General features: G+C 40.0%; 1 protein-coding gene and 1 long non-coding RNA gene across 5 annotated transcripts; both read left to right on the forward strand.

The window, feature by feature from the left end:
- The first annotated feature begins 24,088 nt into the window (after positions 1–24,088).
- On the forward strand, positions 24,089–168,333 carry epha8 (eph receptor A8). 4 transcript variants are annotated; one of them, XM_005452257.4, is made up of 20 exons: positions 24,089–24,484; positions 57,058–57,122; positions 83,930–83,983; positions 85,777–85,920; positions 86,728–86,877; positions 94,913–95,228; positions 131,049–131,204; positions 131,423–131,851; positions 134,142–134,266; positions 138,930–139,092; positions 144,536–144,668; positions 146,963–147,030; positions 147,350–147,475; positions 148,062–148,247; positions 152,382–152,443; positions 155,229–155,456; positions 160,266–160,415; positions 160,525–160,715; positions 161,592–161,750; positions 164,163–168,333. In XM_005452257.4, exons 1-20 carry the CDS (start codon positions 24,397–24,399, stop codon positions 164,275–164,277), a joined length of 3,108 nt encoding a protein of 1,035 aa, XP_005452314.1. In that variant the 5' UTR covers positions 24,089–24,396; the 3' UTR covers positions 164,278–168,333. The 4 variants fall into 4 exon arrangements, with proteins under 4 accessions (XP_005452314.1, XP_005452315.1, XP_005452316.1 ...); XM_005452258.4 differs by having other exon boundaries at positions 155,229–155,438; XM_005452259.4 differs by having other exon boundaries at positions 144,536–144,632.
- An 11,760-nt stretch (positions 168,334–180,093) lies between these two features.
- LOC102079693 (uncharacterized) lies at positions 180,094–182,041 on the forward strand. Its single transcript, XR_266212.4, has 2 exons — positions 180,094–180,364; positions 181,579–182,041. It is a non-coding gene; the product is annotated as an uncharacterized LOC102079693 (long non-coding RNA).
- Positions 182,042–218,279: the final 36,238 nt, after the last annotated feature.

Below are 218,279 nucleotides of genomic sequence, written 5' to 3' on the forward strand. Positions count from 1 at the left end.
CAAGTGTTAGCTTCATTTTGATACCAAGATTGTAAGGACAGAGTTTGTAATTGCAGAGAAATAATCAATTTAATTTAGGCATTGCATTTTCGAGCAGGAAGCTCAGAAACCCCCTTGGGAGAAGCTGTTTCTTTAAAAACTAACTGTTTCTCCATGCCAAAGGACCTTTTCTATGCTTGCCTCATTCAGGCTTCAGCTCTGTGAGGCTGATCCTCTCACTCTCAGATACAGCTCCCTAAAAGTTATTTATGTATTTGATGAAAAGGTGATAGAAAGACCTTTGTGTCATGAAATGTAAGTTTAGATTGATATTATTTGACAGCTCCCATTTTTTTTTTTCTTTTCCTGATTTAAGCTACAACAAGCAATGTGTCGCATGCACACTGTCTCTGACCCTCACGAGCACACACACATAGGAAGGACAGAACAGAAACACACTCACAGTGTCTGACAGGGTCTCAGTGGAGACATCCCCTGTCAGTCTGTCAACTCTCGGGGTTTCCAAACAAGCCAAGACAAGCTTTCTTGAAGACAAGATACAAGACAACTCATCACTTTTGGCTAGTCGACTTTTGGGATGCCAGTCTTATGCAGAAATGTCACGTTCACAAAGAACACAAAGGTGAAAAAAATAAAGACTGGGGGTCATCATGTTGTCTTAGGACTAATTCATGTTTTCATGAAAATTGATTGATAGGAACTGGTGTGTATTGTGAGATTCTACATGAGGCTTACAGGCAGCCGGCTAATTAGGACTAAACTGTATTAACGCAACAAGAACCGTGACCCCTGCTGAGCCTTGTTCTTAAATGTACACACACACAGAGTATGACCTCATTATTGATGCTCTTCTTGGTTAAGATACTCTCACGGTCTCTGCTACTCTGGACTTCACTGAATAAAAAACCCACACAGATATAGTGGCCAATTATTGTTAAAAACTCAACACCCTGTTATTTCTGCTTCAAGGGCTCAGTAATCATGGGCAGTCATGTTGATTTTTTTCCCTGACACTAATCACTGCTGTTTTTAATGGGATGAAATATAGAGATTTTCTAAAGATGGGTATTTGAGAATTGCAACAATGTATCACCAACACAAAGTTCCACATACTGTGGGAGTCAGTTCCTTAAATGATAAAATACTGTCTATGATAATTATTTACCTCAAACATAAAGCTAGCCAATAGAGTCACTTGAAAAAGACACTTTATGTATATTTCAATTAAAATGGGTAAAGGTGGGATTATTTTATCCATCAATCTGCTCCCAGTACACAATAATAATAAGTAAACGTAATATGGGAATATACAGTACATGGAGAAAAATACTGTACCACAACTCAATCTTTCATTTTAGGTGTGTATATTTGCTTTGTCTCAAGAATATAATATCAAGCACCTAGCCATGTAATCTGCCATTACAAACATTTGTGGAGGAACTGGTCATTCTAAAGAGCTCATGGTACTAAAATACAATGCTATATTTACAAAAAGCCAATTTGTGAAATTTATATCCCCCCTATATATTCCATGATCAATTTTAAGTAGTATTATTGCATGCTGGAAGTGGCAGTTCACATAAAGTTACAGAGCAGTGTTGCAGAGTGCTGAGGCGCATAAGATTCAACAACACTGCTGACTCTCTGACATTAACATCAGCACAAATGTGTGCCGGGAGCATCGTAGCATTGGTTTTCATGGCCGAACAGCTCCTGTTGGTGCATTGTGTTGTTTGTCCAATACTTTTGTCCATTTCATGTATGGCAGAAAATAAAGGAAGCAGAAAAGATAACTTTAATGAAAATTACTGAAACTAGTATTAACAATTTGGAGAATACAATAAGCATATATTTTAATAGCAATAATCCACCACTGTCAGGTTTCTTTTTTTTTTTTAAACACAATTAGTTTGTAAATATATTTCACTACTTCCTGCAAAGATGTTTCCCATTAAAAGCCTTCTAGGGTTTTTTTTTATTCATAAAGAAGATACATCTCAATCATTTAAACTACATCCAAATGACACCTCTAGTACAGCTAGAGTAATTCAAAGGAAAGAACATGGATCAAATGTAAAAGGTTGAGCAAAGATGAAATGGATGAAGTGTTTAGTATTTAATAAGTAGGTTAAAATAAAATGTATCTGTTAAATGCACAACATCAGCAGTAGGTTAGTAGACATGATAATGTGATAGTATTATGATTATTGGATAAAGAACTGAGGAAATGTATAGCATCCTTATGAGGAATGTTTTACAATTATTTGATCACCTTCATGTTTTTTTTGTAACCTTGTTGATGCTGAACTAACTGAGCAGGCCACAAACTCAATCTCAGCAACCATTCCAGCAGTTCGACAGATCTCTGTGACAGTAATCTGATTACTGATGACTTACAATTATACTAAGAAGAAAAAAACTTATATAAGGATGGTAAACAGGAGTGAACCAACTTACAGTCTTTTGTGTTTCATTCAGTTATATAAGAGACATTAAAAAGCTGAGATGTCATGATTGCTTTGTGTTCTTTGAATAGTTCCTTAAAAAGAAAGCTGGAAAAAGTTTAAATAACTTGCTAGCACCAAATTACAAAATTATCACTCAATATTTTTTTGGGAAGATGATTTCATAAAGAAGGACATGCACAGGGTTGTTGTGACAAAAGAGGATGCTAGAGATAGGGGAAGTTGGAGGCAGACAAATAAATGCACACTTCTTCATGATAGATGAGACATAAAAGTAAAATTACTTTTAACTAAGAACACATCAAATCATGTCTGTAAAGGGAAATGTCTTTGGAGAGCTGCACATGCCAGCTGTGGTTAGTATAATGTAATGAGCCTGTGGCAAAAGGCTCTGAAAGAAATGCCAAAAACTGCATATTAGTGCAAAACACCTATAATTCCATTTGCACTCAATTGTTGTTTTTTAAAATCACTAAAGATGTATGCAGTACAATCATTCCATTCACCCCAAATTACCTTGGCATGCATGTCCAAGATGAGTGCATATGAACTTCTCAAAACTGCTCAAATTTTTTTTTAGCGAGGTAATCGTAACAAAACATTTTAAACCTCTGATATGATGAAGCCAGCAGCAACAGACTTCTAAGCATTTCATATTGAAAAGGAACAGAACAAAAACATAAACAGTCAAAAGGTTGGGTTTTTTTTCACAATACCTGTAAAACTTATATGAGTTACTCAATAAAGAGGGCCTCTTCACATTTGTCTCATACATAAATAAATAAAGAATATCATGAGACTTACGATGTATATATAAAATAAATATTTCATATGTTTAGATTATGTTTATTTATTTATTTTATCATAGGGGCGCGAGATGCTCCACAAGAAAATACTGACACAAATCTGCAAAGTAGCAATCAGTAAAATATGTTGGTAAATTAGAACGAATAATCAAAGAAGAATTAATCAAAGTATAACATACTAATTAAAATGAGACGTCTGTCTCTGTCTTGTCTGAGCGAACTGATTTCAGAGCAGATTACATCACCTCAGAGAAATGTAATCTCACTGCACATCAAGCTTGGCTCGACAGACACGTCTGACAGTTGGATTCTGTTTGGCTGCTCAAAGGAGCATCGCAGATTAACAGAAGAAGTCTGCAGAACAGTGCAATGTTAGCTCATTAGGTCCAGCAGACCTGAATGCTTTTATAGGTGTTGCAGGGTTACATGAAGTTACATTAGCTGCCCATAAAAAGATTCAGTCGGAGGAAGCAAATTTGTAGAGACAATTTAAATCCAGCAATGAATTTAGTGATTAGAATTACCTTTAATGAAAGTTGGTGAAAGGCTTTATTGGCCAGCTCAGGATCTCCACATGGACTTCTATAAACCACTTTCTTTTGGATGTAAAATCTGGGTCACTTATAGTCCTGTGTTTCTCTGAGCACAGTAAAGAGGGGGACTAATTAAATTATATAAATCTGACTTCCTTAGAAGTTGCTTTTACTGTAAAACACAGTGTTTTCTATAATCACATTACATTTTTTTCTTTAACATAGTAACACATTACTGAACTAAATCCTGTTATCACATTGCAGTTACAATTATGGTTTTACTTGTGTCACAAAATTTCTTCAATTATCTGCATGATGGGTGAATAGAAAAGAAAAAAATCAGCAAATCTGCCATGTTTGTGTGCACTTCGGCAAGAGTCAGCTGACTTCGGTTTGTAGGGAGGAGAAAAGTGGCAGAACTGTGTGCACCTTTTGAAGAGTGGTTATATGTGCGTTCTTTTTATTTCTATTGTATAAACAGAGAATAATGTGATGGTAAAGTACAACTGTTGTTCAGGCAAGAAACAACTACTGCTAACACAGACACTTTGCAACTATCTGCAAAGAGACACAGAAACACATACTAACACAGAACTGTCAGTGAACAATACAACTACAGAAGTGTAAAGAATTCTCCATGAAATAATTAGGTAACATGAGGTATAACCCTGACAGTATGACACTACCTTAAAGTGGACATGAATCACTACAAATGTAAAGGCTAATTTACACTATGGAGCCCTGCTCTTAAACTCAGTGTAGCTGGATAGTCAGAACTGAGGGGATCGAACTACCACAATGCAACATTGCAGACATAGAGGACAGCTACAAGTAGCTGGGAATCCCAAAGGCAAATAGGAACCACAAAGAAGCTGCTAGGAAAGCTGTAACCACCAAGTACCTCCAGAGGGTCAGGCAAGTCCTGAGAAGTCAGCTGAAAGTTAAGAACAAGATCTGGGCTATCAACACCTAAGTCCTGCCTGTGATCTGGTACCCTGCTGGGATAATAAGGTGGCCAAAGGAGGACATAGAAGCCACTGACATCAAGGCTAAGGCAGGTTATTGGTCGGTTGTTGGATGGGACCGGTCCCTTCTGGGGGTCCTTGAGGATTAGGACTGTTTAGTTAGCCATTCTGGGTTTATCTCATCGAGTACGTTTGTGCTGCCAGGCGCTCGTGGAGTGCAGTCAGCTTCTTCAGTCAGTAGACGTGAACCATATCGGGGCCTGGTGCTGTCCAACTCTTTATACTGGAGATCCTTTCTTGGATATCTGCCACCGTGATGGTTACTGGACCCTGTTCAGCGAGGTTGCTATGGTCTGCCCTCAGATCCACTAGCCACTGAGCATTGCCGTTATGGGTTGTGTCCTTCTCCCATATGCTCTTCCAGTATTGTGCCATCTCCAACCTTGGTGGTGCTGTTCTCATATTGTTCCCCTACCACTTAGAGTACACCTTGGCTGGTTCCGTGGAGAACAGCTGGTTTATTCTCCTGCCTTCTATCTCTCCTTCTATCTCTCTGGTGTACCTGTTCAAGTGGCTGGCCAAGGCTGTGAGTCTTTGCTTGGCAGTTTCCATATGCCAAGCAATATATATATGCTTGGCATATATATATATATATATATATATATATATATATATATGTATATGTATATATGTGTATATATGTATATATATGTATATATATATATGTATATATATATGTGTGTATATATATGTATATATATATATATATATATATATATATATATATGTAACATAACATAAATGCTACGGCAAGGAGGAGTCAGGATGCCAGGTCAGGGGGGAGATATCATCACCCCCACCCGAGATTGGGTACACAGCCCCAAGTGCGATAGGAGAAGGATCGTTGAGTGCGAGAGGAACTGACCTGAAAAATAGGATCATGGCCAAGCTTGAAACCTGGATCCCCCATAGCCGGTTACCAAGATTACGTGAAGTACCCTCAGAAGGTCTGCTAGATGATGTTAATGCAGCACTACGGACGATATCTACAACCACGATTACCGACACTAACAAGCTGATCTACAATATGGCAGCAGTGATCAGTGAGATGCTTGGCTACAAGTTGAACAGCCACAAGGGGCAGTACCCTCCATGGAGAAGGAGGTTAGAGGGCAAGATCAAAGTAGCACGGAGGGAGGTTAGCCAACTAACGGAGTTGCAGAAAGGTGCGACAAAGAAGGTGCATAAGAAATACAGCAAGCTGTCCATACCTGAGGCCTTGGAAACTGCCAAGCAAAGACTCACAGCCTTGGCCAGCCGCTTGAGGAGGTACACCAGAGAGATAGAAGGCAGGAGAATAAACCAGCTGTTCTCCACAGAACCAGCAAAGGTGTACTCTCAGTGACAAGGGAACAATAAGAGAACAGCACCACCAAGGCTGGAGACGGAGCAATACTGGAAGAGCATATGGGAGAAGGACGCAACCCATAACGGCAATGCTCAGTGGCTAGTGGATCTGAGGGCAGACCATAGTGACCTCCCTGAACAGGGTCCAGTAACCATCACAGTGGCAGATATCCAAGAAAGGGTCTCCAGTATGAAGAGTTGGACAGCACCAGGGCCCGACATGGTTAACGCCTACTGGCTGAAGAAGCTGACTGCACTCCACGAGCGTCTGGCAGCACAAATGAACCAGCTGCTAGTTAACGAGAGACACCCGGAATGGCTAACTGAAGGTCGGACGGTCCTGATCTCCAAGGACCCCAAGAAGGGACCGGTCCCATCCAACTACCGACCAATTACCTGCCTCAGTACTACATGGAAGCTCCTGTCAGGCATCATATCGGCTAAGATGAACAGGCACATGGGTCAATACATGAGTGGGGCACAGAAAGGGATTGGCAAGAATACCAGAGGCGCAAAACACCAGCTACTGGTAGACAGAACAGTCAGCCGAGACTGCAAGACCAGACTGACCAACCTGTGCACTGCCTGGATTGATTACAAGAAGGCCTATGACTCAATGCCCCACAGCTGGATACTGGAATGCCTAGAATTGTACAAGATCAACAGGACCCTAAGAGCCTTCATCAGGAACTCAATGGGGATGTGGCGCACAACACTAGAGGCCAACTCCAAGCCCATAGCACAAGTCACCATCAAGTGCGGGATCTACCAAGGAGATGCTCTGTCCCCACTGCTGTTCTGCATAGGCCTGAACCCCCTCAGTGAGATCATTAACAAGACTGGCTACGGATACCGACTACGGAACGGAGCAGTTGTCAGCCACCTCCTGTACATGGATGACATCAAGCTGTATGCCAAGAGTGAACGAGACATCGATTCACTGATCCACACTACCAGGCTATACAGCAATGACATTGGAATGTCGTTCGGACTGGAGAAGTGTAGTCGGATGGTAACAAAGAGAGGGAAGGTAGTCAGAACTGAGGGGATTGAACTACCAGAAGGCAACATTGCAGACATAGAGGACAGTTACAAGTACCTGGGGATCCCGCAGGCGAATGGGAATCATGAAGAGGCCGCTAGAAAGGCTGCAACCACCAAATACCTGCAGAGGGTCAGGCAAGTCCTGACCCAGATAGCAAGACGACATTGAATCTATGTTGATTTTCCATCCGAACCGTCGTATATGGTCGGGGTTGAAATGCCAATGTTGTAACAACATTGAAATACTGTGGTAAACCGACGGTCTTACTATAGAGACGTTGTAACGATGTTGATTCACCGTTGTTTTTTTGTCATTGATATTTGATCTATTTATAGTCGACCAGGTGACAACAACAACGTCGAGAAAACGTCTATTTATAGGTGACGATCATTCGGCTCCGGTCACCATCAAAAACCATCGATTTGTAGTTGAGCATTAAATTGCATTGCAACTGATCGGGTATAAAGTACCAGAGAAAGTAGATTTATTGTTCATTTGTTATCAATGACTTGGTCTAGTTCACCAGCTTTAAAAAATCGTGTCTACGTGCAATTTATGTATAGTTGACCGGGAAATTAAAGCAGCGATCACTTGGACTATTCCGCAGCACCCCTCTCACATTGGTACATCCCCCCAGGTATTCATTGTCTTCTACAGTAGAGCGGGACATTTGATTTACTCTCAGCGGAATTGACCGGAGAAGGCATCAGTTCATGCACTGCGCTGGCCTGCACCACGATTAGTATAAGGTAAGAATGAATGCTTTTTTTTTTCCTACTCGTTATTTCCATGTTTGCATTTGAATAACAGTAAAAAACTACATTAACGAGTTTTTTTTACTGTTATTTACGTCCGAAATTGTGTCTACTTCTTGCAATCCGGCAACAAATAAATTGCACTGCGAACAAAGTATATCAAGAAAGAAAAGATTTTCGTTTCATAATTTCTTCGTTATATTCCCTTACAAAGCTAGCTTTAACGCTTCGAGGTTTCCTTTGTTCTTGGAACAAAGGCGCTTGACCCAGACTTTCGCTCTGTAGTTGCTTAGTACTACAAAAAATTCTAAATCTGTGATATATGATTGATAAACGTAAAGTTAACTGTATAAACGTGTTCAATGACTTTGTTACTTTTGATGATTGGAGAGCACTCGCTTCAATTCGCACACGAAAACTTTAGACTCAGTTTGAATGCTCACGCAGCATGCCCACGTGACTGTACGTTGCACGCGTACGTGACTTTCCGTTTGTGCCTTGAATAATGAATAAGGCTACGTCCACATGTACCAGCGTATTTTTGAAACCGCTGATTTTTCTATGCGTTTGCACCTTTTGTCCACACGTAATGTATGTCTGGCCGTACGTTGTGTTTGTATTTCCAGGCACATTTCACGAAGCAGAACGCAGTCGTCAGAGATATCCACGTGAACGCTGTGATACGTCTGACCTTCAGTCCGAAGAAGAAACCCAGACCAGGCTTAAAAGAAAGCACAAGTAAAACCTTTTTATTCACAAACATATCTTTGATTGTTAAGAATTTATGATCTTGTCTTTTATACATATCTGTGGTGCTTGCATACTGCAATATCACCACATAATATAGTCCAAAAAGTGGAGGTTTGTAAACTTTTTAAAAATGCAAAGCCGTGTACACTTGTGCACTTCAAAAATTCATTGTATACTGTACCTTCTTGCACGTCTCTGTTTCCTGTGTGTGTTGTTAGAAATCAAACTAACTTTAGGAAACAATATGCCAAAAGCATATTTACAATTACTTAAGACCGTTTTTAATTTCTTTTCTTTAGACCAAATCCCCTGTACACATATATGGACTCAGAGGATGAGCAGCCTACAAAAAAACGGTTTCCCCAGGCCCCTCGAGTGAAAATACCAGGTAATAAAATACTGACTAGTGTCTGTGTACATATCTGTGTCTGACACGAGGAAACTTTTCTGACAAGTTGTCTGTATTCTTAAATACTTAAAAAATTATCTTTTTCTAAACAGCCCTCATCACTCCACAGTCTGCCCCCCAGACCACTGATAGCAACCATCATAATGCCCCACCCAGCTTCCGGCACCTTTCGCCACTCCGGCACAAACCGACACAGCTTTGCGATCTCGCCAGCATGCAGAGTCTGATGTCTTCCCTATAGATGGTATGCTTTTAAAAAAGCTTTAAAGCTGCATCACAATGTCATTGTACTCTTATCTAAAAAAATCCCCAATTTATACTCCTGAATGTCATCTTGTTGTGATTTTTTTTTTTTTTTTTTTCTGTAGATTCCAGAGACTCTGTGAGGCCACTATTACAAGGCAAGTTTGAAAATCTTGGAATTTCACAGTTTACATGGTATAACAAATATATGTGACAGGCAAAAACTAGTAAACACTTTTAGCAGTTACAAGAACTAACAAATGAATATCCAACAAAAGGCAATAGAAATACATTGTACTGCCAATACTTTGGTTTATTCTTTGTATGACTTGAAAATCAGGCTTTAGGGAAAACTAAATGACATGTTTCTATCATCAATTACATGAAGTAAACACACAAGCACTTGCATACACATTTAAGACATGAGACACGCTAATTCCATCTCATAAAATGTGTCTATAGGTGAGACGCTTTGCGTTGATTGGTGCTGCTGGACCACACTGGAGGTGCGAGTCCGCCGTGTAATGGTTTATGCCATTACAAAGGAGCTGGCCTCTGTACTCAACTGGGCAGGGGAAAAAAAACCAAGGACCAGACAAAGCAAAAAAGGGCATTTAAAGATACAGCGCTGTGCAGATGCATATTTGGTAAGTTTTAACATTTATTGTAGTTTTATGAGCCTAAAGTGAACAATAAAGGGATCAATTGATGTGCTGGGTGCGTTTCACATTTCCTATGTCTGGTTTTTGCTATATTACTTTGTCTTTCTTAATAACAAGACTTTCATGTCCGGTTAATCTGGAGATGGAGTCTTTGGTCTTTGGCTTGTTTTGTCCTCGGGTTGTACACTTTGTACAGCCCGAGGACCCCATGTTTTCTTTCTTTTTTTTTTTAAAGGATACACGTGTATCCTTTAAAAAAAAACGGCACACCATGCTAAGACATATCACATTTTCAGCTTATAGCTCTTTGGGAATCAAATGCGGCAGTTTGCTGATTTCCGCCTGGTGACTTTCATGTTTATCAGCCTAGGAGTTTACATACTTTCTCCCTGCTGAAGACAATTAACAAGAGCTTATTCATGTGCTCTAATTCCCTTTTTTTTGTCTTTGTTTTTTTGTGTGTGTGTCTATTTTTGTCCTAGATGGCCTTGCGCAGCAGGTAGGGGCGAACTCTATGTCTGAGTTGGTCTTTGCTCAAGCAGTCCAGAAATGGCTCAGATATGCTCCAGATCGTACGGGTGGCGCGCAGGACGCACATCATCCATCCCCATCCCGGAGTAAATGATAAAAAGTGACGTGAAACATAGAAATGTAAATAGGAAACTTTGTCTTTTAATAAAGTATTTTGCAAATGATACATGTCTATTGACCTTTTTTGTTTTTTGTTTTTTTTTTCAATAAAAAGCAACTGTGCGAAAGAGGTGGAAAATCAATACCATAGCTCAACAGTGTTTCAATATCAGAATCTGACATTGTTTCAATGTCAACAGTGTTAGAAAATATAACGTGGAATCAATGTCAGGTTTCAACATTGATTCAACATCAAAACCTGACGTTGTTTCAACGTTAAAAATGGGTGCAAGAGTGACGTTGGGTCAACGTCACACTTCAACGTTGCTTCAATGACGTCGCCTGATATTGACTCAACATTGTTTCAATGTTTCCTTGCTATCTGGGGAGGAGTCAGCTGAACGGTAAGAACAAGATCCGGGCCATCAACACCTACGCCCTGCCCGTGATCAGGTACCCTGCTGGGGTAATAGGCTGGCCAAAGGAGGAGCTAGAAGCCACTGACATAAAGACAAGAAAGCTCCTTACCATGCATGGAGGGTTTCACCCCAATTCCAGCACCCTGAGGCTGTATGCTAAGCGTAAGGAAGGGGGCCGGGGACTGGTGAGTGTCAGCACCACAGTCCAGGATGAGACAACGAACATCCAAGAATACATTGGGAAGATGGCCCCAACTGACTGAGTGCTCAGTGAATACCTCAGGCAGCAGAAACCCAAGAAAGAGGAGGGAGACGAGGAACCATCATGGAAGGACAGGCCCCTGCACGGTATGTACCACCGGCAGATAGAGGAGGTGGCTGATATCCAGAAATCCTACCAGTGGCTGGACAAAGCTGGACTGAAAGACAGCACAGAGGCACTAATCATGGCAGCACAAGAACAAGCTCTGAGTACAAGATCCATAGAGGCTGGGGTCTATCACACCAGGCAAGACCCCAGGTGCAGGCTGTGTAAAGATGCCCCAGAGACAATCCAGCACATAACAGCAGGGTGCAAGATGCTAGCAGGCAAGGCATACATGGAACGCCATAACCAAGTGGCCGGCATAGTGTACAGGAACATCTGTGCCGAGTATAACCTGGAAGTCCCGAGGTCAAAATGGGAGATGCCCCCAAGGGTGGTGGAGAATGACCGAGCTAAGATCCTGTGGGACTTCCAGATACAGACGGACAAAATGGTGGTGGTTAACCAACCGGACATAGTGGTGGTAGACAAACAGAAGAAGACGGCCATAGTGATCGATGTAGCGGTTCCGAATGACAGCAATATCAGGAAGAAGGAACACGAGAAGCTGGAGAAATACCAAGGGCTCAGAGAAGAGCTCGAGAGGATGTGGAGGGTGAAGGTAACGGTGGTCCCCGTGGTAATCGGAGCACTAGGTGCGGTGACTCCCAAGCTAGGCGAGTGGCTCCAGCAGATCCCGGGAACAACATCGGACATCTCTGTCCAGAAGAGCGCAGTCCTGGGAACAGCTAAGATACTGCGCAGGACCCTCAAGCTCCCAGGCCTCTGGTAGAGGACCCGAGCTTGAAGGATAAAACCGCCCGCAGGGGCGTGCTGGGTGTTTTTTTTTTTTTTTTTTTTTATGTATGACCTCTGGAGGTGGAGCAAGGCAGAAAGTTGGTGCCTTAGTCCCTGGCTGCTCCAGTCTGCGTGCCACTTTGTATAAAATGCTTAGGGCTCAAATTGAGTAGAAGAGCGATATATGACAAACAGTCCATTTACCATTTACATAACTCCAGTGTTATTCTAGATTGTACAAAACTGAAAATATTGTCTGGAACAACAGACTACATAAAAGCTGAATTTGAATTTGAACCACATCACTGTTATATTATTGCAGTGCTAACCAAGCAATGTTACTTGTTCAGTTAAGTAGTAGTTTTATGAATTTTCAATCATGGCAGCATGACTGAGGATGTATATGCATATCACCTTTTGGAACAAACTGTCATATTTATTTAGAATGAAAAAAGGTCATTCACTAGCTCATGAGGCTAATTTTAAGGCAATGACATTCAATCAGGCCAGGCAAGGCAAGCCAGTGCTTGTCTAGTGAAATCTAAAAATAGAGTAAATGGACTGGTTCCTATATAGTGCTTCCCTACTCTACCTGGGCACTCAAATTGCTTTATATGACATGCCTTTTTCACCTATTCAAACAAGATTTTTTTCTAAGCATAAGTGCTTTCTATTTAATTTCACACTTCACACTTTCACACTTTGATAGATGCATTGGAGAGCAACTAGATCGAACCAGCAACATCCATCCTTTAAATCATTGTCATCTTGTGGCTATAGCTGGCTATTGTTTCTGGAAGCAGAATTAGTGCCCCTTAATTAATGCCCTTCAATTGAAACTGGTACCAGTACAGATTGGTACTGATAGGTGTTCTCATGGGCATGTCCGTGTCCTAGTAACAATGACTGAAACTCGTCAAGCTGATATAGAAAAACTTTAATAACTTGTTTAACATGATAGCAATAAGAAGCTTTAATGATGGACAGGGGAACTCAAACCATGGCCAGTTTAATTAAACACAGGCTCCATCAACGCTTACAGATTAGACTCTTTGAGAAATCACTTGGTTGATCAAATGAATAAAGTTTAAATGTGTTTAAAAGTTGTTTTGGTAATACACCACCTTCGTTTTCATTAATTTTTAATCATTTTGTGTGTGTGTGTGTGGGGGGGGGTACATTGTCTCTATTTGCCTTCTGTACATTCTGTAATTTACTGCATGGTACTGGGCACTGCTTTAAAGAATAACTCCACTAAAAACTGCAAAGGAAATGGGAATTTTTTTTATGATTTATTTTGTTTTGAGGTAATATATATATATATAGAGAGAGAGAGAGGTCCAAAGGTCCATGTGATGGATGTGGAACATGAGATCAGACAAATTTAAATAAGCTACAGTTTTTGATTTACACTAAACTGCTTTAAAAAAAATTATCTTGGGTGTATCTTTAAAAATGATTTATAGCTATCATTAATTATTATTTCCCTTCTCTTTTTTGATAGAACTATTTTTGTATCAAGTTTAGTCATATGCAGAATGTTTTACCCTCAGGTTTTTTCAGCATGTTATGACTAAACTTGTCTTTCTGAGCCTACCTGGTAAGTGCAGCACCTCTGCCCCTCAGCTGTGTAAGCCACGGCACCCTGATAAGAGTTCACTGACCTTTGTGTCAGAGTGGGAAGCAGAGAATTGGGAGATGACAAGCAAAACAGACTATGAGATGCAAAAAAACAGAAGAAGAAAAGAAGTAAGCAGTATCTTTACAGTCAGATGTTTCAGATACCCACTGTTGCCAGAGAGGGGAATTGAAAACGATTATCTTGAAGAAGCTGAATATGTCAGGGCACTGGAGTGGACTGTAGGGTGGGAGATTCTCACTAGTGCTGAGTCTGATCAAACAAGCTATCCAGATGAGAGGAAGATTAGATGAGACGATGGTCTCGGCGGATTCAACTGGCTGACTCTATGATTGCAAACATGTACTGTGGTTACTTTTGTCTAGGGGTATAGTGCAGACTGAATCCATCTCAACTTTTTTCAAACACTTTTCTGTAGGGACAGTGTGTGCCGCCTTTAACCCTGTGCCATAAAGTCTTAATAAAAACTGGTGTTCACATAATAGCCAGGAACATCCCCAGCATGAACAAATACAGATCTGGTCTTGGTTGAAAAATTCGGTTGGTTTAGAGGACCTGTGTATACCATAATGGCATGGCAACAAAATATAAATATTGCTCTCACTTATCATGACATTAAAATTTAGCAAGAGGAAGCAGTTTGCAGACATGACAAGCAAAAGTCAGGACTATAGCTAATATTTAACATAGCCAAATGTTCTTCGATTGATTGGTTGTGACCTTTCTGTGGGAAGTGTGCATGTTCCTTCTGTATCTCTGTGGGTTTCCTATCCAAGTCCAAAGACATCCTTGTTAGGTTAATAAGTATGTAGTTGTCTGTTTTTCTATGTTGGCCCTGTTATGGAGCAGCAACCGTTTGCCATATGTCAGCTGGAATACGCTTTAATTAAGACACTGAAATGATTATAAAGTATACTTAAAATAACTTAAATAAAATAACTTAAAATAAGTACTGCTTATTGTTCACATAATGGATCACTCTCCTGTTTACCATAAAACTAAATTTAATTTAGTAATGTTTGCTTGTTAAAGGAAAATTAGTTTTCATTCAGGAATATTAAATAGTAAATGACTGGCCATCATTTCCATCAACTTTTTCAAAGGGCATTTCAAAAAAGCCATTTAGAGAAGGAGGAAATTAATGATTGGCTGAACTATGAACATTGTTTGCTTTTTCACTTACTTTAAGTTCAGTCTTTATATAATAAGTCTGCTCCACTGGTGGAATGACTCTTTATATCATAAGGCTGCGTACTCAATCAGTACCTGTTGAAGCACCCTGTTTGCTCTAAGAGTGGTAAGAGTGTTGAGAAGGTTGATCGTTTTTACTTTACAGCTGGACCAACAGTCATTAAGTTTAAACTTTTGAACTCACTTTGCACCTAAAATTGTCAAAAGGATGATGAGGAGAGGTTTTGGACTCCTTTAAAGGAGGGTCAGATATGCCCCCACCAGCTTTTTCTGTATGTGTCTTTGTGGGTCTCTGCTGTATGTGCTTAAAGGCTCTACACAATGAGGTTTTGCTTTCTTTTTTTGCTCCATGTTGTCTTGCTGTTCTGTGTATTGTGATGTACTATTTTCCTGTTCATATGACATATAACTATGCTTCAAGAATTTCACTCTTTTCCAGAGGATCTTTTTGAGTGATTTAATTTTAATTGGATCTAAAAAGCTGGATCTCCAAAACATCATTGGCTAGATAAGGTTATCGTGTTGTCTTTAAAATTTGTGACCCAACAAACCATTCAACACAAACCTGTGAATTCAAGCATAAAAAATGGACCTAATTCGTGGAACGAACTGGTGTTATGTCTACATATAACAGACAACTTAGCAATGAACCAGTTTTACAATGGTGTGAAAAAGTGTTTGCCCTCTTCTTTATTTTTGTATGTTTGCCACACTTATGATCTTTCAAATCATCCATCCATCCATCCATCCATCCATCCATCTTCTGCTTATCTGGGGCCAGGTCTCGAGGGCAGCAGCCTAAGCAGAGGAGCCCAGACTTCCCTTTCTCTAGCTGCCTCCTTTAGCTTGTCCGGGTGAACACCAAGCCATTCCCAGGTAAGCCGAGAGATATAATCCCTCCAGCGTGTCCTGGGTTAGCCCCGGGGCCTCCTCCCAGTGGGACATGCCCAGGACACCTGACAGGAGGCGCCCAGGAGGCATCCTTGTCAGATGCCCGAACCACCTCAACTGGCTCCTTTCGATGTGGAGGAACAGCAACTCTACTCTGAGCCCCATTCTGAATGGCCAAACTCCTCATCCTATCTCCAAGGGAGAAGCCAGCCACCCTTTGCAGATACAAGCAGCGGAAATGTGTTTCCTCCAAACTCGTTCTTTCGGTCACTACCCACAGCTCGTGACCATAGGTCATAGATCGACCGGTAAATTGAGAGCTTCACCTTTACACTCAGCTCTCTCTTCACCACAATGGACCGGTACAGTGTCCGCATCACTGCAGCCACTGCACCATGATTACTCTCATCACTTGTGAATAAGACCCCAAGATACTTAAACTCCTCCACTTGGGGCAGAAACTCGTCCCTGACCATGAGTGGGCACTCCGCCCTTTTCCTGATTCTCATTCCCACCACTTCACACTCGGCTGCCAACCGCTCCAATGTGAGCTGGAGGCCATCACCCGATGAAACCAACAGAAGTTATGAACAGAATCGATGACAGCTCCATGTTTGCTCCATGCAGCCCTGGCGGAGCCCATCACCCACCAGAAACGAGTGCAACTTATTGCCGGCTATGCAGACCAAGCTTCTGCAACGGTTGTTTTGCTTCAGCCACTGCCCGAGCCGCTTTCCAGCTGGCTTGTTAGTACCTATCAGCTGCTTCCAAACTGGCACAGGCTAACCAAGCCCGATAGGACTCCTTCAGCCGATGGCTCCATTCACCAGGGTTACCACCACGACAGTCACGAACCACCTTGCAGCTGCAGCTCAGTGCAGCATCAATGGAGGTGCTGAACATTTCCCCAGTCTCCCTCGGAATAATGGTGAAGCTCTGCTGGAGGTGTGAGTTGAAGTTCTCATGGACCTGGGCCTCTGTCAGGTTTTCCCATCGCACCCTCACTATACATTTAGGTGCACTTCAGCATTCTTCCACCGCCACCTGATCCAACTCGCCACCAGGTTGTGATCTTCACCCAAGTGCCCAGAACATATGGTCTGGTGATCAACGACCTGCGACCTAGTGCCACGTGCACTTATGGACCTTTTGTTCGAACATGTGGTTTGCACAGAAGTCCGGTAAGCAAACACCGCTCAGGTTCAGTTGCGGTAGGCTGTTCCTCCCAGTCAAGTCCCTCCAGGTCTCACTGTCATTGCCCACATGAGCACTGAAGTCTCCCAGTAGGACAACAGAGTCCAGCATCCCACACAGGGACTCTATACAACATAGCACATTCATCCATTCACACAAGTACTGTCTTTGAAGTGCTTTTTTAACTACCATTCACACTTTGATGGATGCATGGAGAGGAACTTGGGGTTAATATCTTGCCCAAGGCATGCTAGGGGGAGCCAGGGATCGAATCACCAACCTTCCGATCAGTAGATGACCTGCTCTACCTACTGAGCTATAGCCACATAAATTATCCGTGGTGTATCACATCTTTGGAAACCTAAGTTCAGTTTCTCTAGCCCAGGTCAGTCAGTTTAACTAATTGTGTGTCTGTGTCATCTAAGATAAGATAAGATTTGGTAAGAAATTTGGTATAATCGGTATATCTAGCATAATTGATAAATAAAGCTTGGTATCATTGGCATAGCAATAAAAATGTATGCTACAGCTTCAATCAGTGCCTCTCTATTAAAGTGAACTAGAAGAAAAAAAGCTAGAATAAAAACCTAGAATAAAAAATAGAGACTTTTCTGATATTGCAAAGATGTATTTATTTTTGCTTGGGGACATGCACTCACTGGCTACTTATGTTACATCTTGTTATTACTGGATTGGACCCTCTTTTGCATTTGGAATGACCTTAATTCTTTGAGACATGGATTAAACAAGGTGCTGGAAATATTTCTCAAAGATTTGGTCCATATTGATGTGATAGCATCACACAGTGCAGATTTGTCTGGTTTCCAGCCATGATGCAAATCTACTATTCCACCACATTCCAAAGGTTTTCTGTTGGATTGAGGTCTGGTGACCAGTTTAAGATAATAAATTGCAGAGTCCCGCTGCTGCACAGATGGACTAGTAAACTGACAACTTTGCCTTTTTGCTGCTAATGCACCAATTGCAGAAAATATATTTGAGGATAATCTAAAAATTAAATTCACTTATATAAACAAAAAACAGAAAAGAAAAAGTCATATGAGCTCTTCTTTATGCAGGAAATTATGATGCTCATTTACACTACAACAAATCAATTGAGTACAATGTAAGAATAACAATTGAACAAGAAGAATGTTTGTTATGAATAAAACTTTTTTGAGCAGAAATACAATTTGAAACTTTTTTTTGGTGTCATGACACGACAGTTTTGCATTGCACACATTCACGTGTGTAATGTGTTCCTGCAGCTAAAGTAAATAAAGGCTTCTTGTGCTATTTTGGCTCACAGTATAGCATGGTGACATCTATTAAACTAACACAAAATAAAGTAAGACACTGATGTTTTTCTGTTTTTAAACAACATCTGTTCTGCTTTTAGTGTCATTCTCTGACTTGTTAATTTTTGCTCCAGATGAATTTACCTGAACTGACCCGTATTGGTTTAAATCCGTTTGATTACACTGAGATGAAATAAAAGGAGCTGAACTGATCAAAAAATTAAAGTGAGAGTGGCCACAGAGTCAGGGACTGTGCTCTGAGCCGCTCTGTCACTATTGCGCTATATTTAGCCAACACACACCAACAAGCCCCAAAACAGTAAGCGCGCGCTGACCCCCACCATCTGCTCACTCTCTCTCTTTCACACACACACACGTATACAGACACACACCTTATGGTTTTACCGCCAACTGCTGCCCACAGACCCCCCAGGTAAACCCAGGTGGACTTATTAAGATTCGTGTCATGAGGTGTTGTTACACACACACACACACACCACACACACACACACACACACACACACACACACACACACACACACACACACACACACACACACACATACACGGGAGGGGGACTCCAGCAATAGAGTTGTTAGTGAATTTGCTCATTATGGTGGATACATATACTGTATATAACAACAAGGCTTTTCAAAGACTTACTGTGAGAGCAGAGAGCTATGGGGAGCCATTTTAATGAGCTTGGATGTGAAATTCTGTGCGTGTGTGTGTGTGTGCGTGTGTGTTGGGGGGGGGCATCGAAGTGAGTGTGTATATAACACATCTATCATGCATTTCTCTCCCTCACGCCTTCAATTATGGTAAAAGGACAAAATGACCCGACAACATTTGTATTACTCCTGTTTGGGCTCACATTTATATTCATATTCTGAGTCACACTTTTATACGTGTAATACCTGGCCCCTTAGAGTGCTGTGTTTCACACACTGTGGGACGTTTTTTTGTTGTTGTTGTTGTTGTTGTTGTTTTTGGGTTTTTTTTATCCTACCACCTCCTTTAGCCAGAAGTGATAGAACACTTTACACAGGTGCACAACTGCTTGAAAATTAACTGCCAAAGATGCAAAAGGTGACCGAGACAGCAACTCGTGGGATTTTTCTGGATCTGTTTTCTGCTTACTCATATTCGAACATAGTGTTAGCCCAGGCACCAAGTCAAGCTCAATGCCACAATCCTGGCAGGTCAGCCAATCTAAGTGTCAGCCCACATCAGCTTATGGCTCAGCTGACACCCTCCCACATAATCATCTTGTGAACACTTTATATTAACTATCTGTAACAAATGATAAATTGATAGTTAAATCACCTTTAGTTAGTTACCATTAGCATGAAAAATAAAAATTAATATGTTTTCTTTTTTGCTATACAGACCTGCTCTTGGTTTCTATGAACCTACAAGCTGTTTCTCTCACTAGTTAGTTTCGATCCCACTTTTTAATTTTGATAGCTATTTATTTCTTTTTAGTCAGTAGGGTTGGGTTAAAAAATGACCCAAGAGTGAGACCCATCTCACTCTTGGACACAGAAGTCTGATAGACAATGGTTTTGGGTTCAAATAAAATTGTTTTTTTTTTTTTTTACACAAATTAATGACATACATATAAATATAATTTTACTATTGATTAGACACTAAAATAACTAATCATCACTTTATCATTTATTATCAATTGCTATCATAAAGTTATACCAGGTGACCCTTTAGGAAGGACTACTTAATCTGCTTTAGTCTTCCCACAGGTACTGCAAATCTGCAAACCACTCAGCAGTCCACCTTAACCTCAGCTCATGTTATCATGCTGGAGTCAAAGTCACAGCTTTTGTCGATATGACAGTATATGAGTATATGACAGCATATAGGATATGAGTGTTTTTCTGCTGCTCTACCTGTATATATGTAAATTCATGTAGATGCGCTCTACCTGAATTTGCATATGCGCAGATGGTTCCAGAACAGTACCACAGAGCCTTGCATAAATTTCTGCTGTAAATTCAATTCAATTCAATTTAATTCAAGTCAAGTCAATTCTATTCAGTATTATTTATATAGTGCCAAATCACAACAACAGTTGCCTCAAGGTGCTTTATATTGTAAGGTTAAGATCCTATAATACTGTATTTTTTGTACTTTTTAAGTGGTAATAAAAAAGTGTGGATTGAAATTTGAACTTATTTGGTCAGTTATCTGGTTACAATGCAGACTTTTATTCTCCAAATCCCTGGAGAATCTGACAGAAATCAGTGATTTGTTTTGGTGTTTTTGGCATGTTGATGGTGTTTAAAGGTTCAGAGAGCACTCTTTGCTCTGCTTTGGAAGATTGGAGCATCCGGGTGAAGATGACAGTGTTGTCATCGCAAGCGTGCAAGCCTATTAGACAGGCAGACTGACAGTGCAGCCTAGTGGTAAAGAAACGAAGCCTCACACATGAACACATACACACACAAACGCTGCAGACGAGGGACAACTCAGCTATAGAGCATAACAGCATCTGAAATATGATGCACATCCATCCGCATCTGTGTGTTTGTGTTTATGTGTGTCTCGCTCCAGCCAGACATTGCACGTAGGCACAAAGCTCCCCTATACATGCTGTGGAAGAACCATTATGAACTCACACAGACACCCCTGTGTCTCCAGGCCTGAGGAGGGTGGAGGCAGGCGTTTGGCAGGTGCAGCACTGCCTCAGTTTGGCCTTGACACTCATGTCAACTAACCTCCATCTTCTTTGCTTAGTAGGCCAGCTGTCTGTATGTTCACTCAACATTCACGGACAGGCCTCACTTAAAGCCTTAAATATTTTGTAGGATGAGTAATAGTTTACTTCTGTATGTGTGTGTGTGTGTGTGTGTGTGTGTGTGTGTGTGTGTGCACATGTGTGCATGTGCAAGGCCAATCAAGCAGCAGCAGAAGAAGCAGCCCTGTCGTGATGGCAGCCAAGCTGTGACAGTGTTGTGCTGCCATGTCCCAGGGCTCACGGGGCGTACAGTTCTGTTTGGAAACTCAGCACGCAGCAGGGCTGGCAGACCCCTGAGCAGACCTCTGTGACACACAACACAGCTACAGCAGGAGGATGAGTGGCTGGCCCTGTGCAAAGGGGGACTGTGGAAGGAATGCATTCTTTACTTACATTAATTTATTTCATAATTTAAAAATAATACATATTTGGACTGAGAAGCACTATTATTAACTGAAGTAATGTCTTTAAAAACATTCCAATAATTATTTTTAAGGTTTTTAATGTCACAGTATATTTATTTATTGATGAAAGTCATGTTATTGTTATTATTACTAACAACTGTAAAATAATAATAATGATAATAATTATAATAATCATCATCATAATGTGTGCAAATTATATCTAACAAAAATGTCTATTATAATCTCTTTTGGATTTATCAGTGGAACAATTACCAAATGGTAGTATTAGTTATTAGTAATATTTGTATATTAGTGTTTTTATTAGTACAAATAAATCTGTTAACATTATTTGTATTATCTCCATTAATAGGAATGACAGTTATGATATATCATTGTTTTCAGTGATGCAAATAATAGAAATGAGATAATTAGTGACGGCAGTAGTAGTACAGGTAAAAATAACTGTACATTGTTTAAACTGGCATAATACTCTACTACAAGTAATTGAACCTGGAGTAGTAGCTAGAAAACCCAACCAAGTACAAGTAATTTTAACACTGACAATAGTTGACACATAACATGATTTGTTATGATTTATTGCTACTATTATTATTATTAGAAGAAGAAGTAGTACAGATGTAATAGTAACAATAACAGTAGAATGAGTAATCAAGTAAAAATAATAATATAATTTTTATTATTAAAAAATCTGTGTGGAAAAAAAAAGAGGATCATCAGTTACTGCTGTAGACTTTCTCTCGTCTTAATTTAAAACATAAATTTTCACTTTTATAGTATAATGTAGATTTTGCACTATTTGTATTCCATGTGCTACGAGTGGCATGCTAGTTTGGAGCAAAGGCGTCTGTTATTATGCCCGTCCATTTCATTTTTTTTTTGTCTGTTTTTGTTTTTTTTAATCAGCTGCAATTTTTTATGTGGAAAAAAGTAAAGTAGTAGAGTAAGCAGTATTATTATTATATTATTAGAGGAAATGGAAACTAAGAACAAAACTCTAATTATCCATAATTAATAAAAAGAAAACAGGTTTGATGTTATTTGTCATTACCAGTAGACACACAGCGAATGAAAGTGCACCAAAGACTGTATAGAAAAAAGTTTTCACTACTGATTATTTATTTATTCATTTTTTAGTGGAGTCGGAGCAAACCTTATTTGGACAAAAGTGCACAGTACTAAGCTAGCAGCTAAGATTAGCTATTTTAGTTAGCGAGCTGTTAATAAGTGCTAAGTAGCACACTAATAAAGTACAAGAATTTCACTTTGCATGAACCCCTTGAGTGGGCTGGCAAAGTACAATATTTATGAGGTAAGTCCATTAAAATCCTTCACAAGGCACCGAAAGCCCAGACATGGCAGTGAGGACTAGTTAGCGGAGGTGAGAGCTAACAGACAGCCACTGGCTACAGCCTGGTCTCTAATTTTAAGCCTGAACAAAATACAACTTTTAACACACTTCACCCATTCTAGAGTTGTCCGGAAGGGAGGAAACTATACGCACCAGGGTGTAAACATGCTCTTTAATGCTGCGAGGTTGGAGGACCTGCAATTTTTGGAACTTCCTGTGTTGGCTTCAATTTTAAGCTCCAGAGGTTGGTGCTTGGTGTTAACATTGAAACAATAGCTGAGCAAACACTCTCACCTCAAGGTCTGTTCAGCAGCTTGTCTCTAGTTTTCAAAACATGCGACATGAGCGGACCCAGAACTGCTAAGGATGTTTTGTCAGCTGTATATTGTTAGTTTTACATCAGTTCACCGCGTTCACACCTCATGAATGCAAATGTGGTTAAAGTGAGATTTGGCAGACTGACTAATAAAATCTATTTTTCTGTCAGCCTTCTAAACCAGTATTTGCATGCACATGTGTCTCTGCATGTGCAGCAATTTTACTTTACTGTGGCTCAGGTCACTGTAACGCAAGCTTATCAAGAGTGCGGGAAGAAAAAGATCATTGATCTGGACAGGTGCCGTGATCTTGCACATTTCCCACCATTGCATGAATCGATGCTTGATCACAGTGCTAGAATAACAGTGCTTCTCACACACACAGACACACATATGTGAAGTTGCGCTGTGCTGCACCTGATCATAGTGAAGGTAATAGCTTTATGAATGCAATATGGATGATCGATAACCGATCATTGTCCTTGGGCCTCGCAGACATGCTACTGTTTTCAGTTTATCCCATCAGTCAGATATTTGCCACTGGGTAGGTGAGAGTGTGTGTTTGTTGGGGAGGGGCGCGCCAATGACAAATGAGGGTAAATAGAGGTAGAGAGAGAGAGGGAAAAAGAGAGGGAGAGAGGGAGGATTGGGGTGTAGCACTGTGCCAGCTCATGACCCAGAGAGATAAACAGAAAGTGAGAGTTGGCCAGGCAGGTAGGACAGGGAGGGTGTGGCGTTCTGAGAGAGCGTTTACTCCCGATGCCGCGCTCTAATTGGCTGCCACCGTTCTGACAGACGCGGCCGTCCCTCCCTCCCTCCTTCTGCCTGCCGAAACTCTATCTATGTATGTGTGTGTGCATGAGGGAGCTGGCAGATTGAAGAGAGCCACAGAGGCAGCCTCTAACTCCAACCCAATGAGCTCACAGCCTCCACACACACACACACACACACACACAAAATCTCTCCTCAGCGCTCTGCTCTCACTCTCTCTTCAACCCTGGGACACAAGAAGAAGAAGGAGGAGAGAGCACAGAGAGAGAGAGAGGAAGAGGCAGTGAGATCCAGAGAGGGAGAGTGAGGGTGAGGGAGTAAGAGAGGAGAGAGGGAGAGAGAGGCAGAGGGAGACTGGCGGGGTGTGAGGGAGAACACCATGGCTTCAGATCCGGGGCTGGCTGCGATGCTGCTATGGACTATATCACTACAGGCTGTGGGCACCTCGGGAACTAACAGCAATGAAGGTAAGAAAGAGAGAGAGTGTCTTTGTGTGTGTGTGTTAATTTGAACAGACAGAATTAAATAATGCATATAGTCAGACAGCGGGGATTAACTTCATATGTACATGTGGAGAGCCAGTGTGGAGAACACAGCGACAATGAGTCAACGCATGACACGCACGCACACAAACACATTAACAAATGTAAACACACACTTCAGAGAGGATGTCTCAACCCAGGGGCAAGACATCAAAGTTTGCTTCGCGGAGCAACTCAAGGAAATCCGCCTGATGTCTGCATGTGTACGTATGAACTCGTCTTGACATTGCTCATATTTGGCCGGGTTGCGTGTCAGCTGCAGTAACAGCGCATGTGTCTGCTGAGGGCTTAGGCGGTGACGTGAAAGTGTGTGTGTCTGCGCTCTTTTTCTTCGTGTTATCTGAGCCGAACATTTTCATGAATCCTCACTTGTGTGAGCTTCTTGAAAAAGTGTGTGTGTGTGTGTCCCCTATACTCTTGTTCCACACACTTTGCTCCCCAAAGCCCAGCCTGGGTTTGTTTTCTTCCATCCTCTTGTCCTTCATCTTTCCACCATGAGACGGAAAACTGTTGTTATCACTTGTTCAACTAATGCTGCGCGCACACGCCACAGAGTCCCCCGACACCTTCCTTTATATTAGTTTGTGAGTGTGACACGGTCCTTGACATAGGTCTGATCTCAGGAGGCTGAGTGACAGCAGCGGCTCAACTGTTAGGGCCTCTTCTTCACCCCTCGTGACAACACTGAGCTTTATCTGCTGCAGGAAGACAAGAAAAAAGCAGCACACACAGTCGTGTGTGTGTGAGAGTGTGTGGGGTGGAATTGCCTCAGTGGTGAAGAAGTATCCAGTATGAAGTCAAGAAGGGTGAGGTGAGACACGTTCAGTCCTGCGATATCTGCATGTCACATTTTATTTACCTCTCCATCCTTCGGCGGTCCCGTCCTGATTGGTGCTGATTGGACCACAGTGTTCGCTCATATCCACTTCCATGTAAAGCGCTCCCATTCTTCCTGTGCCTTTGCTCTTAACATTCAGCCCACGATGACTGGCGCCCATTGCTGAGACATACATGCTAACTGAATTTAAGAACTTGTCGGTCTCACTCCAAATCTAAATGTAAAAGCAAAACAAACAAATAAAAAAAAACCCAAACTACACTCCCCCCAAATTGGTAGAAATTCACAAAAGTTTCACTGACCATCATTTTAGGTCCAAAAGTGTCTCGATCCACCTTAATAAAAAAACTGGTGAGAATACTGGTGCAGTGCAAACCCATTTAAATCAACATGGTTTCATATTCTAATATTCTAATACTTTGAGGTAAGAGTTAATATTACAGTTTTATTAGAAGATTTGTCTTAATTTGACAGGAAATGTGGGAAAAATAAAAAATGATACAATTGCATCCCTTTGGTATTTTTTGCCTAACAATGAAGACGATCACGTTTGGAAATCCCCCTTAAAATGCTTTAAAGTAAATGTTATTCCTCTTATTCCCACTGCTTCTAACAAATAGAATTTATAGGTCCCATTCAGATGGTGCAGAAGCTTAGAAAACACAGAAACAGATGTTATGATAGACAGTAAGTGTTTTTTTCTGGTTCTCCCTTTAGTACACTTAGTGTCTTTGTTCTGTCACAGCAAAGTTTGAAAGGCTCATAATAAAGCCGCTTTTACTGAGCTATTCAAGAGCTCAGTGAGAGGACAACTGATTCCTGCTCACAGCAGTTCACCTACAAAGAAGTTCTCACTCTATTTAAGAGAACCTCTGAGTGATGATAAAATATATATATATATATATATATATATATATATATATATATATATGAAACCATCCCTCGAAAACATCCTATGGTCTTATCATCATTTATCGAAATAAAGACATGCAATTAAGCTCAAGTCAGAAGTCGATGCAAAAAAGATAACAATTTTTTTATTTCGGTAGTTTTGTCTGTATCCCGTTGAATTAAAAAAAAAAAAAAAACGAATTTGAAAGAATTAAAACGATGAAATGTTAATTCTCTCCTTTGCTTTTCTACAGTCTGACCCGAGGGCAATTCAAGATATTACATGTACATGGAAGAGATAGCTAGAAATATAGATGCAGATAAAGCGCTAGGAATTACATTGTTGAAAGAGCAGGCACTGCAACCGTGCAGAGCTCTCACTGACTTGAGTACGTATATCAGAGCAGGAGCCAGGGCCAGCCATTTTGTTTTTGTTCATCGTATTCATCCTGTGCAGATCCATACAAATGGCCAGAGGTGTGTATGTTAGGCTGCGTGCGCTTTCACACGCAGTGAGACTTTGAATTGTATATATTCAGCTCATCAAACCTTAAGTGTCCTTCAAACATTGTCATTTAGTTACTTGGAGCAACTCTGTTTGTGTGTGTGCGTGGATCTGTGGTTAGGAGGGGTCAGACCTCGAGGAACAAAGAGACAAAGGGAAAGCAAATGATATTTTGACATCTCATAATGTGTCTGGGTGTTCTTCAGCTGGAGATGTGCAATATTGAATCTTGCACCGAATCTATTGTGTGCCCGACAGCCACAGTAATTATTACAGAATCCGATCACTGCTGTTTTCTAGGCAGAAAAAAAGAGGAGCTCTAGGCTGTGGCAAACCTGCCACAATGTACGGCTTGTATGCTTAGCAACATATTTCATTTGCAGAGATGGAATTTAGAATATCACGAGTCACATAAAGCAAGGAAGTAAAGTGTGAAAAGGGTGTGCAGCTTGTACAACTTTGTGCCTATGAAAACAACATGGCATTATGGCATTGTGAGAATAGTTTTGGTACACAGGCAACGCTAAACTGAATTGGTTAAAAAGTAATTAACGTAAAAAGAAATCTTCAATATTAAACAACTTTGGAGACGTGATTTTCTTTTGACACAATTTAGATGCAATCTAGCAGGTGAGCGCTGTTTTTGATTTTCCTTTTAATCTTGAATATGACCTATAAAAAAGGAAATTTAAGAAAAAAATTAAGCTAATTATTCAAACTATTGTAATGAAGCAATCATTAAAAATAGCTTAGATATAGAAATAGATATATCTTTATCTCTAATGTTGCGTGCTTTATCCTTAATGCTTGAGATTTTAATATTTCTGTGTAATATACAGAAGCCCGAGTTAAAAAAACAAAACACTTTAAGTAGAACAATTATTTTTAAATTACATTAAATACAGAGAATCTATATGATTTTGAAATGTTCCAGTGAATTATTAAACCCACCAGCTCCTCTCATGATGAAATGTTGTGAAACATAAAGTCGTTTGTTTTCTATTCCATTCTTGTATTTTTTTTCCATGAAGTGTTTTTTGGAATAACACTTCTTCATGCTTATCATGTTCATCACTTTTTTTCTGTTGACCAAGAAAAGCAAGCTAGACACTAGAGTCAGGTATGTGATTGGTCACTGGTCTGTATGAACGAGCAACCAGAAAAACGAGGAAAAATATCCGTCTTTAAAATTCAAATTGAATTCATTTGCAATTGTCTGGTTACACTAAGTTTTTCAGTGCTTACAGGTTCAGTATGTGTTTTTTAAATCATTTTGTTTTTCAAGTCTCTTGAAGCTGTAAGTTGTAAACATCAACACCAGCAGCAGACGCTCCTCTAACTTTGAGCTATTTGCTGCAGAAATAATGCTTTCTAAGAATCCGTTCACAGAGGAAACACTGACCTATTTTTGACAGATTTTTGAGGGATGAAAATGACCGCATTAAAGTTATTGGCACAAAATACTTATCATCTGTATTTATATCTGCCTCCAGAAAAGTCATTATAGGCCAAACAGACACACTCGCACAGGAAGCAACACATTTTGCTGCATCTCCCACATATTATTGCAACTTTTGCCTGTACGGGGGTGGTGGTTTTCCCTTAGCAGCTTATCCTGTCTGTGAGTACTGTCCCCTTCTACTCCAGCACACTGTTTTACACTGTCGCATTCCCATCGAGGACACAGAGCGTTCCTTCAGGTAGTTGTCAGTACTGAGGAACATGAAAAGACCCATGCAGAGAGCAGGACTCACTGCTAATGAGCAAACTGTAGGTAGATGATTATTACAACATACCTCTGCTGCAGGAAGACCAGCTAGGGAAACGAGACCCAGAGGCAGAAAACAATGAGTCGCAGCCAGGATTATTTTTGCTTTACTTTTGAAAAATTTGAGCACATAATTTAAAAAAGTAAATGAAGAAGGAGAAGTTGAAAGCAGCTGAAGTGTTGGGAGTTGCAGTTTTTGCTTCTCTTTGTGCGATAGAAGGCAAAGACAAATTTTTGCTTGTGTGAAAAGAAAAGCCTTTGAATTTGATCACTGCTAGAGTCAGCTCTGCTGTTTATATTGATCTCTCCTCAGTCAATACAGAATGTAGCGCTTTTTAATTTTTTGCCAACATCACACGGAAATAAAACGTAGGAGGACTTGACATAATTAATAGCTTAGAGAGGAAACCTTTCTATAACACATTACAGAGTTAAGAAAAAGCATTGTTGCTATTATATTAAGCACTGAAGCTACTTCAGCACCAGGTTGCTGGAGAACAGTTTAAAGGCAGGGTTAGGGTTAAGTTCTTTTCTATGCCTTTATTTTCACATAGCCAAATGGATGTTTTCTATCAGAGGCCCAAATATGTTCAAGAGACCCAATTTAAGGTAGCAGCATACAGTTCCTGAAACTATGCTTCTTAGCATGTGGCTAAAATGTACTGCTAACCGTAAGTGGGTTCTGATCTTTTGGATTTAGAGGGAGGAAAAAAGAAACCAATAAAACATTGTTGCATTGTTGCTTTTAAGAGTGCTAGGAATGTTCATATCAATTCATTTATATGTTTATTTACTTTTTATTATTTGGGATGCCCAAAAAATAAATCTCATTTTAGAACAACTTTAAGGCCAAAATAAATCCCAGAGACTTGAATTAAATTACTTCTAGTTTTGTATTCCAGTGTTTGCCCCTTCCTGATTTCCAAGTTGTTTTATTTTATTTTATTTTATTTATTTATTATTTTATCATTTTTATTTATTTATTTATTTATTATTATATTATATTTATCTCACTTGAATATTTCAGGTCATCAAACAAATTTTGATATTAAGGTAAAATAATAAATAATAAAACACAAAATGCTGTTTTAAATTATGATTAATTAATTATGATTAAGGGGGAAAAAAACTCTCTGCACCTACCCGGGACTATGTGAAAAAGTAATTCCCCCACTTCTTAAATCATGAACTGTGACTGTGTTTAACAGTTTTGAGAAAATGAGATCAGTTTTACTCCACACACCCTGATACTGCCAGAAGCGTTAAATATAGAAATCACTTAAATAGAGCCTGACAAAGTAAAATTAAAGCTAAAAGAGCTCAAAATTCAACACACCTTGATATAAGGAAACAGACGAGTAACAATGTCACTGAGTCTAGGCTTTAAAAGGTTACAAAGATATGTGATTCCGGTGAATCACACTGAGAGTTATCCACAAACTGAGAAATTTTGGAACAGTGGTGAATCTTCACAGGACCCAAAATGATCAAAATTAGACCAAGAGTGCACTGATGACTCATCCAGGAGGTCACAAAGGAATCCTGAACAACACCCAAAAAAAATGCAGCCACCACTTGCCTCAGCTTAGATTAGTGTTCATTATTCAATAATAAGAAAGAGACTGGGAAAAAATGGATCGAAAATCACTGGCTAGCAAAAATAACACAAATTTGCTAGAAAAAAAACCCCCCACTGTGATGGCCAAGACTTTTGGGAAAACAGTCTGTGGACAGACGAGATAAAGGTTGAAATTTCTGGAAGGTTTGAGTGCCGCTACATCTCACGTAAAACTAATTCATCCATTCATCTCGTTCTACTTATTTTGGGTCGACTCGCAGAGGGAGGAGTCTAAGGCTCAGACCTCCCTCCTCCAGTTTATCTGAGGGCCACAGAGGCATTCACAGGCCTGCCAAGAGATGTAATCTCTCCAGCATGTCTTGGGTCTGCATTTCATTAAAAGAACATCATATCAAAAGTCAAACATGGTGGTAGTGTGATGAGCTAAGGCTGTTTTGGTGCTTCAGTACATGGATGACTTTTAATTGTAATTGTTAAACCTGAATTCTACTTTCCACCAGAAAATCCTAAAGGAGCACATCCTGCCTTCAGTTTGTACCCTGAAGCTCAAAGGCACTTGGGTTGTAGAGCAGGACAATGATCACAAACAAACCAACGAGTCCACCTCTGAATGGGTTAAAAAACAAATCTAAGGCTTAGAGTGTCCCAGTGAAAGTCAACGTTTTAAGAAGACTTTCCACAAGGTTTAGAAATGTGTTTATGGTCATTTTTGACCATTATTGCAAAATCACACTTGTGAGGTCAGACGTCTCGCAGTCTCCACTCTAATTCCTGCCAAAGGTGTTCTGTCGGGGTGAGGTCAGGACTTGTTTGTTGGCCAGTCAAGTTCTTCAACACCAAACTTACTCATCCATGTCTTTATGGACCTTGCTTAGTACAAGTAACAAGTAACCCGTTGCTGTAATCTGATTACTTGTTGCAAGTAATGTAAGGGATTACTATTGCAAAAAAGTAATTAGATTACTATTACTTTCACATAAGCAGGCTGCGTTACTGCGTTACTAAAACATGATTTTGTTTGTGAGAGTGTCTCATGACAATGGCGTACAAGTGTTCGACGTCCGTGGCAGCAACTGACGTGTGCAGATCAACAATGGATAATATGGAGTGATGGAGAGACAACGACCATGCAGCGTTTAAAGCTTGGACGTACTGACATTAATTTAAGCTTTATTCTGTAAAAAGTGACAAAAACATTAGCGTCTGCTGTGCATGGGAAGAAAACGTCTTTCCACAGCGAAAAATTAAACTTCATATCTGAGCAAGTACCGAGCACGCTGCCACGGGAATGTCATATTCACAGAGAAACCCCCAGATCCCGGGCACCGGGCAAACCTCCACCGGCCCCACTGCTGCTAAACAGGTGACAATAGATTTAACAGCGACAGGACTCAGTGCTGCTGAATCTTTGATTTTATTTATTTTTTGCTGTGTTTTACTTGCATCTATTTGAAAGAGTAAGTGTAAACACACTTATCCGCTTATTATTTTCAGGGTCACGGACTGCTGGTAACCTATTCCCATGTTTATTTCCCTTTACTGTCAGCACAGTTTGTCCAAATAGTGCCCTTTGAGCTACCTCACAGTCCCCTCTAGTGGTGGTCCTTGTGCCAACCGCACAGTCCATTTTTCAATTAATCAATTAATTCCCAGGATATGGTGCAAGTCTATTCAAAACCTCATACATAAAACAGGTAAACTTGAACACAACATGACAGACTGATTGATTGATGAGGCAGACAGTATTTCAGACAATATTTTAGCTTGTAAGCCTTTTTATTGATATTTCCTTCCAGCCCTTTGCCACACAAAGCGGCCAAACTATATCCTGAAGTCTCATGCATCAAAAATACATGCCCGGCCTCACCAATCAATCAGTCTGTCATGTTGTGTTTCTTTCTCGCCAACATTCTTCTTTTGTTTGTTTTGCTCTATCACTTAAAGCTGTCTGGTCCCGATCAATAATGGAGTGGGGAGTATTAAGAGATATATAACACAGCTTTGTTTTAGTTAGTCACGATTTTACCTTGAAAACGAGGAATAAAACAGTGTTTGAAGTCAGAGTTTTATTAATTATGCTTTAACAGCAAATGACTGCACTTTACTTTAATGTATTGCATTAGAAGTGAGCATAAAATGTTCTTCTCCTTTTCTTCTGAGTTTGAGCTCAGTACGAGTTTACAGGGAGTGCAGAATTATTAGGCAAATGAGTATTTTGTCCACATCATCCTCTTCATGCATGTTGTCTTACTCCAAGCTGTATAGGCTCGAAAGCCTACTACCAATTAAGCATATTAGGTGATGTGCATCTCTGTAATGAGAAGGGGTGTGGTCTAATGACATCAACACCCTATATCAGGTGTGCATAATTATTAGGCAACTTCCTTTCCTTTGGCAAAATGGGTCAAAAGAAGGACTTGACAGGCTTAGAAAAGTCCAAAATAGTGAGATATCTTGCAGAGGGATGCAGCAGTCTTAAAATTGCAAAGCTTCTGAAGCGTGATCATCGAACAATCAAGCGTTTCATTCAAAATAGTCAACAGGGTCGCAAGAAGCGTGTGGAAAAACCAAGGCGCAAAATAACTGCCCATGAACTGAGAAAAGTCAAGCGTGCAGCTGCCAAGATGCCACTTGCCACCAGTTTGGCCATATTTCAGAGCTGCAACATCACTGGAGTGCCCAAAAGCACAAGGTGTGCAATACTCAGAGACATGGCCAAGGTAAGAAAGGCTGAAAGACGACCACCACTGAACAAGACACACAAGCTGAAACGTCAAGACTGGGCCAAGAAATATCTCAAGACTGATTTTTCTAAGGTTTTATGGACTGATGAAATGAGAGTGAGTCTTGATGGGCCAGATGGATGGGCCCGTGGCTGGACTGGTAAAGGGCAGAGAGCTCCAGTCCGACTCAGACGCCAGCAAGGTGGAGGTGTAGTACTGGTTTGGGCTGGTATCATCAAAGATGAGCTTGTGGGGCCTTTTCGGGTTGAGGATGGAGTCAAGCTCAACTCCCAGTCCTACTGCCAGTTTCTGGAAGACACCTTCTTCAAGCAGTGGTACAGGAAGAAGTCTGCATCCTTCAAGAAAAACATGATTTTCATGCAGGACAATGCTCCATCACACGCGTCCAAGTACTCCACAGCGTGGCTGGCAAGAAAGGGTATAAAAGAAGAAAAACTAATGACATGGCCTCCTTGTTCACCTGATTTGAACCCCATTGAGAACCTGTGGTCCATCATCAAATGTGAGATTTACAAGGAGGGAAAACAGTACACCTCTCTGAACAGTGTCTGGGAGGCTGTGGTTGCTGCTGCACGCAGTGTTGATGGTGAACAGATGAAAACACTGACAGAATCCATGGATGGCAGGCTTTTGAGCGTCCTTGCAAAGAAAGGTGGCTATATTGGTCGCTGATTTGTTTTTGTTTTGTTTTTGAATGTCAGAAATGTATATTTGTGAATGTGGAGATGTTATATTGGTTTCACTGGTAAAAATAAATAATTGAAATGGGTATATATTTGTTTTTTGTTAAGTTGCCTAATAATTATGCACAGTAATAGTCACCTGCACACACAGATATCCCCCTAAAATAGCTAAAACTAAAAACAAACTAAAAACTACTTCCAAAAACATTCAGCTTTGATATTAATGAATTTTTTGGGTTCATTGAGAACATGGTTGTTGTTCAATAATAAAATTATTCCTCAAAAATACAACTTGCCTAATAATTCTGCACTCCCTGTACAGTGTCATCCTGAGCAGGCGAGTGCTGTCAGAGTGCATTTAAAAACAGAGAGGGCACAAACTGCTCCATTCCTTTGTCTGTTGGTGTGTCTTCAAACAGGTTGCTGTTGGTTGACCCAGCAGCCCCCCCCAAACACACATATCGTTTCTCCCCCAGGCACCAGTCTTTATTGAGACATCAGCCTTGTTAGCCAGCTGTCGGCAGAAATACAGGAGCTTTCAGATCAATACAGCTGGCTCTGGTAGCCCTCCTGGAGCTGAAGCCGACTAGGCCTCACAAAACAGGGGGCTCTCTAGAGCCCTTTCCACCCATTAAAAGGAGCTGATGCTGGGCTGACCAGAGTTCAGCAGCCTCTGCGGGCTCTGCTGCTCTTTCGGATTGGAGGCGTGTTCCTGGGTAATTCACATTTCTGTGCTCTGCTAGCATGTGTGCTCAAAGATTCCTCACTAGGATGGCTGAAGATAAAGCAAAAGAGTGAGAGACGGTTGTAGGTGATGCTTGACAGCTCTGTAATGGGCTGCTGTTGTGGCTGTGTTAGCACATCCCTCCTGGAGAGAGACTTCTATGATGTTCCCTTCATGGGGACTGATGAATGACGAAGATCTGGCTCTGCAGCATCAGCTTTGTCTCCTCTGTTATAGACTGGAAGAGGCATACAGGTTGTGTTAGAGACAAAAGAGAGACTGTGTGATAAAGGAATAAGGGGGAAAGAGACAATGTTAAAGGAGAGAAAGGAGGAGGGATGGAAAGAGTCACGGTGAGAGAACAAAGTGAGATGAAGAAGGGAAAAGAGAGGGAGGCTTGCTGTCTAAAATGTGTCTCTTCAAGTTCCACCGGTGAGTGTCTTTATCAACACCAGTGGAGAGCGTCTAGCTGATAATTTGCTGCTCTCAATTCCCTTCAATCCATTAAAGGATTTAAATGTTCATTAAGTTTAATAGAAGCCCAGTGAAGGTCTAATATGCTCTGATAAACGCTGGCAAACCTGCCAACCTGTTCAAATTGCTGCTGCAACAAAGAGCCATCCAACTAATAAGGTCAAACTCAAAGTTTGTGCTAGGCTCACTTTGTGAAGAGAATTTTCTCTGAGTCACAGCAGCTCAAACTGCAACAAGCTGAGAGAGAGTAAATCCATGTCCTCTAAAGTAGAAAGTAAAAATAGATTATTATCAGTGCTGTTCAGAATGACCCATGAAATACACACACTTGTCAATTTTTGGATCTGATGCCACTTCAGGCGGGAAGACATCGTCTGTCATTGCACTCTGAACGTGACGCTTAGAGAAGGAGTAACACTGTCACTGCTTTGCTGCCTTTGTTAAGAAGAAGGAAAGTCAAGAGAGGAAATTACCACTATAGCCCTCAACACACTGTCACATTGGTCTGAACCATCAATCACAAGGTGATATTTTACTTCTACCAAGGGGGTTTGTCTTGTTATCTGTTCATTAGCAGTACTATTAAAATGTTAAACTAATGTCAAAACTAATTAGGAATCAGCCTAAGACTTTTAAAATAGAGAGGCACTCTTTTGATGATTGTTAAAAGACACATTTTTACTAATTTAAAGCAAAAAAATGGAAGCAAAAAGTAACAGTGCAAAACTACAGTTTTACTATTAGAGCTTTATTTGGTTCACTGATATCGGTGTGCTCATTTAAATATTATTTTGTTTGCTTGACTGCTGCTCCAAATCAAGGTAAAACACTTTTAAAGCATGACTTTAGTCAAACTGAAATGCAGATTATTCTATGGGAACTTTTTTCTCCTTTTGCCTGTGTGCTCCTGTTCCTCCTGCTGTCTAAAGTGATGCATGCTCAATTATTATTAAATGCTTACCTAGTTGAATAACCAGTTAAGGCAATGCTAACGTGGAAGTACATCTAAATGTTTTCCTGCTTATCATCCCATTCAAACTGTTCTGTTAATTCACCAAGAGATGAATACTTAAAGCAACACTAAAGAAAGGTTAAAGACAAAAACATAAATGACAGTTTCTGTTGCCCCTATTTCATCAAAGTGACACTGTCTTACCATGATAAGGGTATTACAAATACCTTTATCTAGCAATGATTATATGAAAGAAACGCCCACATGACTCGTAAATGTGTATTTGCAATTTGAGGCCCAGAGCTCATTGAGCAGTTGCTGTTGTGTGGGTGAGTAAATGAAAGAGTCGGTGACCCAAAACCTACTGACTGTTTACCCTGATCACTGGCCAGCCACCTAAGTGGAAACAGTTTGCTCAGCCGCTGCTGCTATGTCAAAGTAATTTCCTTTGTTGCACCTTCCAGAGACAACTGGCTTTGGATGAGAGTCAAAATAGGTCCCATCTAGACAATCCTAAACCTTTGTTTCCACAGATTGTATAAAGTGTGTAAAGAAGCCTGGAGCTTCACCACACAATCTTGGTGCTCTTTAGCCAGATATGATGAATATTCAACAGAAGTGAATGAGAACCGTATGCACAATAAAACTAGTGACTTTTCAGTTGGCACGGTAAAGCACACCTTGCTTTAACCTCCGGTTTGACTCTAGCGGGAACCATAATATACAAAATGACTATCATTGCAGCATGAGAATATGAACTGAAACTGGAGACTGAGACCATAATTTCATCAGAAATCTCTGTACTGGGGTCTCAGATCAGTGGAGCTGGATATTGTTTGACGATAAACTTCATCTTCAAATTCACACTTACAGTTGTGGTCAGAGGTTCACATTCAGTCATCATGGGCATGAATGTCATAGTAATTTTGGGCTATTAATGGTTTCTTTAAATGTTTTTTTTTTCAGAGTAGGATGATTTTAAAGCTTACACTTTAAAAGTTTTCCAGTTATTTATTTCAATTAAAGTCATTCATGTCCAATGAATTGCTTGAAATGGTACAAAGGTAAGTGGTGAACTGCCAGAGGTGAAACAAAAGATGCAGCAATAGAGGTTGATCAAGCCTTGAAAACTAGTGCTGCTAATTCCTACAAGTGTTCCAACTTTTCTGGATTACTTACAGCCCCCTCTGTCTGCATAAAAGCATTGTTGGAACACACTGTGGTACCATACCCTCGTAAGCATCGGTTGAACAGTACTGTACTGCAGAAGGTAGTGTGTTGCTACAAAAATGGTGAGAAAAAGGCAATTAACAATGAAAGAGAGACAGATCATCATAAAAATGTAGGTCTTTCCTACAGAGAAATTGCAAAGAAAGTCAAGTGTCAGTGAGCACTCAGAAACTGGGGCAAACTGATAGGCGGCTCACAGGACAACAGCTTCAAGCACAGCTTAATAGTGGTCGTAGTAAGCAAGTCTCAGTTTCAACTGTGAAGAGAAGACTTCGAGCTGCAAGAGGCTTGCTGGACCATGGAACACCACCACTGGACTACTAACAACTTGAAGAAGGTGTTATGGACTGATGAATCAAACTCTTAAATCTTTGGTCCATGAGGCAGGATTTCTGTATGCCGTCAAGTAGGCGAAAGGATGATTCCAGTGTGTGGCATCATCACCATCAGGAAGTGTGATGGCCTGGGGCTGTTTTGCTGGATCCAGGGTCGGTGACTTGTACAGAGTGAGAGGTACCCTGAACCAAAACTGCTACCACAGCATTCTGCAGCATCATGCAATACCCTCTGGTATGCGCCTAGTTGGTCAGGCGGTTCATCCTACAGCAAGATAATGAGCCAAAACTGTATACTGTACAATCATTCCATCCTGGAAAAAGAATAGTTCAAAGAAATCATTAAAAACCCAAACCTCTGACTGCGACTGTAGGTAGAATTTAGAATCACTAACTGACTTAACTAGAAAGATAGAAGACCTGCATTTACTTCTCTTTTTAGACATGAAAGTGACTTCTTTTATAAAGAGTTTGAAAAATGATCCAGTCTTGATTTCATATTGAGTGCGGGAGAGTGCATTCCATCGGTGACTACGGCAGGTAAGCCAAGTGCTCATGTATGATGCAGTAAGCCCCAATGCAACCATGAAACAGGCTGATGGATCTCTCCCAGGGCCTGTTTCCATAAGGAAATAATGCGTTTTACACCCAGTAATCTGTTCATATATCACAGCCCTGATGAAATTAATACCTGGCAAGGAGAATGATGAAAATCCAGACACACATGTACTCTGCACGCGGGGCTACACATATGTACATGTGCATGCTCCCACACACACATCTAACTGAGTTATCTCAGTGGGGATGATATTAATGTCTGGCAAATGTGAAGCGTTAGTCTAAAGAAACAGTTCAAGATATTTTACTTTTATACACAGATAGGGGAGAAAGATAAAAGGAGGAGGAAGTGATTAAATGATGAGTATTTTGGCAAAAGGTTTGTAAAAGTCTATTTCAATGTCTTGCATCAGCATCTAGCCTATGAGTTACCTTCTCCTGAAGTAACCTTAGCATTTAGAGTAAAAAAAAAATCTATATATAAATAATATATATATATATATATAAGAAACTCATTGTTTGGATGACAGCAGTGTTTTTGTTGTAAATGAAGCCACAAAAAAGGCCTGGCCTGTGTATGACATCGCTCAGATCAGTAGCACAGAAGCAGCATAGATCCTGGGCTCTTACACTGAAAAGTCTAAAAGAAGTTAGTCTGAATCCTCTAACTTGCAAGAGGAAGGGCCAGTAGAGAGCTGTGTTGCTGTGTTGTTTTTTTCTCCTCTTGATCCATGTTCTTCCAGTACAACTACCCCTGTGTGATGTGAGTGTGTAATCAGTGCAGTGATATCTGGTATATATGTAGGATGATCAAAGATTTCTAAAGTGAATGTATGAGGAAAAAAAAAGAAAAGAAAGAAAGTAGAAGAGCCAAAATGCACAGCTGTTTCAGTGATGTGCAGTGGCTAACTCTTTCAAAACAGGGAGTCCAAACACTCTTTTATTCCCCTCTCTGTTCTCTGACATCATCTGTCTTCTGTTCACAAACAGCCCTTTTCAAATGCATAAACTCATTCATCTACTTGTGCTCAAACTAGATTAACAACAAAGCTGGTGTATCCCTGTGAGTCCCTGAGCAGAGGGCGTGCTGCAGACTTTTGCGAGCTCCAGTTAGCTCTCTGCATTGGAACTCTCTGCACTTCGACTCCATGGGGAAAACAAACACATTAACACAGCAGCATGTCATTGTGTTGAGCACTAGAAATTATGGTTTGATACTGATTTGCACACCTTACTTCCTGCTACTGACGTTTCCATGCTCAGGCTGCTTTTTTTTGGTGCTGGCTCATGATGCAGAGAGTCACTACTCTGTAATGCGTCCATTCAAATCTACAGCTCTCATTGGGCTGCACAGACAGTTAGGTCCACCAGCTCTGGAGCAGTTTTCACTATTCTGCTACAGATTTCCAAAGAAATAATCTTTTTAATGATTGTGCAAATTTATTGCACGTTTTACATGTTGTCTTAACATGTAAGATTTTCAGTTGACTTTGCTTAGTAGGTTACTCTTGGCTACTGATAGCTTAGAACATATAAATAATTATTTTGTGATTGTGCTATACTGAAAAGATGGAGCCCATTTTACAGCAAAATATTAATTTTAAATTTGGTTTTGTCATTTTGATTTTATCCTTTTGACAGAGTTTTGAAATTTTCTGCTCACTATTGCCTACAATATATTGAGTTAGTAGAATAGAAAAAGCTACATTTGTAAAAAAAATACCCTTGAACATCTTACCATTTCACATATATCGTGATACTTTACTTAGGCAGATCCTTTGAAGTGTTATATAAACCTTGCCATATGAGCAGTGTTTGTCTCTTTATTCCATATTTAATGGCGACTTGAACAAAATTCTGTCACAAATACAAATTTTAAATAAATAACTAATAATACATAATAAATAAATAAATAAATAAATAAATAAATCATGGCTCTGCAGGCTGTCAAATACTGACATTGTGATGTTGTGGGGTGGCTGTAGCTCAGGAGGAAGAGCAGGTCATCTGCTAATAAAAAGGTTGGTCATTCGATCCCTGGCTGCTCCAGACTGTGTGCCTAATATCCTCGGGTAAGATACCAACCCCAAATAACTCTCTGATATATTAATAAGAGTCTGAATGTGTGTGTACATTAGAGAGAAAGCACTTAAGCATAGAAAATGTACTTGTGTGAATGAGGCAAGTTGTACAAAGTGCTTTGAGTATTTTAGGTATAGTAGAAAAGATATTTAAGAACCAAATCTTTTAATTGTTTTTAGGCATTTTTTGCAGACTTAATAATAAGGTTTTTTCCCTCCCTGCATTTTCTGTTATGAAATTCTCTCCACATTCTTTGATTGCCACATATCTCCTTATGTCCCTGGTGTCCGTATTTCATTCCATGTCTTCCCTAAAGCTTTTGGTTCTATTGAAAAAGTGTTTTTTAATTTCCTTTACTAATAGGAACTAACAAGAATGCAGTTCAGCCAGCACTGATGGACAGGTTGCCACAATTACAGATACCTACTGTAAGTCTAGACAAGAAACATAGCCCGCACCCAAAGGGAACACCTGGTCAATGGTTGCATAAGTGTAGCATAAAAAGTCATAGTTGTGTTCTTATTGCCTGGCTCCAAAATGTTCCTAAGGCTCTCAGCCTGGAGGCAGAAAACGAGAGAGAAAACTTTGGGTTATACATAAAGATTTTCATGAAACTAAGTCATGAACACATACGGTACAGTGCATGTGTGCCCCAATTCCTTTCTTCTTCTTTTTTTCAATGTTATCTTGCTCCTGATACTGCAGTCTCTTTTCCCTCTTCAAGCATGGGCCCTCCAGAGCAGACATAGTGAAGTGACCATGGCATGTTAGACACACTGACTGACAGTAATTATCACCATTCATCATTAAGCGTAAGCTAGGGATGATAAGAGCTCTTTATGTAAAATGTCAGCCCGCTGAAATGATGAAAATGATTAAAGGGCATTGGTTTGAAATAGAGACATACATGCTGCACTAGGGCTGAACTGAGCTGACAGCGCAGGGGCTTGTGGATAGAGCAGCCAGCGTGCAGGAAAATAAATAAAGAAGAAGTGTAATTTTACTTATTAACGAGAAAGGCATGGTGAGAACGGAGCTGGTATAGAAACATCACAGGGATCTCTGGGCTGGGCTGCAAGTCGAGTCCGTATTGATAAAATATCACCGTCATCTTGACTTAACTATTCTCTCTGCTCTGTCTCGCTGCTCTTCAGTTCAACACAGCTAACCTCTGCATGAACTCTCTCTGCCATAAATCAATAAGTTGAGCATACTTGGTCAGCTTTTTCAGCAGCATGAGCTACAAGTCAGGAGATCTGTTCTGTTCAGCAGGTGCTGCAGACAACTTCCGCCCAGATCTCTGTGGACACCGTGGGCCACAGATATCATACTCTGTCATCTGCTTTCAGACTTTTCTGTCTCTTCTCTTCTTGTCTTCTGCCCCTCCTCTCATTTTGCCCCACCACTCCTCTTTACCTGCTCTATAAATAGCTTGCCATGTCTCTCCTTTGCTGCGTCTACACCCCTCTGGATGTTTTCCCTGGGGAAGCCAGGCAGGCCCAGGCAGCAGTATAGCCTGCTATTCACTCCTCTCTCCTCTGGGAATGGATGAGTCTCGCTGGCCCTGAGCATCCTCCACCCTTCATCATGCTTGCTGCATGATGCCTTACAGGGACATATATACAAAGCAGGGTCTCACGCTCAAGCATGGAAACACCTGGTAAAGTAAGATGTGAGAGATTGTGCTGGGTGGGGTTTGCCAGAGTAAACTGCATCATCTCATCACGCATCCAGCAGAGGAGCAGGTACTGTAGTGCCTGCTCTTTCTGACCCAATCTTGTGGTTGTGGATAGAGGTAAACTGGGCCGTGTTTACGGTGTATTCTGCTGTTTCCTTGTTGAAAAAGCGCTGTCCCCAGTGCATTTTGTGCTGATATTATGGAAAAAGTTGTGCAGTGCACACTTCTATGCTTCATTTCCATAACAATTTTGAAAGCTCTGGCAGTGGTGACGACGAGAGCATTCTTGTGTCTCCAGTGTTACCAAAAAAAGAATACCCATCATCGTATCACATCACATATAGCATATTTAGTAGTTATTTAAAGTCTCCTCTTCTGTTATATACATACTGTTAAAGCGGCAGATGCTCAAGTTAAACATGGCAGTAATAATTCTTGTGAGCCAAAAGCTCTGACTTGAAAAAGCTCTAAACATTCAGTTTCAGATAGTTTTTTTTACTCTTATATCTTCATATTAATGAGAGGTGATATCTTTAATATGCTAATATAAGACTTACAGCCCTAACAGTGAACACAGAATCCTCAATCACCTTTTTTTTCCACTTAGAAAACAGATGCCTCAAAGGCAACATCCAGGGCTTAAAGTTAGGGTGAGTGTGGAAGCAATATAAATTGCAATTCCTGTAGTGGCCACTAGAGGCTGGCCTTAACTGGAATCCATTCCCATAGATTAAAAATGCCCAACTAAAAAGATGAAAAAGCATTATTAACTGCCTATCAAATGGTTTTTTTTAATGGTTTTTGTATTTATTTTTTATTTGTGGAGTTTTCCCCTTCACAACAACTGTTATGATTTCATCAATCATGTAATAAATGTCTGTCTTAAGAGCCTTCTTATTCATTCTTGCCAGTGTTAGGATGATAGTAAGACCTTAGTGAAAAAACACATTTTTGTGCTGTTAAACTTGACACCTATAGCGCCGAGCTGGAAAAATCAACAAATCAAAAATGCATGAACCAGGTAACGATTGCATTAAAAAAGTATAAACCATGCGGGGGAATCCTATTACTCTGGGATAATGCTAAAACATCACTTTAGTACACCTAACAGATTGAGTTTTCAGTCCACACTCTCTGTCTGCTGGAGTCCCGTGGGGGCCCTGCTGCTGTACATGGTGCCAGGGATCCGTTTATTTTCATGGATATTAAATGTTAAAAATGAGCTTTGTTAGGCATATTGACCTTCTGTTTGACTGTAGAATTATTGCACAGCTGCTGGACTCTGTATTGTGCACCAATTTCTGACCAAGTAATGGCTGGCTCAGTTTTAATTAGATTTTTATTTACTTATTCATTTACTTTAAACTTAACAAAGTCAGTCATGTCCTCAATATGGCAGCACTGAACTGATATTTTTAATTTAGCATTTTTTGGTGCTCTATTCAGACCCGTTACCTGCGTATTAACACAGTAAAGTTATAATAGTAGATTCTAAGCAGAAACCCTTCATTCAAACTTCTACGTGCCTTAAAAAGTATTGTCAGGGGCATTTTCTATAGTAAAAACCATCAGTCCACCATCCTGTGACTAACTCGAAATATTAGTAGATCTTAAAAAATAGAACTTCAAAAGGTACATTTTTTATATATTGTATAGTCAATATAGTAAAATATTTAATCTTTTTTGTTTTAATTTTGATGATTTTGCTGGGTATTTTACAAAAGAATCCAGTGTTTTAAATCGTTAAAACATTGACAGTACAGTTTCTTGGTTAGGATTCCTTTAACAAACTGCATCAGTGCAGCATGACATGGAGGCAGTCAACTTCTGGCACTGCTGATGAAGCCTAGGTTAGTTTGATACTGGCCTTCAGTTTGTCTGTTTTTGAGTTCACTACCAATTAGTCAGCATGAGCCACTGTTACAGCCCAGGTAAGATGCTTAGCTGTTGTCTCTGTTTAAGGAGTAGCTTGATATGAGGAAGTTGATAATCAGCCTCAGTCCACTTCTCAATCTTGGATCTACTTTGTTGACTATCCCATGAAGGAAAACAAAAACAACAGAGATGACTGCCACACTTTTCCTTTCCAGTTAACTTTCTGTTAATGTGCTCGTTCCACTTTCATTAGTTCCGCTCTTCATTTCCACAGGGAACTAATAAGAATACGTTTTAATTTTTTTCTCACTCACTATGTGTTAATAGACCTCTCTGCATTGAATCATACTTGTTATTAATCTCTACTGATCTCTTCCACATCATATCTTTTATCCTGTCTTCCTTCTCTCACCCCAACCGGTCGCAGCAGATGGCCCCGCCCCTCCCTGAGCCTGGTTCTGTTGGAGGTTTCTTCCTGTTAAAAGGGAGTTTTTCCTTCCAACACCAAAGTCACCAAAGTGCTTGCTCAAAGGGGGTCATATGATTGTTGGCTTTTACTCGTAATGTATTATTGTAGGGTCCACCTTACAATATGCAGTGCCTTGAGGTGACTGTTGTTGTAATTTGGTGCTGTATAAATAAAATTGAATTGAATTGAATAACGATGTCAGAAATAAAGAAAAAAGAGATTACACATTTTTGTGTATACCACACAAAATAAGCAGGTGGGGAAAGGACTAGATTTAAATGCCATTTAAATGTGGTAATTGTTTCTGTAAACTCAGAGCATATGTCCAAAGAAAACTTGCAATGCAAGTAACACAGAAACAATAAACTAAAATCTATCAAAATTCAAGAAAAGTTCACAAGAAATTAAACAGTTGTTTCCTGACTAAACGCTGAACTTCAGACCAAAAAATTAAATAACGATTCAAAAAATTAAAAAGTCAGGTTCAGGATTCAGTTTTTGACAAAATACTCAAAAATAATTTTTTGTATAATTATGTAAATTTAATGTGAATAAAAATATTTATTGTGAATAAAAAAAGCAACTGTATAGTGTTTTTTTAATTTTTTATTTATTTATTTTTTAATCCAAAAAGTGTGTGTGTGTGTGTGTGTGTTTGTCCACACTGTTTCATACCATTTCCACTTTTGTTCTGTCTACCACTTTAAAACCTATTGGTGGCACTTATCACATGAGTTCAGAAGCAGAGGGTGAAAAGTTGAAACAAAGTCTTTTCTAAAGGGAACATCTGCATCTGCGTGTCATTATAAGTCTCTCAGCATTCTTCTCCCGCCATCGGTTGTACTGCTTTCTTGGTATCAAGGACAAAAGGCTTACACCACAATGGAGACATTCGGAGGAAAGAAGAGCCTCTGGGGAGAAAAACTTCAGGGAGAGTCTGAAGAAAGATGAGACGAGGAAGAAGAGGGAGGAAGGTTAGTGTAGGTGTGGAGGTAACGAGATGAAGCTTTAATGATCCCTGTGGGGAAAATGGGCCACTGCAACAAATGCTAAGAAGACACAGCAAGAAACACAGAAAGAAAATGGAAAAAAGAGTTGAACACCATTGAACAAAGCACCGTTTTTACAGCAAGTTAGACATATGGAAAACTGCCACAAAGGACAGTGAGTATTTATTCCAACGGGGAGATGTGAGGATATGTAGAAAAACATGCTGAGAGTAAATTTAGAAAAGACAAGGACAATGAAGGCATAAATGTGTAAAATATTCATTTTCTCTTAAAGAAAAATGTAGCCCATATATTTCTGTTACATCATTGTTTCTGTATTGTGGCTCTACTAAGCAGGGCTCCTCTGTAGTACAAGTAGGCTGGCAGTGTTCTCTGCTATTGATGGTTTCTTACTGTTTACAGTTTTAAAAATAGAGGTAAAGCCTATAGTCATGTATCTACAGGTCCAAGTGATTGGACTCTCCACACTGAAGAAAATATTTACACTCAAAAATTATTTAAGTGATTTGATGTAAATTCTTCAAGTAATTTTTTTTGCATAAGTACAAAGGAAAACATTAAATTTAAATGAAATGTACTGGATTGATATGCATTCAATTTATACTAAACATATTTTCCCCAATTTTGCATTTATACATTTCAGTTACATTTTACTCAAAATTATTATAATCAGTTTGTTAGGTGAGGGGGTGATTATTGAAATTATTCATGGCCAAAAAGGTACCAGAAAGTATGTTCACTGGCATCAGCTTTTACAATGCAGTACAAAGTAGCATAAATAAATTAAAATGCGCTTAGATTAATTTAAAAAAAATGTACCATTATAATAAGGAATTAGCTGATGTACTCAGGTTTGTAATCTAATCCAATCCACATTTTAAAGGCAAACTTCATCAAGAAAAGATGCAGTCACTGCATTGTCATTCCTTCCCTTAATGGCTGCTCCACTCTGTCACAGATCACTACCTTCTTATCAGTGATGAGCATTCAGTGTTGAACTGTGTGTGTGTGTGTGTGTGTGTGTGTGTCTGAGGGAGGGAGAGAGAGAGAGAGAGAGAGAGCATCTCTAGTCTTTAGTTTATTACACAGTGGATAAGAGCCAGCATGGAGGTTGTACACATGCAAACATTCTTGGAGCCTGCTTGAAAATTCTTATAGCCTGAAAATAAAAGTTGGTTTTCTCCAACAGTTTTATTTTTAAAAAAGGAAACAAACAAACAACAACAAAAAACTCTATGAGGGTTTTTAAAATGCATTACACATAATATTTACTAATACTAGTAACTCAGTAATTATAAAAATAGTATTAAGCAAGAAGGTAGGAAAAGAAGAAAAATGACCACTAAGAATGCTGGCATAATGTGTAGTGACATATGTTGTGGGTAAGCAGTTGCAGCAACACAAACATGTTATATATTGGGTGTGATCCCAGCCTGGAGTTCTGCTCCCATGTGTTGTGGTTTATTTACAGCTCATTTGTCATCCAGGAAGCCACATGATTTTGTTCCCTTCTCTATAAAATGAACAAACTTTACAGAACTCAGTTTAGAAAGTTTTTTTTCTTCTTCTTCTTCTGATGCACTCTTTGAATCTTGTCAAACAAAACTAGACTCTTTAGGGAAATTTAGTGAAGCAGCCCAGATAACTTCAGTTGAGTGACAATGAAGAATCTAATGTTGACACACATTCATCAGACTCATTTTACTTTAAGATAAGTCTAGGGATAGTAACCACGGTGATACGCAAAGAAAAAGCTGCTTTGTTATGAAGAAAATCTTTAAAGAGGGCCATGATTCAAACCAATTCTGATAAGGTTATATTCTGTGAATCTGGGTCTTGACATGACAACTGAAAGTTGAACTGCCCTTTGAAGTTTACCAACATGTGCTAACCCTAACCATTACACTTTACACTCATTTTTCCCTCTGATCTGTTTTCATGGCCTAAAGTCAACTATTATTTTGCACTAGTACCTATTCAGCTACACTTGAGGCGGCTCCACTCAACTTGGTTTTGTTCGTTTTCCATTACAATCAAGTACCACCTGATTTGTGTGGGGTCGTTACAGTAACCTAAAGTCCTGTGATGTCATTTGTATGCAACATGAATGCCACAACAATGGAGGATGTTAAGGCAAATATGGTGTATGGCTTTGTGTCAGACTTGGGAACCGCGGTCGTGTTTTTTTTGTGTAGCCATTTCCCTTGTTGCCTGGTTTCAAAAATGGTGGTTTTGATTTTTGTGACGGAGACATTCTCATGAGTGACCCCACTGTTGACATCGGATCACCTCAGATCGCTTGGAAACCCAAGCAGATACCGAGAGAATACCTGGTACCAGGTACTACCACCTAATGGAAAACTCCAAAACTGAGTTGTAAAGTGCCAAGATGACCCAAGTTGGTCCTGGAGGATATGTTCTCTTTCAGTTGATTCACTCGGTACAACACACACAGTATGGCTGAAGTCTTGGCTGAAGACACCTCTATTCATGCCTTTAAGGTAGTGTTAGTGGATCTGTGTGCTAGGCAGAGTTACGTCCCCAAAATGCAGACTCACAGACAGGACTGTGAGTTTATAGATAAACAACTAAACTGGGAAGGTTAACTGGGAGATACTAAACAGGCAGAATTATACAGGGAATTACTATACAGACAGGAAACACAGCAAGAAGGAGATCACAACACTGGACAGAAGGAGACACAGACATTATATACACAAGAGGGAATCAAGGCAGAAAGGAAACACAGCTGGACATAATCTGACTGACGAAACACGGGAAGCAGAACAGAACATCACGCACACAGGGACTATCACAATAAGACAGGACATACACTGAGACACAGACTATACAAACAATAGCACACACAGGATGTGAGGATACAAACAACACAGTGAATACAGCGGATGAAATACTGAATAACTGGAACAGGTTAATTGATTAATCCAAATTGCCCATAGGTATGAATGTGGGAGTGAATGTGAGCGCGAATGGTTGTCTGTCCCTGTGTGTTAGCCCTGCGACAGACTGGCGACCTGTCCAGGGTGTACCCTGCCTCTACGCTGCCCTATGACAGCTGGGATAGGCTCCAGCGCCCCCCACGAGCCTGAAAAGGATAAGCGGAAGCGAATGGATGGATGGAACATAAATAACTTCATAAACCAAAACTACACCATGAGCCATACTCAAAACTCAAAACATGATAGGGAGATGAACTGTGATGACTTATGTGCAGCCCTGTAACACAGTTATCCCTCATTTCGATAACCACTGCTCATGGAGCCCAGCTGCACAGGAAGGCAACCTTGTGTTGCACCTTGTTCATCTCCTTCAGGGAACAAATGTTACAGACATAACATTTTTAGTGTATAGCCTGCCAGCACTCCTCCATCCTCGAATGTGGAATTGGTAGATCGCTAAAACGGAAGCCAGTATTTGAATGAAATGTCTTTCAACAGGTAAAAATAAAATGTAAACACATGCACGGTCACGATAAATCTATTTGCACTTCTTCCAGCTCGTAACAGCCTTATTACCCCAAATAAAATCCTATTTTTTTTCTTTAGTTTTTGGACTTTTTTTCACTCTGCAGCATAGCTGTCCCTGATAAGCCACGATTGTACGTTTCTTTACTATACAGCAGGGCTGTCAGTTAAAGATTAAAGAGGTCCAGTTCAAGAAAATAACAGTTCCAGAATGTCATAAAGTTCCACGTGCATTAGAATTCAGTGCAAGATATTTCAGTATATTTAATTCTGCTTTCTCATTCTAAGTTAATCAAGGTTTGCGTTCAACAGTTTAAAAGAAGACCTTTAGAAAAATCTATCCTAAAATAAATGCTTAATTTAAAAAAAAGGAAAACTTGTTCTCTGCATTTCCAGTTTTCTTCTTTTTCCTTCACATGTAACCCATCTCAGCTTTAACCCCTCTTTTCTTGCTGCTCCCCTGAGTTACTTCTTCAGGCTTCTCCCAGCTCCTCATGGAGTTTTCTGTTTTCCCACATGCACTCTAAATAAATGATTTGATTGGCTGAGCAGCATCACGTGGAATGAGTCACAAAGCATGTGATTGGGCTGTGTGTTTCCTGTGTACCAGAGCTGTTGAATATATCCATTAACATCTACCTTATTCATGAACCCATTCAGAACAGCTGTGCCAGATTGAAATAACCAGCAAAGAATGGCATCTGGGTCTGGATCTGGACTGCTGTCCAACTTATTGGTGACCGAGGATTCACAGTTTCAATCTCAAAAATGCCTGAAAACTTTACTTTACTTTAAACACCCACCATCATTGGATACTCAAGTGTCCTGGTGTGGTGCATTAACACGATCTACTAATAATGTGCTTTCTCTTTGCTTGTGAGCACCAAATGAACAATTTGGGAATCAAATCAGTGTCCCTTAATTCATTTCCACCTTTCATTTCTTCATTTCATCTGCCTGACTTAAACCAGCACACCTCCCTGTGACTGTCACCACTCATCATCAGCATTTATTTAAAAAAAACCAAACAAAACATACACTTGCATCTGTAAAGAGGAGAGGAGGGGAGCGCTGGCGATGAAAAGAATGCTTGTAAATTATTTTATATTGGTTTGAGTTTCTTGAGAGGCAGTAATTTATGTGGACTTGTTCTTATAATTGGAGAGTAGGGAATTGGTGTTGGGACTGCGAAGCAATTCTAAAAACAAAACTAGAAAGGACAGACAATAGCTCTGTGTGTCCCAGTGTGTGTGTTCATGTGAGAGAGAGAGACTAAGAGGAAATAAAAGAGAAAAAGAGAGCGCGAGCGTTCTGTGTTTTGGTGAAGCTCCTCTCATCTCTGTGAAGGCTTTTATCGTCTGTCGTCGCAGCAGCTATGAGGAGCGTTACAGGCGGCTCGAAGAGAGACAAGAGAAGGAGAAGCTTGTTAGAGCAGGGAGGTGTTGATGAGATAATTACACAGCTGTCACAGTGCCTGTCTCACACAAGAGCTGTGCCATCAATGAGTGTGTCTGTACATATGTGTGAGCGTACATATTTGCCTGAAAGGATGTACATTTATGCGTTGGTCTATGCACATTTTTGATTGCCATCAAATGTTGCCTTCTACTTCTCTGCATATATGTGTGTGTGTGCTGATACACTTTGTGTAGAGTGATGGCTGCACTCTCCCTTCTGAAATGTATGACCAAGTCTTTTGGGGTGGAAATGAAGTTTTGAGCATCTGCTGTGTTTTGCCATTTCCTATTCCTATACTCGCCTCTTTTTTGTGTTTGTGTGTGTGTATATATATATATATATATATATTTTTTTTTTTTATAAAGACGACATTGTTGCTATTGGCCATACCCAGCCATCGACAGCGCTGCAGGCAAGCCGTTCTGTGACAGCCCATACTTCTTCCACGTTGACTCCAGCCACACATGCGTCCTCTTTCAGCCGGCCATGACCACTGCTGCCTTTTCAGAGGCATCGGAAGGCCTGGCTGATTTGACACATGCCTGTGACATGAAGTGCCAGGCCGCAGGCGCTCACGCACGAGCCCCGGCGCTAACCTACCGGTCCGATGGAGTTGTGGGTGCGAGAGAGGAGGGAAAAGTAATGGCACCGCGAAAAAGTTGAGCGCCGCCCTGGGAAATATGTGTTGTGTCTCTGAGTGAGTGGGAACAAGCTCCCAAGTTGGGGGACAGCTTTTTCATTTGGCGCTCCCAGAGATGTGGAGGAGAGCAGCACAGAGAGAAATTGGTGAAGGTGTAGGTGGGGGTGATGGTTTGTGTTCCTGTTATGAAGAGAATGCTGTGAAACAGGAACAAACTCAATTTTAAGCCCGGGGGTCCTCAAGGAGATGCACTCTCGGTCCCTCCGCCCGGCTCCAATGCCAAACAGAGGCTTTTAACCTCTTCACTGCTGCAGAGCTTTTGAGACCGAGCTCTGCTGCTGGAGCTTACTGGAGGTCAGCCTGTTCCCTCAAAAGCCTTGTAAAGCACTGCTTTTAGAACTTTGTGAAAACAGCGCTTGAAGGTGGAGGTGGGAATGCAAAGGAAGAAAGGGAGAAATAAAAAAAGATGATTGAGCTTTTTTCCGCTTTCCTCCATACAAGATGAGACAAAGTGTGTGTGTGTTGGGGGGTGTGTATACAAAGTGCTAATTACTGCCTGTCCTCTCTTTTATTCACACAGTTGCCGTCACATTAAAGCAAAGCAGCAGACAGGCCACTAAACCCTATCACTTGTATACGAGTCGTAATTCAGGCAGCTAGAGCAAATTAGATAAATGACTCCCACCACCTTCAAAGACAGAGGGATTTCTCATTTGAGTGGAAATTAAATTAATACCAGTGGGAACGGCTTGTGAATCTTCACACGGTCTGCAGCGGTGATAACATGCCGCCTCACATATTTTCAGATTCAGGGAATGGATTTATTTGTCTTTATTTTTTGTGCTTTAATAATAACAGTATAGTGGAGCAAAATTCCCTCGGTGCACTGAAGAATTATTAAATCCACTTGCACCGGTACGCTGCTTTCATTATGTCACTTTGGCGGGCCGGCGGAGAGCACTCAGGGGAGTGTAATTGGCGACATCCATTTGTGACCTTGGGTAGAGCGCAAGGGGCTACCGCATCATCGATACGATGCAATGGGATGTCGGCGCCTTGGCGAGGGAGAGGCAGAGAGAAGGCTGGGAGATGGGGGAGGGATGGATGGAGGGATGAGCGAATGGTGGCACTGCCATCTGTCTATGTGTTCTGACCCACTGCCCTCCACAGCGGCCCAATGCCCAAATTAGAAGGAGTGACACACCAGCTAATTGCAACACGTGAGAAAAGCTACAGCCTTTGCTCAGAGAAATTAGAAGATGACGAGCCTCCTCTTGGCAAGATTTTTATGGAAAAATACTCATGTCTTATTACTCTAAATCATGAAGTGGAGCTTCAATACAGAAGAGTGCTCCATCCCCATTACTTCATTTTGCACTCATCCTAGTTGCCTCTATGAATTGTGGGTGTTCTTGACCCACTGCAAACCACAAATTGACACTTGAGAGCAAAACACACAACTCCCTCTGCAAAACAGCAGTCAGTAAGCACTGTTCAGAGTTGGACTAACCCAGATTAGATCTCTTCATTACTTCTAAGAATGGCTGACTCCTGCTATTTGGAGCCACCAAAGAGCCAGACAGCCCAGAATCATTTTAATAAAGTGAGCTGCAAAATAAGTGATTTTGTGCATGTTCGTGTGTGTGTGTGTGTGTGTGTATGTGGGTGTATGCACACGCATCATTTGCGTTGAAGGGCTGTCAACCCACACAGGTGTTTTCAATGATTCTGCCTAATTAGAACTTTCTTCAGGCTACACTTAGGAACAACTATGCTAGGAGACTCGATAGTCACTACACTTTGAAAAGCATCTTATTGCTCTTAATTCATTTCGATATTACATAATTAGCGCAAATTACAGTTAATAATAAAAATAAAATAATTGCTTTGCAGTCAGTTGCCATCTTCAGAGTGTTTTTGGTGCATCAAGATGACACTAAAACAGCATTAAAACAGAACAGTCTCCTATTGACAGAGGGGGCAAAGTACAGATATTCTGTACTTTTATAGAGTAGTAGAAGTACACATAGTGTTAAAAAATACTTCAGTAAGAGTTGAAGTACTGATTCAAGTTCTATACTCACGTAAAAGTAAAAAAAAAAACATAAACAGAGAAAAAGAAGGAATTAAAAAAATATCTCTATTTTCTGTTTCCTACACTGTAGAGAGTGACTTTGCCTCTAACGGGAAAATTAGTAGAGAAGAGGCTAAAATAGGGTCAAGCAGGTGCGAGAATCTTCGAATTATTCATGGTACAGCAAACTAACTTGTTTATCCTGCACTAACCTGCAGAGGATTTTCATACAACCTTTAAAACACAGTTAGTCAACCTCAGCATGTTTCACAATATCAAAAAAACCTAATGTCACATGTACAGACCCATGAGGACTTACATGTAAGCTTTACATTTACAGTTTAACACCACTGAGCAGTCCTTACCTTTAAATCTAAGCTCTCTTCTTCCTCTTCTGTCCTGTCTTTCTTATCTTTCTCCATCTCTGAGTGAAGTTAGCTGTCTTTCTTTTCTCTCCCAGTGAAATACAGCAGCTGGACCTTTAGCAACACACTGTGAGACAAACTTCATACAGTTTGTGCATTTGATGTTTGTTGAGCTGATAGAAACGCTGCACCTGAAATGACCTGCTACTTAAAAAAAGTGCGCTCCTCTTCAGTAGGGCTTGCTACTTGCTTTAGTACCGCAAGCATAACTTATGGAGACCTGGAGTTGTTAATTAAAAACACCGTCCCACTTTAACCCCTGAATTTGGTAAACGATTTTGCTTCTTTCACCTCTTTTTACTTGGTGATTAATATTGAAACAGGACTGGCTTTCATGTGTCACTGTTCACTCTTAAATTGGTTTGATGTTTGAAGGTTTGCAGTGACATGAAATAATAACTCCCCTCAAAATCCATTAAAGCAAAAGTAACGAGCCTGTTCTGAAAATATAGGAAGTCGAAAGTACAAATATCTGTTTAAAAATGTAGGGTAAAGTACAGAAACCTGAAAATTCTAGTACGGTAACGAAGTATTTGCACTTTGTTACTTCCCACCTCTGGCGATTGAGTGGAGTCAAGTCAGGAGTTACATGCAATCTGTGATAATACTGTGACTAACTGCCGTAAATATTTAAAAATCAGTTGCTGTCTAACTCAAACCAGAAAAAATCAGTGTAGTCACTGGGCAACCTCTGATAGGACTCTACTGAAAAAAAAGACCACATAAGCTCTTATTGTAATAAATGTGGTGACACCTTTAGATGTGGAGGGAAAAGATTTTCTTTCATGCTAGAAGATGGAGCCTTCTCAGATGTGCAACGCTGTAAAAGTGTGTGGTTTTTTGTTAACCTAACCAAATATTCTTTGTGGCTAAATCAAACTAACCGGTGGGTGAAACAAAAAGGGATATTACTATCTGTGCTTAAGTAAAGGCTAACACAGGCACTTTAATGATTACAGGCACTTCTGCAGACACAATAGATACTTCACTCTTTGTTTTCACCCTTATTTTTGTTCCATGCCACATTTACTATGTGAACCAGTCTCTGCTCTCTCATCAGCCGTGTTTCCAGCAGCGACAAGCAACTGTTTCAGTGAACAAACTCCGATAAACACAAAAAACGCAGCAGGATGCGTCAGATACAGTTTTACTCAGACAGTGTAGACGTTAGTGTTAGAGCTGATACTGGACTAAACAGAGCTAATCTTGGATTTGTTCTTTTGTGTCTGCTGCATTTGAAAGAAAATTCTTTTTTTTACTGTATATTATATATACTGCATATTTATTGCAGTATTATGAAAAGATATGTAGCAGTGTTTGTTGTTAAAGTTATGAAGAAAGTCAGACGTCAGTCAAGCACAAAGTGCTCGCACAGTTCTGAGAGGACATCTAATCAGGCAGAAGAGAAAACACCTGTGTAAGTGTACCGTAGCTGTGCAGACGCTTTAAGTGCTCATTACGCGCATCAGCTTTTTTCCTGTCACTTATCGTCAATCAATGTCTGTGCATCTCTTCCTGTGCATGAAATGTCTCTCTGTGGTGCTTTTCTAGTTTTCAGACATAGTTACTCATGAACTATCGCAGAGGAAGATATGTAAATGTCATCATTTCCTTTTCTCCGGCAGACTGCCATCTACAAAACATGCAAATGCACAAAAGCGCAACTTCTGAACAGTCAGTGTCATCATTTCTGAACTTTCACTTTGCAGCATTTTCCAGGGAAACCACAGAGATCACCTCACGGTTGTTTTCTGAAAAATTATCCGAATGAGTAAAAAGCATGAACTCAGCCAGTTGAGGGGGAGGAGGCCAGGCCTTGGCAGTTCGCTTGCTGCTTTGAGGCAAAACGGTTGCATACGGTAGCAAGAGAGACAGGAAGAGAGCAAGTGTCAAGCAGAGAGGTGAAGATGAGAGACCGAAAGCTAAGAAGTGTGAAGTGTTTTGTTAAACTCATTCTAATATGGGGAACAGCACTTGGCTGCTTGACAAGCAGCCTTGGGGCAGAGATCATATTAGCTGGAAGTGCTGGAGGGGTGAGATACACGCACATACACACACATACCTGCTTGAGCAGACTGTATGGACACTGCTACTGTGTAGAATTAATAGTTCACCAAGATGCATTTTTTCCTCATCTGTCCATCCCATCTTGTAAAGTCCTGTCACTCAGATGTGTTTTGATCGAATGTGGAGTGAATTTTAGATGCAGCTGTGTCGGATAAAGACACAAAACAGACAGAAATTATAGGAAGAAGGACAAGTCTGTGTGAGCTGAAATTACTTTAACTTCCATTTGAAGTGAACATGACTAAAGCGCGTGGGTCTCCATGAAGATAGGCTGCTACAGGTCATTCACAGTAAATGGAGGTTTTTATTTTCAGATTCTGAAATGTCATAAGTTTTTATGCACTTTTTAAAAGCTTGATGACCAAACAAGCTCACTGGGTTGGTCCTGGGCTGTATTATATAGTGCTACCAAATTGAATTATTATATAATTATAGTTATTAAATTATGTTTATATTAAATATTTATGAAATATTAATAAAATTATAAAATATTATAAAAAATATTATAAAATATTTATAAAATTGCTGCTATTTCTGTGACATGACTTTCTCTAAAACCTGTTTTTTTTGTAGCTCTGGCTTTCTATTTGAATTTTCTCTCCAGCCCAAAATGGTCGAGGAGTTATGGGAACGTGACGCACACTTGCTAAAAGCAAGGTGGAGCTGATTATGCTGCCCGTGTTCAGACAGCAGTACTTTGTGAATGCTTTGTGTTACAGTGACACAACGAATATCCCGTACAGCTCGTCTTCTCAACTTTCCAAAACCATGTGAGCATAATGGAGTTACAGTCATTTGAACAACACTTGTAAAATGAGTCTGACTCCAGGCTGATGGTAAAAAAGAGTTAAGCTATGTGTTAGCTATTTCAGGTTGGGCTCATTTAAAAAACAAAAACAATTAAACAAACAAGCAACAGAAAAACAGAAAAAAAACACATGCAGCAAATGCTTAATTACCAGGTAAAAGAAAAAAAACAAAACCTTTTCATTTCTGTTTTTTTGCTGTAACAAAGCTAAAGATACGTTAAGTGTTAGCCAGTCTGACTTACTTGGCTTCAACCAGAACAAATCTGCACTTAAATGCCCAAATAATACTGCAGTACTGGACTGGTATTTCTACTTTTACTGACCCAACAAAGTGGTTTGCACTGTAAGCCAAATTCACGCAGCTTACATCCTTACCTACGGCCAATACTGAAGCACCAGTCAACCTAGCATGTACATGTCTGGACTGTGGGAGGAAACCCACACAGGCGCACAGAAAGGCCCCAGAAAGGTTTGAAACCACAGCCTTGCTGTGAGGCATGTTCACACTGCACCACTGTGCTGCCCTTGAAACTTCCAGCCAACAAGCAATAAACAAAAGTACCATGAAAAATAGAGACAGACAAGCAGTATCTGATTGGTCAGCGTCTGCTTGGAGTGACACTTTGCTGTAATGTCTTGCCAAATTGTTTTGCACCCTTGTTAACCTTCTGTATGTTCGTCCCGTGTGTTACATGCTGGTGTTTGGTACTTTCCTTTTACATGCCACTTCTTTCCTGACTTGAAACGCATATGAAAATGGAGCACTCAGATTGGTGGTTTTCACCCATATAAACAAACAAATTAATGCAGTGTTTCTATTCCACTCTGAAAAGCAGTGTTTCGTGTCCTGTTCTATTCTGAGCTCATACCACTGAGGTTCTGAGGTGCCGTGATGGGTGAAACAGGTCAAGGTGACATCACGAATGTGACACCTGGCTTAGAGTTGCCGTGACGACCGTCCCGGCTCATCAGTCACACCTGTCAGACAGGTGTATGTGTGTATGTGGGGTGCTCTGTCGGGTGCCAGTGCACACAGAGGATGGTTATGAAGGACAGGATGGATGGGGCAGGATGACGAAAAACAATCATTTAAAGTTCACCACTTACCTCCTCTGGTGTGTTGTTCTCTTCTCTCTCTTTTGCAGTGAATCTACTGGACACGACTACAATCACAGGAGACTGGGGCTGGCTAACATATCCATCACATGGGGTAAGAATGACTTAACAAAAACATCTGATACCGGCATGTTTGCAGAGCAGTTGCCATTGTGCTAGGTCTCTGCTTAGTCCCAAGTCCACAAATTTAAACCCAAAAAATACCTGTTGGCAAGTTATTTCTATTTTTTTCCCATTTCAAAGCACGTGAGGTGATTTTCCAGGTGGTGGGGAAGCCTGTTCTTATTAAACGCGATCCAGTTGTAACTCTGACACGAAAGGCTAATTACATGTTCGTCATTTGCAGTCAGACAACTACACACAGCACTCACCTAATTCCAACATTGGCTTTGACATCACTCTTAAGCCCCCTGCACATACTGGCAGCAAGGTGCGTATTGCAGAGTGGGATTTGGGGTGGGGGCGGCTCAGCCCCCAGGGAGACAGGGAGGAGAGAAAAAGATGAAAGAGAGAACGAGGTGACAGCGAGGGCACGGCGTCGCGGCATTAGCATATTGTAATGCCACATGATGATGCCTGGGGTGATGAATTAGGACTCCAGCCGCGATCTTTATAGCAGAGAGATGCCACCGTGTCCCTGACTCCCTCGGCTGTCAGCAAAGTGCTAGAAACATTTAACTCACCTCCGGCCCACACAACAGAAGGCGGTGTGATTGAATGGCGGCCAGGAGGAACAGATGGATTGTCTTTCAAGTCCTGAGAAAAGAGCTGGAAGAATTGGATTAGAGCTTTGAGCAAAATCACTCCTCCGGCGTGATACCAGCGTGAGAAGTGAGTCTCCTCCATCCTGACAGGTCCATGTTCTAACATCTAGATTACATAAACTCAGCCTGTAGTGTTTCATTTAATTGGTTCAATATGCAGGAAATATTCACTCATAATTTGATGAGAGAGTTTTTCTTTCCTCGCTGCTCCCGCAGAACAAACACTTGGCAGTGTAGACGTAGAGTAGGAGTTCAGCTTTGTGGTGCTGTAGTCAGGTTACACACACTATGATTATATGATTGTCTATGAAATCACAGATGGTGTGAATTCATTTGAACCTTTTGAGGATTCTTTATTTTAAACAGAAGCTCAGGCCATTTATATCCATTCATGCACAGCAAACCTTGTGTTTAAAAGGTCCTATAGGTTATGAATCGAGATCGATCAACTGCAGACCAGACAACAAACGACGGAGGCACCAGACAAGTGCAATCAAACGATGAGTTTATTAACACCGGAGAGGAAACATCAGCATATGTCTTCCTCTGACAAAAATACAATGGATGCGGGTTTTATAGCAGTGAGGATCACGCCTCCACGTACGTCAACACAGGTCAAAAATACATTGTGTACAGTCATTGTTTACAGACAAGGGTACATCTTGTACATCTCTAATAACTATAAACAGACATGTAACTTCTTTTTTCTATAACACTTGCCTTTTAAGGTAATAAACTTCAAGCTTCAGGGTCTCTAAGGGCTAATAATTGACCCTCGTCATCAATCACTAAGTAGACAGAATTGGCGCAGGTCTCAAAAAGAAGCAGAAGACACTTGGGCCTTCGCTCAGGCCTGCTGCTAGATTTAATGTGTATTGTAAGCATGCATGCAATTAACCTACTATGTTCTCATCTTCCCTCAACATGTATCACCTGGACACTCTCACCAGTGAAGCTTAAAACCCTCTTGGATGGAACATCAACTCTAAACAAGCACAGACATGCAATGTGTATAAAATGAACTCTACCTGTGAATAGAATGAATGTGATAACAAACATATTCAATGCAATATGAACCCTGTAAGAAATATTACTGATAAAATAATGCTGTAAAACATGTTCTTAATGCATTTATCATAAGGCAGATTATATGGTAGCAATGAAAGAATCTCTAAATCCCAACAGTTAAGGTGATGAATCATAAATAAAAGAAAACTACTTTGTAAAATCACCGATTACATGCCAGAGAAAGTAATTTGTTACACTGCTAGTTACATTACTTTCTCATTACAAAACACATTGTCTCATAATTACCCTACAGTTCCACACAGTAACACAAATCACATTTTACAAAATGGCGACAGCACAGAGCAAAGCTGAAAACCAGCATAAAGAGACTTTAAAGCGATCACCATGGCGATTCTACTTTAGAAATTAAACAGGTAGAAATGTAGACTGCCGCCTACTGCTTTGTGTTACCTGTTGGTTGTTAGCTTTAACATCTCTCTGGGTTCATGGCTAGCTTTGTATTAACATGCTGTCTGTTCTGTTAACACTATAATGCACATGTAGTCTGGATATACTTTTCACCATCACACTCGTTGCCTTTTGTGCAATAAAAAGTAATGTTCGTATCTCCCCTGCAGACAGATTCTCAAAAAAACAGTGGAAAAACAAAATAATAACAACAATAATAATTATTATTATAATAATAATTGTGGTAACACTTTTTTTTCTTATCTAGACAAATCTTTTTAATAAAAATAGTTTTCTCAGTGGAAATGAAGCAAAAACATAAATACAAACCCTCCCCAAAGATTCACAGACACTAAAATATCACAACATAGTCATTACATGCTGTACTGTTGGCTAGCTGTTATTTTAATATACTGTATTCAGGGATTAAAATGGGATTTGGAAGATGAGGGAATCCGAAGTTATTGGGTAGGTGTGTAGCATAGGGAAAAGACTCATTTAGAAATAGGTCACACAGTACTTTGTATTATGAACTACTTTAATTTGTTTTTTTTCATGGACGGGCTGGATCGGCTGACCTGTGTGGCTGCTGGCTCTGAGGTTCCAGTCTACAATATATAAGCAGATGTTACATCCGTCCTAGCAGCTTCCCAACCTTGCAAGCTAATTTAAAGGTGCAAATGTGCAGCTTTTCTAAAGAGCATCCACAGTTCAAAGTGACGGCTTGTTACTCTCCTACATTTAATCAACTATGATGACTGGACACCACAGCAAACCAGTATCCTTATTATTAATTTTATGTCCTGTCATAACCTTTGAATTGGGTGAAATAGTTGTTGTATTTGTTGTTGTTTCTCCAACTCATCATGAACAGATGTGCCTGACTTTAAAAAAAAATTACAAAGAGTAAGTACATAAGTACATGTAAGCTTTAGATTTCCAGTTTATCAAATATCACTTGCTGAGCAGTCTGTACCTTTAAAAGTTATCTCTCACCTTCCTCTACTGTCTGCAGTTTCTCACATCTTTCTCCATCTCTGAGAGTGAAGTTATCACACATTTTTTTCCCCTTAAATACTGCTACTGCACCTTTAGGCTAGTGAGGCAGTTGGCCAAGTCGCGTAGAAACATCTTGTGTGTTTGATGATATTTGCTGAGCTTTTTTTTTTTTGCCACTGAAGAAAAAGTAATTCAGTTTATGCTCGCTGCCCTTCCCCACCTGACGGGGATGAGACGAAGGAAAGGGTGTGTGTGTGTGTAGAGTGTGCAGTAGGGTGACATCACTTTCAGGCTTGATGAGTAACTTCATGGTATCAGCTGGAAACCGTGCCAGCCTGCAGCTGACGGAGAATGAACTTGCTTGCTATCATTAAGTATTAAACTGCCTATCACATTTAATTACTTGTTAACTGACAGTGTTGGAATTTTGTTCTGGATTGTTCCAGCCCATTTCAGCTGCTCACTCCATTGACTGTACTGACCCATTTGCATGATGATAACAAATTCTTCCGATGTTTTAATTATAATTTAGTGTTTCTGAAAATCATGCTTTCAATCACAAAAAGCCTTATAATACAACAGTAATACTCAACTCAAAAAAAATGAAGGAAACACTTGATCAAGTCAGTCAAACCTCTGGGATATTGATGGGGTCAGTTAGGTAGCAGAGGGTGCTCTTTAACAGTTTCAGCTGCTTTGGTGTTAATGACATTAACAACAACAATGAGACAACCCTAAAAACTGGAATGGTTTTACATAACACCGACATTTTTCCCTCTTCAACTTTTCTAGCTGTTTTGCATTTGGCTAGGGTCAGTGTTGCCATTGGTGGTGAGAGGTGATACCTCAAACTTATCGAGGATGCACAGGTTGGAGGATGCAACTTCTCTAGGTTGGCACATGAATACATGTGACTGCAAGAAGGTATGGAAGAGCATAGAGGAGGATCCGGTACATAGGGAGGTACTCTTTGAGAGCTGGACAGGGCTGTAGAAGGTCCAGGACTGGTTGCTATTCCTTTGTGCAAGGAGGAATCCTGTTCCTCCTTTGTGCAAGGAGGAACAGGATTAGCACTGCCAGAGCTACAAAATCACCTCCAGCAGGAGGTGCCCTCATCAATTTCAAAGATGAGGGCAAGTTCATCATATCTGACAGGCTTGAAAGAGTGTGAAGAAGCTGTGGAGAACATTACGCTGACTGGAACATTGTTCATCATAACCGGTTTGGTGGTGGCTCAGTGAGGGAGGCAGGGGAGGCATATCCACAGAAGGACGCACAGACCTTTACAGGCAATGGCACTCGGACTGCCATCAGGATGAAATCCTCAGACCCTGGTGCAGATGGTCCTGGTGGGTCCTGCCGCCCGTCCCGATGTCTGTAGGTTGATATTTCCATCAAACAATTTGGCATCCATTCCTAATGCGTTACCCGGCCCATATCGATACAGATATCCAGCACAAGTTTATTGTTTTCCTACACTTTAAAAACACATCCTACCTGATGTGTTTTTAAAGTACTCAGTTAAATTGTATATATTGCTTAGACTGCAAAGAGGACTCAGTGATTTTGTGTTGCTGTTGTTGTAATTACTACTAAACAAAGTCAAGGTCACAGAGTTATCAAAACTACCTCTGTGCTTCCTGCCACGCCAACAAAAAAAATGACACCTCTTTCTTCATGTTCTGTATCCTCTCAAGAGTAGAGTGTGCATCATGTGCAGTGTTATAAAAAGAGCTGCGCTATATTTAATTTTTAAAATTTTTTACATTTCCTCTTCATTTGTTGACAATGAGAGAAGCACTGCATTTTTCTGATGGCTCATTTTTGTAAGACAAAACTAATGTTTGTAGCTGGATAAATACACATCATGCTGCTGACAAGTTACCTGAGATCAAGAGCGTATCCAGCGCTTGGTATCTCTGACATGCTGACATTAAATATTCAATGCACATATTGCCATACAAATCTCTCAACTATACATTACTGTGCATACATAGAATTAAGGTTGCTTGTATTTTCACCACTGATGGCTCCAACTGTATTTTGTCAGTTGTGTGTTTCTGGGCACAGAAAATGCTAGGCTTGTTTAATGTAAGTAAGGAGCTGCTGTCTTCCGTGTGGGAGGTTTGATATACTCAGAGCAGTAAGTGCTACAGTAGAGTGTGTATGTTTTGAGCTTGATAATGATGCATTCAAAATGATTCCTCAGCAAAGCTATTGAAGCAGCGGCAGTGCTTACTGCTGCTGCGGGTCAGCTTCTGCTTTCAGTTTTTTCAGCCATGGTGAGTGAAAACCAGAAAAGTATCTACGTTTAATGGTTTGAGTCTCCTCGCCAGGACTGCACCCGAATAACTATACAGTATGGCTCAATAAATAATAAAGAATTTAGAGGTCCTGATGCACAGCTGTTTACAATAGGTGGGCTAGGGTTAACTGTGAGCATGAGTGCAAGTGGTTGTGCGATTTGATCAATTGTACCTCAGCACAGGAATCACATGGTATATGTATTGTATGTTAGGGTTAGGCTAACGCTAACGCTATGGCAGGAGAAGCACCGAAAATGTTAGGTGATTCCTGACACCGGTCGGTGCTCACTGTTGTTCTTCTTGCAAACGGTGGGCTGTGCCACAAGCGATTGCTGGCTCACAGTGCACTTTGATGTCATTCTTGTTAGACAAAATGAGTAGACATGGACACCTGAGTTTTTGTAGGCAATAATGTGAAAGCATGCCACGACTTTATAGGTGTTTCTATGATATATTAATGCAGGAGCATCTCATGCAGTCAGGACACACAGTGGGGGTACTGCTGCAACGGTGAAATAAGAAGACACGTTCTTCAGAAAACTTTGTTCCCTGCTTAAATTTCTTCTTGTCTTGTTCTTGCCAGAAAGCAGTGATTTTATTTCTGATCAGCTACACCTGTGGTGTAGGTGAAGACCTGCCTCAAGTATTAGTATACATCATAATATGGAATACTGTACTCATGTCACAGTTTGGATGAGCAGTGACTTATCGTAATGCTTATCGTGACGATCATAATCCTAGAATAAGGGCTGCTTTGATACAAAACTGTCTTCATTAAATCATCAATACTAACATGTAATTTTTGACTGCATTACTATCATTAGATATAATATCACATTCTTTGATAAACAGCTGAATGCACAAGGCTGCGACATGAGATTTTCAAAGGAAAGCCCACCAAACTTATTTTAGTAAGTGGCAGCCAATCTCAGAGTTCAGTGTTCTTGCATATGAGCTTCCAGTGGTGCCTAGATTGTAAAAATGAGATCAACAGTTTACATCAACTGACTGACTGAGCATTGTAGTGTCATAAACCATAAATGTTTTGCTTAGTGTTGTAGTTTTCTGAACTGATTGTTGCCACCATGAGCTGGTAAATATGGGCTATGTTTGTGGCTAGAAAAAGTTAGCATTTGGCAGGAGTGGGAAGGAAAAACTGTCTTTTAACAGGAAGAAACCTCCGGCAGAACCAGGATCAGGGAGCTGCAGCCAACTGCTGCAGAGGAAGACACAACAAAAGACATCCTGTGGAAAAGAGCCAGAGATTAATAATAATTAATGATTAAATGCAGAGAGGTGAATAAGCACACAGAGTGAAAAGAGGCGAATGAAGAAGAAATTCTTAGTGCATCATGAGAAGCACAAGACCTTGTGTGTGAGGACAAGGAAGTCTCTGTGAAGTTACTAACATCAGGGTAGAGGTACAGTACTAACTTTTCAAACCTTCAATGACCCTTTAATATATAATATGTTGATAAAATCGCGATGACAACAGATGTGCTTCATTTGTGCATTACTGTGCTTCTTGGCGACGCTGTTGCTGATGTTGTGCAGCACTTCGTTCTTAACATTTGTTTGTAACTGTCACTCCTCTTTGGTGTGGTTGTAGTTATGTGACGACTGCCACAAAGACGTATGGAATTTCGCAAAGGACAACAAACGCTGAGAACAAACTTATGTCTGGTATATTTTCTTCCTCAGTTGTGTTTGGTTGAGGGTTAAATTGACATCAGATGTCATGGCAGCCTTCTCTGTGTAAAGCACTCTTTCAAATGTATTTATTTTTTTGATATTTTACTTTTGGCTTTCTCAGCTTTGTTGTATAGTGCAGTGAGGAGTGACAGGAAAGCAGAGGGAGAGACAGGGGGAAGACATGCGGCAAAGGGCCGGTCGCCAGAACCCGGGCCGGCCGCTCTGCGCCAAGCAGCATGTGGTCGCCTGCTCTTCCCAGTGAGCTAAACCAGAGCCTGCACTCCTTCAAATTTAATACAAACTAAGATATCCAAACCTTCTGCTTTAATATCTGATGATGATAATGTTACGGTAACAGTAATATGTGTATTCATAGTCTGGGTTGACTTTTAACTGAGACACAGTGTAAGAGAGGAAAACATTAGTGAGACCTCGTGGGCTCTTTGATAAGTATATATTGACACTTTCTAACTCTCCCTGTCTCTCTGTCACACTTCCATACACACATTCTCACGCACACACATGCAGCATGCATACAGGATAAGGTCATTTTTTGCCATCCTGACAGTTTACAATGTTATGGATGTGCCATGCCAGCAGCATCCGGTTCTGGGCACAGCAGCTTTCTGATGTTCTTAGTTTAGAGAAAATACAAGTGCAGCAGAAGGACTGTGTCACAAAAAGCTGTTGTTACTGCACAGAGCGTGACTCCTACATGAACAGTCGCACTGTGTTTGACTCACAAAGTGGGTGAGAAGTTTGGATTCAGCAGTATTGTGTGAATGTACTGTGACATAACAAATACATTAAGCATGGATCTGCTGATAGTCTGCTGGCTCAATTATGTTATTTTTATCTTGAAGTGTTGTTCAGGAAGGGACACACGTGTCACTAGGAGTGAGTGAAAAAGGCAAAGGTGAGAGGGAGAAATAGAGAGGTTGCCCACAGGGAGCACAGGAGGAATAAGTGTCAAGTCCATGCCAGAGGAAGATGGATTAAAGCTGCCATTGTGCGGTTTTCTGAATGTGGAGTAATTTTTAGGCAGAGGGCTAGAGATTGGATGCTGACATTTGCCATATGCAGTGCCAACAGTCAGATTCATTCCCTTTGATTTGGTGCCTTAAATTATGTACAAATGATGCATGATATCTGCTTAAATGGTATAACTGTTGACATATGAAATATTTTTTCATACTATCTTCACTGAAATTCTTCATCAGCTCAAATTGCCCGTCAACCTCTGTTTCCAGATTTAAAAGGGGGCATCTCAAGCTCTGTCTGAAATGGGCCTTTGGGTCCTCTCTTTCTAACCCTTCCTCCTGGCGCTCTGCTTTAGCCAAGTGCTGGAAAAACTGATCAAACAGTGTTTTACATTACAAATGGATAACGACCCACAGCATGCTCCAAAAGCAACCCAAGAGTTTCTCACTGCAAAAACATGTGCTATTCGTCATTTTCCATTAAGTCACCTGATGTTAACCTGATAGAGTATGCATCTTTTTATTGGAAGATAAAACTGAATGTAGGAAGACCTCTGCCAGAGGTTTCTTCCTGTTAAAAGGGAGTTTTTCCTCCCCACTTTTGCCAAGTGCTCGCTCACAGGCGGCCGTGTGATTGTTGGAGTTTTCTCTTTATTAATGTAGGGTCTTCAGTTTAAGATGTAAGCTTCAGGCCACTGCTGCTGAATTGGTGCTGTGTGTAAATCAAATTGGATTGAATTTGGTTTAATTAAATCAGATGTTAGGAAGGGAGGTAAAGTTCAAACAGAAACCTACATGTATATGTACATAACAAGCAGCAGTGGTTGGTGGCTGAAGGTGACCGTTGTAATTCTTTTCTGGTGGTTGCATGGTGGGTGACCTTCAGATAAATAAACCTACAGATAAATACTAATAAAAAATAAACAGTAGTTACTTTAAGGTTTGCCTTGGAATCTGTTTGAACACGAACATCAAATTGTGTCTCCTGGAACAACTTTAAAAACGAAAATAAAAATAAAATTGTATAAACAAACCATTCAGACACAAAATTAAAACCACCTGCCAATGATTGTGTTTCCTTTGTGGAGCTAAACAGCCTCTGGGGTATTGACACAGGACCTCTGGGGGTATCCTCCACTGTCTGACAGCAGAGCTCTTGGATCTTGTGAGTTTTATGGCATCTCTGTTCACTGTTTAGCTCAGGTAGAGATCTTGCAAAGGGTTGGTGTATAAGACAGATTGTTCTTACAAATTAGCTTAACTGACACTAAGTTGTTTACAGTCATTTAATGGAGATAGGATTTTTCATAACAAATATTAAATAACCTTATTATATAAGTAAGGCAGTAAATTAGTTAACAAGACTAAAGTTTTTCTTATAGAAGCATGGAGAGATGGAGGGAAATGATGGAGAGAGACTGCAAGAGGTAGATAGAATATTTTAGCACTGTTACAGCCGGATTAAAATGTTCCCAGCAAAATAGCTGGGGAATGTCAGCTCGCACTTACTCTTCAATCGATGTGTCCGTGAGTGTGTGCGTGCATATGTGGTGATGCGTATGCGCACGCACGTGTGTGTTGAGGGGTTACGTCTTTATTAGCACCCTGACCGCTCCCATTGCATGTCTCGTTTAGATGACATCATGACAGATCACGTCTTCAACTCAAGGGGCTTCTTTCCATCCAATTTATTCAGGCAATGTTAGGACGCCCGTGGGCTGTCCCAGGAGCATCTTTCTCTGTTTTGCCTTCTCTCTCCCTCAAACACACACACACACGCACAGACACACACAAACACACACACACGCACACACACACACATACAGACATTCGTTCAGTCTCTAACACACTCTCTTGGAGCTTGTCAAATAGGGCAGGAAGACTTCATTATCCTCCAGTCCGGTCTATGTTGGCCATGACAGGTTCATCCGCCGGCCACCCCACAATCGATACAGCTGACAGTACAGTGTCTGTGTGTAGGTGTGTGTGTGTGTGTGTCTGAGACCGAGGCAGAGAGCGAGTGTGATTAACTTCAGCCAGGAAAGCCATGATGTGTATGAGCAAGTGATGAGCTGAAGTGTCAAAAACCAACACTCTGTTGCCATTACTTATTATTTCTCCTTTTCCTTGTTTTTGTTTTCTTCACGCGCATGCACCACACACGCACACACACACACACACACACACACACACACACACACACACACACCACACACACACACATTGACATTTACATATTTGTTTTTCACAGCAACTTCCACTTGGTGACATGTGGCTGAGTAGAACAGCTGGGCAGTTTACCACCAACTATACATTTCTGTTTCAGAGAAACAGTTTCTGTTTCTAGGACTCAATATTCAAACCCTGGCATAGAGCAGACTCACTGTAGCTGGCTATATAATTGTTGTGGTAGTTGGAAAAAAGTACCCAGTAGGCACTTTTCAACTTTCCATAGTTATAACTTCTGGAGGAAATCCTTCCTACCGTTTACAGTTCAAAAGTCAACACCCTGTGTTTTATGAGGCTGCTCTAGCTCCTACACCAGAGTAGGTGCTCTCCAGCACAAGAAGAAAGCCTGTAGGAACCGATAAACATGCATGCATTGCTGTAGTACATACGAGTGACTTGAAAGACCACTAGAGGTCTTTAAAGGCCCAAATGGGTCAGAGGTGTTATAAAATAAAAAGCTACAAACCCTTAAACAATCTAACAGTGCATTTACAAGAATATTTATATCATATAAAATAAAATGAATATGCACATTATTCTCAGCCTCATGGTTTCCTCTTGCGACCGTGGTGATCCAATGACACGCAATGGTGCAACAGATGAAATGCTTTGTAACATGGCAGATGCAACATGCTACCTCTATTTCACTTAGTGCCATTATTCCAGGGTTGACACCTAACTTTAGTATTTATTATGAAATATGGATGAGCACAATGAATGGATGGATAATTACCTCCGCCAAAGGGATTATTTTCTTGGTAATATTTGCATGTCATTAAGTTTTGAATTAATTCTGTTAAAAAATTTTTAACAATCCATTAAAATTTGGGTTACATCTATCAAGTACTTCAAAGTCAGCTAGACAATTTATTGGTCAAAAACTGATAAAAGCCCTACAACTTAGAAAGTATGACTCTTACAAGTGTGGTGTGTATTCTCAACACATAGAAAGCACTGTGTAAAGATTTAAAATATCATTTTGCATTTGACCTCTGATCTCTACTTTGGTAGAAGGTCAAAGTCATAATAATGATGTATAGAAATCATATGGAAAATACAATGCTATTCCCTCAGAAATAAATACTGCCCAGAGACTGAGCTGCCTTGGAGGAGGTTTACTCTTGTTACAAAATACAACCGTCAAAAGAAGATGACCTCACAGAGGTAGATGATGCTCACCCTTCTTTTACAGTAGAAGGAGATGCCCTCTTTTGCTTTCTTAGCCACATGTCTGCAAATCTAGAAGAAAAGGAATGAAGAAACCCTTCTCTGAACCTGCTGAGGAATTTTGATTTAGATGGTCAACATGTGTTTGACACTCAGTAGGGATATTTCTATTTTTTCCGAGGTTTCTTTAAAATCCGACGATCTGTTGCACTGAATCCTTTTAATTTATCTTTTATTTACCTATCAGTGCTTTTCATGTTTAAATGTTGGTACTTGGTGGTACTATAATGTGGTATAATAAAATGTTTTAAACAGAACAGAATCTGGATCATGCCCTCCTCTCCATCCTCATACAGTGTCATCTGTACTGTCACAGAAGTACAAGTGCTAACAATGTCTGTGAAGGTTCTCAGTCATTCAAATCAATTCAGTTTTATTTATAAAGCGCCAAATCACAACAACAGTCACCTCAAAGCTCTTTATATTGTTAGATAGACCCTACAATAATACATTTCGAGAAAAACCCAACAGTCATATGACCCTCTATGAGCAAGCACTCATAGGGGGCGACAGTGGGAAGGAAAAACTCCCTTATAACAGGAAGAAACCTCCAGGCTCAGGGAGGGGCGGCCATCTGCTGCGACCAAATAATTTAGAGGAGCCAGAGACATCCCCTCTGCCAGGTCACACCCTTTACGAATCTTCATGTATACACACCAAATGTACTATAGCATTACCTTTTTCATTGCATTTCTCTGTTTAAGTAGCAGGGAATGCTAGCAGACTGAAAGTGTAGTGTGAACGTGTAATCCAACTATCAGTGCTCTTGCCTTCTCTTGTGAGTTTACAGCTGCTCCAGATGTTTTCATGAAGCTGAAGTGGTTAACGTTAAAATGGAGAGAAAAGTTCAAATGAACACTAACCAATAACACTAACTGTTTTTTCACCAGAGTCTAATTGAAGCTTCTTAAGCAGGACAAGATGCAATTTAAAGTTTTGAGGGCAAAAGAGGAAAGTTGTATAAGAGTTGGTTCCAATGCAATAAAAAAGAAACACTACCATACATATGCAGCAGTGTCACTGACATAGCTTTATGTTTTATTCCCATTCATTTGATCAAAAAGTCGACTAAAAGGGAAAACCTGTTCTTAAAATGCTAATTAAACCTTTAATGATTGTAACTCATTTAACCACATTTTAATCATAATAATAAGTAAATCAATTGGTAATTCAAGTTATTAAGCTCCTGCTTATTTATATTGAAACAGGGAAAGGTTTCTCATAAAAAATGTATTTCACTGTACTGTGTTATGACTTAATTGATGATATTACACTTAAATTAGTTTAGAATTGCTTTTCTCAATGAAAAAACTAACCCTCTGGGTGCTTTCTGCTGCTATCAGCAGCACTCCAGGCCTGATTACATACTTCCTTAAGACACCTTTAGCTTGTCTTTGAACTATCTCTGCTACCCTCTCGATGACCATCCGCTACAGTGTAATTGGCTCGACAACCTCCCACGAGACAGTAGCATCCTACAATTCAGCAAAACTGCTGCTGGATGGTGGTGGAGCTAACTCACCTCTGCAGCAGCTCTTTGGAAATATTTCTCTTAATAAAGATGTCAGCTGAAGGCAATGATGTTCCACAGGTGCCGGACCACTGGTGAAGACCCTCTCGTGGTTTGAATGCCCAGGTGTTTGAGTACCTCAGGCTCCCCAGGATGCCAACATTGTGTTGCTGGCTTTAACAGGTGCAGCAGGGATAATTTGTTCAGAGTGAAATGATCTGAGATGCTCTTGAGTCAAAGCATTCTCCCTCTGAAGCTTTTTATTGTCTTAAGATGCCTGTAGACTGTTACACCAGCGGAAACTTAATTTTTTCTTTCTTTTTGCTTCTACATTTAGTTCGTGTTTTCTAGACAGAAAACACTTTGCTAGCATACCTAAACCCATTTAATGTATTAAAATAACTTAAAAAAAGAAGTTGGGTTTTCTTTCAGCCATAGTTTTTAGAAAGTAGAAGCTGGCACCTTCTTAATGAAGTCTCAAACATTCATTTTTACCTTACCCTAAATGAAAGGTTTTTCCATTTGGGTGTCCTTTTCTATGAAATTAGATGCATGTTAACCTAACCCAAAGCCTGCCCATACCCCTAAGGCTGGCCTTAAATGGAGTGCCAGTGAACCTGGTGGAAGATGAGTTTTGTTGTGTAATGTATTCAGGAAATACCTTTTGGAGTCATATAGACTAACAGTCAATATTTTTATAAGACCCCAATTTTTCCAGTTATTTATTGCAATTCGAGTCTTTCAAGTCCAATGAAAAGCATGAAATGGTACAAATGTAAGGGGTGAACTGACAGAGGTTAAAAAAAGGTAAGGTTACTGAAAAATAATGTACATTTCAGAATTATACAAAAATACCTTTTTCAGGAAACACAAACTGGGTTAAAAATTTAAAGCTGTTCTGCAGCAATAGAGGTTGATCAAACCTTGAAAGCTACTAATTCCTACAGGTGTTCCAAATTTTCTGGATTATTTACATCCCCCTCTGTCTGCATAAAAGCAGTGTTGGAACACACTGTGGTACCATACATGAGCATCAGTTCAACAGTACTGTACTGCAGAAGGTAGTGTGTTGTTACAAAAATGGTGAGAAAAAGGCAATTAACAATGAAAGAGACACAGACCATCATAAAAATGTAGGTTTTTCCTACAGAGAAATTGCAAAGAAAGTCAAGGTGTCAGTGAGCACAGTTTCCTTCACCATCAAAAGGCCCTCAGAAACAAACTCTGACAGGAAAAGGTCTGCAGACCCAAAAACCACAGCTGAATCAGAGGACAGGTTCCTGAGAGTTGAGAGGTTGCATGTCAGGCGGCTCACAGGACAACAGCTTCAAGCACAGCTTAATAGTGGTCATAGTAGCAAGTCTCAGTTTCAACTGTGAAGAGAAAACTTTGAGCTGCAGGTTTGACAGGACGAGTTGGAGCAGGAGGGCCATTGCTAAGATGTCAGAATAAGACAAAAAGACTTGCCTGGGCCATGAAACACTGCGATTGGACTACTGAAGACTGGAAGATGGTATTATGGGCTGATGAATCAAAATTTGAAATCTTCGGTTCATCACACAGGATCTTTGTAAGGCGTCGAGTAGGCAAAAGGATGGTTCCACAGTGTGTGGCATCAGTGTGATGGTCTGGGGTTGTTTTGCTGGATCCAGGGTCGGTGACTTGTGCGGAGTGAGAGGCACTCTGAACCAAAACGGCTACCACAGCGTTTTGCAGCACCATGCAGTACCCTCTGGTATGTGTGCCTAGTTGGTCAGGGGTTCATCCTACAGCAAGTTAATGACCCAAATATAAGTTCAAGCCAGTCAGATTACCTTTGATGAGTCAGACGTTTAAAATACATTTTGGTCATTAATTTGATTTCATGATTTCTTTTTTAACTCCAATTACTTATTTGTACTCTGCTTTAATTTCAGAGTGCAATCAGGCATTAAACTGCATAATTTTCAGTGAAAAAATGGAAAATTTGGGGTGTTCTAAAGCTTTTGACCGGTCATGTATGTTGCAATGGTTTTTCAAGTCCTTCAGCAGTTTGTGAACATGTATGAGGCATTTTTGATAGCTTTAAAAAATGGTAACTGTTAGAGGAAATCATCTTGACTGCTCTTAGTGAAACTCACTCTCTGACAAGCTACACAAATATGGATTTTCTGTACTGTATTATCTCAGTTTTCGCTTGTGACTTGTGACTGACCAGAACCATAACCCTATCCCTAACCCTGTTTGATTTTCTCTCACATTTTGGCATTAAATAATAATTCTAACTGATACACAACAAAAACTATTCAAAAAAAAAATATTCTCTTTAGTCTTTCTGTAAAATGTAGGCTTAGACTAAGGCTTAGGGTTAGGGTTACCCTCTGACCTGGAAAACAGAACATATAAAATATTCTTCTCACAAACACATATTGGACTCTTCCCTCATTAGCATAGAAAGAATGAAAATGAGCTAATATAACTGCTCTGTTTTATTTAAGGATTTGTTCATTGTGGTATTCTTTTTCAGTTCATTAGCTTTTAAAAAAGGGGTTCTTGAGAAAATGATAATAATTTTAATACTAACAAAAAATAATAGTTGCTCATTCCAAAATCTAATGTATTTATCCACTTATTGGAGGCCTGTCTAGCCCATAAGTTCCCCTTATTACCCAGGCGCTGTTTGCCAAAACATTATTCTCAGACAGTGTTTTGCTCCTGGTCAGCTGGCTTGAAGATTAATTTTGCTTTATTAACGTTTATTTCTTCTTTGTATGGAACAAACAATAAATGAGTTTGGAAGGATGAGAAACATGAAAATGTATGCTCAGACAAATCCAGATCTCCAGGCATGTGTGGTCTGGCAATCTGGCATTCCCGGCATTTGCCCAGAGGGCTGATGCACTTGTGGGCTGAAGGGTCAACCTAATTACACAGACAGGTTCCATTTAAGAGATTTTTTAATTCAACAGGTCTGGCAGTAACTAGGCCTGGATGTGGCAAATAAAACTGAACTGAATTTTTGACTAATACTAAAATTTGTCTGATCTGAAACATTTAGGTGTGAGAAATATGTAAAAGCACTTTACGAAACAGAAATCATCAAAGATTGAACTGTACTCCTGCTGGCTGCAGTGAACTGAGACTCTGTCATGGACGCTGCCACTGTAGATACTTTTTTTATACATTCTTTGGAAAAACGATTGTGTAAAAAAATTCCAGTTTGTTTGAATGTTTTTGCACACAGCTGCGCAAACAATCCGGTAAAAATTGCATCTCAGAATAGATACCAATTAGACCATTTCCCCTACTGATCCCAGACCAGTGCAATTAACACTCCTATTCCAGAAAGGTTATTGCTGTCAAAGAGCCCACAGACACACACACCCACACACACACACACAGATGCGCACACAGGAGTTATTAAGTCTGTTATGGTTGTGTGGCCGATAGTATGAGAAGCAGAAAGGTGTTGGGCAGAACCTGATATTTCCACTGAGTTAATATTCAGACCTGTTACTTCACATAGAGCCCAGCATTAAGCCTGGAAATGCCACCAATGAGCTTCCACATACACATACACACTCCCGCACACGCAACCAAAAGCACATACACACACAGTATTAGCCAGCCGTCAGACTCCACTTATTCTTAGTCTTCACTGTCTCTTTTTGTTTCCCCTCCCTCTGCCATTCTTTGGCTGCCCACAGCTCCATCAAATATACTAATCTGAAATTAGATCTCTCAAGGAAGACACCATTCATCAGCTGTGTCTCCTTTGTCTTTTTTTTTTCATCTCTCTTCTGAAAACTTGTGTAGTGTGTCTGCTTTAATGCAGTTTGTGGAGTGGGGTAAAATATTATTAGTATAGTCTGGCCATTAAGTGCAGAAGTCTGACAGATAGTGTGTTAGTATTTTACACAGGGAATGATAATAATCTGTGAATTTTAGTAGACATGCACATCTTTAGTAAAGATGTGCAATCCAGTTTAGTACAACAAAGCAACATATTGTTCCATTATCCAACTTTTGCAGTAAAAATGGAACAAGCTAAATCAACACCTTGTCTAAATATTGAACACAATTAATAACTGTCACGCAGACATATATATGACACCTCTGAACAGTCATGGCCCACAGGCACAACTGCCAGAGTGCACAGAGCTGCTCACTATTTCCAGCGGTTGCATCACAGGATCTTCATTAGTTACACAGCTCATACTGCTAATTGTACACATTATATTTGTTGCTACTGGCTCCTTTCTTAATGCCCAAATGTTCCCTCATTACTAAACAGATTTATGAATCTATAATTTATGAATCTATACTTTTGACCCTGTGTGGATTAGAGAAAATCCAAAATAAATGAAAACGTGTGCACCCGATTCTTGTTTTCTAAAGTGATTTAAGATGTATGCTGTACAATCAGTCCCCCGGGGGAAAAGAACAGTTTCAAGAAATGATTAAAGCCCCAAATTGAATGTAACCTTCTGACCAAAACTGTATGGTGCTGCCAAAAGAGCTGATTACAGCGGCTGCCAAAAGGTTGGATGTAAAACACCAACTTGCCTGTAAACACTTTCCAACTACTCTCCAAGTCATACTGAAAATGTGAAAAGTCAACTCTTTCTCTTCATCTCGTTACACCTGCTCCCTTTAGGTGTTACCCTAGCGGGTCATCTGCCTTCCAAGCACCCTCCTCTGTCCCACCAGAGGAGGGTGCTTGCATGTCGTCTGTCATGACACCCATGACATTTTTCAGAAAAAATTCCTTTGTCTTTCTCTTTTCCTGCAACATTCAACATCCTTTGTCCAATAATATCCACAATCTCATCTCTGCACATGTCCAAACCATCTTGGCTTTGCTTCTTTAACTTTGTCTCCAAACCTGTGCTGTTCCTCTGATGTACTCATTTCCAAACTTGTCCATGCTGTCACAAATCCCCCCTGAAACTCCTCCCTCTCCACCCCTCTGCACTCTCTTCTTCACTTCTCTTGTGCACATTTGAACTCATCAGCCTTTATTAGCTCTGCTCCTTGCAGCTTCACTGTTACACCTGTCTCTCTCTCTCTCATTCACACACGTTCTGTCTTGCTGCTGCAGACGTTCATTCCTCTCCCTTCCAACTGCAAAAAGTGCAACACAAATTTGAAATGGAGACCAGTGTAAAAAATGAAGCCACAACTTTTACTCTGAAGGCAGATACTCTGTGTTTATGATTCACATTGCACTACAGCTTGGTGAGTGAATTCAAGATTCAGGTTCAAGGTTCAAGGTTCTTTATTTGTCACATGCATAGTTATACAAGTATAACACACAGTGAAATGTATCCTGACACGCTCCTCAACATGTGCAAAAACAGGGAGAGTGGGAGAGTTTGTAGATATTCATGCAAACTAAGGGGGACTGCAGCAATTTCCTAGTTAATAAAGTTCCATTAGATATTCTGCTTTTTAACTGATTTGTCTGTTTCATATAATGGGGAAAAATCCAGTTCAGCCACCCACCTACATTAAAAATTCATTCAGTTCATTGTAACAGCTGCCACATTAGTGTCAATCAAGGTGTTCATGATTTGCTATTACTGTTTATTTCGATTATGTTTTTGCAGATTTTACAGGTTTAGTCAAAACTACAAATGGAAATTAAGGGTGAACAGGACATCTGAGCTTATTTCATTGTAACCACATGGATGGAGATCTATGTAAATAAGCATGGGTGCTTGGAGGAAAATACAAATGAGGACAAAAAGAGGGGACATACTGATAGGTTACAGTGAGAAACAGAACTTGTGTCATTTTTGCCTCAGTCTTATTTTTATTTTTCATTAAAAAGTCGATCAGTTCAACAACACTTTTTTTGCTTGTGTGGTCTGAAGCCTGGAGCATACTTGGTTGGAAACTTGTATGAGATGTGGAAACTGAGCAGGACGTATTATTCATCAGCACAGCAGACTCCCTGCGACAGTATGTGTGTTTATGCTACAGCCATGAGCACACAATAACCCCTCCTTTCAACTCCTTTCCTCTCTACATATCTGTGAGTCAGCCTTTGATTCTCTCTGTTATCTTTTTCAGCATCCATTCTCTTTCATATCACACATTATGAATAGACTGATATAGATTTCATGGTACAGGACGTCCAACTTCTGTGAGAATAGACCCCCAAGATGCAGCTTAGAAACGACTGCTTTAACAAACGCTTTTATTCTGCTTAACAACAGCTCTCTGATCTCCCGGCCACTCAGATGGCAGCTTCTTTGGAAACAGTAAATGGATGGAGACAAACAAAAGAAATTGAGATTAAAGAGAGAAAGGGAATGTAAAGAATTAGATAAATCAAAGAATGTGGATCAGAGAAGAAATAATTGCCGCAGAGTTAGCAGAGGCTGAGCTGTTTGACTGCGTGACCCCATGACATCCTGATTGGAAACACAATTAGCAATAAATAAGGAGAAGTTATCACCAGCCTGGATTTTTTTTTTTTATCACTTTGTCTTTGCTCGTTATTTTTCCTAATGAAGAAGTCATATATCAGTCATGTTATCTGTCCTTTCAGGGCATGTTTTGGAGATGGGTGCACTGAGGTACAGACAGTCGGTGCACTGGTGTGGTTTATCAAGCACTCTGGCTTATCGCTTCTTCTGTTTACTGTTGTACTTGTTTATCAATGTTGGTATAGTTACTCAAGAAAAGTAATGGATTACACATTACTCATTACTTTTTAAAAATAATACAACACATTACTCACCAGAAAAAGTAATTACTTGCACTAGTGGTTACATTCCTTTATTGTTACTCCATTAAATAATATCAAACACATTGTCTCATAATTACCAGTTAACAATATAAACCTGAGGCTACAGTCCGACACGCAGACAACACAGTTCTTTCTGTCCTGGACGCTGTTTGTATTTAATTCTTTTTTTGGCCATAAAAATGAAATTAATGTCCAAATCGCTACTCATGAAAAACTTTAGACCACTCCACCATTTTCCTCCTCCCACACATGTCCTCCCTGCACCTCTGTGGATTCCCCCCATTTGCAGATTCATTCCTCAGTTAACTTACACTTTTTCTGATTTGTTGCAGCGCCAACTTATATTCTCTGGATCAAATCGTCACCACCACCAAGCTAATTTATTGAATTGGCTACTCTTTTGGCAAAGCTTTAACCCATTAGACAAAATTCACAGACCTTAAAGTAATGGGCTGTCAACCCATGAATAAAAACATGTTCTACTGCAGTAGCTCAGTTTCATCTGAAATAACTGTCACTGGGTTTTTTCTTTCTTATCTTCCTTCCCATCTTCAGCCTTTTACAATTGCAATTATTGATCTTCAGCTGACCCCTGCAGCCAGTGCCAACCTGGCTTTCATGGAATCATTGGCACCAAGTGTGATTACCGCTATGCGACTCAAGTGAATAAAACTCAAGGAAAAAAAAAATGTTTTGAATGAGTGAGAATGTGTTTAAAGTTCTATAAAAACATTAAATATTTCAGTGTCTTAACAGGTGGAACTTGTTCAAGGCTTTTCTAAAGAGTGACTTATTCATGTAAATGGGTTCAGGACACTGAAAATTTGGTTCAGAAAATGGAAATTTGTCTTCCCGCAGATGAGAGAAATAGTTTTTTTAATCTTTATCACTTGAACAAACCTGAACAGTTTTGCTTTTTAACCCCAGTTATCGATGCTCATGTTTATTTTGATGTGGTTTTAAAAAATCCAGTCAAACCATGGCATGACACTTTAAATATTTCCAGCGCACGTTGTCTGGATTTATCAAATAAAGCAAACTATATTGGAGAGGAATTTTGCCACATTTTTCATTTTGATGCATGCTGCAGTCCAGAAGTACTTTGACCTAAAACCTCAGAAAATGCGAGTGGCTTTTTGCTCTCCGTCTGTCACATTTGCTTTCTCCTGATGAGAGATCTGACGATCTGAAAGGCAGGAAACAGATGTGTGATTTACAGCCAATTAATTTTGTTCTCTGCTGCATTTTGTGTCTCTGTTGTACTTCACTCTCATTCTCACTCTGTCTGACACACACAATACCATGCACACCTACACCACCCTGTCAGCTGGCCGCTCTGTGAAGCACTGCATTTCTGTTGTTGGGGTGATAGAAAACTCCCTTATCGTGCTCTCAGAAAGATAAACATGCCCTGCTGAATCTTTCACTTCTTCTTTTCCCTGTCTGTTTGCTGAGGAAGAGCTGCAAAGATTTCCATTATTCTCAAAACTAAAGTACAAGCAATCTGGTTCAATCTTGTTCCCTCCCTGCTTGCCGAACCGCTCCCAACCTCCTGACAGTCTGCCGTCAGCTGCTGTGATTTTTCACGCTAGAAGAAAATTACCAGGAGCTAAACTCTAAGATTTCCCAAGAAAAGTGTAACCCAAAAAAGGTTGAGAGCACAGTGATGGCAAGACAGGAATAATGAGGGAGATAGAGAGGTATACACCCCACTAATTAGCTGGGGTCTTTACAAGTTCAAGGAGAGTTTCAATTTAGGCGATAAAGATGAGAGGATGAGGATGGCAGGGAAGGGTGAGGTTGGTTGAGGTTTTCTACATCTTAATTAAGTGGGGTTTTTTTTGGGGGGGGGGGGGGGGGGGGCTGTGTTGAGGAATCTGGGGAAAGGAGGGAGGGCACAGGGTGAGTTCAGGATGAGGAAAGAAGTTGAAGGGCTTCTACGGAAAACCCAGACGTCTTATCCGAGGTTGAGTTCAGCTGGGGGTCGGCCCCAAGCTTCCTGGGGTCAATGATTTCCCTTTCAATTACTTCACCACTTGCACAAGGATTCTCAGCCCAGGAGGATCATGGATAACCCTGGGGTTAAACTCACGTGCATTACTTAATTCAAACATGCATACAAATTGGCTTCACTCAAGCTTGTGATACTCAGGAATGATCAGTCCTGTATAGTTCTGGGACATCGTGATGACGATTCAAAAGTATCAACTTTACCTCTGATGTATACCCACAACAGCTCATGGGAAGAGTTTCTATTCTCTTGGTGAAGGAGGAAGTCATTACGTTTCAGTACACAGCACCCACCCATCAGTGTTTTGATGCATAGTTGTACATTCATGAGATGCCTTTGGGCATTTGTTTGAGTAGTTATTTAGAAGCATTTTCTAAGTGATTCTAAGTGATCACTATGTAATAAAACACTTTCAAAGTTTGCAACAAAATAAAGATTTAAAAAGTTTTCGCTCCTGGAATTATACAAATATTTCTCACATAGTTTAGTTCAGGATTCTTTGATAGTCACATTGTATGCAAAAGGTTTCACAGGTTAGGGTCAGGATAACAAGTGACAAGTAAATACTTCCTGTTGATGCTAATGTGGCACAAAGATTAAAAAGTATATCTTTGCAAGCAAAACAAAGAAGCTTGCAATAGCTGCTGAGTTGTCTCAAAGTGTCTTCTGCAATTACAGTGTGAACTGGTATGATTTTTACCCAGGAAGTAGTGCAGGAAATATGGGTGTCAGTTGGGCAACATATAGTCAAGGTAAGCAAATGGACAATCACATTTTGTTGTTGTTTTGTTTTTTTATTGCCTCTGTACAGCTCAAGTGGATTTTAAACTGTATAGTGTTTCATTAACTGCTTTGGAAATACAGATATTTTTACACACATAGTGTCACATTTTCAGAGACACAAAAGTGGAAAAACTGACATCACAACTTAAAGGATTGTTTTGAGTAATGACTGCTTGAAGTGTTGAACCATGGAGATCACCAAATGCTGTGTATCCTCCCTTGAGATGCTTTGCCAGGCCTTAACTACACCCACCTTTGGTTGCAGCTTGTTTTTCTCTCCCTTCTCTTTTCTCTTCAGTAAACTAAAAAGTACGCCTCGTTGGGTTTAGATCAGGTGACCGACTTGGCCATTGAAGAATCTCCATTCTCTTTGCCTTGAGAAACTCTTGGGTTGCTTTTGCAGTACGCTTTCGATTATTATCTATTTGTACTGTGAAGTCCTGTCCATTCAGGATTGCATTTTTCAGCATTCGTCTGAATAAGAGCAGTGAGCACAGCCCTGTAACTTCAAAATTTATCATACCATTAGCAGTCACACCATCACCGAACACTAGTGACCTGGTTCTGTTATAATGACAGTGGCTCTGTAATAATGTGTAATTGTGCATTTGGTGGGATAAAGTGGGTCCACTTGTCTCTTCAGAGGGTCTGGTCACTGCAGTCAGCAATGGACAGGAGTTTCCTCCATTCTGCCATCATAGCAAGGGTAGACTGGGGGCCACATCTCAACCTAAAAAACAAAAAAAGACATATGGGAGGTTTTGGACATACATGTTAGAAAGAGCTGCAACATCCATCCATCCATTCTCTGCCACTTTTCCTTTTCAGGGTCGCGGGGGAGCTGGAGCCTGTCCCAGCTGTCTTGGGGCAAGAAAAGCTGCAAAATATCTTTTGCAAATGTGGTGTTCATTCGTTGAGTAATGTTCCAGAGACTTTCATGTTAAAATACAGTTAAAGCAGTATGGCAGCAGTAGACACCAATATGGCACCAATTGTTCCTATAGTTTTGAAGATCGTTTTCTGTCTTTGATATTGTTTGTGTTTTCCAATGGTAGTTATTATGGATATCTATGCCATGGGGAGTTTACATAGTTAATTATCAGTTTGGCTAGTGTTAAATGGCAGATCTCACATAAAAGTTACAATTAAACTGATTTCTCATTTATAAAATTATCCATTTCATTCCATAATGATCCAACAATTCACCCTTTATGAGGATGTCTATTTGCTTTTTGTAACATGCAAAAATATTTTTTTCAACAAAAGCATGAAAGAAAAAGGAAGAAAGGAAGAAAGCTGCTCTGAAAATCACATTCCCCTACAGTTCTGGTTAAGTTATTTGCATGAAGTTTTGACATCTCACAACTGAGTCTCCATGTTACCATGAATAAACCAGTTGACAGAATATCCCCACTTCCTCAATGAAAGTCCGAGGATGCTTTTACTTCTATTAGAAGAGCAGAGAAGGAGGATATTTACCCTCTCTCATCTTCGTGTACGATGTTTATGAGCAAGTGGATTTGCACATAGAGAAAAATATAAGTAGGAAGAATATATAAAGTCCTTCTATACAGCAGTTTACTCAGTCTAGACTAGATTGTAATCGGTGCTTACATGTAAATTGAACTTCCCATTTCTATAAGCCCATGTGTTTATCTTAAATGACTTTTCCATGATATGATAACATTTATTTCATGCAATTAATACAGTTACACATATAATGCAATAATCTTTGACATGTATAAAGAAACTGGGCCATCAGTGGAACTCACCATCATGTATTCACCATCTTGGAACCATAAATGTCAGTCGGACGCTATTTTAGATCTGTGAGATAGTCATGTCCAGATCAGTCATTGTGTCACAGAAAGACTGAAACTGTTTTTTCTATCATGATTTGAATTTTTTTGTACCCAAAGAGCGGACTGTAACTACAATTGAGAGTTTTATAATGTTTACTTATAAATGAAGAGAGTTCAGTGACAGGCAGTAGGGAGTACTGGGGCAGTATAGAAAAGGAGAAAGAGAGTATTAGATAAAGTTGGTCTCATTCAGAGAATTGCCAAAATAAAGTGAGTGGACAAGTTGCGGTCTTACTTGATAGAGCAGGAGAACAGTCCTTGGAACAGGGTTCTGGGAAGATCCAAGGTGAGCAGCAGAGTGTCGATGGTGAGTCAGTGGGCAGGTGAGTGCCAGGAATCCACAGAGAGTATTTGGCTGGGAGGGCGACAAAGGCTTGTGACTGGCTGTGAACTCTCGACTCCTTCAGGCTGATTTTCCAATGGAAATGGATCAGACTTCAGGCAAGGAAACAGGAGACAGATAAAGATACTGGGTGGACATAATGAACTGGCAGAGAATGACTGCCACAGTTGGCCCTTAAATACACAGCACAATGAGTTGATGCATTACAGGTGTGAAAGTGGAAGCCTATGTTCCACCCATGGAAACACAAGTTTACACATGGAAATTCAGCTTTTAACATCCAACAGAGTTAGGTTGCATTTTAGATACGTGCTAAAATGCAGAGACTAAATGGTAAAAGGGCTGATTCTTATATAGGGCTTCTCTACTCTCCTGGAGTACTCTATACAACATGCCACATACATCCAATCACTGTCCTTTAAACTTCTTAAGTACCATTCATACACATTTATACTCTTATTTGGGGTTAGTACCTTGCCCAAGGATATTTGGCATGCAGACTGTAGGAGCCAGGGATCAAACCAGCAACCTTCCAGTCAGTAGATAACCTGCTCTACCTCCTGAGCTACAGCCACCTGTAAAATTTAAAAATGTAACTAAATGTTACATTGGTCTTACAGTTCTACTTTTTATAAGAGTTCCCTTTTGGTAAGGCAAAATTTTAAAATTCCATACTGGGGGTAAATGTGAATCTAACCCTTACTATGAACTTGTCGCTAGCTACAGAATCGATGTCCAGAGGTGAATATATGTGTTTTGGGTGTCTCAGTTCTCTTTAGCTGCTTATGAAGTATGCAAAATGTATTTTACCTGTACACTCATCATTATCATAAAATCAGGTGAATTAGACTTTCACTACTTTCACCCTACACTGAAATCTGATTCCAGACCCTCACAATGACTAATTTGGCTAAATATTCGGGATTTGACAGTTAGTGGTGTCAACCAGCTATACAGTTTCAGGAATATCTACATGTGAAATGAAATGCAAATGGATGCTAATTAAAATGCCTCGTTTACATTTGTTGTGTTTGTGAATACAAAAATAGTCTGAGCGGTATGTTTAGTAAGGCTGAGGCCTCTTCTTGGAAAGATGCAGAACAGTGCCCAATGATGCATTTAAATACATGATTCTGAACTTAATATTCCTGTTTATTGTCCTTCATAAAATCTGAACACTTTCTGGGTATCTGTAGATAAACGTTTAGGAGTTCAGCTGACAGGTACTGTATATCTGCCTCCTCCATACAGGAAAGGAGTGAAAGGAGCTTCCTGTGATTGACTTTCTATCTAAGGCTGGATGTAGATGCAAGGAAGTGTAACACACATAAACACTTTTGGAAATACCAAAGCATTGCACTTACTATTCCTCCTGTAATGCTATAATTACCCACCAATGGTATTCAGTAAACAGTGTAAATCAGATCACATACATGTACATGAGGTGCATTACATTAAAGGAAATGCATCCCATCGAAATTCCGTGAAGTGAATTCCAACAATGCTGAAATGTAGATCTTGTGATTGCATATGTGTATCGTGCACCAGCACAATCAGGTGGAATGAATCAGCATGTTTAAGATCTTCTTTAAGTTTAACAGATTAAAAACGAAAAAAAAAAAAAGCTTTTTGAAGAAAAAGAATGTGAAGGTCAGGTTTTTTCTGACTGGCAAACATTTGTCACTCCAACACAGGCATATGCACTCTAGATAATGAGGTTTGAAATCATCACCAATCATCTGGAAACTGAGACCTTGCTCTTCACATTCTCTGAGATTCATATACAGTACATGACGCATCTGCTGCTTTACTGCCGCCTCTGTGACGGCAGTCGCCTCATGTTTTATTTGATGTCAAAACTAATGATGATCACGAAAGAATGCATGATCATGTGGGAAATAGAAACTATGAATCTGAGAAATGCAGGAACGTCTGACTAACCTGAGAATGTTTGCCTCTCTCTCGTGCTCTCTCTTTCCACAGTGGGATGCCATTAATGAGATGGACGAGTACTTCAGTCCTATCCACACATACCAGGTGTGTAATGTTCTTATTGTACTGTGGGGCTGAGTGCTTTAGGATTAACTGTTATAAGAACTTCACCTTGATCCTGGGGAAACTGGGATTTTTCCATCTAAATTAAGTTAGATTTTAAAACGCAAACTGTGAATTAATTAATCATAAATCAGTTCTTTATTTTATTAGGTTATATAGATGGTGTACTACTAATACTGCAGAAATTACAATTCCTCTTGATGTACCAAAGTTGAAAAATGTTTTCAGTCTGCACCTGAATGACAGATGGAATTTTGACATGTATTTGTCTTAATTCATTGACGAGTCTTTAACTCATGAAAACACCCAATGAAACCCTAGGAAAATATATCAGTAGGACTGATATTCCATGTCCTGACATGTCCTACAAAACAGTTCCCACAGATAAAGCTACTATACTTGAACAATAAGAGAAATCAGCTTATAGAATCATTTATTCAACAAAGATATTGATAAAATTATTTTTTTCTGAGTCGACTTCTTTATATTGGCTAAATCTGAGCAATCTCATCATGACTGCAGGAACAGTCACTTTGAGCCAAACTGTTGCAGCCGTAACTGTAGATGCTGAGATATTTTACATCAAACGGTCTGGTGTTAAGTGACCGGTCCTGGACTTCTAGATGTTGTTAAAAAATATTTTTAAATAATATAGAGACTATTTTTTGTTTTTTGTTTGTTTGTTTTTCTCCATCATTCAACTCACTCGCCCCAAGTGGAGGAGTTCAAGTATCTCGGGGTCTTGTTCGCGAGTGATGGGAGAAGGGAGCCGGAGATCGACAGACGGATTGGTGCTGCGGCTGCAGTGATACGGACGCTGCACCGGTCTGTCATGGTGAAGAGGGAGCTGAGTGTAAAAGCGAAGCTCTCAATTTACCGGTCGATCTACGTCCCTACCCTCACCTATGGCCACGAGCTGTGGGTAGTGACCGAAAGAACGAGATCGCGGATACAAGCGGCAGAAATGAGCTTCCTCCGAAGGGTGGCTGGCCTCTCCCTTAGAGATAGGGTGAGAAGTTCGGCCATCCGGGAGGGGCTCAGAGTAGAGCCGCTGCTCCTCCACATCGAAAGGAGCCAGTTGAGGTGGTTCGGGCATCTGATAAGGATGCCTCCTGGGCGCCTCCTGGGTGAGGTGTTCCGGGCATGTCCCACCGGGAGGAGGCCCCGGGGCAGACCCAGGACACGCTGGAGAGATTATATCTCTCGGCTGGCCTGGGAACGCCTTGGTGTTCCCCCGGATAAGCTGGAGGAGGTGGCTGGGGAGAGGGAGGTCTGGGCTTCTCTGCTTAGGCTGCTGCCCCCGCGACCCGGCCAGATAAAGCGGAAGAAGATGGATGGATGGATGGATTCAACTCACATCACAGTCTTTTTTCTGAAAGTCTTACCTGAATGGTATAATGGGGCCAGACGGACGTGGTCCCAGCTAATGAAATTAATTCAAATTGAGAAAAGAATAACAAAATGCAAATATATGTGTCACATTTGTGTAGTTTATAAACACTTTACTTTAGAGTTTACTTATTAAAATGAAAAATTTCAACAATTTGCTTACTTATATACTAATTATGTAAGAATATAAGAAAATCCTGAAAAAATGTGAAAGAAATACTGAGTAGTAGCATCAACCCTGACAATAACCAACTTTAGGAACATGCTTTCTTATTTATTTATTTATTTATTTATTTTTATTTTAAACTAGTGTTAAGGCAAATGACTTCTATGTACGTGTTTATAATAGAAGCCGTGAAATAACAACATATCTTCCTCTGAATTAGGTCTGTAACGTGATGAGCCCGAGCCAGAACAATTGGCTGGTGACGGGCTGGATCCCTCGGGAAGGAGCCAGGAGGATCTACATCGAGGTCAAGTTCACCCTGAGAGACTGTAACAGCATGCCTGGAGTATTGGGCACCTGCAAGGTAACAGACAGACTGGAAGGAAAGGGGGGAAGGGGGTGGGTGGGTGAAGTCCAACATTTGTTGATGAAAGCTGGCAAAGAAAATGCACACAGAGTAACTTGTGTTCACTGTATTGAGTATGCTCATTATTCTGAGTATTATGTCAACTCAGAGTAATGGTATCAAACATTTGCCATCTGGTGGTCTGTCTTATGTGCTAAAATTAAAACATTTTTCATCACAACACTAATTATGACCATCCAGAACCTGAGAAAATGAGAACCAGCTGCAGCTCTGAGGCTGTGTTGTTACTTCATTGAATGACCTAAATATAGACTTATGAAAGCTTTGCCATAGCTAGGAAACTAACCAAAGGTAACAATGGGATTATTGTGTAGTTTACTCAAAATGATGCTGGTAAATTAAACACTGATAGTCAAATTTTACCAATTAAATCTTAGTTATTTATCAACAATAAATTCTCAACGCTAGCAAGACTTGACAAACTTGTTTATGTACATAAATCCTTAACTTGACTTTTGGACTGGTAATAGAACAAGATAAGAACAACATTTTTGAATCCTGTGGTGGTGATAGCATCTTACATTGGGAGGAAAAATAACTAATTTTGGAGGAACTGAAAAGTCTACATTATTTCTAGAAATTGTTTCCAAATGCCACCTTTGGGAGGGAAAATTACAGACTATGTGAACTTTACATCAGTATTTTGGCTTTTGCAAAGCATGGAGATATGGTTCCAACATACCTCTGATTTTGTAATATGATGAACAAGCGTGCAGTACTTATGACACCGTATTTGTTCTGCAGGAAACTTTCAACCTGTACTACTACGAGTCTGACAGAGCGGTGGGCTCAGCCATACGGGAGAACCAGTTCATTAAGATTGACACCATCGCTGCTGACGAGAGCTTCACAGGGGTGGACCTGGGAGTCAGACGACTTAAACTCAACACAGAGGTACGAGCTTCAACACTGAATAACTCAGTAATACTACAGGTGAATGTCAATCCAGGCTTTCAAAGCAAAATCTCACTTTGGATTGTAAGTTAGCATGCACACCTCCACACAAGTTCAAAACAAGTTGGAAGCATCCACATCCACGGGAGAGCCTCTTCCAGTCACGTCACTCAAACTGTTTTGAGCTCCAGTCTGCACAGCTGTGAGAGAAAACAAATAGCAGCACTTGGCTCAGTGTTTTCAGATGTGATTTGATACTGACAACAGCTTCAAATTTGATATAGGATAGTGGTACTACACTATTATTGATACCTAACAACTCTGTTGCCACTCTTTTTGGAAGCAGAACAATCAGTATTAGGACATTTACTTAGTTATCAGCTAAGGCTAGCAAGCTGGGTTAGCAAGCTTCATGAAACCACTGTATAAATGCAATACAATGTACTAATAGTACTAATACAAACAGAATGTTACTCAGCAATACTGAAGCAAACTTGTGGCTTGTCTGAATTTCATAGAAGGCCATATTAAAACCACATAACACTGAGAGATCCAGTAGTGTGATTTGACTTAGCCTCAAAATTAGCTATCAGAAAGAGCTTTAGCTATAAATTTTGTATGACGGTGAAGCTTATAACAGGCCCAAATGTTTTTTTCTATCTGGCTGTAAACATCTCATTTTCATAACTGAGGTTAGGATTCACAACAGTGGAGTGTGTATCAGGTCTGACTAGTTCCACAACAGGAACTGTAGTCTTTTTATATCTTAGATTTAGAAATTTAAAGCTGAATTTTTGCCTTGTTTTAGGTCATCTCACTATATCACCTTGCAACAGGAAAAAGATTAAAAGAAATATTTAATTAGAGTATTTAAATTCAGTTTCTTTTTTCATGTAGACATTAATTTTTATTTTTACAAATATTGTGGCCAATAATATCATTACTAGATCATTAAAAATAAATTAATTACATTATAATAATTATACTTAATGATATATATTGTAGAGAATCTATGATTTTCACAAATGAATCCAAAGAAATAATGTGCATCTATGTTTAAGTGGGGAGGAGTAGCTCACAGGAAAATGATCATTTTTGCCACATGACAAATGCTGATTCATGATTGCACAGCATATGTTTAATTCTTACAAGAAAAAGCTACAGAAGCAGCCCCCTGATAACCTGGAAAGAGCAGCAAAACTCATAATTAGCTGACTAATTAGCAAACAGTGTTGATGCATCAGAAGCTTGATGAGTTTGTTTGATGGTGAAATGCCTATTTAATTCATCAATTAGGTGTGCAAACAAAGCTACTGATTGTGCAGCAGTGATGGTTTTCCAGCATTTAGACATGTCCCTTTTAAAGGTACAATAAGTCAGTTTTGAAGTTGCTTAATAAAAAAATGAAAATTAAGCTGATGCTTTGTCATAAACGTAGAATTAATCCATTAAAAATAATCAAGAGCAAGTGCCGGTTTGTGGAGGCTGCCATGTTTCCCACTGTTAATACAGTGGCTGAGATGGACATCGCCATCGCCAAACATGGCACCATCCACCATGTTTTATGTCTGTAGCTAGAGACCAGCCACATACGTAGTATGGCTTATAATCAATAGCTCTTTCAGTTTATTAGACATGCAACCCTCCTGTCTCTGGACACCTGACAGTGAGCCAGCTAAACAACAACAGCTGGTTATAAGCGAATGCTATGCCAGCCAATTAGGTGGCATAGCTGGGACCTAAAAATCTCACTTTCTCTATGATAAACAATGTGATTGTTCTATCCATTTCCAGCAGTATTCCACTACAGAACTAACCTCAGCTAACGTCAGCTAACAGTGTTAGCTCGGTGGTGAGTACCCTTCAGTAACAGTAATAAATCACACAGCAATAATACATCGAAGATACTGAAGTGGCACATAACCCAGATAGCTACCAACAACTAAAAACAAGGTAGTTGCAGTAGGCTAATGTTAGCTTTTAAAAAAGAACTTACTTCCTTTCTTTAGGTTGGAGGTGGAGTCTTTTGACGCTGAGAGCAGCTTGGTTGCACGGTCAGATTTCGCCCTTCCCTTTCTTCTTTAAATATGAAGTGGTGTCGGAATTTCCAAGTAAGAAATGCATTCCTGCCCGTACACTGCTGGCTCGGTTGTGCTGGCTCCAGGTCCATTGTGTAACTGACGCTACCATTGCGTGTTTTCTTTGGGTTTCTGGCAATGCGTGGAATTACCAAAATTAGAGAAGTAATACAGAGGGGATAGAGAGGGGATAGTCTAACATATAAAATAGGAAAAGAATGCCATGTAATTAGAGCTGGGCGATATAAGATTTTTTCATATCACGATATGTTTTTTTCATTGCAGGCGATAACGATATATATCACGATATAAGCCAAATAACTATATTTGTAAGATTTAAATGTGCTGTTGCTCACAAGTAAAATGTGAAATAATTAGCAGCTTGTTTTAATTAAAATATTTATTTCCCATAATAAGTTCAACAGGGTAGATTCAATTCAATTCAATTCAATTTTATTTATATAGCGCCAAATCACAACAAAAGTCGCCTCACGGCGCTTTATATTGTACAATAGATCGCACAATAATAAATACAGAGAAAACCCCAACAATCATATCATATGACCCCCTATGAGCAAGCACTTTGGCGACAGTGGGAAGGAAAAACTCCCTTTTAACAGGAAGAAACCTCCGGCAGAACCAGGCTCAGGGAGGGGCGGCCATCTGCTGCGACCGGTTGGGGTGAAGAAGGAAAACAGGATGAAAGACATGCTGTGGAAGAGAGACAGAAATTAATAACAGATATGATTCGATGCAGAGAGGTCTATTAACACATAGTGAGTGGCTGGAAAGGAAAAACTCAATGCATCATGGGAATCCCCGGCAGCCTACGTCTGTTGCAGCATAACTAAGGGAGGATTCAGGGTCACCTGGTCCAGCCCTAACTATATGCTTTAGCAAAAAGGAAAGTTTGAAGCCTAATCTTGAAAGTAGAGATAGTGTCTGTCTCCCGAATCCAAACTGGAAGCTGGTTCCACAGAAGAGGGGCCTGAAAACTGAAGGCTCTGCCTCCCATTCTACTTTTAAATACTCTAGGAACAACAAGTAGGCCTGCAGAGCGAGAGCGAAGTGCTCTAATAGGGTGATATGGTACCACAAGGTCATTAAGATAAGATGGGGCCTGATTATTTAAGACCTTGTATGTGAGGAGCAGGATTTTGAATTCAATTCTGGATTTAACAGGAAGCCAATGAAGGGAAGCCAAAACAGGAGAAATATGTTCTCTCTTCCTAGTCCCTGTCAGTACTCTTGCTGCAGCATTTTGGATTAGCTGAAGACTTTTCAGGGAGTTTTTAGGACATCCTGATAATAAAGAATTACAGAGTCCAGCCTGGAAGTAATGAAGGCATGAACTAGTTTTTCAGCATCACTCTGAGACAGGATATTTCTAATTTTAGAGATGTTGCGCAAATGGAAGAAAGCAGTCTTACATATTTGTTTAATATGTGCGTTAAAGGACATGTCCTGGTCAAAAATGACTCCAAGGTTCCTCACAGTGTTACTGGAGGCCAAGGTAATGCCACCCAGAGTAAGAATCTGGTTAGATACCATATTTCTAAGATTTTCAGGGCCGAGTACAATAACCTCAGTTTTATCTGAATTAAGAAGCAGAAAGTTAGCGGCCATCCAGGTCTTTATGTCTTTAAGACATTCCTGCAGTTTAACTAATTGGTGTGTGTTACCTGGCTTCATGGATAGATAGAGCTGCGTGTCATCTGCATAGCAGTGAAAATTTATGCTATGTCTTCTAATGATGCTGCCTAGGGGAAGCATGTATAATGTAAATAGAATTGGTCCTAGCACTGAACCCTGTGGAACACCATAATTGACCTTAGTGTGTGAAGAGGACTCTCCATTTACTTGAACAAATTGGAGTCTATTAGATAGATATGATACAAACCACTGCAGTGCAGTACCTGTAATACCTACAGCATGTTCTAATCGCTCTAATAGGATATTATGATCAACAGTATCAAACGCAGCACTAAGGTCTAGCAGGACAAGCACAGAGATGAGTCCACTGTCAGAGGCCATAAGAAGATCATTTGTAACCTTCACTAAAGCTGTTTCTGTGCTGTGATGAGCTCTCAAACCTGACTGAAACTCTTCAAATAAGCCATTCCTCTGCAGATGATCTGTTAGCTGTTTGACAACTACTCTTTCAAGGATTTTTGATATAAAAGGAAGGTTGGAGATTGGCCTGTAATTAGCTAAGACAGCTGGGTCTAGAGATGGCTTTTTGAGTAATGTGGTACATAGCCGATTATTAGAGATAGGTTGATCATGCTTAAGATCGAAGAATTAATTAATGGCAGGACTTCTTTGAGCAGTTTTGTAGGAATGGGGTCTAAAAGACACGTTGATGGTTTGGAGGAATTAATTATTGAAGTTAACTCAGAAAGATCAATTGGAGAAAAAGAGTCTAACTTAACACCGATGGTACTAAAAGTAGCTGTAGATAATATTACATCTGTGGGATGATTACTGGTAATTTTTTCTCTAATGATAAAAATTTTATTTGTGAAGAAGTTCATGAAGTCATTACTAGTTAACGTTAAAGGGATTGTTGGCTCAGTAGAGCTCTGACTTTTTGTCAGCCTGGCTACAGTGCTGAAGAGAAACCTGGGGTTGTCCTTATTTTCTTCAATCAGTGACGAATAGTAAGATGTTCTGGCTTTGCGGAGGGCTTTCTTATAAAGCAGCAAACTATTTCTCCAGGCTAAATGATGATCCTCTAAATTTGTGACACGCCATTTCCTCTCCAGCTTACGGGTTATCTGCTTTAGGCTACGTGTTTGAGAATTATACCACGGAGTCAGGGACTTTGGATTTGAGGCCTTAGTTTTCACAGGAGCTACAGTATCCAGAGTCGTACGTAGTGAGAAGGTAAAATTATTAACAAGATAATCAACCTCTGTTGGAGTAGCGTTCAGATAGCTGCTCTGCTCTATGTTGGTACAGGGCATTGAAGAAGATAACAGTGGGTGGATTATATTCTTAAACTTAGTTACAGCACTTTCAGAAAGACATCTACTTTGATAAAGTCTACTCTCCATTGCTGTGTAATCAATTATTGTAAATGTAAATGTTATCAGGAAATGATCAGACAGCAGAGGGTTTTCAGGAAACACTGTTAAATGTCCAGTTTCTATGCCATATGTTAAAACAAGATCTAGAGTGTGATTAAAGTGGTGGGTGGGTTCTTTTACATTTTGAGAGAAGCCAATTGAGTCTAATAACAGATTAAATGCGATGTTGAGGCTGTCATTTTTAGCATCTACATGGATGTTAAAATCACCCACAATAATTATTTTATCTGAGCTGAGCACTAAATCAGATAAAAAGTCTGAGAAATCAGAGAGAAACTCTGTGTAAGGCCCAGGTGGACGATAGATGATAACAAGTAAGACTGGTTTCTGAGTTTTACAGCTGGGGTGGACGAGGCTAAGCATCAGGCTTTCAAATGAATTAAAAGTCTGTCTTGGTCTTTCGTTAATTAATAGGCTGGTGTGAAAAATTGCTGCCACACCGCCCCCTCGGCCTGTGCTTCGAGGTTTCTGGTAGTTAGAATGACTCGGGGGTGTTGATTCATTTAAACTAACATAATCATCCTGCTGCAACCAGGTTTCTGTAAGGCAGAGTAAATCGATTTGTTGATCAATTATTAAGTCATGTACTAACAGAGACTTGGAGGAGAGAGACCTAATATTTAATAATCCACATTTCACTGTTTTACTCTTTGGTTCAGATGTGGATACTGTATTGTTCTTTCTTTGTGATTTTTTATGTTTAAGTTGTTTATTGCTGGTTTTTACTTTGTTTTTTGTCTGTTTGGGAGCTGACACAGTCTCAATGGAGATGGGTTTTTGGGGGGGTAGCAGGAGGAGAGAAGCTGCAGAGAGGCGTGTAAGACTGCAACTCTGCTTCCTGGTCCCAACTCTGGATAGTCATATTTTGGGGAGTTTAATAAATTAAGATGTACTTAAGGAACATGAGACTTCAGTTTCAGATAAATAAAGGCAATTATTGCAAACTACACAAAAGGCAGCCGCTAAAGCGTTTAAGTTTCAAAATAGAACAAACAAAACAGACTACTAAATTGTCAATTCCACTTAGAAACAAAATATTAATTCTAAAAATAAATCTTAGGTCGTTTTACAGAAGAACAGACAAAATTGACTAACTTTTGTCAATATCAAATAAACTGAGAACTAAAAGGAAATTCTCAATCTCTCCTTGTTGTATAGCTTAGCTTTTCAAACAGTTTTAACAGTTACTTTAGTCTGACAAAAGCCGAATGACGAATTAGCGCTTTCAGTCAGAGATTGAGCATGCACCGCTTTATTGTATTTCCAGACTTGCTTTCGGCACAATTTACAGTGCGCGCTACTCTGTTTTTTGTCAGACTTGAAATAGCCGAAATATCTTCACACTAAGGAACTTCTATGGCCCTTCCGTTCGACAAGCTCTCCGGCATTGGAACCATCATCTGTTTTTTCTTCGGTAACCTTCGCTCACGCTCTCGGTTGATTTTTCTCTAGTCGGCAAACTCATTTCCTTCATTACCTGGGCTGCACGGCTGCAAAAACAAATACACATGTGCGCCTTGGCGCTTGTGCTGTACGTAACAAGTCACGTGACATGACTCTGCGGCTGTGATTGGTTCGGCTCTGCGCTACTTAATTTGGATTGGCTGTTCTTTTTTTTTTTTTAAGAGGACAAGAGAGATGAGGCCTATCGCAATAGTTTAATTTTTCTATCGAGAAAAAGTTATTTCGCAATACATATCGTTATCGTTTTATCGCCCACCTCTACATGTAATCCATTTATTTCAACAAAGTAACTGTATTCTAATTATCAACTTTTTAAATGCTAACAGAATACAGTTACTCATGTTTTGTATTTTAAATACGTAACGCCGGTAACATGTACTCCCTTACTCCTCAACACTGTCCATTTCAAAGAAAGGTTCACTAACTCCTCCTAACAGCAGCGCTTACTGACAGAGGAGTTCAGGATATCCTCAACAACTTACCTCAGTATCACAGTCACTGGACATAAGTGAGCTTCACCGACTCATACTGGGCTTCATTTGTCCTACAGCAGCAACCGCAGACAGGATTATGTACAAGAATTGGGAGGGATAAGAAAAAGAATTCAGCAGTCTGCAATCTACTGACATCTAAGCATTGAGATTTTACACACTGAAAATAGGTGCTTTCTTTATACCACTGTACTTGTCTCTGTCAGATGAATAATATATAAATAACAAAATATTTCTTATTTATTTTGTCTCCTTTACAAGAAGAAAAAAACCTGTCATCTCAGGCATTAAGCTGTGAGCACAGCCACATGTTGTACAAACCTTATGTTTGTGAGAAGCAACCAATCTAAAAAATAAAAAAACTCAATGTGGCTTTGAAGGGAAAGGTGCCACCCCAGCTTGTTTCAGAGTATACAAACTGTGGGGGTGGCCAGTCTTCTATCTATCTACTAGTAAGAACAGGTTTTTTGCCTATTTTTAGATGCTTCTCCTGCAAACTTTTAAAATAATGTTGTAAATTAGTTCCTTGGTGTTAACAATAGTCAACTGTGATGTGATATCTTATGAAAAACAAGCATATAAAAATGTAAAATCATCTGTTTCCTCATTGTAGTCGGAAGCGGAGCAGGTGATTAATGACTGCTGCCAAAGCAAAACACCAAACACTGGTCCAGAGATTAAATTACAGCTGCGTTCATACTGTTCCACCAGTTTTGTTAAGAAACCTCTGTATAAACCCCTGTTTATGTTTCACAAAAAAAATAAATAAATAAAACAACTTTCTAAATGCTAGAAAGTTACTACATGCATGCTCATGTGCACTTTGTGCTTTAAATTGTGCACAGGAAAGTTCCTGCAAAATTAAGAGCATTCCTGCCTTTTAAGAAAAATTGCTTTTCCTGTCTTCTTACAGGTGCGCGGTGTGGGCCCTCTCAATAGGCGGGGCTTTTACCTGGCCTTCCAGGACATCGGCGCCTGCATCGCCCTCACCTCGGTGAGGGTGTACTACAAACGCTGTGTGGGTGTGAACCGTAACCTGGCTGTGTTCACTGACGTGGTCACGGGGGCTGACTCATCATCTCTGGTAGAGGTCAGAGGTCAGTGTGTGGATCACGCTGAGGAGAGGGACACACCCAAAATGTACTGCAGTGCAGAGGGGGAATGGCTGGTGCCCATCGGGAGGTGCGTGTGCTCGGCTGGATTTGAGGAGCACAGGGACTCCTGCATAGGTAAGTCTACAATGAGTCCACTAACAATAAGTTTTTATGGTGCATGGTGTGTTTGCACTTTTGGTTTGGTAGTATTTACATTTGGAGCTTTGCAGTGGAGGCAAAGCTGCTGCTCTGAGCAATCATAGTGGGTCATTTTTAAAACATTTTAATCGTTTTTCATGTTTTGAAAATCAGGGAACAAAGAAAATAACCATTCTAAGTGAAATGCATCAGACACTTTTTATATTTTCTTTTTAAAAAAAAAAAGCCTATTCACCAAATTGATCTGATAGTTTCCAACTCTTAGCCAATTTGGCAAAAGCCCAAAACTCAACCCTAACCTTAGATAAATGGTTAATGGACTGCTGCTTATGTAGAACTCCTTTACTCTATCTGAGGACTCAAAGCACTTTCACAAGTCACAACTCTCATTCACCCATTCACACACACATTCATACATGTACATACAGTCTCACACTCCAGTGAAAGCACTGGGGTACCTTAGGGTTCAGTATTTGGCCTGAGGATACTTCAACATGTGGAACCCAGGGATCAAACCACCAACTTTCCAATTAGTAGACAGCCTGCCTTATGAGACACAGATAACTGTACCTGGAAGGTTCTGTTAGGCTGCATTTTGCCTCGTGATAAACCGACAAGTTTTCAAACCTGGAAGATATTAGAGTTGAAATATGATTTCTGTATTTTGGCTACACAGTTTCTCTCTGGGTATAAAGGAAGAGATTTGAACCTAACCCTTGATAGGTTTGTAGCTTGAACCTATTCGCTGGAACGTTGAAGACAATGTAATTACACAGCAAGCAAGACACGAGTAGGCAAGTTCTTTATGTTTCACGTGCACAGGAGAGAACTGGACAGGCGCCGTTCCTTCGCTTGACCCCAGTTGCTCTCGTCCGCTCTCCCGTAACACTGCTCTTTTATTGTGGTTACATGAATATGCATAAGTTCATTAACATATGACCTCTTATATAGGTATACATGTGAACAAAGAATACCTTGTGTGTGTGTGTGTGTGTGTGTGTGTGTGTGTATGTGTGTATCTGTGTGTGGGGGTCAAACTGTGACCCCAGGAAGACTCCCCAGAGCCGTCCATCTAAACAAAAGGCACTTAGCCTAAAACAGATATAGATACGTTTATCCTACCATAAAACAATAAGACAAGGTACGACCTCTCCCATGCTCCTAAAATGTGGGTGTGAAAGTCAGAGAGCTCTGGAATGCACACAAAGCTTGCAGACTATTGAGGATCAAACCTCTACCAATCTACACCTAATTATAAAACTCTAAGAATATATAAGTAGATATTTCTAAGCATAAATGACAATCACAATACAAATCTAACAACCCTAATCTTAAATAGCGACCTAGGGAGGGTTAACATGCATTCAAGGTTTCAGTTATAGGTCAGCCTTCATGACATGTTCCGACTGTGCGAACCATTAAGGAAGTACTTTACAAAGAGATCTATTTAACTGTGCAGACATAGTATCCATGGTAAGAAATATATTTTTTGTGCTTTCATAAAAAAAACAGTCAACTTAAAACCTTTGCTATCGTTCCTGAAGAAAAACTGGACATCCATTTAACAGACCACAGAATGCTCAAATGCTGCAAAAACAGAGAAAGTATTTGAGGGAAAGTGTTGCGTTAGGATGAGATGGTGGACGGCGAGATGAGGGTGACCCACACTGTTAACTCTCCAGAGAGAGCTGGAGGTGAACAAAGTTAATCAGAGAGAGGTGAACTGTTGCTCAGCAGGGGCTGTGCACTTAAGCCTGATGAAGTGGGTTATAAAACATGGCAGTTTGCCATTAGCTCATGGTCTTTACTTTGCTGCTGGTTTCCAGGTGTTTTGCTTTTTATTTGACTTTTATTTCTCGTGCTTGCACATGTGATGTCAACAGGAGAAGAACAGGATCACATCGACTGTTTGGGTGTGTTGAGTAATAATCGATGCTCTGAAAATGCAAAGGCAAACACATTGCATGTTGTGAACGCGCATCACATTTTTTCTTTAAAGTTATGTTTATTTCTGTGCTGAAACCTGTGATAAAATGTCCTATTGCACCGAGTCACAACTGACCAATCTAATCTGTGTATGTCTGAATTTGTGGTAAGTGATTTTAATGGAAAACGACTTTGCTTCAGGTTTTGCTGTTAAACTAAAGATTAATTAGCATACAGGACATGAGTGCATTACTTTTTATTCAATTTCTGTTCAAGGTTTCATTATCAAAGAATGTAATTTGAACTAAACTTCGCCAGCTTAAAGTTGAAGTGAAAGAAAAATGCCAGTGAGCTACCCAGAACACCACCACTACACTCCACCCTACCTGCCTACTTAGAATGTGCTCTCTAATTGTTGTATATATATTAAAGGTATTATATGTATCCTTTACAATTTTATAAAATTCATTCCAGTTCATTAACTATTTACATAGTTTCATAAACGCTAGTTATACAGCAAGCACAAATATTAATGGTTACCATTAAGAATTATTCTAGTGATTGTGTACAGTAAATGATAGTTAACTGAAATGTAGTAACCTGACAGGTAATTACATATTAATCATTGTTATTATGGGCTATGAAGTTTAGAATTATACATTGTAACTATTATCCAATATATCTACTACACATGAGCAAATGAAGAATTGAGTAAAATCTCACTCTACTCGCTACTGTTACTTTCTTTCATGCTCTGACTGCATGTTAACGATAGTCTGACACCTTTTATGCTGAGCTCATTTCAAAACTTTAACCCTTATGGATGAGCTGTTAGAAAACTTTAATCTACAGTTTCTATGAATGTGGAAACTATATCCATAGATACCAAAACATGTTTTGGACCAGGGTGTAAATGTGCTTGTAATGATGTTTAAGCATTTTAACTTGGGCATCTATGGGAACTGACTTTCTTTTGGAATCATCAGAAGCACTGCAGTTTTTGGCTTCATTTGTCAGACTTGGAGCTGGCACTTGGTTCTTTTCTCAGCACCATGTCTGATAAACCAACAACTCATCGTGCACTGCCTCATTTAACTGGAATTGTCACTAGTTTCCCGTCAGCTGGGACAAATCCTACTTCAAGGTCATTAACACTAAACTCCATAAGTGCTGTTTGGGCTCAACGTTGGCAATGCTATGGAGACAAAGTAATTGTGTAAAAAGCAGTTTCAGTTACAAAGTTACTACTAATAGATTTCAGATCGCTTTTTAAATTATCAGTGCCATTCAGTCTTCTGATTAGTAAAATGATTGTGCACGCATTGCAGTTGCACAGTAAATTAGCTATATGAACATTTCCTCGGAGCATCAGCAGCAGCGTGTGTGCAGAATGCAAAAAGCCTTAGAAGCAATGCATGAATTTGGAAAGGTTCTAACCTTTCTAACGAATCAAAAAGTCTCTTTGAAGCTCCGGCTGCAGATCATGTAAAGAAAATTTTAAATGAAATGAAAAAGTTCAAGGTCTGGTCAAAAGCCTTTCAGAGGTCTAACATTTTCCTCAAGGAGGTAAATACTGATGAAAACAGCCGCCTGTCTGCCCGAGCTCGCTTTTCTTCTTTCATTTGCTGATGAAAAAAAAAAAAACAGGTGAGAGGTTTGAGATGGAAAGATTTTTGATCTGCTATTGTTTGCCCTCACACTCAGTTTGTTTTGTCCTTTTTGATTTTGTCTTGCCAGGGATTTGATAGGCTGACCTCATTCAGAGACCTGTGCATATTTCAGGTTGCAATTGGGTTACAGTAATTAAAATCTATTAATCATACAGCGCTGGATAATTAAACGCTAAAAGCAGTTTGTCAGCTAAACGAGCCGAACGAGACACGCAACACCGGTTTGCTAGCATCCCCCTCCTTTTAGCCTTCCTCCTCCCATCATCTACGCGCACTCATCCACACACCCACAAATCTCTGTTGTGTCTGAGGCCAGCGGCAAACCCCCTCTCACTTTGACACAGTGAGAGCTACTTGTCAAAATGTGTTTAAAAGCATAGGAAACGGTGTGTGTGTGCGCATGTGTGTGTGAGTGAGTGTGTGTCCGGTTCAGAGGGCCACATACAGACCTTCTATAATTAGTTGCAGGCAATTAGCAGCAGCAGAGAAATGCAAAACAGAGCCCAGTAAAGAAAGCAGAGGAAAGGGGTGGAGGGAAAACCCACCGTGAGTTCATGTTTTGTTTATGGAACAGATTTTATCCACCTTTTAAGGCTGATTTAAATGTAACACACTGCTGTACTTTTTCTGAGGTTGTGGAGATAGGATCTTTTAAAGGGAGGAAATAACATGAAAAGGAAGAGAAATTAGAATTCTTTTACTTTGTGATAATCCTCAGCTGGAGGTGCTCCTTTATACCCTGTATTTTTTTGTGTCAGAGCACAAAGTGAGTTTTTGCAGTGGAAAGGGAGAGTTTGCAGTATATCTTCCCCTGATGTCTTGACTCTTCTGGTACCAAACTGGGTCGCTGTGCTAATTTGCCCTCACCACAGCCAGCCACAGTCACGCACACACGAGACCAGACAAGACCCAGAGAGGAGGGAGGGCACGAGATGGTGAAAGGAAGATGGCTTAAGTTGCTTGTACGTGTGTGTGTGTGTGTGTGTGTGTGTGTGTGTGTGTGTGTGTGTGTGTGTGTGTGCGTGTGTGTGTGTGTGTGTGTGTGCGTGTGTGTGTGTGTGTGTGCGTGTGTGTGTGTGTGTGTGCAGAAGGGAAAAGAAATCAGACATGACTGTGTTTGAATATGTGCGTATATGAGCGTGCTTAAGTGGCTCTCCCCAGACAAAGATGCAGAGCTTTGGCAGAGAGCACGACATGGTGTGTGTGTGTGTGTGCATGAGCACAGGGTTGCGTGACATGCCGTTAAAAATGTCACAGGGAGGGAGGCAATGAAAGACGAAGGGGAAAAGAGAGGAGGGTAGAGGGAGAGACACGGAGGCGGAGCGGTTGACTGGACCCCTCGTCTACTTGCGTTTACATCAAAACACTGAGTGTGTGCGGGTGTAGCTGTACATGCATGTGTGTGTGCAGGTGGGTACTGTGTGTGTCTGCGTGTGTGTGGAGAGGCATGCCTCCCGGTGCCAGTGAAGAATGGGCTAAAGTGCCCCATACAGTGAGAGCGATCAAGGACACACTGATATGAGACACACACACTTAGTCTGGTCACATTTACTCAGCTCAGTCGGGCCATCCAACCCTGACTCACACACAAACACACATATACAAAGGGAGAGTGGGAGAACAAGAGAGATAGAGCAAAGGGGAGGGTTTGTACTCACAGATGTGTATTAGCTCTGCTCAGTCAATGGACCACAACGTGTCCTCCTACTCTGAGAACCCCACTGTACCTCTCATACTTTCAGGTGATTTATTGTTCCAGCTGCAACGACGTAAAGTCAAACGTGTAAGACAGGTTTACTCAACATTTCATTAATGTGATGCATATTCATACATTATCACTTTTTTGTGATGTTATGATTATGGCTTTTTCCTTATCTGTCATTCCTCACATATCCCCAACAAATCATTAAAATGTGCAACAACAATAATGTTCTTTATTTGTCATTCCAGATTAAAGAAATTAAGTTTTTAAAGATCTTCCTGACATGCTCTCTAAGAATTCACTGACACACATTTGAATAATCGTTGTTTTTATAACTTTAAATATCTTTCATGTTGCTCCAGCCTTCGTTTTCCACCTCCAAATCCCCAGTGGAGCATCTACACCACCAAACTCTACACAGAGATTATTTTTGGAATTTTCCTCCAAATTGTAGCCACATTTTTTTTTCTTTTTTGAAATGCTAAAGCCACTAAAAATAAAACTATTTTTCCTTTACAGACTCAGCAGTGTATAACCTACGTTAATTTCATTTGTGAAAAAGAAAAAGTTTCATTGTCAGAGAGGAAACAGTAAAAACAGACTCACACCTGAAATATCACTTTCCAGACTTTGTCCAACAAAATCGTATTACACTCAATAATCTGTGCAATTTTAATATCCATCAATTGATCTCTCTGTCTGTCTATAGATGTAAAAAAAAATGTAAACATTTTAGTTTAATAACATTAACAATTCAATTTTTTACACTTTATAAATCCCTTCATGGATTTATTTCATCATTGTGTGTCATTATTAAATGATTATCCAATTTAAACAGAAATGTGGATTTACAACCTGTTATTTTTGGTTGCATACAGACAAAAGAAATTCAAATATATTTATTAGAAAAATGAAAGATAAAGAAATAACATAAAAAAAAAAGGCTTAAATACTGATGGATTTTATTTAATTTAATTTTTCGCCGCTGTAATGTATGTCTATAATTTTAAAGGGAGCGTTCACAACAACATCAAATGTTGTTTAGATTGTGTTTGATGCCAGTTGCACAGTTTTGCTGATCTGCACTGTGGAAGTGTCTTTTCTACTATTTTTTTTTTTTTACTGAATGACAGCTGCCAGCTGTATCACTCTGCAGAAGAGCTCGTGAATCTCCTCATGACAACAAGGTCACAGTAGTAGCAGGGTGGCAGGATGCAAACATTAGCGGAGCTCTCCTCAGCCGAGCCAGCATGTTAGCTAACAGCCTGGGTGACAGACGTAAACAGGAGAGACAAAACAGCTCATAAATGAAACTAATCACAGCAAGCTTTGTGTTTCTTTCTTTCTTTTGTAAGAAAATACATTACTGCTGTGTCAAATTCTTTATGATTTTTTGTGTAAATCAAAGGAAGTTTTGTTTAATTACGTTGAAGAAAAAGTCTCTAAAGCTGATATCACCTAAACTGTACAGCTGATAGAAGGCCAGAAAAAATAAACAAATACAATAAAATTTTATATATATATATATATGTATATCTTTTGTGGTGAACTGTTCCTTTAAATCATTTTTTGTCCTCCATACTCAGGTCAAATTGATCTCTTTGTAAAGATAAAATCATGACCAGAAGAATAATCAGATTTAGGAAATTGCAATGTCACTCAGAGCCAGCAGAGCAAAAGAAGGGTTATTTCTAGTGTCTGATAACATTTAAATCTGACAGGATTATCTTACACTGCTTTTTACCTCCGTGGTGAGCTGGAGATTAATTAATATCAAGAGATATTAAAAATGTTATCAAGGAATTATGTAAATATATTAATCACAAAAACATGCAGGCATTGGTGCTGAAACTGAGATTGTTTGAAAAACACCAACATTTCTAGTAATGTGACGCATCTTAGTCGTGAGTGATGATGATCAGGAAAATGTGCTGATCTGAAAAAGAAAAGCACCTCCTGACTCAGTTCTCCCGCTTTAGCCTTCAAATGATGTATGTGATTAAACTGTGTGTGTGTTTGTGTGTGTGTGTGTTTGACAGTTTGCCACCCTGGCAGCTCTTGAAATTCTTCACCTCTCCCTCTTAAGCAGACAACAATTATTGGCTCCTCCTGTCGCTGAGGGATTGTAGGATTGCTCAGGGCCTTTTTGACTCTTGTGTCAGCAAACCCTTCTCCCTGTGAGTTAAAGGGTGGAGGGCTGGCGGGTGGGGGCTTAAGCAGAGGTTTGACCAGAGAAAGAAAAGAATAAAGGGAAAGGTAAGCAGAATAAAAGGGGGCGAAATAAAATAATCAAACATACAAAGAGTTTGTTCGAGTCACAGAGATTATGAAACAAAGTCGAATGGGAGAAGTAATGTGATCGTTATCTGTCAGTGTGGCACCGTAGAGAAATATCAGAGGACGACAGCAGCGGGCGACGAGGAGGATTTAATATTCTTCTTTATATATTTATTATTTCATCTAACACACACGCAGAGCAGGTGAGGGGCTTTGTCCTTGCTTCTGTCTGTGAGCACCTCCTTCCTCTCTGCTGTCATTCTTCCTCACAGCTTTTATTTTCCACCTCAGAAATACAACATGATGCTCATACACAGAGGTGGATGCACACACACACACACACACACACACGCAAACACACACACGGGGTGAGCACGTTCCAAAGGTTTGTCTGATTACCTGTCATTCAGCATGTGAATAATTGTTGTATAATTGTGTATATCAAATATCAGAGAATATTTCTTATTATAATTAAAACCATTTTTATCTATCAAATAAAAAGCCGGCATAATTTCAGCATGCAATTATTGCTGAAAAATGTTTTTTCCATTGAGATCAGTATATTTGTTCACACAACTTGCAATAAAATTTCACTTTGAATTTTCTCTTTTCGTTTGAATGGTATAATTGGAAACTGAGCAAAAGAAGCAATTTGCAGGAATTTGCACAAATCACTTGGTCTCTGGTGAATATCTTAAAAATGTCTGTCAATTAAGTCAATTCACTGATTTAAAAGCAAATCAGAAAACTACAAAAGTATATTTGGGCTGTTTTTCAGGAAAATGCAAAAAGAAAAAAAACAAATAGTGTTTTTCACACAGGAGTCACAAAACACTTTACAAGGCTTATAATTGTGAAATGAAAAGCAGTGCAAATTAAACGTGGCTACAAGAAAAAGTGCTGGAATTAAAAGGAAAGAGAATAAAAATCATTTTTAAAAAATGCAACAAACTGAAATTAGAAGTAGTGTCAGAATTCTTACATGTAACTTTGCTAATGCTCGCATGTTTCCATGTTAAAAGCTCACAGTGTCTTAAAACAATGTGTTTATGTTTGTAGGATGTGCTGATGGGCTGTGGAAACACTCACAGCTGTTGAAGTTCTGTTAACATTCATGTTAAGTGTTGATTTGACTTTTGATATGAAAAAGACCCGATGTGTCAACTGAGGTGAGGGAGCTCAAAGTACTACTTACACATGGATAAACCATCAAAACCAAGTTTTATTTATTCGATCACTGAGGGAATGTGGTTAAAACTGCTTACACAGCAGTTCTATTCACATTATACACACTCCACTCATTCTTATATCCCGAGCATCCCTCTATGTCCCTGTGTTGTTGCTGGGAATCTTCAGTTGCTGTCTTGTTCTTTTCGTGATAATCAAAAAACAGGAAAATAATAAAGTTTGATTATTTGTCCAAAAAGTCCCCACACAGAATCCAACCTTTCAAGTACGGTACGACTCCCACCTTCCCTCAGGCAAGTTTACACACACACTGGTTACATGTGTGCACACATATGAAACAAACAAGAAAAAAAATCACACAAATGAAAAAACCTAACACTGTTTAGCAAAACTGATATCTGTCTGCTTAGGTTCACTAATACTCCAACTCCCTCTCTCTCTCTCTATTCTAGCCTTGACACAGACACACACAGTATGCATCGTGCCTTGTTAAACCCCAGCAGTGCAGCGTGTAACAAGTTTTCTGGTGAAAAGCCAGCTTTGCATTCTGTGCCCCTCAGGAGCCCAAAAGCTGCTGCTAGGACGGCTACGTCGTTAATCTGATGATCTGATGATTTCTTCTACACTGCAGTGTTCTTAATGAAGATGCAGTTAAGTGATTTGGGGAACAGATGATTTGGTGAGAACTTCATTACTCTCCCGCTCACGACCACTTGAGTGGAACACGATATTCATAATTGCTGTCAGAATCAACTTGTGGCAGCCCGCTATCGAGAACATATAAGGAGCTCAAATTGAAATGGTCTCCAGAGCGGGAGAGACGGGGGAATACACAGTGAACAAATTAGTTCCATCCTCCTGGCGGTTTGTAAACAACTGCTGATCAACAACATTGTTACTGTTTGGAGGCAAATGACACCGAGGCTCCAGAAAAACACCCACACTCGCTGCCTGGGGGTGGGAAAGCTGCCCAGTGCGAGCGCACAACTCACTCACTCACAAATATGGCTTTAACGCACGCACAGTCCTGTAATGCCGTTCCACCGGGGATCTGTATCTGTGCAGCTGAAAAACATTTCTTTTTCATCTCCAGAAAGATTGTACACACAAGGCAAACTGCTGAAAGGATGAAATATCAGCTGGCTATGAAACTTGGACTTTGCACATATTTGCGTGGAAGGGATAAAAAAACAAAATATGACCATCATTTTAGTTTGGTTTTAATGTCTGTGGTGATTTAGAGTAATAAAGAGACACAGAACTTTTGCTCCTGAGTTAGGAGCACTTTTTTCTGGAATTACCTTGAACTTGCTGTCTTTCCGTGCTGCTGTCTGTCTTTCATTTGGGATGGAATAAAGAAAAAAACCCAAAACATCTGCATTCTGAATCCTCAAGTCGAGCTTTTCAACCAGTCTTTTTTTTAAATATATCAATAATATGGCCAAACTGAAATTAAACACATGCTGAATTAATGGCACTGCTTTCTTCTTTAGTATTATTTTTGTATTTATTAGATGATGGAAAGGGAGGAGGGGAAGACATGCAGCAAAGGGCCTCAGGTCAAACTGGAGCCCGGGCTGGTCCTTTGCAGCCTTGTGGCATATGGTCACCTGCTCACCCCGTGAGCTAAAGTGGCACCGGGTGGTGCACCTTTCTAACCTCCTAACATCCACCAGGTCACTTTTACTTCAGCCGCATGCTAAAGAGGCACATTTTCAGGAGCTAGATGATGCTACCTTCATATGTTAAAGTTTTACACTAATATCTGTTATCTCAAACCCCTCGAAAAAATCAAACCTTTAGCTGATGAAAGTATTTTTTTCATGCTGTAGCTCCACGAAATCTCGTTTCCTGTGAACTGTCATTTCATTTATTTTCATTTATTTTAATTTCTGTCTGATCATAAACAAGTAAAATTAGGAATCCAACAAACAAGAGCGTATATGCACCTCCCCTCATACATACAAGATTTAACTAACCACAAAGTGACAATGTAACAAAGAACAGTATTTCATAATAATAACATTCATTGCAAGTAAATAAAATATCTGTGTATTTCTTAATTGACATGTTTTGGGGGTTTTTTACCATAGATTTGAATCACTGTATTCCATATTCTGTAAACTTTTGAAAACCAAATATTCCTCCTAATTCATAATTGGTTGTTCTCAGCTGAGAGAAATCCTGAACACCTGGTGATGATGTCACCAGCGTCCCTTTGAAAAGCAGAGCCCAGAAAGTGGAATATCTTGACTAACATTGCAGCGATGTCTTGGGAATTATAGTTGTATCCATTGTTTTGCTGATATTCCTCAGTAAATCAGACAAGCACAGAGCTGTGATTGGTGGGGCACGGCAAGAGGCAAAACTGAAACATTTCAATCAGCCAAATTAGGATATTCAACTTCATAATAATGCTGCTACATTTAAATACTCATCATATTCCACACACAATATTATTGTCACAGAGCGACGTCAGCCACACTGATGTTGCCAAACAAAAACCACTTCACAAAAGCACCGAACAACAGCCGTCACAGCTGCAGCGGCCGCATGCTGCGCTTTGGGAAACAAGGCACTGGGACCCTGTGTGTTATTGCACAAATGTGTGTGTGTGTCCAAATGTGTGAGTCTCATTAATGTGTCCAAATGTGTGAGTCCAAACGTGTGAGCAGCCTACATCTGTTTGTTAAGGGGCGGGAGCGTCAGTGGAGAGGGATTTGCTGTTGCTGTGCCAAGACTAATTAGTGTTTTTGTGTTGGTCCTCGCCCGTGGATGTCCAACAAAGTAAGGAAGGACGGGAAGGAGAGGTGCAAAGAGGGGGAAAGTAGATGAAAGGCAGGGAGAAGGAGAAGGAGAGACAAAGGAGAAGAGAAAAGGAGAGGATCTGGAAAAACTGAAAGGGGAAAAAGGAGAGGAGGAGGAGGACAGCAGGGGAAAGACAGAAGAGTAATGAACAGATGGAAATGAGATAAAGGAAAATTGAGTTGGAGGATCGAGGACTTAAGAAAGGAAGACACGAGAATTTAAAAGACGGGCGTAAAGGAAAGAGAGCAGATGGGGAGAAGGAAAGAAATGTGGGAGACGTGAGGAGCAAGCAATTAAAGGAAAGTGGGGCGAAGAAAAATGAAAAAAGGGAAGAGAGCACAGGTGAAAAGAGCAGAGAAGAAGTATAGAAAAATATAGGGAAGAAAATTAGGTAATGAAGGAGATGGAGTAGAAGAAGTGAGGAGAGATGAGAAAAGAAGATCTGAAGAAGGAAAGGGTGAACAGAAAAGATGGGTGAGATGAGAGGAAGGAAAGAAGGGAAAGAGGAGAATCAGTGGAAGAGAATAGCTGGCATTATTAAACATCTAATTCTGTTAAGCCACCATGACTCTTTGTGTGTGTGCATGAGAGAGAGAGAGAGAGAGAGAGATAACAGAATGAATCGTATCTCAGCCAGCCACAGCACAGTTGTGTCACTCAAACTTCCCTCCAATCTTTGTTGTGATTGGCCGAAGCCCTATCTCCACAGCAGGTGCAGAGGGCTGCACGTCAGCACACAAAGCAACTTTGCAGACACACACACACACACACACACTTGCATACCCATGTTACCGGCAACACAAAGATGCACACTGGCACGAACAAATCCTCTTATGTGCAGCCCATATGAATGCTTAATTCAGGGCTGAAAACATGCACACAAAAGGCCGGGAAGCTGCTGGCTACATTATTGATTGTGTGTGCCACCCTTGGCCTGCAGTAGCCACCCATGTCCCGGTCCAGTGTCTAAGAGCTATTAGTGCTGACAGTAAAGAGACAGGCAACATGATAGCAGATCACTGAGAAGCTGGCAGCCTCCATCTGAAGGGACTGCGGGACTTCTTCAAATGATTTTCTGCCCTGACTTCTTGTTGAGTTAAACTGATGTGCACACGGGGCGCTGTCATTTACTTCTCGCTCTTTCACGGCCTCCGCTGGAGGGATGAGAGTTTGTATGGATGTGCGTGCTCCAATGTATGTGTGTGTGTGTGTGTGTGTGTGTGTGCTGTGAATTGCAATGATGTTGGCATTTCAAGTAGAGGAACCAGCTGCGACATAATTTCACTCTTCCATCAATGTCAGTTGATTGCTTGGATAAATAAAAGTGAGACTATAGAAATACAGAAAGTTTATGTTGTGTAATCTGTCGTTTCTTATTCAAAGTCAAAGAGGCTCTAATGCCATTGCTTCACCACGTAATTGGCTCTCGTTCCCGAGCCGAACCAAACTTTTTGCTTTTTGTCTGTTTTTGCTCAAATGTGTGGAGATTGAAGTTGGGTCAAAGCTTTATTTGATTTATTTATTTATTTTGGTGCAATAAATAGGTGAAAATCTGAACTTTATTTATGTGTTCATCCTTTTATATTCTTCATTTCTTTTCCCACAAAGTTTCTGAAGCTTTGTTGGTTTTGTTTTCTTTTGTTGGTTTGTTTTTTAATGAGCTGCTTTTTCTCTCATAATGACAATGATTTTTCAAAGAAAAGCCTGCATTTCAGTGCCAACAGTAAGAGAAATAAAGAAATAGCCACATGTTAAAGTAAAGAAAAAAACAGAATCATCGTCATCATCACTCTTATATTAACTAAACTATAAGATTGTGATGTGTGTTCAAATACGCTCCTTCACAACAGCAACCCGGTTCACTGAACGATGATGACTTGGGAGTGACAGACCTGTCACCTTAATGCTGTAACCTGGTGTGTCAAGTTCCACCATCAAAGGCCACCATGTGCCAAAATGAGCCACATCAGCGGCTTTGAAAAAACGACATTAATTAAAGTCCGGAAACAAGCTCAGCCTGGATACTTCCAGGACGTTGATTGCGCTTGTTAATGTAATAAAATAACCCTGTAATGCTGCTATTAATACTAGGGTAATGTTTTATCCAAAAATCTTAAGAATAATGCCCACGGGGAGCCTTTTAATGATGGAGCAATCCTCTGCAAATGCAAGAACATGAAACTCACTTGTCCTTTTGACGAGCGAACGAAACACCTGGAGCTGTGAAAAACTTCTAATTTAGCAAACATGCTTGTAACAATTGCATTTATTAAAGGGTGACAGTGTTGTTGAATGGTTCCGACCAGCTTAGCACTTAGTGACCTGCATCCTTCATTCCTGACAGGAATTCTGTTTATCCTGTGAGGATTTTTTTTACGATACTTGTGTTCAAACACACGCATGTTCATCCTGAAACAGCAGTTTGGGAGTTGTTCAGTACATACTTGCTAATCCAAATCCAGATTCTCCTCTTGTTACATGAGCTTCTTGATGAATCACAGAGGGGTCGTACCTTGTTTTGAATGTTAAGTGTGTGAACTTTCGTCTCTTTTTCTTCTTTTTTTCCACCCTTCTGTGACGGATTTGTTTTGACTGGAGCTGCCTGGTAGACCGGCTGTGACCACATTAGCGCAGTGTGACTCCTGCCTCCTCTCAGCTCTCCTCCTCCCGCAAGCTTTGTCCTTTTCAAATATATAAATAATCAAAAACAGTTGATTAATTTCCCCTCTGATGCGTCGCAGCGATCGCTAATGTCGGAAAAAGAGGAAAGTTTAGGCTCCCCGCCCCTCCTCCCTCCCTCTGCTGCATCTCCCCACGCCTTTCCCCTCTCGCTTGCGTTTCCGATACAAGCGCTTCACACTGCGTGATCTTCTCAATCTGCTGCTAATATGCCTTTCAGAATGCCTGTCTTTTTTTTCCTTTTTTTAAAGCTACCCTTCTTCTCGACCCCTCCCACCTCTCCTCCTCCCACTCCCTCCATTAGACACAGTTTAATGGTGACAGCCATTCAATCGGATAATTAACATCCGTTTAACGCTCATTAACCGGGATGTATTTGTCTCGTTTGATTTGTAATTACCAGGCCTGTTCCACAGGAAAACACTGTGGTAATGTTCCCTTTGTGATGGCTTCATTGATGAAATTGATTTGAACCCAGCGTGGAGGCCAAAGGGGAGGTGAGGGGAGGCAGGAACGTATAGGGACTGAAGACATCGATGCCATACTTGTTATTTGTCTTAGTTTCTCTAATATCAGTTCTTCTTACAGAAATGTTGAAAACAGAAGAGGAATCAGTTGTATCATTTATCATGATGATACAAAAGTGTAGGGGTCATTACTCACAGAAAGCAATGTATCACACATGATACTTAGTTTTTTAAAAAGCAATCCATCCCTTTACTCATTTGTTGTTTTTAGAAAGGAAAGTTCGTGACGTTACTGCAGTTTCCAGTTGATAATAGGAATTTTTTTTTTTATTATTTCCAAAAAGCAAATTGTATAAAAGAACTGACAAGCTTATTTACTACTGTGTTGATGGTGAAAGACAGCCCACAGAGCTGATGGCAGTGGATTTATCAAAGTAAAAATCTTGTAGATCTCTATTTCTTAACATTGTAAAATCAAGCTCGGTTCATCAGGCTCAGGGATCTCCTGCTGCTAGCTTTGTGTTAACATCGTAGAACTGAAGTAAGTGTAACGCCTCAAAAGCTATAGGTTACTCTGACATCTTCATCTTAACAGGTAAAACGTGGGGGGATGCTAACCCCACCAGATCTCTGCTGCTGCCTCCACCCTAAAAGCTAACCACAGATGGGCCACAGAGACCTGGTGATGTTACAAGGTTAGAAACAGAAAGGCTGTTTTCAGTGTCATAAAAGCTTGAGGTCTGAATCATCTTCAGTTTTACAGCCTTCTTACTCAAGATCATTAGTGGAATTTGATATGGGTGACACTGGGCGGTTGCCCAGGGCAGCATTGTGGTGGGGGCGGCATCGGCAAAAAAAAGTTGCTTGTATCCATGCTGCCCCAACATCATGGCAGTGCATTTTGGGGATTGCATGGGCACCGATTTTCTATTGCCCATTTTCAGGGAGTAAACCTGCACCCTCCATTTGCGAGGTGTGCCTGCTGCTTGCCACACAGGGAGGAGAGGGCGGGGCGGCGGTTGATTCTCTGGCTGGCTGGAGCGGCATCAAATAACCAGCTCGCAAAATAGAACAAAATAAAAACAAACCAACAAACTAGGGCGGTCAACGTTAACGCCGTCATCACGATTAATGCGATTAAAAGTTTTAACGCAATTAATCCATTTGGAGCGCAGAATGACTCAAAATCCCTGAAATGTCTCTGTTAACGCATTTCGGGCAGTTTGTCCAAAGTTTGTTCATTCTGCGTACCAGATGTGTTGAATGCATTAAAAATTTTCATCGCGTTAACGTTGACAGACCTACAAAAACTGAAGACATTATGATACAGACCTATAATTTGTGTTTTTTAAATTATATCACACACATATATAGATATAGTGATCGCAAGGGTCCCCGGTGTGCCTGCTTGCTGCTGATGCTGTGCTGAAGTCTCACACACAACCTGCCGGAAGGGGAGGGGGCGGACTGCTTCCAAATAGTGCACATTTCATTCATAATGTTGTCGATCCAAGCTCATTAGGTATTAATTATTTTTCCTGGGTTGTGTGAAATCACAGAAAAAAACCCTATACAAACCAAATCTGTGCACTAAGGTTTAGGTCTGTTAGTCTATTAGTTTATGTTGTGGGTGTTGATACTGGAGTGCAAAATTACTGATGGAAGATGGACAAGAAAGGGTCAAAGCCATCAGGTCCTCAGTTTAGAAAAAACAGAAAAGAAGAAGAGAAACGAGCAAAAGATACAGGAAAGCAGATGTGTCTTTGTGCATGGGTTTTTATCTAGTTTTTGTTCTCATCGGGAAAAACAAAGGTTGTTGATGAAGACTATGACAAAAAGGATTGGCCAATGAAATTAGCACTGATGTCTGGATAAAGTTCATAACTTCGACATCAGAGATCTAATTTAGTAGCTAAAAGCTGAGAGATTAGCAAACTGGTCCGGTCCTGTACCAGCAGACTGAGAGACAGCTTTTTCCACCAGGCCATCAGACTGCTGAACACGTCATAGACACCTCACCCTCACTACTGGAACTTCAACATTATGCACTCCATACTGTACATTAATGCCACTGTTTTGCACATGTCCAACTACCAACCTCTGTATATTTTATATATCTTATTTTATTGTTTACTCTATTTCATTTGTAAAATATGTATATACACACTCACACACACACACACACACACACACACACACACACACACACGTAGAAAAACACATTTAGTATACACATCCAGTAATGCATATACTCTTATATATTGTACATATATTTATTACTTTCAGATTTAGCCATTCTTATATTTTTGCTTGTTTTACGTTATTGTATTTTGCACAACTCTGTTGCTTGAGAAGCTCGCACACAAGAATTTCACTCGCATGTACTGTACCAGTGTACCTGCACATGTGACGTGACAATAAAAGTGATTTGATTTGATTTGATTTGAAACTGTGCAGTTAACAAAGTCCTGGCAAACTTTATTACTCAGTAAAAATGCTGGTAACTCATTTGTGCAGTTACAGCCGATAATCTAAACCAATATCATGAAACTAGTTTGCTTTGATGAGTCCTTTTTTCCCTCTAGCAACAGTTTCTCTCTCAGTAAGGTCAGATAATTACCAGACAGATGACTTTAAATGTGTGTTTTGATCATATTGCCAGTGGGAGCCAAAGCACTCATTCAGAGAAACAAATGCTCTTAACTTGGAAGCTGTAAAGCTGGCCATTTTTCTCCAGTGGATGTTTTTCCTTTTATTTTGGGCTGTGGTGTTAAATGGCCAGCAGTACTTCAAAACCAGTCCGCAGGTTTAACAGCGTTTGGTCTCATTTGTTCAAGCTCTAATAAATGTTTCCTCACATTTACTGTGACCCTGCTGACTATCTTTTCTCTATCAGATATACTAAAGCACCTGTTAATGCAGGGGTTGGTCACAAATCTGTTGTTTTACTAAAAAACGTGCTGTCCTTTGACCTCAACACAGCTCAGCTGAGCCCATTCATAACTTAAACGTCCTTAAATGATCCCTAACCAGCCCCATCCATTTTCTGCTCAGGGTTAGAAGTATATCGAGCTTACCTCAAATTGGAAGGTGACGTCCCCGTTTAAAGTGTGCAGTGAGATGTAGTAGTGCAGCTATTCAGCTGTTGGTATCTGGACTATTGATGTAGCAGGAGGGACAGTGTGGATGGTGAGTGTCCCATTTCCACAGCTGATCTTACCAACACATTCATCCATCACTCAGACAACTTCAGGAGCTTGTTAGTGCATTCATTTGCTCCCTAGGGAAGCAGCTTAGAAGCCTTTGGCAAAGTTTATCACTAGATTTTGGAGAATGCGTGCTTTATTATAAGGTCAGTGCTTTGCAAGGTTTAAGAGATCAGCGCTGGATATGTAAGTGTATAAGGAAACACTTACAGAAACTGTAACCCTAAGTTTTTTAAAGCTGTCATCTTTGGGTTTCAGTGGGGGTGCTATGACAGGGATGACACCTGTTTTTGAACAACATGTTTCTTTTGAGATGGGATTTGACCTTTGTAAACTGGAGCCTATAAAATGTGGGGCAACATCTTTAATATGTGGGAAAGGAGGATAAGAGATAAAAAATGCCGTGCAGTCCCACATAAAATGGGACATCTGGTCACCCTGCATCCACACCAATTAATCTAACAAACAGATTTTACGACGCGAGCAAACTGAAGCACCCACAGGCAAAAGGAGAACGATTCAAACAGCAACAAAAGCAAAACAGACAAAAATGACTGTAGCAATAAGCTTAAAATTAGCGCCAATATTTTACAATGGGCACTGCAAGAAAACTTGACGTTTGTACAACACAGCAGTCAGTTAAGTAGGAGAAAAAGCGACCAAACAAAAAGCTCTACTAGAAAACCATTAAGAAATAACAAATGGAGTCAGCATAGCTGAGAATTAATTGAGGGGCATAGTGTGTGACCATCAGTGTACTAATGCATTTCAACTTCAACTGCTTGCTGTGCACATCTCAGTGCTGTAAGGATACTTTAATGTGATTCATCAAGTTTTGACTGTTTTTTCCTGCCTTTAATCATTTTATGGACTTTTAACACAATACCACAATGTTTCTATTTTGCTCCTCCTTCAGAATTGATTTATTGATTTTATTGATTGATTGATTAGATATTTTCCCCAGCATTACAAAATTACATTATTGGAGCAGAGAGGGCTCAGAGCCAGTGCTGCACAAACACTGTGAGCTTTCACCGGCCCGTCCAGGCTGTACTTGAGACTCCCACTCATCCGTGCTCCTCCCTCACAGTCTCCTCACGCATGGGACAGTGATGTGCTTTCTCCAGCTCCCTCTTTTTTCCCCAATGTATTTATTTACCCACTTATACAGGGAATAAATCAAGGTCAGCACACAATGCTGCACATGGCTATTAAGATTCATTGTGATGCAAATTCTGCTGTAGCGTTTGCACTACACTGACAGGTACTGACATGGTGGACAATACGCAAACAGCCACACATGCATACACTCACTGTTATCAAAGTACATGCTCTGTAAACAGTTTGCCTAAAGGATCTGAGCCACTTCACACCACACCTCTGCCAGCTTCCAGTTCACCAGGAAACTGCATAAAAGCAGATATCCACACAGCTGTTTAATTATGACTGGCTTTCCTTATTGATAAAGGTATAGCTCATTTGAAATTCAGCTCTAAGTTTTGACTGCATTTCTAAGAACTTCTTGTTTCACTGGAACAACTTTCAAAGAAGTGGTTTGGTTAATTGCTCAGTAGTACCTGAGTGCAGAAAATTATACTACATGTATATTTTTAGACTGTTGAATGATATAAACATCAGCTTAAGCAAGATTTAAAAAGTGGGCTCCTTTCATCACGCTTTGTATTTTAGAGCTCCATCGTCCCTCAGGGTTGGCTGACTGACCAACAACAACACAAGCAAGAGTGGCCCACACACAGGTTGTACCACATACTTTCTACATACTTTGACTGACAACAGAGCTCCCTGGAGGCAGATGGGCAGACCCTGGAGTAGAGCACTACCTCTACTCCACCTTAAAATTTGCTTTAGACCTCAGAGGGTTAAAATTGTTCTCTAGATTCTTGGCAATGAGGAGACAATAAATGAACAAAAATGAACTTTTTGTTTTTGGTGGGACTGTAAATAGTTTTTTATGTGTGTCTTACCAAAAACGTTTTATGTACACATACTTTTTTTCCATGTTGCTTTTCTCCAATACATAAGGTTAGGGCAGGGGTCGGCAACCTGCGGCTCCGGAACCGCATGCGGCTCTTTAGTCCGTATAGTGCGGCTCCGCGTGGTTTGGGAAAATAAATTAGAAGTATTTAGCTGAAGTGTATTTTATTTATGTTAGTTCTTTTTTACCTTGTAGTTCTAAATTGGAAGATTATTGTGATATTGAAATATAAAAATAAAATTGTATTCTATTATTTTTTCATCGCTCAAAATAAGAGTCACACTCGGGGAAGCCGGTAACGCCATGCATTAATCGAGATTTTCAACCCCAGGTAGGTCAATTATGGATCTTCGGATCCACATTATGTCAGCAGCTACTCTCCACCGTGAACTATGTTAAAAACACTGCTCACACCTCACAGATGACACCTTAGAGTCCTGCGTAAAGATAAAAATGACTTCGTACAGCCCCAATTTGCAGACCCTGTGCGCAGAGGTTCAGGAGCAGAAGTCCCATTGTAAACATACCACAGCAGACCCGACAATGTTTCCATGAACATGCTTTTCAGCATCCCTTTATTGACCACTTTTCACACATGGTTGCTGTACGCATACAGCCGGCTGTAGCTTTTCAGCTCACAGCCCGACATATACCAACAATACAACAGCATAGATAGCACAGACGTTAAGGCGGCGAGGCGTGATTGCGGGTGCCGCTCAGGTGCGTCCGCCTCCCCTGCAGCGGCGCTGCAGACCACGTCCCGCCACACACATTAACCAGGTAAAATACATACTTAGGCAGAATTTGCAAATATCTATTTTTCATTTTTCAGCAGCATAGAGCTTTTCTCCAATTATTTTTTAAAAGTCAGGTCAAGGCTCCAAAAGCCCAAAGGCGATATAAGGGTGGCGGCTTTTTGTTTGCTGGATTATTTTAGTTCAGGTTGGTGTCTTTCCTTTTGTTATATTTCTTTAAGAGTTTAAAATGTGTTAATTACATAAATAAAATGTAATTTTCTCTGTAGCACTTCATGGATTTCATAAGAAACAGACCTTAGTTGTTCACACAAAGCATAAAGGTAAAAAAAACAATATATACAGTGTTATCTTCATTTTAGATGTCAAAAAGTATTTGCGGCTCCCAGTGTTTTCTTTTGTGTGGAAACCGGGTCCAAATGGGTCTTTGGGTGTTAAAGGTTGCTGACCCCTGGGTTAGGGTTAGGCTTGGGGCTAGGGCTGAGGTGGGGTCAATTCAATTCAATTCAATTCAATTTTATTTATATAGCGCCAAATCACAACAAAAGTCGCCTCAAGGCGCTTTATATTGTACAATAGATCGCACAATAATAAATACAGAGAAAACCCCAACAATCATATCATATGACCCCCTATGAGCAAGCACTTTGGCGACAGTGGGAAGGAAAAACTCCCTTTTAACAGGAAGAAACCTCCGGCAGAACCAGGCTCAGGGAGGGGCGGCCATCTGCTGCGACCGGTTGGGGTGAAGAAGGAAAACAGGATGAAAGACATGCTGTGGAAGAGAGACAGAAATTAATAACAGATATGATTCGATGCAGAGAGGTCTATTAACACATAGTGAGTGGCTGGAAAGGAAAAACTCAATGCATCATGGGAATCCCCGGCAGCCTACGTCTATTGCAGCATAACTAAGGGAGGATTCAGGGTCACCTGGTCCAGCCCTAACTATATGCTTTAGCAAAAAGGAAAGTTTTAAGCCTAATCTTGAAAGTAGAGATAGTGTCTGTCTCCCGAATCCAAACTGGAAGCTGGTTCCACAGAAGAGGGGCCTGAAAACTGAAGGCTCTCCCTCCCATTCTACTTTTAAATACTCTAGGAACAACAAGTAGGCCTGCAGAGCGAGAGCGAAGTGCTCTAATAGGGTGATATGGTACCACAAGGTCATTAAGATAAGATGGGGCCTGATTATTTAAGACCTTGTATGTGAGGAGCAGGATTTTGAATTCAATTCTGGATTTAACAGGAAGCCAATGAAGGGAAGCCAAAACAGGAGAAATATGTTCTCTCTTCCTAGTCCCTGTCAGTACTCTTGCTGCAGCATTTTGGATTAGCTGAAGACTTTTCAGGGAGTTTTTAGGACATCCTGATAATAAAGAATTACAGTAGTCCAGCCTGGAAGTAATGAAGGCATGAACTAGTTTTTCAGCATCACTCTGAGACAGGATATTTCTAATTTTAGAGATGTTGCGCAAATGGAAGAAAGCAGTCTTACATATTTGTTTAATATGTGCGTTAAAGGACATGTCCTGGTCAAAAATGACTCCAAGGTTCCTCACAGTGTTACTGGAGGCCAAGGTAATGCCATCCAGAGTAAGAATCTGGTTAGATACCATATTTCTAAGATTTTCAGGGCCGAGTACAATAACCTCAGTTTTATCTGAATTAAGAAGCAGAAAGTTAGCGGCCATCCAGGTCTTTATGTCTTTAAGACATTCCTGCAGTTTAACTAATTGGTGTGTGTTACCTGGCTTCATGGATAGATAGAGCTGCGTGTCATCTGCATAGCAGTGAAAATTTATGCTATGTCTTCTAATGATGCTGCCTAGGGGAAGCATGTATAATGTAAATAGAATTGGTCCTAGCACTGAACCCTGTGGAACTCCATAATTGACCTTAGTGTGTGAAGAGGACTCTCCATTTACTTGAACAAATTGGAGTCTATTAGATAGATATGATACAAACCACTGCAGCGCAGTACCTGTAATACCTACAGCATGTTCTAATCGCTCTAATAGGATATTATGATCAACAGTATCAAACGCAGCACTAAGGTCTAGCAGGACAAGCACAGAGATGAGTCCACTGTCAGAGGCCATAAGAAGATCATTTGTAACCTTCACTAAAGCTGTTTCTGTGCTGTGATGAGCTCTGAAACCTGACTGAAACTCTTCAAATAAGCCATTCCTCTGCAGATGATCTGTTAGCTGTTTCACAACTACTCTTTCAAGGATTTTTGATATAAAAGGAAGGTTGGAGATTGGCCTGTAATTAGCTAAGACAGCTGGGTCTAGAGATGGCTTTTTGAGTAAAGGTTTAACTACAGCCAGCTTGAAGGCCTGTGGTACATAGCCGATTATTAGAGATAGGTTGATCATACTTAAGATCGAAGAATTAATTAATGGCAGGACTTCTTTGAGCAGTTTTGTAGGAATGGGGTCTAAAAGACACGTTGATGGTTTGGAGAAATTAATTATTGAAGTTAACTCAGAAGGTCAGCTTAGACCTTGTAGTGTTTAAAGGTAAAGCATTGGAACAAAGCTGAAATGAGGTGACAAATCACAGAAGATGGCAGTTTAGGGTCAGTTATGAGGCTTGGGTAAGATTTTAATAATAAAACAACAACTACAGACAAGGAAAATGTCTAAAAACACAAGTTTAATGTACAGGAAAAACAGAGTCACCAGATTTTATCCTTATTAACTAATACTAAAAATTTATTTTTTTAAAAACTAGACAGTGAGGAGTGATTTATGAGAACAGTGTTTGTTGTGTGTCATGTGGACCAAAAAACGTTGCTTGAACTGATTCTGTCTGAATCTTCTGGCTCCCAGGATGAGCATACATGTTGTTAAACATCAAAACAAGTGTTTGTTATAAAATCAACAAAATTAGCATTTCATGCAGCTACAGCTTGAGTTTTTTTCTTTTCTTGCTATGAAGATGTCTGCCAATCCCTGACGTGATGGGCAAGTCGTCACACAAACACAGTATTTAGATTTAGAACTTTCTAGCAAAGCAAACCTAAATATTTCTCATCTTGACATGTTTGGGGAATCGGCCTTTTAATTAATGTTGTTGATGTTAATTAATGTTCTGGAGGCTAAAATCATCTCTGTGTTGGAGGAACAGAAGCAGACGCAGGTGCAGGCGAGGAGAAGCTCCTGAGTGGGCTAATAATTCACATCCACGCTTTATTGAAACAAGAAAACAAACAGACAAATGTCACTTTGAAGAGAAACAACTTTAAGAACACAGTGCTACATAAAATGTTAATAATTCATCTTTATTCAGTCTTTATTTTTAGTAAGCAGTACTGCATGATAGTTGTGGCTGCCATTCTTCTTAATGAGTAATGTTTGACTCCTGGTTCATTCATTCATGGAAACATCCTATGATGCTGTCATTTATTCTCTTTACTGACAGATTTTGTGCATAAGTGCATCAACCACCTCCATCCAGGAGTTCCTTATAGACGAACCAGCCTGGATCGTATATAAAACATAATTGGCACCATTTCTGACGACTGCTGAGCATTGCACGTTCACTAAAGCGCCTCCCTTGTGCTTGACTAAAATAGCACCAGAAGGAGATAAGTATCACATGCAGCTGATCTTTTTAATGAAGATCAACTCCACATTATACTTTTTTGTAAAGGGGTAGCCCTGAAATGTAATATTATAGAAGTATTGGATTTCACACTTAGAGGGATCTTTGATTTTCTTTTCTTAGTCTTTGCAAATCCCCATATTTTTAAACCTTCAGCCTTCACTGTGGGCCTGTGGTACTTTTAACAACTGCAGATTATACCGTTCTTATTCTTTATCACACTGCTGTAATACAGTCATTTCCCCTGTGGGATCAATAAAGTGCCTATCAAACATCTTTCTAGCTAAGAGCCCAGTAAAACAAGCTTCATATTGAAATTTGAAGCTGGAATCATAATGTGACATAAGTGTTGAAATTTGCACATAAAATCAAGAGTTTGAGTTTCTTTAACACAACATATGGAGTTTAATGTCCTATATCTTTGGAGAGAAAAGTTCTTACAGCTGCAAAATGCACTGAAACAATGCCTGAAACTCATTGTGAGAGCAGACAGTATCAGCTACTGGTTGCTATTGTTTAGCTAAAGTAGAAATTGGCAATGCACATTCAGAGATTTAAATAGCTGGAAATGAGAGTGAACAAAAGTGACAATCTCTGGCCGTCAATCAAAACTTTGGGACTGCGAAAGAAACGCTCCAAAACAGTTTCTGTTTTGTGCTGTGAAGTAATCCATCAGACCTTGTGACACAGACAAAAAGCCAAGCAGGCCCTGCAATAGGCTGCTGGTTCTGCTCGTCTTTGCTTGGCACTGATGGGATTTTAACTAGACGGCTTGAGACATTAACATCAGGAAAAAAGAAACATCTTGCTATTCAAAGTTCCTGACGGCAGCCAAGAATTCACTAGTTATTTCCCCCCCAGTTGATCATGTTACTCGTGTTTTGATGACGGCATTAGTTTTTGTAATTCCCAGTTATATCTTAATTTTTCCTCCATCCAGAGCATCAAATGAGCAGCACGTCAGATGTGAAATGAAAGGTTATCACAGCTGGTCCTGCTACAAAGCACCTTCTCTCTGCCTTTGCATATTCACCTGTGGGTTGATAAATTCACGCTGCGTGTGGTTACTGTGGCAGCATCAGACATCACCCTAATGTGTATGTTTGTGTGTTTTTTGCATTACCATAACCTTTCTGTGTGTGTGCGCGAGTGTGTGTGTGCGTGAAACTCCTGGTGAATCTGTCAGAGACTTCAAAGCTCTCGCCGCCTCTCCCATTGATGAACGAGCTGTTCCGATGTTTATCGTGACCTGCTTTTCAACTCAGGGGCTTCACAAAAAAACATCAAGGGATGGAGGGATTAACGGGATAAAAAAAGGAGGAAGAGAAAACAGTCTGAGATAAATATTGTAAATACAAATAGTTTCTGGCTCCTGTTAGGGAGTGAAAGAGCAGAACACTTTCACCCCCGGTCTGTTTATCTATAGTGATACGCGTGAGCGTGTGTGTGTCTGTGTGTGTGTATACATATCCAAAAAGTTCCTTTTTTTTGCAGGTAAGTGTGGGTGTGTTTATGTGGTGTGTTGCTATTTCAGTGAAGCTAATGCAATTTTTATTTAGAAGTTTTGTTCTAAGTAGCTTAATACTATATAATATACTGAAGATAAGATTTTCATATTAAGATTTTCATATTTTTGAGTCTAAATTATTATCCCTCTATGCATTTTCTATAACTGATAACAGGGTCCAGGTCACAGAGGCAGCAGTCTACGCAGAGATGCCTGGACCCTGCCTCTCCCTGGCCACTTCCTTTATCTTTTCAGGGGACATTCCTTATGCCAGCCAAGAAACACAATATCTCCAGTGTTTCCAGGGCCTGCTCTGAGGTGCCAAAAACACCTCACCTAAGAGACATTCAGGAGAAATCCTAGTTAGATTGCCGATTTACCTCAACGTGCGCTTCTTGATATGATATGGAGCCTCTTGAACAACCAAGCTCCTTATCTGATCTCTAAGGCTGAGCCCAGAAACCCTTTGAAGAAAGCTATTCCCACCAGTCTGAGGCATGGTTCCCAGCTGGAAAAAGGGTCGAGTGCCCTCTGCAGGTTGGGGATGAGCTTCTGGAAGAGAATTATTGATAAATGCAGAATTTTGCTGTTTTTTGAGGGTTTTCTTATATATCTGAGTGTGTTGATGCCAAGGTAACAAACTAACCTTAACCAGCAACTTGAGCTCCACTGTCTCTGTGGCAGGTCTCTGCGCTATTGGGCAGCTTTTTCTTCAGGAAATTGTACTTAAATGCAGGATTTTTTTTTTTTTGTCCTGTCTGACAGGCCATGTTTATGGCAGTCACAGAGGTCACTACAAACATAGTATTCTGAAAGGGAAAGCACATGAACAGATGTGTTTTTATCCATTTATAGTGCATTCAGCCCTGTAGCCAAATTGCATGTCCCTGAAGACTGAACAGGCTGTGAAACTTGTGTAGCACAAGATTTTGTTTCCACCATCACTTTTAAGACCTCTCAACCACATATTGATCTGTTGTACCTCCCTAAAATCTCAGGTTTGAGTTTTACCCAACTCTTACATTTGGCAGTGGGTTAATTTACATGATTCTTCTTCTTTAAAATGTTCCCTCTGGGGGTCATATCTGCCTCCATCTCACCCGATCCCTGGTATTCTTCTCACACCAACCCTCTGCATGTCGTGTTTCACTACATCCAGGAACCCTCGGGTCTTTCTCATTTCCTTTTGCCTAAAAGCTCAACATTACACAACCTTTGTCCAGTACATTCACTTTCCATCATCCGCACATGTGAAAACTATATCAGTTTCAGCTCTCTAACTTTCTCTCTAAAATGCTCAACTTGTCTCTCTGATATACTTCTTTCCACTCTTGTCTATCCTGGTCACTCCCAGTGAAAATCTTACCATCTTGTAAACCTTTCCTTTCACTCTTGCTGCCAACTTTCTATCACAAATCACCCCGACACTCATCTCTGCACACAGCACCCTGCCTGCACTCTCTTCTTAAGCTCTCTGTCACTTTGGATGGTTGAACCCAAGTATTTAAACTCAGCCACCTTCATTATCTCTGTTCCTCAAATCTTCACTTTTTCACCTGTCTTTCTGACAGGAAAGACAGGTGAAAAGGACTTTCAGTCCTCTTCTCTCCAGTGCTTCCCTCCACCTGTCCAAGCTCTCAAAGCTTTAACAACTTTGTCAGTCTTACAAAACTCTCCCATATCTTCACGGTGTGGCTCATCAGTTTTATCCCTCTGTAGTTACTAAAGTTACACACACGCTCACACGTATCACTATAGATAAACAGACTTTGTTTCTTATCTGTTCTTATCAAGGACAGATAAGAAACAAAGTAATTCACATCTGTCAGTCTGTAAAAGGGTACAAAATAACCTTCAGTCTTTGGGACTCCAACAAACCACAGTGAGAGACATTATCAATAAATGGAGAAAACTTGGAACAGTGGTGAACCTTGCCGGGAGTGGCTGGCTTTCCAAAATTATTGAATTAAATTACTCATTACTCTGCATCATCGACTCATCCAGAAGGCCACAAAAGACTGACAAGACAAAATCTGAACTGAACAAAATCTGAAACGGAAGGTTTCAGTCCCATTACATCTGGCGTAAAAATAACACATCGTTTCATAAAAAGAACATCATACCAGCAGTCAAACATGGTGGTGACAGTGTGATGGTCTGGGCCTACTTAGGTACCATCAATTACCTACCGTAACTGATGGAATCATGAATACCTGAATCTCTATTAGAATCTCAGAATCTCCAAAAATCATAAAGGGGAATTTCCAGCCGTGAAGCTCAAGTCAAGTGCACTTTTCCAGCAGGACAACGATCTGAAACACTCAAAGTCCACCATTTTGGAGTGACTTAATCAGACTTAAAGTCCAGACTTAAATCTGATCGTTCATACAACTAATGCAGAAGAATGTAATATGCAATTAAAAAATTAAATACCAGCTTCATGAGTTGGTGGAGACCAAAACTGAGTTTAAAGAACACTTTAATTGTTTAAATTTAAAAACTCAGCTTGATAGAAATACTGACATTGTTCTGTACAGCGCTGATGCACTTAAAGTGTGACATGTTCCCTGTAAACAACTTTATGATGCAATAGTGTATGAATTATGTATTTACAGATTGTTTTGCTGCCCCCAAGTGGCAAAATAAAATATATTCCTCTCACTTGGGACAATACTGCTTACATACTGACTCGCTCACTGCTGACAACCAAGGATAAATTCCCAGAATGAGCTTTGTGGTGGAATCCATGGACTTCGAAGTAAAATCCCTCGAACCGTCTTAGCTGAAGTATGTGCTGCAAACACTGCAGATCCCTCTCGGTTTTGCAGGCATGTCAGCCTGATGTCTGTAAATAAAAGCCAGTCATTTTTGTCTCAGCACAGGATTTGTTCGTAAACAGCAGAATAAATGTGAGCTGGTAAAGCAAGCTGCTTCTGCCTCCTCTCCACCTTACACTTACCAGCTGACCGACCTCACTCTGGTTTGTGTTCCCAAATGTGTCAGCCCCCGAAAAAGTGTTTTCTTATGGCTTTTTTATGTTCTCTCGGCATGCTATGCAAGATATTTAAGATTTTCAACATGTGACAATATTGCTGAAGATTAATGTATATTTAGTTAGGCAATTTAAGATAACTCTGAATAGCATTAAAACAATATGTATGAAAAATTATGCTTTCTGATTTTGACAGTAACACCACAAGTAATATGTGATTTTTAAATGTAGTGTTTAAAAAGCTAACAAATGTAATCATAGGTTGCTGCCAGCTTTGCATCTCTGTTATTTACTCTTTGGAGTCTCTGGAGAAAACAAAATGTGTGCACGTCAGAGAATATTCAGCTGAAATTTTCATTTTTTTCAGCTTTCAATTGTTATGCGTTTCTCATAGAAGTCTTCTGTTGCTCTTTTATAACATTGATTGTCCAGGTCTTTTGGTGTGATCAGCCCTGACAGTTTTTATATGACAAACACACATCTAGAAGCACAGCAGCCCCTCTCTCGATCTCTTTCTCATTGTTAATGGACGCCTATATCTTTGTCTGAAAGGACAGGCAGACAGGAACAGGTCATGGTACATTAAATGGTGAATTATAAATGATAGAGATTGAATTATGGGCAAGACTAACAAAACACTGTGCGTGCACCATTGTCTAAAATCCTAGTCATCAAGCCTGATGAAAGGTAATTAATTAAAATCCTCGTTGTGTATTGCAACCAATAACAGTTCCAGCTGTTTGTGATGTCATATTTTGCTTAATAGCTTTGTTATTAGTGTGAATGCTTGTAAAAGCATTCACAGTATTGTTCTTCTACATCTTTATTATTATCTTAACCACATTCCGTACGTTTTTTGGCATCTAACTCCTTCAAAACCGTTCAACTTAGAAAAACCATTCAAACACCGTTAGATTCCTCTTCTTTTGGACATGACTGCTTCTACTTTTCTCATTTTTAACATTTATATTTTTAATTTTATTCAACTTTTTTCAACAAAAATTTCCCATGTATTTCAATGGGGAGACCCTTCAAATCCTCATTCAACTTACTCATTTTCAAACTGTATCTACTTCCACATACGTTGACATAGAGCCACCATTCAAACTTTAAAACGAAGAGAAGACTTTCAACTATTCAACTTGTATTTATCTTTTCAATATCTATTATACTTTTTCTTCAGTTCCAGTTTAAGTTTCATGATGTTTTTTCAGCCGTTTCAGAGTTTATAATGGGTGTGTATGGGACGGAATGTTGGGGCTAGAGTGAGAGAGCTCAACTGCTAGAGTGAGAGGAGCAAGAAAATTAATCTTAAAATCTTTTTTAAAACTGCTGCTGTGTCCGCGGCGTTTGCTCTACAAGTATGATTTTACCCTCAAAACGTAGCCACCGCTGTCCTCTTTCGTCCAATGTGTTTACTATAGTAATAGGTGTTATGGTTCTTTCATAAATGTCACCAATGCACAGCCTCCTCCGTCCAACTATTCCATAGACTCTAATGTTAAAATGGCTCAGAAGGTTCGTTTGAAAATCAGAAGAGCATGGCGTCTTTCCACTGTCACCATGTCCATATAATAAACTCCACAGGCATGAAAACTGAGAATTCAGTAGACTAGACATTGCTGGCGCTCACGTTGAAAGAATTTTGTCAATACGACCTATACTTTTCATTTGGGAACAATTTGTTTGGGGCTGACTTTTCTGTTCATTTTAAGCAGCAAAAGTGAGGTGCATGTCTGTGTGCGTGTGTATGGAGCCATTGGGTGCAGTCACTATAGCAACCAGGCTCACACCTGCCTGCCTAACGAGCTCTGTCTCTCACTGTGCCAAGATTCATCTTAAACACTTCTCTTTCAACTGCTGCTGTGTCCACAGTGTTTGCTCTACAGCCATCATTTTGCTCTCAAAACGTCGCCATCGTTCTTCTCTTTCCAACACCATGTCTTTCAAAGCTCAGACATTTAAATTTTTTAAACTGTGTGGATTCAAGTGGAGGGATCACATTTTACTCATTCAGTGATTCAAAGAATATGAACTTATAATATTCATTCAGATGTTTTCTGACTCTAAATAGTCTTTTCTCATTTCTTAGGTTTTTCTAATTTACATTTAAAACATTTTCAGCTTTTTTCCAACTTCTCTGTGGATGTCAGCTTTTAGCAGTTCAGCTTTTTTGTTTTCAGGTGAAAATTTCTGTATTTTTCATCTCATTCAACATTTTTAACTTAAAATTCAGCAATTAATTCATTTCAGTGCATACATTCAGATTCAAGCATTCACACTGCAGTTTCTTCAGAAAATGCACTTTCTAGTTAGACTTGTTAGTCAGTCCCATATACAGTACTGTAAGTTACCCACAGATGATGAACACGGTGTCAATCTGCCATTTTGCTGTGTGCAGACACTCTTGGTGCTTCGATCCAGAACAGACTGCTCGCAGAATTTATCAGTCTTAGAGAGCTGTTAAGTCAACTTTATGGTTATTTTGGAAGATAAACCTTCTGTTTGTGGTGCTATTAAATTACAGGGTATTATACAGAGGGGTGCCTATTATGTATACACCACTCAGTAATAATAGAAACACCTGAAAAAACAGCTCTACAGTCCCAAAGCATCCAAAAATTTAAATTAGTAATTGTTAGATACTAAAACTTCCTGAAAGCCAGAATGTATTGTAACTGGCTGTATTACTATTATGTAAATGTTCCTTACAAATTAAGTGCCTTTAGAATAGTCCTGTTTTACATTGAAATTTGTAGAGTTAAAAGACTGTAAATGACCAGTTTGGAACAGAATAGTACAAAACTCAACAGACGGCAAAAGAGATGTTTGATCACACAAAGTCAGGAGAGGCTAAAAACTACAAATTTAGAATGCTTTTTTCCCCCAGAGTCTTAGAAAATGTAGGTTAACGATCTCTAGACAGCTCCTCTGTGTAGAGTTTATAAATTTAAAATCAGCGGTTCGAACTTTTGCTTCATGGAAAATATCAGTCATGATATCGTTTGAATTGTATTATTTACAAAGGTCGACGAAGCTACCACACCAGTAATGTAGCTTTTTATACAGAGTGCAATGAAACATTCTCAAAAAATAACTGAATAAATAAAGTTAAAAAACCAAAACTGATGTACAATATTTTCAAGCTATTGCTGATTTCTGTAAATATTATGTGAATGTAAAATGCTGCTGACATCATTTGGAACCAGTCTGATTTTTTGTAGCCGGAAACGAGTGGAATGCCCACTGTGCATCTGGAACAAGTTACGAGTGTGAGGTATGGTAAATTTGCTCACAGATGAGGGTAGAGTAGACCACATTGTCTGATTGGTGCAGCATCTGCTTTACTGCATTACAGTCTGTTGTGGTGAGGAAGCTGCTGAGTGTGAATGTAAAACTGTCCAATTACCAGTCGATCTACTTTCCTTCCCTTATCTATGGTTATAATCAGTGGGCAGTGAAGAAATGAAAGAAATTAAACTCTTCTGAAGGGTGTCAGGGCTCTGTTGTAGGGGTGAGTAGAGCTGTTGCTCCTCCACACTGGATAAGAGCCATATGATGTGGCTCAGGTATCTGACTGCTGCATCCTAGATGCATGAAGGAGTGTTTCCGCAGGTCCTTCCTCCCTGCAGCTGTCAGACTATACAATCAAAACTGCTCCCAACAAACATAGATGGTTACATCAGCGCTGTAATTTGCACTAATCAACCGAACAACTACTACTGTTATAACTTGCACATTACTTTTCTCAGTTTATATATACTAACTTATTGTAAGTTACATGTCTGCTTTTTAATGCACAGGTACAACACACAATCTTTACTTTTCTAATTATTCTAAATAATCTTAACTATTTAAACATCTTTCAGTATCCTGCTCTGTTTGCACACTACAACCTGGGTTTGCCACTTATCTGTACTTTAATTTTAATAACTGTACAGTACTGTTTTGGTAACTATTGTCCATGATATTTAAAAATTTTGTGTGTTTCTGTTCTATGTTCTGTGTCCTGTTCTGTTTGTATATGTGTTTTTTTTGCTGCTGTTACAACCAAATTTCCCCCTATGGGACAATTAAAAGATTATTCTATTCTATTCTATTCTATTCTATCTGGCAGGTATCTGATTTCTGTGTGCCTCTTAGGGAAGGTGTTTTAGGCCGGGACAAGGCTCTTGGGGCTAGAACATGCTTCTGGGCTGGCTTCGGAATGTCTTGGCGAACCCACTAATGGCGGAAGGAGGTGGTCAGAAGTCTGAGCATCTCTGCTTAGATTCCATATCCAGGATAAGCAGAACATAGATGAACTAACATGGATGGCTTTATCATTGAAACACTGCTGACATCTCGTAGGACAGACACTGTTGCTACTTTCAGTTTCTTAGAAGGTTTTGTTACTAACTTGACAGGTTTTAAATTGATTTTTTCCTCAAATAATTGATTATAATTGATACCCAGTTTTGCATATCTTAATCTTCAAGTTTTCGCTGCACTTCAAAATAGAATTTTGGTGCCAGATTTTGAAGCTACGATATAAAGTCCCCTTTTTGACAGAATGTTTACCAGCCTCACTGATATGGTTTTCATGTTGTGAATTTTTCTGCCTGTCACAGTAGGTCATCATGGCAAAATGTACTTCTGCAGGTTTTAAGCTTTTTGGCACAAGTTGGATGGATGTGTCTGTCTGGGCAGATTTAGTCAGTGACCTAATGTAATAACAGTGCAATATGGAGTGAAATCTAGTATGTGTGTACTTGGAGTGTACAGACATCCAAGTAAAGGTTCAATGAAGGATATGATACAACCAAATGGAAAGCTTTCAAGGCTGAAAAATAACCATTAAAAAAACACAGTGGAAGTTAATGTGTTGGTTTCTTTTCTTTGACTTATGACTCATATTTGGTTTTCTGCTTGATTCCCATTAACTGAAGTAACTATTTAATTATTTTGGGGGGAGGGGGTTGTCAGTTGTCCCTTGTGTGTTATACTAGTCTGATGAGCTAATATTTAAATCCACTTTGTCTTGTCTGGTAAGTCAGTTTTTTTTAATGCAATTAGTTTGATGGTATTTTGTTAAGTTGCTTTTATTACTTTTTTGTTTTTTTATTTGTTTACTTATATATAATATATTTTTGCTTTTTTTTTTGTTAAATAAAACCCACTTTCTCCATAATTACTCCTGTGTCCTCATGTCCAGGCAGCTCATTCACTCACAAGCTTAATTAGCAAGTATGTGTTGCAGCCATGAATGCAGCTCGCTAACCTTGCTTGCTAGCTGTAGCTTATAATTTAGCACTGTTTTTGCTCTAATTGTAGCATCCTTAGCTTACAATATAAAGTGAGGCTTTATATTGTTCTTGTTATATAAGTAAACCCAAATAAAACTGATCACATTTCAGTGTAAATATGGCCACTTGTGGCTCTGAAATACAAACATGGCAGTGTCCTGAACACTTATTGCTGAGGCTCCATGGCCTCTTCCTCCTTTACCCCCCTGAAAGTCATTTACATGTTACCTGTGTAAGTACCTCCCAAAATGACTATATCTTGTATATAAATACTGTATATTTTCCACAGTGGGTGTGGTGTAAGACATAATTGGTGTTGCAATTGCTAATTGGTCCCTGGTGTTCGTTTTGAATCTGGTTTGACTTCCATTTGGGTAAAAGATCAGAGGTTTTCTTTCTTTTCTTTGTGCTTTAGGGTTACTAAAGCATCTAATGAAGAGGTCTACTGACACATGGAGGGAACTTCATGATTGTTTTGTTTGGTTTAATTTTGGAGGCAAGTCCTCCACGTTGTTTGTATTTCTTCCCAATTTCCATTTCATATTCATATATCAGTCAAAGCTTACCTGTGCATAACTACTGAATAGTGGACGGATGACTTCCCACTGCCACCAGAAATCAGTGTCAGGCACATAAAAGCTGTAATTTTAGCTGTGGGGAAGCCAGTGGGATTACATTATTGTGGTAGCAACTTCCCATTCACTGTAGATGGGTAGATTTTAGATAGGGACGGATTCTTATATTGTCAGCTGTCACTGTTTTAAATAACTAAAAGCTGCTTTATGAGGGATTCTCAAAATATAATATCATAAAAATAACTCAATCATATGCCTGACCCTACATTGAATGAATTTGCTGAACATTTGCATGGGGAGTGTACAGTTACAGGTATAGGGAGGTTTTAATTGTTTACAAACATATTTAAAAATGTCTTCAATAATCAGGAATACATTTCAGCTGTATATTTTCTTATAAATTTGCTCTTCTTGGTTTCCCATTTTATGTTTCTTTCAGTGTCTTTGACGTCTAAAGCCCTGAAATGGTCTTCTATTTGCTTTAGAAGGAAAGGTTAGGCAAAGACTGAAACACAGCATTTTGGGGAAGAGCAAATTACCATGTGCGAAGAAGAGCAAACAGGGATGCATCGTTTTCATGTATGCTGCTTTGCTGTGTGTACGCAAGGTTTACCCCTGCCCCATTTACCAAAGCAGAAGCCTATTAACCGCCTGGAAAGAGAATATATTTATCAGAGCCCCTCTATTATTAATCAGTGCAGAGTTAAAAGTGAATATGTATCAGAGCAGCTGAATAAGGTTGAAACACGGTCTGGATTCTGATGGTCTCACTGGGAGTATCAACAGTGCAGCGCCTTTTCAGCCCAAATCTGAACAGAAAGAAGTATGACTTTCATCTCCCCTGCTCTGCAGTCTCTGCGGTTACAAGGTCTGTAATTATACATAGATTAAGGGGGAGTTGGGGTGGGTCTATGTCCTAAATTGAATGCTTTAGAGGAGATGACACAGTTTTGAAAAAGTTGAAGCTTCACGTTGATATGCACAGCTTGCTATAAGAGTGTGATTCATGCCTCTCTGAATGCACTCTCTCTGAATTTTATCATGGTCTGACTGATTATGGCAATGCAGCTTCCCTGCAAGGTCTCTATTTACTCTATTTATTCTCCCTGCCCCTCTCTCACTCTTTCTCTGTCTCTATCGCCCTGTTTCTGCAGCCTGTGAGGTGGGTTTCTATAAGCCGGTGGCAGGCGATGGTCTGTGTGGCAAATGTCCTCAACACAGCCACTCAGAGACCAGAGCCGCCCTCTCCTGCCCCTGTGACACCAACTACTATCGGGCAGCAGATGACACACCGGCAGCTCCATGCTCCCGTAAGTACAAAAACACAGTGTACCAGAAAGTCCAATCCCACAGGCAAGGTGTGGGATTGCCTTGAAAAAGTGAAAAGACATGCACATAAACACACTCGAACAGCACACGGTAACCATGAAATGATGTGCTGAACTTATCTTTGCCTCAGAAATCGAATTTACTTTTTTTTCAGACATGATCAAACCTCCGAATGAACTCAAATCTCTCTTTTCTCCAGGCCCTCCATCTGCTCCAGTAAACGTCATCTCCTCAGTCAATGGGACCTCTGTGAATTTAGAGTGGGACCGTCCTCTGGATACAGGGGGTCGCAGCGACCTGCAGTACAACGTGTTGTGTATGAAGTGCTTAGGCGAAGGAGGGCCCTGTGAGGACTGTTCATCCTCCCCTGGGGGCATCACTGGTGGAGGGAAGGCAGGTGGAGGGGCAAGTGCTGGGGCAGGGGGAGGAGGGATGGTGGAGCGTTCGGGCACAGCTGCGGTCCGATTCGTTCCTCGCCAGACCGGGCTGAAGGAGTCTTGGGTGACAGTGCTCAACCTGGTGGCCCACACCAACTACTCCTTCCGCATCCTGGCCATGAATGCAGTGTCACACCTAACCAATGAGCCAACACCTTACGCCGTGGTCAACATCACAACGAACCAGGCAGGTAGGGTTCAGAACAATGACGTACTGGAAATCATTACGAGTAGTTTAATAGGCAGCCCTTACTTTGAATTCAGTTAATCACATCCTTATGTATATCCAGTGTATTTGGCTTGTACTTTTCCTCAAAATAAACTTCTCTGTCTGAATTGTGATTAGAGGAAATGATCATGGTGAAGAGTCAGCATTAGGGTAGGTGTGTATTCGTGACTTCGTTACTTCCTTGTCCCCAAATATATAATAGATTGCAACTTTTTTCTCCAGAAGAGCTGGAGCACAAGCCACACCCTCCACACAAGGATCTGTAAAGTGTAGAAATTCAAAAACAGGCAATAGTAATACAAAGAACTCACAAGAAACACAAAAAAGAAACAAAGAAAAAAATAGGAAATATAAAGCTGAAAAAAATAATACAAGGAATGTAAACTAATATGGAGTACAAGAAAGTAAAGTCCAATTTGAAGCCTCTAGGTCAGTGATCGTTATGCTAATGGCTACTTTCTCACAGACTTTAAGGTAGAAATAATTGAAGTGTATGACAGAGATTTAGAAATAAAAGAGAAAGTGTCTTAACAGAAACTAAAAAAATAATGACAGCAGAAAACGAACTGTGAATTCAAGAGAATTCGCAAGTAGAAATCTTTGTAAGTCTTTTGGTAAAGATTTAAAGAGTCTGTAAATCTCTCACAAATACATTAAGGAGACTTTCTTCATTTTCTGTCATTTATATTCTGTTACAGTGGTGTAGTTTCTAATTAAAGTAAAGCCAGTGAATATTAAAGTGAGCCCCGTGAGCCAAAAGCACAGGCGTCAGACAATTATGTCTACTCTTGGATCTATGACATCGCAGATGTGGTCATCTCAGGCCCATAGCTTTAGTAGGCACAGAATCTCCACCCTCCTTACAAACCTCCTGCTTGTCAGTGAGAGCCAATCACAAATAAGCTGGCTTAAAGGGAGTGTGGTCTTAAATAATAAAATAAATAATAATAAATACAAAATCTGTACGTGTAACAAATAAAGTAAATGGATCACAACGGAGTTATGGATCTATAAAGGTGCACTGAAAGCAGGATTGTGACTGGTTTATATTGGTGGTAAGAAGCATAAGATATGATTGCATCAATGGTGCATGTTCATACATGTAACTGCAATGCCCTGTGCACAAATCTAACATTAAATAAGTCAGTGTGAAAACTATATAATAATTAGAAACCAAAAGAAGAGAAATGTCATGAAAATTAAATGAAATAAAATGTTTAAAACTCAAGTTTAAAAGTCACCTGTGAGTTATTGGCGACTCACTTGCAGTCACATCATTCGGAGTTTGAATCCAGCCTTGGCCCTTTATCAGACATACTTTTCTCTCTTTGTGGTTCTTTCACTGTCAAACGTGCAGAAGTGCCAAAATAACAATATTTAAAAGGAATGTGCTGTCTCAGTGACATTTTGTGCTGATAATGAAAAACAGGTTGTGCAATGTGCACTTTGTTTCTGTAAGGATTAGTTGGAATAGCTGCTACTGTCAGCAAACAGAACTCATGGCTAACTTTCTTCTATGCTCTACGCTGACGTCATAAACAGAACTCGGCCCATTTCTGTTGTGATGAATGTGACAGCAACGACTTGTATTAAATTTAAATTGTATTAAATAAATTTATTAAAATAAATAAATAAAATAAATAAATAAATAAAAAAAAATCTCTGTTGGCTAGTTGGAAGTAACTGTAACCAGTTTCCAAAAATTAATTGTGACTGACTCACTGACTAACCCGAGTTTCCAAAAGGACGTCTAGTACAAATGACAGGAGGTGAAAAGCAGTGTTTGTGGATGTACAATTAGGTTTTGTTCTTTTTAAGACATCTGTAATACAACTTTGAATTAATTTTAAGACCAAATGTGAGTACAGCACACAAGTAAAAAGCCAAGTTAATACACTGATAACATTAAAATATTTTTGTGCAGCAGAATTACATTTAATCTAGGTTTAAAGTAAGACTTCATCAAGAAATCTTTTAATCTTTGTTAATTACACCTTGCCTTGGGCAACAATTAGAACCTCTATCTTATTAGCAGTTAAAATTCTAGAAACTCTAGAAATAAAGTTGGATGCCATCAGTGAGTAAGTTGCAGCTTATGTTAAAGCTAACAGCAGGTGAAAAAACAAACAAAACAAAAAGCCTGTCAGAGTAGGCCTTTACTTACTTCACAGTAACCTCATCTCCTTACGCTCTGTAACCATGGAAAAACATCTAGAGTTGACAAAACCATGTCTTCCCTGTTTCTTGTGCAGCCCCCTCTGAAGTGTTAGCGATCCGGCAGGAGAACACCAGTCAGAACAGCGTGACTCTGCTGTGGCACGAACCCGATCAGCCCAACGGAGTTATCCTGGAGTACGACATCAAATATTATGAGAAGGTACACTAGTTGCTACATCTGTACCACTCAAGCCTTAAAAACAGTTCTGTAGTCACTTGTTTGAGTCTGATCCCAACCTATTGTGCTTATTTTCCAAAAAGACTTACGTGAAACTCTTCAGGCATCTCATGAGAGGAAAAACTGTACCTGTAAACGCATTGTCTTCAAAGGGCCGCCACTAAGCTGAGGCACAATATTGTGAAAACAGAGGAGTGACGGTTGGACAGACTCAGGATAACTTCATCCAAGAAAAAGACCCTGCTGGCAGCCGAGCTACTTGAAAGGAAAGGTTGAAAGAGGAAAGAGAATGAGAGCAAGAAGGAGATTGAGGCGGTGTAGATTCCAACTTAGCGAAAGGGACAGTGACAGCGAGCGGCTTGGCGGGCGTGACCTGTCGATAACCTAATTGCCACAAGTGTGTGCCTGAATGTGCATGTATGTGCGTTTGGGTGAGTATGTGTGGTTTTCTGTGTGTGTGTGTGTGTGTGTGTGTGTGTGTGTGTGTGTGTGTGTGTGTGTGTGGTTTGATAGAAATCAGCTAATTGCAGAGGGAGCAGCCTGGGAGCCGGTGGTCTCATAGCCAAACAAGCAGGATGGTGTGGGGAGTTCTGAAGGATTAGCTCATCTCTTGCGCTGCTGTCTTAATCTGGCCTCGCTCAGGGGTGAGACGCCTGTGGGGGATTTTCAAGTGGACAAGTCAGCAATGTGCTTTCTTAAGGTTTTTTAGTACTGTACTGAACAACAGTGAGTCACAACGAGGATGGCGGCTGCTGCAGCTGAGGATGATGAAAACAAAAAAGAGCCAACACTTTATAATTTGGCTGTTATCCTTCCCTGGGACACCCAAATGATTCAGCTGCTCTACTGTTTCCATACACCTTGTAACTCTTTATATTGTTTTGTTGAGTGTTTTTCCACTACACATTTAAAGTATGTCTAAATTATTGATAATGATATGATAATGATGAACATGATCAAGACTTCAAAAAAGGAATATGATAAACTGCACATCCCCTTTTTGATGAATATGTACATGTAAGCAGCTGAATTTTGTAACACAGATAGTTATGCATAATAATCTTGACAATTCACTTTTAACTAAAGATGCATCACAAATGAATCTAATATCAAAAAAGAAACAAGAAAATAGGACAAACACTATTCAGGGTACATGTCATTTTTCTGGCTGACAGAAGCAGATGAAAAGATTTTCTGAGGTATTTACATGGCAATAAAGTCTAACTGACAGAGCAGGTTATATTCATTTCCCATGTTCAGCATTGGCTCTAATGAGTCTACTAGTTAAAGCAGTGGTTCCCAAACTTTTTATGCCAGGCCCCCTTTTTTACAAGAAAAATGTTCGCGGCCCCCACCACCTAACCCCCCCCAAACGCATCCTCCAAACACACACACCCATATTTTGTTTACAAACTCCATTGCGGTTTATTTCACACCTCAAACATTTAGTAAACAATTAAGCAAATACAAGTAAACGGCAATAAATTAGAGGTAGTAATAAAATATACTACTAACTCTTTTACGCTACGTCCACACCTACACCGGTATTTTTTGAAAACGCAGCTGTTTCTATGCGTTTGGGCTTTTCGTCAACACGTAAACGGTGTTGCGATTCACCGAAAACGGAGATTATTTAAAACTCCTTTTTTGCGTTTACGTGTGGATGAGGATTACAGAGTTCGTCACGCAACGACAAAGGTATTTGCCTCTTTTCACGTCACGCTGTGCGCCACATTATTGTTTACATGAGATGAATTGCAGAATGGCAGATAGAGACAAAATACTGTTACTGTTAATCTGACTATCTTCAGGTTTTACACGCTTACATATACACACGCAGTTACTGTCCCTCCATTTAGAAAGGCAGAGGCGTCACGGTGTAATTATTTTACGTGTAGTTGTTTTTTTTTTCCCTGTGTAATAATATTCAACATTGCTGTCAATACATTTTTCAAAAAATGCCTCTCTGTGCAAAATGGGTTCAAAAACAAAAACAGCTGTGGGATACTGTTTGTCCGTGATTTGAACCGGGGGGAACAAATTACGGCAGGATCAGCCTGATATTATTTGTATCCCACTGTAACTTTACTGCATAAAGAGCTAACATGTCCAAAATGTCAGGAGTAGTGAGTTATTACAAGAAGTGTTTGTGAACTAAAAATCAAGAATGTGGGATCCTGTTTGTCCGTGATTTGGAGAGCCCAGCGCGTGCTCCCGACGCAGGGAAACTAATTTTGCAGGGGAGACCTACCTTGGCACTTGTGCAGGTGAAGCCAAAGGGAAGATATGCTTCACCATATTTTCCTGTCTTTGGCTTGGAAGGAAGTTGGTTTGGAAACATATTTGGCGATGCTTCATCTCCTGCTTTGCGTTTGTGTGGGAGCCCCGTCAAAAACCTGTCCACAGTGTCCAAGCGCTCCTTTTTTTTTTTTTTTTTCATACCGCCCCCCCCCCCGCAATGGCTCTGCGGAACCTCTGAGTTAAAGGAAGACTGTAAGAAATAAAGTGAGTGTTGTGATAGCTATATGTGGATGGTAGATTCAGTGTGATCTTCCATTTTTTTCAATCATCTTTAAAGGCACTTACAGGATATCTTCCTTATTGTCACCAAATCCGATAATTCTGCCTCATAATTCATTACATCTTTTCTACAGTGTCTGCAAACCTCAGATCCAGGTCCTCTGCTTCATACCGAAGAGATTCATCTTAAGAAATGGGCCTCAATAATAAAGTGTCATTTCCAAAAAAAGCTCAGTTATTTTTTAAAACAATGGTGGCACTGTAGCTTTGATTAAATATTACTCAAACAGGTGGGAATGCTGCATTTTGTTGAGGTCTGTTGTCAGCCATGGATCAATACACATTTGGCGCTCCAGTGGGTTTTCATGGAAGAATAATAGTGCATTTGGAAAGGAGTCCAAATAAACTATAGTGTTCATGCATTCATGTGATAAATGTAGTTTAAATTGTTGGTTTGAAGAATATCATCTGCCTCTTGTTTAAGTTTGTTTTTGTTAAAAAATGGAATACACAATAAAAAGATGTTTAATTGCCTACAAAACACAGATGAGGATGCAATATAAAAAGAAAGAGAATGAGAAAAAGTTGGGTTGCTTAGCAGCTTGCAGATGTGTAGCACCTGTGGGCATGATAAAGCATCTTAAATAATGTGTGCTGTATGAGATTTACCAATTGTATGTGTACAGCAAGGTAAGTTTACTTGTATGGCACTATTCACACTGAACTAAGTGTTTTATAGAGGCATAGAAAGAATAAATAGCATTTCTGTTAGAGAGCTATTAGGATTACAACTGATTTCGGTTATTTATCTGTCAGAGATGATGATGAACATTGATGATGGATCAGCCCACCAATTTGGCTGAATCAGTGGTTAGCATTTCCTTCATTTTTTTGTGTCCATTATTCTTGGCTTATTTGCATCCAGTGTGTGCATGAAGTGTGTGAGCAGAACAGACTGCAAGACTGTATGTTTGACTGTGTGTTTTTATATTGGGACATACAGTATATATTTGTCTTTAATGTGTGGTTTTATCCAAACTGAAAATCTGTGTGCTTTTAAAAGTGCTTTATTATTATTTGTAGACAGGTTGTATATAAAATGCAAATAAGAACAGAATTCAATGACTTGCAACTCTCATGGCATATCATGAAATGAAAACTATGACTAAGACCCAGGACTGTTGTCTAGATCAGACAAGAATGGGACAGCATCCTTTCCCAAAAATCCAGCAACTGGATGCAGCACAGTAAAGTACAGACTGTTATTAAAAGAAGAGACACTGGTAAACATGGCCTCATCCCAGCTTAATTGTGTTGCCTTCATCTAATTTAAACAAGCTTAAAATTGCAATTTGTCTAACTTAGAATTTGGGATGTTTTCTGTGTTCTATTATAAACAAAATACGGGTTTATGTAAATCATTACATTGTGCTTTTGTTTATTTTAGACAGTCTCTCAGCTTTTGGGGGTTATGTCATTATTATAAAAAAAAACACATTTTGAATGAAATGTGGGATTTTGTACCACTGCTTTAAAATTCACTGTTGCTGTAAAGCAGTCTTGTTCATTAGTAAGAAATAACGCCACTCATGTCATTGTGTGTTAAGGTAAATATTTTAGTCTTATGTCAGTACACTTGTTGTATTTAGTCAACCCAGAGTGTCATATATTGCAATTTTTGTGTCTCATTGTTATGTTTTTTGCAGGTGGTCCTGGATGCAGTAATATTTGCATTGAGGACCAGGGTTTGTCAAGAAAGAGACTTTGATTTGCAGCTTTGTGTTTTCCACTTGATTTTTTCCCCCCAGTCTGCTAATATTTTAATTTTTATTCACTTTTCATTTTGGTATTCGGTCACAGGCTTAGTCACAAAAACAGCCTAGCTCAGTGTAGACCCTAAAGGTTTCTTGCTTAGATTTGGTCTTGCTGTTGTTACAGTTTAATGCATCGCGCACTGATGCCAAATAATAACTTGAATGTAACTCGTTTAGCAAAGCAACATTACTCCACACCTTGAGAATAACAGCCGACTGATTTAATTCATTTCTGAAACTATTGTTCACAGTTTGGAAGTCACACCAATCTTCACAACCCTAATCTTTAGATGTATTTGTCATTCTTGCAGGATAATGAAGAGCACAGTTACTCCACTCTGAAGTCCAAAAACACCAGCGCCCGAGTGTCAGGGCTGAAGCCAGGTACCAAGTATATCTTCCAGGTCCGAGCCAGAACCTCAGCAGGCTGCGGACGCTTCAGCCAGAACATAGAGATCCAGACTGGGAAAGCAGGTGTGTGTATGTGCGTGTACACTGGTCTGCGAGGAGAAAAGAAAAGAGAAAACGCTGTATTGCTAAATTGTTTGGTAAAATCTCCTGCCCTCCATAAGTGACTAGAAACCTTTGATACACTGGAAAAAAGTCCAGTAACAACAGTTAAAAGACTATCACCTCAAAGTTAAGCCAAACAGCACAGCATGGTCCTAGGCTGAAGAGGTTTGGGTGTCAGCGAGGGTGATAACTGCCCCAGTCCACCCCTCTGTTCCATTGATCTGTGCTTTGTTAGAGGGTCACCCCTGTCAGCAAAGCTGCAGCCTACCCAGGCTTCAAACAGCTATACACAGTGCTGCTGTGGGGTAGAAGTTTCATGTCTTTCACCTGAAGTAAGAACAACACAGACTGTTACAGAAAACTTCTATTCGAATATTTTTCTTTCCTAATAAGGGATTTGGCAGATAATGTCCTGAGCAGGCGCTAGGTCTGCAAAGCTCAACCACCTACCTAGTTGGAGTCCCAGTGCTGTTTCACTGACTAATAGCCTCCTTTCGGAGGCTGTTCACCGGACCAAACTCTCGCTGACTGAACAAGAGGGCTATACACATTCCATGAGCCTTCATGCTGAGTAATCAATAAGTCCTAAGTTTTATGATAAACAGACAACAGTTGCCTTTTTCCAGAGCTGTGTGTTTTGCCAACTGCAAACTATGCAAATTCTAAGAACTGAGTTGTGCGCAAGCCTGTGATCCTTAACATGAAGACTAGATGGCTTAGTCAGTGCACCACTTTAGTCCACGCTGAAATATCTTAACACTACTGGGTGGATTCTAATGAACAATGGACATGTGTACGGTTCCCAGAGGACAAACATAGAATAACTTTTATTTTGCTGATACCTAACTTTCATGCCCAAAGGTCTTTAGTTGTTTTTATACATGCACTGCAGCCCTGGGCTCTCCTTTTGCGTGCTTGCAACAGTCGAGTTCATGTGTGACAACTGTTTTTGACAGTTATAAAATGGATTGGTTAAATTTGGTCACTTAAAATAAAGTATTAAGGCTCTGATGATCCAACCTGTATTTAGTTCCAACATCAGGTCAAAATTTTAACCTGTCTAGTAAATTATCTTTTGGCAGAATTCGGTATTGTTTTCTATATATTGTGAAGGTTTACAGTGGGACCAGTTTGAGGACCATTTGGCACCATCCTGTCTTTTCAGGATTCAGCTTTTTTTAACATTCAGTTCATGTCAGTGTTTGGTAGTGGAGGTTATTTTGCCCTAATCAGTTGGCAGTGGCTGGGTAGTCATACGGGCTGTGACATTGGCTCAGACTGTTAAATCTAACATCTATGTGTCAAACCAAGAAATATGTTTTTTTAAGGTTTGCCATTTCAGTTAACTGACTTTCAACAGCCCAGTGCATCCATTTCATCCACGTCTTGCCATTTCATTTGCAATCAATTCTGACTCTGGCGCAAGATGATGACATCTCTATTCTTAATCCTGACAAGTACAAGACTCTGATTTCATCAGCTGTTTCTGAAACAGAGAAAACAACTACCACTAGCCACGCAAAGATGTGGGTGAACGTTCGGTCAGCTGTCAATATCACATAATTACAGAAAATTGCCAATAATTTTCTCACGCAAAGCTGTAATTAATTCTCCCATCCTCGACATTTTCAAGTAGACCTTTTGGAGAAAAGGCTAAATTAGTTTCGAACTCATACTGGAAACCTTCCACTGTCACTTTGAATTTATATGATATATACATACTTACTTTAAAGATATACATAATGGACAGAGTGAGCATGTTTTGCTATTACTTTGTACACACTAAAAATTAATAATGTGAAAACATGTACATGATGCAATAACATCTTTCATGGTAAGTCATAGTAATGGTAAAAAGAAAGTACACCATTTCTGCTTCCATAGGCATGCCAATAGAAAGTAGAACCCAAGTGCTGCTAATAAAATGCACTTGCTGAACTTGATTATCTGCAAGCGTGAGGACCGCTATAGAAGCAGAATTTTAGCAGTTTATTGTTTTGGAGCATTAACTTAGTGTCAAGGAGAAAAGACATCATCAGCAATTATTGCTGCGCAGTTGTCTTGGAAGGGTTATAAGACCAAACTAGCAAACAATACACACACACACATACACACACATATACATAAAAAAAAAATCCCCTCTCGCCCCTGCTGGCAGTCTATCCTTCAAGCTCGGGTCCTCTACCAGAGGCCTGGGAGCTTGAAGGTCCTGTGCTGTATCTTAGCTGTTCCTAGGACTGTGCTCTTCTGGACAGAGATCTCTGATGTTGTTCCTGGGATCTGCTGGAGCAACTCCCCTAGCTTGGGGGTCACTGCACCTAGTGCTCCGATTACTACAGGGACTACTGTTAATGTCACCCTCCACATCTTCTAGAGTTCTTCTCTAAGCCCTTGGTATTTCTCGAGCTTCTTGTGTTCCTTTTCATGATTTGCTATCACTCATTATAGGTCGGCTGTCACTACAGCCATCTTCCTCTGCTTGTCCACTACCACTCTGTCCTGTTGGTTAGCCATCATCAGTTTGTCTATCTGTATCTGAAAGTCCCACAGGATCATAGCTCATTCATTCTCAAACACCCTAGGGGATGTGTCCCATTTTACATCAGGGGCATTCTGAAACATCTGCACCTGGGATCTTCCTGGTGTGGTAAATCCCAGACTCTATCGATCTTGTGCTGAGAGGCTGTTCCTGTGCTGCCATTATTAATGCCTCTCTGCTTTCTTTCAGTCCAGCTTTGGTAGGATTTCTGTATGTCAGTCACTTCATCTATCTGCCAGTGCTACATACCATGCAGGGGCCTGTCCTTCCATGATGGTTCTTCTGCTTGATCTTTTTCTTTCTTGGGTTTCTGCTGCCTAAGGCATTTACTATGCGCGCAGTCAGTTGTGGCCATCTTCCCAATGCACTCATGTTTCTTTGTTGTCTCATCCTGTATAGTGGTTCTGATACTCACTAGTCCTCGGCCTCCCTCCTTTCGCTTAGCATGCAGTCTCAGGGTGCTGGATTTCGGTTATAACCTTCCATGCATGGTCAGGAGCTTCCTTGTCTTGATGTCAGTGGCTTTGTGTCTCCCTTCTATATTTTATATTCCCATTGCTATAAGATTGATTGCCCGGATCTTGTTGCCCATACCTGAGGACTCCCAAGCAAAGACTCACAGCTTTGGAAAGCTTCTTGAAGAGGCATACCAGAGAAATAGAAGGCGGGAGAATAAACCAGCTGTTCTCCACAGAATTATCCAAGGTGTACTCTCCAAGCATATGGGAGAAGGATGCAACGCATAACGGCAGTTCTCAGTGACTAAGAGCAGACCACAGCAACCTCCCTGAACAGGGTCCAGGAACCATCATAGTGGCAGACATTCAAGAAAGGGTCTCCAGTATGAAGAGTTGGACAGCACCAGGCCCCCAGGTTCACGCCTACTGGCTGAAGAAGCTGACTGCACTCCATGAACAGCTGGCACTACAAATGAACCAGCTGCTAGTCAGTGAGAGACACCCAGAATGGCTAACCGAAGGCTGGATAGTCCTGATCCCCAAGGACCCCCAGAAGGGACTGGCCTCATCCAAATACTGGCCAATAACCTGCCTCAGTACCACATGGAAGCTCCTGTCATGCATCATAGCGGTTAAGATGAACGGGCACATGGCTCAAAACATGAGTGTTTTGAGCCATGTGCCCGTTCATCTTAGTACAAACAGAATTGGCAGGAATATCAGGACTATCAAAGGAGTAAAACACCAGCTACTGGTAGACAGAGCAGTCGCCTAAGACTGTAAGACCTGCCTGTGATCAGGTACCCTGCTGGGATAATAAGCTGGCCAAAAAAGGAGACAGAAGCCACTAACATCAAGACAAGTAAGCGCCTAACCATGCATGCAGGGTTTCGGCCCAAATCCACCACCCTGAGATTGTACGCTAAGCAGAAGGAAGGAGGCTGGGAACTAATGAGTGTCAGAACCACTGTCCAGTATAAGACATAGAACATCCATGAGTACATCAGGAAGATGGCCCCAAATGACCGCATGCTCAGTGAATACTTCAGGCAGCAGAAGCGTGAGAAAGCGGAGCAAGAGGAGAAACCATAATGAAAGGACAGGCCCTTGCATGGTATGTGCCACCGGCAGATAGAGGAAATGATCGACTTTCAGAAATCTTACCAGTGGCTGGACAAAACTGGACTGAAAGGCAGCACAGACGCACTAATCATGACAGCACAGGAACAAGCTCTGAGCACAAGATCCTTAGAGTCTGGGGTCTATCACACCAGGCAAGACCCCAGGTGCAGGCTATGTAAAGATGCCCCTGAGACAATCCAGCACATAACAGTAGGGTGCAAGACGCTAGCAGGCAGGGCATATATGGAGCGCCATAAGCAAGTGGCCAGCATAGTATACAGAAAATAGCCGAGAAGGGGCTTGGAAGGTCAAAATGGGAGACGCCCCCTAGGGTGGTTGAGAATGACTGTTCCTGTTTGATTTCCAGATACAGACTGACAAACTGGTGATGGTTAACCAACCGGATATAGTAGTGGTGGACAAGTAGGGTGATAGACGTAGCGATACCAAACAACAGCAGCATCACGAAGAAGGAACATGGGAAGCTGGAGAAGTACCAAGGGCTCAGAGAAGAGCTCAAGAAGATGTGGAGGGTGAAGGTAAAAGTGGTCCCAGTGGTAATCGGAGCACTTGGTGCAGTGACTCTGAAGCTAGGCGAGTGGCTCCAGCAGATCCCAGGAACAACATCCGAGATCTCTGTCCAGAAGAGATCAGTCCTAGGGACAGCGAAGATACTATGCAAGACCCACAAGCTCAATTATTTATATTATGAGAGATCACAAAAACCATATTGTTACAGGGATCTTCACACCTTGGATATTTGCATTTGTTGGCTTGGAGACTATATTGTTCACTAGACTCAAATTGTGATCCAATTGGTTTGAATATTTCTTTTCACTCTATGAAACCTCTGTCGTTCTAGTTCCCACATTCACTGCTACTGAGCTCATCTGATAGTTGGTGCACACCTCTAACACTTACTGTGTACTTCAGCGTTCACTGAACCAAAACGTTTAGTTTTATTATGCAGATCAACTCAGACATCTATGTATCTATGTATTACAGTGTACTTAAAGATATAGATGTAATCTTTTATGACAGCATTCGGTCTTTCTGGGTATTTGACCACATTAGCTGGATATTTCCTACCTAATGTGACGGACAAACAGGAGGTGATTATAAAATGGTGAGGCTATTTAACAAAGCTCCAAATTTCTGTTTATCTTGTTTAACCAATGACACTCTACCTGCCGCCTGTGTTTGCCAGTGTCTGTGTTTGTGTAAACTGTGAGCATTGGTGACAGCGTTCCCTCAGCTAACACACTCTGTTTGTGTGTCTCTGCAGTTCCTTTGCGTTACAACACCATGACCATCATCTGGATCTGCATGGCCCTGGTGTCTGGTCTGGTCACCTTTCTGGCCATCATCATCTGCAGGAAACGGCAAGGCTACACTTTACCACACTACCCATCTCTGCTGTGTGTGGAACACTTTCTTACACTACTCTTACGATCATGCCTCTTTGTGTAGTTTCTTTTGATCAAATCTCCCGTGTGCACTGTATTTCTCTAAGCTGTTGCCACCTAAAAATGTGGGAAAGGATCTTGTTTAAGCCTGTGTTTGAGAAGTACCATTAGTACCTCTTAGTACCCCTTATGACGTTGAAATGTTTGTAATGTTAGATGCACAAGTAGTCTGCATGCTATATTTTCAAGCTTAAGTATAATGTATAAATGAGAGTTTTGAAAGCTAATATTCCTTAGCCCTTGCGGTCTTATTTAGCTAATTTCCTAACTTGTAATTTCCACCTCATAGTGGTTTTAATTATGTTGATTCATGTCCAGTAGCTTGCAAGCCAAATATTCATACTTATCCCACCCCCCACCCCTCCCTTTTGATGTCTTGTAGTTACATCTCTGTAGAACTGCACTAAATAATTAATTTCATTGCCCTTAATTAATTTACACTTCAGTGCATATTAGGTTTTTCATTGCCAATAGAAAAAGTAGGAAAAAAATAATGAGTTAGAGGACTCCAGACAAGATCCTGCTGTCGTGACTGGAGAGTTTTTAGCATATGCCACTGAGACAAAAGAAAAAGAAAAAAGAACAGTTGGTATTTGAGTTCAAGGAGATGGCCACTTTACTCATGTAAATATTTAACTACAAGGCAATAAACCACAAGGGGAAAGTTTAGTTTTTACAAAGAAAGTAAACTGCATTAAACAGCTTTGCAAAATGAGCACTCTGTTATACTGATTATATTTTTTAATGCAATATATATGTAAGAAAATAAAACAAAGTAGCCTAGCTAATGCTAGCAGTCATGCTAATGCTAGCATGCATCTCATTTGTCACTCATCTCACTTTTTTAGCTGATGGTCAGTATTTAGTGGACATAACAGGGTCTAGATCTCTAGACCTACATATTTACCACCTGCTTTTTTTTTTTTTTCTAATGACCTGGGACTCACCCCCTTTTAGAGAAATCTGAGGTGAAATTCCCTCTTGTTCTGTGATACTTTCCTGATGACTTTATGGGTTCAGTCACTAATTTGAGGGCATATTGAATACAACATCTTGTAAATTATGGTCCAAATTAGAGTCAGAAATGAGAATAAACCAAGATTTACTTATAATATGGGTGCAGTGCCCCTCAGTTTTACAGTCTGATCGATCATCCTGTTTTAAAACACCAAGATGATGACAGGGAAACCTCTCAGCTCAAGGCTCTAAAACTGGACTTCACTAACATTATGTACATGGTATACATATACCAAAGTATACATGTAGGTTGGTAAATGGGTACCAATGGTAAAATCAATCTTATATATACAGTCTATGCTAATAAGCACCATAATCACTTTGTTGCACTCTAGGTAGGTTGTCAGTCACTGATTTATTATACATCTTTATCAAAATAGTAAACTAGGATATTTTTACATGTAAGCTAAAAAACAGCAGGAAATGAAATACCCTGCAGTGCATCAGTGTAGACGTAACATCAAAAAACACATGCCCTAAAGCTACAAGTGGCAACATTTGAATCTGTATGAGTGAAGAAGTCATTTTCCTTTTCACTCTTAAATGTACTCCTGGGATGTCTCTGCTTTGCCTTGTCAATATGAATATTGATGCTAATAATATTGAGTTTTAATTATGTGGACATGCCCATAGAAAAAGGTTTGCTATTATAAAAATGATACCTCACCTCGCCAAACTAACTCAAAGGACTCAAAGGAATTTTGCTCTTTAGGACATACCCTTTAACCTTTTATCATCCTCCAGTTCACCAACAACCAGTCTAGAGTTAGGGGTACAGTAATTGGAATTCCTGTGTAGAAAAGCTTTTAACAGAAAACATGCCAAAATGATGTATATATAATGTATGAGACTATAAGAAAAGTCCTCTTCTTTCTACATTACATTTTATTCTGCAGCTATAACAAAAAACACCTAGACCACCTCAACCAGTCAAGGGGTAGCCCTTGACTGGTTGCCAGTAACACCGTAAAGTCTCACTGTTTGTTGTTAATAAATGACTAAGTATCACTGAGTGATGAATGGCTTTGTTAAACTTAATAATTAATTATGAGCAAATATTGATTTATTAATTTTCAACTATACTTAGAGTTTGAAAGTGTTTTCCACTATTGTCCTTTATTCATCCCTCTGTATGTTTATATGTATGGGCATGTGTGTGTGTTTTTGTGGCCGTGTGTGTGTGTGTGTGTGTGTGTGTGTGTGTGTGTGTGTGTGTGTGCTTTGTATAGACACTGTGGCTATAGCAAAGCCTTCCAGGACTCCGACGAGGAGAAGATGCATTACCAGAATGGTCACGGTATGTTTGGCCCATTTCTCAATTATTACTAATAATAGATTAGATGGCATTCTTTGACAAAGTCACATTTTCATCCCTGTTTAATAAAGTTTATCCTCAGAGCAAACAATTTTCATCAGGCTCTGAGTGATTACAGGAGAATACACTCCTTGGCCCCTGCATGCTGTGTATTCTTCCACTCCCTCTGTCTGCTCTTTTTTCCGTGTCATTTCTCTCCTCTTTCATCAGGTTTTCCCTGCACACACCGGTAACGGGGCTCAGATGCGATGTTGCTCTCATTCTCCAATATGTGACCAAATGCTAATGTTGTTTATCTTAGTGTCATTCCCCGATGCGAGGTTCTATATCGACCCACACACGTACGAGGACCCCTGCCAGGCGGTCCACGAGTTTGCCAGAGAAATTGAAGCTTCCAGGATCAAAATAGAGAAAATCATTGGTTCAGGTAAAACCATGAACTTGTGTGTGCTCACACACACAGAAAACACACACACACACACATACACACACATAGTGAGAATCATTGGCTATGCTAACTTAAAATCATTGGCCGGTGTAAAGGCTGTGGTGTGCAGCAGAGAGGAGGATAGCAAAGTGGAATCAGAGCGTTGCGTGGGGCTGTCAATCAAAGCTCCTCAGACAGGAAGAGAATACTAACACTGTGTCAGCCTCACAATTCACTGTGCTACATATGACTGCTGCAGCCAGAGAGACAAATAGAAATGTATGACAAAGACGCATTCAGACAGTGCAATCACCAGTTTAAAGTTCTGTTGAGCTAAAGATAAGAATGGATGGCTAATTAGCTAATGGCAGCTTTTGCACATATATGTGAACAGATAGTTTGTAAGTGGGCTGTTTTCTCTTATCTACCCTGGCAAATTAAATGACACGTTCTCATTCACACAAATGGCTTAGGAGTGGGTGGAGGGTGCAAGGAAGCACAACGAATATTTACTATTGTGGAACAGATTTAAAGGCTAAAAATGTTTGATCTGCTGCATTACTGTGTTCCTCTGCCATGTTTTCAGGGGAGTTTGGGGAGGTTTGCTACGGACGTATGAGGCTCCCAGGAAAACGAGACATCCCAGTGGCTCTAAAGACCCTGAAGGCAGGATACACAGAAAAGCAGAAGAGAGACTTCCTGGCCGAGGCTTCAATAATGGCCCAGTTCGACCACCCCAATGTCATCCGTTTAGAGGGGGTAGTAACCCACAGTACGCTCCATCGACTACAATATATCATTGTGAAAAAAATAGATCATTTTCAAAACTATTTGCTTTCAGACACAGGTATAGCAAGACCTGTATTAATATTGATCTGCTTATTCCACTATAGTTGCATTTGTGGCACAGAAACTCTAGAGAGGGAGGTCTGCCTGAAATGCTTTGGCAGCACATGTGTCATCCACATTATCAGCTACAGCATGCTAGCTGGGCTGGGGTACCCTTCCAGATGGGCAGACACTATTACAAAAGATGTTTACTCACTATAATGCTTGATTTACAGTACTTAATTAAATCCCGATGCCCTATGCAGTTTCCTAGCTTGATGTACTCTTTAAAAAAAAACCCAACTAACTCCCCATTGTAGCTATGCAGACCACAACAACTATATTACTACTAAATGATGATAGTGTATAATTAAGCAAAGTTCAGTATTTTTGTTTTTCCCATTTTCATAGCTCACATTCCAAGTCCAACATTAACAGCTCCGTTTAAATCTTAATAGCAGAGCAGTCCTGGTACATCAGCGCACAAGTGTAAAAGCAAACAACACAACTCTTTGGGGATTCAATAATTTTATTTATTTTTTACTTTTTTGGCCAACTGTAAACAGAGGCAGAGCCAAACTTTTATCTGCTGAGGCTCTGGCCACTCATCAGCCCAATCCAAATAACCAACGAAGAAAGCCTGGGAGTTACATATACTCACACAACCAGGCTTGCAGCTAGCAACTAATATTTTGTCTAGCAAAACTTTTATGCAGACTTACTTCACAGTTGTAGTTATGACAGGGACATTCAAACAGTGCAAGCACCATTTTGAAATCTAATTATCCAGTTAGCTTTATCAAAAAACGAAACGAAAATAACGGCACCAATTGGCTGCATTGTTTTTAGTCAATTGATGGCTACATGAAAGGGATTTATATATGAGTCTTTATGGTATACTTTCACATGGTAGTCATGCCTGTTAAAGCAAATGATGAGGAAGTGAGTGTTCGTGGTCTTCCAAATTAAGTATTAATATCAGCCTGCCCACACTTCTAAAAACTGTTTGACGAGGCACTGCAGCTTCTCTGATCACACACGTACATAAAGTAAATTTTGTCTCATGGTAGTATTAATAAAGTTTCCAATGAGAAGCCAGTATTACTACAGTACATCCAAACAGTATTCACTGTGCTTTAATTATTCCACATTTTGTTAAGTTACATCTCCACGATCTCCTCCATAATGTGGAGAGGCATACACCTGCTTATTTATAATGTCCCGTAGTTTACATTGCATGTCAGAGCATAAACCAAGCCGTGAAGTCCAAGGAATTGTCTGTAGACCTCCAAGACAGGATTGTATTGAGGTACAGATCTGGAGAAGGCACAGAAATAATTCTGCAGCATTGAAGTTCTCAGTGAGCACACTGGCCTCCATCATTCATAAAAGGAAGAACCATCAGGACTCTTCCTAGGCTGGTTGCTTGGCCAATCTGAGCTTTCAGAGTAGAAGGGCCTTAGTCAGGGAGGTTACCAAGAACCTGGTGGTCATTCTGACAACCATTTCTGCAAACAGGTCTGTATGGTTGAGTGGGTGGACAGAAGCTACTCCTCAGTTAAAAGCACGTGACAGTCCTCCTGGAGTTTACCAAAAAAACACCAGAAGGACACTCAGACCATGAGAAACAAAATTCTCTGGTCTGATGAAACAATGATTGAACTCTTTGGCCTGAATGCCAAGCATCATGTCTGGAGGAAAACAAATATTCATCACTTGGTCAATACCATCCCTACAGTTAAGCATGGTGGTGGCAGTATCATGATGTGAGGATGTTTTGGGGCAGCAGGAACTGTGGGACTACTAGGTTGAAGGAGAGATGAATGGAGCAATGTACATCCTTGATGATAACTTATTCCAGAGTGCTCTGGACCTGTGACTGGGGAGAAGGTTCATCTCCAACAGGACAATGACCCTGACCACACTGCCAACATAACAAAGGAGTGGCTTTGAAACCACTCTAAGTATGATGTTACAAGCTTGGCACACTTATTTTTGCCAGTTTCTCCCATTATTCTTTATAGAATTGCTTAAGCTTCATCAGGTTGGATGGAGTGTGTAGGTGCAAAGATGTTCAATTGGGTCCAAGTCTGGACTCTGGGTGGGACACTCAAGAATATCCACAAAAAGTTGTGGCTGTAATTGCTGCCAAAGGTGCTTCAACAAGGTATTGGGCAAAGGCTGTGGATACACTGTAGGTATAGTTTAAAGGCTAAAATTGTACTTCTAGTTTCCATTTCATTGTATATCCTTAAATCTCATACTACCATCATATTTAAATATTTTAATCAATTCAAACATCAAAATAAACAGACAAACATACTGTAAGAAAAAAAATGTGAAGCTGTTCAGAAAGCCTGGAGAACTATTGATCAAGACTACTAAGAAAGTCTAACTCCCTAAAGAAAATAAAGAAATGAGGGGCATTTAAAGACTTTTGCACACAATTTATGATGTAGGCATCCCACTGCCAAGCCAAGTGAAAAGTCTGTTTCACTGGATCACCTTTATTTTAAAATGACAGGACACATTTATTGTAGCTTAAGCTTATGCAGTCTCACAACATTTATTTCCATCCAGAGTTGCTTTACCTGTGTGTCAAGATTTGCTATTGAGGATGGTAAATTCTTCTCCAGCAAATCTCAAGTTTTCTAAATGGGGTTAAGGTCTAGAGTCTGTGATGGCCAATTCATGTGTGATCATGATGTCTCAGTGGGCTCAGAGTCCACTGAACCTTGGCAGAAGAAAAAGATCAGTTATCTGGTAATACTGCCTGAACAGCCTAAAACTGGACTTATCAGAGACCACATGACCTTTTCTCAGTCCAATCTTTATGCTCCCTAGCAAATTGAAGCCTTTTTTTAGTAACTTTACTTGTTAAGTGTTTTTGTTTAAGCTAAATAGTTACTTAGTCCCAGTTCCTGGAGTTCTCTTCATAATGTGCATGTGGACGTGCTCTTACTGAAACATAGCTTAGATTTATCTTTTTACAATTTGATTTCATCAAATGTTTCACTGATTTCCAATCAGGACCATTTGATATTTTTCTTGATTTCTTACTCATACATGATGTTTCACCACTATCCTTCCATCACCTTAGTTGTTTTCCTTGCTTGGTGCAGGCCAATAATCGTACCCTTTTGAAAAAGAGTAGTATCTTTCCCACAACCATGGGGCATGTTTTCTACCATGGTTATTTAAGAAATAAGACAGTAATCACTGCATTAAAAAAACAACCTGTTGCCATGTGAATCATACTAATCAAAGCAGTAATGATTCAATATAAGGCTCTTATCTTTTTTGGTGACTTTTAGCGACTCTTTAATGGAAATGGTATGAGTTGGAAATCTATGGATTAGAGAAATAAAAATCTAATTATGAAAAAGTTTACATGGTTTTGTTGAGAGTTAGATGTATAATTTAGTTGTCATGTAATGTTTTGGTTGAAGAAGATTCACATTGTGCTAGAATTCCATACAGCATGTAATTTAATAAATGATATTATTGGATAGTGAATGTTGTTGAAAATGTAGAGGAGACAGCCAGTTTGGGGGTGGGGGTGGGGGTTGTACAATGTGCAGCTTTGAAATTCTAAAGTAACATTCCTAGATGGTCACTGACTCAACATCTATCTCTGGCGTATTTTCCAAGCTGTATATATAACTGTCAGCAACTTTTCACAATTTATTTGAACAAATTGCTACAGTAAGCAGCTACCAGCGAAGTGTCGCATTCAGACCTTCCTTGAGTCTAATTAAATTGTTGTCTAGTGTGGAAGCACTACAGACTTACAACTTAATTAGAATTAGTATGCAGTGTCGTTAAAGACAAGAAACTCTTCCAAGAAACCACCTGCATAGTTAAACACTGTGACAGGTAAGAGAGAAGGACAAAACATTATAGGTTTTTGAGTGATCAAATCCCTTTAAGAAAATAGAGATAAACACATTAAATAATAGAATTAAGACATTGCATTTGTTTTTATTCAGCACATGCATCACTTACTGTACAGTGTGTACAAACAAATAAATAGTTGATATCCAAATAAGCTCCTAAAGGTTTTGGTTTGTGTTTCCAGGCAAACCAGTGATGATCATCACAGAGTACATGGAGAATGGTTCTCTGGACTCCTTCCTCCGGGTTGGTATTTAAACTCTCAGTTAAAGAGCTCTATATCCCTTTTTCCTTTAATGTCGTCTCATTTCAACTGTTTTAGTGCAACGGTAGTAACCAGACCGAAAAGCAGCGCACATTTCGGTGCTTTATTTCGGTGCTTTTTTTTCCCTGAGCCAATTCTAGCCAATCATTTTACGTTTCCGAGAATAGTAGGCGGGGCCAGGTACGTACGTTCTTTTAGAGCAGAGCTACAGATTAAAAATGCGCAAGGCGAAGAGATCAAAAGTCTGGCTGTACTTCACAGCAAAAGACGCAAACTCAGCAGCCTGCAACAAGTGCTTTAAGGTGATACTGTGATACTGTCAAAGGAGGTAACACCTCAAATCTGATGTAACACCTGGGACGCATAGCGTTTTTTTTTTTAAAGCCGAGAAATGCGCTGTGTTTGATAGCTTGCTGCGAGACCTCACACCGTGCATATCTACTGCGGGTGTGGTGCCTGTTATCGGACCGGAGTTAGCAACATCCCCCAAAAACCCGAAGAGTAGAGTCCTGGCCCTTAGCCCTGTCAGCGTAGCAGAAATGATGACGGATGATGATGGCAGCAGCAGCCGTTCTCCTCTGCGTGAGTAGCTTCATGTTGTTCGTGTGTAATTAACGTTGAGTACGCTAACCACATTATGGTTAGCGTACTCAACGCATACTCAACGGGTACTCACCTTACATTAATGCATGTAAGGTGAACTAGCAAACACCGTTGTAGTTACATGCGGCTGTCTTCTTGTTTGATGGCAGATACTCCCTTCACCCTGGCCAAAAAGGCTAAAATGACCAAAGAAAAAGTGGAAAACAGTTAAACATGAGAGGTTTTTGGACAAAGTTTGTGTTTTTTCCATTGTTTAAGCAGTGTTTCCAGCCAAGAGTGATACCATATATGCCCTATAGCTGCAGAAAAGGCTAACATTGTTATCTTTTTACAAAAAAAACAGCTGAACATGAGAGGTTTTTGGACCAATTTTGTGTTCTCCATTCTTTAAGCACCGGTTTGAGCACCGTTTAAGCACCGGCACCGTTTCAAAAGTACCGGTTTGGCACCGGTATTGGATAAAACCTAAACGATACCCATCCCTACTTCTGACTGTCGATGAGTTGTTCAGCTAACAGTTTGTGTAATGTCTTCCTTCCTTTGATTTCCTCTAATGCGTTAGTGGAGAGGTTTGTGCTACTCATTTTCAAATGCTAGCTGCATGTCCAAGAACTCAACCCACTGTACCATCAGGAATAATATGGTAATAGACCAAACCAAAACTGCAATCATGTTCAGCAACTATTGAAATGTTCATGAAACTTTAAAGAAAAGTGTTGCCATTTGCAGCCATCTTGGTAATGCTTGGGACAGTTTTTGTGAAGCTCCTATCTTGGATGGGGAAAGACCCATAACTGTCCTTTCAATGATCACTGGCACATAAAAAGTGAGATCTGTTTTTTAAAATGCTACTGTTCATGCTAAGATGAATGTGTCTGGCTCAGTCTACATGAAACAAATTCCATCTTCAGCTTTTCTGTGCAGTAAACCAAGAAAATAAATCTTTATCACGAACTGTAACTATGTGCATACATCAATGCAGCATTACAATTGTCTCATATTTTACCCAGTTTCTGTTATTGGCGTGGTCTTTTTTGGACAAAAACTGGTCAACTACCATCTCCTCTGCTGTGAAATTTCACTATATATTTATGTTCAGGACTCACCGAGTGCCAAAACTCTGTTTTATAATGTCTCCAATAACACATAATGTGGTTGTGCAAATGGGTTTGTGCCTGGCTGTAAACTGCCCCTGGCACACACACACAGAAATGGAAAATTAAAATAAGGCTTTGTTTTTCATTTATACTCAAATCTAATTTTGAAGCAACCTATTCATGAAGCTTTCATTCACAACTTTCATTAGTTTTCTGGTGTTTTGTCAATTTCACTTGTTTCCCTTATTAACATTCGTGAGATGGCTAGTGAACCACCACAGGTAGGTTAGGAATAGATTTGTGTTTAGACACGTTGGATAAGCAGTTTCAAAAACTGCTCGTATGGCCTTTCAGATCATCTCTCTCACACATTTTGGCCTCACACCTCTGTGATAAGATTTCCATTAGAGTATGCCATATAGGGAAACACTACATACAGTGGGTTGGTATGAACCTAGCACTAACTTAACCAGTCATAACCAGTAACTGCTGAACTTTTAGCACTTTAATCTCACCTTAATTCTCACTAAAAACACTGAATCTTGTGCCCTTGTTAGCATCTTTGAAAAATTGCACTGACACCACAACAGAGTTTGAGATCAATTTGGTTGTTAAAATGAAAAAAAAAAAAGTCCTTGTAGACGTTAGGCATTTTTTCTGTTGTTGTTTGGTGTTTGCATGTTTCAGAGTACAGTGACATTACTTACAGTGTGATGGAGAGCTGTTGCAAGGAGTTGAGAATAGTGTAGAGGAGCAAGTATGAAAGTTTTCTTAAACATCATGTATAGGTTGGTTTAACATTGTATTACATTGACAATGTCAAACAGCTCCTGTATTTGCTCATATGATAATACAGCAGATTATTACTTAAAAGCAAATCCCTGTCATGTTTTATTCTCTTATCTTTACTCTTTGCTCTATCTTGATTAAAATCTCTTCTATTATCACTGCTTATCTTCTCAGCTGCTATGCCATCGCATTATTTTATTTTTTTGATCTAGCCTTAATACTCTACTTCCCTGCCACTCTCTTCCTGATCTTTCATTTTTTTTGTTCCTTCTTGCAGAGACACGACGGCCAGTTTACCATTATCCAGCTGGTTGGGTTGCTGCGTGGCATTGCAGCCGGCATGACCTACCTGTCTGACCTGGGCTACATCCACCGTGACCTGGCCGCGCGCAACATCCTGGTCAACAGCAACCTGGTGTGTAAGGTGTCTGACTTTGGGCTATCCAGAGTACTCGAGGATGACCCAGACGCTGCATACACCACCAGTGTGAGTTTTCACATTGAGGCAAGCATTAATGCAGCGACACACTCACACACACACACACACACACACGCATGCGCGTGTGCGTGCGATATTGTCTCCTATTAACTTTGCTATAACACACAAAATGACATATGATTTTAGATGAATGAATGACATAATAATTAAAATATTTGTATATTAACACACATATGTAACATAATATTACTAATCACTAGGAATTATCTTTTTTTTAAGAATAGAATATGTATTTAACTTAATAATGTTTATTTTACTTTAAGTGACAGTTATTCTAAAGTGAAAACTGGAGCAGTGGAGCATAGGCTAATGGAGATCATAGATCACGGTTCACTTTTCCTTTTTAACTCAGTTGTATTTGTCTCATTCTAAATGTAAAGGTTTAACAACATAAAGCTATTTATATCCGCAGCTTATCTATACATTTTGTCCTGCCGTTATTTAAAAATGCTTCTGTTTTGCCTTATGGGAGAGTAGATCTTGCAGCTTTTAAAGAATGGGCCACACTAGCACCACACCAAAAGTTGGTATATCTTGATTCCCGCTGATTCCTTTGAGGCCCCAGTTTTGTGTAAGTGCCCAAATAAATTGATGGAGCGCCTTTAATTGTGTTGCTCAAGGCATCAACTTCAGTAAAATATCATCACATTCTGACCTTTAACTATCTAATGATAAATATCTATGCTACACTTTTATGAACACATCGAGCTTCTGAGATTATTATCACAGCATGTCTGTTCTCTCAACACAACTGTAGCAAAATACATTATCCAACACATCTTAAACTATAATTGTTGTTTAAAACCACCATATATATATATATATATATATATATATATATATATATATATATATATATGTATATGCCACTACTGGTTTTCTCATCACTCTTCTAAATGAACCATTGCTAAAAATATGATCATGTTAATTAGGGATGCACCGATCCCGATACTGGTATCGGGTATCGGGGCCGATACTGTAAAATGTGTGCGTACTCGTACTCGTAAAAGTTAACCGATACCATGAACCGATACTTATGTAGCCCGGATAGGAATTTGGGAGTAGATAATCATAATTCCCATGGACTTGAACGCCACATAAGGTGTTCACAGTTCACAGAAGAGAACGGCATGGAGAGATGCACGAGGTTAGCTGAACCAAAGTGAGAGACTCGGCTAGTTTTACTGAGGTTAACTAGCACAAAAGAGTGTGTGACTAGAAAGCTAACCGTGTGAGAGCTTCGCAACAGAGTGTGGGTGAAGTGACTTTTTGTTTCAACGGTCGCACCACCGTCCGTGGAAAACTGTGTTTCCAGCCATGACCGCCGAGGCTAAAGGCTAGCCCGGACTGCTTGGCTGCGCCACGGAGGCAGCTGCTATGGACTGTCGGAGAGCTGGACAGTGACTGGCTAACGCGCTGTAGCAGAGACAGCATCGGGTCCGCAGGGAGTGGATTTAGTGTGGGACTGGTGAATGGCGACCTACCGAGCAACGGAACTGTAAATCAGACTTTTGTGCTCTTACTGGGGAGAAGAAGATTTTTCTCCATCGTCCGGCGTGAGCAGCAAACAGGCCTGCAACAAGTGTGAATGTGAGTGTGTGTGGGGCCCATGTGTGAATATTGTATGTTTAGTGGATTTATATAACGTGTTTTGGAGTGTATATTAGTGAGTCACTTACCAAAAGGTGATAACATAAGTTGGGTTGTTTAATATAATTTGAAAGGGAATTATGTCATTTATACAGTGTATTTCATTTGGTTAAGGAATTGGAATATCAATATCATAAAAAAGGGATGTGTTGTACAGTATTTGTCTCTGCCCTTACGTTCAGTAAACGTTTCGTTTGTGTTAAAGAGTTGTGTGGGGTCGTTTCTTTACTACCGGTTAAGTTTAACTTGTGTGTGGCAGAAGTATCGGTTTTTGTACTCGGTATCGGCAAGTACTCAGATCCAAGTATCGGTATCGGGTCGGTTTGAAAAAATTGGTATCGTTGCATCCCTAATGTTAATATTGCTTTGTTCTGGGCAATAAAGTAATCCCTTTATGTATGGATCCTCTGATCGCTGTGTGCTTGACAAAGTACTCTTCATAGCAAGCAATTTAAATTTTATTGTTTAACATGATGCTTTAAATTTGTACTCAGTCAGCACAAACCACTGAATTTTGTTCTTTAAAAACATATCTTGATTATATAAACATATCAGATAATTACAAGAACGAAAATAGAACCAGGACAAACAAAGGCTGGAGAATTAAAACACTTTAATTAGGCGGTACAAATGGAATTTGAGTCAACTGAAAGACCTACTTTAAAGAACACTCTCATTTTAAACCAGTTTGAAAGAAATATATTGAGTGTTAAGTAAAAAAAGTAAAAGATTCCAATGCTTTCAGATCCAAATCTGCTTCAACCCATTTGTCCATTAGTCTGTAAAAGCACAGCAATCAGATTATAGACACCAAGGTGATTATGTACAGCATCATCCAGTGTGAAGGAGAAACTGATTATGGATCGTGATATACGGACATTATGGCATCATTACAGCATCCATCAAAATAACGCTTGATTGTACCTGAAGATTAAAACATTACTGCTTGGAAATTGTGGAGGTTCGTCTATGGAGTCAAAGGTGGCAACAAAGTAACTTTGAAGGAATTGAAAGTACAGAAACTTTGGCCTGTTTTAAATGTTTAGCAGAACATCATGTGTCTGTAATTGGCTATATTTGGTGAGTAACCTTCAGAGGCTTAAAATTACCCACAGGGAGTGCTTTGTTTGTTTAGGAAGTGATGTATCCATTTGTCAACTTAATTAAGTGCTAGTTTAATATCAAGTACAATGCAAGTAGTTCACTTACTTGCTAACACTTGCAAGTCTATTCTTGTCCTGAGAACATACACATACACATCGTTGCCCTTTAGTGTGTGCTGTTATTTTCTGCTTTCATTAACATTTGCTGTTAAACAGTGAGCAGGTATGTAGCACATTTATGAATCTATTGTACTTAAGTAGCTTTTTTATTTAACTTTTTTATTTAACTTCCATGGTTAAAATGTTGTGCTCTTTTTATGTTGCTAAATCTCTTTTATTGATGTCATTACTTTTCACTTTTGATATCTGACTAAGATCCTACAATACAATCGAAGATTTTAAAATGTCATGTATCATTTCAAATCAAGCTTTAACTAGCTTTAATATTTAAGTGCTGTCCTCCCATTAAAGTTTTAGCTATAGATAGATAGACACTTTTACTTAAAGGAAGTGTGTGTGTGTGCCTGTATCTGTGTTTTCTTCCTATATTATACTAAAACCCTTAGCACAACAAAATCCCTAATCACATCATCACTACTTTTTCTGTCAAAATGGTCACAAAAGCCGTTACTCATGACATGACAGCTAGCTTTCATGTGTGTTTTAATATACGTTATTGATGCTCTAGGGCAGCAGTTCTCAGTCTGTTTCTCAGACAAAGCCCCCAAAGCCTTGTCGGATAAAAACCACCAGCTTATATAACCCTATAAGTCTAGTCTATTTTAACCACTTCCATCTGTATCATTTTTTTCTGTAAACTGTTTTCAAATGATCATTATGTAGGACTGTTAATAATTTACCGCAAGTTATTTAAATAAATCTGCTAAATAACTATTTTCAAAAATGTACCAATTACTACTGCAAGCCAATAAAACTATTTATCTATTGTTTTAGCTATCCATGATACTGATTTATCCTTTAATGACATATTTACCAATTTATCTATTAAATTGACTATATTTAAACAATTTATCCATTACTGGGAACCAGAGATGGGCAGTAATGCGTTACAAGTAACGTGTTACTGTAATCCGATTACTTTTTTCAAGTAACGAGTAGGGTAAGGGATTACTATTGCAAAAAAGGTAATTAGATTACCGTTACTTTCCCGTAAGAACGCTGCGTTACTGCGTTACTAAAACCATGATTTTTTTGCGAGAGTGTCTCATGACAATGACGTAAGCGAGTGCGACGTTTTGTCTTTTGTTTTTTGGGGGGTTTTTTAACATGACAATGATGCAAAATGTGCTGCCAATACAGTAAAAGTATACCTGAATAGAAAAATACACAGTGTAACACTATCAGTCATGGATTGGCCTCCCCAGAGCCTCAACCTCAACATGACTGAAGCAGTAAGAGATCATCTTGATAGAGTTCAGATCTCAGGTCCAAAAAAGAGCCTTTGGAAGCACCTTCAAGAATCCCAAAAACTATTCCTGAAGAGTATTTAAAGAAATTGCTAGAAAGGGTACCTAAACAAATTCAGGCTGTGAGGACGAGGAAAAGTGCATCATACCAAATATCAAATTTCAAGTTTGTTAGAAATGTAGAAACTCTGGCTGTGCCTTTATGTTTGCATATTTTTAAAATGGATTGCTGCAACTATTTTCCATTTTCATAGCAAAATAAAACGTGATGAAGGGTGGCACAAGACTTTTGCCCAATACTTGATTTAGTATTTATTTTTTATCCATTACTGCGACTCATTAAATACTTTAAGCTACTTTTTACTGCCACTATAACAATTTAATATATAAGCTTTTTATGTATTTTATCTTCTACTTTTAGACAACCAATTGAAATTAGTACTTAGCAATTTAGTATTATTAGACCATTTTAACTATTTACCCAACACTTTAAGCAGGATGTGTTAGGGTTGGGACAACACAGGCTCTGTGGACACAATGGCTGTGAAACATTTAGCTCTGGATGTGGCTTTCTTGCAATTTTTTCTCCAAATCTCCTCTGTATCCTTGCTTGAATTTTTCTTTCTTCCTGGCAGGGTGGAAAAATCCCAATCCGGTGGACAGCTCCAGAGGCCATCGCATACAGGAAATTCTCCTCCTCCAGTGATGTGTGGAGTTATGGCGTGGTCATGTGGGAGGTGATGTCCTATGGAGAGCGACCATACTGGAATCTCACTAACAGAGATGTGAGTGGTGTTTGCTGATTTAAATACCATTTAGCAACCAGGGGTAATGTGATGTTTATTTTTATGCTACATATTGTGGCCTTATGCATATTCTGCTGGACATATACAGGTGATCAAATCTGTTGAGGAGGGCTACAGGCTGCCTGCTCCTATGGGCTGTCCTGCTGCTCTACACACACTCATGCTGGATTGCTGGCAGAAGGATCGCAACGAGAGGCCCCGTTTTTGCCAGATAGTCACCGTTCTTGACAAGCTAATCCGCAACCCCGAGAACCTGAAGTCTATGGACACACTCTGCAGGTAGGTGGCCAACGGAAAAAAATCCATATTTGCAGCGGCGCAACATGAGTGCATTATGTCACATGCCGAGAAGTCTTTTTGATTTAATTTGGCAAGACAGCTCGCCAAAATTTAATCAAATATTGGTTCATGTGATTAGTGGATTAAACTGCAAATCAAAGCAAGACACCACCTGCGAGGGCCTGAGAAGATGATCTCCGGGACAATATATGGTGACTGACTGTTAAGCTACTAAGTAACCATCCTGGTGTGGGAAGCAGAGTAAATCCAATCTCATCCCGCTGCTATCAAGCATGGGCGCGGTGGGATAAAGTTGCAGCCTAAAGTTTCCCTCAAAGTTGTCTGGCAGATGAAGCGAGCGGTCATGTTCGTTTTCCAATAAGCTCATCTCTGATAGACGCGCTGTGCATTAAGTAAAAGCCTCGCTGTGATATTGACATTGATCCATAGTGAATCTGGGAGCAGGTTTGAAAGGACACCCAGGCTAAAGCTAGACCTGTGTAAATTGCTCAGTTCAGATCTCAGGTCCTATGGAGTCAATGGTGCATGACACTGTGAGGTGAGGGAAACAGTAGGAATAGTAAGAGGCAGAGAAGCAGGAGGAGTGTTAAGCATTTCTCCCTGTGTTAATCTACCCAAAGCAGCCATCCTGCAACCACGGTCACCACTTCTTCTCAATCATTTTAACTGCTATCGATTTCCTGTCTCACATACTCGTGCATTTCAAAAGCCCCTTTTCCCTCAGAATTCTCCCTCTTGCTCACTTTTTGACTCCTCTCCTTTTCAAGCTGCCTTCAACTAATCTTTTTGTCTTCCGATACATCTTCCTGTCTCTTTCGCTTCTGATCCACTGCCATCTGTCTCTATTTGCTGCAGTTTAAACAGTCCTACACTGATGGAGAGAGCTATCCCTGACTTCAGCAGCTGTAACTCAGTAGACGAGTGGCTGGACACCATAAAGATGAGCCGCTACAAGGAACACTTTGCAGCTGGGGGGTACCACACTCTGGGTCACGTCATAAGCATGAACCAAGGGTAAGTGCTTACTGAGAAAGTCTCAGCAGCTCAGAGGCAGTAGTGAGCTGTTAGATGTAGTACTGTAGGTGCCAAGCTCTACCAGCTAATTTGAGAGAAATCACCTCACACAGACCTTAAACTGCTTGACAGGATATAGAATGACATAGCTTGTGCACAGAAAAGAGGCAATATATTATATTATAACACTTATTGATTATCATCTCCATTCTTCTGTCCCATGAGCCTCTGAGCTCAGTCGAACAATGCCTTTCAAATCTGACCCAGGGGTCAGGAACTTATGCCACCCAGCCTTCAAGTCTGTCCTTCAGCTAGCATCAAACTATATCAGCACAGCCTTCCTATAATATGAAACTAAATCACTCAGGCTCTCTCATACCAATTTCTTGAGTGTCCGTTATCGTATGTCCAAAAAAAGGCTATCTCAAGTATGAGGTGTTATAATATTAGCAGCTGATGGAATTATTCTTTTATATTAACACTAGGGTAATGTCAGGCTCACTGAGCTCTGCCATCCATTACCTGCTCTGAGTGAATTATTTACATTAATACATTCATTTAATACATTGACTTACTGTATGCTTATATCCACACACACACACACTGAAGGGATTGAACTACCAGAAGGCAACATTGCAGACATAGAGGACAGCTACAAGTACCTGGGAATCCCACAGGCAAATGAGACCCATGAAGAGGCAGCTAGGAAAGCTGCAACCACCAAGTACCTGGAGCGGGTCAGGCAAGTCCTGAGGAGTCAGCTGAACGGTAAGAACAAGATCCAGGCTATCAACACCTACGTCCTGCCTGTGATCTGGTACCCTGCTGGGATAATAAGATGGCCAAAGGAGGAGATAGAAGCCACTGACATCAAGACAAGGAAGCTCCTTACCATGCATGGAGGGTTTCACCCCAAGTCCAGCACCCTGAGGCTGTACGCTAAGCGAAAGGAAGGAGGCCGGGGACTGGTGAGTGTCAGTACCACAGTCCAGGATGAGACAACCAACATCCATGAGTACATCAGGAAGATGGCCTCAACCGAGCGCGTGCTCAGTGAATACCTCAGGCAGCATAAACCCAAGAATGAGGAGGAAGAGGAGGAACCATTATGGAAGGACAGGCCCCTGCACAGTATGTACCACCGGCAGACAGAGGAAAGGGCTGACATCCAGAAATCCTACCAGTAGCTGGACAAAGCCGGACTGAAAAACAGCACGGAGGCACTAATCATGGCAGCACAAGAACAAGCTCTAAGCACAAGATCCATAGAGGCTGGTAGAGGACCCAAGTTTGAAGGATAAAGACTGCAAGATGGGAGTTTTTTTTAGATAGATAGATAGATAGATAGATAGATAGATAGATAGACTCTATATGAACTACTTTTTAATGTCAAATCTTTTTTTATTTAATTTTAATATCCAGATGTTGTTAAGTGGGATTCTGTTGAAAGGAAAATGCTGGTATAAATCCACAAACCGTTACCTTGGTCTGTAGGAAGTAAGAAGGTGTGCAGTTTTCAGAAATCATCTAAAGCCTTTGTCCTTTACTGACAAGCACCAATACAATCATTAAAGTCCTAGGAGAAACTTGGTTGTGTTCCTTATACAAGGAAATAAATGCTATTATTTTTAAATCCATAACATAGAAATATATTTCTAAAACAGAACACATGGGCATTGTACTTTTTGACCATATATAAAATGTACAAGTCAGCCTCCTTACCATTTTAATTACTCTTACACTGTTTCACGTCAGCAGGCAGCAACTGAACAATCAGGGGAAAATTTTTTCAAACACTGATATCTGCATTAAAGCAGCCTATTAAATTAATGGAATAAACAGTTACAATTATACTCAGATCCTCCCATGTCCTAACAGCGGCACAGTGATGCTAGTGAGATATTTAATTACACATGTTTCTTGCATTTTTTTCCTCTAGGTAAATACACTCATTTATACAGCTGCTTTCCAGACTCACAGTCTTGACACTTAACACTCTATGTTACCTGTTACATGGTACATGTTATTATACTAAATTCAGTAATTAATTACCTGCAAGATGCCCAGGTCCTGTGGATACAAAATAAGCCAAAATCATCTGCCCTCCATCACAGTATGTGACAGTTGCTATGAGACGTTTGTGATAATATGCTTTGTTTTACCAAATATGGCACTACGTATTATGATTAAACAGGTTGTTGGTGGTTTGTCAGCTTTTCAAAACCAAGCTGTGCTGCCATGTTCATTTTAGAGAGAAGAGGCTTCGTCTTGGAAAACCTTCTAAACAAGCTATAGTTGTTCAGTTGTTTTCCTGATCACATGTCATAAACTTTAACACACTAACTGGCGCCTGTAGAGTCAAACTTTCATAAATCTTCAAACCTGATTTGTTTTTGTGTGTGTGCCATATAGGGATATCCAGAGGCTCGGGGTGACATTAATGGGCCACCAGAAGAAGATCATGACCAGCGTCCAACTGATGAGGGCGCAAGTCCTCAACAAGAGTGTGCCGTCGGTGCACGTATAATTCTAATGCCGTGGTTTCTCTGCTGAAATCTGGAAACCCAGGCTTCTAAAAGGTCACGAGGGACTCCACTGGAAATAAAAGGATCAGAAAACTGGGAGATGTGTGGGAACTTTCCAAGACTTTTCTTCAAGAGATTAAAGAACAAAATGTGAAAGGTTTTACTGACAGAACAAGTAAACGTGACTTCTTTGGGACAAATCCAACCTTTTATTTTGGTTTTTCCCCTACCCAATTAAATTTTCTCAGTTTAAATGTCTTGTTTGTAAATGAAAAGACTGCCTTAATTAGCACAAATGATTTTATTGTATTCTACAAAGAGAAAATAATTTATCAATCATGAATTTATCAGAGAAATATGATTTGCTGAACCAGGCAATAGCAAGAGTAGATGGAGTGATGTAGTAAGTGGGGGTGGGGGGTTTAAATGTTCTGATGACACTTGAGAAGCTTGAGAAGAATGAGGTCCACAATGAGGCTTGAGCCGGAACAAAAAAAAAGTTGAAGAAAGTGAAATAGGGCTCACCCGAGTTGCCAGATCGCCTCCGCAGTGGAGAGGACCTATTTCACCCCGGGCTATTAATACCAACAACAGGCACATTTCTCCACTGTCCAACCTTGATGAATGACCCCAGGAGAGCCCAAGAGCCCTCTGCCCAGTCTGAAGCTGCACGGCGCACAACTATTGTACTCGGAAGATGTGTGTGATTCAGTTACAGTGCACTTTATTCTACAATCTCTCTGTGTTGTAGAGGTCTTGCAGTTGTGTCACAGATCTCCTTGCAGCTACAACTACAACTGCAACTAGATCTCCCTCCAGTCCCTTAAAGAGTTAGCTGTTTTAAAGAATAATAAAGAAATAAGGAAGTAAACCATTAATAAACCCAAGAAGTAGAAGAGATATCTAACATTTATTGGGGTTATAGTAAATACATTGCTTATGAGATTTATTTCAATCTTTTCTTCACTGCATCAGAAAGCTTATAAGAAAATATACTGAAATATTATGCACTATGTCATTCCATATGCATAATATTAAACAATGCTGGCCATTTTTATGTTGTGGTAAATGCTATAAATCGGATGTATTTTAAGTATATTTGGGAACATTTATTCCAAGTGCACTGTCATCTGAAATTCATTTCAAATCAGGTGTAAATGTGATGCAAGATGAATCAGTTTAGTTTTTTCTGACCTTGAGAACAGCAGGTTGATGAATTGATCTTACTTCTTAAGTTCACTTGCGAAGAATGTGAGATCAAGCTAGTAAGCAAACTGTTTTCATGCTATTGGTTTTAAAGTCTGTTTTCATCTTATTGTACTTTTCCCACAACATATCAAAGGATATACTTTAAATATTTCCTGAAACAAAACTTTGTTTTATTGTTGCTTGAATGGATCAGTGTGTCAAATTTACTGGAGTCTATAGGCGGAAGTGAAATAGAGGTTTTAAACCTATCATTAGTGGCCTGTAAGCACATGTTGTATATAAATGATACATGACACTCATTGGTTTCTGAACATTTTGATGCCTCAAAGTTAGCATTTTGCTGTGTTGCTTTTGGAGCCAGAAATTAGAACATCTTCATAAAAGGGTTGAGTGCTGTTGGTTAAGGGTATTAAGCTTGGTTAGCGAGTTGCATTCAGAGACTCTATGCTTGCAACCCACTGTATCTGCAAATTAGTAGCAGACTAATAAAATACTAGAAGTTCCCTCAACAAAACTGGAGTACAAATTTCTTAGACAGGATGTAAACCACAGCAGGCCATATTATTTACCAAATAAAATAAAATGCTACAAAGGGCATCGACAGCACAAACATGGCCAAGAAGTCCAGTTCAATAAAAAATTAGAGGAGGTGAGGATTTACGAGTGTACTGACAGGACACCTGTAAATCAAAGTGGCTATGCCTCTAACATCAGTATCCAGATTAACACATTATGACAGGAGAAGCCGTCATGAAAGCAAAATTTTTTGTACCAGGCTGTAAATTTACTTTTAACTGTCCTAAAGCTGGGAATTTAAACACGGGATTCTTTTGGGTTTGACGTTCTTCATGAGATATTAGAGAGACGCAATTTTTTCCGACTTCACAGTGACTTCAAATTTAATTTCCCAGAGGTTGCAACTTTATAATACAGCAGGTTTTTAAAAAATGTTTTGTCAGTTTTAGACCACTTCTTCTTATTTATATAGGTGGAAGGGTTATCTTCCACATGGCCTGCCAAATTACAAGGCCATGAATGGATAAATCTAACTCTGGCTTTTTGCATTGAAGTGCGGCTTTAACCTGTAGGACAGCCAAGGAGCAGGCTGCAATGTGCTACCTCACCATTAAATCTTACACAGTAAAACTATTTTAGGCTGCTTCCTTATTCACGAGTGATTACCATAGTGGATAGTTCCATGTTTGATTTGGCAGAGGTTTTATACCAGATACACTTTCTGAAAAAAACCCAAAGAGCGTCCTCCGGGGACCAGTGATTTTTTGCTTTTTAGGCAAATATTTAAACCACTACACTATAGAGACATTGTTCCTTTTCATTTTAAAAAAATAAATTTGTGTTTTATGGCCAGTTAGGTAGCTGGCCACAAGCCAATTCAAAGAGCTGTTAAGCTATGTTTAATGAAGGAGAGTGCTAAGCAGATATTTATCTGTTTGCGAGAAAAAAAAATCTACAAAATACAAAATAAGTTACATGCGTTTGTGAAATAAATATCAATGTAGCACAAATTTATATATTTGCTGATTTCTGTTTTCACATAAGAACACCTGTTTCCAGTGACCACCAAGGTTTACAATATGGGTGTCAGTGTCCCACATACTGTATCACCCAATGTTAGCTAAATCTATTCCATGTTGTTACCACCATTAAACACAACAAATGTTTGTAGTCCTGATCAGGTCGATCTCAAAGTTACCCATAAACGACAATGAAAATTACTAAGCATACTGTAGATTTTTATATTTTGTACTTAAATAATCCCTTAAATAGTATTCCAGTAATAAGTTACTATAGCTTGCAACTGAAATGAAATATTAAGGTGGAAATCTGTATCTTTTGAATAATATTTTACTGGGTGTGTTACAACTGAAAGCCCTCATACTATCTTGGCAGTTTATAAACAAAATGCTACAAAGCGTGTTTAGTTCAGTGAAACTTACTCCTGGGATTGACATCAGCACTAACACTATTCAGTGTGATAAATCTGTATCCCAGAGTTTTGTCTTTAAATAATGGGATATAATACACATAAGCTACGCAGACTGTAAAATAAAGTGTTATTTCTGATCAAATGTGATCACACTGTTTACCTCAGTGTTTGAGGGAAAGGTTAAGAAGAACATGTAACTAGAATGTTTATTTCTAGACACTATGAAAAAGTACATAATCAGTCCTAATTTATACCCCCTTCCCCCCGAGCCATCAAGAGAATGTCTTTTCTTGTGCACCTTGGTAGGTTTTTCCTCTAGATGGTTGATGTCAGTTTTTATTAGAAGAACCTCATGATATTTCATGAATATGTATTATAGTGGCATTTCACTACTGGTTTATTTTTTCTTTGGGATGCTTTTGAAGATACTGGACTGAAAACCCATATTTTATAAAGTTAGGATATGTTTTTGCTAGATGACTTGATTTATAATGTATACAGCAAGTTCAGTCACTGGAAGGAAGAAAAAAATGATAACAACCGGATTTATTCACCTTTCATTATTTATTCATGCTTATTTGTTTTCCAAATAATACAAATCAGAGAGGTTTTATTACAGTCAATGAATCATCCTTGTTGCTAATGATAAATCATTAATGTGCAAACTGTCCATAAATACACAATAAAGGAACGTTTGTCTGTGTGTGACTGCAACAATGATGTTGCGACTGTTTTTAACACAATGGTTTTTCCTGTTTATAATTGTCGCGGCACTAGCTTGAGTCCTGAATGTCTGTGCAACTTAAACTTCATCAGAGCTGGAGCTGTTGGGTTTTTTTTTCACATTTGTTGTTTTATGTGAGTCAAATGAGTCCAGAACATGAAGTGTGATGAGCAGTTATCACGTTCTAGTTATTATATGCTTGACTGCATGAGCTGAGGGACTTTCCTGCTGGGACTGATTGTTTTGTTATGCAACTGTGATTGATTACGTCACTGTCAGGCAGCTGATCTGGGATCTTTTAGATTAGCAAAGCTGCTAGTTGAATTTTTACCTGCCTTGCTAGTATTAAAGAGCTCTGAAAATTATTATTTTTTAACTGCAGTTGAAAACATGACTGGTTTTAGTAGATTTCTATAGAGACCTAAAAGAAATTCTTGATAAAAATATCAAAGTGACAGCATCCCATCCAACAGATGGCTAAAGAGCAAGCAGCCAATTTGCACCATGAAAAAGAAAACCATTACATGTTATTTTTAAATGTATCTGTCACTAAGTTAAACACAACATCTCTTTATCTCTTCATTTTTATATGTAAGATTTGTGTGAAATATACTAAATGTAAAAGAAATGAGTATATGTATTTGAAAAATGCTTATTGCTATAATGCCAATTCACAATAACAGTCACATCAAGGCACTTTATAACTGCAAAGACATTACCGTACAATAACAGTGAGAAAACCCAAATAATCAGACGACTGAATATAAGCAGTGACAGTGGGAAGAAAAAAAACCTCCCTTTTGACAGGAAGAAAACTCTGGCAGAACCAGGCGAAGGGAGAGCCAGTCATCTACTATGAACGCTTAGGGGTAAGCGGAAAGAGAAGAGAGCGGAGGGAGACAGGACCAGAGGAACACTGTGGGTGACAGAGAGCTTGGGTTTAATAATTACCAATGATTAAATGCAATAGTGGTGTATAAATAGAGATATACACAGAGACTGAAAAGAGGTGGGTGAAGACGAAATGCTCAGTGTATCATGAGATGGACTGAGCATCAATAGCCCACAATGACACCAGAAATTCAATATCAGCAAATTCCATGTCAAATCATAATCTCATGGGGTGGTTATAGCTCAGGAGGTAGAGTAGGTCATCTATGAATCAGAAGGTTGGTGTTTCTATCCCTGTCTACTCCAGTCTGCATGTCTGATATCCTTGGGTAAGATGCTAACCCCAAGTTGCTCTTCGATGCAGCCATCAGATTATGACTGTGTAAATGTTAGATATAAAGCACTTCAATAGAAAAAGCATAGAAAAAGTGCTTGTATGAATAAATGAATGAGGTAAGCTGTATAGAGTGCTTTGAGTGCTCAGGCAGAGTAAAAAAAAGCGCTGTATAAGAACCAGTCCATTTACCATGGCTTTAAAGACGGGGAGAGAATAGATAGAGAGCAGACAGAATCGAATTATAATATTCAAAAGGTTTAATATGTTTATATGATATGTTTTGATTTGAGCATTTACAAGAATACCATTTATGTTAGCTGTAAGGGATGGGCATCGACTAAAACTACATAACTGAAAATATAATAGTATTATTATTATTTTTACAATACTATTTATATGTGTTTTGAAATTTGTGGTGCCACAAACATGTGAACTGTTAACTTGGATGAAAGAGTTGGAGAATTCTCAATACATAGAGAGGTTTTAATGCATTTATCCAAAACAGCTCTAGTTCCTACCAGAAGAACATGTTTTGTTACTGTTTAATGTGAGAAAATTAGCACACAACCATGACTTAATTTCACGTAAACAATCAATGAGACAAGAAAGTTGGAGAGTAGAATTTAGCATAGTGGACAGATATAGCTGGGTGTCATCAGTATAAGAATAATAACGTAATTTCAAATTTCCTAAAAATGGAGCCTAGAGGTAGAAGTTAAATAATAAACAAAAGGAAGCCCAGGACAGAGTCCTAGGGGAACACTGATAACTGGGCAAGCTTGTGATATATTTTAACTATACATACTGATTGTGATCTGAGAGGTACGATTTAAACCAGGCATGTAAAGTACCAATGGAACAATAGATTCTAGTCCCTTCAAGAAAATATCATCAGCGATTATGTCAAAGGAAGTACAGTTAGGAGTGCAGAGTCTGCTTACATCAGTAAATCGTGTGATTTTGACCAGGGCTGTCTCTGAAAACCATACTGAAATTAAGTATTGTTAAGGTAACATTATAGCGCTTTTCTACTCTGTTTGAGCACTCAAAGTGCTTTATACAACTAATTCATTCACCCACTCACACAAGCACTTCATCTAAGCTCTTAAGTGCTCTATCTAACATTCATACACATTCACACTCTGATGGATGCATCGGAGAGCAACTTGAGGTTAGTATCTTGCCCAAGGATATTTGGCATGCAGACTGGAGCAGCCTGGGATCGAAACACCGACCTTCTGGTTAGCAGCTGACCTGCTACAGCCACCCTGTGAGTAAGGTAAGTGAGGTAAATCTGCATAGCAACACTTTTTCATACATTTTTTAAACCAAAAGTAAACTAGCAGTAGGACTATAATTATTTTCACTGAAAGCGTCTGCACTCGGTTTCTAAAGAACTGGAATTATCACAGCTGTTTTGAGGGGTAAAGGAACAAAGCCAGTGATTAGGTTTTCCCTAATCAGTGTTTAATGCCAGTAAAAGGCAAGAAACTGAGAGGACAAACTGGATTTAACCACACGAGTGGGAATTGGGTCAAAATGACAAATGAAAAGTTTAGATTTCTTAATAAATTCTGATATTTCCTCAACAATCAGGAGTTTAAGCTAGAAAGAAAAGAAGAAGGGGGATCATTCACCTAGAAGACTCAGCTGCTGATGAATATTACTATTAAAAATTCTATTAAAAATTTGTCAAGTTGTCAAACAATGTTGTTTATAGTAGAAAAAAGAGTCCAAGTATTCCTTTCACCAGACCTTATTAGCGTTGCATAATATTCATGTTTATCTGTAGACACAGCATCCTTGCAGTGGTGCATGTGTTGATAATACATATCCTAATGAAAAAACAAGACAAGCCTTTGTACAAAGGTGTTCTAAGCAGCAGCCCTTAGCTTTAAGTTGGTGTAATTCCAGGGTGAAACAGGGGGCAGAGTGAAAGAGAGTTGTGTTTTCAGGGAGCAAAAGTCTCCAGAATGCTGTCCAGTCCATCATTATAGAAGGATACCAGTTCATCAGAAACAGACAAATTGTCTCTACAGGCTGTCAACTCCACTGGAGAAGGCCTCTCTGACTCCCTGACTCTTGGTGGCGCTGTCACTTGGTGTTCGCTCGCTTTGTGGTAGAGTATCACTTCCTGTTCCTGCTCAAACACAGTGGTGTTTCTGAGTAGCTTTTCTGCTTAGCAATTTAATTTAAATCTTTTGATACATCCCTTCTTCATAGTATAATCTTAACGTGCTTCATCTGAATCACCCTTTCTGTGTACTCACTACCTAATTTATAGCCAAAGTATTCACTCACTGTCTCTTTACTGTTTCGCTAGCTTAGCTTAGCTCGTAGCCGACTCGTTAGCACCATGGCTACTTCACCTGTCCCTCCTGCACTTTCCTGCTCATTGTGTCAGATGTTTAGTTACTCCTCGGCCTCCTTTAGCAGTAATGATACCTGTAACAAATGTAGCATATTTGCAGCTCTGGAGGCCAGGATTACTGAATTGGAGACTCGGCTTCGCACCCTTCATTCACCCGTAGCTAGCCAGGCCCCTGTAGCTGGTGCAGCCGAAGATAGCGTAGGCCCCGCTAGCTGTTCCCCGGCAGACCCCAAGCAGCTGGGGAAAGAGGGCGGCTGGGTGACGGTGAGGAGGAAGCATAGTCTTAAACTGAAGCCCCAGGTACACCACCAACCTGTTCATGTGTCTAACCGTTTTTCCCTACTCGGCGACACACCCGCCGGGGGTCAAACTCTGGTAATTGGTGATTCTGTTCTCAGACATGTGAAGCTAGAGACACCGGCAACCATAGTCAATTGTCTTCCAGGGGCCAGAGCAGGCGACATTGAAGGAAATTTAAAACTGCTGGCTAAGGGTAAACGTAAATACAGTAAGATCATAATTCACGTCGGCAGTAATGACACCCGGTTACGCCAATCGGAGGTCACTAAAATCAATATTGAATCGGTGTGTAACTTTTCCAAAACAATGTCGGACTGTGTAGTTTTCTCTGGTCCCCTCCCCAATCAGACCAGGAGTGACATGTTTAGCCGCATGTTCTCCTTAAATTGCTGGCTGTCTGAGTGGTGTCCCAGAAACGATGTGGGCTTCATAGATAATTGGCAAACCTTCTGGAGGAAACCTGGTCTTGTTAGGAGAGACGGCATCCATCCCACTTTGGATGGAGCAGCTCTCATTTCTAGAAATATGGACCAATTTATTAAACCCCCCAAAATATGACTATCCAGAGTTGGGACCAGGAAGCAGAGTTGCAGTCTTACACGCCTCTCTGCAGCTTCTCTCCTCCTGCTACCCCCCAAAAACCCATCTCCATTGAGACTGTGTCAGCTCCCAAAAAGACAAAAAACAAACTAAAAACCAGCAATAAACAACTTAAACATAAAAAATCACAAAGAAAGAACAATACAGTATCCACATCTGAACCAAAGAGTAAAACAGTGAAATGTGGATTATTAAATATTAGGTCTCTCTCCTCCAAGTCTCTGTTAGTACATGACTTAATAATTGATCAACAAATCGATTTACTCTGCCTTACAGAAACCTGGTTGCAGCAGGATGAGTATGTTAGTTTAAATGAATCAACACCCCCGAGTCATTCTAACTACCAGAAATCCCGAAGCACAGGCCGAGGGGGCGGTGTGGCAGCAATTTTTCACACCAGTCTATTAATTAACGAAAGACCAAGACAGACTTTTAATTCATTTGAAAGCCTGATGCTTAGCCTCGTCCACCCCAGCTGTAAAACTCAGAAACCAGTCTTACTTGTTATCATCTATCGTCCACCTGGGCCTTACACAGAGTTTCTCTCTGATTTCTCAGACTTTTTATCTGATTTAGTGCTCAGCTCAGATAAAATAATTATTGTGGGTGATTTTAACATCCATGTAGATGCTAAAAATGACAGCCTCAACATCGCATTTAATCTGTTATTAGACTCAATTGGCTTCTCTCAAAATGTAAAAGAACCCACCCACCACTTTAATCACACTCTAGATCTTGTTTTAACATATGGCATAGAAACTGGACATTTAACAGTGTTTCCTGAAAACCCTCTGCTGTCTGATCATTTCCTGATAACATTTACATTTACAATAATTGATTACACAGCAGTGGAGAGTAGACTTTATCAAAGTAGATGTCTTTCTGAAAGTGCTGTAACTAAGTTTAAGAATATAATCCACCCACTGTTATCTTCTTCAATGCCCTGTACCAACATAGAGCAGAGCAGCTATCTGAACGCTACTCCAACAGAGGTCGATTATCTTGTTAATAATTTTACCTCCTCACTACGTACGACTCTGGATACTGTAGCTCCTGTGAAAACTAAAGCCTCAAATCCAAAGTACCTGACTCCGTGGTATAATTCTCAAACACGTAGCCTAAAGCAGATAACTCGTAAGCTGGAGAGGAAATGGCGTGTCACAAATTTAGAGGATCATCATTTAGCCTGGAGAAATAGTTTGCTGCTTTATAAGAAAGCCCTCCGCAAAGCCAGAACATCTTACTATTCGTCACTGATTGAAGAAAATAAGAACAACCCCAGGTTTCTCTTCAGCACTGTAGCCAGGCTGACAAAAAGTCAGAGCTCTACTGAGCCAACAATCCCTTTAACGTTAACTAGTAATGACTTCATGAACTTCTTCACAAATAAAATTTTTATCATTAGAGAAAAAATTACCAATAATCATCCCACAGATGTAATATTATCTACAGCTACTTTTAGTACCATCGGTGTTAAGTTAGACTCTTTTTCTCCAATTGATCTTTCTGAGTTAACTTCAATAATTAATTCCTCCAAACCATCAACGTGTCTTTTAGACCCCATTCCTACAAAACTGCTCAAAGAAGTCCTGCCATTAATTAATTCTTCGATCTTAAATATGATCAACCTCTCTCTAATAATCGGCTATGTACCACAGGCCTTCAAGGTGGCTGTAGTTAAACCTTTACTTAAAAAGCCATCTCTAGACCCAGCTGTCTTAGCTAATTATAGGCCAATCTCCAACCTTCCTTTCATATCAAAAATCCTTGAAAGAGTAGTTGTCAAACAGCTAACAGATCATCTGCAGAGGAATGGCTTATTTGAAGAGTTTCAGTCAGGTTTCAGAGCTCATCACAGCACAGAAACAGCTTTAGTGAAGGTTACAAATGATCTTCTTATGGCCTCTGACAGTGGACTCATCTCTGTGCTTGTCCTGCTAGACCTCAGTGCTGCGTTTGATACTGTTGACCATAATATCCTATTAGAGCGATTAGAACATGCTGTAGGTATTACAGGTACTGCACTGCAGTGGTTTGTATCATATCTATCTAATAGACTCCAATTTGTTCAAGTAAATGGAGAGTCCTCTTCACACACTAAGGTTAAATATGGTGTTCCACAGGGTTCAGTGCTAGGACCAATTCTATTTACATTATACATGCTTCCCTTAGGCAGCATCATTAGAAGACATAGCATAAATTTTCACTGCTATGCAGATGACACGCAGCTCTATCTATCCATGAAGCCAGGTAACACACACCAATTAGTGAAACTGCAGGAATGTCTTAAAGACATAAAGACCTGGATGGCCGCTAACTTTCTGCTTCTTAATTCAGATAAAACTGAGGTTATTGTACTCGGCCCTGAAAATCTTAGAACTATGGTATCTAAGCAGATTCTTACTCTGGATGGCATTACCTCGGCCTCCAGTAACACTGTGAGGAACCTTGGAGTCATTTTTGACCAGGACATGTCCTTCAATGCACATATTAAACAAATATGTAAGACTGCTTTCTTCCATTTGCGCAACATCTCTAAAATTAGAAATATCCTGTCTCAGAGTGATGCTGAAAAACTAGTTCATGCATTTATTACTTCCAGGCTGGACTACTGTAATTCTTTATTATCAGGATGTCCTAAAAACTCACTGAAAAGCCGTCAGCTGATCCAAAATGCTGCAGCAAGGGTACTGACAGGGACTAGAAAGAGAGAGCATATTTCTCCTGTTTTGGCTTCCCTTCATTGGCTTCCTGTTAAATCCAGAATTGAATTCAAAATCCTGCTCCTCACATACAAAGTCTTAAATAATCAGGCCCCATCTTATCTTAATGACCTTGTAGTACCATATCACCCCATTAGAGCACTTCGCTCTCGCTCTGCAGGCTTACTTGTTGTTCCTAGAGTATTTAAAAGTAGAATGGGAGGCAGAGCCTTCAGTTTTCAGGCCCCTCTTCTGTGGAACCAGCTTCCAGTTTGGATTCGGGAGACAGACACTATCTCTACTTTCAAGATTAGGCTTAAAACTTTCCTTTTTGCTAAAGCATATAGTTAGGGCTGGACCAGGTGACCCTGAATCCTCCCTTAGTTATGCTGCAATAGACGTAGGCTGCCAGGGATTCCCGTGATGCATTGAGTTTTTCCCTTCCAGTCACCTTTCTCACTCACTATGTGTTAATAGACCTCTCTGCATCGAATCATATCTGTTATTAATCTCTGTCTCTCTTCCACAGCATGTCTTTATCCTGTTTTCCTTCTTCACCCCAACCGGTCGCAGCAGATGGCCGCCCCTCCCTGAGCCTGGTTCTGCCGGAGGTTTCTTCCTGTTAAAAGGGAGTTTTTCCTTCCCACTGTCGGCAAAGTGCTTGCTCATAGGGGGTCATATGATTGTTGGGCTTTTCTCTGTATTTATTATTGTGCTATCTACTGTACAATATAAAGCGCCTTGAGGCGACTTTTGTTGTGATTTGGCGCTATATAAATAAAATTGAATTGAATTGAATTGAATTGAATTCAATGTCAGTGTTCTTAATGTTGTGATATACAATAGCGTGAAAATGATTTGATTTATATAATATTAAATTTACATCAAAAGATAAGTGCTCATGGTTGAGATAATAGGAAGGTCAGATGCTAAGGAGTAACATCAAAAATATGGCCTTTAGAGTGAGAAGGAAAATCAATAAATTGCTGTAGACCCTTGTAAACCCCTCGTAAAAGTTTAAGAGTCTGAATCCTCGGCCCAGACGGTGTGTCTCCTGCCACCCTCAGACACTGTGCAAACGAGCTGGCCCCAGTGTTTTCTGGCATTTTCAACTCCTCACTGCAGGTATGTCATGTGCCTGCCTGCTTCAAGTCCTCCACCATAATCCCTGTCCCCAAGAAACCAAGGATCACTGGACTAAATTACTACAGACCTGTGGCTCTGACATCTGTGGTCATAAAGTCATTTGAGCGCCTGGTTCTCTCCTACCTCAAGACCCTCACGGCCCCCCTCCTGGACCCCCTGCAGTTCACATACAGAGCCAACAGGTCTGTAGACGATGCTATCAACTTGGTTCTACACTTCATCCTGCAGCATCTGGACTCCCCAGGAACCTACGCCAGGATCCTGTTTGTGGACTTCAGCTCTGCCTTCAACACCATCCTTCCAGACCATCTCCAAGGCAAGCTTTCCCAGATGAATGTGCCTGATCCCATCTGCCGGTGGATCACTGACTTCCTGACGGACAGTAAGCAGCATGTGAGGCTGGGAAAGAATGTCTCAGACTCCCGGACCATCAGCACCGGCTCCCCTCAGGGCTGTGTTCTTTCTCCTCTGCTCTTCTCCCTGTACACTAACTGCTGCACCTCCAACCACCAGTCTGTCAAGCTAATCAAGTTTGCAGATGACACCACCGTTATTGGACTCATCTCGGACGGGGACGAGTCTGCCTACAGGAGGGAGGTTGAACGTCTGGTGTCCTGGTGCAGCCACAACAACCTGGTGCTGAATGCCCAGAAGACAGTGGAGATTATTGTGGACTTCAGGAAGCACACAGCCCCACTCGCCCCCATCATCCTGACTGACACCCTCATCACCACTGTGGACTCATTCCGCTTCCTGGGTACCACCATCACCCAGGACCTGAAGTGGGAGCCCACCATCACCTCCGTCATAAAGAAAGCCCAGCAGAGGATGTACTTCCTGAGGCAGCTGAAGAAATTCAACCTGCCAACACGGACGATGATGCAATTCTACACTGCAATCATCGAGTCCATCCTCACCTCCTCCATCACCGTGTGGTATGCTGGAGCCACCATCAGGGACAAACAGAGACTGCAGTGTGTTGTGCGCTCTGCTGAGAAGGTGATTGGCTGCAGACTCCCATCTCTGCAGGACCTGTACACCTCCAGGACACTGGGGTGTGCAGCTCGAATCACAGCTGACCCTTCTCACCCTGGACACAGTCTGTTTGACCTGCTCCCCTCAGGCAGGAGGCTCCGGTCCATTTGCACCAGAACCTCTCGCCATAAGAACAGTGTCTTCCCCTCTGCTATTGGACTCATGAACAATAACCATATGACTGTTCGCACCACTAACACATGACCCTACACTGTGTTCTCTGCATCCGGGTTACTCCCAGGTCTGATGAAAAACAAACCTTATTGGTGAATGAATGATGTTAAATACGCTGAGGGAGAAATTCAGACTGAAGGCTGTGGTAAGCTCACGGCTGACACACCCCTTAATTTTGGGAAAAGATTGACCCAGGTTTAGTAGATTAATGGGGCAGTGTGTTGGTGTGCGTTCACGACAGGTAGGGAGTCTGTGCTGGACTGTGCTCAACGCTGACTCTCGTGGTCCGATGTTGACTATGGGGAAGAGGTGGAAAAAAAACAAAATTAAAATGTCTTTTTTACAATAGCGTCCAAAAAGGGTTAACAGGAGCTGAAGCAGTTTTTATTGCTTCCCAGTTATTAGCCATTTTAAACTTTAGAGTCCCAGAAATCATTACATTTGTAATTTGGAAAGAACAGTTTGGTGCTTAAATCAAACCTCTGTCATTCTCTCCATCTTCACAAACACTTCTGGCATTGTAAGCTCTCAGAGAATGATTTTGTGGAGAAGTGCTGCATCATTTAAGCAAGACCCTCACACTGTCCAAAAATTATTTTTAATGGATGACTTTCCTGTTTTCAGTGAGGGGAGTGTTCAGGAAAATTCATTTAGAACTCACCTCCATTAAAGCAAACCATCATTATGTGCTCTGCTTGGTCATATACAAGGAGCATATTTCTAATCACCACGAGGTTTTTGAGAACTTGCAACTTGAGAGAGCCCTGAAGATCACCCTGCAATCCTCAAGCTAAAAACTACTGTCTTCTCTATTATACTGATTGGAGGAGCTTTTGACTAAATAGCTTTTTTGTCTGTGGGAATGAGCCCTGACCCAGCTTTGAAACATTATTTTGTCTACAGCCAGAAAGGGAATGGTCTGGTGAATCTGTTTCAGAGTAATTGTCCTTTCCTTCACCTTAGGAGGGCTGCTTGGAGATAATCCTCTCCTTAGTGAAACGAGACCTAACACAACATCATTAATCTCATTACTAAGGCCATGTTGCTTTGTTGCCATTGAGTCCCACGCCCAATTATCAGCTGCTACCCTGTCTTCGTGATGATGCGTATTCCCACATATCACTGACAACAATCTCCACTGTCCCCTGATTGACTTTTCTTGAGTGGCAGTTATAGCACCCTGTATCTGTAGTCACAAACCCTCAGAGCACTTGTGTCCATGTGTCCCCCTGTCATGTTGGTTGCGATCACAGCGCAAAGCTGATCATGACAGCAAGTGGTTTTGCCATTTCTTATCGCCTCACAGCAGGTCCACGTCGCCAGCAGTAAACAATACGCATGGATTTAAGTGTTTATTGTCAAGTTTGCTTCTGTCGTTAAAGAAGTACAACAATAAAAATTCATTAACACACTCTCAAATCTATATAAATCTCTGCACAGTTGTAATGAAGTCTTTGTGAATAACCTTGGAACAATGCATGTGCATAACTCACTGCTGTAATTCCCTCTATATATTTCATCAGGAAAACACTGAAAGAAGCTTTCATTGGAGACTGCCTCAACAGTTCACTTCATAGCTGGTTTAGTTTTTATTCCCCGCTGTGAGCTCTAAACAGAACATCACCTCCACTATTGCACAATAGTTTATTTGACTGGGAGAAAGGTTTCATCACCAGCTGGATTAATCTGTCACTTTTCTACTTGAAATACAGTTAATAAAGATAGGAAGAATGAGACGCTCTTAGTTCAGTTTTAAAAAGCCTAAAACATGTCTTTCCAAACATTGCACCACATGGAAATATTACGTTTCTGTGCTGACAATCCTCTAGATTGTTTTTAAAGATCATATTTAGTGGTTCAGGGTTCTACGAAAAAATGCTAGTAAGTTTGTTTACATGTATTTAGATGAGCTTTCTTTAGATTTTACTAATAAGCAGTTGAACTGGTGTAAGTTGAGTGCAGAGGTCTCAGAGAAGGAAGATTACCCTTGTTCTCTGACCTTAGCAAACACTTTGTCTGATGATGTTAATGATGATGTTCATTTTGTAAATGTTGTTCCCATTAGAGTCAAAAAGGGCAATGAAGCAGGATACGCTTCAGGGACAAACATCCTTAGCCAGTTTAAAAGGTAGATTTAGCCCCCATAATATTACCCATTGGTTTTGGGACATACATACATGAGTATTTTTCAGTGACCCGGGTCTGAGCGACCCAGGGTCCATGAGCAGTTGTGGAGTCATATTATATTGTCTTTTCTGCATTGTGCTGCTGTCCGGTTTCCATGCTTGTGTGTGTAAAGGCAGGTGTGTGTGTGTGTGCATGTGTGGGTGCAGTTGTGACGGGCACCTTCAGGCCTGGTGGGTGTGGCCCTGCCAGCTGGCTGGCCACACCTAAGGACCTCACACACCTGCAGCTGATCAGGATCGTCGGGGGAGCTACATAGGAGTGTAGCTGAGAGCTCCTCGACACTGGATCATTGAGTTACACTCCAAGTTAGTGTGTGTCAAAGTGTAGTGTCGTGCTGGTCGTGTATGCCCGCGGGAGTTAGTGTATGATGGCTGCCTCTGTTGTTTTCCTGCAGGAGGAGCATGGAGCAGAAAAGGGCAGCATGCACGGGGAGTGCGGAGACATGGGAGCCGAGAGCACAAGCACGTATGTTTGGGTGAAGACACGACACGGGAGTTGAGGGAGCTCACAGGGATTTATTGTGTTCTTGTTATTTACTCCACTGTAAATAAAGCGCACTGTTCATCACAAGAGTCCTGCGTTTGGGTCCTCCACCCCCACGGCTTGCCCTGGCAAACCGTGACAGTATTAGCATTTTGGCCATAATGTTGTATTTTTGAAACTAGAAAGTATATGGATCTGTTATGGCTGCCAGTATCTTCAATTTGGTTAACAATAGGATTTTTTAGTTTAAGTATTAATTTTGTTTAGTTGAAAAAGTGGTGTTGCCAAAAAGTGGTGTAATAATGCTGTACAAATTTAGGGGTCTACCACACTCAGACTGATGGGTTGGTGGACGGCTGAATAAGACTTTAAAGCCCATGATTCGTCAGTTCATTCACAAGGATGAACGCAATTCGGATCACTCAGGAGGTGCTTGAAGTGAATTACTGAAAATCATGGGGGGTGTTGCAATTGATTAAAAAAAACTAAGGGGAAGGTCCAACCCCAGCTAAAAGTGAGATTCAATATGTCCTGGATCTGAGAGCAAAGCTGCACACGTTGGGGAGGTTGTCACGGGAAAATTTGCTCCAGTCCCGGGAACAGCAACAGCGGCTGTACAACAGACGGGCTAGACTCAGGCAATTTTCCCCAGGAAACAAAGTGCTTTTATTACTTTTATTACTCCTTCTTCCAACTTAGTGTTACTCGCCAAGTGGCAAGGACCCTTCCTGGTCACAGGGCGGATGGGTGAAATTGACTATGCGGTGGTACGTTCGGACAGGGCAGGAGCCACACAGATATATCACCTCAACATCCTTAAAGGATGGAGAGAAACTGAAAATGCTTCTCTGGTGAGCCTGGTTAGGGAGAGAGATGAGTTGCCAAATTCCACCATTCCCACCTCCTTCCATTGTGATAACCATCTCACACAGGCCCAGAGGGTAGATGTTGTTGCGTTAAAAACAGCTGTTTGCAGATGTGTTCACCAAAAAGGAGGTGAGGCAGTTCCTGAAGCTGGCTGGGTACTACCGCCGGTTTGTTCCTGGCTTTGCGGAGCTGACCAGCCGCTTGACTGATCTCACCCAAAAAGGGTCCCCCAGATTTGGTCCAGTGGATGGAGCAGTACCCGGCAGCATTTGTGCAAGTGGGACCCGTTGCTCCACACACCTAACTTCTCTCTCCCATTTACTCTGCAGACAGATGCCTTGAACAGAGGGCTGGGGGGCATTTTGTCCCAGCAGGTAAGGGGGTCCACCACCCGATCCTCTACATCAGCTAACAGACCGAGAAGGAAAATACAGCATGATCGAAAAGGAATGCCTGGCTATCCAGTGGGCAGTCAGCTCCCTTCTGTATTACCTCCTGGGACACTCATTCACCCTCTGCTCAGACCATGCGCCGGTGCATGAAGGGTACCAACGCCCTTTAACTTCAAGGTGGTTCATAGGCCGGGGGCGCTACTCTCAAAAACTGTGGATGCAACACAAAGACAGACTAATCAACATATTTGTTCTAGTTCTGCCTTGAGGCAGCTGTTGTTGTAATTTGGTGTAATATAAATAAAACTGAACTGAAATGAATTCTGGGATGTCGGTATCACACCACGAGCCATAGTGTTAGTAAGATGTTCCATGAAAAATGCTCTAGAATGCTCCAGCAGTACACACAGTGAACAGGTCCAGATTAATGACTAGGAGCAGTGGATGAGACAGCAGATACCAGCTACCTCTATTGGGACACCGGTCAAACAACAAAGCAACATCTCTTGTTCAATTACTATCCAAGTGTATGAATTTAAAAAAAATACACCCCATTCAGAATTTTTATGAGTTGGGGGGGGAAACTACCCAAAACCATTCTATATATGATTACTGTGTATATGGCTATTTGGTCTATAGGGCAATGAGATTAGCTGCAGTTTTGTCCATTTCAATGTTCGTCTAATTTTTCAGCTCCAAATACAAAGATCGCACTGGAAAAAGTTCAGCTTAAAGCTACACAATGAGATTTCACTAACCATCAGAATTTCACCATTTATAGGAATTTTTGACCATTCTTCCAGAAGCTCATTTGTGAGGTCAGACAACAACATTGGAAAAGAAGACCTGGCTCGCAGTATCTGCTCTTCTTCAATCCAAAGGTGTTTTATCTAGGTCTTGAAGTCAGGACTCTGTACAGACCAGTCAAGTTCTTCCACACCAAACTAACTCATCCGTGTCTTCATGGACCTTATTTTGTGCACTAGTATGCACTTTGGAACAGAAATTGACCAAAATGTTTTGGTATGCAGGGACAACTAAGAGGCTGAGCTGCTCTACCTGGCATAGCAGATAATAGCAGTTAGGTGGAAAGAATGGAAAGTTGATTCCATATTTTCTTGGTCATATAATTTCAAGTACATTCAGATTAATAAGTGACACCAAGTAATTTCTGTAATAATAATAAGAGGAGAAAGGTGTATAAATTATGCATTACAATTTAAAAAGCACTGAATAAACACAGAAGATAGATGTGTTAATGATAACTTAACACATCTAAGCAAAAATTACTGTGTCAAAATGGAGTTAATAATAATATTGTCTACTCAATGGTAAATATGAATGTAATTCATCTGGTGTCACGACTGTTGAGTAACATGAAAAGCTGAGTTTCCAGTGATTGTCAGTACAGACAGTGAGTTTGACAATATATTTTCTATGCACCATTTTCCCCAAACATCATTTAATATGCATATATTCATAATTTAATTGTGCAGCTCTGTAAACAGGTCATATACTATTTATAAAGTACACACAGACTAACAAAATAAACATACATATAGAAATTCAAATGAAATACAGGTAAGTAAACCTAACACTCCACATAGTCACCTGGATTCCATGTCATATGTGAACAGGTCATAGTGTTAATACTGAAAAGAGAAAAGAATCTGTTGAATTTTCCTTGTACTGAAAAGCCAGGGACCCCATTGACACAACAGAAAGAGCCATGCACCACATCTCATGCAATGGAGGGGCTCTACAAACTGAACCTTGACATTAGGTCATGCCTTTTATTCAGAAACTCTGACCCATCTGTGTAAATATTTAGAAGACGTGGTGACATAATGTGCATGGCGAAGTGATGTACTGAAGCCAGGCTTTTAAAATGAAATCTGAGGAATCATCATAAAGACGCCTGTGCTCACATATCAGTTTTCACATCATATCTTAAAGATTAGTGGTGTGTCACAGTCCCTTTCCCTGGATTTTGAGGCAAAAACTGAAATGATCATCATTGGTTTATGAAGTCCACAATAACATTACAGAACAGATCATTAAAGACTCGAGTAACACTGGTGTTATATTGCACAGTGGATAGGGATGGGTATTGATAAGATTTTCACGATTCCGATTCCATTTTCGATTCTGTTTAACGATTCGATTCTTTATCGATTCTTGTTTTTAAAAAAGGAGAACACTAAGGTCGATTAGCTTAGAACTTTGTTTTATATCTTCTCTTTGAACAAGATAGAAATTTAGGAGTAACATGGCCTTACAAACCCAACAGTGAGATCTTAAGAGATTGTCACGGGTTCAAAATATTGGGGATGGATACAGGAGGAAAACCAAAATAACAACACTGGTCCGGCCGGGTCAAGTCAAACGATGATTTTAATGCACACGTGTGGGAGATGGGACACTGTACGCAGACAGCACCATATCTCTCACCGAAAACCACACAACAATAGTTTTTATGAACATCAGGGTATTGGAACGCCTCCTCATGCGTAAAGTAGGTACAATACAATCAATGTTGACAACTTTTAACACATTAAAAGAACTTCTTCTTCTTCCCGAGGCCAGATCCTTCCCAGTAATCTTCTAACTCTGCTTATCCCCTGGAACAAACAGTCTCTCCTGCAAGCATAATCAAACAGCTACAAGGCCTTGCAAACTATTATTTAAATGTTTGAACTCTCCCCTCTACATGAGTTTAACTGCTGCTTGTGTGTGTGCGTGTGTGCCTCGACCTCAGCATTCACTCTGTCTATAAGGACAGAGGCCAACTCTTCATGTGTGCAATAACCTAACCAAAATCATACATGTAATAGATGTTCTAATCAAATGCCACTACTCAAAGCTTAATAAGAAGAGTATAAATGAATAAAGGATAATGATGAATAACATGATATATGTGTTTTGTAAGCCTGTTCTTTCTATAGCTCAAGATCCTTAGCACAATAGATTGTTCAGTCCTCGCGCTGAACAAAGTTTCCGACCCTCCACTAGTTGACCGAGCCCCCCTCACTGGCAAGCACAAAAATACAATGCATGTGTATACAAAAGGATTATCACTGCACCTGTAATAGAAAATGTTAACCTGGAATCATGACAATACCTGTAATACAAGTTGCAGCATAAGGCTGACAGCCTAAAGAAGTTCTCTAATGAAGTAACAATTAATGATGATACATAAATGAACTAATGAGTAATTATTGCCAATACACACTACTTTAAAGGTTAACAAAAAATATATCTAAATAAAGGATCATAAAATAACATGATGTAAGTGTCTTGTAAGCATGTGCGGCCTTCTACGCTCTACGTCACTTCCCTCAATAGATCAGCCAGACATCCCGCTGACTGTAGCTTTTAACCCTTACTGACATGAGCACAACTCCATAATAAGCACCAAGCGGCAATATGTATAAGGATGATCATAGTTACACCTGCAATGAAAGATTATATGATTATACCAACCCCTGTAAATAGAAGATTAACATGAGGTTATAACAATCACTGTAATACAAACGTTAATGTAATGTCAATAGCTTCAATAAATGCTTTTAATGCAATGCTTATTATATGATTCTGATGTAATGATAAAATAACAGTAAAATATCTCTTCTCAAGATCCACAGCCTACGGCTCTTCAATGGGGTGTCACGGGGTCCCCAGGAAAAAAAATTGTGAATGTAAAACAATAAAATAAATATTCTTCTGTAGCAATAACAAAGTATAACATAAATTATTCTGTAGCAATTACACAAGAATATCCAGTAATGTCCCTGCCTACAATTAAACACATTCACTTACCGAAAATCGGGGCAAATGGGTGCAAGCCTTTGACCACAAACTTAGTCACTGCTCGGTGACATTTGTCTATCCTGGCCTGAAAGGAGACGCTACCGGTAGACTGCAGCGAGAACTGCCAGCATGTGAGCCAGCCAGACTCTGTCTGTCTCTCTCATCATGGTCACCTAAATGCAGCGCACAGTAATGGCAGGTTTTGTAATAAGGCAGATCGCGCTAACATAATATTCACTGTTAGCTGATTATTTACCTGCCGCATTAACGGGAGAGGACGTGCAAACGTTACCGCTGCTGCTGGGTTGAGAGTCCAGAGCGGAATTAAAAACACGACATTCATTTAAGGTTATCGCGTGTTTTGTGAGCAAATGCTTTTGCATATTCGTAGTGTTTCCTCCTTTAAATGAAATATCTACTTTGCAAGTATTGCAAGTTGCCCTGTTGTCATCCGTTCTCGTAAAGTATAACCAAACTTTTTAGCGTTTGAGCTGCCATGTTTCCTGCCAGGTAAATGACGCTCCGCGACGTGGTGACGTCATTCGAGGCGACTGGAATCGATAAGGGAATCGTTTGCAAAAATGGCAAACAATTCCAAAGAATTGAAACAGTGGGAACCGGTTCTCAACAAGAACCGGTTTTCAATACTCATCTCTAACAGTGGATGGACTGGAACTACTGCAGGACTACATGAAGGGAAGGAGCACTGATGAGCAAGCAGATTTCTGCACATCAACATTCATGATGTGCTTTGCATTGACTGTGTGTGGTTAACACTGTCAGTGTCAGTGATGAATCTTGGCAATCAGAAGACAAAGTAAATAATCTTTGTAAAACACTGGTGTAGAATTACGACTTGGAGCTAGGTGCTACAGGTAATCATTAAGAGTCAGAATGGCTGAGTGGTTAAAGGCGCTGTGTTTAGGCCGTAGTCTCCTCTGGAGGTGTGAGTTCAAATCCCACTTCGGACAAGAAATTTCTGCTTCTATGTTAACTCAATTTCCTCCTGTGATTAATGAAGCTTTTCTTTTTCTTTTCATCAATTGTGACTTAGACCTCAGAAAACTCAATTTAAGCATGCAAATGAAAACACATTTGGAAGTGTATTGTAATTTATACAGCCAATGTTCCCTACAATGGGCTTATGCACTATTTTATACTGAATGTAAAGAAAAGATGAGACAGGAACGTCACACAGAGTTTGTGAAGTCTTTGACCTTTTAGTATATATTGAATATGTGAACTTTTTTCTCTTTTTTGGAGCCAGAATTAGTGATTAGGTTGGAGGGTAGAGTCTTACTGCATCCATATAAACTATGAGGTTGCACTGCACAATATGTACTCGGACAGTGTGTAACAGATAGCAAGCCGCATTGTCAGAGAATTCCATTAAAAATGCTCCAAAAGGCACCAACAGCATAAAAAAGGCAGAGAGGTCCAGGTCAGTGAATTGAGAGGCCTAGCTGACTGGTTATATCTTCCCGTGTCAGCACAGAGACCGTCTGTAACTTAGCCATAACTTTAGGATGAGTAATAAAAAGGAAAAAAAAGATATCTCCTCATTTTATAAATTTGTATCTTTTGTGAGGACAAACCAATTGTTTCATAACAATGAGCTTTGACCTTTGTGTGTCACTTTGTTGGGCCAAAAGTGTCTCCATAAGTGTTTACCAAATAAGGAATGTATGCTGATGAATTAATTCTAATCACTGTGTAAATGTTTGCCACACAGTAACAGATTTAAAGCTGCACTCGTCCAATTATTCATGTGTTTGTTCAGCATAAATCACATTAAGTCACAAAAGTTTTAATTAGACCCTGTAGCCGGGTAGCCTTTCTCTCACTAACTAAACATCACCATGGTTTTCCTTTAAAGAGTTAAATGAGATGAGTATGATTTTACTTAAAACAGTTTTCTCTGAAACCACCTGCCCATCACTGACAGTTTACTGAGTCCATGAAATGTATTTAAAATTTTGTTTGTCTTTATTATATAAATATGTTAATTATGAAACCTCCTTTCAGCGAGGGATGATAAATGCATTTAATGCTATCACATTTGTTTAGGTGCAGCACTGTGTTTTTCTTGAATAGTATCAACCTAAAATTAACCTTTGATGTCGACTAGTCAATGTAGATAATCAATGAAATAGAAGAAAGAGAATCTTTAACCCAGCATATAAACTCTTGACAGTCCCAGAGGTACTAGCCCAATTTCTGAATCACTTTTAAAAAAGAAGCTGCCTGCTGAGTTGTTTGGGTTGTACTCATACCATGTAGCAATAACAAGGAGCCGATGTGAAGATCTGCACACATCAGAAAATTCAACTTGGGAAGGGCAGGAGTAGGATACTCGCAAAACAGAAGCTGCTCCAATGAAATAATTAAGGCCGCATTAATTAAAATTCTCATACTACCACTCCACCAAATGCTTTTGTGTGACATAAAAATAGTGTCTCATAATAAAGACGAAACAGAATTATCCCTCAGTTCTGTAGTTAACTGTATTGTTTGTGTTTTCCAGCTCACTGTTTTGATTTCATGGTCAGGCGGAAACTTTAACAATTTTAAAATATGTTTGTACTGTTAGGTCATCACCCAGTCATAGAAAAGAGCTGAAGTTGAGGGTGAAACCGAGTGCCAAAAAGAATGAAAAGTATCTATTGCAGCTACTGTTTGCACTTTTCATACTGTATTTTTTTTTCCTGGTTCTCCCATTCCCAGCAAACTCCACTATGTCTGCCATCCCTCTTCTGGTTAATCAATCAGCGTTTGACAAACACGTCATCCACGTCAAGTAAAATGCAGTTCGAATTTTGGAGAACTGCAGTGGAGCACTTTTACTCATTGGTTAAAGATCCTTATCCTTACACTGATACACAGAATCTCAGAATTATAAATTAAGCATTGTAATTTTTGTTTTTTCCTGCTGAAGTAGACACTGCTTTTGACACCAAGGATCTGTACATTCTTTTCTACATAAGGCTGAACAGATGCATTTGTGTTAAGTATATCATTTTTTAACTCTTGGTAATGCAATAATATTTGTGAGATGTATTTGGTTTTACAACAACAGCTAGGCAAGTTAGATAAGCTAAGTAGAACTAAGTACTAGCTTGTTTGTGTTGCCCACTTATTCATGCATTTATTCCAACTGCAGTGGCAGCAGACTAATCACTGTAGTCCAGAAATCTTTTCACTCACAACCTCCAGCTCCATCCTAAGGGATCCTCAGGTAAGATGAAATATGCAGTATGATGCCTGCAGCTTTTTCAGTGTCTCCTGCTAATCAGTCTGGAATACGTCCACAGGGACACATCTGAGTGACATCTTGATCAGGTGCCTGAACCACATCAGCAAGAGCAGCTATTTAGACTTCCTCTGACATACTGTCAGAAGAACCTAAACAATCGGATTCTGCTTGCACCATAAAACCCCTCTTAGCTACAGCATGTAGCACTTTTAAACTGTAAACTGCCAAAAATATTTAGATACCACAAAAATGAAGCAAATAAAATCTGGTTATAATGTTTTCACTAATCAGTGGTTTGTCAGCAAGACAGTGGCTAGCACTGTTTCCAGAAAATAAAATACGTTGTTGTACCTTTAGAGTTACAATGTTTTGATGCTAGGAAGCAACCCCCATAACATTATGAACAATTTGTCCTCAAAGCTAATGTGTTAGAAGCTGGAAAAACTGGTGATTTGAGCAAACGGATCAGAGCATTTCCAAAAGTGCAGCTCTTGTGACGTGTTCCAAGTATGCAGTGGTCAATATCTATCAAAAGTGGTCCAAGGAACAGGGTCATGGGCAGCCAAATGATGCACATGGGGAGCGAAGGCTGGCTCATGTGGTCTGATCCAACCAACCAGCTGTAGCTCAAATGTCTAAAAAAGGTTAGTGGTGGTTCTCGTAGAAAGATATCAGAATCCACAGTCAGCCACAATTTGTTGCACCCATAAGGTGCTGCAAAGTTAGAGACTAATCAGATCCCATGCTGACCCCGGTCCACCCTCAAAAGCACTAACGATGGGCATTTTTACATTAGAACTGGGCCACGAACCAGTAGAAGAAGGTGACCTGGTCTGATGAATGTTTTCTTACCCGGGAAACGCCAAAATGCACTATGGGATGAATGCAAGTCAGCAAAGGTACAATGTTCTCCTGGGAAACCTTGCGTCCTGCCATGTATACCCTTTAATAGAAACATTATTCCATGTAACCTTGTTTTGGGAAATCAGTTTTACTTCTTTTTTATTTTTTATTTCTTTTTTATTCCTCGGGCCTCCAGAGATGGGCCCCAGTAGTCATTTTTACAAAAACTTTATTCATCTTTATTTAAGCATACATTCTTCTAGAAGGGAAGACGAGGCCGGTGTCCCTCTGCAACAATCTTCACCCCTTTGTTCGTTCCAGCCAGCTTTATAGAAGCGGCCGCATCATAAAACCCCATGGTGTGGTCCAAACTCTGTGTCTGTGTCTCTGTGCACGAGCACGTGAGTGAGTGTGCATGTGGATGTGTGAGTGTAACAGTTTAAGCACTGTCTGTGTCTCTGGTACGTGAGTCCCTAGGGGTCATAAAAAAAACCCTCTCCCTTCCAGACCACAGTTATCAAGTTACAAATGTTGAGACTCCCACACAGGTATCCTCTGGGGAATTTCCACTCAGCATTAACTCCTCTTTGTCTTACTTTCACAGTTCAATTGGGGGAGGGTCTCCTAAGATCTACTCCTAAGTTCATGACACAGTCAGGCCTTTATTTATATCCAGGGCAGTGTCAGTGTCTCACAATAATTCTACATTCTATCTTAACACATTTCTAAACTCTAAAATAAGCTAAACATTCCTACACTTGTTAAGCAGGATAATGCACCCTGGCACATTCTAAAGTAAAAATGGTTTTAGGAGAACCACAATGAGTCTGAGATGTTGACTTGGCCTCCAAATTCATCAGCCATCTGTGGAAAGTGCTGGACATACAAGTCCAATCCATGGAGTGCCACTGCAGTAGAACTGACTGAATGGAGTACTTATACACTGGAGTGTGTAATAGTACTTTAATAGGCACAGAGTTACTTTGAGAGTCAGAACCCCAGAACACCCTTTGTACCATAAGATGTTGATTATGAAATCAACAAACAAAACTTGGTTTCACAGGCAGCACTTCGATTATCCTCACTGTATACTTCAAAATTCACATCATCCAAATTCAAGGTCAAAACTGCTATCCACAGCCTTTCTGTTGCAGTATACGCTTTTCTTTTTGGATCTGATGTCTTTATTTGCCAGCGTGTTATTTGTTTGTCTATGAGTAGGAGGTGTTTGATGTTATATCAGAGCTGCTAAATCAGAGCCTCTATTGGAAGTCCATGTGTGGCACGGCATTGGTTGAAATCCTTTATGCTGAGATAATGGACTCACCGCTTTTAGAAAAACATATGCTCAAAAGATGTTAACCAATCGATACATTAGTTCTGTGACCTCAAAGAGATCTGATATCCAGGCAGAAATTACAAACATAATTCATTATGAATTATTCAGATGATAATGAGCAGTGCTCTGTGACCACTCACCAAGCAAATCAAATTATACAACAAATGCGGGGGAAGAAAGCTCCTTCAGCAAATATGATTACAGTACTGTGATAGCTCTAATGTGTTTTGTTTGTCACGGATGTGTACAGATGGAAAAGCAGTGATCACACACGATAGCACATCAGTAAGTTGGTCAAAAGCAGTGCCTGCAGTAAGTACCATTCATCTAGCTTTGGAGTATGATTGTTTGAAAGTCTGAAATTTCATGACCCAGTTCCCATACAGGTTTTTCAGAAGTGGCATCAAATGAAACCGTTCACAGGGTGATCATGTGGTGTTAGCAGAAACATCAATGATTCGCCTCACATCAAACACATCATTCATATCAGCACTAACATGGACAATGGCGGGAAATCAATTGTGTGGTTGTGTTTTCTGTGTGTGCTTCTACAATTTGTGTGCGTTTTGGAGGAAAATCAATGCCTGAAAAAAGAAAAAATTACAGACTGTAATGTTTTCGAACCCTGTCACTCCTCTTCCCTGCAGCCAGGACAGCTCATCACTTCATCACACCATCGGCTGTTTCTGCACAATAACAAGAATGCTATTAACATATATGGAAATGCTGTGTGATAACAGGAAGCTTCCCCTTCCCTCATGCCCGCTGTATGCACCCGTCTGTGTGTGTGTGCCTGAGTGTGTGTTTTTGCATGCTTGCCCGCTGTGTGCACTCGGATTCTCTGTTCAGAGGGAATTGCTCGCTTTGATGTTCTCTGATGCAGGCAAGTGCTGATACCCCTATTAGCTTGCATGGAGCTGATGCAAGCTACACTAGTGGTAGTCTCCAAAAAAACTAGTTCATTTCAATGCAAAGCAGAACAAGATAGAAATGAGCTACATTCAAGAGCAGCCCGGGGATGTCAGCACAAAGAGACAAAGCCGCACACTTTATTTAGGAAGATAAGACTCTGGAATTAACATGGTGATAATGATGATGATAAAGCCGCCTTCTTACGACACAGCTAAAGGGGCTGCGATGAATCAGAGAGGTGTGGCTTGTGGTGATGGTGGGTTGGAGGTGAAGTGATAGGAGCCAAGGCAGAGAAAGAGAGGACAGGAAAAGTTCAGGAGATATAACAGGGAGTGGAAGGAAAAACAGCTGTAGATGGGAGTTGGGTACGGCACAGGGCATTTTCCAAATACATATTCTCTTTATCTTAAATTTGGACCACATAGCCACGGAAGCCATGGAAATACTGGCCAGAGAGAGGTAACAGTCCCATTTTAGAGACCCGGAAGGCTACATTAGGAAGTTAGTGAGGCATGTTTGTCATCCAGGAGACCATGATTCAAATCTTTGTGTTCCTTATTTGAAGCCTCAGGAAGTTAAACAGATTGGTATGTTTTGCTTTGATGGGCTGTGACTGACCTTGACTGAAAAACACCAAATGATGTTTGTACAGCCTGCATGCTCACTGCATGAGATGTAATACTTTCTGTTTTTGGTGTCACCCACTACTGCTTTGAGTAATAATTTATCAACTTTATTTACTACTTTATTTACTACTATATCATTGGGGATCAACTAATCAGTTGGGTTATCTCTCAGTTTTCACCTTTCAATACAAACAACCTTTACACAGCTGTAATCTGTGTAATCTCCCTGGACTGGTGATGGCACCAGAAGGTACAAAACTTTAAGGCTGACTATGCTAGAGAAAAACAGGACTATAAATTCTGGTATTAGGAAATGCGCTCTCTTTCCCCTTTCTCCAACTGTAAAGGCTAAACATCAATCTAGAGGTGGTTGCCATGGTGAAGTGGGAAGAGTCATCTCCTATCTGGTCTTTAAGTCTGACGTCACTAGCTGTTTTTAGGTCCAAATTCTGCTTCAGGTCCCAAAGTCAAACGAACGCTGCGTCATCACTGAGAGTTAAAACTGTCTAAATTCTTTCATCTTTAATAAAATGATAAGTGTGGCTGCTTTACCAGGTGTAACACTAAAGTTTAACATCCAGGCATCCATGAAAACAGGATTTATGAAATTTAATGGAGTTAGAAGTTAGCAGGAAGTTAGCTCATTAGTTTCCACCTGAACATAATATACCATGTCTTGACTGAGGGATTTCTGAAAAAATTTAAACGTACAGCTCTGCTATCACTTCATACATAAATGAAGACAGAAAACTAAACAGTAATGATGTTTGTAGGGTTACTGAAGTTGGGCTAGCTGTTATATAATGATGTGCTACGTGGTGGCTAGCTATGCAGCTATTTTAGCATAACCTAGACCTTTCTGCACTGAATCATACTTGTTATTCATCTCTGGCTCTCTTCCACAGCATGTCTTTTGTCCTGTCTTCCTTCTCTCACCCCAGAGAGCAGATGGGTGCCCCTGCCTGAGCCTGGTTCTGCTGGATATTTCTTCCTGTTAAAAGGGATTTTTTCATTCCCACTGTCACCAAAGCGCTTGCTCGTAGGCGGTCATATGATTATTGGATTTTTCTCTGTATGTTTTTCCATTCGATAAAAGTTAACACGAGGGTTCCCGATGGTTAGGGACAAATGCAGTTGCACGACAGGATCCTGTAAACGGACCAAACTTCAGTCAGGAGAACAACTGAAATAATCCATCCACAATACGAGGTTAGTTATTAATATACTGCTGCATGGGCTGGGCTGTAGTTACATCGTAAGGTTTTAAAAACTGAGCTTTAAAATGAACTGTGGTAATAAAAACTGAGAGAGGCCGACAGTGATCAAAAGGGGCTTGTGCAGATTAAATAGAACAAGATACAAAGCATTAAAACATGTTAAAAACACACAACAGTCTTAATAAACGTAGTTTGAACCCAGAAGCAGGGTCAAACGTCATCACTTAAAAACCGGATTACAATAGATGTTCACAAGGTGCAGAACATGAAACGGGAGCTGGACATGGGGTCTAAAGGCTTTCCTCCAACTTTTGATCAGTCATGTTGACATCTGTTTCTGTGACCCACAGTAAAAGTGTTTACTGCCTGGGCTTTTTGGATCGTTTGGGTCTCCTGAGTGAAGAAAGAAACATGACAGCAAGTTTTAACATGAACCTTTAACTGCTATAATAAATTTAAGATAATGCACTTAGTACATATTTGTCTTGTCTCTCATAAAATGAACCCAACAAGCCCCATAGGTTCACGTGATCTCCTTCGTTTTGTTAAATAAGTAGCCCCCTAGTTTTTTGCTCCAGTTTCCTATTTGTCTTCCTCCCCACAGTAAAGGCCTTCATCAAGCAGAGGGAAGTGTTGACCTCCTACTCACCCCATTCTTTCCGATCCCTTGCTATTGATGATGCCACACGTGTAACCACTAAGCTGCAGCAGAAAAACTTTAGAGTAAAGAGAAATAATCGGGCAGAGGGAGAAACGGCCTCCAGAAAATAAATGGATAAACTTTGAACTTGCAACTCAGCAAGTTTTGTCTGTCAGAAGTAAGCCCAGAGTGCCTTCCTATAATAATAATAATAATATATATATATTTTTTTTTAAACATACTGTCAAGTTAGACTTCATGGACTAATCCATCTTGACAGCAAACTTAGTGTGATGAGAAGTTCAGATGCTTGAAGCCAACTGAAGAAAAATAAGACAAAAAAATTCTTGAAAAAAGAAAAGACAAGGGGTGACTTTCAAAGTTGTTGTTTTGGGGGTTTTTTTTTTGCTAAATGAACAGCAAAAATGTCCAGAAAAAAAAACAGTGGCAGTGGAGTGAGATGGGAAGTGTATTAAAGCTCAGACAATTGCACTGGTGTAACCTTTCTTTTGCATGTTGGGGAAAGGTTACCGGGGATTGCTTTGGGGATTGCAGGAAGCACAGAAGGAGAAGCAAACACCTTCAAAATACGTGGCACTACCCAGCAGAAAGATTAAGCTGTAGCAAAAATCGATGTAATAAACCGAGACGTAATATTGCAATGTAAAGCTGGGACTGAGAAGACTTGCTTGCTCTTGTCTGTCATTTCACAATGTGTCGTCTACGACTGCCAGTGCTCGCAGTCATTTAAACTCGGCAGAGATTTAAAAGGCCGGACGTGCAGCAACTGATAACAGCTGTTATCAGCTCAAACTGCTAGAGGGTGAAATGTTAAATCTGAAAACCAGCACCTTCTGTGTGAAGATTAAGAGCTACTTTGCTTGAATTTACTTTTAAAAGCGACGTTGATTCAGCATTATTAAAGCCAGAGATAAAGCACGATGAGTGTAATGTGTGTGGTGTGTTGTTTCCCATTCAAGAGATCAGGTTTTATATTTCCCACGATACGCATTTTCAATCTTTATGTGCACATTTTTTCCATAAATGATGATGTAGAGATAGTAAACCGACAAGGGTTGTATATTTAATGTCCTGTTATACATTAATTTTGACTAAACATGAGTACCTTGTGTTTAACAAACTGCTCTAAGGCTGCTGGCGCTAAACTGGTTCTCTCTGCCAAGATCCTTCAACATACAAAGCCCACCAAAACACACACACACGCACACACACACACATCCTGCCCCCAGATTCAACTTTCAAGGGCTTAATGGGAAACCTGATTTTCAAGCGGTGCCAAAGGCACGTCGCCCTGACTAAACTAACTCCTTCCGCTTGGGGAAAAACAGGAAGGGTGAGAGGAGGACATAAGAAGAGTTCAGAGAAGGATAAATGAATGCAAATGCAAAATATGCATTTAATAAGATCTAGGCAAGAATGTGCTAATGGATACTAAGATTAGTTTATGAAGATTTCTAGGTCATATCTGAAATAAATGGCATGTATTTAGCACAGGAGCGGAGGAAAACAAGCTACTTTGTCATGTAATGTGTAGGAGTCACAGTGCAATCAGACACTTGGGTTTTTAACATTTTCATGCTTTTATGGGCAGAAATGAGAAAAACTGAGCTTGAATGCAAGTATTTGATTTAAAAAACATACGTGTTTATTTGAATGAGAAATTAATTTTGCTGTAAAGTAACCAATGTAGGTTCAGGCTCTGATGCAGCGGTAAGCATCGTTGCCTTGAAACAAGAAGTTTCTGGGTATAAATTCTCCTTGAATCTTTTATGTGTGAAGTTTCAAATCTGTGGTCTTCTTTGATCCACTGTTCCTAGCAATCATTAACCAGCCATCTCAAGGTGCTTCACTTTGCAAGGTAAAGACCTTCCATTATTAAACAGAAAACACCTATTGCCTATGAGCACTTGAAAACAGTGGAGAGGAAGAACTCCCTTCCAAAAGGAAGAGACCTGCAGAAAAAGGCTGGGGAGGAGCAGCCATCTGCTGTGACTCACTTAAGATGAGTTGAAAGGGAAAAATGAAAATGGTTTGTGGGTTTTAATGACTGCTGGATACCATAACTTATAGCCAACACAGCTGACTGCAAGTAATGGTATTAAGTGTAAACTAAAAGTCAGTATCACTGCACATTTTTCAAAGCGATGGTGTTTTTGTGTCTGGCTTTTGAGGATAGGTGTCCACATTAATCAGCATTGACTTTCTGGTGCCATTTTGAGGCTGATTTTATTTTTAAAAGATATTATTTTTTAGGTTTTCCTTTCTATCGATCTATCTAGGCTCCACAAAATCAGATTCATGGCTAATATTGAAGTTACTGCTCTTGTTAACTGCTATGTAAAAGTTAAATTAAAGAACAAGGTCACCGTCTGTGGTTTTGTAGTCTTTCTTTGTGTGTGTGTGTGTGTGTGTGTGTGTGTGTGTGTGTGTGTGTGTGTGTGTGTGTGTGTGTGTGTCTGACGAAAAATATAAATTGATTGATTGATTGATATATTGCATCTGCATTACATTTGTGGTCTTAAATGCTCTTATATAATTGGCTTTGTTAGACATTAAGCAATGGTTAAATAAATTTTGGAGTCACTACATTGTGTGTGGTAATTATAATAATTGTGAATTTTCTTTGTTTCTATATATCTACAAATTAGCCTTGAAAGACTTGTATTCACTGCATGCTGTTTTCCATTCTTAATGTTACATGCATTTTAATTTCAAACACATTTTTGTGATGCCTCTGCTTTATATATTAGACAACAAAAGCAGATTTTAAGTGCAGACAGGGAGAGCAAGGCAGGGGTTTAATGAAAGCTTAAAATGTTGGCCCAAGATAAGAGCTTTTTTTTCTTCACTTGGTGTGCATAGCCACCAGATATTAATTTAATATTATCAATAAAAAACACACTTCCACCAAAGGAGACGGCTTGGTGCAAAGTGAAACTTGTGCACATCTCAGCATATATATCGTGAGTGCAAGTTTGCAGGTGTATGAAGGTTTGCATGTTTATCAGTGTGTTTCTGTAGAGCGTGTGTGTGTGCATGTGTGTGAGAGAGAGCGAGCAAGAGGCAAAGTGTTGTGTGTGTTTGTCTAGAGCAGCAGAGTGTGGAATGTCCCAGTTAAACAGCAGATCTTGCCAGTGCTTTGTGTTCACAGCATGTGACGGCACCCCTGCTGCTATCTGAGAAGAGGGTTAGGACATGTCAAACGGCGCAACGTCTCACAAACACATAAACACCATGAGTGTGGCAAAGATACTGTATATCGATAAAGTAGATCTGGGTGAGTTAGAATAAGAGGCTTCGGAGGTTTGCTGGTCTGGGGGATTCATGTGTGTGTTTATTCAGCGACCTTTCCCTAAATTTGGCCGAGAAGTTTTCATACCAAAATTAGTCCAAGTAGTGACTAAAAAACAAAACTCAACAGAAAGTGAAAACAAAGTGAAAGTAAGTCCCAAATGCAACACATTTTTTAAACAGGACAGTAAACAGGACTTTTGTAGTATTACCGAAGCCACTGTATTTAAGGCACCAGCACCAAAGGACACCCTGTGCAAATCTCTAAGACACCAGCAGCTTTGACAAAACTATATTTGACATTCTGGGAATGAGACGGGGTTGGTGTTTTTTAGCCTTTTCTTCCCCACTGAACCCCAGGAGATCAATAAGAAACACTTTAAAGGCTTTCTTTTTTTAAAGACCTTGTCAACTCACTCCTTTCATATCCTCTAGTTCATTTGGAATTCAAATCAACTGTAAAAAATAAAAAGGCTTCATGCATATAATTCATATATTAAACACAAGCAGCACACCATTCTTGAGGTGTTGTGTTTCTTTTCTCACTGCCTGAAGCTAGAGAGAGAAAATTATTCCTCTCCAGATGTGTTGCATATGGATGAATGAACGAGTGCCAGGGAGATCAGGCGCTACCAATATGCAAATGGAGAGACTAATCGCTCCCAAAATAAAAATGACCAACATCAGCAGGATTCCTGCCTTCCTCAAAAAACACAGCTGAACACTAGAGTTCAACCAACACCAGCCTTTGAAGCCTTATACTTGATTTAGCAAGGAAACTGCTGATTGTCAGTGCTGATCTAAACATCTGCTTTGCATAGAACATGTATAGAACATGAAGTCACTGAAGTCAAACAGGTAATGCTGAAAAACTTTACAAGTTTTTTTTTTTTGTTGGATACTGAATAAAATAACTGTGTGGGGTATGAAATGTATTGTTGTGAGTTTAAATTTACATTTTTAATGGAAAAACTTAATACTAATCACGGCACAAATTAGTGGGTGGGATATATTAGGGAGCAAGTGAGGATTTTGTCTTATAACTTGATGTGAAGAAAAAATGGGAAAGGGTGATGATTTCAGTGAATTTGACAAGAGCCAAATTGGGATGTGTAGACTGGGTCAGAGGCTCCTTCAAACTGCAGCTCCTGTGGGGTGTTCTGGGTCTGCAGTGGTCAGTGTCTAAAAGCAGCTATAAAAAGTGGTCCAAGGAAGGATCAGTGGTGAATCAGTGATAGGATAATGGGCACCCAAGGCTCAATGATGCGAGTGGTCCAATCTAACAGACGACCCACTGTAGCTCAAAATCCTAAAAAGGTTACAGATGCTGGTTGTCATAGAAAGGTGTCAGAGTACACAGTATATTACAGTTTGTTTCACCATTTCTTTTATACAACACGTCTTATTCACCCAGGTGCTTTTTTCTACATCTATCTTTCTTTCTGTCCAACTTTCACACTTCAGTGAAAGCATTTGGGAGAAACTCAGGACTGACTGGAGCAGGAATCAAACTACTAACCTTTCAGTTGGTACATGGACTGCTGTACCTCCTGAGCCACAGCCACCCCGAAAGGAAATAAAACTCTGGTAGTGGAATAAAAAAAGGTGCAATTACAGACATACAAACCAGGGCAAAGTCATTGATATAAGACGGGAGTGCTGAATGAAAAATACTATATGTTCAGAATAAAATTAAAAAATCAGTTCAACCAGTCTAATCTGGATCGATGGTGTAGCCCACACGCACTGACCGAGATCTGTGTGCTTTTGCATATCTGTCTGGCATGGAAACACAACATCATGACAAGGAAGCCAGCCTCAGAGGTGAGACTGTGTTAAAGAGTGATTTAAACACACAGAAACAAACACACAGAGACCAAGGAGAGGCCTGTTTTGACACATGGAGGATTACATCTTACTATACACCTTTATACAACTTTTTCCCCCTACAGCTCTGCTTCCCCTGCCTTTCATGTATTCATCAGTTAAAAATGCATTTCAGTGTGCGTGTGTGTGTGTGTGTGTGTGTGTGTGTGTGTGTGTGTGTGTGTGTGTGTGTGTGTGTGTGGCTACTTCCGTGACTTTGGACCAGCACAGAGATGAGGGAATGTTCATGAATGAAATATGCTCTCCTATACAGTGAGGAATGAATAGAGTAACTCTTAGACAGATACACAGCACAGGCATATAGAGTTGTGTTTCCGTCACTTCGAGTACATTACATCAACCATACATTTCCTAACTATAAGAACTATTTGCTGCACCGTTTATATTTATAATAATGTTTATAAATGATGTAAACTCTTATTCCTAAATCTCACAGATCTAGACAAGCTTCTGTAGACAAGCCTCATCCAAAATTTATATCAGTCATTAATCTGCTCAACTACCAACACTCTGGGGGATCCAGTTACTATCATGTTGCTTCATTTGGGACTCTGCTCTACAATGCCCAAACTAAAAGTTAGATTTATTTACATAGTTGTAATAAAAAGTATGCGTGTGTGTGCCTGTGTTTTATTTCTTTTTTTTCTTTTAAATGATCTGTACTTAAGGAAGGTCAGGGCACGCTCAAAGAGTGGAACAGTCAATGTTCACAGTCTCTGTATTGGTACTGATCATGACCATGAATGTCATGGCAATTTTGGACTTTTAATGATTGTTTAAACTGTTTTGTTGTTGTTGTTGTTGTTTATTTGTTTTTTGTTTTTGTTCCAGTATGAAACGATTGCACAGCATACATTGAATCTTTTCTCCAGAAGCCACGTGGCTTGTTCATGTGGGCAAATGCAAATTTCAGTCTAGTTTGAAGGTGTTGATTTGGGGTGAGGCTTCTTTCTTGGTTGGTACCCTCTGAGTCAACGGCAAAGTATTCCATTCAGTTCAGTTTTATTTATCTAGCACTAAATCCCTCAACGTCGACTCAACGTGCATTTATATTGTAAGTTAAAGACCCTCCAATAATAAAAAAAAAAAAGAGAGAGAGAAAACCCAAACAATCATGTGACTCCCTATGAGCAAAGGAAAAACTCTGTTTTAACAAGAAGAAACTTCCAGCAGAACCAGTCTTAGGAGGTCAGGTATCCAAAAAATTTGTATTTGCATACAGTGGTACACTGATAATTTTGGAATCTGCAGTTGTTTAAAAGTTTCTCCAAGTGACCTTCAGTACATGTGTAAATTTACACTTCTCATTCTTAGATAGTCACTGAGTTCCTTAAACATTCCCATTGTTCTGAGTACTGGTCAGTCCAGTGAATGCTTTCAAACAAATTCTTTTTATGCTGGTAAAGAGAAACTACCAGTTGTACTCAGTCATGATCTGGTCAAAAAAAAAAGTTAACAGGCCTTGGCCTTGTCAAGTTAAAACACATTACAGAACCTTCTGCAGCACTTCTTAAAATATTTATATTTATATATTTAACTGAGTGTAAGTTACTACTAAAAGACATATTTGGTCAATTGTTACCGAGGATATTTGCTGTTGTAGTTGTTATTTTTTTTATTAATATTAATGCTGGAGGGGTTCAGGGATAGTGGGATTTGGAAGTAGTTGCTAATATCATGTACCACCTACCTTTATGAGGTTTATGTTACCAGCAGCACATTTTATAATGCTCAAGTCATAGCAGCTGCAATTTAAAGATTTAAGTTGTTACACACGAGGAAATGACCTAAAATATTCAGTAATAACTAAATACGATGAAAAGTTTTGATTGCTACATCAGCAGTCTCAGCCCAACTTCAAATCTTTTGGGTAATCACAGCTTTTCAGATTTCCACAGAATCTTATTAGTGGAGTGTCAGACAGAGTGGGAAGGACTGAGAGCTAATAAATGAAAAGGAAGAGATCAGTTTTAGTCCATCACACTACTGTTGCGAAATAAACAAAAAACAAATTCGGACATTGTTTTATTTCCACAAATAAGAGTGGTAGCCATTCCATTAGCTGTAACAGCACTTTAATTAAATGCCTGGTGGCAGCCATTTACCAATGATGACCTGGGGTCTTGATGCCTTAAGTGGAGGAGCAGAGGTGTGACAGTAGCTCATAGCAGTTCGTGGCAGGTCATAACAGGTATTGGTTTGATGCTAATTGGGGCGGCATTGCAGTGGGCAAATAAGGTAGTGCTAATTGGTGGTCAGGGACACATTTCAAGGACACTTCAAATAGAGGCATCTGCCCACTCGCGAGCAATTGCAAACAAACACGCACACACACACACACGTACATGCACAGTCCCTGGACAAACAGTGGCATCTGTGCTTCTCTGCGGCAGTCTGAGGCTGAGCAGAATGCCTGGTTGTTTTTCTGCAACAAGATACACTTTCTTACTGAAGGGATTCCACATTCACTCTTGATCCGCTCTGTAGAGATGGTAACTTTATAAAGGCATTTGGGCCCACGCGTGTTTGCATCATTCCAGTCCTGCATGCCACAGATGAGCCGTTGTCAGTGAAAGGGAAAGTTCCAGACATGCGAAGGGCAAACTCATCAAGCTCAGAAACCCAGCAGGATAGAAAAACACAAAAGCCTCCATCTCTTCTCCAGACTGCTAAGAGCAGGATTAGGCCTTCTTACCACAGAACAATGGGCAGACTATTGAGCTGATAACATAAAGTTAATCACTTATATTTTTTTCTATTGGCGTGGGCTTCATGCTTGCTGTTAACTCTTTGAGAAACATTAGCCGTACCCATGCCATCATCACGTGATGTGATACGCTACTGTAACAGATGGTAAGCCCAGCAGGCTTCCTTTTACCATGTCATTGAAAAGCACAGGTACCACAGGGTAGGCCTACACTGTTGGCATTGATGAATGGGATGAAATAATTTTATATATTGATTTTAGACTAACTACTGATTAATCTTCTGACATATACGATGTCATTGGCTGGGACCAGTGACCTTTTCAAGATTGGCCATACACAGTTAGGGTTAGGTTTAGCACCAGCGACATTAGACAGTTGTGTGTACATTGCCAAACATTTTTCTTATATATGTATATATATATATATATTATATATGTAGCACTTGGTAGCTGTGGATCAGGAGGCAGAGGGGGTTGTCTACCTGTTAAAAGGTTGGGAATTCAACTCCTAGGTCCTGCTGTCCACATGTCAACATTTTTCCTGGGTAAGACATTGAACCCTAAATTTCCTCAGATTCACCGTCAGACTGATCATGTGTGATTTACAGTTAAGGCATATTGTGAATGTGTGTGTGAAAAGGTTACTAAATAACTTGCATCTTTATTGTTTCCAATCAAATTTCATTAAACATTAATGGCTCATTGGTAGCAAGCATGTGAGGGATCCTACTGGCATCAACCTTAGTTTGTGAAACTCCTGACAGGTGAAAAGGAAGCAGCTGGTGACTCAATGGGGGAGGAATGTCTGCCATGCACAGTGGGGGCCATCGCATAATGTCGGGTCACTTGGAAAAGATAGAACTAGTCAATGTGCAGATCGAAGATGGACTAATTTATTATGGAAATTTGATGAGTTGCTCTTTCTGAGATTTTCTTCATCCAAATAAAGGGCAGGGAGTATATTGCATAGCATCCTCTGGAGCCTTGTGATTTGTAATACTGAGTTGCATAAATAAAAAGTACTCAGCTTGAGGTCCGTTTACACTGAGTTAAAATGGTTCTGACCCACCTATGGGCTCAACAACATTTATAATGATGCCTTGTGGCTGATCTAAGCAGCAGATCCTTTAAAGTCTGTAAGTTGCAACGAAATCAGACTTGTTCCAGCAACAACCCAAAACCCTTTGGGATCGTAGGCTCAGTATTTACCTACCCTCAGACTGCTCTTAGTACACACAACTGCTAAGTAGAAGCACCTCATAAACTCACAATTTTAAAATTGTTCTGATCCACGTGTTTGGCCAGAATCAATCTCAATCCGAGCTAGGGTCATATTCTCAATTTTTATTTCTCCCACATCCTATACAAGTGAGATAACCTGCCACAGCACAGAACTGCCTATATTCATAGAGCAGAAGTACATTTGTTCCATATATGAGTATTTTCTTTTTTTCTCTTTCAGATTCTATTTTTGTGCTTTTATTTGTGCAGACTCAAAAAGAGAGTCGGCACAAATGTGCAGTGTAGGCAGTTGTTGCCAATGCTGGAATAGCAACTTTTTCCACAACTGAATTAGGCTAACTACCATCTGAGGGGATGTGCAAGCACGTCTGTATTTGTAGAACACCTGCACAGGCTAGATTTTCAAAAGCCTGAAAGCTGATCCAAGGGGGGGAACAAAGCTCAGATTTTTTTTTTTTTTTTTTTTTTTTTTTTGTTTGTTTTTTGGTCAGACTGCTTAATTGCAATATGCTAAAAGTTTATAGTGAAATTATTTTCTAACGATGAAATGCTTAAATTAATAGAAATAAAAACTTCAACCTAAGCTTCAAGATTTAATGAGTGAACTGGGGAGCATTTTTGGCTTTTCACAAGGTCATAAATAAAAGAAACCAACACTGACTGAGGGAGCTTCTGATGATGATTATCACTCCATTTTCTCTTCTTCCTGTTTGAGTCTGTAGTTTGAGGATTTTCTAAAATCACACACAGTGTTGTTTGTCTTGAGAGGACATGTCTTTGACGCACTGCTGCTGTTTCTCCTTTTATCACCATAGGATGTCAGAAACAGGAAGGACTGCACTGTTCGAAAATATTCAGTCTAGTATGATTAAAGAAATCATTGACAATCCCCCCCCCCAAAAAAAATTCGACATTCAGAAGTCGACTTCTAGAAAATCCAGTATTGATATCTGCCTTCAAACCTCGAGCTGAACTCTTGCTGAGTTCTTCAAAATGCACCGCAGTATGAACTGTGGTGGAACTCATCCTATTTATACTGTCTGTATGTGGTGAATGCCATACATTACAGGGCCACAGACTTCAGTGGTCTGACAGTTGAACTTGTTTTCTGCGTGATAGTTGCAGGTCAGAAAGGTCTTGCAGTGCTGCATGTCTGAATGGGACCATTGCATGACTGATTTTTCCAGTCTGAAAAACGTGTGTGTTTGTGTGTGAGTCTGTGTGTGCTCTCACCAACTGGTCAACTTACTCCAGTCTCTTCTCTCCTCTTTGACTGCACGCCTCACTGGGCTAACACTGTCTGGAGCTCCTCCTGAGTGTGTGTGTGTGTGTGTGTGTGTGTGTGTGTGTGTGTGTGTGTGAAAGAGAGAGAGAGAGAAAGAGGCAAAGTGTGTGTCTGTATTATAGAGAGAGACGGAAAGAAAGACTGCCAGCCCCTGGGAAGTAGGATGGTGTGATAACACTCAGAAATGATAGTTTAGCCCTGGAGAGCACTTGACACGCAATATCTCCTTCCTCAGATCGACACACACACTCACACACACACTCTCTCTCTCACACACACACACAGCTGTCACAGTGAAGGGTAAACAAGCAGTGCCAAGGGCTTTGAGAGCAGGCAGGGAAAGGAGACTCAGTCTCATCTGTATGTGTGCGTGCTAGCGTCAGCGTGTGGGTGGGAGTGGCGTCTGTGTGTATGCCTGTGTGAAACATAAGTAAAGTGGACCAAATTGACTATATTGCCACTCAAACAATAGACAGTGTGAGACTAGAGAGAGAGAGAAAAAAAAGTAAGGAGTCTATGTGAAAATGCAGCTTTTAAATCTCATCTCACCTTCTGTCTGACTTTTCCCAATTCCCACCCCTGCCTTCACCTGCAGACAGTGTGATGGAACACAAAAATGTCCAACATAGTATAGACACTTCGGGTGATATGGAAGTGTATAAGTCTCACTATATGCAGCAGCAGGACTGTTGGTCTGAAATTGCCAGGTGATGCCCTAAAATGTTGTGAAATTAGCAGGGTGTCTTTAAGAGCAAACAAGAGCTCTGCGCACAGGAATCAGTTTTCTCACTGTGACACCATTATGTGAAGGAGGGCTGAGAATGATCTAATTACCACAGTGGCAGAATGTTTGTCTGCGTGAAGTGAAATAACTTCTAATCATTGAATCTGTGACAAAATGATGTGTTAAACAAGGTGCTTTCTGCTGCTCGATTTTGGATTCATTACTTCTAATACAGTCTGAAAGGGGTTAGGGTTAGATATGGTTAAACATGTGTAAATCACGTGGTTTAGATATAGTGCTTAACTCTTTTTTTTAACCATTGCCCTGGTGGCAGACCCGTTTTACAAACTATTTTTAAATGACTGTAACTCTGTTACTGTTTGTGACAAAATTCTAATGGTCTTGGGAAGAAAAGAAGATGAGCTTTATGGACATATTTGTATTGTGGTTGCACAGAGCGTTCACAAGATACTGCTGTCTGAACAGAGGCAAAAAAAAATCAGCTCCATCTAGATTTTACCATGTGCACTTCCCATTACCGTAGCCCCTCAACCAGTGTGGGTTGAAGGGAAAATTCAAATGGTTCCTAAAAGGTGAGAATTATTTTGGAAATCTACAGCCAAAATAACCAAATAAGTCCAGCCGTCCTGTATGATACTTAGGCAATAACGGGTTTTAACCATTGCACTTCAAGAACCCACTGAATTGGTCATAATTTGTCTACTAATGTTGTGCATAGAACAGTGCTATTGGTGTTTTGGTAGATGGCTTTAGAGCAGCTACAGTAGAACAACAATGCACCACAGCCCCAACATCCAACATTGCACATTTCACTACACTGCATTTAAGGCTTAGTTTTTGATATTTGTAACTTAGAATGATTATTGTTTTTATACCCTAATAGCCTAGGGTTAGGGTAATCACAGATCGTTTTAGACCTCAGAGGTTTAATCAGACTAAGTTGATGAAGTTATTTTAAGCTCAGTTCAAGCTCAGTTTTGGCACCAAACAGAACCAAAAGCCGAAAGACAGACCAAACACTTTAGAACAGTGTGGGCTAGATGTGTCCCAGAGATCAGCCATTCTTGAGTTAGGATACAACAAATGTTGGACGGGCCAAATTTGGCTCAAATGTTTCAAAATTTACCTTACATCTTGTCATCTTGAACTGCAATCTGGACCCAAAGTGTACACTCAGACTACTGCTAGTAGTTTAAAATTGGTTTTATAGAAAGATGAAGTACTCATTAAACTGGTGGCTTGGGAGGAAGTAAGTGGGGCTGAAGTTTGTATCGAAGAGGAGAAGAAACGTCAAGAGTGGCTAAGATAAAACTGGAAAGAGCTTTCAAAGTTTGCAGTATGTTTCAGGGGCCTTACTTGTTGTTTTCCTGAAGAGATGATATAAAGAGGCAACAAGGAGAGAGGTGATTAACAAATGATTTATTGGGGACTAAGGAGATTTGAAAGAAAAGCGTCTAGACTTCTTTAAGTTGCTTGGATGGATGACTGAGAACCGTCACAGACATTTAGTGGAGAGCATGGACAAGCGAGTTAAAAGAACTTTTCTACCATCCTTGAGCACTTTATACAACATCACTCATTCACACAAGCCTTTTTTAACACCTTTGAGTGCTTTCTATCTAACATTCATACTCTGAGGACACAACTTGTGGTTAATATCTTGACCAACAATTTTTGGGATGCAAACTAGAGCAGCTGGAGATCGAACCACCAACCTTCCAATCACTGGATGTCCCGTTCTACTATCTGAGCTACACCCACCCCTTGTTTTTGTAATTACAGTGGCAGGCTGTTGGTCTGGGCATGTTAAAATGGATGTTTTTGTCAAACTCCTTGGAGAAATGCAGGTAAGTCAACTTGGACATTTCACACCAGCTTCAGGCAAACAACTAGAGAACAAACAAGAATAGTAAATTAAAGGATGAAATATATAAGACCTTGGAATTAATAAAGCAGTGCTACAACCATGATGGTGACAATAATATAACAGACAGTAGCAGCACTAGCCAATCTCCCAAAGTGACTTGTAGACACATGGAGGATCCTATGAAACAAGTAGACTGGTTGATTGTGGCTTTTTGCACCTCCTTTTCTAATGTGTTGAATAGTTTTTAAAGAGAGGCAGATCTCCCACGGGTGTATTGTGGGGCTAGGGTCCTTTGCCTGTCAGCCAAATGGCAATTCTGGTCTGCAGTTCTGAGAAGGACTGCCTTAGGCTGAGTTTAAGGAACAACCACTTCTTCTCCTTGGACTAGGAATAATGGAGGCTGGAAACCTATAGTGGCTTCAAACGATGAAAGACTAGTTGAAGATGAAGTTAAGGTATTATGTGCATATTATATCCAGGCAGGTGGGAGCTTCAAGAGGCAGGACAAGATGACACTAAATAGCATAAGGGTTGCATGTAGTTCTTTATTCACTCTGTTTGTCAAATGGATTGTGGGTGGAAACTTCAAAGTAAGCTGAATTTTGCTATTTTGCATTTTGCGTCACAAAATGCTCTCCAAACTGGTGAAATAAACTAAGACCATCTGACAAAATACAGAGTAAAAGGTAATAATATGTGTACACGTGATTTTAGCTGTGACTCACTCACCAGTATTCCCACTGGAGGCCACTGAAGCTTTTGGCCACATTAGACAAGAAACAACAAAATGCCCAGGCTGATCACAATAAATAGCTTCAGTCCTCTGCTGCTGTTCCTCTAGCAAGAGTTTCACCCATCTGATTTTCATTTGTTTCTACTGATTTTAAGGTGAGGAGTTTGAAATGCTGGTGCTAGAACCGGGTAGTTCTTTTCCAGACACGTTAACCTAGTCAGTTATCTGTAGCCATTTCTCTACTCCAATAGCAAAAGGCACTTAATCTTCAGATGATTTTAGTTCATCTTGAGATCTCTATTGATCTTTTAATTGGCTGTTCAAGGAATGACAGAATGATGGAGCTGTGGAGTCCTACCTGGTTTATTTACTGATTATTTACTTCTGATTTATTCACATGATGCTAGTTAACAAGGCGTCAAGCTACTTCTTCTTCATGGAGGATGAAAATAATATAAAAAGTAAATAAAAGTAGTTTTGAAATCCTCAATGAAAAAGTCATAAGTGGCTAACTCAGTAGGATTAGTTAACAGGTTTTTCCCACTTGTTATCTATGCACACTGTTATGTTGGGTCAAGTGTAGCAGTCATGATCCACTCCACAGAGGCAGCCAAAAGAAGAAGAAGCAGCACCACAGGTCAGATCACATAGCAAGCACATAAAGAAAACATGGAGCCATTTTTACGCACTTCATCACATCTACAAGTCCCCCCATGGGAACTTTAACCCCTAGTTACTGTTTTCCTTAACAGAGGAAGATTTATTTTCTATATAAAGGAAAAAATGAGCCAATAAATGGTGCAGCCTTTGGCCAAAGCTATATAAAATAGAAAACAACAAGTCTGACATTAAAAGCTGCCTTAAAGATTACTTAATTAGTAGCTTAATAAGTGTGTGTTCTAGTTGCCTAAACCTTAAAAAACCTGGCAAGTAGTAAATAAAAAGATGCATATGCCATTAATTTTTTAATATGCAGCCAATTTGAAAAACAATTAAGTTAGTTTTTTGGGTAAGATGTGAGGATTTGCTGCATATTCTGAAGGTTAAAACACACAGTTACATAAATGCTGCTATTATTATTACAGATGTAAAGGTAGCCATAAATAATAGGGGATGAAAGAAACAGAAGGTGAGGAGTTGGTGTCAGTGTACTAAAGGTAAACTCTTTAAGTGTTCAGTGAAGGATGTCTGGCAGAAATGAAAAAAATGAAAGGACTTTTATAAGCGTTCTATTACATTTGTCAAATTATGCTTCTCCAAGGACAAGCGCCTCTCTGCAAGCAACAAAGCAGAAAATCACCCAGAAAACAGAAACAGATATGTCTGGCAGAAGTCATATGTCTCCTTGCCTTTCGTTGTCTGAGTACTGAAAATGTATGAGGCAAAAACTGAAAGTGATCAAGAGCACTGTCAGCCTCATAACATACTCTCTCAAGTACTCCATCACACCAGGTGCTTTGGTTTTTATGGTGTTTTATGGAAGCTCATTAAAGAGGCATGTGAGATGCGAACATTTCTACACCACAATGCAGAGGTTACATGGAAGAATAAGTCTTGTAAAGTGGACGCTAAGCTTGACATGACTAAGAGCTTTATGTTTGGGATTCCCACTGAAAGTTGAGCCTTCAAAGTTCAGTCCAAGATCACTAATTTCACTCAGAATCAGAACTGAAAGATTCCTTTATTTGCATGATAACATACAGAACTGATGAGAGAACCAAAAGTCTAATATGTAATTAAACTGTTATTCTCTACCACGCGTTTGTCTTTATGAAATGAGACCCTTTGTTTTACCCATATGTGATGTAAGTTAGGGAATGTAACTGAATGTAGTAGCATCACAGCCATAGTTATGTGCATCATTCAACTATTGTTAATGTTAATTGAAATTATTGTAAAATAACAATCTTCTATTAATGCAAGCCTGAATTGGTTGTGAAAGCAATTTTGAGCCAAGGTGGAGGAGTGGGTTGCTGCCTATGCATAACAACAGGGGAACCATAGCCAGAGCAAAGCAGGTGGGCTAGACGGGTTTTTGACCTGAGGATTAGAGCTAAAGAGGGTTCTGACAAAGGCAGAGCAGTGTGGATGGTGAATGAGAGGTTACAGGTCCAGTGAGCATAGGCTGATGTGGACAGTGTGATAAACTTTTACTGTTGTACTTTTACAATAGTTATAAATAGTAAGGTGTCCTAGCTTTATGGGGAGCAACAAGTTATTTTTGCAAGCCAGTAAAAAGTTTCTAAATTAATAAAATGCCATTTCTTCTCCAGTTTACGAATTATCTGCATTAAGGCATGGATTGGTGAATTATAGCAAGAGGTCAAACATTTGATGCTTCCTTTCAAATGCACTTATCAAATGATTATTTGCAACAGTTTGATGGTCTGGAGAATTTCTTGTGCGTTAAAAAGCACTGTCATTGTCTTCCCAGGATTGTGTATCCCAGCAAAATCACCACAAGGACAGACGTGCAATGCTTAGAGAAAATGCAAAAAATGCAATAGCCACATCTCAGACTCTTTAAACCTTAATTAGCATGTTAAATGTTAAGGTTCATGATAATATAATTAAAAAAAGACTGAATAGGTATAGATTGTTTGGAAGGGCTGCCAGGAGAAAGCTTTATCTTGTGTCTGAACTCAAGACTTCTAAAAAATGTCCTTTGCACAGATTAAACCAAAATGGAGATTGTTGGTCATAATGCATGCACCATATTTTGGAAAACAACAAAGCAAAAAACAAACACTTTTATGCCAACTGTCAAGCACGGTGAGTGAGAGGTAATGATTTGGACTTGTTTTGCAGCCATGAGATCTTGGCATCTTTTACTCATTGAATTGTCCATGAACTTACAGTCAAATGTTAGGTCATCTGTCTGACAAATACAGCTTACCCAAAACTGGGTCATACAGCTGGACAATGATCACCAGCACACCAAAAACACCTACAACAGAATGCCTTAAAAACAAGAACCAAGGTGTTGCAGTGGCCCAGTCAAATTCTAGACCTCAGCCAGACTTAAATGCCGTGGTGTGACCCTATGAGAGGTGTGGATAAATGAATGCCTCAATGACCTGCAGCATTGTGATGATGAGTGGACCAAAATCTCTCCACAATGATGTGACAGAGAAATAAAGTTATAAATAAAATGACCACTGCAAGATATTACTGCTAAAAATGGATCTACAAGCTACTGAATCATGGGGTGTACTGTACTTAGTTTTTAACAGGACTGCATAAAGTTCTGTGAAAACTTTCTTTTTGTCATAGACATGATTGTCCATGAGCAACAACTAGTATTGTAATAACCACTGAAACAAATAATGGGTAACCAACAGATCAACTTTAAATACAGGCAATGCTGTGAATTGTATTTCATTGTGTAATTTGTGAAGTAGACAATAGAACTAACTGGCTGTAACAAAATAATCTGCGTCTAAACCAAGTGAGGAATAGTAACGGCCAACCACATAGGGAGACTGATTGAATGACTGAACTTAGGCGAGGCACAAAACCAGGAAACAAACAGAAAGCAAAACAAACCAGAATGCATGAAAGCGAGAAATTTTGCAATGCGACAGGAAATAACTCGGCCAACAGTCATAGCAAAATCCAAAACCACAGCAGCAGGCCCACATATTAAAATTAGTTGGCCCAGAAAACACGTGGTCCACACAGTCCAGTGGACCACAATCAATTTTCTTAGAGAAGTTAAAGAGTATTTCCAAAACATACAGATTTGCTTCACAGCCATGTAATTCACCACAGCATGGGAGCACCTGGAAATTGGTATCATGGCAGGGTGCACATCTCCCCTCTAGCATTCGCTATTGCAATGGAGGAAATCATTAGGCCATCAAAATGGGTTGTGGGTGAAGAAAGCCAGCAAGTAGGAATTTACCCCCACCCAATGGGGCAATTCTAAATAACATGTCGACCAGCTACTAGAATAGCAACCCGCACAAAAAAAGCTCCTTGCCAAAAAGCTTCTCATTTTGAAACTAAAATGAAAAGTGAAGCTATTAATATGAACATAAGCTCCTGCTAAAAAGAACGTGCTAAAACAAGTTTCTATACAGCTGATAATGCAACTACTGGTAGTAAATCTTGTTGTATGACCTGTTTTCCTCTGGTAACTGTTTCTAGAAATATTGAAGTATTGTTTTGTTAATGTTTTCATCTTTCCTTACCCTGGCTACAGTTACATACGGTGAAGTTGTGTTGTCTAGTTTGAATTCACGATAGCAGTATTCTCTCAATATGAAACAAAAATAGACAAAAAACACAACGAAGGAGGAATCTGTTTCTAATGTGATAATTCACTCTTTATAATGTATTTATTATAAGAATAAAAACTAAGCTGTACATGATGAATTATATCATTTCAAATGCACATCCCCCACCTAGACTCAGCACCCTGTTATTATAAAAAAATTCAGATAGGGGCAACATCCTGAGGGGAGTGTCCTCCTTGATTAGAAAAAGTCATTTAGCACCACCAGCTATGTCAGCTTACCATTGTTTACAATTAGTTTTTCTATACAAGGAATTGATTGGCCAAGCAAACTCTAGATTCCGGAAAAAGGGAATGTGTGTTCCCCATGGATCAATCCTGACCCAGTTGCTTTTCATTTTATTTATAAATGACCTGCCTGCCAATTGCCCAGAGGCTAGCTGCCATGTTCATGCAGTGGCTGCTGTCAGGTGATGCTGTACAGGCTTATAAAATCAAATAAGATAACATCCTCTTTAAGTGGAAGGGCAGTCAAGATACCATCCAATTACTGCCCCAAGTAACATTTCACAGAGTTATACTTATGCTGCTGTTGTAAGTGCAGAATTAGCTATAACGTGCCGCCACTTGTCATTTTGAGTTATTTTCTGATGCTGTTGTTCCCTGCGCCTCAAATCCTCTACAATTTCCTGATGGCATAAGGATCAGTCATTGGTTGTTTACATATAATTGTATATCCTTTCTTTCCAGCTTTTTCCCTACCTACTGTAACTTAACCATCCTGCTCCCTATTCCACCTCATTGTCCTTATTATCCAAAGAATCTCAATCAAAGTTTCAATCATCCACTTGCTCTCTCCATCCCACCAAGGCAGTGAATCACATATCATCTTCCATCTTTATTAGGAGTATGTACTTTGAGATGGTTCTCTTTAGTCCTATATCCTAAACACTGCTGACTCCCCACCACACAACTTTCATAAAACCACAGGGAGCAGTTGAATATTCAGAGATAACAGTTGAGCAGCGTTGTCCAAGGAATCAAAAAGGGAGAGAATGGAGGGTTGATTGAGAAATAGGTGTGGCAACTGACCTCCGGTGGCAGTTGTTGTAGCCACTCCTAAAGGATGCATCCAGTCCATAGAGAACCCAGAGAGAAAAGTTAGAGACAGAGGGAGAGCTCCTGCCAGCTACAACCATGACAGACATGACACTAGTAAAATATCAAATCGTCATTCAGAAGACAGGCCTGGCCTAGATCATACCGTTTGACCCTGCTCATGCCTGACTTTTTGATACAAAATAGGGCCATAATTCATGAAACGAATATAAGGTTTTATTCAGTAAGACTTGAAACTAGTGACTGGGAACATACACTCATCGGGAAAGTACTTACTAAGATTAGAGCTTTAAAGGAGCCAGGTATGATTTCTCACTGACTTCTATACATTTGGTATATTATTTTGGCAAACCCTCTGTTCGCAATTAAAAACAAAGCATCTTCACATTAACTTAATTTTTTGGACCAAGAAGTACTTTCTTTTTTTTATACAAGCAACCAATCTAGGGTTAAGGGTATGGTTTTGGTTCAATTAACATAACTTTTTATTGAATGAATTACTATCTGGAATGCCCAGATTGAAAAAGATTTGCAATGCCAAGATTAATGCAGGAGACCTTATCTGGAACAGGAAATCTGGTATCTCTTCTACTTCCTATTTAGAATGTGACTAAAGCAAACCCAAACTTAACGCTAACTTTAGATGACTGCTTGCTGATATTAAGAGTTCAAGGTGGCTGTGGCTCATAAAGTAGAGCGGGTCATCCACCAACAGGAAGGTCAACAGTTGACCCCTGACTTCTCTAGTCTGCATATCAAAATATGCTTGGGCAAGATGTTGAACCCCTAATTGCCCCCAATGGATCCATCAAAGTGTGAATGTATGTGACAGTTAGAACACATAAAGGCATAGAAATAGGGCTTGTATTAATGTGTGAGTATTAATGAAGACAGCACATAGCAAAATAGTGCCAAGTTAGAGTACCAGTCGATATACCATTTAATTCTCCAAAATACCATATAAGTTAGTGTCAGCTTCACAGAAATGATGAAAGTCTCAATACATGAGCATAATCTTGAACATGTAATCAAGTCACTGACGTGCATCAGCCTTGGGGTGACAAACGGAGCTTTATTGTTGCTGCCAGCTGATCGTCTTCAACACCAACACAGCTGGAAAGTGCTGCAGAAATTCACCACAGGGAGAGAAGTTTTATCTCTTCTACCCTTCGTGTGGTAGTGAGTAGCTGGTGTGTTGTGAACACTAAACGTTATGAACTTTTCACGGGCCACAAGACGACAGAACATTTTGCTGAATCTGCAGCCCACAGATCACAGCAGGGAGAGAAAAAGTCCTTCGGTGTTGACGGCCCACAGCCGAAATCACCATCGCCCACAGCTAATGTCACACAACCTCTACAAGGGAAGGGATTTTTCATCACAGCGCGTACTTTGGTTTGTGTCATAGCTGTTTCCCAAGGCTAAAGATGAAATGGTCTTCATAAAATTGTATCAACAAGAAAACACACACACATGCATGCTTGGATGCATTCAAATGGCAGTTCCCACCATCAAACTGTTCTCGAGGGTGATCAGGAGGAATTTGCATATATCCTTAAATGTAAATGCTGAACTCTGTAATTATGTGAAGCACTGAGTGTGTGTGATAGACTGCACCCATAATTGTTTGTGTATGGGAAGAGGAGGCATGTTTTCAGCAGCAGTGAAAGGGGAGGTGCCCTTATTGAATACAGACCCTCTGGCAGCTGTCTTAGACAGCTGTAGCAATTCATAAAAGATACACTTACACACACACACACACACACACACACACACACACACACATACACACATACACACACACATACACACACACACACACATGCACATACTGTGTTAAAACTGAGAAGGCCTCCTGGGGATGATACCTTCCTCCTCATGTTTCTGTGACACAGGCGATGATAATTAGACTAATTCAAAGTCTCCTCAGAGTGAGGGATGGAGATGAAGAGAAAGCAGCTAGGTAGGCACAGAGGCTCAGGTTTGACTGAGAGTTCATTCAGCAAACTGCCATACTGTAGCATAACATTATTGCACCAGGAGATCCATACCCCATTGCAAGCAGGAACCAGGAGTAACCAGGGGCTAAACTGGGATTGCGACTGCAGGGGCCTTTAGACTATGACCAAAGAAAAAAAGGCTAGAGGGTGAAAGAACAGATAACACTGACCACTGAAGAGATGAAGCTTGGCCTCACTGAATAGTTCCTAAAACTCAAAAGTTCAAAAGCTCGTCTTCTGACCACATGTTTTAGATTTTTCAACACACGTCTTTTGTGCAAATTATGACATCTTTCAATGTTAGAGCAAACTTTAAATTACCAGACCACAGATGATCTTCAGCCATTTATTCCTCATGATTTAAAAAATATATCCAAAACCAATTCATGAACAACAACATAGTACAGAGGTTAAAACAAAATCATTAACTGGAGCATTAATAGCTCCGCAATGGGACTAAAACTGAGTGAGAGAGAGCCACACTAGGAAACAGGAGGTCGCTGAAGAAGCTAAAAATCTTGACTATTAGACATAGCGACAAAACACATCGTAGATTACATGTAAGCGGAGATATATGTTCAAACATTCATACATATACATCATGTCAGAGCATCTCCAAAACTGCAGATGGCCAGTATCTATCAAAAGTGGTCTTAGGAAGGAACTGCGGTGAACCAGCTACAGGGTCATGAGCACCCAAGGCTCACTGATGCACATGAGGAGTAAATGCTGGCTCTTGTGGTCCGATCCAACAGATGACCCACTGTAGCTCAAATTTTGGAAAGGTTAATGGTGATTCTGATAGAAAGGTGTCAGAACATAAAGTGTAGTTTTAGATAGATAGATAGATAGATAGATAGATAGATAGATAGATAGATAGATAGATAGATAGATAGATAGATAGATAATGCTTTTTAAATTCATTAACTGCTTTGATGTCGTAGAGATTCTTTATACAAAATGAAGACAAAACACTATGGAAGGTTACAGGGAGCTTCTCAGTGTTTGTACAATGACAACACTGATGTACAGTAAATACTGCTTGAGGCTTGTTCATCTGTTGTAGCACAAAATAACTGAAGCCTCTTCTAATGGGGCATTACACTCATCTAAACAGCCCTGCTGAGACTCATAAACCTCCACTGCCCATGTTTGTCACTACTGAAGGCTACTAGTGTGCTGCAGTCTGTTGTTGCAGCCAGCTTCATTTAATTGTAAAAGTCATGTTTTTAATTTCAACAACTCTGGGAGGCTTGTTTAACATTCCTCCTGTTCTGTTATATTTTTAGCCTTAAAATGGGTTTCCACACTGGTTAGGAAGGTAGATTGCAATTAACAATAGTCTCACATCCCATGATAGAAAACTTAATTTAATCTGTGTCTGAGGCATAAACTCGGAGCCCATTTGTTTTCCTCTACAACATACCATGCTGAAAATTAAAAACCTACTCAAAACTAAATGGACCTGTAGGTTCATATCTGATGTTAACATACATTGGGGCTTTACAGGCTGGAGAAAACCTGCTGGACTGTATGGACAGGGCAGACCTTCATCAGATCATATTAGACAACACCTCTGGTGTGACTGGTTCATATGTAAGTTTCAATAACAATTCAATGTTATGCCACCCTGAACCTGTCTTTGGGGCTGTAATGACACAAACTGGTGACACAATGAGCTCCAATTTCATCTGAATTCAGCCATTCAAGTCTGATAAAACTCTTGGATTTTAACTATATGTCAAATCTGACTAAAATGCAATAAATTTAGGTCAATTGTCATTAACACAGACAATCTCAAGCTGTGGTATCAAGCCGTGTAATCAAAGAAATGTTAATGTTAAGGAAAATTATTTATTTTGTAATCACATTTTTCTACATAGAAGAACACAAAAATTAACAGAAAAAAAGTTTAGCTTATTGTGAATGTGCTTTTTTTATTCTTACCAAGATTTTGCATTAAGGAGAAATAGTCTGAAAGAGTAGGATGGCTGTTATGCTAATTAGCTGGAGTTGGAACTGTTGGTTGACCATAAAGTACCCCAACTAGCTGTTCCTCCCTGTTTCCAGTCTTTACACAAAGCTAGGGTAGGCCCGTTCAGCTTTAAGTTACAACCAAAATGCATCCTCTGGTGCTGACAAATTTAGCCAATGCAGGTGCAAGGAGCTGCAGCCACAAGGTGTTTGGTGTCTGTCATGGTGGTAATCCTTAATCCAGGTGCTGGACATCAGAGGCAAAAGGAGATACCAAACTCTCCTGTCCAACACTGTAGCAATCAGAATTATTGTCTGAAGCCAAAGAAACATACCCAAAAGGTTTGTTTTTCCCAAGTGGACCATTATGTCCCCAAGCCCGCTGCGGACCCACCCAGGAGCAGAATGGCTAGGAAGCCAGTAGCCTACGTCCGCCGGCACAGGTGCTGTTGACTTCAACTGTGGATATAGTCAGGCGGTGGAAGGAATACTTCAAGGACCTCCTTAACCCCACTGACACGTCTTTTGTAGAGGAAGCAGAGGCTGTTCCTCAGTACTAAAAAAAACTGAATTAAACCAAACAAAAACATTATCTATATCTCTTAGAAATGATCTATGCATCTCATGTTTAACTTCCACGGAGTGGCGAACTCGTGGGGTGTTTGAAAACAATGTGCTGGGAGTCAGGCGTTCTCGCCGGCTCTAGTGAGCCTAGACCTCCTGGTCAAATATCAAGCTGGTGGTGTAACAGATATCTCTGAAAACGTGGGAACACTTTTGCAAGTACGTGATTTCTTGGTAAATCAAGCAGATATTTGAAGTTTACAGATCTACATTCTCGTCTGAAATTTTCCTATTTATTTTTGCGTGACAGGAAGAGTAACGTTTCA

The sequence above is a fragment of the Oreochromis niloticus genome, linkage group LG5 (assembly GCF_001858045.2).
Source record: "Oreochromis niloticus isolate F11D_XX linkage group LG5, O_niloticus_UMD_NMBU, whole genome shotgun sequence".
Lineage (NCBI taxonomy): Eukaryota > Metazoa > Chordata > Actinopteri > Cichliformes > Cichlidae > Oreochromis > Oreochromis niloticus.

Excerpts from the sequence above, each read along its gene's own strand:
- epha8 (XM_005452257.4), top strand. The coding sequence starts at position 24,397 with ATGGCTTCAGATCCGGGGCTGGCTGCGATGCTGCTATGGACTATATCA. Across the intron at positions 57,123-83,929 it reads TAACATATCCATCACATGGG|TGGGATGCCATTAATGAGAT; the intron begins GTAAGAATGACT and ends CTCTTTCCACAG. Across the intron at positions 95,229-131,048 it reads GCACAGGGACTCCTGCATAG|CCTGTGAGGTGGGTTTCTAT; the intron begins GTAAGTCTACAA and ends CTGTTTCTGCAG.